At 43.1% G+C, this 288358-nt stretch overlaps 4 protein-coding genes across 5 annotated transcripts; 2 read left to right on the top strand and 2 right to left on the bottom strand.

Moving 5' to 3' along the window:
* Positions 1–492: 492 nt before the first annotated feature.
* Positions 493–7242, top strand: LOC115518616 (nucleoside diphosphate kinase, mitochondrial-like). Its single transcript, XM_032593761.1, is given in 4 exon segments — positions 493–580; positions 6584–6839; positions 6841–7022; positions 7025–7242. Coding segments are annotated over 4 exon segments (744 nt in total).
* Positions 7243–22977: 15735 nt separating this feature from the next.
* Positions 22978–30567, bottom strand: OTUD1 (OTU deubiquitinase 1). 2 transcript variants are annotated; one of them, XR_003970303.1, is made up of 2 exons: positions 28810–30567; positions 22978–23281 (listed from the first exon to the last, which is right to left on the bottom strand). XR_003970303.1 is itself a non-coding variant. In XM_030322105.1 (1 exon), the coding sequence occupies exon 1, from the start codon at positions 30342–30344 to the stop codon at positions 28884–28886; it is 1461 nt and encodes a 486-aa protein (XP_030177965.1). In that variant the 5' UTR covers positions 30345–30567; the 3' UTR covers positions 27637–28883. The 2 variants fall into 2 exon arrangements, 1 of the variants encoding a protein (XP_030177965.1); XM_030322105.1 differs by lacking the exon at positions 22978–23281 and having other exon boundaries at positions 27637–30567.
* Positions 30568–101761: 71194 nt separating this feature from the next.
* On the top strand, positions 101762–263363 carry CB4H10orf67 (chromosome B4 C10orf67 homolog). Its single transcript, XM_030322833.1, has 17 exons — positions 101762–101940; positions 118259–118379; positions 125300–125443; positions 127130–127204; positions 161414–161566; positions 168190–168322; positions 169369–169427; positions 177499–177564; positions 195533–195592; positions 196560–196736; positions 211382–211444; positions 212386–212465; positions 212549–212614; positions 225093–225180; positions 243735–243815; positions 243902–243962; positions 262834–263363. Exons 1-17 carry the CDS (start codon positions 101762–101764, stop codon positions 262923–262925), a joined length of 1698 nt encoding a protein of 565 aa, XP_030178693.1. The 3' UTR covers positions 262926–263363.
* A 9496-nt stretch (positions 263364–272859) lies between these two features.
* PTF1A (pancreas associated transcription factor 1a) lies at positions 272860–274734 on the bottom strand. Its single transcript, XM_030322144.1, has 2 exons — positions 273814–274734; positions 272860–273410 (listed from the first exon to the last, which is right to left on the bottom strand). The coding sequence occupies exons 1-2, from the start codon at positions 274607–274609 to the stop codon at positions 273208–273210; spliced, it is 999 nt and encodes a 332-aa protein (XP_030178004.1). The 5' UTR covers positions 274610–274734; the 3' UTR covers positions 272860–273207.
* Positions 274735–288358: the final 13624 nt, after the last annotated feature.

Genomic DNA, 288358 nt, shown 5'->3' with positions numbered 1-288358 from the left:
GCCCAAGTAAGTAAGAGTGGAGGATTGTCCCAAGACTTTATGAGGAAATATCTCATTTATAAATGCTCAAAACCAATGAGAGTAATATCTAGATATTGCTTAACACGGTTTTGGGCAGAAAACCAAGGGGATAGTAGAAAAACCTTTTGACTAATCATCGACTTTTGGTGCCCTGAAAGCTCTACTCATTGCTCACCCTAGAGAATTGAAAGTATGCTCTTGGCAAGGTCTAAAGCAAATATGTTTAAAGGTCGGATTACTCTGCCAAAGCATACACATAATCGATGCACGCATTGATCTTCATCCTACATTCTGTGCTTCTTGAATTGTGTTAATGCAAGTGAAATGAAAACAGAAGCCAAAAATACCATGACTTGCCAAATACCGTGGAGTTTCATTATACTCAAATTAATTTATGTGGCTGTATCCAGGGAATTTAACTAGAAGCCTTTGGTATGGGGCACAAATGGGAAGAGAAGGACACAAAAGCAAATGGGTGGCAAGGAGAAGGAGAAGGGGGAGAAGGATGAGGAGAAAGAGAACGATTTAAGTAGCACAAGTGATCATTCCCAGTGGCTGCGTGAGTGTGTGCCCGAGGTCAAATGGCACCTAAGGAGCAAGAACTTGACCCATCTGAGGCAATACTCCTGACCGCCAGGACATCCAGGGATTCACAAAGAGCTCATTGAAAAACTTAGTTTTCCAAAGGTAACTTTCACTAAGTGTCACCGTCAGAACATGCAAAACACTTCGCTGTTTAAATTCAACTTGGGGGCAATATTTTACACTACTTTCTAAATGGTACCACTCAATGCCAAAATTATACGCCTATTTTTAAATTATTAGGAACTATTTTGCCACCAGATGATAGATAATCAACAAATTTAAAATACCCTTTGACTGTGAATGCCATATTTAAAAGGCAACTTCTCTGGGAGCCTGGGTGGCTCAGTCGGTTAAGCGTCCGACTCTTAATTTCAGCTTAGGTCATGATGTCACAGTTCATGAGTTTGAGCCTTGCATCAGGCTCTGTGCTGAGCGTGTGGAACCTGCTTGGGATTCTCTCTCTCTCTTTCCCCTCTCCCTGCCCCTACTCTGCTTGCTCACTCTCTCAAACAAATAAACTTGAAAAAAATAATAAAAGGCAACTTCGGAAATTACCATCGTACAGACCTATGCAAATTTTGGAATACCAGCCAAGAAACAAATTCCTTTGGTGTGAGAAATACACTCATAGCTCCCAAATAAAAGCATGCATGGACATCTTCATTGGTCCTTTGGTTTTTCTTGAATTGTTATGGGAGAGGAGGGAGACAGAAAGTTGATCATAAGGTCCATTTTCTCTCTATCCTGAGTAACATGTTTTAATTATATTTTAATTGAAAACAACAATGGCATTTTGAGGAACCAGTGGCCCATCTAGTATATCTAGTATACCGTCCAGATTGGACAATCAGAGTGCATCCTTTTTAACATTCCCTTCTTCTATATGTCAACAAGTAATAATCATGCGATAATCAGTAATAAGCATTATTTTCTCGATTTGTTCTTTAGTTTTCAAATAAATAACTTACGATGAAATATTTTTAATTTCAAATTTAAAAAGATGTCATTCAGGGGATCCTGGGTGACCCAGTCGGTTGAGCGTCCGACTTCGGCTCAGGTCATGATCTCGCGGTCTGTGGGTTCAAGCCCCGCGTCGGGCTCTGTGCGGACGGCTCAGAGCCTGGAGCCTGTTTCCGATTCTGTGTCTCCCTCTCTCTCTGCCCCTCCCCTCCTCATGTTCTGTCTCTCTCTCTGTGTCAAAAATAAATAAACATTAAAAAAAAAAAGATGTCATTCAAATTCAATAAAGTGTTTCATGTGTGAACTAAAACACACACTCAAAATATTTCACCTTGTCACTTCATGCTCTTTTCCACGATTTTAAAATCTTAATGCGAGTAGGAACACTACAGGCTCACAGAGAATGACAGATCTGAAGGATCTGATTGTGAGGAGAGCTCATTTCTTGTCCTCACAATGCCTGTGCTATCGTCGTGGATTTCAAGCATACCGTTAAATGAGGAATGTGGAACGTCACAGGGCTTGGAAAAGGCCTTTCAAGTTAGTTCCAGAGATGCTAAGCCTCCATGAATTTATTCTCTGAATGAAAACCCATGGAGAGCCCGCTGAATAACCGGAGTCTCTCCAAATTAACTTCCAGTTACCATACAGTGTTGACTGAAGGATACGAAGCGAAAAATGTGTTCATTTGAAGCTCGCGCACAACAGACTCAACAGGAACCACAGCAATTGCTCAAAACTGATTTGGGGGGAGAGGCACATTTTATTACTAATATTGCTTACAAGCGCCAGCGCACGATGAGTTTTTTTAAAAGAATCACATCGATTCTTAGTCACTTTGATGATTGTTTTTGAATTCTCTACACCAGGGTACCCCTTTATTGCCTGCATGCAGAGCTGACCACCCTCACCTTTTCTCCCTTGGGACATCACTTTGAAGATTACTCTGTATCTAAAGAACTTAACTTCTTTCACAACAACTTGACGGCTTTTCACAATTTTATGGTAATTCATAAGGTGAATACGAGGTACTAATGCCTGCTTGATCTTTTTTTTTTTTTTTTTTTTTTTTTGAGAGAGAGAGAGAGAGAGAAAGAGCGAGCCTGAGCAGGGGAGGGGCAGAGAGAGGGAGAGAGAATCCCAAGCAGAATTCACACTGCCAGTGCAGAGCCTGTTGTGGGGTTCGAACCCACGAACTGCGAGATCATGACCTGAGACAAAATCAAGAGTCAGATGCCTAACCAACCGGGCCACCCAGGTACCCCACCTGCTTGCTCTTTGGTATAAATAAGTAACCCCGAGGAAATATTTCAGGCAGGCCTCCTTATACCCCACTGTACATTTTTCAGTACTGTTCATCCAACCTGGCCTAATAATCCCCCTGTCTCAGGCTACTTCTGTTCTCCTATTGGACATATTAGGGACACCAATGTGCTCAGACACATACGACATCATTCCCACCATAAAGGAGCTGGATGTGTCGTGAGGTGATCCCTGCCATCTTCTAAGACAATCGGGAGTGGAGGCGATAGGTAAGGACCAGGAGAAAGATGGATTGTTTTTCCTCCTGTGGACCCACGACCTTGAAAAGGCGTTGGAGGGGACCACAAAGGACACTGTTCCCCTCATTCTGACTATGAGATACTTAGGGAAAGAGGAGATAAATAGCCCCGACTAGAGAGGGTCTCAGTGGAGTCAAGAAAGTGAAGAAAACAGTACAAGACAGTTGGAGGCAGAAGGGGATGTGCTTGTTGCTCACAGAACGGGAGCTCTGGAAAGTGCCCGAAGGGCTGGCAGGCTTGTGGAAGGGCAGTTGGATTAGGGAAGTTGTTTGGGGCAGTGAGGGATGAGAGAAGGCTAGTGATAGAGATGAGGGAATATAGGAACTGCACCCCAGGCCAAGGCCAATGGGAACAGGCTATAAAGCCCTGGGTAAATCCCCAACAGAGGGCACCTGCAAAGGGACTCCTTGGGCCCACCTAGAAGAAAGCCTCAGTGATGCCCTGTTTGGCAGTTTCCTTTTTCGGGGCTGACGGGTGTAGGCAGCCCCAGAGAACGGCAGGTCTGGAAGCCTAGAAGCAAGAATGAGCCAACAGGAGCCCTAAGACCCTTCACTTGCTTTGGAATTCTGGGACATGGGCTAAGCATACAAATTCTACTTCCCTTACCCTCTTGAAGCCCGTTGAAATAGTATCTTCTGTGAGGTGCCTGGAAATCTTTCAATTCAACAAGTCTCTCCAAGCGGTTTTTATCACTAGGGAAATTAGGGAACACTGCCTGGAGACAATAACACATCCACCGGTGTGCAGGGCGCCGTTCTAAGAACTTCCACGTTTGCTCATTGACTCCTAACCACAACGGCCTGCAGTGTGGTCTTCTTTTCACAGACTACCTGCCCCTCTTCACCAATCCGTGGTGGGTGGCTGTTCCCACTTGAATCTCAGGGCAATCTCATTTCACGTATCCACCCTCTCTCAGGGAAGATTCTGAATTCTCCAACGCCTGCCTTGAGATTAAGCACCCGTTTGCAGATCTCTTTCTATCGCAAAGCACATCATTAGGTTCGTTGCGTTACAGAGGGGCTCCAGATGTATTGTTGTTTCTAAGAAATCAGAGCCATTCCGCTTTTGTCCCAGTGCCTTGGGCAGCATCAGCGCCTACCTTGATCTTGAAGATGTGGAGACAGAAGTTGGCAGTAAACCGGCTTTGAAAGCAGAGACCTTTTGAGTAACTCTGGCTGAGAGTCAGAGTCCTGCAGAAATTGAACCAGGAAAAGGAAAACAGAAAGATCATCTGGTTTGGCTGGCCCACCTGGCACCGGATGCTGGCCAGGGAAGAGAATTTCGGGGCAGAAGACAAAGGTAATAGATATTTCCCGTCTCCTGTCACACCCTTCTCCCACACACTTACCCACTCTGAGCAGCTTCCCAGAGACTAATAGTTTCCAGTTTACTAAAAGCCTATACTCATCTTTCCCTTTCTAATTCCTTTTACACTTGCCTGTATGTCACAATCTTCACATTTTAGGCTTCTCTGGTCTCCGATTAGTCAACAGCACAAAAGCTAACACTTCCATTCATCTCAAACCTTGAGACGATTACCGCAAATGGGAACGCTAACTGTTTTTCTCATCAACAATTATCCTAACTCCTTCAGCCTGAAGATGCCTTTTTTTTTTTTTTTTGCTCTGTAATTCAGACTCTCTTTCTTGAAACTCAAAACATGCACGAAGCACCTACCACTACTCTTCATGGTTTTCCTTTTTCTTCCTTTAAAAAAAAAAAAATCCATTCAGGTTTTTGTTTGTTTGTGTAATCCTAACAAACTGGAGGGGGGGGGAGACATCCATACCTCTATTTTTTTTTCTTCAGATAAAACTGAAAAAACAGACAGATGATGAGGTTAGTAATTTGCCTGAAATCGTGCAGCTGGTAGAAGAAAGAAACAGGATCGGAGCTACATCTGACTTCAGACTCTGTGCTCTCCCCACCATATTGGGACACTCAGCGTGCAAGCTGTTATGTTCATTGCTCTGCATGTTTACCTGTTATCTCCTCAAATAGATGAAAAACATGTTCGCAGAAAACACGGAGTGCTTCCTTGTACTGGCGCTGTGCTGGGCACTCGGTTGGAACGACATAAAATGAAGCGATTGCTTCTCTCATTGGTCAAGCCAACCTCTCTAAATCAGCTGCTGAAACCTTCAAATCAAAAAGCTCCTGAACCAAAGTGACTCTTCAGAATTTATACCAGAGTCACAAACCGTTTGGTGACATCGCCTGAATGTCGGACTACTGCTTAGACCATCTCAACATCCCTCGTTGTTGGGGATCCCACACCCCGTGCGACCTCCTTGCGTGACACCTCTCCACTCTGTAGTCACTTGACTTCAGCGATCTAGGAGCTGTGTTCTTACCAACAATTATCTTGGATCATTCAACAGGGGAGAAGCTTTACCTTGCTCCCTCCATTGAAAACCGCTTACCTGGAACTGTAAAGATTCTGTCAGGACGTCATTTGTAAATATTTAAGGGTCTGTGTGGTTCTGTTTTCTGGTTTGCATGCCCAGTAATAACAGTTCTGTCCAGAAACTTAACTATCGAGTGGATGAGATGGCATGATTTGTAGATCTTTTTCCGGAACTTCAGACTGAGAAACAAATAGAGAGTAAAGATCATCTTTCATCGAAGAAAGGAAGGTCTGGGTGTTAGGGGGAGTTTAACTTCTGTTTGCTCAGGGTGCCTGGGTGGCTCAGTAGGTTAATGTCTGACTCTTGATTTCTGCTCAGGTCATGAGGTCATGATCTCATGGTTCATAAGTTTGAGCCTCGCATTGGGCCCTTCACTAACAGCACAGAGCCTGCTTGGGATTCTCTGTCTCCTCTCTCTCTGCCCCTCCCTTGCTCATTCTCTCTCTCTCTTTCTTCCTCTTTCTCAAAAATAGACTTTAAAAATTAATTAATTAATTAATTAATTCTCTGTTTGCCCAACCACCAGTTTCTAGACCTTCAACCTGAGTCTACCAACTTCTCTCCATTGCCCTTGACCCCTCCCCAATTTACTCTGTCATCCTTTCTGGCCTTGACTATTGCAATAACCCCTCAACTCTTGATTACTGCAGTTTTTTTCTCTAGTCAACACAGAGATATTTTTAGACAGTAAATCAAATATTTTGTTTGTTGGTTTGTTTACGCACCTGTTTAAAATCCTTCCGTTTCTTTCCAGTTTCTGTAGAACAAAATCCAAACTCCTCACCATCACCTACCAGACACTCCAAGGCCTGGCCCCTGCCCCTGTCTCCAACCTCATCTGGGACGTCAGTACCTAAATGTCTGTTGAGTGAATGAATGAGTGACACTTTTTCTTAAATTTTCTGATGTATGCCACCTGCACAAAAATCATAGTGCTAGAACATAACAAACTTACTGTCGTGTATTCACTTGGACAGAAACTACTTGGTAAATGTTACAGGTGAACATGTCTATTACCAGTTTTATCTCTGCTGTGTTCATGAAAAGAAAGCTCAGAGCCAGTGGCCCACAGGTGGGGGCCACGGAGGCTTCTCGGGGTGCAGAGCAACCCGCGGGCCCCAGGCCCCTGGCCAAACCTGCTCTCGCGCCCCAGCTCGAGAGGGTCTTCCTGCACCTGGAAGCAGCCCCGCGTCGCAGTGACACCAGACGGGGTGTCGTGGTGGCTTCTTGGAGATGCGACCCGGCACTTTGAGGGGAGGAGCTTCATACTGGTGGGGGTGAAGATGCTGCCAGAGGTGCCAGAGGGCCCTCACCGAGCACTACTGGGGCCTGCAGGGGAAGCCCTTCCACCCAGCCCTCATCAGCTACATCATCAGCCACGTGAGCTCCAGCCCCATGGAAGCTCCAGGCCGTGGTCTGGAGAGACCCCAGCGTGGCCTGCCCCTCAAAGGCCTGGAAGGACACACCGATTCAGCTGAGGCTGTCCCATCACCAACAGGGAGGACTTCGGGGTCCGCATCAGCAGGAACGTCATCCACACCAGTGACTCCGTGGAGGGGGCCCAGAGGGACCAGGGCCAGCTGTGGTTCCAGGGCTGTGAGCTGGTGGACTGGAAAGCCACCAGAGAAGCAGCTAAGGCCACCAGAACAGTCTGGCTGCCCTCAGCCACCTCAACAGCCACTCAGGATCAACTACCTCTGTCGTAAGGTCTTGAGCCCACGCCCATGCTCTGCCCATCTGTCCCAGACCACCTCCCTGTCCCCCTTCCACCCCACCCCAGCCCAGAGGGGTTGAGCAACCAACTTGATTTATATGCCTTTTAGTATGCTGAGCCAGCAAGAGATTGGACCAAATCCTCTCTGTACCAAAGTGCCAGACAACCCTTGGGGTGTCTCCGAAAGTGGGTAGTGTGACCTCCCTTCCCCCGGGGGGAACGTTAAATGCAAAGTCGTCAAGAGTTTGAAAGTAGAGATAAAGCTTACTCTCTCACAAAAAGAAAAAGAAAGAAAAAAAGAAAGTTCAGCTTGACTCCAACCTTCGTAGGTATTTGGTGAGAGACTTTTACTTTTACCTTTTTGGTTGACAACTAATAAGACAAAATCTTACAATAATATCTATACTATGTTAGCCAAACAGTATATTCTATAGGGTCATCCTATTTGTACTAAGGGTCATCAGTGTTGCCTCATATCTATTAGTTAAAATCAATCAAGTAGCAGTAGCTGTTCTGGTGATGACAGATTTGATTGTTAATTAATCACTATATCAACTGGAGGGTCTTTTTTTTTAATGTCTTTATTTTTGAGGGAGAGGGAGAGAGGGAGGGGCAGAGAGAATGGAGGACAGAGGATCCAAAATGGGTTCTGTGCTGACAGCAGTGAGCCCGATGTGGGGTTCGAACTCACAAACCCGTGAGATCATGACCTGAGGCCAAGTCGGATGCTTTACCAACTGAGCAACCCAGGTGCCCATGGAGTGTCTTTAAAATTCATACAAAACATATTTTTTTTTTCAACGTTTATTTATTTTTGGGACAGAGAGAGACAGAGCATGAACGGGGGAGGGGCAGAGAGAGAGGGAGACACAGAATCGGAAACAGGCTCCAGGCTCTGAGCCATCAGCCCAGAGCCTGACGCGGGGCTCGAACTCACGGACCGCGAGATCGTGACCTGGCTGAAGTCGGATGCTTAACCGACTGCGCCACCCAGGCGCCCCCAAAACATATTTTTTAAAGGCTCTCCTTTGGAATGTAAGTAAACAACCATTGTTGACCATTTGGGGAAGCTCACCACCCTTTTGTTCTAGTAACAACACCTAATGAGCACAATAGCCAGGAATGAGTGAAATTTAAAGACTGAGAAGTGTCATACGGGTATGATCTGTGACTAGTTAACAAACACCACTCAGTTAATGGATTTCACATGGGTGATGGGCAGGTTTATTAATATGCTGATTCTATTCTGGGAATCCTTATTAGAAGACACCACTTTCATCTTTAAGATGTCAAACGTTCTTCCAATGGATGAATTATCATGATACAAAAATAGACTGCAGATAAAGCCCTCAATTTTACCACGAATGCCGAAATCCAGATTGTTACTTTTTAGAAAGGTAGGGCATTGCAAATAAAGACATAAAACTGGTTGGAAAACACGGGCTACTTTTCTAGATTATGATTTTCTTACCCATCACTTACTCAACAAATATTTATTTACATGGGGTCAGGCAGGCAAAAGAGCTATCAGGGTTCTAAGAGTAGACTCTTCAAATCATGCTTAAAGGCTCAAAGTGAGTACTTACTTAAATAGGCCAGGGATACAGTTTCATGACCCAGTAAGAGGTATGGTCCACAATATCTATCCTTCATCTCATTTTGCGTATTGGAGGAGCCCAAATCTCACGATAGCCTATTCAGCCGGAAAATCCACTTCCGTGTATGCTATAAACCAACTAGGTTATCTCTCAAAGGCAAATGAAAAAAAGAAAAAAAAAAAAACATGTAGAGTCATATTTCCCAGAGATCTTTAATCTAAGTCCAAATGTTTAAATATTTTAACATAATTAGAAAGGATCATTTAGTTCCTTGCTTTCAAAATATGATATTTTATATCTAGATCTGAATGACTCACGTGTACAGAATCAGCAAACACGTGCAGAACACCAAGATAAATTTACATTAACAGGTTTTATTGTATTAACTGAAAGCCATAAGAGCTTCACATGCTCTAATAAGCCCAGGGAATTCATAAGAGCTAACAATGCCAAGAACAAATTAAAAAGAAAGTTCAGATGTCAGACTTAGTTCAAAGAGATCTTTGGAAATGGTTTGTTTTCAAGTTGAAAATTTTCTGACTTGAAAATGAATCTTACCAGGGTGCCTGGGTGGCTCAGTCGGTTAAGCGTCCAACTTCAGCTCAGATCATGATCTTGCGGTTTGTGAGTTCGAGCCCCGCGTCGGGCTCTGTGCTGACAGCTGGGAGCCTGGAGCCTGCTTCGGATTCTGTGTCTCCCCCTCTCTCTCTGCCCCTCCCCACTTGGACTCTGTCTCTCTCAAAAGAAAGAAAGAAAGAAAGAAAGAAAGAAAGAAAGAAAGAAAAGAAAACAAGAAGAAACTGAAAAAATTTTAAAACAGAAAAGAAGTCTTACCATTATTTTAAGAGAATTTATAAAAATAATAAGGAAAGGTCTAGAAAAAAAAAAGCTAAAGCCTAATGCTAACTCTTTAAAAAAAAAATCAAATGAAGAAATAAAAAGGTGGAATATATTCTATACAGCATAAGAACCTGGGGCACAAATTAAGCATTCTTAAAAATTGAGGCATGGGGGCGCCTGGGTGGCGCAGTCGGTTAAGCGTCTGACTTCAGCCAGGTCACAATCTCGCGGTCCGTGAGTTCGAGCCCCGCATCAGGCTCTGGGCTGATGGCTCAGAGCCTGGAGCCTGTTTCTGATTCTGTGTCTCCCTCTCTCTCTGCCCCTCCCCCGTTCATGCTCTGTCTCTCTCTGTCCCAAAAATAAATAAACGTTAAAAAAAAAAATTAAAAAAAATTGAGGCATGGACCGCTCAAATAGGATACTCTCTGACATAGGGGTAAATTGCTTTGATATATTTGCTTTACCTCACAGGGTCACAACACGGCTTGGGCATAAAGGAGAAAACCGTGTCAGCAAACTTTCATAACACTGCAATTTCTCTTCCTTCAAAATGCATTCTCTATTGTATGTCTAAGCTCACAGTTTAACATGCCTTTCACACAAATTGCTACGAAGAATTTTTTACTAAGAATTATTTCAAATCTAAAGGAAATAACCCCCACCATGCAAAAGCACTTTTTGTCACTGTTGTTATTCATTAGTTTCTTAAAACTCACCAACCTACTTAAATTTTTCTCATGTTTTATCGAAAAACATGTGTAAAGTATATTTCATTTGACTATACACACACACACACACACACACACACAGTGTAATACATGTCCCCCCATTTCTAGATTTCAGATAACCTAGAAGCATCCAGAGACTTGGCCAGAAAACTTCTCTATAGCCCAATCCTTGCATATTACCAATCTAAAGAAACATTGTGAGATCTCTTTCACTCTTAAGTGCTAAGGTCCATCTTGCATTAATTAGAAATGATTTAACTGCATGCCTCCCAACCAAAGACCTGTATCCCAGAAATTTGAAGAATTCCACCACACTAAAATACGTTTGGACTTTATAAAGCATTTTTTTTAATTGTTTTAATGTTTATTTATTTTTGAGAGAGACAGAGAGAGAGCATGAGAGGCAGAGGGGCAGAGAGAGAAGAAGACACAGAATCTGAAGCAGCCTCCAGGCTCTGAGCTGTCACCACAGAGCCAGATGTGGGGCTCGAACTCACGGAATGCAAGATCATGACCTGAGTCGAAGTCGGCCGCTTAACCGACTGAGCCACCCAGGCAGGTGCCCCTGGACTTTATAAAGCATTTTTTTAAAGCTTTTTTAAAATTCTAATCTCAACTTGGAAAATTCAAATCCCTTAAAAAAAATTATTTACTGGGGCACCTGGGTGGCTCAGTCGGTCAAGCATCTGACTCTTGATTTGGGCTCAGGTCACGATTTCACCGTTCATGGGTTCAAGCCCCAGGTTGGGCTCTGTGCTGACAGTGTTTGAGATTCTCTTTCTCTCCCTCTCTCTCTGTCCCTCCCCACCCTCCTACCTCTCTCTCTGTCAAAGTAAATAAATACACTTTAAAAAAAAAAAAGATTATTTACTAATGGTCAAAGGCCAATGGAACAATGGTCAACGGTATGCTTGTTGACAACAGTTCTGTAGAAGAGGAGGAGGAGAAGGAGCAGAAGAGGAGGAGGTGGGAAACAATGGCTCTAATTTGTAGCACTGCCGAATGGCATGGTGTAAATACCCCCACCATGGCTGATTTCCAGCTGTCACTGTGACATTGGCGAAAGCAGATGGATTAGATAGAATTGCAAATGGATGCTCAGTAGTACGCCATTACTTGGTATTTCCACTAGACACATGCAATCGACATGTATAAACTCAAGAGCACGTGTAAGAGTGAAATGAACTAAATTAGTTAAGAAGTAATGACTTGAGTATCATTTTTTTTAAGTTCATTTATTTATTTGAGAGAGAGAGAGAGAGAGAGAGAGAGAGACAGAGAGAGAGAGAATCCCAAGCTGCCAGCACAGAGCCCAATACGGGGCTTGAACTCACGAACCGAAAGATCATGACCTGAACCGAAACCAAGAGTCGGACGCTTAACCGACTGATCTACCCCGCCGCCTCTCATTTCTGTTTTTAGTTCGATTTCTTTAAGTTCATATAATGAGATATTTTAATAATGGCTATTTAACCACCGCCTCACCAAATTCCTGAAAATTGAGCAGCCGGTAAGGGTGGATTCCAGCCCAACTGTGGGATCTCGGCTCTTTCCTTGGCTCTGTTTTATGTTCTTTTTTTCTAATCTCTTAAGCCGAATACTCTATGTCTTTTCATTTTCCTTTTTGGTTTATGAAGACCATTAAGGAATTTAATCATGAGAACAGTTTTGGCTGCATACCATGGAGATTTCTACACATTAATTTTCTCTCTTCACGTATTTCATAAATAGTCTGTTGTTTGTATTATGGACCAAATGCTACTTAGGAATATTTGTGGGTTTTGTTGTTGTTGTTGTTGTTGTTGTTTTACCCATCAGGTTACATGTGTTTTCTTCAAACTTATTAATTCTGGTTTTACTGGAGGGTGACTTGAGAATGTGGCCAATATCATTTCTAAGGCATACTCTAGACACGCTGCGGTTCCAGGCCACTGCAATAAAGCGAATATCACAATAAAGTCAGTCAAATGAATTTTTTTGCTTTCCCAGCACAGATAAAATTATGTTTACATTATACTGCAGCCTATTATGTATACAATAGCATTGTGTCTAAGAAGACAATGTGCATACCTTAATTTAAAAATACTTTATTGTTGGGACATCTGTGTGGCTCAGTCGGTTAAGTGTCCAACTCCTGGTTTTGGCTCAGGTCATGATCTCACGTTTCTTGAGCTCAGGCCCCCCATCAGGCTCTGCGCTGACGGTGCAGAGCCTGCTTGAGATTCTCGCTCTCTCCCCGTCTCCACCCCTACTCTTCTGGTGCTGTCTCTGTCTCTCTCGAAAACTATTGTTAAAAAATGTTGACCATCATCTGAGCTTTAAGAGTCATAATCTTTTTGCTGGTGGCTGCTGACCGATCAGGGTGGCGGTCGCCAAAGGCTGGGGTGGTTGTGGTGATTTCTTAAAAGCAGGCAACGATGAGGTTTGCCACATCAATAGACTCTTCCTTTCACAAGCGACTTCTCCGTAGCATGCGGTGCTGTTTGATAGCATTTGAACCACAGTAGAGAACTTCTTTCAAAATCGGACTCAGTCCTCTCAAACACTGTCCCTGCTTTATTAACTAAGTTTATGTGATATTCTAAATCTTTTGTTATCGCTTCGACAACCTTCACAGCATCCTCACCGGGGGTAGATCCCATCTCAGGAGATCACTTTCTTGGCTCATCCATAAGAAGCAGCTACTCATCCGTTAAAGTTTCGTCATGACATTGCAGCAATTCAGTCCCATCTTCAGGCTCCGCTTCTAATTCTAGCTGTCCTGCTGTTTCTGCCCCATCTGCCGTCACTCCCTCCACTCAAGTCTTGAGCCCCTCAACATCATCCCTGGGGATTAGAACCAACTTCTTCCGAAGTCCTGTTTACCTTGATATTTTGACTTCTCCTGAATCACTAACGTTCCTAATGGCATCCAGCATGGTCGGTCCTTTCCGGAAGGCTTTCAATTGATTTTGCCCAGATCTATCAGAGGAATCATTATCTATGGCAGTTGGGATTTATGAAGTGTATTTCTTAAATAATAAGCCTTGAAAGTTGAAATGACTACCTGATCCGCAGGCTGCGGAATAGATGTTGTGTCAGCAGGCATGAAAACAACATTCATCTCATTGTACGTGTCCATCAGAGCCCTGGGACGACCGGGGGCATTGTCACGGAGCAGCCATATTTTGAAAGGAATCTTTATTTTCCGAGCAGTAGATTCAACAGTTGGCTTAAAAATATTCAGGAAACCATGTCATAAATAGATGTACAATCATCCAGGCTTTGTAGTTCCACTGATAGAGCACAGGCAGAGTAGATTTAGCATAGTTCTTAAGGACCCTAGGATTTTCAGAATGGTAAGTGAGCATCGGCTTCCGCATGAAGTCACCAGCGGCCTTAGCCCCTGACTAGAGAGTCAGCCTGTCCTTTGAAGCTTTGAAGTCAGGCTTTGACTTCTCCTCTCTAGCTATGAAAGTCCTGGATGGCATCTTCTTCCAGGCTAAGGCTATATTTTCTATATTGGAAATCTGTTATGGAGCGTAGCCACCTTCATTAATGATCTATCTTTGCTACGTCTTCTGGATAATTCGCTGCAGCTTCCACACCAGCACTTGCCGCTTCACCTTGCACTTTTGTGTTACGGACACGGCCTCTTTCCTTACACCTCGGGAACCAACCGCTGCCAGCCTCTGATTTTTCTCCTGCAGCTTCCTCACCTCTCTCAGCCTTCATAGAATGGAAGAGTCAGGGCCTCACTCTGGATGAGGCTTTGGCTTCAGGGAATGTCGTGGCTGGTTTGATCTTCTCTCCAGACCACTCCGACTTTCTCCGCATCAGCAATAAAGCTGCTTCGCTTTCTTATCATTCCTGTGTTCACGGGAAGCACGTTTAATTTCCTTCAAGAACTTCTCTTCTGCGTGCACAACTTGGTTAACTGTTTGGCTCAAGAGGCTTAGCCTTTGACCTACTTCAGCTTTTGACATGCCCTCCCCTATGCTTAATCATTTCTAGCTTTTGATCTAAAGTGAGACCCGTGCAACTCTTCCTTTTCACTTGAACACCTAGAGGCTATTGTAGGGTTATTAACTGGCCTAATTTCAATATTTTTGCATCTCGGGGAATGGGGAGGTCCAAGCCGAGGGAGAGAGACAGGGCCTGGCTGGTTGGTAGAACAGTTAGAACACACACAGCATTTATCCGTTAACTTTTCGGTCTTATACGGGAGTGGTTTATGGCACCCCAAAACAATTTCAATGGTAACGTCAAAGATCACCGATCACAGATCATCATGACAAATACAATAATAACGAAAAATTTGGAAATGGTGCAAGACTTACCAAAACGTGACACGCAGACGTGAAATGAGCAAATGCTGTCAGAAAAATGGCCCCATTAGACTTACTCGATGCAGAATTGCCACGGCCTTCAATTTATAAAAAAAAAAACACAGCAACTGCAAGGCACAAGAAAGGAAGTGCGGTAGACCGAGGTATGCCTGTACTGTTGAAGTCCGTTCAGATTTTGTTATTATGAAACGCTTCTGTTGGTGACACTGCCAAAAGTTACAGCTTATGGAGTGTAATCCAGAGACATTATATCCTCTTTAAATCTTCTCGAGAATCTGATATAATAGTGTCTTAGCTCAAATACCTATGAAATAAACTGGAGGCAAAGACTGTATGCAACGCTGCCCAGACTCCCAGGACACGTCCAGTGAGAGCGTGTGGAACCAATGAGCCTCAGAACAGTCCAGCGGGGAGACAGAAGACAAAGCGATTGTGGATCTTTCTGTTCTGTCTTCCAATCATCAAAGTTCACCCCACTAGACACCAAAATTCTGTGGGAGAATTTGCAAAAATGGCCACAATAATTCCTACCGTTCCTGGATACATCCTGGTACGTTTCCCTCTGCAAGGTGACTTTGCAGCAACTCCTATCACGAGGACAGGTCTATTTCCACCCCCTGAATCTAGTTTCGGTCGTCTAACTTTCTTTGGCCGAGGGGACGTTAGCAAACAAATAGGATGCTGAGCAGAGACTTGGAAACTGCAGGTGGCTCTAGGGATCTCTGTGAAGCAAGGACCAAAGTCAGAATTTGGAGGGAAGGCCAAGCGATATGGGGAGGTGCTTAAGGCGCTCAGAGAGCTATTTGTATCTAGCGTGCGTTAAGACTCTTAATTTTAAGGAAATGAAAACGAGCTTGAATTAGCTTAAGGGGAAAAAAGGTTAATTTATTACAAGGATGCAGGAAGGCAGCAAAGCCTTAGAAAGGGGTCAATGCCGGAAATGATAATCTGGGAATTCTCTCTTCCTCTAGTACCCAGATCTCATAGCACATTTACATCATTCTTTCCTCTTTCTTTTTTTAAAATTTATGTATTTGTTTTGAGATAGAGAGGATGCGAGCAGGGAAGGGGCAGAGAAGGGGAGAGACAGAACCCCAAGCAGGCTCCATGCTGTCAGCGCAGAATCCAAAGTGGGGCTCGAACTCACAAACTGTGAGATCATGACCTGAGCTGAGGTCAACAGTCCGATGCTCAACCGGCCGAGACACCCAGGCGCCCCTATTCTTTTCTCTTTCTACAGTTCAGCTAGCTACCTCTTCTGCTTCCCCAGAACTCTATGGAAGAAATCACACACACAGCCTTAAATTCAAATATTACCATCCCAGGCCCACAAATGTGTCCAATTTCCAGAAGAAAGAACCTGATTAGTGTAGCTTCAGTCAGACAGATGTGTATCCCAGAGTGGTGGGGGTGTAAGGCTTCCCAAGGATTGATCCCTGCAAATGGGGGCAGAGGGAAATTTCCAGAGAAAAGGGTAAGAACTGAGAAAATTGCATTTTACAACATTTGCCCCATTTAAAAGATGAAGAAACCAACCAAACTTCAGGGAGAATAAGGAACTCTCCCTAAGGTCACAGACTACCAGGGGGCAAGGAAAAGATCTTAGCCCAGATCTAATCTCAAATCTCAACCATTTCCACTTCTAACAGAAGTGGAAAAATATCTAAGATACATGTATTTTCTATAATTAGCATGCTTAATTCTATAAGAAAAAGTTGAAATTACATTTTAAGCCCAAGATACATCAAAGAAAAATACTCCCTTGTTTTACAGTTGACCGTCTTTAACACATCAAATTTAACTTCTTCCTCCTGCCTTCCAATATCTTCTATAATGTAGCCCCACGACACCTAGCCTGGTTTCCACACGGCTCCACAGGAACTCTTCGCGGTGACGTAGGACTGTTTTCCTACTGATCTGAATGCACCTCAGTCACTGTCACATCGGTGCGTTCAAGGGGATGGTCCCAGAGTGGCCGTCCCCCTCCCCCTTACCATTCCAATCCTTTCTCCCTTCGGAGTTTCCTGTGAATCCAGCCTCTTCTGTGAACCTCTTTGGACAACTCAAATCTCGCTGAATTTCCGCTTTTCTGAACCCCAAGAGTCAACTCATTCAACAACAAAAAAATTTAATACGTTTGTATTCTTAAAATTTCTTTTCTTATCTGCCCCCCACTAGGCTATTAATTTCTTAAGAGGGGGGATGACACCTTGGTTTGATTCTCCAGGGGGTCACTGAAACCTTCTGGTCATCTGAATACAAAATGTGTGTGAGGGGGTATGAGTTTTCCAACCCCCATCAGATGCCTCAATGATTAACCAGTGACCACCATCGTGGGAGCTTAATCATTCCAGGGTAGAGTCAACAGCCTGCTAGACCAACGGATTCTTTTCTCTGCCATTTCTCCTAGAAATTGCAGTGACTCTTATGCCCTGAGTATGTGTTTTGATCTGTGTAGATGAGAACTGAATCTAGCTTCATTTAAATCTAGACTGAACATAAATGTATTCATTGCTTTCCGGCCCGTTACACAGAGGTCTCTCATGTATGTCAGTTTCAGAATTCTACACTCGTACTAGAACTCAGGTCTACATCATATCTATATCACACCATAGTATTAAGAACAGTGCTGCACGGGGGCACCTGGGTGGGTCAGTCAGTTAAGCGTCCGACTTCAGCTCAGGTCACCATGTCCCAGTCGGTGGGCTCGAGCCCCGCGTCGGACTCTGTGCTGACAGCTTGGAGCCTGGAGCCTGCTTCGGATTCTGTGTCTCCCTCTCTCTCTGCCCCTCCCCTGCTCACGCTCTGTTTTTCTCTCTCTCAAAAGTAAGTTAAAAAAAAATTTTTTTTTAATTTTAAAAAGAACAGAGCTGCACACCTAAAACCTGGAACCCAGAGCTTGGGAGAATCTGTAATATATTGAATTTTCTCCGTCATCATTATTTTTATTAAGTTCTATATATTCTTACTTTTGAAAGTCAAATGGTTCAACACAGCTTAAAATGAAAAACAGGGGGTGCCTGCCTGGCTCTGTGAGTAGAGCGTGTGACGCTTCATCTCAGGGTCATGAGTTCAAGCCCCGCGTTGGGTGTGGAGCCTACTTAAAATTTTTAAAAATTTGGGGCGCCTGGGTGGCGCAGTCGGTTAAGCGTCCGACTTCAGCCAGGTCACGATCTCGCGGTCCGTGAGTTCGAGCCCCGCGTCGGGCTCTGGGCTGATGGCTCAGAGCCTGGAGCCTGTTTCCGGTTCTGTGTCTCCCTCTCTCTCTGCCCCTCCCCCGTTCATGCTGTGTCTCTCTCTGTCCCAAAAAAAATAAATAAACGTTGAAAAAAAAAATTTTTAATTTTTAAAAATTTAACAAAATTTAAATGAAAAACAATAGTCTCCTGCCACAACCTTCCCACCCCCCAGAGGCAGCTGGTTCCACTCCTTTAATCTTTATTCTAGCATATGCCTCCATAATTAAAAATAATGTGTTGCCATTATTATGTGAATTACTAATACAAATGTAATTTACGCTCATATAAATATATAATATAGTTATATTTACTAAAAATATTTTTAAACTTCTTGGTTTTTTCTTTTAAGATAGTATATATTTTCTATTATGGAAGATAAGATTTTAACTCTGCGACATTATATATATATGTGTGTGTGTGTATGTGTGTGTGTCTGTATATATACATACGTGTGTGTGTGTGTATATATATATATATGTGCATCTATATACATATATATATATATAGGCACTTCCCCTCCCTTATCTTCTCAGTTATTTACTTCATTTTTTGCGAACCTGACATCCAGACTGTACATTTTATGTTATGCAGTGATCTTTCGTAACTGAGTACAAACATTTGGTCTTTTGGTTACATTTCCTTTTCGTATACAACTTTTTTGTTCTCCCTAAAAGTAACCATTGTCCCTTTTTCTTCTATTTGCTTGGTTTTCTCTGTTTTTGCCACTGATCTGTCCCCCAACCGTTGTCAGCTCCCCTGACAACACTCATCCAGCCCTCAGTGGCCAGAAGCCCCGAGCTGTCCTGTGCCAGCCTCTCTGTAGACCCGCAGCCCAGATGCCAACTTGGACATTCCTTCTACCACCAACCAGTCTGTGGCTTCCCTTTATTTCAGGTGAGATGGAGACCTGTTTCCTAGATCCCGTGTCTTAATTTCCCTTGGTTGGCACCCTCGTGTAGGCAGGACTCTTGCCAGTAGACTTCTGAGAAAGGCTAAGGAGGTGGTACCTTTTTTGAGACTTCAGTGTCTGAAAATATGTTTATGCCACTCTCATTCTTAATAGTTTGGCTGGTCTAGTAAATACTGTTTCATTTCCCGTGCTACCCGAGATCTCTTGGTCACCTTTCCCTTGGTAAATCTCCCATGTCTCGGGTCTCACTTTTCCAAGATAACATCTAGAATGTGCCCTTTGGCTGCTGGGGTTGGGGAGGGAAATATGTAGCCTAAATTCTTCCAATGACACGTACATGGGTAAGACTTCGGTTCCGAAGTCAGCAGTGTGAGAGGCGCCTGGGTGGCTCGGCAGTTACTCAGTCGTCCTCTGAGGTCGGCTCGGTTCATGATCTCATGGTTCATGAGATTGAGCCCAGCGTAGGGCTCTGCACTGACAGCCCGGGGCCTGCTTGGGATTCTCTCTCTGCCCTTCCCCACACACTCTCTGTCTCAAAATAAATCAATAAACTTAAAAAGAAAGTAAGCAACATGAGAAAGTGGCTGTTTCCTTTTTTATTTTTTTATTTTGTGGCAGATTATGGAGACGGCGATCTACTCTGTGGGGGAGGGATGGCTCGATACAGAGCTGACTCATCATTGCTGCAAGCTGTGGTATCCGGAGAAGTGTGGTAGTGTGGATGTTTTCTCAGGTACAGTCCCCACGATGGTCTTTGGGTGTGGGTCCTGGCAACATGGTGTGCAAGCATGCATTCTCTTACCAGAAAAGCCCATAAACAACCCAAACAATGTAACGTCAATAAACTTCTCATCTGCTTACATCAACCGTATAGATTCTGCTGTTTACAATTAAGAATGCTGATTTGGCTGGGTATAGAATTATAGCTTCGAAATCATTTTCCTTCCGAATTTGCAAAGCATCGTTCGATGGTCTCCTGGTTATGTTTCTGCTGAGAAGTCTTAGTTGAGAATCTGTTGAGTTCTTCTGTTGAGAAATGACTTCGTTTTCTCCTCGAAAGCAATGAGGCTATTTTTTTAATACCGAGTACTTTGAAATAGCTATTCAAAATAACATGGCATGGGTTGCATTCATTGGGCTGCCACACACAGTTGTACATGTTGTGCACTGCACCACTCTGGGGAATACTATTCCCATAACATTCACAGACACAACCTATATGGCCGTCCATGATGACACTGTGGACATCCTGTGGGACCTTACAACCTAGAGGTTGCTATCCTTGAGCTCTGGGAAATCATTGGTATAACCTTTCTTTCTCAACCATTGTCTTTGTTCTATCTCTGGAATACCTATTAGTCAAATATTGGGCTTCGTAGATTCGTTTCCTCATTTTCTTATCGGGTCTCTATTTTTCATTCCATGTCTCCTTGTACCACTTTCTGAGAGATTTCCTCCACTTTATCTTCCAAACTTCTACTGAATATTTAACATCAGCTATGCTATTTTTAATTTACAAGACTTCTTTTTAAAAATAGCAGCACTCTGTTCTCCAGGATCCAAGATCTTATCTTATTTCTCGGAAGAGATCAATTAGAGATTCACTCACTTTTTTTTCTCCTTTTCGATTTTCTTCTGTTCACTGCATCCTTTCCTTTCTCTTTCCTTCTCATCCACTGCTCCTCCATCAATTATTGGGGTCTTGCGTTTATGTTAGAGACGATATTAAATGCCCGGCGATTGATGGCATTGGTATTTCTGAGACGGAAGCGGTTTGGAATATGTGTACAGTGTGGCTTCCCTCTGCGTGCCTGCTTTCCTGAGGATCCCAACTGAGAGTCCCGGAGGTCTTTTCTCCTGATCTAGTCTATTTTCCCCCGAAAGAAATCCGCCTCGGGTTGGGTGTGGCAGGCAGGGAGAGGCGAAGCCTGAGCAGCCAGTATTCTCAGATCGGAGTACAGGCAGTGGCTCCACACTACTGCGTGCGATTATCCCGAGGGGTCCATGAGGAAAGCAGGTAAAGCACCGAATTTAACTTACGATTGTGAAATCGATGGGACCAAACGCTCCAAGAAGTGTTTTCCTTTATTTCTCTCATCTATTCAGCATATTACTGTGGCTTGCCCAGGACACCTTCTCGCCTAGATGGACAGAGACACATTGACGAATATTCTTCCTTGGTTCTTTGTTCTCTAGACATCACACAGAGCGCTATCCTTCTCTTGGGACAATACGTTCCTGCAGGCAAGATCGACAGGCAGCTAGATAATTCGGATACAGTTACTTGCATCAGTTATGGCTTTCTTTACATCAGTTACTTTTTTATTTATTTATTTATTTGTTTGTTTGTTTATTTATTTTGGACAGAGAGAGCGCATGCACAAGTACGAAGCAGAGGAGGGGCAGAGAGAGACACACAGAACGTGACGCAGTCTCCAGGTTCCGAGCTGTTGGCATAGCCAGCGCCTCGTGCGGGGCCTGAACCCACGAACTGGGAGATCGTGACCGGAGCCAAAGTCAGACTCTTAACCAGCGGAGCCACCCAGGCGCCCACACGTCAATTACTTTTGATGAACCCTTCACAAGGCTTTGCTTGGAGTACAGCTCTCCTGACTCAGCCGGACGACCGCCCATCTCAACAAGAACGTTCGTGATCATCTCTTGGGATGGGTTATGCTTCCTGCTGGCGGCTCTGACCCATTTGTGATGATTCTTATTAACCTTAAGAAAGTGATTAAGAATTACAAGAGGGAAGCCTCATCCTTAAATTTTAAATATGACACTTATATGGAGCCGCTAATCCACTAAGTACCCACTAATGGTGTGAGTTCTTCCCCCTTCTTTAGGTGTGGTTTAGACGTTTTCTTTTAAAGGCTGAGCAAATCAGTAAAACTAGTAAATTAGTAAAAACGAGTAAAGATCACCTTATTTTAAGCACAGAAAACTATTCTAAAGGACAACCAGGCAGGAATTATAAATAAAAAAGAACTAGAAAGTAGAGAAAGGGAGAGAAGTAAAACCAGCAATACCCCAGAGAAGCAACATCTATGAAAACATAAGAGGGAAAAGTTTTATATATTGTTCTCTCTGAAGAGACCCAGGACGTGTGTTGAAGGCCAGATTTTCAAGATATTTCCGACATCCTACAAAACAATTAAGAATGGAAGGGAAATAGAAAAATAGCAGCCTTCTTAAAACAAGGAAGGCTTTGCACACGTATATATTTAACCGGTGGCAAACACATTGTGGGAGAGCTGATAAGGAGCCCTCCGTGGCAGCCACTATTAATTCAGTGAAGCAAGTTCATGCATATTTTATTCCCAGATACTGCCTTATTATAATTTTCTTCCTAAAGATATTGTAACCCTAAACCATTCCTGTCAAAAAAAGATTTGGAAAAGATTGCTATTTTTCTGCCAAAACCCATTTACCCTTCCTCTTGGGAACAGTCTGGATGGTATTTGCCAGTTAGATAAGGCCATATGATGAAATTCGGGCCAACAGACAAGAGCAGAAGCGAAGGGTGCTACCTCAGGGTGTGTGCTGTTTCTCTGAGCTACGATCCAGACACGGTGGTGGCCCAGCTTGGATCTTGGACATAGTGACCGTGTCCTGGGGACTGTGTCCTCTGCGGAGCACAGCCGGCCTGGACTGCTCCCTTTGGAACAGTTAAGCGAAAAAGAAACAAGATTCTCTCTGTTACAGGCTTCGCTTAACTATCTTAACTATTAAAATCACACTGTCTATTTCTGTAGGTTCCTGTCGCTTTCTAAACTAGTCTAGCCATCTCTCTGCAAATTGCCTCAATTCCGAGCAGTACTGACTTCTGCCAACAGCCACCATCAACAATATGGGAAGGTAATGAAAAATCTGTCTGAGAAAACTACTTTATATTGAAAAGTGTTGGGGCGCCTGGGTGGCTCAGTCAGTTAAGGGTCTGACTCTTGACTTCCGCTCGGGTGGTGGTCTCGTGGTTCCTGAGTTCGAGCCCTAGGCTGACAGCGCAGAGCCTGCTCGGGATTCCCTCTCTTTCTCCCCCTCTCTCCTCCTCCCCTGCTCATGCTCTCTCTCTCAAAATAAATAAATAAACTTAAAAAAAAAAAAAAGTGTAACATACGTCTTAAATCGCTCTTCTAATTCCGTCCTAAAGCCCTGTAGGATAAGTCGTGTTTGAGGTTTCTGTTTCAGACATCTACTGTTTATTGAGATAGGAGTATGGTTTAGAGTTAAAGTTAAAGACAAAATGTAATTGTTCACGCCCCTCCCCACCCCCAGGTCTGGCACTTTCGGGCAAGATGACCAAGGCGGTAAAGCGACGGCTGAGAATTTCCTCGCGGTGTTCTTCGCTTCTTCAGTCCTATTCTATCGTCAGTACGGTTCAAATTTCACTGTAAGAGACAAAAGGTGTGAATGTTTCCTGTTTGTCATTAGAACCGAAAGCTTTATTTGAGTTTATTTTACAAATTGGCTGCACGGGTTTTACATGACCCATTGGTTTAAATTTCCTTCACAATTACCTACTTTGCACACCGCCCTTTTGCACTTTGATAGGCTACGAAATACGACCACACGGTCCGCGGTTAAAATTATTGAGAGAACTTCTCATCTAAGTGGAACATTTGTTCTCAATCATCACTTCGAGCGTACGTCACTGAGGCTACCTCTCTACATACTCTCAATCTACTTGACGTCGATATTTGCTAAAAATTCCAGTTCAAAATATAAAATTCTTGGGATGGGGGGAGGTTTTCTGTAACTGCCGTCGAATATAAAATGCACAAATCCCGTTGGGAGTTTTTCCAATTGTCGTTGCCTGAGTTCTATTCAGGTTAATTGCAGAGTGCCTATGCAACCATTCTAATCAATATAAGGGGAAAATCCTTTAAAGAAAAGGGAAGGCCAGGATGAGGAAGACTCACTTATTTACCCAGTGTAGACATAATGCACGCTCATTAAAGGAGTATTAGGGAGAGGCCGTTCGAAAGACAATAGTCATATTTGTACTAGCCCTATCTATGTGTACTGTACTTTGGAGTCTTCAATACAGAACTGAAATTTGAATTACTTCATAATCAGCACATCGTGGTGAACCGGAACACTAAATACAAAAAGCAAAAGGAAGACGATGACAGGTACACAAAAAGGATTACATGTGGCACAGAGGAAGCAAAGTATCAACCAGGCAATGACAAATCAATTGCAGCTTTGAGGACTAAGATAGTTAGCCTCAGGTTGTCTTGTTTTGTTTTGTTTGAATATGGCACTACGGGGTCCGGGGTCCCTTAATCAGAAAATTCAGCATTTCCAGGATACTACCCACACCATGCACGAAAGAAGACGGGCGTGCCTGGGTGGCTCAGTCTGTTGAACATCCGACTCTTGATTTTGGCTCAGGTCATGATCCCAGGGTTGTGAGATCGAGCCCTGCATTGGGCTCCACGTTAAACATGGAGCCTGCTTAAGATTCTCTCTCCCTCAGGGCGCCTGGGTAGCTCAGTAGATTAAGCGTCCAACTCTTGGTTTCAGCTCAGGTCATGATCTCACGGTTCACGGGCTCCAGCCCCGCGTTGGACTCTGCACTGACAGTGCAGAGCCCGCTTAGGATTCTTTCTCTCCCTTTCTCTCTCTACCCCTCCCCTCTCTCTGTCTCTAAGATTCTCTCCCCCCCCCCACCCCGTCCCTCTCCCCCTCTCCCCACTCTCTCTCTCTCTAAAAAAAAAACAAATAAAAAGAAGACAAAAATATAAGCAAAAAAACCTCTCTCGCTGCCCCAAAACTAAAGCTGAGCACATTACTCATAACAGAACATCCTATTCTCAGATTAGAAACCCATTTCCTATTATCCTAGAGTCAATTCTGATAAGCCTGCTTATTGGTGTCTTTAATTCGACATAGGAAATCAGGATGGGGAACCGGGTTTGAGGGAGGAGACAGGAAAGTATAAACCACAAAGACAAAAGCGCGAGCACTCTGAGATCCTTTAAAGTACAAAGGGACTTGTCCGACCAACAGCAGCCTGCCGTGGCTTCACGTCCACATACCCATGCCACCATGAAAGCACTCAGCCGTTCAAGGAAGATCAAACTACGTTATTATTTCACAAAGGCAAATTAGTGCACCACAGATTGCTTCTTAAAAGAATTTTATCGAAAGCAGTTTTGTTTTCAATTCTAGACCTTAATAGACCGCTCCATTAGAAAATTCACTTGTGAAAACCAGGCTAGATAGGATTTTACTACTAGTAATCTGATGACAGCGAACTCGCTCTCTCTCTGACCTCTACTCATAGAATAGTCACTGACCTAATTTACAGTGGGAGGAAATACACCGATTCTTTTCCCCCAATAGATCTGCTTGCCTAGGCCCCGGTGACCAATGGTGTAAGGCTGAGGCCGGTGCTGTTGAACACAACAATCCTAAAACATGCCTGAAATCTGTCCAACGTTTCCTTCCGAACCAGGCTATAGAAAGAAAACAGAACAGAACGAGGAAATGGCGGAGACTGGACTCGAGACGCGTGCAACCCCGAAAGCAAGTCAGAGCAAGGCCCCTGGGCTGAGGCAACACTTTCAGAATCACTTCAGATGAATGGAAGTTCTATTTTTAAATAATTTTCCTTAGTTTAGCTCTCAAGATGTTTGCAAGATGACACACAGATCACATCAAATTCTGATCTTTGGGTTTCAAAATCTACCTTTTCCATTAGAGAATTAAAGACTTCACTGCCTTTTTGTAAGTGACAAGCTCAGAATTACTCTGTCAGTGGTAATGCCCCGTAATTGTAGAATCCAATCATTTTTACTTAATTTCCCATCCACCAAATATTGTCCCAAGCTCACGCTTTCCTTCAATCCACTCTTTCAGCAAATACTTACTGAGCATTTACTCTGCTAGTCACTAGGTTTGAGCGCAGAGACTCAACAGGGAACATAATATACAGTCCGTGTCTAGTGCACTTAGTACATTTAGGGAATGAAATGGAATTCAATGCCATCTAGTTTCTTGGCGACTCTTTGAGATGGTTATAGACACTCCAAAGAGTAATAAGGCCTGGGCTTGTGATTTCATGTAACAATCGTTGAGCGTGACCATGACAGATCTGATACAGACACTTGAATGTCTCCGGTTATGTTTACCTGCATGTTAAATTATCAGAGGTCCAAAGGTTTAAAACCTATTTTTATTCGCTAATACTTTTCCTCCATATGGGCACGCTGAGTACCAAGCTAACTTTTAGAGTTCAACTTTCTCACCTTTTAGGGAAAGAGGGAAAACACATAAAATAAATTTTAAAAAGTAGTGAGATTAGCTCAAGATCCTCTTCTTTAATACAAAAACTACGGAGAAAACATGGCAACAGAAAGACTGTTTACCCAAGCTGAGGCTAACCAACTTTGATGTTCAAGGAACCCTAAGGCATTTCCTTTTCTCAGAGAATATCTGAAGGAATATGAACCAATCTGGCTGCTGAGAGTCAGTAAATTACATTCACCACATTTCCACCGCTTCAACTGCTCGACCCAGCACTGCTACTAAATATATAAACTTGGGATGACAGCAGAGAATAAATACTGAGTGTAAGGGAGTTACAACACGGCACTTCTTCAAAAAAACAAAAACAAAAACAAAAACAAACCCGAGCCAAAGAAAGACAATAGGAAAGACACAGACAGATCTTTTAGGCGAGACCGCTAAAAAAACGTGTTGCCGTGCAATACAGTCTTAGGATTCGTTAATTTTTTTTTTTAAACACACACCTTTGAGAATCTCGGTCGAGGAGTTGGGACTCTAATTCAAAAATGAAACCGAACCCAGAAGAAATCGGTTTCTTCTGAACAGTCATGGGCTTCTAGAATGCTTTTTAGGAAATTATACCTAATTAGCCTATTCATATGTGTAAGTTTTAAGCATATCCAAATTTTATACATGTCTACATAAAGGGGAGAAGAGGAAAGAGCCATATTTAGCTAGGTAATTCAAATAATTTTTTTCCCCAAGTTAATCAGCGACGCCATGAGGCAAACCTTATCTTGCCTGAAAAAGCAAGAGATGCGTGATTAGTTAACATTTAAAAAAGTTCATTAGTTAACATTTAAAGGAAATTGTCCTGCTAACCCATGGCATTCTTCCAAAAATGTGGTTAAGCAATGAACGCAAGCTCAAATGTGCCTAGACACGTGACACATAAACAGATGCCATTATCGACTGTAAAGTAAAACATCCAAAGCAGCTGTTTTTATTCTACGATAAACAATATACCCCGATTATATATACACAGGTGTGCTTGTAAACTAAATCCGATTAACACGTGTTAAACTTAATAGATTCCCGTGGTCTCCAGATGCCAGACCGGATAAAAATTAGGGCACTGCTTTGGTTACCCTTTGAAACATTTGAATCTGTGCTGAGAATAAGTGAAACGCAAAACCCTGATACTCAGACACTGTGCTGGCTAACACAATACCTGCACTTCCCTGTTTAGTAGCCATCCTCTAGGGTTTGACAGGAATTATAATTAGAAATAATGAGAGCAATGTCCTCAGTTACTCCACCTTTAAATTATATTTCTCAAAGACTTATCCTCTGAAATGACTAATGATTATCCTACCCTGTTCACGTGAGAACTTAAGAAACCTCCCTCAGAATTCCGTGACAGCTTTACCTACGGAAAAAAGGCACATACGTGTAAGAAAAGCTCCCACAAGTGTCACTTTTGAAATTCAAAAACGGCCTTAGCCAAAAAGACATTGCAAAAGTAAAATTACACATTTTATTCATTCATTCCATCAGCTGAGAATCGCTCTATTGTACAAATACAGCATTGTACAAAAAAATCACAAAATGTTACAAAATAAAAAAGTACAAACTGCAGTACTTAATAAATAGGACTGAAAGTAGTTAAAGTGGAAATAAGATAGATTTCAGGTTGGGAACATTGTTTGACCCAGCAAACCATACAAGATCTGTTTACAGACATTTTTATTTGTACATAATACAGGGCAATCCTATTTTGCCTTTTGAGAGAATTTAAAAGGAATAAAATATTAAGACGGTATTCTCCTGCTGTGAAACAACCGCCACGGTTGATTCAAGGCATTTATGCTGTTAGTTTTTCAAATCTCTTAGTTGAATCCGAGAAGCTCTACAAAGCAGGAGGCTTATCTTGTCACAAAGTTAAAATGCTTCTATAACAAAATGACAAATATAAATAAAAACGGTTCAGAGCACCAATCTACTCTAAATGCCAACCAAAGTACAAGAAGAGTTGTCACTGTACCATCAGCAAACATCAGACTTTCATTCAAGTAAGCTGGTACTATCCCTTAAAGAAAACTCCCACAACCTTCCCTTAAGTGTTTCTCTTTAAAAGGTTTACCATTTCTAGAAAAATAATGATTTCCAAAACAACAAATCTGGTTTTCATCAAAATGGAATGGGCCAATCAGTCTGGTAACACGAATGCATCGATATCCACTCGAAATAATTATCTAAGAATCGTAAAATTCAAAGTGAACAACATAAAATCACTACTAAATCACAAAACTCTGTTCAAAGTAAGAAACTTCATGTAAAGCGCTTCTCCGGATTTATGCTGGAAAGCTGTCAAAATGGAACACACGTCATAGGTGAAGGTACACCAATTTTTAAAAATGTTGTGCAAAAATACATTTGTGTAGAAAACAGATGACCAGGAATGAACAAATTTACACCGTGAGAAACTAGCTTGCAAATTAAGTAGTGTCAACTTTATACAGCAAATTATAAATAGCAGTAGGACAGCAGGATCACCGAAAGCCATCATGAAACATCATTTAGGTGCCCAGCAACCTTCAGCTCTGAGGAGAAAACATTCAAAAAAATGATTAAGGCATTACACCTACAGTAAATCTACTAGGAAGTTTAAAAGTGCTATTACCCTGATTAGAGTTCATAATTCTCCCGACACAAATCACGTATGCAATTCTCCCAGGGTGTGGGTTTTCAGCCACTTCAAGAGCATGCATTTTGTTCAATATACATTTTGGACAGGGATATGGCCATGGATTTGGCAAGTTCCTCATCGCGTTTTCTCTGCACTTGAGTCTGTTTGCACCAACTGTCATACTCTGGGTTAGGATAGGAGTGATCGAACACCGCATCATAATGTCCATTACTGAGCCAACTGAGCCAAATACTAGGCCTTAGGGAATCCTCTGGGCCCAAATAGTGAATCATGGTAGACACCGTGGGGCTCTCCAACCTCCCTCCAGTAGTTAAATGTATATTCACATTCAGCATCTGCCCCATGGCCAGCAGCTCCGGGTACCCGGCCCACGCCCCGTCTTGAGCAGCAGCGATGATGAACTCCCCCACGTCGCCCTCAATCAGGGGGCTAAAGTGGTCAAGGTGATCGGCGATGTAATGCACCGTCTGTTCCCTCAGCTCTCGGTGCAGGCTCTGGTCCCCGTACACCGTCTTGCTGACCGCCCGGTAGAGGCAGTTGCCGTCGGGAATGATGTGAAAACGGTACTTATTCCTCTGTCGCAGGTACTTGTCCTGCCTCTCCACCTCCGCCAGGTACAGGGCCAGTTTCTCGTCTCTGGGATCCGACCTGGAGACGATCACCGCCTCGGCCCCGCCGCTCTGGGCGGCCTCGCCGCCCCGCGCCGGGGGCGCCTCGGCCTCCGGGTCGGGCCGCCGTGCCTCGTCCGCGGCGGGAGGGTCGCTGCGGTCGCCCGCCCTCTCCCAGCCCCGGAGGCTCCTGTCCGCCGGGTGCTCCTCGCCCCACGGGCCGGGGCTGGGCTCCGGGCTCCCCGGGGGCGGCGCGGGGCCTCGGTGCTTGGCGGCGGCCAGGGCCTGGCGGTGCTCGCTCAGTCGGAAGTTTCTGTCGGGGCCCTCGCGGGCCGCGTCCAGGCCCGCGGGCTCGGAGCAGTCGGGCCTCAGCAGCTCCTCCAGCAGCCAGGCCGAGGAACCCCGGCGCGGCGGGACCGGGGCGGCGGGCGCCGGGGCCAGCAGGAGGCAGCGGCCGCGCTGGGCGGCGGGCGCCGCGGCGCCGGGCTCGGGCCCGTGCAGCAGGAGCCGGTCGGCGCCCAGGGCCCGCACCGTGATCTGCGCCGTGGACGTGTAGTGCGGCGGCAGCGGCGGCTTGCAGGACCCGCCGGGCGGGCCGGCGGCGGCCGCGGCGGGGGCGGCGGCCCCGGACACCATCTCGAAGCAGGAGGAGAAGGCGGGCATCTTGGCGGCGGGGGCGGCGGCGGCTTCTCGGGGCTCGGCGGCCGCGGCAGGCTGGCACTCACCGGTCTCGGGCTCTGGCTCGCCGCTGGCGGGGCCCGGGGGCTGCAGCGAGACCTTGAAGGGGGCGGCGGCGGCGGCGGCGGCGGCGGCGGCGGCGGCGGGAGGAGCGGGCGCTGCGGCCGTGGGACCCGGTCCCCCGGCTGGGTAGTGGGTGCAGACGCTGCTGTAGAGCTGCATGTCCCTGCCCGCCGCTCGGGCCCCTTATAGGCGCGGCGAGCCCCTGTGAGGGGGACACACCCTCCGGGCCCGGGGGAGGGGGCCGGCCCGGCGCGATGACCCAGTGCCCCTAGAATAGAAATGACCGAAGGGCCACCGGCCGCCGGCGCGTCAAGAGCCGCAAATAGCGCCCGGGTCCCCGCCAAATTCCTGCTGCGCCACAACGCGCGGTGGGGGCGGGGAGGGGACGCGCGCTCGACCCCGGCCGGCGCGCTCGGCCCGCAGACCCGGGGCGCCGCGCCCGCCTGCCGCTGCTCCGGCCCGCGGCGGCCGCTGGGGACTGTCGGAGGAAGCCGCCCGCCCCGCTGGAGCGCGTCCCGACAGCGAGGAGCAGTGCAGGGCCCGCGGAGGGGCCGGGAGGCGGGGCCGCGGTTGTTTACCTCAGGCCGCGCGGCCGCGTCACGTGGGCCCGTTGGAATGCGCGGCTCGTCGCGGCGCCCCATTCAACAGCGCGGGCTCGCCCCGCCCCCCGGCCCGCGCCCCGCCCCGTTCGGCGGACGCCATGGGCGTGGCCGCGGCGCTGGTTGGGGCGGGGGGCGGGGGACGGGCGCGCGCGCGGGCGCGCGGGCGCGCGGGCGGGGCGCGGGCTGGAGAGCGCTGCGCCGGGGTGGCCTGTGCGGGCTAGGCGTTCCTGGCCTCGGCGGGCGAGGAGGCGGTGACAGCTCTCGCCTGCTCTGCCACAGGTTTCGGTGCTGCGCCATCCTGCACTGCGGCTGCGGATTGTGGCGGGATGGGCGCCGCTCAGGGAAGCTACGATGCTTTCACAGCGTGCGTTTCGGAGGAAGAAGTTTCAGGCTCGGAATGGAGGACGGAGCGCCTCCTTAAAACCTGCGTGGCCTCTGCAGGGCCCTGGCACCACTGCCGTCGTTTTGACTCAGTTCTTTGGATTAAAATGTTAACGTAGCGTGACGCCTCGCGTCCTCCCCAGGACCTTGCTGCCCTGCTTAACCGAAAGCAACTTTTCTGCACCCCCTACCCCCTGTCGACTGGCAAATACATGCATAACTTGGGCGAAAGGAAGCCCTTCAAACAGCCTTTCCAAATACCAAATGCCTAACTACCTCGGGCCCTTGGCAAATAGAGGCGGCTACTAACCGTGGGTCAGAGTCGTGATGCATACCGGGGTCGTGTAGAATAGTGAAGACTTATGCTCAACTGTTAGTTGTACCCTCTCTGTAAAACAGAGCTAGAATACTCCTGTGATCAACCGCGGACTGACTTTACAGGAGCGGCAGCTTTTGCTGCATGCTGAGCTTTGATCACGTGCAAGTAACAGGCCCTAAACGTTCAAATTGAACCTGGAAGCTCTTCCGTAGTTTTAAGAAAGGGGGAAGTAGGGGCGCCTGGGTGGGCTCAGTTGGTTAAGCATCCAACTCCTCGTTTGGGCTCAGGTCGTGATCTCATGGTTCATGGGTTCAAGCCCCACATGGGGCTCTGTGCTGAAGTCTGGAAGCCTTTTTGGAATTCTGTCTCCCTCTCTCTCTCTCTCTGCCCCTCCCCTGCTCGCTCGCTCTCTCTCAAAAATAAATAAACTTTAAAAAAGGTTTTTTAAAAAAGAAATGGGAAAATAGCCATGGGCTACGGTGTACGCTCCGCCCTCCCTCAACCTTCCGTTGAAATGTAAATTCCACGAATGAAAATACTTTGTCGCGTTCGCTGTTACGGTGACCTAGCAGTGTACCTGGCACACAGTTGGGGCTAATATTTACTGAATGAATTAATTAACGGAGAATGTGGGTCCCCAAGGTTTTAAAGTTTGGAGAAACCAGAACTGGGATCCCGGTCTCCTGGCACTGGCCAGGGCTTTTAATTTGCCACGGTAGGCGGGGCCGGCGGAGGTGCGGCTTTGGGGACCGTCGGGATCCCAGCAGTTGGCCCTTTGCTTGCGTCATGCCAACCGGTTGGGTAAATCCAGGCAGAAGGAAATAAAAACTGCTGGTGGGCTAGTTTGAAAGCTTGTAGCCCCCATGGCTAACTAGAAAAGGGAGAGGTTACTTAGATTTCGTCGCTGCTTTTGTGGGCGTGTCCGTGGCTCTGTGTATTAAGCACTTCGCCCTGAGCTCTACCTTTAGCCCGAGGAGTTGGTGTTCTGAAACAGGAGACAAGACAGTTTAAAAAAAAAAAAAAAAAATCCCTCCACATTTACTAAGTACCCTTTATGTGCCTAGCGGAGCTAAGCATAGCAGGAGCCTGGAGGGAGATAAGGAAACTTCCATTTAAATCCTAAAGCAAGAATGTGTTTTAACAGGTTTGGGGGCAACACAGGAACAATGTACCAAATTAGGAACAGACAGGTAAAAACAAAGATGTGAAAATACAAAATTTTTAACATACGTGAAGGCTTTTTTTTTTTTTTCCTTTTTATCTTGTGGGATTGGTGGGAGGATGTGGTGGGCTATGCCGCGTATTCACTATGGAATCAGTGTCCACTCTGTATCTCAATCTGGGAAGTCTTCCTGAAGGAAATGACACTTCAGGAAACTCAAAGCAGAAATGATTGCCAGCCTTGGGAATGGGAATTTTCCGCCTTAGGGAGGCTACTCCTTGCAAGTGATAGCAAAGCAATTAGGGTAGGAAATAGAGGGGCAAACCCAATTCCTGGATACTCCATCGGAAAAGAATTCCTAATGTTTCCATCCTGGAAACTCATCCGTCTAGCGTATTTTGGTGCTGTGAAGAACATTGGCAGGAGTTGAGGAAAATAGGGTTCTAAACTAAAATTACCATTTTTGAAAGGGCTGGAAAAAACAGGACATTTTACCAACTATCAACCAACGGGTAGCGACAAGACAAGCAATAGGTTAAAACAAAACAAATCAGGGGCGCCTGGGTGGCACAGTCGGTTAAGCGTCCGACTTCAGCCAGGTCACGATCTCGCGGTCCGTGAGTTCGAGCCCCGCGTCAGGCTCTGGGCTGATGGCTCGGAGCCTGGAGCCTGTTTCCGATTCTGTGTCTCCCTCTCTCTCTGCCCCTCCCCCGTTCATGCTCTGTCTCTCTCTGTCCCAAAAATAAATAAACGTTGAAAAAAAAAATTTAAAAAAACAAAACAAAAAGGACAAGGCATTTAATCAATGAATATTTATCGAGTACCAGCTATGCCCTCAGCTTGCTGCCAATTACAGAAAATTGAGAAACAGATCCTGTCGAGCAGCCCAGGTAGCAGAAACCTAGCCATCAAAGGCATCTTTATAAAATAGGACCAATCCTGGCATGTTTTCGGGAAGTATGTATATCTAAATATCACTATCTCTTAGCTACGGTTCCTTTAAAGATAATAAAACCTCCTCACCCTCAAGATAAAACTTTTAAAAATGCAAACATTCATCCATTTACTCATTCACTAAATAATCATTTTTGTATACACCTAATATAAAAAACAATCTTGAAAAAGAACAAAGTTGGAGGACTCGTGCTTCCCTATTTCAAAACTTACTGCCAAGCTGTCAAGACCGTGTGGTGCTGTCATAAAGATAAACATAGAAATCAGTGGAACAGAATAGAGTCCAGAAACAAATCCACGTTTTTGGTCAACTGACTTTGCCAGGGTGCCAAGACAATCCAGTGGGAGAAAGAATACTCTTTTCAACAAACGGTTCCGGGACAACTGGATACCTGCAATACAAAACAATACAGTTGAACCCTTACCTCACAACGTATACAAAAGTTAATTCAAAACGGTTGAAATGCAACAGGTAAAACTATTAAATCCTTAAATGAAATTAGGAAATCTCAGCCCCATGGATCAGGCAATGATTTGTTAGATGTGATTCCAAAAGCACAAATGACAAAAGAAAAAATAGGCAAATTGGACCTCATTAGAACTAAAACTTTGTGCTTCAGACGACACCCCAGAGAAAGTGGAAATAGAAACTGAAGAATGTGAGACTATTTACGGTTCATGTATCTGATGAGACTTTAAAATACATAAAGAATATATGAAGAAGTCTTAGCATTCAATGATGAAAGACAACCCAGTTCTTTAAATAGCCAAGTAATTTGAATAGATATTTCTCCAAAGAAGATATTCAAACAGCAAATAAGCACATAAAAAGAAAAAAATCATTAGCCATCAGGGAAATGCAAATCCAAACCCACAGTGAGATCTACTTCTCACCCATTAGGGTAACTATACCAAAAAAATCAGACAATGGCAAGTGTTGGAGAAAAGGTGAAGAAAACAGAGCCCTTGTACATTGCTTATGGGATTTTGAAATGGTGCAGACACTTTGTAAAACAATCTGGCAGCTCCTTCAAAAGGTGATACCTAGACCCCTAAGTATAGAACCAAGAAACGAAAGTCCAAAACTTGTAAAGTACACGTACAAAAACTTGTAAATCAGCTTTGTCATAGCAGCATTATTGGTAATACCCAAAAAGTGCAAAGGACCCAATATCCATCAATTGATGAATAGAAAAACAAAATGTGGTATATCCACAATGAAATATTATTTAGCCATAAAAAGAATGATACATGCTACAACCTGAAAACATTCTAAGTGAAAGAAACCGGACGTAAAAGGTCACATGTGTCACATAATTCCATTTATATGACATATCCAGAATAAGCAAACCCCTAAAGATAGAAGATAGATTCATTGTTGCCAAGGACTAGGGAGGGACTACCAATGGGAATGGATTTCTTCTTAGAATGTTAGAAATACTTCAAATTAGATTATGGTGATGGCTGCACAACTCTGGGGATATACTAAAAAAAAACACTGAATTGAGGGGCACCTGGGTGGCTAAGTCGGTTGAGAGTCTGACTTCTGCTCAGATCATGATCTCACAGCTTGTGTGTTCAAGCCCCACATTGGGCTCTGTGCTGATAGCTCGGAGCCTGGAGCCTGCTTCAGATCCTATGTTTCCCTCTCTCTGCCCTTCCCCTCCTGGTGCCCTGTCTCACTCTCTCCTTCAAAAATAAATAAACATTAAAAAACAAACACTGAATTGAGCATTTTAAAAGGGTGAATTTTATGGCATGTGAATTACTTCTAAATAAAGCTGTTTTTAAAAAGCCTACTATGGGGGCGCCTGGGTGGCTCAGTCGGTTAAGCAGCCGACTTCCGCTCAGGTCATGATCTCACGGTCAGTGAGTTCAAGCCCCGCGTCAGGCTCTGTGCTGACAGCTCAGAGCCTGGAGCCTGTTTCGGATTCTGTGTCTCCCTCTCTCTGACCCTCCCCCATTCATGCTCTGTCTCTCTCTGTCTCAAAAATAAATAAACATTAAAAAAAAAGCCTACTATGATTCACACATTCTATATATCTTAATGACTTTTCTGGCAAATTAATTGTAATTGTCAGCAGCTTTAATGTAATTGTTAAAATGATATAAAAGAGTTGAAACTATCTGAAATCAAATTGTTTAGGGCCAGGTAAAAGGATATTTGAAAAGCTGAGCCATTTGAATTCATAATTCATAAGTTTACACAAGCTTTTTGTGTAATCGTCATGTTACAAAAAATAATTGTCCATTCTGTTCCAACAGTTACTGAGAACTACTACGCATAAAGCATATGGGAATATGTCTCAACTTAACCATGTACAGAACCAACCAAACTTAAAATATATAGTGTATTGTGGGAAAAGATCCTGAAAAGTGCCTGAGACTTAGTGGGCTCTCAATAAATATTTTCTAAATATTGTCAAGTAAAAAATGGAACCTAAGCAGTAAAGGCAAGCATCTTGGGAAGTATCGTGTGGGTTGATATATATTCGTTCTATTATATGGACAATTTAAAGTGAACAAATAAATAAATAACACCATAGCATGCAAACACCTCAGTGTTCTCTCTGCAGCACATTTACCACTGCTGACATGCCATGGGCTACAAGTGAAATTTCCAGACAGAAACGAAAGCTCCTTTTAATTATTTAAACCTTATAAGCTCTTCTGAAATTGTATTTATTAATATCATTGAAAACCCATTGTCTAAAGATCTCATAACGCCAGGAAATCTAAATTAATTTAGGATAACTGGATCAGGTAATCAGTAGATTTTTGCCTTTTATAGGAAAAAAAATAGGACAAGGAACGGAGAAAAGACTGGGAAGTATGTGTAATCACTTCCTAAGTTTAGGCTTGGAAAATGTGCAGACCCTTTTGATAAATAGTCCAACAGTTCCCCCAGTGACTAGCAATACGGCTCAAGTCCTTACTCATGCAGTGGCAATGGCATTTTTTTGTGGATTCAATGGACTACTGAGAGAATAGAAGCAAAGCCAGGGCTGGTATTCACAGGGAGTTTCAGATGACACAATCTGAACAGAATAATCAGTTCCCACACAGCTTTGAGTCATTCCAGCACGAAGGGGAGGAGCCCAAACACCTCAGGTGTTCCCTGAATTCTGTTCATCAGATCTGGTATTAGCAAAGGAGTGGTTAGACCAGAAACACTTTGTTCTGTGCCCTGTTACCTGCTTCCGACTGCCTTAACCAATATGATGATCAGGTCTACTGATAATAACTAGGCCTGCTAGTTGGAGAGGAAGAAGTGGAAATATAAGATATGGCTCCTCATATGATTTGGATTTTATGTCCCCTCCCCCCAATTCCTCTGTTGAAATCCTAAAATCCTAACGTGCAAAGATGATGGTATTAGGAGGTGGGGGCTTGGGGAAGAGTTTAAGTCACAAGAGTGGAGCCCTCAGGAATGGGATTAGTGCCTTAGAAAAGAGGGTCCAGAGGTCCCCAGCCCCTCCCATCGTGTGAGGACACAATGAGATGTCTGTGACCTGGAAGGGGGCTCTCACCAAATCCGACCGAGCTGTCACCCTGATCTCAGACGTCTAGCCTCCAGAGCTGTGCGAAATAAATTTCATTTTTTTTTTTGTTTACCCATCCTCCTTTTTAACTCTTCCCCCCGCTTTTTTTAATACCTCACCCATGAACAATAAATTTCTGTTGTTTACAAGTTACCCCAGTCTCTGGTATGTTGTTATCAAAGCCTGGATGGATTAGGACAGCCCCTGTATATAAAGGGCTTAACATAAAGTAGCAAAAACAAGACATTACACACACACGCACACACACAGGCACACACACACACACACACACTAACAATGCAGTAAGTGCTGTAATGTGTTGCCAGTGGTGGTTCTAACATTACTGAGCCATCTGGTTGTACGCCAACATGTTAAATATCCGCAATCGTGAATGTTCACACAGTTAAATATCTGTAAACAGGAGAACATGATAGTAATACAGCTCACCCCTCCCAGAGACCAATGGGGAGCACGAAGCCACCTTCACACCCCTCCCCCCCCATACAGGTGGAAGGCCAGGTTGGGAGACACACCCTTAAAGGCTAAGAGGTCAACTGTGAACATGCCCCGCCGTTACAGAACTATTTTGCCAAGATTAAAAAAAGGAGAAGATGGAGGGGGGAAAAAGCGTGTTATAAAAGATTAAAGCGAGGCAAACATGTAAAATTAAAAGTGCCATTTCCTTCCATCCCATGTTCCCTACCTCACACTGCAGAGGTGAGCACTGTCACCATTTTGTTACATATATTTCTAGAATGTTTATAAGCATGTAGGTTGTATATTTCACATACCTATGTGCCTGTAGTAGGATTATACTGTGTGTGTTTCTTTGCGATATGCTTTTGGCCTTCACAGCTACATACTGAACATTTTTCATGTCCTGTATATAGATCTACCTTGTTCTTTTAGTGTCTAGCAAAATTTTCCAAAGTGTGGATGTGGGGTAATCTATTTTTAATGACATATCAATTGTTCTAATTTTGTCACTAGTCAATGTCATGGAGAGCATCTTTGTACGTATATTTGCGCCTTTAAATGCGGGTTCTTAGGACAATTTCTTCCAAACATTTTAGAAGGTAGTCCATGAGAAAGTTTACCGACCCCGGGAGGTTTTGAATGCCAGTGAATCTGATTTGTTTTGGAAACTGTTGCATTTATGAAACATATTTAATGACATTTAATTCTCCCCCATAACTCCAATTTTCCGTTGAGACACAGGGAAAATAGCACTTAATGATTCTATTTCTATTTTTTTTTATGTTTGTTTATTTTTGTGTGAGCAGAAGAAGGGCAGAGAGAGAGCGAGACAGAATCCGAAGCTGACTCCAGGCTCTGAGCTGTCAGCACAGAGCCTGAAACGGGGCTCGAACTCACAAGCCATGAGATCATGACCTGAGCTGAAGTTTGACACTTAACCGACTGAGCCACCCAGGCACCCCAATGATTATATTTCTAAAGGCTCTCTCTTTATCATATGTAAACTTACACAGTGCTAATAAGGAGACATTTTTAAATGAATGAATGGAAACAAAATAAAATAAATCGTAGTCTCTTGGCTTCTGCAGCTTTATAACTGAGACTTCTCAACTTTCTGGAAACATCTTCCAGCTTAAGAATCTCAATCATCAAAATTATAAAAACTGCTGTGAAGCCAATGCTTTTTTTTTTCAATGTAAAAACAGTTTTATGGGGTTTCTTATTATGAAAATACAAAAGACAGAAATGTTTTCCTAAAAAGTCCATCCACTGAAAAGACAATTCCTGGGTCAATTGTATCTATGTCAGTGGTTCTCAGCCCAGGTGATCTGGCAATGTCTGGAGGCGTTTTTGGTTGTCACGATCGGATGGATGGAGGCAGCTACCGCCATCAGAGGTCAAGGATCCTGCTAAATATCCTATGGTGTATAGGACAGCCCCTTGTAGCAAATAATTATCTGGTGCCAAATGTCAATAGTACCAAGGTTGGCAAAACCTGAAACACATTACACGTGGGTACAGACGCAATGTTTTACCAAATGAGATCATATGCAGATACTGTGTTGTCACCTCTTTTTCTTACTTGATATGTCAAAATCTCTTCCATACTAAAAATACACTTCTCCGGACTTTTTCTCCGACAGCATTTTAATGAATCGGTTATCCTTAAGTCTTTTAGAAACCTTGTAACATCCTTACACAAGGGGTGTGTAAGTGTCAAGTGTGCGTTGTGCGATCTGCTTCATAATAATACCTGGAAATACGAAGACAACTAAAAAATATACCCTTTAGGGGCGCCTGGGTGGCTCAGTCGGTTGAGCGTCCGACTTCGGCTCAGGTCACGATCTCGCGGTCCGTGAGTTCGAGCCCCGCGTCGGACTCTGGGCTGACGGCTCAGAGCCTGGAGCCTGTTTCCGATTCTGTGTCTCCCTCTCTCTCTGCCCCTCCCCCGTTCATGGTCTGTCTCTCTCTGTCTCAAAAATAAATAAACGTTAAAATATATATATACGCTTTAAAGTGATTATTGCTTCCCCTGACTCTATCATTGTAGTGAGAGCTTTAATATTTATTCCTTACCGTGTCTCAAAGACTGTGAATTTTAGCTACCTTAGTGAGACAGCCAATTCATCTAGCAGCTTCCTGCAAAGTGGTATAAACGGTCATGGCCTTGCATCTTCTTTTTTAGAGTTGTTAAAGTTCTGGATTTCTTTATGCCACGGCCTTCCCACCCTTTTTTTGTTTTTGTTTTTGTTTTTCACTGCAGCCTACAACAAGAAGTAGGTGTTACATTGAGACCAAGTGCACTGCTGTGTATATATGTATGTATGCGTAACGGAAACAAGTTTCTTAAAATAATGCTTACTTTTACTATATACATGCATTCTAATTTAATTTTTCTTCGATTTCCTCTTTTAAATTTTCATTAGAACTCCGGGGCACCTGGGTTAAGCATCTGACTTCAGCTCAGGTCATGATCTAGCAGTTTGTGGGTTTGAGCCCCACATCGGGCTCTGTGCTGACAGCTCAGAGCCTGGAGCTGCTTTGGATTCTGTGTCTCTCTCTCTCTCTCTCTCTCTACCCCTCCCTCACTCTCTCTCGCTCCCTCTCAAAAAAAAAAAAAACATTTAAAAAATTTTTTAAAAATAAATAAATGTTGACTATAACCCCACATTCATTTCATGGCCCACCAATGGTTGTGACTTGGAATTTGAAAACCATTATGGCCTTGGTTTTACTCTGATTAATCATTGTATTTATAGCATAGGCTGACCCTTTTACTCCAATACATTGGCTGAGAAGATGGAATCATTGAAGAACAATGTAATTTTTCATTAAGTGAGCTAACCTGCAATTTATGTTCCCGCACACTTTTGAGGGTGAAAGGGGTTCCTCTTAATAATTATTCCAGTCATCAAGGATAAACCCAAAGTGTCCCAGAGAAAATAGCAGGTGTGGTCACTCCATCAATAACTGACAGAAAAGTTATTTTCGTATTTTTCCCTATTTTCTCCTACAACACATTCCTCTGTCATGTCCATGAAAATCTAGGATCTCTGATATTTGGTGCATGAGTCTTTTAGTTTGGTAGAATATGCTAGAATCAGGAGCTGTGGATTCTCCTCTCAACTTCAAAACCAAATGATCGGCTTTGAACAAATCTTTACATCTCCCCGGCCTTAATTATTTCATATACAAAATAAGAGTTTAACGATCTGTACGATTCCTTTCAACTCTAAAATTAAATGACTTTGGGGCACCTAGCTGGCTCAGTCAGAAGAGCATGTGAGTCTTGATCTCAAGGTCATGAGTTCAAGCCCCATGTTGATGAAGAGGTTACTAGAAAATAAATAAATAAACTTTAAAATAAAAAACTAAAAAAAAAATTTAAGTGACTTTATACCATAGGAAACGATACGAAAAAAGCTTGCAATATACATGAGGTAACTAAGTCACATAATATCCCAGCTTTCCCCCAAAACATTATCTCTTAGAACATTTGAACACAAGAACATTTCAATACAAGTACGTTTCAATACAATATACTTGTATTGAATAAGAATAAGAATATACTTGGTGCTGGGCTCAAAGAATTAACAGCCAAATATGTAACCGGATTGGAAGCCGAAAGTGTCCCCTTCTTTTGTCCACCCAGGCACGATCCCCCCGAAAAAGACAAGATGATTAGGTTAGAGTAAGTTTCTCAGATGAAACTGAAAAACAGGTAAGAAGAAAGAGTCTGGGGTTGAAGAAAACTATGACAAGAGGCTAAACGAGAGGCTGACAATGTTGACATCACAATTTTGTTAAGAGTAGATCCTATTTTTCTTAACTTTATTTAAGAGAGAGAGAGAGAGAGAGAGAGAGTTCAAGTGGGGAAGGGGCAGAGAGGGAGACACAGAATCCGAAGCAGGCTCCAGGCTCTGAGCCATCAGCACAGAGCCCGATGCAGGGCTCAAACTCACGAACCATGAGATCATGGCCTGAGCCAAAGTCGGACGCTTAACTGACTGAGCCACCCAGGCGCCCCAGAGTAGACCCTATTTAAATTCATGGTTGCAACCCTGTGTGTCGACTATAATTTCAAAAATAAATTAAAAAAAATATACAGTAAAATAAAATCATGGTTGCTGAGTCAGTTAATCCTCATTGTTTTATTCAAATTGAATGAAACACAGCACATATGGTTTTAAGAGGTGCGGACCACAGAGGGCGTTTGTCATGTTTGTAACTGCCCAGCATCTCTTGAAACATCCTTTTCCTACGGGAAGAGCCCTTCCTCCCCAGCAGGAAGACAGGATTCATTCTCCCAGCGCCCAGAAAATGAGGTCCGGGATTTGACCCGGACTCCGGCCATCTGACACACCGCGGGCCTGGCACTTCAGCTCGGAAGGGAGTGACAGGCACAAGAAGGTGTACGGGGGACGCGTCCCCTCTCGAGGTTGCCAGCATCGTCTCTGCCCGTGTGGCACCCATGTGAGCACCAGCAGGGTGATGGAGGCCTCCCCCCAGAGCAGCCCCTGTTAAAATGTGGGCTTGTGGGGTGCCTGGGTGGTTAAGCCTCGGACTCCTGACTTTGGCTCAGGTCATGATCTCGCAGTTTCCTGAGTTTGAGCCCCACGGTCGGCTCCATGCTGACCCCGTGGAGCCTGCTTGGGATTCTCTCCCTCCTTCTCTCTCTCTCTCTCTCTCTCTCTCTCTCTCTGCCCCGCCCCTGCTTGCTCTGTATCTCTCTGTCTCAAAATAAATTAAAAAATAACAAACTTTAAAAAAAATGTGGGCTTGTTCCAGCCCCCCTCTGACTCTCCTGGGGGAGTTGCTGAACATCCTGAGGTTACGCAATGCATTCAAAGCTACGTCGAGGAAGCGCTGTTGTACTAAGGACACTGAAAGATACCATAGCTCTGTTTCGTCTAGCAAAGTTTGACTAACGGGCGAAGAGGTTAGTTTTGTCCCAAAGGGCGGAAGTCTGTGATGGGACTCTGGACAAGGAAGATGGCTGAGGCGGGAGAGTTTAAGGCTGGCTGTGGAGCAGTAGACACTGAGCAGTGGCCCGCGGAGAGCGTATAGACGACTCTGACACCTGAGCCTGCATTTATGTGTTCATGATTTGGGGGGCACAGGGTAGTCATCGTAGAGGTTTCCTTCCGTGCGAAGTGATTAGAACTGATTTTAGCAGCAAAGACATGCACGTTTTCACAAGTAAGTTGAAACACTTAACTTCAGGGGCACCTGGCTGGCTCAGCCGGTTGAGTGTCCGACCTCAGCTCAGGGCATGGTCTCGCAGCTCGCGGGTTCAAGCCCCTCGTCGGGCTCTGGGCTGACAAACAGCTCAGAGCCTGGAGCCTGCTTCGGATTCTGTGTCTCCCTGTCTCTCTGCCCCTGCCCTGCTCATGCTCCGCCTTCCTCTGTCTCTCAAAAATAAATACATGTTAAAAAAAAAATTAAACCCTTAACATCGGTGGTCTCAATATTACCATTCTGTGAGAATTCCAGAAAGGTGCGTCTAGAAGAAAACTCAAAAGAAGGAATAACAATCTCCTGGGAAAAATGAGAAAGTTGGGAGGAAAAGGGATGGGGGAGGAAAAGGATTTTTATTTTTATTTTTAAATATAATTTATTGTCAAATCGGCTAGCATACAGCGTGTAAAGTGTGCTTTGGGTTTTTGGTGTAGACTCCCGTGGTTCATTGTTTCCATACAACACCCGGTGCTCATCCCAACAGGTGCCCTCCTCAATGCCCATCACCCCTTTTCCCCTCTCCCCCACCCCCCCCCATCCACCCTCAGTTTGTTCTCTGTATTTAAGAGTCTCTTATGGTTTGCCTCCCTCCCTCTCTGTTTGTAACTATTTTTCCCCCTTCCTTCCCCTATGGTCTTCTGTTAAGTTTCTCAAGATCCACATATGAGTGAAAACATATGGCATCTATCTTTCTTTGACTGACTTTATGTCACTCAGCATAATATGAAAAAGGATTCTTAGATCTTAGAGACAGGCAACTGTGATGCAGAATCAGAATCTGTGCATGAAACTGTCATAACCAAGCTGATTGCTTGGCTTCATTGGTGATTGATACGTAACATCACATGATTGTTTCAACTATATAACTGATGCTTGTAACATTGCCGCGATGCCTGGGTTAGGCATACCACGGTCTGTTTAGTGATCTTATATATACACTGTCCATGCTGATGACTGTCACTGTGGATGGGAAAGATGAAGGGGATACAGGAGAAAGTATATTTTGTGTGTGAGATTGAAGCCATTTGCTCTGAGCATGGATTCTCAATCTTTCACTCCCTATCTACTACTTATCTACCTGTCTATCTATCACGGTATATGAAACTTTCAGAAGTGTTATGCTCCCATGTATATACTGAGATTTTGCAAAGGGGAACATGAGGAAGTAAAATATGGAAGTAAACTTTTCATTCCTACAGCTATTTTATTTTTCAAGTAATTTCTACACCCAACATGGGGCTCGAACTCACAACCCTGAGATCAAAGGCTGTAATGCTTTACCAACTGAGTCAGCCAGGGGATAACTTTGAATGCACTCCAATTTCTATTTTAAAAAGAAATAATTGGGGCGCCTGGGTGGCTCAGTCGGTTAGGCGTCCGACTTCGACTCAGGTCACGATCCTCCTCCATGAGTTCGAGCCCCGCATCGGGCTCTGGGCTGATGGCTCAGAGCCTGGAGCCTGCTTCCGATTCTGGGTCTCCCTCTCTCTCTGCCCCTCCCCCGTTCATGCTCTGTCTCTCTCTGTCTCAAAAATAAATAAACGTCAAAAAAAAAAATTTCTGGGGTGCCTGCGTGACTCAGTCGGTTGAGCGACCGACCTCGGCTCAGGTCATGATCTCACAGTTTGTGAGTTCGAGCCCCGCGTCGGGCTCTGTGCTGACAGCTGGGAGCCTGGAGCCTGCTTGTGATTCTGTGTCTCCCTCTCTCTCTGCCCCTCCCCCACTCATGCTCTGTCTCTCTCTGTCTCAGAAATAAACATTAAAAAATTTTTTAAAAAGAAAGAATTCCTAAAGAAATTTAATATTATTAACAGCTGATTGCAATCGCATCAGTATCGTGAGAACTGCTTTGCGCTCTACACACCCTGACTAAAGAATCATGATGATTTACCCTGGAAAATGCACAAGTACAGTGGAAGGATTTGAGAAACGAAGTGCATGACTATCCCCCAAAAATATAGAGTACAGATTAGTAGTATATTAGTTTTCTATTTCTGTGTAATAAATGACCCCAAAGCATAATAGTTTAAAACATCCATGCACATTTAGTATTGCGTACAGTATAGATATAGCATAAATTCAATAATAGCTTGGCTTAGTAGCTCATAGAGTCCGAGTCAAATTGTGGTGGAGGCAAGTTCAGGAAGACTCGCCTGGGGCCGGAGGACCTCTTTGCAAGCTGGCTCGCTCACATGGGTGGCAGACAGCTGGCTGTTGGCACATGGGTGCTGCCCAAAGGCACTTCCATGTCTTTATGGCACGGTGGTTCACGTCCCCCAGGACAAGAAATCAAAAAAAGGAGCAGAGCAAGAGCTTCCGTGGCCTTTATGAGCTAGCCGTGATGTCACGCACCATTATCTCCATCGGAATCTGTGAATCACATGCGTCAGCCCTGACTCGGTGTGAAGATAGACGATGTAAGAAAGTGACTACCATGAGGATTATTGGGGGCCATCTTGGAGAGGACATATTATAGAAATAAGGGAAATACGACTGGGAAAGGAGCAGTCCTTCCCCTTTAGGTAATAAGAGACGAAAGCTATCTTAAGACTGGCACATTGAGGAGGGTCTGGGTGATTCAGTTGGTTAAGCATTAGACTTCCGCTCAGGTCATGATCTCACAGTGCATGAATTTGAGCCCCCGCATCTGGCTCTGTCATCAGCGCAGAACCCGCTTCAGATCCTCTGTCCTCCCCCTCTTTCTGCCTCTCTCTCTCTCTCTCAAAAATAAACATTAAAAAAAAAAAAAGACTGGCATATTGAAACTGTTGGGAGAGTAGAGAAAGAACTGTAAAGAAAGGGTCTCAGGAACCTAGGACCTAGATAGAAGAGAAAGGATAATGGCTTTCCGTGGATCCTAGCTCCTTAGGAAATACTTAGCAAGGTAGAATGGGAGGGAGAAAGAGCTGAATGCCTGGCAGTAGGATTTATACCAGATTCTTCCTCAGAGCTTCGATCCCAAAGGGCTCCTTCTCATTTCCTCGAGATGCTTCCTTTAGGTCACTACACTCATTTCACCAGAATACAGAGGGATCCTAGGGCTCAAGGAAGAAACTATTTAACAGTAAAACTTGTGAACCAATGGGGAGCCTGGGGGGCTCCATCAATTAGGCATCCAACTCTTGATCTCAGCTCAGCTCACGATGTCACGGTTCGTGAGTTCGAGCCCCACATCAGGATTGGGATTCTGTCTCTCCCTCTGCCTGCCTCCTTCTCTCCAAATAAATAAATAAACTTAAAAAAAAAAAAGCTTGTGAGCCAAAAAAAAAAAAAGGCATAAACCAGCAAACCTCATGCCGGTAAAGCTCCTGAACCCATCTTCACGGATGTGGCAGAGAATGAAGAATGACAGGGCTGGCACCATATGACTGCTCTGATACAGGGTCTGTGCTGTTACCTAGCTGGGCCGTCTGTAAGCACGAATCCCACCCACACCACCAGGGCTACCATTGCATGAAGCCAGGCAGGGGAGAAGCTAATTACTGTTGAACATTTGACATGCGCTGGGCACCAGGCTAGGTGTTTTCTACACAGTGTTTAATATAATTCTCTGCATTTCCCAAAGGTGAAACTGAGGCTCAGAGTAGTCCAAGGGGTCAGGGTCTGCTAATTGTTTCCCCAAGGACCAGTTTTCATCCTTCCTTTTCATACTAGAACCTTCGTGGTTTCAGCTAGGCACATAGCTGGCCAGCTAGAGTCTATGATTCTCGACCTCTCCTCCACCCCGGTAATAGCCAAGTCAGTCAATAATAGTCCATGGAAGGTGGTTAGAATAGATGTGTGTAACTTACAGGTCAGGCCTTTTTAAGGAGTGCCTTCCGCTGACATATTTCCCCCATTCCCAACAGGCAGGAACATAGATGTAGTGATGGGGCACCCAGGTGGCTCATTCGGTTAAGCGGCCAGTTGGGGCTCAGGTCATGATCTCACTGTTCATGAGTTCAAGCCCCGCGTCGGGCTCTGTGCTGACAGCTCAGAGCCTGGAGCCTGCTTCACATTCTGTGTCTCCCCTTGTCTCTGCTCCTTCCTCACTCATGCTCTGTCTCTGTCTCTCTCTCAACAATAAATAAACATTAAAAAATTTAAAAAAAACATAGACGTAGTGCTGAGTCAACTTCCACGCTGCAGATAAGACCACAACCTTATGGCATTGCAAACCCCAAGTTCTCAGATGGCCGGCCACATGAAGCTATTAGCTTGGACTGCCAGCCACCTTGAAGTTTTAAGTGAGAAAGAACTAAAGTAATATATTTTATTTACGCCATCGTTCTCTTGATCTCTATTAAAGCAATTAAACCAGTATTCTAACCAACACGTGAACGTGTCAGAGATCGACCAGCAGTAAGTGGCAGATCAGAGACATTTCCTCTTTCAAACTTCTACTCCATCACTTGCCATGCACTTTCACAGGGAAGATGTCCTTGTTAAGGAGAATGTTACTTTTTTTCTTAAGTAATCTCCACGCCCACCATGGGGCTTGAACTCATGACCCTGCGATCAAGAGTCCCGGGCTTTACTGACTGAACCAGCCGGGCACCCCAGAAGAATGTCACTTTTTCTCTCAACGCTCTTGTGTATTCTAAGAGCTCAATACAAATTTGAAAACGAGTGAGTCCATTCGGACAACTTTATGCCCTTATTTAGTGAAGAACCAAAATTATGTCTCCTTCAATGTTGAGCACAATCTACCTCCATTATGATGAATGTTACACTTTTTAGAATTTGGGCTCTGTTTATGTTCTGTTTTGGGGTTCTGACTCATTTTTCTTTGGAACAGAAGTCTATTTGAAGGATGTTAAATTTACTGATTGTTTTTTCAAGTGCAGTGTTCTCTGGGCACATTTTTCCTGTAGCTTATACAGATGCCTACCATCCTGCCATTTTTATATAGCTCTTCCTATTCGTACTAAAAATAAGAACATGTACAGCTAGTATTAAGCCAATACCTACTGGTGTGGTCATACCTGTTGGTAATAAAATATTGAAATAGTTCCATATTCCTTGGTGAACAGCCAACACCCTATGACCTCTGAGGTTTCCCAGCTGCTCTCACATCTATGCTCCCTCTTGCAGCGTCCCTGGTGGTCCCAGCACTCAGAAACCAATAGGCAGCCTCCAGCTCTGTGATGAGTCCTTCTGGATTAATTGCTGCCTATATCCTAAGGTCATTAAGTATTCTTAACGTCACTTCCGGACGCATGTCCAGTCTATGGCTTGCAAAGTAACTTTTTAATTTTTTTAACGTTTATTATTTTTGACAGAGAGAGAGAGTGAGAGACAGAGGGCCAGAGAGAGAGGGAGACACAGAATCTGAAGCAGGCTCCAGGCTCTGAGCTGTCAGCACAGACCCCAACATGAGGCGCAAACTCACGGAACATGAGATCATGACCTGAGCCAATGTCAGATGCTCAACCAACTGAGCCACGCAGGCACCCCGACAAAGTAACTTTATGATAGTTTCTAAAGCTCTTCATTTCAACAATGCCTTTGAGAAACCAACAGCATGAAGATACTATTCTGCTGATAGTTTTATGTCTTCTCAAAGACTTTATGTATATTTCCATAATTCAAAGCATACATTTGCAACATTCTTCCAAGGCCTTCCCACCAAATCCCCACTTACCCTACTACACACACACACACACACACACAGTCATTAAGCTAACACAAAATGGCACTATAGGGAAATAAATTAAACATAATTCAATTTTATTCAAAACTACTCTGTACTTTGACCAATTTTCCCAAGTAATTCTATGTTCCCAAAATGAAAAGTATCCTGTTCGCTTACACTGTCAAATTATGTCCTCTAAAGCTGGGGTCCACACATCACATAACGCCTCACTTGTGCTGGTAATCATGGAACAAAGCCCCATTTAAGTAAAATAAAATGAATCTCCTTTCCATTTTCTGACAGTCACAGCATAATGTATATAGCTTTTATTGTAAGCTACAGTAATGGCACTTGAAAAATATGTTAGGGAGTGCTTGATATAAGACATTTAGTATCGTGTCTGATATGTTATCAACACAATGAATATTAGCAATGATTATTCTTGTTATTTATTACGATTATTATTATTATATATCTCAACTGCAAATCTTATCCTATTATCCTCCCTTGCTTAAGAACCTGTGTGACTGACTCCCCGTTGCTTTTCTTTTCTTTTTTGTTTAAGTTTATTTATTTCAAGAGAGAGAGAAGGTGGGGGGAGGAGCCGAGAGAGAGAGAGAGAGAGAGAAAACCACGAGAGAGAGAACCCGATATGGGGCCTGATCCCACAAACGGTGAGATCATGACCTGAGCTGAAATCAAGAGTCGATGCTTAAACTGACTGAGCCACCCAGGCACCCCTCCCCATTGCTTTTCTTAACACAGTGTAGTAGGTTTGGTGGTCAGGCTTTCGGCTTCTTTTTCAGCCCTCGTCTCTCAAAACTCATACTCTGTCTCCCTTTTACCTTCAAATAGTAGAAAACTTCATTAAGTCCCCTAACCGGACCCTGTCTCTCTGATCACTGGGCTTTTGCACATACTGCTCCCTTTGCCTGAACACTTTACCTGGGTAATTCTTGTCCATTCATAAGGTCTCAGTGTAGATGATGCTTCTTCCTTGCAGGTCTGGGTTAGATGCCTCATGTCTACACTTTCACAGCAGCCTGGCCCTCATGACACTGCTTTGCCATGTGGTGATTTGCCCATCTCCCAGATCACAAGCTTTGTGAACATGAGGAAATGATCAGTCCCTTCTCCCTCCTGTATCCCCATAGAATGCGTTAATACAGCAATTGTTGAATAAATCAATGTTTGAAGAGGAATGCGGGCTTCTCTCATAATAAGAATAAACCCTTTCACTCTGAGGCAATTCATCGCATATATCTAAAGGACTGAAAACAAAACAGAAATCTATATTTATATTTAATTACCATGTGTAAATAAGTTAATACGCCTCTTACATTTTAGATGGCAGCTTATGTTTTCATTTCATAGCCAATAAAATGGGGTAAGAATATTTACTCAATTTTTTTTTTTTTTTGAGAGAGAGGGTGCAAGTGAGCAAGGGGCAGAGAGAGAGAGAGAGAGAGTGAGAGAGGGAGAGAAGCAGGGCTCACCCAATGCAGGACTCACACTCATGAACCATGAGATCATGACCTGAGTCAAAGTCAGATGCTTAACTGAGCGACTGAGCCAAGTAGGCACCTAATATTTACTCAGTTGTATTGAACTTGAAGGAGCAAAGGAGATTAAAAGTATTTTTAATTATCAACTATTAATTTTTAGTAGTAGGCTAATAGGCATTTTGTTATATAAATCTTATGTCCTTTCTCCATTAAACATATCTCCAGTAAATGTTTTTGAGACTAAAAAGTACCCAGAGTATGACTGAATTATATTTTTAAAAAATATAATCTGTATTTAATTTACTTCTTTCCTAAATCTCATGATTATAGTGTCCTTAATTAATTTTGCTGTATGGTATTTTTTTTAATCCAAGGAACATATAATCAAATCTATCTTGTCATAGGATACAGACAAATGTTCATATGTACTTTTAGAACTAATAGGGGCAGATGAATGTTAAAACTTAAAGTAAATACAAATAACTAGTAAAATTATATCATATTTAATTAGGAATTAAATGCGATTAGGAATCTTTTTTGAATTAGCTTATATAGGCCATACATATGTAGTCATATTTCTACTCTTTTTTTTTTAATATTTTAAGTTTATTTATTTTGAGAGAGAAAGAGTGACAGCAAGCAGGGAGGGACAGAGAGAGAAGGAGAGAGAGAGGGAATGGATCCCAAGCAGGCTCCACACTGTCAGCACAGAGCCAGATGTGGGGCTTGAACCCACAAACTGTGAGATCATGACCTGAACCGAAATCAAGAGTCAGATGTTTAACTGACTGAGCCACCCAGGCGCCCCTGTATTTCTACTCTTGAGTGGTAAACATCATTCTGTATTCTTGATGAAAACAATGTTATAAGCACTCAAATAATGACTTACTTCAAAATTAAAGCTGAAAGGGAGAGCAGGACCTCAGCCTTCTGGAACAAAATTGGACCCAAATGTCTAGAACCCTTTTCCAGGCAGAAAACTAAATACATTCCTTGTTACAAATAAAAGAGTGTTGTTGCCTTTAGATGACTGGCTTCCACGCTGCAATCTGAGATCACATATTTTGATGGAAACCAGAGCTTTAGGACAGGCAAATTTACCAGAACTACTTGTTTTTAGGGAAAAAGAGACATAGAGAAGTGGAAATGGATTTTTAGACTGTCTGCATGAAAAAAAAAATGGGAAAAGATTTCCAGTAAAGTTGCTCAAGTTGGAGGAAGGGGGGAAGAGTCAGATCTGTAGATGCAGTCGCAAACTGGATCGAAGATGTGGAGTTCCCAGGAATAAGGAGCGACCTAAAGAAGTAAATTACTAATGGGGCACCTGGGTGGCTCAGTCGGTTAAGCGCCTGACTTCAGCTCCAGTCATGATCTCAGGGTCCATGAGTTCGAGCCCTGCGTCAGGCTCCGTGCTGACAGCTCAGAGCCTGGAGCTTGCTTCTAATTCTGTGTCTCCCTCTCTCTCTCTGCCCCTCCCTTGCTCGTGCTCTGTCTCTCTCTATCTCAAAAATAAACATTGAAAAAAAATTTTTTTAATAAAAATAAAAAACAAACATTTCTCCAAAAGAAATACAGCAGGGGTCAATAGGCACATGAAAAGATTTTCAACACTATTAGTCTATACAGAACGGTAAATCAAAAGCCACAACTAGATAAAACTTCTTACTGGATTTTTTTTTCAGTTTATTTACTTATTTTGAGAGAGAGAACATGAGCAGAGGAGAGGCAGAGAGGGACAGAGAGAATCCTACGCCGGCACCCCACCATCAGCACAGAGCCCAATGCAGGGCTCACACTCACAGACCGTGAGACGGTGACCTGAGCGGAAGCCAGGAGTCAGTCACTCAACCAACTGAGCCTCCCGAGTGCGCCTTTACTGGACTACCCTTGAAGAAAATGAACACAAATCTATAGAGACAGGAAGTAGATGAAAGACTGCAGGGGTGAGGAGTGCGGCCATTGGAGAGTCACAGGTACTGGGTGAAGTTTCTTTGGGGGTGATAAAATGTTCTAAAATTGGTTGTGCTTACCATTGACAGCTGTGAATAGGCTAAAAACTATTGAATTGTACACTTTAAAAAGGTGAATGTTACTGTAATGTGAATTACCCCTCAATAAAACAGGAAAAAAAAAAAAACCCACAATAACAAGCATTAACCAGTATGGGGAGAAATTCAAACCCTCAGACATTGTAGGTGAGACTATATAGCCACTTTGGAAAACAATTTGGCCGTCCCTCAAAAGGTTAAATATAGTTACCATACGACCCAGCAATTCCACCCGTCGGAATCTGTGCAAGAGAATTGAAAGTATATGTCCACACAGAAAGTTGGAAATGAATGTTCATCGTAGCGTTAGTCACAATAGCCTGAAAGTGGCAACGAACGGAATCAATGGAGGAATGGATAAATAAAACACCGTATAGCAGCACAACAGAATATCAGCAATACACAAGAATTATGTACGGATACATGTTACAACATGGATGGACTTCGAAAGCACTAAGCTAACGGAAAGACGTCAGTCATCACAGATGACCACAACTGTAGATTCCCATTTGTATGAAATGTTCAGCGTAGGCAGATCTATAGAGACAGAAAGTCGATCAGTGGTCATCTAGGCCTGGGAGGTGGGGGAAGGAATAATAAGGAAAGTGGGCGGAGACCAGTAACGGGTACAAGATATCTTTGGAGGATGGTGAAAATGTTCTAAAATTAGTGCATGGTAATGATTGCCCAGCCCTGTAAACATATTTAAAAACACGGAACAGATGCTTTAAAACCCGTGTATTTCATGATATGTGAATTATATCTCAATGAAGCTGCTAAAAAAGAGTTGATTGTGGGGCGCCTGGGTGGCTCAGCTGGTTAAGCGTCTGACTTGGGCTCGGGTCACATTCTCGAGGTTCCTGAGTTCAAGCCCCACATCTGGCTCTATGTTGATAGTGTGGAGCCTACTTGGGATTCTCTCTCCCTCTCTCTCTGCCCCTGTCCTGCTCTCTCTCTCTCTCTCTCTTTCTCAAAATAAATAAATAAACTAAAAAAAAGAAAAAAAGAAGAGAGTGCTAGGCATATTATCAATACTGAGTTTTCAGCCTCTCACCTACTTCCTTTCACCTACCTCCAACTGTGGCTTATTCCTTCCATGGACTACCTTTCTTGAATAGAATGTGTGTCCCTTGTACCTGGGGAAGAAAGATGAACATTTTCTATTTTTCTCATAAAAACCAAAAAACTCGGTTAGCATGTTGCTTCTTCCTCTTTCAGGTGTCAGGGATTACCATTCTGCAATTTAGAACTCTAGGGGCACCTGGGTGGCTCAGTGGGTTAAGCGTCTAACCGCAGCTCAGGTTATGGTCTCAGAGCCTGTGAGTTCGAGCCCTGTGTCACACTCTGTGCTGACAGCTCAGAGCCTTGAGCCTGCTTCTGATTCTGTGTCTCCCTCTCTCTCTGCCCCTCCCCCCCAATAAATAAATATTAAAAAAAATTAAATTCAGAGTCTAAAGGAAGCAATCGCTAGAGAGATAGTTGAATGATCCTGCAAGAATAGTCCAATCACTCTTACTTGTCTGTGAGACTTTCCGACCTACATGGAGCTGAATTTGCTTGCCCTGCAAAACTTCTGCTGTCAGTGTATAAATCTCCCTAATGTAAGGATTTTTCATTCATTAAAATGGCTTCCGGTTAAACATTTTGGAATTGCTAAAAAAAAAATTTTTTTTTTTTTTTTTTTTTTTTAATCTGAATGGATCTCTCCTTTCCATTTCAGGACCTCACACTCCTCCAGAGCTAAGCATGGCAAACAAAAGAACAATCTCAAAATGATTAGTGGAAAAGAGTAAGCTTTCTTTTTCCAAAGGGCTTGTTTTTTTGACTGTGCCTTTTCTTTCCTTCGTCTTCTTTTTTTTTTTTTTTTTAAGAGGGAAATTTCCTCTCTCTGGCTCTTCAAGTGAGGTCAGAGCTTCAAAAATACCATACTGTATCATTTACTTGGACATTTTCTTAGAACAGGATTAACTTTGGGAAAGAGTTTTAGGTGGTTACAAATGACTCAGAATGATAAAAGATGAGTCAGGGAGCATTGCTAAAACTGTAGCCCCTTCACTACAACCTTAGGAAGATTGGATTTTTTTCTGCAACTTGGCAACCGTAAGTGTATATTGATTAGCTTAATGGATTCCTTCTGAGTATGGTAATGAAAACACAGGCAGAATGTTCTTAGCACACCAATAAATTCTACCAGTCATTTTTTGATACTTGGAAAAATTACTAGGCTCAGGAAGCAAAGTTCAACCACATAGCAATCTTTGCATTATTGGAAAATGCTCTAAGAAGAAAGGCACTCTCAGCTGGATCTCTGTTTACTCAATAATATACAGAGACCAAGCGATCTTTAGTAAAAAGCAATTTTTTTTTTTTTTAATTTAGGACGTAGCCTATTTCCTCTGAAACTTGAGAAATTATCTGATCATCTTCACTCCGGGAAATATCTTTAAAAAAAATTTTTTTTAATGTTTATTTTTGCCAGAGCATGAGTGGGGATGGGGAGAGCAGAGAGAGAGGGAGACACAGAATCTGAAATAGGCTCCAGGCTCTGAGCCATCAGCACAGAGCCCGACGCAGGGCTCGAGCTCACAGACAGTGAGATTATGACCTGAGCTGAAGTCGGACACTCAACCGACTGAGCCACCCAGATGCCCTGGAAATATCTTTTTAACAGGTTACTTTGGGATAAAACCACATAATAATGACCAACGTCCTTAGTATGTTCTGGGTACTGTCTAAAACTTTTACCTGTATTAGCTCAATTCAACCTCACAGTCCCTGTATAAGATAGTCACCATTATTATCACCAGTTTATAGATAATAAAATTAAGGTACAGCATATTCAGTAAGTGGCAGAGCAGGGAGTTGAATTGACGGCAGTCCCATTCCAGTGCAAACACTATTTCTGTGCCATATTGCTTTTTCAGGTTATGGTCTTTCATTGGAAGAAAGGGAATCCCATTTTATTTTTTTTTTAAGTTTATTTACTTATTTATTTTGAGAGAAAAAGAGCATGTGCATGCAGAGGAGGGGAAGAGAGAGAGGGAGAGAGAGACAAAATCGTAAGCAGGTCAGCATAGAGCCCAATGTGGGGCTTGAGCCCATGAATCACGAGTTCATGACCTGAGCCGAAGTCGGAAGTTTAACCAACTGAGCCACCCAGGTGCCCAGAAATTCCATTTTGGTCTCACGAATGGATCCTTGTGATGAAGTTGAGTCTAGTTAGTGTTCATTCTGAAGATCTTTTGGGGCCCCCTTTTTATTTATTTATTTTTTTTGAGTGAAATTTCTAGGATCCATCTGAAATCTTGTGCATCTGAAAGGAGAATGTGTTGCTTCATAAATGCAATGTTTATCCAGTTGAGTTGGATCGACTGTTCGCTGTTTGGATACCCAAGTAGATGGAATAATGACATCTGTCAGGAATCGAGAATAGCCTCTTAATCCATAGTTCTTAGGTAGTATCTTCATTTAAAGGGTGGCTTTAAGTTAATTCCAGTGATGACTGGAGTTTTGCATCCAAGACCATCCTAAAAGAAACTGAAAGGGCTTCAACATCTGGAGCTCAAGTCTGATACTTAGAGGGGACTGCCTCACTGATATGTTTCCCAGCTTCAAACTAGTTTGTTATGTTTCTCATTTTGTAACTGATTACTAAAAGTTTTACATGTTTAAGACATTTTAAAAACCGCAAGCAAATCATAATAAAACTGAGAATGGAGATTCTGATCTCTTGAGGTATTGGTGATATTTGCTGAAGTTTGTGACGTAAACAGTGCTTCCCACTAGATGTTCAGGAATATAATAATGAGGATTTAGAACTACTTTTAGTATTCTTTTTTTTAATATTTTATATATATATATATATAATTTTTTTTTTTTTGAGAGGGAGAGAGACAGAGAGAGAGAGAGACATCAGGAAAGGGGCAGAGACAGAGAAGGAGACACAGAATCCGAGGCAGGCTCCAGGCTCTGAGCTGTCAGCACAGAGCCTGCCACCGGGCTCGAACTCGCGAACCGCGAGATCATGACCTGAGCCGAAGTCAGACACTTAACTGACTGAGCCACCCAGGCGCCTCTAGAACTACTTTTAGTATTCTTAAAAGATGAGTAAAAGCATAATTCCGTAAAGTTATGTAAGCTAGTTAAATGTCAATTTCTCTATTTTTTATTGGAATATATCAACAGTAATTAACTATGAGCTCTCCAGAAAGAGCCTATTTCATTCATCGTTCTGGGAGCAGTGCTCAGAACATGCCTGGCATGTGGCAGGAAGTAAACAGTTATCTAGAGAAGTGACCACATGCCCACAGAAGCTGTGATTGGCTGCTGATGACATCATAGAGATTCCTGGGATTTATTAAATGGAGCAGATGGTTACCAGAGTGTTTCAACATGCTAGAGTTTTTTTTAACAACCCAAATTTTATCAATCTAACACATAGTTAATGTCATGCATAAATACAGAGTGACTGCTGCTAAATTTTAGTGACCAATAATAGCCACAAAGAGCACTGAAGTGTCTGTATGTTACTTACATAATTGCTTGGGGTTTTTTTGTTTATTTAGTTTTTTTGTTTATTAGTATCAGAACATTTTTGTTTATTAGTATCAGAACCACAGCAGTGATCCGTGCAATCTTCCCATTTTGTCAATTTCAGATGATTTTTATCTGATAAATACATGGCTCGGTTTTGCAAGAGAAAAAAGGAGATACGCTGCTGCAACCAATGCTCCCCCGATATATGCATATGGCCAGATGAACGCATTCAAAGGATTGCAGTCTACTGGAGAAGATAATGAAAGGAATAGCCGAGGGTAGAAAAGGTGTCTTTGGTGGTGATGGTAAACATTCTGGGGTAGACCTATGTATATATTTGTGAACGTGTGGATCCCGGGTATGAAGTCCTAACCCATAAAGCCACCCACAAAGTAAGAGCTCAAGACATGGCCTGGAGTCACAGAGATAGGAAGCACCCTCCTCTTCCCCTCCACCCCTCCACCTCCATTCCTGTCCCCTCCAGCCCTCCACCCTTCTTTGTCCCACTGCTCTATCCTTAATAGCAAACTCAAACCCCCCTTCACCCAGGCAAAAAAGGTGATTGGCTCATTGGCAGAGGGATTCTGGCATTCCTGAGTCCTCTCACTGAATACCTTCAAAGTCCCTTTCTTAACCACTTAGTACAACATAATTTTCGTTGCTCTTTCAATCTCTGAATATTTTGGGGCGCCTGGGTGGCTCAGTGGGTTGAGCGTCTAGCTTCAGCTCAGGTCATGACCTCACAGTTCATAAGTTCGAGCCCCGCGTCGGGCTCTGAGCTGACAGCTCACAGCCTGGAGCCTGCTTCAGATTCTGTGTCTCCCTCTCTCTCTGCCCTTCCCCCACTCGTTCTTTTTCTCCCTCTCTCTCTCTTTCTGAAAAATAAATGAACATTAAAATTTTTTTTTAAATATCTAAACACTGAGTCTTATTAATCTGCAAACCATGAGGTCACATAAACTTGAATTTGGGGGAAGATGCCTGCTTTATGAACAGGACATGGGGGGTGCCTGGGTGGCTCAGTCGGTTAAGCGTCTGACTTCGGCTCATGTCATGATCTCTTGGTCTGTGGGTCCCAGCCCCACATTGGGCTCTGTGCTGATGGCTCAGAACCTAGAGCCTGCTTCAGATTCTGTCTCCCCATCTCTCTGTCTCTCTCAAAAATTAATAAACATTAAAAAAAAAATTAAAATAAAACAGGACGTGGGTTTATTTTCTTCTCTACCTTTGTCTATAGTTTTCAATGTTCCCAAATACCAAAATAAACCGCTGCTTTTGTAATCAGAGAGAAAACCAGTAAACCATCAGAAACAAATAGACTGAGGAAGGAGGAATAAGCAAACAACTTCACAGCAGTTGTTGGGAAGAGTTGAAATTCACACTCTAGAGGAAGATTTGTATTACCTCTAAGACTTACGTTACGATAAGAGTGAGAACAGTTTACAGAGTGATTTTATGTACCTTTTCCAGTGTATGTTGGTAGTTCTTAGCCACAGGCTGATTACTACCTAAGTGCTAGCTTCCTTAATGCACAGGAGACATGTGAACGAGTCAAGGAATATGAAGCTAGGCCCAATTTCCCCCATGTTTATCCATTCATTCAGGAGGTATTGAACTATATTCCAAATCAAAAAGCAGGTATTTTGAGTATAATAGGAGACAGGATAGACACGGTCTCTGCCTTCTGGAAATCTCACGTCTAGTTGAGGAGATAGGAGAAAAAGTAAACATAAAACAATGGAAAACATTTAGTCCATGCTATGGGAGTCAATTCCATCCCGCCAAAGGCCATTAAGAACACACTTAGAGTTGAACAAGTTGGCGTCTGACTCATTACAGTGAGGGGAACATACGATGTGGAACCACGGGCTGTCTCAGTGACACAGTGTTGTTAGAACTGAGTTTGAAGAACCTGGTTGGGTGATTTGTGATTTGCCCCACAACGGATGCTGTCAGAAAGTGGGGGGTGTGGGGGGCGATTCTATGATTGGATACAGAAGCGTCAGACACTCATTTAGTAAGAGAGGGGAAAGTTTGGGATCTGTGGGTTTTACATACAGTGGCCTGGTTTTGTCCGCGCTTTGCCCAAGTGACAAAGTGGCCTCACTTTGTCTCGTTTTATCCTGGTCTCTCGGAGGAAGCATGTCTGAACTCGATATTCCGTGAGATTGTTTACATCTGAGAGCACCATGGCATGGTCTAGCTGTGAATGCCAAGACAGCTTCTGAATGTCAGCTGCTCCTCTTTTCTCCCCACAGTAAATGAATGAAGGACTGCAACCCCGAACAGCAGGGGAGAAATCTGTGTTCACCGGGGAGTGATCAGGGATTGCTATTATCTTCCCCAGAATGGTACCACGAGGAATCCTTAGAAGGGCTTCTCAAAAGGCACATTGGTTGGTGGTATAATACAGTATCTCTATCCCACTAGAAAGAGGCGGTGTGGTTGTGTGGTTGTGTGTGTGTGTGTGTGTGTGTGTGTGTGTGTGTGAAAAAGAGACAGAAGCAGATCAGGAGAGAGAATGTGTTTGCATTGAAGGTTCTGGGCTAGGTGACTTTAAAGTCCTTATAGCGCAGGGGCCTCTGGGTGGCTCAGTCTGACTTTGGCCCAGCTCCGTGAGTTGGAGCCTCGCTCGGGTCAGGCTCTGGCTGACGGCTCAGAGCCCGGAGCCTGCTTCGGATTCTGAGTTTCCCTCTCTCTCTCTCTGCCCCTCCCCCGCTTGTGCCCTGTCTGTCTCTTTCTCTCAAAGATAAATAAAACATTAAAAAAAATTTTTTTTTTTAGGTCCTTGTAGCTCAGCCAGTCTGTCGGTGCCCCTGACGAGACGACTCACGCACGCGTGGTGATCGAGTAGTTGCCCTAACGGATCAGCAAGGAGTCTTGAAGATCATCTGTCTGTGGCTAACAGAAACACAGGCCTACACAACAGAAGCAAATACCGATGCAATGACTACACATGACGACAGCTCTCCTGTTGACCGCAGTTAAAATAACGGGATGGAAAACAGTAAGAAACGCAACACAGTACATTTTATTTTTCCAATCCCCACACCCTACTTCAAGTCCCTGCTCTCTCAGCTTTCTATTTTTATTAGAAAAACTGCACCATGAATTCTGTCTTGAGTACCATGGCAACTGCTTGCTCTTAGCCGAGCATTTTATGTCCAGATTATACATTTAGACAATTTTTAAAGGATGCTTAACATGATGGGTGCACCTCAGTAACAACTTCACAGGTAGAGTTCTTGCGCAGAGCCCCACAGCGGGTCACCACGAAGTGACAGCAGGGTGGGACATAAGGAATTGATGATGCTTACGCAAAGAAGCTTAGTGTCTTTCACCAACGTCGGAAGGGCTGCGCGCATGCTCCAAGTGACAGATACCCTTCCCCCCGTCACCACACACACATCTGCAAGTGTGCAGACGAATGGTCAATGGCTGGCCTTGAGTCTGGAAACCCAGGTTCCACCCTCTGGCTCTGCTCCTGAGCATGTAACCAAGAGTTGTGTGACTCACCTGCCCTATCTGGACGGTGAAGAGATTGGTCTAGAGGCCCGTACTGCCCATCAGCTTTATGCTTCTGTGATTGGGGTTTTCCTTCTTGAGGACATTCTCTCAAGACCTTTCCCCCCTATTTCTTTATAGATAATGCAACATGGTTAAGAGTTTAAGTTTGGAATGTAAACAAACCCAGCTTAACGGCTGGCTCAGTCCCCCTGGATGCATCCTTGAGAAGTTCTTTTATTTGTGAAATGGATCTTATAATAGTAACCACCTCATAGGGGTGTTGAGAAGATTGACATGAGTTTAATATTAGCATCTAGCTCATATGTTGTGCAGATTGCCTGAGATAATACGCATAAAACATACTTAGTCCTGCGTTTGACCCATCAAAAGCAAACAACAAATACTAGCAAATGTCAATAACGATCCTAAAAGGCGTCTTTCCCTTTGGGGTGCCCTGAATGGCACAGGCAGCCAGCCATAAACCTTTTCAGATAAAGTAAGAAAATCTTGAGATACAAAGTATTTGCAAAACATTTACATTTCTTGAACTATCTTGACGCAATTTAACAGCCGTTGCCTAAATTCACTGGTTCTTGTCAATAAACCTCACCCTCGGGATTATTCAGGCCGAGGTTCCAGGTAAAAATCACTCTCTGCAGAGCCAGCTAAACAAATCGCTCTGTGTGATTGTGTCCAAAGTCAAGGCCTTGTCAAGCTAATTTGCCTCTGGTCAGTGAAGTTTTTACCTGCCAAGCGCTCCGGCTTTTACTTTAATCTCTTAATCTGAATGGTTAGTTTCTCTAAAAGCAGCCTGGTATCTTTACATCATTTATCTCTTCCATATCATTTATCTCTTTTTCCTGCGCCGTGACCTGCACACATAGGCAGAGTCATATCTTCATGGTTTAACCTCACGTGTGTACTGCCTGTCAAGCAGGTGCAAATGGCCAGTCAGTTGTAGTAATACATGATAGCACTATATTTAAAACTCATATGGGGAGCCTAGGTGGCTCAATCAGTTAAGTGTCTGACTCTTGATTTCGACTCAGATCTTGATCTCAGGGTCGTGGGATTGAGCCCCACATCAAGCTCTGCACTGGGCATGGAATCTGCTTAAGATTCTGTCTCTCTCTCTCTCTCACAAATAAAAAAAAATAATACAAAGCTTCATATTAATATTGTGATTCCTGGGGCACCTGGGTGGCTCGGTCCATTAAGCATCCAACTTCGGCTCAGTTTATGATCTCACAGTTTGTGAGTTTGAGCCCTGTGTCGAGCTCTGTGCTGACAGCTCGGAGCCTGGAGCCTGCTTCGGATTCTGTGTCTCCCTCTCTCTCTGCCCCTCCCCCGCCTCTCTCTCTCTCAAAAATAAGCCTAGTATGTATATATATATTTTGATTCCTTTCAATCCCTCTGAATTTAGTTTAAGAAAGACCATTTAAAAACCTGCCTGTGTATATATTACTTATTCAATCACAAAATTACAGGTAATCATGAAAGACCCAAACATTGTAGTGTTAAAGAAAAAATGATTTGTGACGCTTGTTGAAGATGGTAAGGCACTTTTTGCAAGGGGGGACTGCCCCAGGGGAGCTTTGTAGTAGGGGCGCCTCTACTCCAACCAGGATAGTCGGGGGTTCATACGCAAGGAGCAGGCTGGAGGTCAGTGGATGGAAAAGAGGAACTCTCAGAGGTAAGGGGGCTTCTTACCAGACCCAACAGAATTTCTGCTGAAGGCAAGCCAGAAGGATGAGGTGGGGGAGGGGAGGATGAGGCATTTGATCAGGTACCAGGGTGAAGGCTTTTTTTTAAACTGGGTTAGCGGGATTCTTGCTGAAACCGGATCTTGCAAAGGGCAGACCCAGAAGCTCAAGAGCAGGCTGAGGCAGGTGGAGGGTTTAGAGGCACCAGGTCAGGGTTAGGTCAAGGAGAGAATCTTCGTCGTAGAAATAATATCCTGCAATGCTAGTCTCCCATAACCCCACCCAGGGACAAAGTCTCTATCAGGGTTTTACACAGTCCTCTGAGCGTGCTCTGTGCCTGTACTTACTTAATTAGGCTAAAGAGCAAGCTGCTATAATTACAAGGGGACTAAGTGACTTTAAAAGCCCCGAGCCTTGTTTTTCTTTCACCTAAAAATGCCAGCCTGAGAAAAAGCTATAAACTGCACGATTCCAAATATATGACATTTTGGAAAAGGCAAAACTAGGGAGACAGGAAAAGATCGGGGGTTGCCAGCAGTTGGGGCGGGGCAGGGAGAGGGATGAGTAGGAGGAACCCAGGGCATTTTTCGGGAAACGAAACTATTCCACAGGATACCGTGGTGGGAGATATAGGTCATTATATCTATGAGTCAAAACTCATAGAATCTACAATGTCAAGAGCAAACCCTAATGTATCCTATGGACCTCAGTTAATAATAATCATCCACTGTCACTAACGCACCACACTAATGCACGATGTTAATAATAGAGGAGGGGCGCCTGGGGGCTCAGTCGTGGAGCATCCGACTCCTGGTTTCAGCTCAGGTCATGATCTCATGGTTCATGAGATCAAGCCCCGCGTCAGTCTCTGCACTGACAGTAGGGAGCCTGCTTGGGATTCTCTCTCCCCCTTCTCTCTCTCTGCTCCTCTCCTACTCTCTCCCTCTCTCAAAATAAATGCGTAAAACTTAAAAATAAATAAAAAAATAATAAAGGAAACTGAGAGGGGCAGTGGAAGGCTTATAGGAAATCTCTGTAATTTCTGTTCAAATTTTCTGTAAACTTAAAACTGCTGAAGAAAATAGTCTTTTTTAAAATTTTTTTTAAATTTTTTTTAAATTTATTTTTGAAGGAGAGAGAGAGAGAGAGAGAGCATGAGTGGGGAGGAGCAGAGAGAGAGGGAGACACATAATTCGAAGCAGGCTCCAGGCTCTGAGCTGTCAGCACAGAGCCCGACGCGGGGCTCGAACTCACGGACCGTGAGATCGTGACCTGAGCCGAAGTCGGTCGCTCAATCGACTGAGCCACCCAGGTGCCCCATCTTTTTCTTTTTTTTTTTTTTATGTTAAAGTAAGAATTCCAGGCTGTTAGGGAAATTCTGCTCCTCGTGGTCATTCAAGGACCCAGGTTCCTTGCCACCCCCATGACCTGTCATTGTCTGAATAGTGAGAAACAGATAGGTCCCCATGACACTGTCATTGTCTGAATAGTGAAAGATAGGTCCCTCCTGGGTCCAGGTTCCAGTTGGTGGGAAAGACAAAGAGAAAGTGGAGGATGTATGCCCACTCTCCAAGAACCTAGACCTGCACACGACCCTAAGCCATCTTCTATTTTGAGAATTTAGTCACTTGCCCACACCTACACACAAGGAGAGCTGGGAGATGTCTACACCGACGCCCAGGAAGACGGTAAGAAGAGATCATGGTGCACAGGCATCCCTAGCCACACACACGCACACATATTCATATTTCATATTTTATTATGTATTTTATATATATACGACAGGAAATTATAATTACTGTCATTTTAAAACTAGGATAATACCACAGCACATACTACGGTCCAACTGTTTTCAAATTTATAATTTATCTCGGACATAAGCACATGCTTTTCAGCTGCCTAATTCTTTTTTTATTAAGAAAAAAAATTTTTTTAATGTCTGTTTCTTTTTGAAAGAGAGAGAGAGAGACAGGGCATGCGCGAGGGAGGGGCAGAGAGAGAGGGAGACACAGAATCCGAAGCAGGCTCCAGGCTCTGAGTTGTCAGCACAGAGCCCCACGCGGGGCTCAAAACCACAAACCACAAGATCATGACCTGAGCCGAAGTCAACCACTTAACCACCTGAGCCACCCAGGCGCCCCTCAGCTGCCTAATTCTTAATGACAGTTATATGTGATTCTATTTATAGATTTGCTGTAATGTGTTAACCTATCCCTGAACTTTTTACCTATTGTGCACTTTGTGCTGTGCCCTATTTTTTTCTATTTCACTTCTCCGGTCTGGTCCACGTCCTTTAATTACATGTGCTCAGAGTGGCGCATACTTCTGTTTTGTTTGGCCTTAAATAATATTTATTTAAGTAATTTGAATAATTTACCATCGTGTCTTGTCTTTTCTTTTCTTTTTCTGTTCTTTTCTTTCCTTTCCTTTCCTTTCCTCTTTTCTTTTCTTTAATTAAATGTGTAACCAAATCATGAATTGTGTGACTCCTGTCTGTGCTCTCTTCTGACACAGAAACTTTGTAAGAGTCCCCCATTAAAGCTGTACTACAGCCGTCTTATTCAGTAACATATCCCCAGACCCCGCCCTACACCTACCACAGAGTAGATACTCAATAAATACATGTCAGTTGAAAGTTGAGTGTATGAATGACTACCTACCAAAAATGTCTCAGATTTTTTGATCCAAACATCATGAACCTTTTGTATTTTTATAGATATTGCCAAATAGCCCCCCGGAAAGTGTGTATACCAATTTACATTTTTAAGATTTTCACAACAAAAATACATAAGATCAAAGAGAGGAGCATTTTAAAATTCAATTTATGGGGCGCCTGGGTGGCTCAGTTGGTTGAGAGTCCGACTTCAGCTCAGGTCACGATCTCACGGTCCGTGAGTTCGAGCCCCGCGTCGGGCTCTGGGCTGATGGCCTCCTTCCGACCGGGCCTCCTTCCGATTCTGTGTCTCCCTCTCTCTCTGCTCCTCCCCTGTTCATGCTCTGTCTCTCTCTGTCTCAAAAATAAATAAACGTTAAAATTCAATTTATTATACCTCTATCATTGTGAGATGAGAAATGTTATTTTTGGTTTGGGGGAGAAATTTTATTTTATTTTATTTTATTTTATTTTATTTTATTTTAATTATTTTGAGAGCTATAGAGAGAGCAAACAAGGGAAGGGCAGAGAGAGGGGGAGACAAAATCCCAAGCAGGTTCCACGCTGTTAGTGCAGAGCCCGATTCGGGGCTGTAATCCACAAACCCTGAGATCATGACCTGAGCCAAAGTCAAGAGTCTGACACTTAACTGACTGAGCCACCCAGGCGGCCCCTGGGGAAGCAATTTTAAAAAGATAAAATAGGGGCGCCTGGGTGGCGCAGTCGGTTAAGCGTCCGACTTCAGCCAGGTCACGATCTCGCGGTCCGTGAGTTGGAGCCCCGCGTCAGGCTCTGGGCTGATGGCTCAGAGCCTGGAGCCTGTTTCCGATTCTGTGTCTCCCTCTCTCTCTGCCCCTCCCCCGTTCATGCTCTGTCTCTCTCTGTCCCAAAAATAAATAAAAAACGTTGAAAAAAAAAATTTAAAAAAAAAATAAAAAAAAAATAAAAAGATAAAATAGAGCCCTACTTAAATATGACAGATTTAGGTCTATCAAACTTTGTAAAATTTTCAAACATTATCTTCAAAATATCTCAAATATGTATTGTCATGTGTATACGGTTCGTTACTGTAACTGCTCAATTTTTCCTCGAAAAACTGAGATTAAACAGCAAAGGTTTAATGTTCTGAAGGCGTCCGGGTGGCTCCGTGGGTTGATTTCAGCTGAGGTCATGATCTCATGGTTCTTAAGATCCAGCCCTACATTAGGCTCTGTTTTGACAGTATGGAACCAGCTTGGGATTCTCTCTCTCTCTCTCAAAAATAAATAAACATTAAAAAAATAAACAGTGTATGTTTCAAACTGTTTATTGAAATGTAATACAGGAAAATGCACATAAGTGTTGGGTTTCGTGGATTTTCACAAACTGAATCCTCTCTGTAAGCAGCTCCCAGATCAAGAAACTGAACACTGTCAGGACCCCTGCAGCCCATCAAATAACAGTGTTAATCGATACATGTATTTGTCTCAATTATATCAGCAAATCGATCACACGTGTAGTAATAATAATAAGATGCATTTATATTACTATATTTAACATACATTCGTGGGGTGCCTGAGTGGCTCAGTGGGTTAAGCATGTGACTCTTGGTTTCAGCTCAGGTCATGATCTCACAGTTTGTGGGTTCAAGCCCAGAGTCAGGCTCCATCCTGACAGCATGGGGCCTGTTTGGTTTTGCCAATCTCTCTCTCTCTCTCCCTCTTTCTGCCCCTCCCCTGCTCACTCTCTCTTTTCTCAAAATAAATAAACTTAAAAAATAAAATAAACATAAAATAAAATAATAGAACAAGATAGAATACATTTGTAAATACATTTCCATATGTTATTGCACAGGGGTTCACACCAAAGTTTTCTCCTGACTTCCCTTCATCGTTACACTATGTATTTTAAAGACAGGTCAATGGAGACACATAGAAGGTGCCTCACGTCATGCATGGTTAAAATTGAAATCACCGATTACCCTGCACATTCTTAGCGGTTTCCAGAGAGTGTGGAAAGCCAACCACACAAGTCGTGGAAACAGCTGAGGACTCCGGATGACACCTCAGTGACACAGGATGATTCAGGCCCATGGGCTATTATTAGAGTAAGCAAGTGCTGCATGTGTAAACAGGCTATTAAATAATCCCCTTGGAAGAGGAAGGAGAAAAGGAAAAGTGAGTCCCTGGCGCTTTGTCCCTCCAAACTGTACTAGTCACAATCCAAATGTCCTCTTAGCCGGTGTCCGAAGAGCTCAGATTCTTGGCCTCTGCGCGTCTGCTTCAGGACTCCCATGGGCACAGCCAGCCCCCGTGTGTGTGTGTGTGTGTGTGTTTGTCCCTCCGCAAGAACTCAGGGTCACTGTTATTCATTTCAGACACTTCAGGAAGCACATGCATTTCTTTTTCTCAGATCTTCTGTCACAGCTTACTTTGACTTCCAGTATGCTTGCTATTTTCTTAGGCTTTTTTTAATGTTTGTTTATTTTTGGCCGGGGAGGGGGGGGGTGGCAGAGCGTGAGTGGGGGAGGGGCAGAGAGAGAGAGAGAGGGAGACACAATCCGAGCAGGCTCCAGGCTCTGAGCTCTCAGCGCTGAGCCTGATGCCGGGTTCCAACTCACGAGTTGTGAGATCATGACCTGAGCTGAAGTCGGTCGCCCAACCAACTGAGCCACCCAGGCGCCCCTTTCTTAGGCTTTTAAAAAGAGCTTTTAAATGGCATGGTCTTTTATGATTTTGTTTGGGTGATAATTATCTTACATTCGAAGGCCCAAGTAAGAAAGAAAAGCATCTGTCAGCAGGATAAATGGAATCAAAACAGAAGCTCATATGACGCTCCAAGAAAAAAACAAAATCAATCACACAAGAACAATAAAAAAATTTTTTTAGAAAAAGTAACTGTCCCGGAGGTACCAAATAATTACACACACACATATTTGATTTTCATTCAGCAGCCCCCGTGGATGTTCAAAATAACCCAGAAAATTAGAAAAATTATCTATTGGGGAGGGGAAGGGGGAAAAAAAAAAGAGGTTAGAGTGGGAGAGAGCCAAAGCATAAGAGACTCTTAAAAACTGAGAACAAACTGAGGGTTGATGGGGGGTGGGAGGGAGGGGAGGGTGGGTGATGGGTATTGAGGAGGGCACCTTTTGGGATGAGCACTGGGTGTTGTATGGAAACCAATTTGACAATAAATTTCATATATTGAAAAATAAATTAATTAAATTAAAATAAAAAATAAAAATAAAAATAAATTATCTATTGAATGAAATTCAATAGAATAATATTACACTAAATAAAATTCAGTAGAAGTTTGAAATATGACAGATAATCCACTTCCTGTATGGCAAACATTTTTGCATTTTTTTTTTGTTCACTTAATCCTTCTAATGGTGCAATGAATTAGTTACTATTATTATTGCTGTCTTATAACAGGGGACACTGAGTGTCAGTGAGGTTCTGCGATGCACACTCATTTACGTAAAAAAAAGACACCAGAACTCAGGACTGTTTTGATTTGGAATGAAACCTTTGGAAGGTTCTTCTAAATGTTATGCTCTACAAAAATGACTGCATATTCTTTCAGCTCAGGTTTACCTAAAGTCTTGGCCCAAAATGTGAATGGTAATGTGAAAATAGGTCAAAGACAAAAGTTGTTGACTTACAAGCCACGTGTCCACAACACTGTCTTTGAGTACCTGTAATTTACCAGATACGATGGCAAATGTTCACCCATCAGTTTCCAGAAGAGGCTCAGAGATGGGTCAGAGTCTTGCCCAAAGTCAAGCAGGTAAAGGGTCCGGTGGTGGGGTCTACGTGCATCACTATCAGTCTGACTCCAGATTTTCCTGCGGATGAAGCACATTAGAAATGTAGCCCTTTAACTTTTGTGCCTTTGTTCTAAGGTGTATTCCTGACGGGCCTGGGAGAGGCGTGGTTCCCTGCCATCAAGCGTGAGGCTGCCCCTGTTATTCGTGCACCGGGGCAGGAGTACAAATGGAGGCTCACATACCATATGACTAAACATGTACGAATGAAGCAAGATAACATTTGTTAAATACATTATGTTCCATCTTTCTGCCTACAGGTATATACCTGTAAGACGATCTGGGAGGCCAGATTGCAACTGCGGATTCTGACTCCCTGGAGTTACAAGCCGGGCTGACTGCACAGGGCCTAAGCTTGCCCTCCTCTTCCTTTGCAGTGAAAGGTCCTGTGCTGGGCCCCTAGTCCTTGGCCCCTCTATGCCCTGCATCACCTGCCTGGCCGTGGGTGCACAGTCTGCTCTTGGGACCCCCAAACGAGACCGGAACAAGCCCTGTAAATCAACCTGAGGCCACCTGGACAAGAAATTCTGGGGTCCTGGGTCCTTTGGGGCACCTTTGTGGGTGTTGGGTGGGCATATCTCCCTGGCCCCATCTCTTCACCACAGGCTACAGCTGCAGGAGATCAGAGCAAGACCCCCCCCCCCCCCCGCGGGCCTCCTTATGGGCAGAAAGTACTCCTTGTGGTCCCCAGAGACTTTGAAAAAAAGCATCCTTCAAACAGCCAACATTACAATTACTTTTTAAAATCAATTCTAGCCTTTTAACCGCGCCTAAGTTTTAAAACATTAAAAGCTATCCACTGCACAAATCCCAGCAATAATTCTTTAAACCTCTCTTCTCAGGGGCATCCGGGTGGGCTGAGTCAGGTTTCGGCTCAGGTCGCGATCTCGCAGTTCGTGGGTTCGAGACCCACGTGGGGGCTCTGTGTTGACAGCCCAGAGCCTGGAGCCTGCTTCGGATTCTGTGTCTCCCTCTCTCTCTGCTCCTCCCCCACTCGCACACACTCTCTGTCTCTCTCTCTCAAGTAAATAAACATTTAAAAAAACTAAACCTCTTTTCTCATGTATACAATTTTGTACCACCCCCTAAGGCTCCCATCCCCCTTGGGGGGGGGGATGAGAACTTGGCCTCCGCCCTTTTATCAGTGGGAAAACACTTGTTCCCTGCTCCCATCTAGCTAACCGCCTACTCTAACAATATATTTTGCCCTTTGTTTTAGGGGAAAACCCCTCACATGTACACTGAAAATCTGACTCACAGCATTAAAATTCAGGAAAATCATTAAATATGTATGACGACATTCCAGTAATGTTATTTTTTTACTGACTAATTTGATTTCTTGCCTACTGTGGGTTTTTGTATCTTTGTTTTCTTTTTTAAAATAACAATAGAAAAATCGTTTTTAGACGCCGGAGGTAACGTTAATTCCTCTGAATGCACAGCTTGGGCAACCCAATATATGTATTGCTAGCTCATATGACCCTGGGGAGGAAGTGTTCACAGAACTTCATTTTGTTAAGTTCAAAGGAGTTATCAATGGTGGTTTTCCTTTCAAGTCTTGAATATTTTTCTACATGTAAAAATAACTATGAGACTATTTGCATTGGTACTTCGCTTAAACGAACGTGAATATTTTAACTAACAACTATCCTTTTCCTTAAAGCATATGCTTTCAAAAGTTGATGCCTTTATAGGTGAGCCTGCTTTCTTCCTGAGATGTGTTTCTTCCTGGCAAACATCTCTTGAATTTCATTTTGAAGGACATTGAGAAAACGAGGGTTGGTAAGTAGGGGTATGCTTTATAGATAATGTTTTTAAGAATATATTAATTGTATACAATAAGGTAGACCTGTCTTCCTTTAAAGGTTTCATCTGTACTCTGAGGAGAAATTTATGTTCCTGTTGTACGATTTGTATAAAGCATTGCTGGGGTGCCTGGGTGGTTCAGTAGGTTAAGCGTCCGACTTCGGCTCAGGTCATGATCTCACAGCTTGTGAGTTCAAGCCCTGCATCGGGTTCTGTGCTGACAGCTCAGAGCCTGGAGCCTGCTTCAGATTCTGTGTCTCCCTCTCTTTCTGCCCCTCTCTTGCTCGCACTCTGTCTGTCTCTGTCTCTGTCAAGAACAAATAAACATTAAAAAAATTTTTTTTTTAATAAATAAAGCATTGCCTTAAAAAGGGACATCTGGGGGCACCTGGGTGGCTCAGTGGGTTTAGCATTTGACACTTGACTTCGACTCAGGTCATGATCTCACACTTTGTGAGTTCCAGCCCTGCATGGGGCTCCATGAGGAGCCTGCTTGGGATTCCCTCTCTCCCTCTCTCTCTCTCTGACGCTCCCCCACTCTCTTGCTCTCTCTCAAAATAACTAAACTTTAAAAAAATAAAAAATAAGGGGCGCCTGGATGGCTCAATCTCTCTCTCTCTTTCAAAAATAAATAAACATTAAAAAATATATAAAATAGAGGCTCCTGCCTGGCTCAGTTGGTTAAGTGTCTGACTTTGGCTCAGGTCATGATCTCACGGTTCGTGGGTTCGAGCCCCACATCGGGCTCTGTGCTGATGGCTTGGAGCCTGGAGCCTGCTTTGGATTCTGTCTTCCTCTTTCTGCTCCTCTCCCACTCACACACTCTCTCTCTCTCTCTCAAAAATTAATAAACGTTAAAAATTAAAAAATATATATAATAAAATAAAAAGGGGACATCTGGCTCCTGTAAAGTGAAGCTGAAGGCAACATTTTTTAACATGACTCTTTCTTTTTACAAATGAAACACACTTATTATTTTTTTTTACTTTTTAGAATTAAACATTATACACTTACACTCTGTAGAAACTAAAAACCCTTCCGTAGTTCTTCAGAGAGCCAGTCACTGTGAATATTTGGGTGCCGACTCCTCCAGACTGATTACTCTGACAGACCCAATTGGATCCTATTCTAAACACTGTTTTACAACTTACTGTATTCATGTCAGAGGGGTACTGACATCTTACCACGCATATATGCATATGAGTTGGGGTGTGCAAAATAGCCTCACAAGACAGAACCCAAACACAGAGGCTTAAAGAATTTATTTTATTCTTGCTCACTTAAGAGTTCCAGTTTTCAGGGAAGGAAAGGCAGGACATGGCTTCAGTCTTCATGGAGTCATTTGAAAACAGGCTGATGGCAGTTCCAGCAATTGAAGTCCAAGGTCACTCTGTGTGTGTGGTCCCAGTCAGCCAAGAGAAGAGCTCAGAGGTCTGCGCAAGGGCAGTTGCAGGACAAATATCACTTCAGCCCCCAGGCCACCAGAAAGAACTTCCTCATACGGCCAGAGTTAACTGTGGGAAAGACGGCCAAACGCAAGCCTAGATAAAAGGGGAGGAGGCCTGTGGTCAGTTTATGTCTCTACTGTGCCATGTTGTCACAGAGCATTCTATATCATCCTAACTGCTGTGGGGCAGTGGTTTCTAAAAGACTCTTCTGGGGCCAGGAACTCATCTAAAAAATGCTGGCCCTTTCTTCTGAATTTACACGTGAAGGTTGTACATCTTCAGGGAATTTCATTTTAAAAGAAGAATCGGGGGCGCCTGGGTGACTCAGTCAGTTAAGCGAACGACCTCTGACTTCGACTCTGGTCGCAATCTCTTGGTTTGTGTGTTCGGGTCCCACCTCAGGCTCTGTGCTGACAGCACGGAGCCTGCTTGGGATTCTCTGTCTCCTTCTCTCTCTCTGCACCCACCAGCCCTCCCCCCAGCTTCTCTCTCTCTCTCTCTCTGTCTCTCAAAAATAAAGAACCATTAAAAAGATAAAAGAAGAATGAGTTCTACCCTTTATTTTTTTATGAGTGTAAACTATCAGACTGCTGATATTTAAAATTCACAAGGCATTATAACATAGTAGTTCTACTGGGTCAGAAATACTTGGATAGGAATCCCTACTATGACATTTACTAACCATCTGCCTTTGGGCTAGAATAGACTCATCTATACATAGGCTATAATAATAATATGCCCCTCACAAAGTTGCTATGATTCAAAGGAGAAAATGTGTACAGAGGGCTCCATACTGCCTGGCACATAGTAAGCACTCAATAAACGATAGCTTGGCTAACATTGCTAGAAAGAACAATTAACATATCGTTGGACTTTACCAAGGAAAGGCATCGGTTGTCCACCAGGAATGTTGCCTAACGTCAAGTGTGAGGCAATGATGCAAAAGGTCCCACTGCCAACATACAGATGCTTGGGATTTCCACAAGTTTCCAGGAAATTACTTTTGTGTCAGGCCGCCATCAGCCGACTTTTGACGTCATTCCGATTTCTAATTTCTGACCATCTTCCTCTTGCGTGTGAAATACTTCAGTGTGTCTTCTTCAGAAGGAGCTCTATGCTGCTGGGGTCGTTTGGTTAACTCTACACTGAGCGGTAATGTGAACTGGCATCAGCTTTTTGGGCTTGTCGTTTTATAATAACCAGACCTTGCGACATAAATGCATTATGATTTCAATATGAGTTATCCCGGGCACCTGGGTGGCTCACTTATTAAGCATTTGACTTCGGCTCAGGTCATGATCTCACAGTTCACGAGTTCGAGTCCCGCATTGGGTGCGCACGAGCCCTGCTTCAGGTAAACACGAGCTCCACTTCCGGTGAACCCCACTTCTCTCTCTCTCTCCCTCTCTCTCTCTCTTTGCCTCTCGCTCACTTGCACCCTCTCTCTCTCTCTCTCAAAAAAAAAAAAAAATATATATATATATATGAGTTATCCTTAAGCTGCTTTCTAAGATCTGTTTCTGCACATTCATTTTAATTTTTAAATTTATTTTTATGTTTTGAGAGAGAGAGAGAGCACACAAGTGAGGGAGGGGGAGACAGAGGGAGAGAGAGAATCCCAAGCAGGCTCCACTCTGTCAGTGCAGAGCCTGATGCAGGGCTCGATCCCAAGAACCATGAGATCATCACCTGAGTCAAAATCAAGAGTTGGGCACTTAACCAACTGAGCTGCTGAGGCACCCCTGTTTCTGCAGTTTTGAGGGGCTCTTTCCAGTAAGACTGGGCAGGCTTTGAGGCCTTTCGTCCCTTTAACTAAAGTGGACCATGGTACAAACGAGTTCTAAAACATCACAACATAATATTCAAGACGACTTCTTGGAATCTTTGCTGCTGTTGTTGGAAAGTCTAATCATTTTTGAAAACGACTAACAAATCTTCAAGTGCAGGATGTAAGGACCGGATAGTGATTACCCTCTAAATTTGGTACTAATCATATCCTTTCAAATACTATATTTAATTCTAGGCGTTGCATCTAAAAGGAGACAGAAAATTTGGAGAGAGTTTAAAAGGAACCCATAAAAATGATTAAAGGTTTAGGAAACAAGACCTGTGAGGAAAAGCTACAGATGATACTGCTTCTGCCTACGGCACAGAGCAGGAGCCCAAACCTGAGAAAAGCTTTCAAGGGGAGGACAGCGATCGTGTCCTAGCTACCACATAGAAAACAATTTACATTACATGTAAGATATTTTGACACTGGGGAGTGCTTTACGTAAAAGGCCTATTAAATAAGTCCTGTGCAAAGGATTACTACAAATAGGGTAGGTTTTCAGCTGCCAGGAAGGAGATTTGGGGCCTACCCGATGGAAAGAAATATACACAATGTCCTTTTGAAATTTCTTCTCAATCTCATGATCCTAGGATTCTTTCCGCTTCTGTAAGTGAAAGACTGATGTTAGGTTACAAATGGTGTGGGGCGCCTGGGTGGCTCAGTCGGTTGAGCGGCCGCCTTCGGCTCAGGTCATGATCTCACAGTTCGTGAGTTCGAGCCCCGCGTCGGTCTCTGTGCTGACAGGTCAGAGCCTGGAGCCTGCTTCGGATTCTGTGTCTCCCTCTCTCTCTGACCCTCCCCTGCTCACGCTCTCTCTCTGTGTCAGAAATACATAAACATTAAAAAAAAAAAAGCAAAAAATAAAACTCCTTTAAGTTACAAATGGTGAGACCCCAACCTCAGTTGTGTTTAGGATCCCAATCTGATCCTGACGATCCAGATGAAGAACCAACTTTGTGGTAAGGCAGTCAATGTGATTCCAAAATGATGATGATGCTAATGAAGGTCAGAATCCAGCTCTATTGATATTTAGACTAATTCATTCATTACTGGAAGGCTTAAGCTCCCCAGCTGCAACCCTGCTCCACTGATCACTCTAGAAAATTCCGGGGAGATCATAGGGAATTGTGGTCATTCTATCGCTTTGTTGGCAAAGACCAATAACTCAAATACATGTCCATGGCCATTTTAATAATCAAGAAAAAATGCTGTACGTTCAGAATGTCAGAGCTAACCTGTACCTTTATCTATAGTCTTTACTTGATATGTATTCGACCCTGTCCCTCTCAACAACTTTGTAGATTCACTGAGGTACAGAGAAGCTGTAAAAACGTGGCCAGAAGGGATCACTGTATGAGCAAGAGTGGGACACTAGGTATAGTGAGCATTTGCTTGGTATTAAGAAGGTTTAAAATAAAAGTCTGAAAGGCACGTGCTCTGTCCTCCCCAAAACAAACACACTAAAGAAGCATGTGATGTTTGCTAATAGGACCAAGCTATGTATTATATAAGATAATTTTTTAGAACCAAACTGGCTTAAAGTCTTGGCACACCAGAGTTTGGGACAAGCCATGACGTCAGGCAAAGAAAATTCAAACTTTCACTTTAAATATTGCTTTGACTGCAACATAAGCATATTCGCCAAACTTGATTCGCATAAATCTAATAACGAAGAAACAAGTAGAGTAATCCAGAATGTGAGACGTTGTTCTTCAAGACTCTTGGGGAAAAAAATCATTAGTGTTGAATATTTTTTTTAAGGCAGGGTAATTGTCCTGCAGTAAGAACTGAAGAATCACCGAATGGGAGGGACAAACCTAGGTTGGAACCCAGAGTAGGAAAACCAGCATCAACAGCAAAATCCAGCTTTAAGACCTTTTTTGGAAGAGCAGAGGAAATTCAAATATAGACTGTATATTAAATGGTATTATACGATCATTGTTAATGTCTTTGTTTAATGTTTATTTTATTTTTGACAGAGAGAGACAGAGCATGAGTGGGGGAGGGGCAGAGAGAGAGGGAGACACAGAATCTGAAGCAGGCTCCAGGCTCTGAGCCATCAGCACAGAGCCCCATGCGGGGCTCGAACTCACAGACCTCGAGATCATGACCTGAGCCAAAGTCGGACGCTCAACGGACTGAGCCGCCCAGGCACTTCCAGAGCATTCCAAAATAAAAATGTGGAGGGTGTGTGTTTCAAAAAGGTGCAGTTACAAGCCCCACTATACAATTAAGAACCCATATAGGGCACCTGGGTGGCTCAATCAGTTAAGCATCCGACTTTGGCTCAGGTCATGATCTCATGATTTGTGAGCTCGAGCCCTGCTTCGGGTAAACATGAACCCCCCGTGAGCCCTGCTTCTCTCCCTCTCTCTTTGCCCCTCCCTTACTTGCATCCTCCCTCTCTCTCTCTCTTTCTCTCAAAAAAGAAAGAAAGAAAGAAGAAAGAAAGAAAGAAAGAAAGAAAGAAAGAAAGAAAGAAAAGAAAAAAAAGAAAGAAAGTAAACCCATATAGTGTTAGAAGTAACAAAAGAAGTTAAATTCTTTTTGTGGTCATTATTTTCTTATAACCTTTCCTACTCTCAAATTTATACTTGCCATTCAAAAAATATTTGCTTTAAGTACAAAAACTTCCAAAGCTAAGAAACTAAGTGCTATAGAAATTCAAAATAAATGAACAAAACCTAAGTCATTCTCAATGTACATATGTCAAGTCATGTGGTATGCCTTAAACTTATACAGAGCTGTATGCCAATAAAACTGGGGGGAAATAAGTCCTATCAAAATTAAAATCTATAGACATTGTCTCGTGATTTACAACCCTCTTTCTCCCTGAGTTCTCAGAAACCCCATCTGTGTTTGTCTGTGCGATCATATCGAATAGTGGAAAAGTGAATAAAAGTTAGGGGCATAATTATAAAAATGCTTTGAGTTCCTATTCTTTAATATGTCAGAATATAGCCCCTAGGCTGTAATTTTCTTAATAACCTTATTAAGTTATTGCATAAAGTTTACATAAACGGATTATCCATTGAGCTGATCCCATTAATCCAAACTCACAATTTTAACATGTTTGTAGGTCCTGATGTCGTCAAGTGTAAATAATTGATGAAACTGTAACGAATCCAATTCAGTTTGCCAGCGTGAGGCTTTTCGTTGCCTTGGTCTATCGCAATCCTCCCTATGTTCCTGTGCGATCTGCCAGATGAGTTGCAACTTGCATATTTTATATTTAGATTAGGGAATCCTTCTGGAATGCTACGGACTTGTTTTGCTTTGTTCACTGAATTCTTTGTTGTGTGTGTCTTGCAAAAAGGATTCAGCTGGATGGTGGAGGGTGACACCCAATAAATGCTTCAGAAACACAAGTTGGACAGAGCATTCATTCTGTTTTCTGTTCTGAGTCACCGGAAGACTTGTTGGGTCTTGAGAGCTTGCTTAAGTAGAACAGACTTGAGGCATGATTCAGAGCCACTGAGCTCGCAGTGTGCTCCTTTCACATCAGGTTCAATAAAGGGGCCGTGGATATTTTTCTTGTAACATTCATGTTACAAGATTTCCTTTGAAGCATTTATTAGTGAAGCGATATTCAAATTCTTCAGTGTTATCATATAGGTATTAAACCATTTGGGAGAGTTGGAGTCCATTCAAGTATTTCGGGAAACAAGCGACCCATTTTTGCAACAAGAGGAAAAACATCCTACAATGGCATGGAAGTCTCCCTCTATGCTTTGCGGAAGGCAGCTCCAAGGTCCTCTGATTAACCATCAAAGAGAAACCTAGCAATGAGAATGTACTTTCTTCTTGGGTGAAATCAATAAGGTTTGTGTCACAGACATACTTGTAGCTAATCCTTTGTTATGTAATATGACGTAGGCAAAACGTGGGGCAGAACAATTTTGCACAGAAAGGTGTTCAGAAAGGTCTGCTCTTGCTACCAACTCAGGGTGCTTGGTCCCCAGGGTTTTTCCAAGGGTCAACGACGGCCCTCTGCCCGTTTCCTCGTGGAGTTCAGATGCCGCCTGAAGAAGGTGTAAGCAACGAGGAACTTCTTTCTCCCCTTCCACCCTAGTCCGCCATCCCTCGTGTGCTTTTGCAAGAGACCTTCTTCTGTGTCCCCAGAGTCCCCTAGCACTGTCATTATTGAGTCCCGACAATCTATTAAAGCCTTCTCGAATACCTGGACATATTTTAAATTTTTATTACTATTATTTTTTAATACCACCGCCACTTAGACTAACTTCATGGAGTCACATGCCAACATTTCATGCATAAAAGTGATTCACCAATTTCCAAGGACACCTGCAGATAATTATTAGAACAGTGTTTGTTCTTATTACTTATTATTAGGACTATTCCATCCCTATAAAAAGAATTCTTTTTTTTTAAGTTTATGTATTTATTTTGAGAGAGAGAGAGAGAGAGAGAGAGAGAGAGAGAAGGGCAGAGGGGCAGAGAGACAGGGATAGAGGGAGAGAGAGAATCCCAAGCAGCCTCTACACTGTCAGCACAGAGCCCGATGCAGGTCTCAAACTCACGAAGCTTGAGATCAAAAAGAATTCCATTTAAAATTATTTATCATTGGGGCACCTGGGTGGCTCAGTCAACTGAACATCGGACTCTTGATTTCAGCTCAGGTCATGATCTCATGTTTCCTGAGTTCAAGCCCCAAGTGATGGTGCAGAGCCTACTTGGGATTCTCTCTCTCTGCCCCTCCTCTGTTGGTGTGTGTGCTCTCTCTCTCTCTCTCTGTCCCTCTTTCCCCCTCTCCTTCTCTCAAAAATAAACTTAAAAACTTAAAAAAAAAAGAAAACATACTTTATCATTTCCAAGCAGTGAGGTATAGTGATGCTAAGGTACCCTGCTTAGAGCCTGCCCACCATTTCGGGACTGAAGGATTCATTCCTCCAGCTGCTGTAAGTATTGGTGCTGACCACTCCCATCTGAGTTCCTTTCTGGATGTTGCCTTTTTTTATACCAGGTGACCTCACCCCTGGCCAGGTAATTCCTTGGCCATCGTGTGTTTCTTAAAGGGCCATTGTCTTCTACCTGTGTTGGAAGCAAGTGCTGGTCCTAGGAAACCGGAGTTTCCTTTGAGTCTCCCTAAACTCCCATGCATCATGGTTTTACCACATCTGTACTTACGGGGCATCACATACACTATATGTAAACTGGGGGAGACACAAAACTCCATAAGTGGATGTGTATATTGTGTGTATCTCCTCTGTTCCACACACATGTTCCATTGTCCATCAGATTTCACTTGCAAGACACAGGTTAAAAGATATGATTAAGGGGCACCTGGGTGGCTTAGTCAGTTAAGCATCTGACTTCGGCTCGGGTCCTGATCTCGAGGTTCATGAGTTCAGCCCCGCGTCAGGCTCCGTGCTGACAGCTCAGAGCCTGGAGCCTGCTTCAGATTCTGTGTCTCCCCCTCTCTCTCTCCACCCCACCCCTGCTTGCACTCTGTCTCTCAAAACTGAATAAACATTTTAAAAAAAAGAGGTATGATTAAGAGAGTAGAGCATTAAACCAAGCACAGGTCCTCCTAAGCATGGAGACGTGTGCTTCTCGCAGATCTTATGTCCGTAAAGCCTCCCAGTGTGGGAAACGAAAAGAGAGGTGATGTTTTCCAGATTCTAGTTCCAAATCCTCATCCTGGGTGGGGCACACACATCCCTCTCTCTCAGTTCCTGGAGACACCCGTTCTGGGCACAGATGCAATGTAGACTCGAGCCGGTTTCGTAGGTTGCACTCAAAACTCTTAATGAATAGAAACGATCACGCATAGCGGCTTTTGTTTTTCCAAATGAAGCATCTGAATTGGGTCAGCCTGTATTTAAATGAGAAGCCCTTAATGATATCTCAAATGCTTTTCAGTGGTCTCTTGAGGTGACTTCTCCAGCTTCACTTTATTTTCCTCCAGATGCCGTGACTGTAGGAGCACACTGCGTGTTAGACAGGTGCCTCTGGTTAGAGTGCAGGGACAAGATAGATGCGAGCTGTGCTATTCCGTTCACTTATCTTGGGGATGGAGGTCACACACGTGCTCAACTTTCTTTCAATAGTATAAAAACTAAGAGCTCGGGCTCTGGTGCCAGGCTGTCTGGATTTGAATCCCATTCCCACCATTTGCTAACATGAATGAATGCCTCAGTTTCCTCGTCTGTAAAATGGGAATACTAATAGTCCTTACCGCATAGGATTATTGTGAGGATTAAGTGCTTTATATAGAAAGCACTGGGAATTCTTTTTTTTTTGAGATTCTACATATAAATGAGATCATACCATATTTGTCTTTCTCTCACTTATTTCACTTAATCATAATGCCCCCAAGATCTATCCATGTTGTCACAAATGGCAGAATTCTCATGACCGAATACTATATATATATATAGTATATATACTATATATATACTATATATAGTATATACATATATATATACATATATACACATATATAGTATATACATATATATACATATATATATACTATAGTATACTATATATAGTATATACATATATATACATATATATATATATACTATATATATATATATATATAGTATATATATATATATAGTATTCGGTCATGAGAAACATTTTCTTTATCCATTCATCCGTCAGTGGACACTTAGGTTGTTTCCATGTCTTGGTTATTATAAATAATTCTGCAATGAACATGGAGGTACAGATACCTCTCTGAATCAGTGATTTTGTTTCCTTTGGATAAACAACCAGACACAGAATTGCTGCATGATACGGTGGCTCTTTTTAAAAAAATTTTTGAGGCATTTCCCTGCTGTTTTCCATAGCGACCGCACCCATTTACATCCCCACCAACAGTGCATGAGGGTTCCCTTTTCTCCACATCCTCGCCAATACCTATTTGTTAGCTTTTTGATAACGGCCATATGACAGGTATGGGGCGATATCTCATTGTGATTTGCATGACGATGAGTGATGTTGAGCCTCTTTCCATGTGCCTGTTGGCCATCTCTGTCTTCCTTAGAAAAATGCCTCTTCAGATCCTCTGCTCATTTTTAAACTGGGTTATTTGGTCTTTTGTTATTGAGTTACATTGACTTGTATGTTGTGTTTTGGATAGTAACACCCTATTGGATACATGATTTGCAAATATTTTTATCATTCAGTAGGTTGCCTTTTCATTTTGTTGAAGGTTTCCTTCACTGTGCAGAAGCTTTTTAGTTTGATGCAATCCCCCTTGTTTATTTTTTCTTCTGTTGCCCTTGCTCTTAGAGTCAGATTTTTTTTTTTTAAGTCACTAAGACTGGTGTTGAGCAGCTTTACCACCTCCGTTTTCTTCTGGGAGCTTTATGGCTTCCAGATAACCCACTTTGAGTTAATTTTTGTATATGGTGTAAGACAGTGGTCCAGTTTCATTCTTTTGCATGTAGCCGTCCAGTTTTCCCAGTACCTTTTACTGAAGAGATTGGTCTTTCCCATTGTCTATTCTTGCCTCCTTCATCAAAAATTAATTGCCCATATATGCCTGAGTTTATTTCCGGGGCAAAATAGGATTTTGTTCCATTGATTTATGTCTCTGTTTTTATGCCAATATCATACTGCTTTGAGGACTACAGCTTTGTAGCATAGCTGGAAATCAGGAAGCCTGATACCCCCAGCTTTGTTCATGGTTCTCAAGATTATTGGCATCTTTTGTGGTTCCTCTCTGGCCTCTCTTTAAATCCTTACTTAAACAAGCTATTCTGTGATGAAACCTATAAGGCATCAGAGCTGACGGGATCCTTATAGATCATCGAAAGCTCTTTGCCAGAGGCCCCTGGGATTCAAACAAAACACAAATGATCTCGATCATTTTCCCTTTGTCCATATTTATCTACCATCTCAAGTAACTGTTTTAAATTACTAAGATTTTATTTCCCCCTATGTTAAAATGCTTCTTGGGGCTCCTGGGTGGCTCAGTCAGTTGTGTGTCCAGCTCTTGATCTCAGCTCAGGTCTTGATCTCAGGTTTGTGAGTTCAAGCCCCGTGTTGGGCTCTGTGCTGGGCATGAAACCTACTTTAAAAAAAAAAAAAAGCTTCTTTCCCATTTCAGAAATTGGAGAGAATTATTTCTGAGACATGATTGTATGTGTGTGTGTGTGTGTGTGTGTGTGTGATACAGCAGGTTGGATAAAGCATTGGTATTTCTTCCATAACTGGGAGTTCATATTTTCAACACCAAAAAAAAACCCCAATATATCCCGATTCTGTCGCGTGAGCTGGAGCCAAACTAAGAAGTCAGGTGGACGAGCTTCCCTTCAAGTTTTTCTATTTCTGGGAAGCTCAGGCTAGTTCTGTTCCCTGGGTCAGAGAGGAGGTAATAAAACAAACTCACACAAAGCTGTGAGTGATTCAGTGCTAAGGAGGATGCATCAGAAAGCATGACTTCATACAGACGATGAATCACTGACACTGAGAAATCTGGCCATCGGCCAGAATAGGAGATACTTCCAAGTTTCACATCAGTTGTTTACTCAATAAGTAGTAGTGATTACTTTTCATGCATAGACTGTAGAAGCTGTTGGGGATGCTCAAAGCTTTTGCTTCCAAAGACCTGGTGATTTGGTAGAGGAACCAGCATAAAGGCCATTATAAAAACATGATAGTGGAATTAAAGCAGGTGCAAAGACGTGCCTCAGATATGCAGGAACAGAAATTGTGTTTGCCCAACCTCCTCTCCACCTCTTTCTCTCTGGGTAGCCGTCGTAAAGTCAGCGGGCTGGTTCCAGCTCCAGGCATGGGCCCCGAGGAACCTAAGTCACTCAGAAGCCACGAGCCCTGCTCTGGATGCAAGACATCCCCCGGGGCCCTGGTCTACCCATTCACGTGTCACGGTTCAGACCATCAACAGCTGAGGAGAGAGAGGTCTTCTGAGAACGCTGGGGAAAGAAGTGTTCACGCTCTTCTGTTATTATTGATTGAGATAAAATTTGCACGCTGTGGGAGTCAAACCCACCCAGGTCAGTGGTGTTCACATATAGCATATGGCATAGAACCACAAAAGATGCCAATAGCCAAAATAATCTTGAGAACCGCACTCTCTAATTCCAGAATATTTTCCTCACCCGGAAAGAACCCTCATACTCATTTTCCTCTCCCTCCAGCTCCTGGCAACCTTTAAATTCCTCTCTGTCGTTAGCCTGTTCTGAACGGTTCGTGTACACGGAATCACATAATATGTGGCTTTTTGGGTCTGGCTCCTTATGTTTACTTAGTGTAATGTATTTAAGGACGACCCATGTTGCAGCATGTTATCAACACTTCCTTCTTTTTCTGATGGAATATTCCATTAGGTGGGTATACCAGCCACATGTGGTTGGCCCATTCACCCGTTGATGGTTCTTTTCACTTCTTTGGTTATAACAAAAAGTGCTGCTACGAACATTTTTGCATAAGTATTTTTGTGTACCTATGTTTTCAATTCTTTGGGGAAGCAGGCTCCGCACTCTCAGTGTGGAGCCCAATGTGGGGCTCGAACTCACGAAACCACAGGATCATGACCGAAGCAGAAGCAAGAGTCGGACCCTTAACCCACTGAGCCACCCAGGTGCCCCTGGCTTATTTGTCTTTTAATTGTTGAGCTTTCAGAGTTCCTTATATACTCTGCATACCAGGCCTTGATCAGCGACATGATTTGCAAATATTCTGCCCCCTTTCGTGGGTTGTCTGTCAATTCGCTTTTGAGAGGAGTTTTGCACATGACCCTTCTCCACCTGCATCTCAATGTTACTGAGGTTTGATGTGGCTACGGCCAGCATGCTACTGCCTGAGAATGAACTGAGGGAATTGCAGGGACGTGAACTTGGAGCTACTCGCTTGAGTCAGTCCTTGGGAAAACTTTTTCTCTTATCTCTCGACTCCCAAGTTCATGAGCCAGTATATTTATTTTTAGTTGTGATGTTCAGTTACCTCCTGCTAAAAGCCTCCTAAATGATACAGGTACCAAACCCTGCCTGAGGGAGAAAGTCTTGACCATTTCCTTCTCCTCAAATCAAACCACAGAGTTCAAGAACTAACCTTCAAAAATCTCAACAGCAACATTTGGGAGTCTATCCAAGCATTGTAAGAGCCGTGAATAGTGTCACCACCAAGACAGGGGTGCCTTCTCAGAAGCAGTGGTTGTAGACGTTACTGTTGTGTTGCCAATTAAACATTAGCTTAATTACCTTTTATCTCAGCATCTGGTTTTCTGATATAATCTATATTTTAATGGACTTCGGGCAGATCAATAGGGGAAAGCCCAAATGGGTAATTTTACTGCCCCAGTCAGGAAAGCATTCTGAGTAAATGAGTTTCTTAATAGAGCACAACACCCTAGCCAATCCCTACTTCCTTTGGTTTTCCACAAAGGAAATGTTCAGCTGCTTTGTTTTCAAAAACCTCAGGGTGTATCAGTTAATCAATTGTCCTGAATGTGGCTTTGCTGGTTTGTATACTGCTACAGAATGAATTATGGAAGGAAGGAAGGAAGGAAGGAAGGAAGGAAGGAAGGAAGGAAGGAAAAGAAAGAAAGAAAGAAAGAAAGAAAGAAAGAAAGAAAGAAAGAGAAAGAAAATAAAGAAAATAAAGAAAGAAAAAGAAAGAAAAAAGAAAGAAAGAGGGGAAGAAAGAGAAGAAAAGAAACAGCATCCGACGCCCTGTAATCAGACCCCGAGCTCAATAGACTCCCTCTTCTCCCTCCACCCCCCCCCCACCCTCCCCTCATCCCCCTCCACCTACTCCCTCCCCCAGCCCCACATTCCTCTCCCTATTCCATATACCCTCTCACCCTCACAAAGAAGGAAGAAGAAAGAAGAAAGAGGCAAGGTGGGCGAGAACTGATCATAGTAAAGACGTGCAAAGCACCGACGGGTGAATTTCACTCTCATTCAGAAACTCTAGTGATAGAGTCCACTCAATACCTACCCGACTTTTTTTTCTCTTAGAAGAGAACTCCTTTGCTTTAGGAATCAAAATACCTAATCATTTTCACCAAACCTTTGTTCTGTGGATCTCCCTCAATCCATTTTCTCACAAGGATTTAGTAACACAAGCTCTTGTTAGATTTTCTCTTAGATGACATTTGGTCACATGGTTTGAAGGCTTAACCTACACCCGACTGTCAGTGCAACATCTGAGGGAAATGCATGGACCCTTCATTCTTCATCGATGTACTTTCATACCACCTGGCACGTTACGTGTTCAAGTGTTGATTATCTCATGAGCGGGTGTGCACATACACACACACACACACACACACACACACACACAAGCACCCACTATGTGACAGAAGGGAATTACTTCTATTCCCAATGCCTAGAAAAATAGATGGACAATAAATTTAATTTTTTTTTATTTTAGAGGAAGAATGTGACCAGGGGAGAGGGGGAGAGTGAGAGAGAGAGGAGAGAGAGAGAGACGGAGAATCTGAAGCAGGCTCCACACCTCGCTTGGAGTCCAACAAGAGGCTTGAACTCATGACCCTGAAATCATGACCTGAGCCGAAATCAAGAGTCAACCAACTCAACCAACTGAGCCACCCAGGCGCCCCTGGACAGTACATTTTTATGTGATAAATAATTCAACGAATCTGCCTCTTTATTCACTGATTCATCTGTTTAAAACAGCATGCGACACAAGTTAGGAACATGGGGTCAGGACACAGACAAGTTGAATCCCAGTCCTTCTACTTATAAGCTGTGCAATCTTGGGCAATCACATAACTTCTCTGGGCCAGAGTTTTGTCATTAGGGCAACAGGAATAAGAACTCTCACAGAGCTGTCACAAGTATGAAATGAGATGTTACACATAAAACCCTGAAAACAATGTCGTATATAGCATATAAGCCCAATGCCTATGAAATCTCTTGTGCTCGGGGCACCTGGGTGGCTCAGCGGATTGAGTCTGACTTCAGCTCAGGTTAAGATCTCGTGGTTTGTGAGTTCAAGCCCTGCCTCGGGTTCTCTGCTGTCAGCCTGGAGCTGAGCTGCTGCGGATCCTCTGCATCTCCCTCTCTCTCTGCCCCTCCCCCGCTGGCTCTCTCTCTCTTTCTCTCTCTCTCTCTCTCTCAAAATAAATAAACTTTAATTTTTTTTTTAATTTTTTTTTCAACGTTTATTTATTTTTTTGGGGACAGAGAGACAGAGCATGAACGGGGGAGGGGCAGAGAGAGAGGGAGACACAGAATCGGAAACAGGCTCCAGGCTCCGAGCCGTCAGCCCAGAGCCCGACGCGGGGCTCGAACTCCCGGACCGCGAGATCGTGACCTGGCTGAAGTCGGACGCTTAACCGACTGCGCCACCCAGGCGCCCCAAACTTTAATTTTTTAATGTCTATTTATTTTTGAAAGACAGAGAGGTTGAAAGAGAGCACAAGCAGGGGAGGGGCAGAGAGAGAGAGAGACACAGAACCCGAAGCAGGCTCCAGGCTCCGAGCCGTCAGCACAGAGCCTGACGTGGGGCTCGAACTCACGAACCGTGAGATCATGACCTGAGCCAAAGTCAGACACTGAACTGACTGAGTCACCCAGGTGCCCCTAAACAAACGTAAAAAATAAATAAATAGGGGCACCTGGGAGGCTCAGTCGCTTCAGTGTCTCACTTCGGGTCAGGTCATGATCTCACGGTTTGTGGGTTTGAGTCCCGCATCAGGCTCTGTGCTGACAGCTGGAGCCTGGAGGCGGTTTCAGATTCTGTGTCTCCCTCTCTCTCTCTCTGCCCTTCCCCTGTTCACACCCTGTCTCTCTCTGACTCTCAAAAATAAACATTAAAAATATTGGTTTTCGTAAATAAACAAATAAAAATCTCTTGTGCTTCCAACACGTGAACAGTCATTACTCATTTCTTCAGCAAATATTTATTTAACGTTTACTCTGGGCCAGGTGCTGTGCTAGGTGCTGGGAATACAATGGTGGATAAAACCAAAAATGGACCCTGCCTTTATGGAGCTTATAATACAGTGAGGGAGAAAGTTATGAATTACAGTAACCACACAAGTAAGTGTAGCATTAACAGCCTTTTGTTAATTTTTAAGTAGGCTTCACCCCCAGCTCAGAACCCAACGAAGGGCTTGAACTCACGACCCTGAGACCAAGAGGCAGATGCTTAACTGACTGAGCCACCCAGGCGCCCCTGTAGCATTAACAATCTTAAAATTTAGGAAGAGATGGGGCAAGATTATATTTATAGGGGACATTTGATCTGGCCAGAAATGGAAAACCCACATTTCTGGGAGAAGCCCGCTAGGTATGTGTGATGTGGTAAGGAGGTACACAATATCCGATTTCCAGTTGTTTTCTTTTATGTGCTGTTCTTTTTTAAAAAAAAAAAAAACATTTATTCATTTCTGAGACGGAAAGAGACAGAGCACATCGGGGGAGGGGCAGAGAGAGAGGGAGACACAGAATCCGAAGCAGTCTCCAGGCTCTGAGCTGTCGGCACAGAGCCCGACGAGGGACTCGAACTCACGGACTGTGAGATCATGACCTGACCTGAAGCTGGACGCTCAACCGACTGAACCACCCAGGTGCCCCTCTTTTATGTACTAGTCTATAATCCCCTGTTTTTCCTCAAAGAGTCTGTAGGCTAAGAGTGAGCTCATAGCCTCGAGTTGTGATTTTTGCACTGAAGAAGAGGCCGGTCTCTGATGAGGGAGAAGCTCTCCTCAGAATGGACGGTAGCCATGGGCACAGGGACAAGGACAAGAGAATAAAGCCCCCCCCCATCTCTGGGAATTAAAAAAGAAAATACAGGAAAACAGTGGGTTGTATAATTAAATCATTTTATTTGGACATAAAAGGAAAGTCGGAGCCCAGTGTCTAGAGTTTTGAACGTCTGATTTGTTTATAATAACAATGTTCAGAGAAAATTTAGAGGCAGGAATAAGTTCATTCGTAATCCCACCTCCGTACATAATCATTTTTCCTTTTTGGTTTTCTTTTGTTTTCCCTTTTATTCTCGAGCTATTACAGCCGCAGGCATTTTTAAATGGTTGTACTCACAGGACACAAATAATTTCACATCTCCCTTTTATGTGGTAGACAGTCTTCATAATTATTCATATTAATCATCATCCTCTTTTTATGGGGGGGGGGAAGAAACTGAGCCTTAGAACCTTGCTGGTTGCCGTCCTCGGCAAATTAAAGGCTCATGGTCCTTCGTCAGAAAGGCAAGTTCTCGACGACAGCATCTGTCTTACTGCTGCAGTGAAAAGACGAAGAAGGTACGTTTTAGAGATGGAGAGACATCTAAAGAAAAACGTGTCCTGTGTCCTCCTGACACTTCACCGCCCACTTCCCTTTTGACTTCAGACGTGCGGGGCGTCCACCCTCCAAGCAATTCTGCTCCACCGGCTGGGTGTTCTAGAGTTTGACTCGATTCTGACACTACCCTCCCTGCGGATAGTGTCCGATCCCACAGGTTACGGGCTCGGTCCCACAAGACTGCTCCCCTCCTTCAGATGCCACTCACAAGGCCAGCTTGCCATTTCGGTTTCTCACGGACCGGCTGTCCATTGGAGGGTCCCAGACTCCGTGCTCGGGTTTAATCAATTTGCTAGAGGGGCTCGCAGAACTCAGGAAAACAGTGTAGTCACCAGATTACTGGCTTATGGATATAACAGCCAGATGGAAGAGAAGCGTGGAGCAAGGTATGGGGATGAGGGTGTGCAGCCCCCATGCCCTCTCTGGGTGCACCACCCTCCAAGAACCTCCGTGGGCTCACCATCTAGAAGTTCTCCAAATCTTTGTTTTTCGGGGGTATTTACAGAGGCTTCATTACAATAGGCATGAGAGATTAAACCACGGGTCTTTGGTGATTCATTCAGCCTCCAGCTTGTCCTCCCTGTCTGGAAGATGGGGCTTGAGGCAGAAACTTCCAACCCTCTCATCCTGATTGGCTCCTCGGGCAACCGCCCCCATCCTGGGGCTAGCCAAAAGTTCCCTCCTTAACATCAACTGGTGGGTTGAGAGAGGGGCTTGTTACCAATGACAAGACACCTTTGTCTCTTCTGTCTTGGGAAATTTCAAGGGTTTTTGGAACTCTGTGCCAGAAACTGGACAAGACAAAGATACGTATTTCTTATAAATCGCAATATCACAGGGGAGCCAGAGAGCGGTCTGTGGCCAGGGAAGGAGAAGGTGCAGGTACGTGACAAGCCAAGGTCTTGGACCCATTGGTCTCATTAGCTTATTCATTGAGCTTAACAGCCTGAAAAAAAAAAAAAAGAAAACAAGAAACAAAAACTACCAACTGTTTCAAGCTTCAAAGTGCAAAGAAATTTTAATTTTAAAAGCGGGGGAGGGGGGGATAATAAATAAGATCCTGTGGACATCAAGATAGGGAGGGTTTGGATTAAAATTCATTAAGATGCAATAAGAAACTCTAGGCTCCTTGCAGGTAAAAGAAACTTTGCTAATGAACTATTCATGAAGAAATGAGCTGAATGAGGGAATCCTGTCTTGGCTTGGCAAAGGTTCAGACTTGGTTCAAACCTTCTCCCCAGGTAATAGTATAACAAAAAGTAACAAAGAAGCGTGTTTGTTTGTTATTTGAGTACCTTGCTTGTGGTACAAACCAACCTGGCATTAGCCTTCCCGTTATAGTCTGAATGTTTCGCAGTAACCGAGGAAAAAACCGCTAGGAATAAAATCTTCCATTTAAAAATCAGCAACGAGGGGCGCCTGGGTGGCTCAGTCGGTTAAGCGTCCGACTTCAGCCAGGTCACGATCTCGCGGTCCGTGAGTTCGAGCCCCACGTCGGGCTCTGGGCTGATTGCTCAGAGCCTGGAGCCTGTTTCCGATTCTGTGTCTCCCTCTCTCTCTGCCCCTCCCCCGTTCATGCTCTGTCTCTCTCTGTCCCAAAAATAAATAAACGTTAAAAAAAAAAAAAAAAAAAAACTTTAAAAATCAGCAACGAACAGGCTCAAGAAAAGTTTGGAGCCTGTGTGAGTCCCTTTTTCTATGATTCTAAGCAAAAATTTTAAACCATACAAAGTAAACAGTTTTGAGCACATTTTATGTGCCACATGCAATGCTTACTGAGCTTATACAGGGATAAATAAGTCCTGTTCCTCAAAATGACAACAATCCAGTGGGGTAGAGATACATCTAAGCAACTGATAATAACCCAAAGTGACGTGCCACCCCATGCCACTTTCCCGGGAGCACAGTACAGCTCTACCATTTGTTCATGCTGTTTCTAGAACTGACTCCCTTTTCCTGTTCACCTATCCAAACTATATTCAGGCTTTAAGTCCCGGGTCTACACCAGCTTTTGCACGAAAGGTTCACTGAGTATTCCTCTTTCGTAGAACTTAGTTTTCTTGGGGCACCTGGGCGACTCAGTCAGTTAAGCGTTCGACTTGGGTTCAGGTCATGCCCTTGAGGTTCGCGAGTTTGAGGCCCGCATCGGGATCTGGGCTGTCACTGTGGAACCTTCTCAGAATCCTCGTCTCCCTCTTTCTACCCCTCCCCCACTTGCTCACACTCTCTCTCTCTCTCTCTTTCTCTCTCTCTCAAAACTAAATAAACATTTTAAAAATGGACATTAAAAAAAAGAACTTAGTTTTCTTCATATTTCCTATTTGGAGTTTTTACTGTACAAAATAGCATTTTGTTATAGACCATTTGATGAGAACACGTGTCATTTTACACGTATTCGTTTTGTCTTTTTCCACTGATGCATACGTTTCCAGAAGACCACCATTTTCCTCTATATTCTGTCCTGTGACTTTTTTTTCCCCTCCCCGTCCTGTGACTAACTTAATACCAAATGCTTATTCTGTGATTGGCCCTGCCATTCTCATTTGGCTCTACTTCTAAAATCCTAATTGTTGGGGCGCCTGGGTGGCTCAGTCGGTTGAGCATCTGGCTCTTGACTTTGGCCACGGTCATGATCTCATGGTTCGTCAGTTTGAGCCCTGCATCAGGCTCTGCGCTGACAATGCAGAGCCTGTTTGCGATTTCTCTCTCCCTCTTTCTCTTTCTGCCCCTCTCCAGCTTGCTCTCTCTTTCTCAAAAGTTAAATAAACATTAAAAGTTTTTTAAACATAGATATTGTGTCTGTCCTCACCTACCAGGCAGGTTTTGTTGCAAAATTTGGTTATAAGTAAACAAATCATAATTAGAAACTAGCTGCATTATTTCTTTACTTTTACAAACACTTTTGCGTCAAAGCTCTTTTATACTGAATTCTGGGGATGGGTTTCTCATATTGGCCTGTCCCTGGATGAGATTCCGAATTATCCCATTTTTCTTCTTCGGTCATCTTCAGCTCTGACTAGACTGTCAACATTTCATCTCCTAGAGACTCAATTATGTGATCCTAAGCAAATCACTCCATTCAACTGAACTTTCCTTGAGACTGATTTTCTCATATGAAAAGGGAAGATAATGTTATTGAACAAGGTTGAGTTAATAATGCATATGAGAGAGGGACGCCTGGGTGGCTCAGTCGGTTGAGCATCCGACTTCGGCTCAGGTCACGATCTCACGGTTCGTGGGTTCGAGCCTCGCGTCGGGCTCTGTGCTGACAGCTCGGAACCTGGAGCCCGTTTTGGATTCTGTGTCTCCCTCTCTCTCTGCTCCTCCCCCACTTGTGCTCTGTCTCTCTCTCTCTCAAAGATAAATAAACATTTAAAAAAAAATAATAATGTATATGAGAGAAGCATTCTCTGGACCTTAAGGACCTATGAGATATCAGATATCATCATCATTGTCACCGTCATTGTTATTGTCTCCTTCGCTACTTTGAAATTTGCAAGGTTGTTTAAGAAAGGTGATATAATAATGGGGGCGCCTGGATGGCCCAGTCGGTTGAGTGTCCGACTCTTGGTTTCGGCTCAGGTCATGATCTCCCAGTTTGTGGGCTCGAGCCTTGCATTGGGCTCTGTGCTGAAAGCACAGAACCTGCTTGGGACTCTCTCTCACCCTCTCTCTCTGCCCCACCCCTGCACTCTCTCTCTCTCTCTCAAAATCAAAAAATAAACTTAAAAAAAAAGGAGGAGGGTGATATAATGGAAAGAATACTGGTTGATATTACTAGTGTTCACTAATATCAGTTCCCTTCTATTTCCTGAGAGCTTGACCAATAGATTTTCTAGTCCCCTTTGCAGTTGGTAGAGCCATGTGACTCTCATCAGTGGAATGGGCAGAAGGGGCCAATGTATTTTACTGCCAGTGCTTGATTCTTTCTCCTTCCTTCTCTTCGTAAAGTGACTCAAGAGGCCTTGTGTTCCACATCTGTTCCCATAAGAAAAAGATGTTTCTTGGCACAAAAACAGACCCTCAGATCAATGGAACAGAATAGAGAACCCAGAAATGGACCCACAAACATGTGGCCAACTATCTTTGACAAAGCAGGAAAGAATATCCAGTGGAATAAAGACAGTCACTTCAGCAAGTGGTGCTGTGAAAACTGGACAGCGACATGCAGAAGAATGAACCTGGACCACTTTCTTACATCAGACACAAAAATAAACTCAAAATGGATGAAAGACCTAAATGTAAGACAAGAAGCCATCAAAATCCTCGAGGAGAAAGCAGGCAAAAACCTCTTTGATCTTGGCCGGAGCAACTTCTTACTCAACACGTCTCCGGAGGCAAGGGAAACAAAAGCAAAATGAACTATTGGGACCACATCAAAATAAAAAGCTTCTGCACAGCAAAGGAAACAGTCAGCAACACTAAAAGGCAACCGATGGAATGGGAGAAGATATTTGCAAACGACATATCAGATAAAGGATTAGTATCCAAAATCTACAAAGAACTTATCAAACTCAACACCCAAAAAACAAATAATCCAGCGAAGAAATGGGCAAAAAAAATGAATAGACACTTCTCAAAGAAGACTTCCAGATGGCCAACCAACACATGAAAGAATGTACATCACTCATCATCAGAGACATACAAATCAAAACCACAATGAGATACCACCTCACACCCGTCAGAATGGCTCACATTAACAACTCAGGCAACAACAAATGTCAGCGAGGATGCGGAGAGAGAGGATCTGTTTTGCACTGCTGGTGGGAGTGCAAACTGGTACGGCCACTCTGGAAAACAGTATGGAAGTTCCTGAAAAAATTAAAAATAGAACTACCCTACAGCCCAGTAATTGCACTTCTAGGCATTTATCCAAGGGATACAGGTGTGCTGTTTCGAAGGGGCACTTGCACCCCCATGTTTATAGCAGCACTATCGACAATAGCCAAAGGATGGAAAGAGTCCAACTGTCCCTCGATGGATGAATGGATAAAGAAGATGTGGTATATGTATACAATGGAGTATTACTTGGCAATCAAAAAGAATGAAATCTTGCCATTTGCAACTACGTGGACGGAACTAGAGGGTGTTATGCTAAGTGAAATTAGTCAGAGAAAGACAAATATCATACCACTTCACTCATATGAAGACTTTACGACACAGAACAGATGAACATAAGGGAAGGGAAGCAAAAATAATATAAAAACAGGGAGGGGGACAAAACAGAAGAGACTCATAAATATGGAGACAAACTGAGGGTTACTGGAGGGGTTGTGGGAGGAGGGATGGGCTAAATGTGTAAGGGGCATAAGGAATCTACTCCTGAAATCACTGTTGAACTATGTGCTAACTTGGATGTAAATTTAAAAAATGAAATAAAATAAAGAAAAAGATGTTTCTATCAGCTGGATCCCTAGGCAGTTGCACGGAGCAGAATTTCTTGCCAACTCGGCGGGAATTGTAGTGTGAGTGAGAAATTCACTTTTGTTGAATCAAGTCACTGAGATTTGGGATTGTTTGTTAGTACAACATAACATAGCCTCATGGGACTAACATACTGTGATGGACCAAAGGATAAAGGAATCCTAGATAGGGGCACTTGGAGGGCTCAGTCAGTACAGCATGCGACTCTTGATCTCAGGGTTGTGAGTTTGAGTCCCACATGTGGCAAGGAGTTTACTTAAAATTAAAAAAAAAAGAATCTTAGATGTATCTACGGCCTAACCTATATGCCCTTGAGTGAGCAGACTAAATTATACTATCTCTAAGGTCCCTTCAGCTCTGAAAACTCTGATATTGCAATAACACAAAGCAATCTCATGGGAGTAACAAAGAAATGTCACCTTTTGTTTAAAGAATAAGATAAAATTTCAGTTATATCAAACCATCTCAGAGAATGAATTCAGCCAGAATAATTTTTAGGACACTTTTCTTGGCTGTAGAGGCAGAAAGCAGATTTCCAACTCTGTTGGGACTGTACATAATGGTAAAGATATATAGGGTCTAAGTAATGGGTTAAGAAGCTTTCCTAGGAGCAAAGCAATTAGGATTTAGGCATGAACTTTGTAGCCTCTTTAGGCTCACAGGTCTTTTGCTTAATTTCTAGTGCTCATGAATATTGCACAAAGGTGAATTTCTCTGATAACCAGGCTCCAGTTATACAGGGTGTTAGTGTATTTCTGTACAGCAAACCCAGCAACACAGATCCATAATTACGTGGCTAATATGTACTTGACAGTTTGAGAGATACTTTGTAGGCCATTTGCAAAAACCAACATTACGGAAAGAACTGAAATAATTCGTTCCTCGTGACACTTCAGTGAGGCAATATAGCATCACGATGAAGCGTGTTAGGTTCTAGAACAAAACTGTCTGTGTTCGGATTCCAATTTCACCCCTGAAAACTGTGAACGTGGGCAAGTAAATGAACCTCTTGGTGTCTCCATTTTCTCATTTTTAAATTGCAGGTAATCAAAGTGATGTGTTAAATGCCTAAAAAAGTTGCCGACACATAGTAAGCACTCAGTAAAGATTAGACTTGTAGCGATTATTTTTTGCAGTCCTTTTAATATATTTACTGTATCCGTCAGGGTTCTCCAGAGACACAGAATCAATAAGAAAGATTTGTTATAAAGGGTTGGTTCATGTGACTGTGGAGGCTGAGAAGTCTCACACCCTATGGTCTGCATGCTAGAGGCCCAGGAAAGCCGGTGGTGTAGTTCCAGCCTGCACTGGGAGGCATGGGAACCAGGAACCCGTGGTCTAAATCCTTGTCCAAGTTCAAAGGCTGGGGAACCACGAGCGTGAATGTCTGAGGGCAGGAGAGGGTGTCTGTCACAGCTCAAGCAGAAAGCTAAGTAGTCCTTCCTCCCCCTTGCTGTTCTATACAGTCTCTCAACAGATTGGATGATGCCCACCTACATTAGTTGGGGGGGGGGAGTTCTTTACTCAGTCTCCTGAGTCAAATCCCAATCTCTTCCAGGAACATCCTCACAGACATATCCCTAAATAATGTTTTACCAGCTATCTGGGAATCCCTTGGCCCAGTCAAGTTGACACATAAAACTAACCACCACAGGGGCACCTGGGTGGCTCAGTCAGTTAAGCATCTGACTCTTGATTTTGGCTCAGGTCATGATCTTACGGCTCGTGACTGCTAGACCTGCATCGGGCTTTGGGCTGACAGCACAGAGCCTGCTTGGGATTCTCTCTCTCTCCCTCTCTCTCTGCCCCTCCCCGCCAAAGTAAATAAATAAATTTAAAAAACAAAAGATGCTCTCTTTCTCTCTCTCTCTGCCCTTTCTCTGCTGTCACGTGCACACTCTCTCTTTAAAAAAAAAAAAAGAAAGAAAGAAAAGAAAGGGAAAAAAATCAACTAACCATCACATTTACTATTATTGATATCATGTAAGAGCTGCAAAGAACATAAGAGTATCCTTTGATTAATTTATTAATTTTTCATTGGTCACTGTGTTAGCCAGGGTTTTCCGGAGAAACAGAACGAATACGATGTATACAGAGATTTATTTTAGGGAATCAGTTCATGTGATCATGGAGGCCGGCAAGTCTAAAATTTGCAGGGCCTGGCAGGCAGGCTGGAGATCCAGGGAGGAGCTAATGGGACAGTTGTAACCTTCAGGTCACCAGGCGGAAGACCTAGGAAAGAGCTAATGTTACAGTTCGAGTCTAGAGGCCACCGGCTGAAGAATGCCCTTTTGCTCAAGAGTGGGCAGTCTTTTGTGCTATTCAGGCCTTCGACTGATTGGATGAGGCCCACCCACATTATGGAGGATAATAGGTTTTATTCCAAATCTACCAACTTAAATGCTAATCTCATCCAAAAACCACCACAGAAGCATCTAGAATAATATTTGGCCATATATCTGGGCAATGTGGCCCAGCCAATTTGATGTACAGAATTAACCACTATAGTCAAACATACAATTTTTCCTTACCGGGCCAATCATTTCAATTGGTGGCTTGAACCTAGACCTAGAATCTCCTGATGGGAACTCACCGCTTGCAATCCTTCCCTCCTTTCCACTTGTACATTGATGATGGGAGTTTCCTTCTTCATAAAGAATGAGTCAGCAGAGAAACAGGGTCTTTCTGGCCCAAACAGCTCCTTCTCCCCCCTGCCATGGGGTATGGGATTTCAGGCAGCCATCTGGCTTTGGCAGTCTGGATTAATGTCTCCCCCCGCCTAGAAATAGCAGCCAACAGTATTTGCCTGCCTAGTTCCTAGTGTGAACCAGGGAGGTACATTATGCTTAAGAAATAGCTCTTTTTAAAGGAACTTATTCAGAATTTCCCCATCACTGATTCATTGGACAAATACTTACTGAATTCTTACTATGTGGATGGCACAGGCTTGGGCTGGGAATATTCAAGGACGAATTAAACAGATACAGATTTTGCACGTCAAAATCAGTTACAATGAAGATTTGGTTACGTCTTCTGGCTTCCTAGAACACTGACTTCATTTGGTCACGCACAATTCTTACGTTTCTTTGCATCGATGCTATATCCTTCAAAGAAATTTGATGAAGGTAAAGATCGGCTATTCCCCACCTCCTCGCTCTCAGCTTGCTCCTATTGAAAGCAAGTCTCAGGATGCCTGGGTGGCTCAGTCAGTTGAGCATCTGAACTTTGGCTCAGGTTGTGATCTCATGGTTCGTGAGTTTAAGCCCCACGTTGGGCTCTGTGCTGACAGCTCAGAGCCTGAAGCCTGTTTCAGATTCTGTCTCTCTCTCTCTCTGCCCCTCCCCTGCTCAAGCTCTGTCTCTCAAAAAAAAAAAAAAAGAAGTTGAAAAAAAATTAAAAAAAAAAAAGAAAGCAACTCTCCCACATTTTTTTTATTAAAAAAATTTTTTTAATGTTTATTTATTTTTGAGAGAGGGAGAGAGAGCATGTGGGGGGGCGAGGGGCAGGGAGGGAGGGAGACGAGGATCCTAAGCAGGCTCTGCACTGACAGCAGAGAGCCTATGTGGGGCTCGAACTCACTGTGAGATCATGACCTGAGCCAAAGCTGGACTCTTAACCTACTGAGCCACCCAGGTGCCCCTCTCACATTTATTTTTATTTTTTATTTTTTTTTTTCAACGTTTATTTATTTTTGGGACAGAGAGAGACAGAGCATGAACGGGGGAGGGGCAGAGAGAGAGGGAGACACAGAATCGGAAACAGGCTCCAGGCTCTGAGCCATCACCCCAGAGCCTGATGCGGGGCTCGAACTCACAGACCGCGAGATCGTGACCTGGCTGAAGTCGGACGCTTAACCGACTGCGCCACCCAGGCGCCCCTCACATTTATTTTTAAAAACACTCATGGCAAGCAGACCCCAAGAGGTTTATGCAGGCTATTTGTGGAGGTCTCCAGAGCCCCACCTTTCTGTCCTGGTAGGTGCACTAACGGCAGGCGTGAATGATTCCTTCGAAGCCGATGTGATAACATTCCAGAAGCAAGATCCTAGTCCCTGTCAGTAGGCACTGGGCAATTACAAATCAAAGGCTGGACGGAGGACTGTCAGGGGATCAAGATCCAAGCCCCATCCCTCAAGGCTTAAGTTCCAGCCTCCCTGAGACTCTTGCATACTTTTCCTGCAAGGTAGAGAGGGTTTCTGAACGATTTTGGCTGACCTACCTAGCTTGAAGATCTTTAAATTCACCAATTTAAGCCCACTTCTAACATCGACTGTGCTAGTCACTAGGCCACTACGTTCGCCAACAAAAACCCACTGCTGACATTCGGTATATTAACTAGCATGGCGTGGCTTGTTGGTCTAGAACGGTTAACAGCAGAGCTTGGAGTAGCCCCTTCAGTAAGTTTGAACTTCCTGATTTGAGCAAGAGTGGATGTGCCATCCTAGACCGTGAACTCCTGATCAGCACCTTGGTAGAGCAGAACCCAGGTAGCCTAAGTCCCTCTCAGGGTACCTTGAAGCATTTCTAGGTAAATAAACAGGCATAACAATAACAAACTGGAGTTTCACACTACCGAATTCTTCTGTGTCCAATATTCCCCGTGAGTTCTCAAAATTGCTAAATTAGAATGTTTTACTCCACGTTTCTGAGATGGAGTTCGAAGCAGAAGGACAATGAAGGTGTTCATATTACACTCGCTGGAATACTAGTTCAAGAGCCGAGCTGACTTTCTAGGCAAAGCCTGACCTGGTGGTTCGTTATGGGGAACGTCTTGTCTCTAAGTCTGGTCCTCCTGTAGAAGGTCTAAGCACTGTATCTTATTTATCAGTTCGCTTAGGTCAAAGCACAGGGGAATACGCTAACCAAAACCAAATGTCTGCTATCTAGATTATGTCTTTTGTGTGAATCTATATATCCAAGGATCTGAATTACCCTGTGGCACTACAAATAGAACAGAGAACTAGACGGTCCTACGTAGCTGATTTATGAAAGTCTGATGAGTGTTCCACTCCTCATGACAGTAAATCCCAGCCTTCTGTGGTCTGATGAAACGGAGCCTCCAGAAAAGGGCTTCGTCTCATCAATTCTTATTATTTCTTTCACTGATTCTGGGATTCATACCTTTACCGTCTTTTGTTGAAATCTCAGACTGCACGAACCATGGTAATTGCCCTTTTATATTACTCTCCATTCAGACTTCTACCTTTCCAGAGTCACTTCACTGCATATTGCAATTTGCAGTATATACATATTGCACTGTATATGTTGCAGATTTGCCAGGTTGTGTTGGCAGGCATGCAGACCCACTATGGTCAGTTGGCCAGACCCAGGAGACTTCCCGAATATCCCTCAGCAGCAAGGTCACAAACCTTCTTGCAGGTGGCCTGACTTCGGCAGATGGCTAAGCCCTACCGTCCTTTTTTTTCCACATTTTTACTGATCTCCCTTTTAAACACCTAGACCAGCTCCAAATAGAGGATATCCTCTATCCCAGTGCTCAAGGACATTTGGCAGTAAGATCCAAATTCCACATCAAGACTGCTCCTGCCCAGCTCCCATCATACTTCCCATCTTGGTTTTCAGCTCTAGCCACGTGACAAACACTTACCGATGGATTTTTACAAGAGTGGATGTGCTATGTCATTGCAGCAAAATTTAAGACATAAAAATGATGCAGTCTCAGGAGGTTTTCCATAAAGGATTTAGTAGTATAATATTGTCCTGGCCATTTCCTTTCCCAACCCTTTATTTAAGACCTTGGGTTATGGATGAAGCACAACATAAAACAAGTTTACCTAACAGAGCCTGCACCACATAATCACAGATTACAGCTGGTGATAAAAGAAAAATAAGCACTTTACATATGATGGCTCCAGAAAGAATTTAAATTACAAACCTAGCCTGAAAACTCTTGGCTTTTATTAGACTACAGGACCGATAATATCCAAGTGGGATATATAAATGACTATGTTTAGAGTCAGCACTTGACTCGTAATCAAATCCTCATGCTGTTTCATCTGAGATGTTATCACTTTTAATAATTGGTGGGTGATAGTTTCATATAAACACACATTACATTTACACCCGTTTCAAAGAAGCATTTGAAAAGTTAAAATTGTGCCGCAAGTAACACAAAGTTAAAAACTTTAACTTACAAAGTAAACTGAACTATTAACTTAAAAAGTAAAAAGTATTTTAGCTTATAAGACATTTCACCTTTTTTTTTTTTAATTTTTTTTTCAACGTTTTTTTTTATTTATTTTTTTTGGGACAGAGAGAGACAGAGCATGAACGGGGGAGGGGCAGAGAGAGAGGGAGACACAGAATCGGAAACAGGCTCCAGGCTCCGAGCCATCAGCCCAGAGCCTGACGCGGGGCTCGAACTCACGGACCGCGAGATCGTGACCTGGCTGAAGCCGGACACTTAACCGACTGCGCCACCCAGGCGCCCCAGACATTTCACCTTTTTAAAAATGGAAAACTTTAAACGGTGTATTCCTTAGCTATGGTTTAGAAAGGAGGGACCCGCGTTGTTACAGGCCTGGTTAGGATCTGTTTTACCATGGGCTGCCTGAGCCGTGTGCTTTTCTTCCTTTATAGATTGCTCCCAACCATCCTGAGAAAGGTTGATTAGCAAGTTTTTACTGGTGAGAAAAAAGAGGCTTGGAGACGTTAAATCAATTTCCCAATGTTCTAACGCAGCTAAATTTCACAGGATTTATTTATTTTTAATGTTTACTCCAGAGCTCGTGAGCTTTCCACTAAAAACCATCAATTAATTCATCGTGCGATACAAGAGCCTGGATTTAGTATGACAAATGCTTTGACAGGGCCAACCCCAGTTGTTTATAGGTGAGAACATGATCTGAAATGACCAGTTTTATAAGGCAGAAGGCCTGAGAGGTAAACGTAGGTAACTGACAACAAGAGAAGTGCGTTAGGTAGTTAATAGTTTCAAAAACAATCCTGCTCATAACTTGGTCTCCCAGACACTGAAATCTGAAACTCTTTGATATGCTCTAGCAAGGCTTGAAACAAAGAAGTTTTGTTCAGTCCATGTTTTCCTGGGATGGTGTAACTATGTCCATATCAGCCAACAAATGCTGCACAGAGCTGACCAATGACTCATGAAGTCTACCGTGAGATGTCCCTCTTCAGTTTCAAAATATTAACTTTGAATTGCATTAACGGAAGCAGCCAACAGCTTGTCACGGTCTTTTCACCACCTTAGCCCAGTCCTAACCAGATTACATTTTTTTTTTTAAACAACAGACTTCTAAGTTTTTTTTTTCCTTTGAGATAATACGTTTTACTTATTTTTTAATATAATTTATTGACAAATTGGTTTCCATACAACACCCAATGCTCGAGACAAAGCATGAGAGGGGGAGGGGGAGAGAGAGAGAGAGAGAGAGAGAGAGAGAGAGAGAGAGAGAAAAGGGAAACATAGAATCCAAAGCAAGCTCCAAGCTCAGAGCAGTCAGCACAGAGCCCGAATTGGGGCTAGAACCCATGAACCGTGAGATCATGACCTTAGCAAAAGTCAGACGCTTAACCCACTGACACCCAAGGTGCCCCTAACCAATTTACATTTTTAATTTTACCTTTTAGAATTTTTACCTTTTAGAATTTTTATGTGCACTGTGATAAAAAATCACTTAAGATAATTATAGATTTATATACATTTCTCTCTTTTAATATACTTTTTGATTACGATGAAATTTCCCTCAAGAGACTTAGAAGTTAGATTTTGAAAATAAAAATCTACATAAAATAAAAGTAACGCTTTCTGTCTTCACCTTCTCAAAGGAAAACAAAACTTTACAGAAGATCATGTTGGCATTGGTTGCGATTAATTTTTTAGTCGTCTTCGGATTGGGGCCTTCGGTCTTTGTCTTTAAATACAAGAGCAGTGTTAATGCTACCTAATTTCCTTTTTGTAGTTTGAGCTGCCAATATGAAACTTACTTTGTTTTCACACGATTATGAGAGAAAATATTGTTTTCCTGTAGCCCATGTGTTGAAATGGAAATCTAGTCTCTACTTAGCTCTAAAACTAGCAAATGACATACTATGACATTAGAAACGATGTATCACCATTGTCAACACGTAATTTAGAATAACGGATGAACAACAGCTTGACCATTAAGCAGTTTCTCTTATGATTTTAGACACTTTGCAACAATAAATTCCACACTACACTCCATCGCTTAAAACCTAACGCCGGAATTCTGACCTTCATACTAAGTAGGAATGTAGGCTGTTGAATGTGTGCAAAGAATTTTTTGTCCACGAACGCCTACGTCTGTGGTCAAGTGGCAGGTGTAGGCAATTCATCAGGCAGCCCTCTTCCTTCTTATTAAGGCACTGCTCCGGGCGCCCGAGGGTCCTTAGGTCCCGAGCATGGCTATTTGTCGTCCGCCGGGAGGGCGCCTTTTGGCGCAGGGTGGACGACCACGGAGGCGACGGTCGCCGATTTTCGTTCGAACGTCGCGTGGGGAGGGGTGTTCGTGTGAAAAGAAAGGCGCTCGGGAGAAGGGGCGGCAAGGAGAGGAGGGGCGTGGTGTGATGCTGCAGGGGCGGCTAGACGGGTCCAGCTTTCCCGGGGACACTTCTGCGGCGGCCTGGCCGTGGGCGCCCGGGGCACAGGGCGCCGGGTCGGGAAGCCCAGAGTCAGACGCGCGGTGCCAGCCGCCCGGGCCCCTCCGCGCAGGCGCCGCCCATTCCCGCGCTCCGCCCGCCCCCAGGGGTCGCCATGGCAACGGACGCGGGGTTCTGGACTCCGACTCCCCCGAGCCCCCAGCTTCGCGGGAGGCGGCCGGCTGAGCCGCGGGCTCCGATGGCGGGCAAGGGCGACACGCCCGAGACCGAGGAGTGCTGGAAGATCCTCGAGAGCCTCGAGTCGACTATTGAGCAATGCCGGTTCAGCCCCAGGTGACCCGCGCGAGCCGCAGCGCCACCCCTCGTCCGCGCGCCCCTTTCCCGCGCCTCCGCGCCCGCGCCCCGGGCCACGGCCCTGCTGGTCTGATTTCTTCAGTGTATTCACGTAAACTGAGAGCACGGGTTCTGGAGCCAGGGGGCCTGAGTTCAAATCCTGAGACCCACTGCAGGGCCCCTGAGTTGGGCGAGTCACTTAAAAACTCTGTCTCAGTCACCTGCTGGGAAAGCAGCCGGGTGGTGCCGAGCAGCGCCTACTTCATAGCCCACAGCGAACATGAAATGGGTGCGTGTGGGTAACGTGTTTAGAAGTGTGCCGTACATATATATACATAGTACCCTGTAGGTGTTTGCGAATATTCTAGTTATTTCTTGCTGCTTTCTTTACGTCTCCTCCCTCCTGTGACCCTTTGCCCCCCTCCCCCCCCCGCCACATTTTGTTTGGATAACGTAGAGCTGATGTATCTGGAAAAATGTATTTTTCTTTCTGAAATCAGTAGGTGGCCGGCACTAGGTTAGCTACCGTGTGCAAGCACTTAAAATTCTCCAAGTCAGGGGTCTCACGGTGCCAGGTGGGCTGGCTTAGAGGCAAGTCCCACACACTGAGGCTCCGGAGTGAGAAGAAAGGACGAGCGCCGTACTCGCCCGATGGTGGGGACTGACCCAGTGAGCCAGTGCTGCTTAAGTGGGTGCGTGTTAAATCAGGTTTTTTTGGTGGTTGTGAAAGTCACATATTGCCGGTGGCACGTAATAAGCACCATGGGCACAGTGTCTAACCTGTTCGGCTTGTTTACTGCTAGGAATGACTTCCTGCCTGGGCATTGCGTGGCGTGTGGCTCTCCCACAAAACACACCGGCCCCGCTCAGCGGACAAGGTGACGTACCAGGGCCCAGGGCATGCTTGGGGCCCAAACAAAGGAGCCGCTGATGCCCACGTGAATTCCTCTTCACCCCGAGTGCCAGGGAGACCGGGTTGGTGCTCTGGTAGAAGAGGCTGGAGTGCTGTCTGCCATCCTGGGTTTAGGGCACAGGTTGGCACTGGGCAAGCAGCAGCCTCCACCTCCTGTGAAGCCCCGCCCTTCTAGTCAAGAAACCGATGATGAGCCAGCAAACTAGACGATAAATAAGTTAGCCTGTAAACGCTGAGGACGGAATAGCAGGGAGGGAGCAGAGGAGCTAGTGTATGGAGTGGGGAAGCGGATGGTAATTTTAGACACTGATGAAGTTTTAGGGTGATGGGGGCTTGGTTCGTAGGGTCCGGAGCCAACAACCAAGAAAGAATTTTGGAAGATGTCTTTGGTGCAAAAAAGTGATTTTATTGAAGCACAGGGACAGGACCCGTGGGCAGGAGGATGAGCCGCGCTGCAGGTGTGTGGGGGCGGGGGGGTGACCATTTGGTGGAGTGGGGGAGATAAAGTCTAGAGGGAGTTTCTGAAGAGAATTTCACATGCTAAAGACTTACTGGAGGCCTAGCTGTTGTCAAGCTAAGGTGGGTTTTCCCTCTAGCAAAGCATTGACATTAAGACTCTCGGGAGTTCCTGGACTTTTAGGCTGTTGATGGGATCGCCTTGATTGCCCTTTTCTAGTAAACAGTTTAGCCATGTGTGGGGTTTTTTTTTTTTTTTTGTTCTTTCCTGTTTTGGGGTAGCTTGGAGTGTCCAAGGAATATCATACATGTCCCACCTGGGGGGGGGGGTGCTGTGAGCCTGTACTTTGCCCCCAGCTTGCCCCACACTCCCTCATCAACACTGTGGTCAAGGAAAGCTTCTCAGAGATGACACTGGAGTGAAGAAATGCAGGCTGGGGGTGGGGGGAACCATTCTGATCTCTCAGGGGACAAAGTGTTCCGGGCAAAGCACAGGAAGCCGGAAGGGGTGGGGCTGGGTGTCTGGGGCCCAGCCAGGACCCCTGTGTGCCTGCAGCAGAGAGAGGGGAGCGCAGTGGAGAGGAGGTCAGACCTAAAGGGGACAGTGCCAGGTGTGGGACCTCAGCTTTGACTTTCAGTAAGGTATCAGATGTGCTTTTTCAGCACCGCCAAGCAATTCTCCAAATGTCAGCACTGACTGAGTGTCCTACAGTTTAACTCAGTGCTGACACTGCTACCTAGAGACGGCCTCAGACACCACAGGTTAAGGGCTCAGTCCCACCAGCCTGCTCTCCCCCACCCCACTTCAGGTGCCAGTTGCAAATCCAGGTTGTTACCTGTGCTTCTGACCATTCAGCCTTAAGTGAGCGGTTCCCCTAACTCCCTCTGTGGGTTCAATTAATTTGCTAGAGCCACTCCTAGAACTCAGGGTAGTAAAGGAGACAAATACATACATGACCAGATAAAGAGACACATAGGGTGTGGTCTTGAAGGGGCCAGAGCACAGAAACTGCTCTCCCCATGGAGTTTGGAGTGTGCCACCCTCCTGGCACCTGGCTGTGTTTTTGTTCATCAACCCAGAAGCTCGCTGAGCCTTGTAGTTCAGAGATTTTTATGGAGGCTTCATTACAGAGGCCCAATTGATTGAAATCATTGGCTTTTGGTGATTGGGTCTACCTCCAGCCCCTTCAGAGGGAGGTCTGGTCATGGGACTGACAGGTTCCACCCTCTAATTGTGGTTGGTTTCCCTTGCAACCAGCCTCCATCCTTAGGGGCTTTTCACAAGTCCCCTTAGGAACATCAACTAAGGTGTGGTTCAAAGGAGTTTGTTATGAATCACAAAAGACACACAGTTGACCTTTTTCCACATCGAGGCTATTTCAGGAACTGAGGACAAAAGACCAAATATAACAGAAGATGATCCTATTGCCCTTGTCCTTTAAGAAATTCCAAGGGTCTTGGGAGCTTTGAGGCCGGAACCTTGGATGAAGACCAAAATATATATTTCTTATTATAAATCACACTGTCAAAGATGGGAAGCCATTTCGGGGTGGGGGTGGGGTGGGGATTGGAACAGAGGAACAATTTCATATGATTAATCTTTCAACTGGATTACTCTGGCTGCTGTTTTGATAATAGATTATAATGAAGATAAGGGCAGAAACGGGTAGACCAGTTAGGTGGTATGGGGGGAAAATCATTTTGCCCTTACCTTTCTGTGTTCTCACATGAGACCAACCCCATAATAAAAGATAGATTAACAGGAAAAAACAAACAAACAGAAGTTTAATAGGGTGTATGCCTCTTGTATACAAACACGAGAGATACCCAGGAACACTGAGTAACTCCTCGAAATGGCCCAGCCAGCACCTTAAATACCATCACCTAAACACAAAAGATGGAGGTTGGGTAGAGGGGAAGAGTGAGTTATGGGAGATTGTCAGGAAAAGCACAGTAAACAAAAGCATGGCTGTTATGCAGATTTAAATTGGTGCCTTCTTATTGGTAAGCTTCTCCTGTGATTTACTCATCCTTTTCTTCCTGGTCTGGAGAGGAAGACACTTCCAAATGGCAATATTTGTAAATGTAAATTTATAAAATATATTATGTAATATAAATATACATAAAGAATATGATATATTCTTTATAAATGTAAATTTACAGAAGGATAACTTCTGCTTTGTTTTCAGAGCTTCTCTTGTGTCTGCAGTTCTCAGAATAATTGACTCACAATAATCCTCATGCCAAAGAGGCATACTTTGAGGTACCATATTCTGCTTCTCTTCAAGTCTGATGTCCAGAAGAGAGGTCCAGGCTGGCTACATCAATTTGGGAGTAATTAGCACAGAGACAGAGAGGCTGGAGGACTTGGTGAGATCACCTAGGAAGTGGGCACAACAAAGAGAAGTCTCTTTGAGCCTGGGGTACATCATAGTTGTGTATTCTTGGAGGAAAGGAAGAGGGAAGCAATGTTTTTCTTACTTCAAATTGAACAGTACGCCACGGTGAAAGTTTAGCATGCCGAATGCCATCTTCTTCGACTAATTCATTAATGAGCATTTGTTAGGGTAGTCTATTCTGGGATTCAATGAGAAGTATCATTGCATTCTATTAATAAATATTCATGGGTCTGTTTTCTATAATAAATTTACATGTTAATTTTGTATCTAGTTTATTAAAAAAAACACAATCGTCATCTTTCCAAGATTATATTTTATGCACAACAACCAAGCCATTATTCAGAAGTTGAATTGCTGAGACTATAAATAAGGACTGTGTAGGAACCACTTAGCTAATTTGTTGTGATGTGGGTTTCCATTCTAGGCACGGGGGCTGCCATTTAAAATTAGAGACATTTGGAATGTGACGGGAAACTGAAGAATGAACCGTCATGTTTCACTTAGATCTTGAATGAGCCAGATCTTTCTGAGTCGATTATACAAAAATTTAAGACTCGAGAGACCTTGGAGCCGTGAGCCTGTTCTCACTAGGGATGGAGAACTGGAATCTGTCACTTCAGGCTTATGATTCTAGAGGAGTTATTTCCTCTCTTCAAATCCTGGTTTCTACATCTTCAAAACAAGAAAGTCAGTATCTCTCTTATGAAATTATTGGGAGGATAACCTGAAGGGAAAATGTGCGTGTTAATGCATATATCTTAACAACCACACGGGACCAGTTAAGCACTCAATACATAGTGCTTAATATAATTTTTAGATGCTCTGTAGGAGGTATCTATAGAATTTTTGGACTTGATTTTAAAGCATCGTATTGTAGTATTATAACATTATGGCACCAGAAGGAATAACTGAAAACGTTATGCCAAGTATGTAAATCATATCCTGAAAATATATGTATTGGAGGTGTTTTAAAAATACTTTTAACTTATTTTTACCAGCGTTATTGGCATGTAATTGACATGTAACATTATATATGCATAATAACTACCCACATTCCATAAACCTACTGTCCACAAAAGATTTTTTGCTTAAAATGGAAAAGAAAGAAGATACATGTTCAAGCTTAATGAAAAATGAAGTTGAATAATAAAAAAGAGCTACTTGGCACCAGGGAGGGTAAAAGATTGCATTTCTAGACTGGAGGATGAAGCATTGAGGTCTGTGAAACATGAAGCATTGTAGAATATAAACAAGTTAAGTCGTTGTTCGTATTTATTATATCACTGTAGGACTCGGGATCTAGACAAGAGGGAGAAACCTTGCCAGTATTTGAATGGGGGAATATTTCCCATTCCTTATTAAATTTTAAGTATTTTAACTAGTAAAAGTACGAGAAGTAAGTGAGAGGATTCATTTTCCGAAACACCAAATAAAAACCGTGCTGTCTAGTTAACAATAGGTTTACAACCTATTGGAAAGATGTACGAACCCCCCACCCCCAAATGGAGTCCCAAACCCCTAGACACTTCACCTCCCAGTTCTTCTTCCCTCTCCATCTTGCAGGCTTATTTTCGTGGGCTTTGCAATGAGCGTGCACCAAAGAACTGAAGTCTCTGTGGCTCCTCAAGGAATGTACTTTGGGGCTTACATGGGCGTGGGGCAGGGGGTGCTGGGTAAGGCTGTAACGTCTGTAGTACTCAGCCAATGGGGAGTCAGGGGAGGAACTTGCACGCTAGGAGATAAATTGCCTGCTGTAACTGCCTGTCTGTCAGACACCCGCTCTTGCAAGAATGTTGACTAAAGCCTCGCCTCACTGTGCCTGAGTCTCCATGTCCCTCCTTTGATGGGGCTTATTTCCCGCAAAAAAGGCAGTAACGTTGGCAAAAGAAGACTTTAAGCAGTATCCTCACAGCGATCGAAGAATGGAGCTGTGATCCCAAGGGCAGAGGGAGAGTAAAAAAGAAAGTAAAAAAGTAAGAATTTAGAAGACCCTCACTTCCACCCCATCCTGGTCCAAAGCGGATGTTCAGACCTCTTGGGAGAGAGCATGGCTGGTGGCAGAGAAACTTGTCAGAGTGGTGGTGAGTGGCCAAGAGACTTGGGGGAAGATGTAGGCAGGCTGAGGTTCTTTACCCAGCTGGGAGATCCACATCTTCATTCCTGAAGGTCCTGAGTTCTGAAAAAATAACTTTCCCAGGGTGCCTGGCTGGCTCAATCAGTGGAGTCTGTGACTCTTGATCTCAGGTTTGTGAGTTTGAGCCCCATGTTGGATGTAGAGATTATTTAAAATCTTAAAAAAATAAATAAATAACTTTCCCTCTACCCTTCTAGGCAGGTTCTTGGCTGAGACCCCTGTAGGAAAAGACAGATTACTCGTAGAAAAACAAAGAGAAGTTTAATAACATGTATACCTCCTGTATGCATGGACCCCAGCAAATTTAGTAACCCCCCAAATGGCCCAAGCTACCACTTTAAATACCATCTCCACCTAACGACAAAAGAAGATGTTGGAGGGTGAAGAGGGAGCCAGTTGTGGGAGGTTACCAAGCAAAGCACAGTAAAGGAGGGTATGGCTGTTATGCAGATTTAAGTCCTTGCCTTGTTAAATTTCTAGAGATTTAGTCTTCCTTCTCTTGCTGGTACAGCTTGGGAGACACCTTTACAAATGGAGATAACCCTCATAAATGTACATGTCCCTTACAAAAGGGCAATTTGTGCTCTGTTTTCAGAGCTTCTGTCCCTGCTGGTCCTCAAAAATAACTCGCTCAAGATAATCCTTATACCAAAGAGGCATGCTTTGGGGTGGCAAGTTCTGCTCCCCTTCAGCATGGAAATGCTAAAAAGCACCCCAGAGAATCCCCTGGGTTCCAAACGTAGCCTTCCTTGACTCCATTGTGTACCAACAACCCCCTTAACCCCTTTGTAATCAGAATCAACCATTTCAGCCAGACCCCATTCTCTCCAATTTGGTTCAAGGGCAAAAGGATAGGGAAGTGGCCAGGTAACCGTTCAATTAAATCTCATCTAACCCACTGGAATTATTGTCGTGTTTCTGGGTGGAAGTAATCACCCCCTGAAAATGAAGACATCCAAGCCAGCAGATCATCAAGTTGCTGGGACAGGAAGCAGTACTTTAAGGAGTGGGTTACGAGGTATCCTAGTGAGAGGAGCCACTTTACTTCCGTCTCTCGGTTCCTGGACCCGTGGCTGCGGGAATGAGAGCACCACATGCTGATTCAAAGCATATACTGTATCCTGTAAGACAGAAACACATCCTCGCATGGGTTTGTCTCTCAGATGCCGTAACGGAATCTGCAGTAAGCTATTTTACCCTTCCATTAGGCCAGCCACTACTGGGTGATGGGATATGTGATCAGACCCGTCATTTCCATGGGCATGAGCCCATGGCTCCACTTCTGCTGTGAAACGAGTACCTTCTGATAGAAGTGCTTGTGTGCACCATGTCACGATGGCGGATGAGGCCTTCTGTGATGGATGGTGGTTCTGGCAGATGCATTATGACCAGGGAATGCAAATCCGTGTGCAGAATACGTCTATGTCTATCCCAGGGAGGATGATGGAAGAGGTTCAGTGTTATCAAGCTGGTACCCGCCCCCCTGGTTAACACTGCCATGTTAGGAACTCAGGATTGGTGTGTGTTGTTGGCTGAGTAGGCCCTCAGTGCTTGCAGCAGCCAGGCCATCCTCCGTAAGGGGAAGTCCATGTCATTGAACTCCATCCCTGCCACCATAGCCATTTCGTTCAAGGGCCATTGAGCGAACGCTGGGTTGGTTGCAGAAACTAACCAGCTGCTATCCCCAAAGGATGTCATTTTGCCTCCTCGATCACTAAATACTTTCTCTGTGGTAGATTCCCTTTTGTGAGCATTCACAAGGGGCACAAGTATCATTATAGCCTGGGCCTGTTCTTTTTTTTTTTAAATTTTTTTTTTCAACGTTTTTTTAATTTATTTTTGGGACAGAGAGAGACAGAGCATGAACGGGGGAGGGGCAGAGAGAGAGGGAGACACAGAATCGGAAACAGGCTCCAGGCTCTGAGCCATCAGCCCAGAGCCCGACGCGGGGCTCGAACTCCCGGACCGCGAGATCGTGACCTGGCTGAAGTCGGACGCTTAACCGACCGCGCCACCCAGGCGCCCCAGCCTGGGCCTGTTCTTAAAAGTTCATCCACAAGCTTTCTATAGTTTTCAGCATACACAGAACTCTTCCCCAGACTTTCTTGTCACCAATTTCTCAGTCTTCTTCCTACCAAGTTCCTGACCATTATCCACTTAAAACTTGAACAACAGAACATAAATCAATACAGATACGCGATCCTGGCTGTCTCTCATCCAGAAAAAGCAAACAACCAAATGTACTGCATGAAAGTCTATTCAGTGGAAGGATTTTCCTTCATGGCTGTCCTCCATGGTCACCTCTGAGCAGGGCTGCGGGACTAAAGGTATCCCCCTTCTGACGGCAGCACCCTCTGTTAACCAGGCTTGAGTTCTTCTTCCTCAATCAACTGATCATACGGAAGTGCCCATGAGGCCGTAGCCGTGGACGGAGGGGGAAGAGGCGATGCAGCACGAGCCACATGCTCCCTGTAAATGTCGTCCCTTCTCCTTGAGCCTGGTCTCTTACATGTCCCTTCCATCTTATGAGACTGAAGCTGCCTATGCCCGATTTTATGGTTTGGTGGGTCAGATAAAACCCAGTTTGTCATGGGAAACTCAGGCCTGCTGACTCACGGTGACGTATTCAGTCTTTTCCAGGCTCAGTAGCAAGCCAGGGCTGTTTCTCAAAAGGAGAATAGTCATCTGTACAAGAAGGCATAAGGTTTGCTCTGAAATCCCAGAGGTCTCTGCTGTGATTTTCTTAGTGGTGCTTGCCACAGGATCACAGATCATCCCCGTTTGTCATAGGCACTCATGAGAGCCATTTTATCTGCTGGATCAGATAAAACTGGCAGCCTTACCTGTGACTTGGGAAATGGGTTGAAGTAGCATATACAAATGTGGTATATGTTGCTTCCAAAGTCACACTTCATGGTTCATTAAGGCCTAAAATATTGACAGTTCTTCCTGGTTGAAAGTGGTGAAATTTGAGCTTGCTTGAAGAATGCATATGACTTTTAAAAAATGATTTACTTTGGGGGAGCCTGGATGGCTCCGTCTGTTAAACATCTGACTCTTGATCTCAGCTCCGGTCTTGATGTCTCTCTCTCTCTCTCTCTCTCTCTCTCTCTCTCTCTCTCTTTTTTAATGAGTTTATTTATTTTGAGAGAGACAGAGACAGCACAAATTAGAGGGGAGCAGAGAGAAAGGGACAGAGAGAATCCCAAGCAGGCTCCATGCTGCCAGCACAGAGCCTGATGCAGGGCTAGAAAACACGAAACCATGAGATCATGACCTAAACTGAAACCAAGAGTTGGACGCTCAACTGACTGAGCCACCCAAGTGCCCCAGCTCAGGTCTTGATCTCTCGGTTATGAGTTCAAACCCCCACCCCCTCGCCCCTGTTGGGCTCCATACTGGACATGAAACCTACTTAAAAAAAAAGATTAGTCTGAAATTACTTTGAATCTACAGAAAAGTTACCAGAACAGAACTAAGATCTTTCATATCCCCTTCACTGAGATTCTTCAGTTCTTAACATTTTACCATATTTGTTTTTCCTCTCTCTCCCTGTTTCCTCCTCCTCCTTGTCCCCTCCCTTTGTACACATTCACACATATAAAAACTCATACACTCATTATTGTTAGTCTTTTTCAAACATTTTGAGAGTAACTCTAGAATTGGTGCCCACCACTGCTAGGTATTACGGTACAATTTTCCTAAAATGGATATTCTCCTATATAACTAGCACACAGCTCTCAAAATCAGGAAGCCAACATTAGCCCAGCACTACAACGGGCCCCTTCAAGTTGTGCCAGGTGTACTAACAGTAACTTTTTCCTTTTTTGTTCAGGATCCTGTCTACGTATGTGTTGTGTTCAGCTATCCTGGCCCTGCAGGCACATTCAGTGTAAAAGAGTTCCTTAGCCTCTCCCTGGCGTTTATGTCCTTGACACTTTTAAAAAGTATTGACTTCAGATTTTGTAGGATGACCACCTCTATCTGATGTTTTCTTGTAACCAGACTCAGGTTATGCATTCTTGGCAGGAATGCCCCAGAAATGGAGATGTGCTCTTTCCAGGGCATCAACTTCAGTGGGCAAATGTCATTCAGTCTGTTTCCCCATTGGGGCTTTAACTTTGACCTTGTTGGGTTGGTGTTTGCCAGGGTTCTGTATCATAAATTTACCATTCTTCCCTTTGTAATAAATTATTATTTGGGGGGCACCTGGGTGGCTCAGCCAGTTAAGCGTCCTGCTCTTGATTTCGGCTCAGGTTATGATCTCAAAATTTGTGAGACTGAGCCCTGTGTTGGACTCTACTGGGACAGAACACAGCCTGCTTGGGATTCTCTCTCTCCCTCGCTCTCTGGCCCTCCCCCATGTGTACGTGCTCTCTCTAAATAAATAAATAAGCATTAGAAAAATTTTATTTTGTGAGTAGGTATTACAAAATCTCCTTCCCCCCCCCCTTGCTTCACTGAGATATAGTTGACACTTGACATGGTGTACGTTTAAGATATATAATGTGATGATTTGGTATACGTATATATTATAAAGTGGTTACTGCAATAAAGCTAGTTAAAACATCCATCACCTCACATAATTACTTGTGTGTGTGTGTGTGTGAGGACATTTAATATTCACTCTCTTAGCAACTTTCAAATATACAATACAGTACTGTTGACTGTAATCACTATGCTGTACGTTAGATCCCAGAACTTCTTTCTCTTAAAATTGGGAGTTTGAAAAAAAAAAAAAAAAAAAAATTGGGAGTTTGACTAACATCTCTCCATTTCCCCACCCTTCAGCCTCTGCAGCCACCATTCCTTTCTCTGTTTCTGTGAGTTTGGCTCTTTTATTTATTTTTTTTTCCACGTTTATTTATTTTTGGGACAGAGAGAGACAGAGCATGAACGGGGGAGGGGCAGAGAGAGAGGGAGACACAGAATCAGAAGCAGGCTCCAGGCTCTGAGCCATCAGCCCAGAGCCTGACGCGGGGCTCGAACTCACGGACCGCGAGATCGTGACCTGGCTGAAGTCGGACGCTTAACCGACTGCGCCACCCAGGCGCCCCGAGTTTGGCTCTTTTAGATTCCACATATAAGTGAGATCATACAGTATTTGTCTTCCTCTGTCTATCTTATTTTATGTAGTATACTGGCCTCAGTGTTCATCTATGCTGTCACACAAATGGCAGTTACCCTTTTTTATGGTGGAATAATATTCCATCGTATATAAACATTATATCTTCTTTATCCACTTACCCATTAATCGGCACTTAGGTTGTTTCCATCTCTGGGCTATTTTGAATAATGTTTCAGTGAACGTGGGGTGTAGATACTGAGATAATGACCTAATTTCCTTTGGATATATACCCAGAAGTGGGATTGCCAGTACATAAGGTAGTTCTATTTTTAAGTTTTTGAAACAATTTCTTAAATTTTGATTAAGAAAAATTCTCTTAATCAAAATTCCGCTGACCAGCCTTACCTGTCACTGATGACTCCCACCTTAATGAGTCGCCTCTGTGGGGGTTGCCAAATGCTGGTTCCCTAGTTTCATCATTCTTTTTTACATCCATTACATTAACGTACCCAAGTCTCCTGATCATTCTGGCTCTGCGATGCTGTTCCTGTTTCTCACGCTACCCTACATTCTTGGCTACTGGGCCTACTGGCCTTTTCCCCTGCATGGCTTCCAACCTTTCTCATGGGGAAATTGTCTCTTGTCATTGACCACGATGTTGATTCCTCCACTCTTGCGAGGGAAGGGAATGGAAGGAAAAGGAAGTTGGAAAAGATAGTGACTACATATGGTTTCAATAGGTGAAACTGTGGGGAGACTGTATCTTAGGCTATGGGTACTACCAAGGTACAGATGTATTTTGAGAACATTTAATAGGTGACCATGGTGCATAGTGTATATGCAATGAGAGATGAGTTAATCGCTGCCTCAGAATATATAGCATATTTTTGTTCACTTGTTTACTGGTTGTCTTTCCCTTTACAATGTAAGTTTCATGAGAACAAAGACTTTACCTTGTCCACTCCTGTTAGCTTTGGTGCCCAAAACAGGGTCTAGCAAAAAATAGGTACTCAGTTATGCTTTGTTAAATGTGTGAAGCTCAAACAAGTAGTTTGCACCCATATTTTGAAGGTCAGAATAAGAAGACTGTATTTAATTCTCTTTGACAAGGGAAGACGGTCAAAGTCTTTTATAGCAGGATAGTGAAACAACCAAGGTTTTTGTAAAATACCTCTAGGGATAATGGGAATGATAGATTAAAAAGAGAGAAATTTGGAGCCTTGTAGTAATTTTAGGAAACATTTATTATCTATATTTTATGGGATGCTTACTTGAAAGTAAAATGATTTTGTTTTTATATCATGTTTTAAAAGATTTCAGGGGCATCTGGGTGGCTCAGTAAGTTACGTATCTGACTTTGGCTCTGATCATGCTCTCACGGTTCGTGATTTCGAGCCCCCCCGCCCCCCCCTTCGGGCTCTGTGCTGACAGCTCGGAGCCTGGAGCCTGCTTGGGATTCTGTGTCTCCCTCTCTCTCTGCCCCTCCCCCGCTCATGCTCTTGTGTGTCTCTCTCAAAAATAAACATTAAAAAAATTTAAAAAATTCTTATCATAGATAATAAGATTCATCCATTTCTATAGTGTAGTATACTGAATTTTAACATAATATACTGAATTTATACATAAATATACGGTATATACATAAATATACTGAATTTTAACATAATAATTACAACTTGGTGGTTTTCACAAATTATTTTCCAAAATGGTTGTAGATGTCAGGTAGACAAAGCTTTAAATATTGGTGGTCTTTTTAGTTAATTGCTATATCTTAGTCATAAAAAAAATTCAATACAGAGGTGTGTGGCTGGTTCAGTCAGAAGAACATGCACCTCTTGATCTCAGGGTCATGAGTTTGAGCCCCATGTTGGGTGTAGAGATTACTTAAATAAAAAACTTTTTAAAAATAAAATAAATATAAAAAATTCAATACAAGAAGCATTTATTGAGAGGATTTATGGGTCAGGTACCTGTCAAGGACTCTGCAGTGTTTGAGATCTTACCCTACTTATAAGCTAACAAGTTTGCTTGTTTCATGGCTGTCAGCAGAAGACACAAGACTCCTGGGTCAAAGACAAAGGACTTTATCATCATTGCAAAAGGACTATCCAGACTTTCATGCTTATTTCTGATGATTTGCCATGCCCCCGCAGTGCCATGAGGGTAACACTAAAGACCCATCATAGATACCTATATACACAGCGTGTTGCGTTAAAGGAGGGGATCCCTGAGCTTGCTACTCTTTATAGTAAACAGTATCAGCCTGCTTCTTGGCAGAGGAAAGGCATTACCTCATCCTTCAAGATTGCTCACTGCAAACTCAACTCTGAGGAATGGCCTGCGGAAAGAGTGGTCAGGATTTTGCATTCTTGGCATACACAGAAAGAATGTGCAGGGACACTCAGGGACCAAGGAGATGGCCTCTTCCAATAGTACTGTGTTAGTGTGAAAAAGATACAGACTCCTAAAATGAAATTAGGCCAAATCTAAAATACAATTTTCTGTGGAAAAACACGGGAAATATTAGTTGGAACTGAGGTATACAACATCACTGGTGCTCCCTCCCCATCTGGATAACACTACTGATGAGATTTGTCATCAGTCTGATATTGATGAGTGTGCGAAAGATGAGTTGAAAATTTAGTGGGAGTAGTTGAAAATCATTATTTTAAGTGCTTAAAAATTTATGAATTTAAATTTAGCCTTTCTTGGTTGAATATTACTAGACTACAATGGTTTTTTCCAAATGTGATGAAAAAATGATACTTCAGACCATAATAATGATAGTAACATTGCCACCACAACACCAATAGCAGTGAACATTTCTTTTTTTTAATGTTTATTAATTTTTGAGAGAGAGACAGAGTGTGAGCAGGGGAGGGTCAGAGAGAGAGGGAGACACAGCATCTGAAGCAAGCTCCGAGCTAGCAACACAGAGCCCCGTGTGAGGCTCGAACCCACGAACCGTGAGATCATGACCTCAGCCAAAGTCGGATACTTAACCCACTGAGTCACCCAGGAGCCCCAGCAGTTAACATTTCTTAAGGGCTTACTATGTGACATGCATCATTCAAAGTGCTTCTGGGTATTAACACACTAATCCTGACAATAACTGTATGAAATAGGCACTATTTTTTTTTTCATAAGAAGAAATTAAGGCCCAGAAAGGTTAGGTAATTTACATCGTATCACATAGCTGGAATACCAGGAAGCGTTCAGCCGCGATTAACAGAAACTCTCAACAATTGGTGCGTTTATTATATGATGCAGGAAGACCAGAGGTATGGCGGGTTTTAGAGCTAGTTGATTCGATGGCTAAACAAAGTCATCAGTGAAAATTACTTGGTTTTTTTTTAACAGCTCATCATTCATGTACGAGCTTTGCCCTCTGACTGGCCCCACTTGTGGTCACCAGATGGCCGTGGCACTTCTTGGCATCGCTTCCACGCAAGGCAGTGTTCGGTCACAGAGGAAAACTCTCCCCTGGTGCCCTGTCGGTGTCGGAGTGTAAAAAGCTTTCCCACAAGCCCCCAACATATCTTTCCTCGGGTCATTCTTGCCAGAAGCAAGTTCCACACCCTCCCCTAAAACATCTGCCCAGAAGAATGGGATCTCTGTGATGGAGACAAGACAAGAGTTACCCTCAACACTGGGAATATGATCACCCTGCCCTGATTTCTGTGGGAGATACATGTGAGACTCTGCCAGCAAATCAGGAGGGAAAGGGTTGCAGGGGGGCGCTCCCAGCAGGGTCAGCTGGTCAGCAGACAACGGAAGATAGAAGCACTCTGTCTTCTTCGGGGCCTGCCCTGCAAAGTCTGGTGATTCTCCTTGGGCTTTCATGGCTTTCTTTGTTGAGCTGACATTTTAGAAGCTGGTAGTTGTGGTAAGTTTGATCACATTGACGGAGTGAATCCAGAAAATTGGCTTTCTTTTTACTGTTTACGATAGCCATCATTCAAGGTCGGTAGGAAGAGTTTACAAATACTTAAACTCCTTGCCTACTCAGATTTCTCAAGAAACGGAGTCTGAAAATCAAATACAGTATGGTGGTGTCATGATCCCAAAGAAGACTCCTCAAATTGTTTGGTTCCGGGAACTGTGATCGTTCCTGGGGACCTCAAAGAGCTTTAGTTGATGCCTATTCATGGTAACTGTATTAGAATTTTACAAGGAGAAGTAAAGAATATACGTAAATTAATTCATTGAAAATAATGGTAAACCAATTCTATGTTAATGTAAATAACACAGTTTAAAGAAAAATGAACTTTATTTTTGAAAACAAGAATTTTAATGAGTATAGTGTCATTACTTTACATTTTTGCAAACCTTTTCAGTGCCCGGCTTCGTGAGGTAGCTGAATTCTCATATCTGCTTCTACATTCATGTCTTGTGCTCACATAACCTGTAGCTTCTGGAAGACTCCACTGAACGCTTGGGAGAGCGTGATGGTGGAAAAGGAAAATAAAATTTTAATGCTATCGGGGTGCCAGGGTGGCTCATTTGGTCGAGCATCTGGCTTGATTTCGGCTCAGGTCATGATCCCATCCTTGGTCATGGAATCCAGCCCCGTGTGGAATCCAGTCCTGCCAGAGCCTGGAGCCTGCTCAAGATTCTCTCTCCCTCTCCCTCTCCCCTGCTTGTGCACTCTTTCTCTCTTAAAAAAAAAAAATCTTAATACTATTATGAAAATAATTTTGACCTTGTGGACTCCCTGGAAGGGTGTCCTGGAACTCCAGGGGTCCTCAGGCCACATTTCAAGAACCCCTATCTCAAAGTATTTTTGCTTGTATGCCTGTGTATAATTTATAATGGGTTTAAGCAGTAGCACAGGTAAAACAGTAGATAGGATATTAAAAGGAGGCTCAAATTGATCATAACTCAGAGAATGGAATTAAGATGAGTACCAGTAGAGCAATATGCCCAGTGCAGGGAATCTGATAATCCAGCAGAGTCCTGGTGAAAACCCCAAATCATGAGCAGCTAATTCAGAACTTTCCTCACCCCACAGGTCCCTTTGAATCTTTAAAATATAGTATAATTTGGGGCATCTGGGTGGCTCAGTCGGTTAAGCATCCAAATCTTGATTTTGGCTCAGGTCATGATCTCACAGTTCGTGGGTTCGAGCCCCCATCAGGCTCTATGCTGACAGTGCGGAACCTCCTTGAGATTCTTTCTCTCCCTGTCTCTTTGCCCTGCCCCACACATGCTCGCTCTCTCTCTCTCAAACTAGGTAGACTTTAAAAATGTATATAACATGATTTACACAAAAATATGTGTAATAACACACATGTTAAAGGAAATATCTATTCTATAAAGCACTTTTAATCTCTGTTTATTTTTTCCAGACTTAAAATTTCCGATGATTTGAAGATTGGCTTTTTCAGCACAGACCATGCTACTCAAACTGATTCCAATGAAATTTTGCCATTGAAAGAGTTGAGTTCATCTACAGAGAAGCTAGTACAGGTAAATCTGGATTCATTTAGAAACTTCTGAGATTATTTTAGGTGTTGTTTACCTTTATGTCTCTTTCCTTCACAGAATGGAAATGATGAAAAAATTTTAAATATTAGCATCTTTTACAAGCTGAATTGGATGAGAGCTGTATTTTTTTAAATAATTTGTATACACTGCTGCTTGTATTTACATCACGCGCATATATGTTTTGCGAAGTGTGTTGTTACTCTCCTTGAAATTCTGTTGACATCCGTGAACATTTTCTATTTATGATGCATTCCGAGATCAGACGAGATCGTGCGTGTTCAGGCTGGTATGGCCATAGACTATTTATGATACCTTTTAAAAATTGTAAAATACTTTTGGTGTGTAGAAAAATGTGGAGAATACTACAATGAATAACTTGGGTTACCCATCATACAGCTTTGTCGAACCTTGGCATTCCATCATATTTCCTCTGGATCTTTCTTGATTGTTAAGAAACAGCACATTTCATACACATCGGATATCAAGAGTTATTAAGGTCCCTAATCAATAAAACTGTCACACGGGATAGCATACAACTATAAATACTCTTGTGTCCTTCGTTTCTGTTTTTTTTCACTCAACAATATAACTTGAAAATCATTCCATATTGATACATAGTTTCCTTGCCTATTTCAAAAGTACATCATATCATAAAATGTGCATCATTTATTTAACTATCCCTCTATTAATGGATGTTTTGGTCATCTTAAATCTTCTACTGCGATGAATAATTCTGTACATACTCATAGGCCAGCAAATTTGTGGCATAAATTTAAAAGTGGAATTTCTGAGTCAGAGGATGTATCCATTAGTCACTTTGAAGGATATTGCCAAATTGCCCTACACGGAGATTGTACCAATTTACACCCCAACTCATAACTTTTGAAAGTTATTTTCTTACATACTTGCTAATTTATTGTCTTTCCTAATGCCTTCAGAACAGTTTTATAACTTCATTTCCTTTGCAGTTTGGCGCGTCCGAATGACTGACTTCTGGTCAGTAGAATTAGGTGGAAATATTATGTGGCAACTTCGGGGAACCTTCCTTAGTGAACAGTTCATGTGCACTCATTTTCTGCTACTTCACTCCTGCCTCCACCTCTTCTCCCTACCTCCCTTCCTTCCTCCTTCCCACTTTCCTTCCCTTCCTTTCCTTCTTTTCCTTATTTCTGCGCCTAGAACATGGGTGCTAACGTTTGTACCGTGATTTTGAGGCAGTGCATGCAGCGGAGTGATAGAATGGGAGGGACTTGTGTCATTTTCACCACTGATTGCCCACATCAATTTCCAGTGAAAGAGAAATAATTTCTCATTGACGCTTCTGTTATTTGGAGTTCTAAGATATAGCTGAACCAAATTCTGACACAATATGCTTAAATCAGATTAAGAGTGTTTCCTCTATTTTTAATTAATAAGAGGCATTTAAAAAAATATCATGAATGACTGGATTTGGATGCTTTTCATGGATCTACTGAATCATTATGGCTTTTCTCCTTTACATGATGATGTGGTGAAAACTGATTTCTTTTTTTATTCCAGTAATCTTTTTTTTTTAATTTGTTTATCGTTTAATTTACATCCAAGTTAGTTAGCATATGGTGCAACAATGATTTCAGGAGTAGATTCCTTAATGCTCCTTACCCATTTAGACCATTCCCCCTCCTGCAACCCCTCCAGCAACCCTCTGTTTCTTCTCTGTATTTAAGAGTCTCTTATGTTTTGTCCCACTCCCTGTTTTTATATTATTTTTGCTTCCTTCCCCTATGTTCATCTGCTTTGTATCTTAAATTCCTCATATGAGTGAAGTCATATGATATTTGTCTTTCTCTAATTTTGCTTAGCATAATACCCTCCAGTTCCCTCCACGTAATTGCAAATCGCAAGATTTCATTCTTTTTGATTACCAAGTAATATTCCAGTGTGTGTGTGTGTGTGTGTGTGTGTGTGTGTACATCTTCTTTTTTTTTTTTTTTAATTTATTTTTGGGACAGAGAGAGACAGAGCATGAACGGGGGAGGGGCAGAGAGAGAGGGAGACACAGAATCGGAAACAGGCTCCAGGCTCTGAGCCATCAGCCTAGAGCCTGACGCGGGGCTCGAACTCACGGACCGCGAGATCGTGACCTGGCTGAAGTCGGACGCTTAACCGACTGCGCCACCCAGGCGCCCCTTTATCCATTTACCTGTCAATGGACATTTGAGCTCTTTCCATACTTTGGCTATTGTCAATAGTGCTGCTATAAATATTGGGGTGCAGGTGCCCCTTCAAAACAGCACACCTGCATCCCTTGGATAAATACCTAGTAGTGCAATTGCTGGACCATAGAACAGTTCTATTTTTAGTTTTTTGAGGAACCTCCATACTGTTTTCCAGAGCGGCTGCACCAGCTTGCATTGCCACCAACAATGCAAAAGAGAGCCTCTTTCTCCGCATCCTCGCCAACATCTGCTGTGGCCTGAGTTGTTCATGTTGGCCATTCTGACAGGTGTCAGGTGGTATCTCACCGTGGTTTTGATTTGTATTTCACCGATGATGAGTGATGTTGGCAGAATGGCAAATTTTTAAATTACTGTCTTCTCTTATTATTCTTAAATCTTTATTGTATCTGTAGTTATATATTTTAAAAAACTATAATTTTGTCCGCACACTTGTTTTTCCCTAGATGAATCTTGGCAGTTTTATCTATCTCGTTAATTTTTTCAGGGACTCAACTTTTAGATTTATTAATCCTCTCCCTCATATCTTCATTTCTAGTACATAAATTTCTTATCTTTATTATTTAATTTTTGCTGCTGTTTTGGGTTCGCTCTGTTTTCCTTTGTCTAATTGCTCGAGTTGGATCTCAGTGTCAGTTAGGATGGCATATCACTCTATTTTTAGAAAATGCAACTATCGTGGCTCCCCTGCTTACACTCTGTCCCTCTGTCTCCCTAAAATAAATAAAACATTAAAAAAACTTTAAGAGGCACCTGGGTGGCTCAGTCGGTTAGGCATCTGACTTCAGCTTGGGTCATGATCTCATGGTCCTTCTGTGGGTTTGAGCCCTGCGTCAGGCTCTGTGCTCACAGCTCGGAGCCTGGAGCCTGCTTCAGATTCTGTGTCTCCCTCTCTCTCTGCCCCTCCCCTGCTTGCACTCTGTCTCTCTGTCTCCCCAAAATAAATAAGACATTAAAAAAATTTTTTTAATAAAAAATTAAAAAAAAGAAAATGCAACTATCGTGCCTTAATCCCATAATTCAGTTAGAGTTAGATAATCCATAGTTGGGGCAGTAGCTCTCTGTTGTTATCTATATACCAGACTTGTTTTATTTTTTCAAATCTCCATTATTAGTGCATGGTTTTGCTTTCATATTCTGACCTCATAGTAGCAAGATGGCTGTTTCACCTCCAGTCTCCATTTGCTGTTCATGGAGGAAGGAGAAGATGAGAGAAGTAGAGGGGGCGGCAGCCATGTGAGGAAAGCAGAAAACCCCATAGAAAACCCCTGCTTGTTTATCGTTGGCCTTAACTGTATCCCTTGACCCCTTTAACTGGACGGGGTTCTAGAGAAGCGAACATTTTTTTTTTAATGTTTACTTATTTTTGAGATGTGGGGGAGGGGCAGAGAGAGAGGGAGACAGAATCCGAAGCAGGTTCCAGGTTCTGAGCTGTCAGCACAGAGCCTGACGTGGGGCTCGAACCCACGGACTACGAGATCACGACCTGAGCTGAAGTCAGACGCTTAACCGACTGAGCCACCCAAGCACCCCTAGAGAAGAGAGCATTTTAACTAGTCATATTTCTGTTCCAAAAAGTCCTGGTCCTCTCAGTAAGGAAGAACCAGTGTAATGGATATTGGGTTGTCAGCTACCAAAGCCTATAGATCATTGTTTTTGAGGCCCCCTCTTTCCTTTGATAAGCATTTACAGTCTTATATTTCCCATAAAGTACTTTTTTACTTTCATTCCACAAATTTTGAAATATAGTATTTTTATTGGTATTCATAATACTAATTATTTTTATTAGTTATTGCTATTAATATTTATCGGTATTAGATTGAAATACTCTAACATTTTCTAAGTATGCTTTTTAGTTATTCTTATGTTGTTGATTTTTAACTTCAGTCCTTTGTTGTCAGTAAAAACTCTTTGTGAGACAAATTATTTGGTGTTTGTTTGCAACTTGTGTTCGTGTGAGGTCGGTCTTTGTCATTGTGCCCTGGATATAGGAAATTAAAGATAAGCTGCACTTGTTAACAGTTGAGAGCGTATATATATGTATGTGTATATGTGTATGTGTATATATATGTATATGAACATATATGTATGTGAATATATATGTATGTGTATATGTGTATGTGTATATATATGTATATGAACATATATGTATGTGAATATATATGTATGTGTATACGTGTATGTATATATGTATATGAATCTATATGTATGTGAATCTGTATCCATATCTATATCATCTATATCTATATCTATATTTTTACCATTCTCTTCAATACTAATATACCTATATCAACATTCTTTGATATAGTGTTTGCCTGATAAATCTTTCTCATTCTTACACTGACCTCATTTCTGTGTTGTGTCTTAGTACGTCTTTTACAAATTATATATAGCAGGTTTTAAAAATCCAACCTAAGGGCTCCTGGGTGGCTCAGTCAGTTAGTTAAGCGTCTGACTTTGGCTCAGGTCGTGATCCCACAGCTCGTGAGTTCGAGCCCCGCATCGGGCTCTGTGCTGACAGCTCAGAGCCTGGAGCCCGCTTCAAGTTCTGTGTCTCCCTCTCTCCCTTCCCCTCGCCACTCATACTCTGTCTTTCTCTCAAAAATGAATGAACATTAAAAAAAATCTTTTTAAACATTCCTATATATATTAAACTAATAAGAGGTAAAACTAGTCTTTTATATTTGCTTGGATATTTACTATTTCCAATGCTCTTCACTCGTTCCTGAAAATCTAAGTTTCCAGCTTGTAATATTTCTTTTTAGCCTGAAGGAATTTCTTTAGCAATTCTTGACTTGGGCAATGAATTCTCATAGTTTTCTTTATTTAAAATGTTACATTGATTATAGCATTTTTGACTGATGTGTACTTTTTTACTTTTCGCTGTAACATTGCGCCTCTGACTTCCATACTTTCTAATAAGAAAACATCAATCATTTCAAAAGTTATTCCCCTGTATGTACTTGTTTTCTTTTCTGACTGCTTTCAAGATTTTCTTTTTGAGGCGCCTGGCTGGCTCTGTTGGTAAAGTATGCCACTCTTGATCTCAAGGTCATGATAGGGCATAGAGTTTACTTAAGAAAAAAAAAGTGTTTTTGTTTTTTTTACTTTTAGAGAGAGAGAGAGAGGGACAGAGTGTACACATGAGGGGAGGGGAGAGGGGCAGAAGAAGAGAGGGAATGAGAGAGAGAGAGAGAGAGAGAGAGAGTGTGTGTCTTAAGCAGGCTCCATACTGATGTGGGACTCAATCCTATGACCCTGGGATATGACCTGAGCCAAAATCAAGATTTGGGCACTCCACCGATGACTAAGCCACCCAGGTGCCCCTAAAAAAAGATTTTCTTTTTACCTGTGGTTTTCAGCAGTTGAATTGTTATGTACCTAGGTGTGGTTCATATGTATTTATCTTGCATGAAGTTTGTTCAGCATCTCGAGTCTGTCTTTCACCAAATTCGGGAGCTTTTTGGCCATTATATCTTCACAAAAACACATTGTATGTTTTGATGACAATCAGAAATGATTCTTAGTCACCATGCTAGTTATATATTTAAATGTTTGGCTAGTAAATTCACAACAAATATGAATTTTTTCCTATCTTTTCTGATTTAAAATCCACATCTTGGATGATACTTTTTGAGGTGTGATAAAGGGTTGTTGTTAATAACCCAGGTATTTTATTCCATTTAGGAAGAAACCACCAGGAACCTTCTCTCCCTTACTCCATTAGTATATGTTAATTTAGCAAGTTAACTGGAGTTCTCCAATGTGCACCATATTTCAGAGGTATTCTTAAAAGGCAGGACAAGCCCCTGACCACATTCCAGACCATATGCTCATGTTGGGGAGGAGAAATTTTTATTGACCCTTCAATATTCATCTGGCTGGTCTAAGAATCAGATTGATGTTCGACAGATTAACAGGAGAAAATCAAGCAATTTTGTGACACGTACACCCCCTGCATATATGGGAGAGGCCCAGAAAAACTGAGTAACGCTGAAATGGTGGAAGTCGTCACCTTAAATACCACCTTCAACTAAACACAAAAGAAGATGTTGGGGGAGGTAGGGCACAGTTATGGGAGGTTACCAGGAAAAGCTCAATAAACAAGGGTATGGTAGTTATGCAGAGTTAAGTCAACATAAGACTTTCTGGGGGAGTCTGGGTGGCTCAGTCGGTTAAGCATCCCCCATGATCTTGGCTCAGGTCGTGATATCATGGTTCATGAGATCAAGTCCCACATTTTGGGCTATGTGCTGACAGCACAGGGCTTGCTTGGGATTCTCTCTCTCGCTCTCTCTCTACCCCTCCCCTGCTCACGTGCACTCTCTCCCTCTCTCTCTCTCTCTCTCAAAAATAAATAAATAAACTTAAAAAAAAAAGGGTCTCTAAAGATTTTGCGTCATGCCCCTCTTGCTGGTACAGCTAAAGAGACACCCTTACAAGTGGTGATTTCCCTTATAAATGTAAATGTCTCTTATAAAAGGGAAGCTTATACTCAGTTTTCAGAGCTTCTCCTGTATTTGCAGTTTCTTAAAAATAATCAGCCTAAAATAATCAGTTTGCCAAAGAGGCTTACCTTGCGGTGGCAAAATTTGCTTCTCTGTGCCCGGAACCAGGCAATGTGCTAGAACCTTTACACAGAGCGCCCTTACTCTCTACAACAATGTATGTTTTTCCCATTTTTAGGTCATTAGATCTCTTCAGGTGGATTTTGGGTTCCTCAGAGAACTGCTTCAGCTGAAGTTTGAGGACCGTCTCAAAGAGGAGTCTTTCAACCTGTTCACTGCTCTACATGACAGGATCCTAACAATCGAAAAACACTATCAAGAGGTACAAACTCTCTCATTTCCTTTGTTTTATATGGCTTGATCGCCTGCTTAGGTAGATACCTAGTGCAGTTTTGAATTTAGCAACTCATGAAGGCGATTTTATTTGCCTACGTAGTGTCTCATAGAGTAGATAATACAAATAATAGCTTTACTTTGTGTCAGAAACTTTGTGAGTGCTCTGTACACAAATTAATTTAATTCTCACACTCACCTCATAAAGTAGGTGCAATTATTATTATCCTTCTTTCACAGATGAGGAAACTGAGGCCCAGAAAGTTTAATTCACTTGCTCAAGGCCACCGGTTAAAACAAAACATCAGAGTTTATGTTCCCAGCCAGCCAGTTTGATGCTTGAGATCTGACTCTTAAGCACAATTTTATATCATCTTATTTGTGCTTATTATTTCTGTGGAGCCAAAGGCTTGAAAATTCTGCTGTTTCAAGGAATTTCCTAAAATCTTTGGTCAGGTTAGCGTACGTATCTGTCATTAAGAACACGTATGGGGGGCGCCTGAGTGGCTGGCTGAGTCAGTTGAGCATCCGACTCTTGATTTCGGCCTGGGTCGTGATCTCAGGGTTTTGGGATCGAGCCCCATGTTGGGCTCCACACATGGAGCCTGTTTGAGAGATTTCGTCTCTCCTCCTTTCCCCCTGGCCTCCACCCCTGCTCTCTATCTCAAAAAAAAAAAAAAAAAAAGAACATGTACTGTTACTTCTCAGCTATAAAACAAAAATCTCATCTCACCATTCTAAGAGCCACACTAGCCTTTTAAATTTTTTTTTTTAATGTTTACTCATTTTTGAGAGACAGAGGCAGATCATGAGTGGGGGACGGGCAGAGAGAGGGAAACAGAGAATCCAAAGCAGGTTCCAGGCCCTGAGCTGTCAGCATAGAGCCCGACGCGGGGCTGGAACCCACGAAGCACGAGATCATGACCCGAGCTGAAGTCGGACGCTCAACCGACTGAGCCACCCAAGTGCCCCACACTAAGCCTTTTAAATGTGTTTCCTCCTTAAGTCAATGCTTAAATGAAACCTGATCACCCCTAATCTACAGATAAGGAAACTGAGATGCCAAGGTCAGGTAACCTGCTTCAGGTCAGACAGATTGAAAGTGGCACAATGATATTGAAATCCAATTCTGTCTGACTCTAAAACCTAATCGTTGTTTGCACTCCATGCTGGAATCAGAATTGACATCAGAATCAAGATTTGTGAGTTTTTTTTAATGTACTATCTTTCATTGTTATCCAAAACAGTGGTCAAGTGATTCGATTAATCAGAAAACCACTCTGGTTGATGGATTAGTGGCTTTAGATTTCTTTTTATGAGCATATCCTATTCAAAAGGTATAAGGACCGGGACAAGATATGAATCATAAGTAGATTTTATTACTTTTAAAAGCAGTTCCAGGAAGACACTAAAAAGATATGTAAAGCGAAAGAACATGCTCAGATGATCTGTATTTATTTTATCCATGTGAGCTCTCTATTGCCTTTGGTTAAGTGTAAGTAAAAACTGACTGCAGTGTAATAGCTTTAGTGTAGGAGAAATGGTTGCAAATTGAAGTGTTCACAAGATTTGTGATGATCTGAACGATGGTTTTATATGGAGTCCCTTAGTAGGTGTGAGAGCTATATTTGAAGCTACATTATGGTGCTCATTGTATTTATTTTTTGGTTTGCAGAATGAGGACATCATAAGAAAATGCTACAATCAGCAGTTGGCTGATGCCATAGCTGTTATCAAAGGAACGTACAAGGTGGGTTTTTAGTGCCGTCACGGACCAGGCCAGCGTCACGTCCTGGGATCGCACAGAGTGGGGCTCACTGTGGGGTCCCCGTCCGTGTTTTTAGCTTTGAAGAGCTGTTTGCTCAGTTTTCAGGTCACTGTTCACACGCACATTAAATTGACCAAAATGACACTTTATGGTGACAGATGTAACTTTGCAGACACTGGAAAATTCCATCCTGGTATGCGGGTAAGTGAGGGAATAATCCAAGGTTTGTTTGGTGAGCGTGCAGTTGGAGGGAAGGCTGGCTAGTCTCAGAGGGTTCACTGGGTCTGTGGTAAATCCCGATGAATCGTCTCTGACTCTCGGTCGAATCACTTTTCTTTTGATGAGGACTCATCTATTCGCCAGGTACGGTGCTTCATTCTCCTCCATACTGGGAAAACTCATCGTTTTCCGTGCTTACCCTGCAGGCTTAGGAAGGACCTTGTGCTTCTTTTAGATTTTATAACTGGAACCTTGTCTTTCATGTCAATAAACCTCCGGAAGAAATATTTTTATTGTGGCAAACTGTGCGTTGATTACATGCATTTTTTTCCTTGGCACTTGCCACATTTGTACTTAATTATAACTGCTTGTTCCGTGTTCTGGTCCACACCAGACTGCAAGCCTTAGGAGGGCAGGGATGCTGTGTCTTACTCACTGCTCTGCCTGCCTCTCAGCAGGCCCGATGTGTGGTTAGCGATCAGCTAATATCTGCTAAACAGGTGGACGGCTGCCCACATTCGTGGCAGACACTGGTGACTCAGGAGTGATTCTCGCTCTTCCTTTTTTTATTAGCGTAAACGCTTCTCACTTCTCTTCACAGTATTAAGGGGCCCAAATGCTGGGCCCTTTCTTTCCCTGCGCCCTTTCCAGATACGGCGGGAACACGGGCAAGGTCAGGTCCCTGACCAACGTGAGCTGAAGCTAAGTGGGCTCTGAGGTTATTCCTGGGCGTGTAAAGCCACCCGTGGGAAGAAATACCCTTCGTTTTCTTTGCTTGACACGTTGCCTCCTTCTGATGCTCGGGATTGCTGCGGCCAACCGAAAATGAAGGACTGAGACACTTTGGATGGGCGACGTACAGGTGGCAGAGTGAAAAGATGGAAAGCACTGGGCTCCTGGATGAATCACTGAACCACTAAATAGCCCCGGACTCGCTCTGCCCCTGGCCCTTTCATTTCCAGACACAATTACCCCTCTTGCTGTTCAAGCCACTGTTGGCTGCCTGTTCCATAACCTACAGCTGGACCTACTGCTCTGTCAGCAACCTCTCTGACTCTGCACCAGTCGTTTGCTAAAGTGGCTGGGACGGTGTCCCGCTCACGTGCAGTGTTACCTCGCCCTTCTTCAACAGAGAGGAGGAGCCTGACTCCCCCTCCTTGAATCTGGGCTGGCCTCAGTGCCTTGCTTGTCTGTAGCCAAGGTGAGGGCAGTGACGCCAGCTCGGAGACCAGGTCCAGAGAAGCCCTGAGGCTCCATCCTTCTACCCTTGGAATGTTTTCTCCGGCTTCACCCTCTCCGCATCCAGCTGCCGAGCCGCGAGAGGCCCAGGTTTTCGGAGGACCCACGTGTGGACACTAGGTCCACAGGCTCACCTGGGCTCAACTCCCCAGTCACGCGGCCCCCCGGCCACTTCGTCCTTCCGTCTGAGGTCCCGGGCAGTATAGAGCAGAGACAAGCCATCCCCCTGTGCCTGTCTTACCCCCTGACTCACAGAGCCCGTGAGCATGAGGAACAGTTGTGGTTTCGTGCCGCTACGTTTGGGAAGATGTATTCTGCAGCAGTAAATAGAGGGGACAGTTTCCTTGCACTCCCATCAGTGAGCAGTTTCTGAATTACATTTGTTGGGTGACAGAGTTCTGCCAGCACAATGGAGCATCACGGGTAAGAGTTCGCGTAATGTGTGTTTCAGAACAAGGACCCTGCAGTCAGGCTACTTGGGTTAGAATCCTGGCTCTGTCTCTTAATCGTTCGGCGACCCGAGGCAAAATACCGAACCCCTCTGCCTCCGTTTCCTCATCTGTCCATTGGGGATCATAGCAGTACCTGCCTCCTAGGCTTGTTACGAAGATGAAGCGAATTGATCCTTGTGAGGCCCTTACAACTGTACCCGAGTCGGTTAAGCGTCCGACTGTCGGTTTTGAGCCAGGCCACGATCTCACGGTTTGTGGGTTCAAGCCTGACAACAGGCTTTGCGTTGGCCGCACGGAGCCTGCTTAGGATTCTCTCTCTCCCTCTCTCTCTGCCCCTTCCCTGCTCACACTGTCTCTCTCTCTCTCAAAATAAATAAATAAACCTTTAAAAACACATAAATAAATAAACATTTTCACATATTCATGACAGTCCTTGGTACTGGTAAATTTTTTCTTCTCTTTTATCATCTTAGCATTCAGGCTTGTATCTTTCTGTCCACTGACTGTGGACTTCAGATACGATAAAGTGCCCTTAGGATATCTATAATAATTATCAATATTTATTATGTTGGACAATATGAAATTGCCACTTTTGGAGCCCGAAATGTCAAATATCGGCAATTTCATATAGTTCACCATAATAAAATACTTATTTTAACAAATAAAGGCAGCAACAAACTGCATAAAATATTAGGCTATATAATAACTTAATATTTTATTTTTTTAGTGTTCATTTATTTTAGAGAGAGAGCACGCGAGCGATAGCCGGGGAGGGGCAGAGAGAGAGAGGGAGACACAGAATCCAAAGCAGGCTTCAGGCTCCAGGCTCCAAGCTGACGGCAGAGAGCCCGATGTGGTGCTGAAACCCACGAACCGCGCGATCATGACCTGAGCCGAAGTCAGATGCGTAACTGACTGAGCCACTCAGGTGCCCCTAGGCTATAATAACTTAAAGTCAAATAAATTTATCTTCGATTTACATGTTGAGTGAATGCTGTGTGCTGAGATATGCTGGACACTGACATTTCAGAGATGGAAGAGGGGTGAATGGAGGAAGATTATAAACTAAACCATAATATACTTTGTTCGGTGCAGAGAAAAACACGTAACAGGAGTTATGTAAATTCCACAAAGGGAACAATTATTTCTGCCTTTGTGCTTTGGGAAGGCTTCACAGAGGAGGTGATATTTGTGGTAGGTTTTAAAGTAAGCTCTCAGTTTGTAGACAAGAAATGCAAAGGGATTCCAAGTAGACAGCATAGTGTATATTAGTCAGAATGTTTACAGTGGCAAGTTATACACATAGCTAATTACACTGGCAGTAGTTAAAAGAATTTATTGGTTCATGTAACTGAACAGTGTAATGATAGTAATGACTTCAGGAAAAGCTGGATCTAGGTGCTCAAATAATGTTATCGAGCAACCGTCCATCCCCTGCTTCTGCCTTCTTCTCTGAAGGTTTAATTTCCAGGCAGATCTTCTTCCCCCCAGAGCAACCTTAGAGCATCTCTTTCTAAATAGTTCCTACAAGAGTCTCAAGGCTGACCCTGACCAATCTGGCCTAGTGATTCTCCCCCGCCCCCACCGCAAGCCAAGCCAGAGTGACCTACGCATCTCAGGAGATGATATTGAGGACAGGGTTCACCCAAATGGAAAAGAGAAGTTTTGCTGCCTCAAGGAAGATTACTGGGGAGGCAAAACTGGTTAGGCAAACTGGCTTGCCACGTCCCATAGCATGTGAAAAGGCAAGTAGGACCTGGTCGGTCACTGACCGTTTCATTGCCCTACATGGTAGCTAGGAGCCATATGCGGCTATTAAAAATGAAGTTGAAATCAAATTAAAAATTCAGTTCCTGGGTTGCACCAGCCAGAGGTTACCCAGCAACATTCTGTGAAACTAAGTAACAGGAGAATTCATGAAAGTTCGCACAGGTATATTTCAGTTATTTATTTCATTTTTATATTTGTGTTAACAATAGTAAAAGAACAATGCCTTACCGAGTGCTTTCTTTGTGCCAGGCACCACGCAAAGGTGTTTAGATACATTGTTTTATTCGGTCTTCACATGAGCAAGTAGCAAGAACTGGGGCCCCAAATCGAATCCTCACTTCCTAACGTGGTAATAATAGGAACCATGTCACAGGCTCATATTCTAACCTAGTGCTCTTGTGAATTAGAAGGCAAATTAGGCTGCTACGAAAGTGCCTATGCTTGGGGCGCCTGGGTGGCGCAGTCGGTTAAGCGACCGACTTCAGCCAGGTCACGATCTCGCGGTCCGTGAGTTCGAGCCCCGCATCGGGCTCTGGGCTGATGGCTCAGAGCCTGGAGCCTGTTTCCGATTCTGTGTCTCCCTCTCTCTCTGCCCCTCCCCCGTTCATGCTCTGTCTCTCTCTGTCCCAAAATAAATAAAAACGTTGAAAAAAAAATTTAAAAAAAAAAAAAAAAAAGAAAGTGCCTATGCTCTCGGGCTCATCCAAAACGTGGTGCCCAGAGATGAAGTCCAAGTATCTTTTGCTGGTTCAACCGTATGATATAAGCATTTGAAGTGGGCAGTAGGATCCTCCTTGGCTAACCGGGGAAACAGAGGCATGGCTACATTAAGCAACTTACCCAAAGCCACAGAGCTGGTCAGCAGTGGAGCTGGGACCCCAATTCCCATCTATGTCTCTAACGTGGTTCCACAGAAAATGGGAAATGCTTGGATTTTCTGAGCAGGAGAAAGAGAGGTGCCTTTGTACCCTTCGGGTTGGTTACTCCTGTAACGGTGTTAATAGCACATTGGAGAAATGGAGACTCAGGTAGATATACCATCTAGGAAGACAGAAACCGCGAGTTTCCTCAGTGCCCAGCACTGTGCTTGGATTTTAATAAATGTTTCTTGGAGAGAGATAGAAGGAAGAATGAGAAAGAGGGAAGGATGGAAGAAGGGCACTATCTGTGGTTTAAGGCTGAATGTTGGATAGTGGAGGGAGGGACAAAAGGAACCAAGTTCTGCTCTAGATTAAAAGCATTAAAGAGACGTGTCACTAAATGCAATCTGTGGGGCTCGTTAGAATCCTGATTTGAACAAACCAACTGTCAGAAAAGTTGGAGAAATTTTAATATGGACTGGCTGTTAAATGACATTAAGAAACCCTTCATCAATTTTGTTAGTATGATGGTGGCATTATGATTCTGTAGGGAAAAAAAAAAAAGAAGAAGGAGGAGACACCTGGGTGGCTCAGTTGGTTAAGCGTCTGACTTCAGTTCAGGTCATGATCTCACAGCTTGTGAGTTCAAGCTCTGCATCGGGCTCTTTGCTGACAGCTCAGAGCCTGGAGCCTGCTTCAGATGCTGTGTCTCCTTCTCTCTCTGCCGCGTCCCTGCCCGCACTCTGTCTCTCTCAAAAATAATAAATAAACAAATAAATTAAAAAATTTTCTTAAAAAGAAGAAGGAAAGAAACCTTTAATTATTAGAGATGAACTGGAAGTGTTCAGGGATCAATGGCAAGATGTGTAGGATTCTCATAAAAATATGTAAGCACAAAATGGGTAGATAAGTGTGTAACAGACTGTTATAATTTTCTCTACTTTGGCATATGTTTCATCATAAAAAAGTAGACATATTTGAAACACGCAGGCCACTGCTTTGGTCCTCTTTCATAAAACCCTCCTATGGCCTTTTTAAAATTATTATTATTTTTTTTAATGTTTATTTATTTTGAGAGAGAGCGAGCTTGTGCAGATGGGGGAGGGGCAGAGAGAGAGGGAGAGAGACAATCTCAAGCAGGCTCCACACTGTCAGCACAGAGCCCAAGTGGGGCTCGAACTCACAAACGGTGAGATCACGACTCTCCGATTTCAAGAGTCCCGTGCTTAACTGACTGAGCCGCCCGGCCCCCACCCCGCCCATAGTGCCTTTTAGAGTTCAAGGTGGAGTCCGAGCTCCCGTGCTTGGTCTATGCCTTCCAGGCCTTGGGTGACCCTGCCCCGTTGGCTCTCCAGGTTCATTCTGCTGTAGCTTTCATACCCTCAACCCTGCCAAGTACGTTCCTGCCTCGGGGCTAATGCCTGGAACCATCTGTCGCTCATGTTCATCTTGTAGTTCAAATGGCGCCTCCTCAGGCTCCCTGTGACCACCACCACCCAGGCGAGATCTTCTATGCCAGTCTCTCCCTACTCCATCATCCCATTCTGTGGCCTTCAGAGCAGTTCCCCTGGCGACAACTGTCTTCTTCATGTTTGTTTACTTATGAGAGTTCTGCTTCACCCCGCCAGACTTTATGCTTTGGGAGGGCAGCTGTCTCGGCTTCATACTTAGAGGCATGTAGCAGGTGCTGGACAAACATACGTTGAAAGAATAAATACATGAACAGATAAATGGAGAAGGGCTTTCTGAGCATGAATCTTTCCACAGAGACCATAAAGGAAAATAAAAGTAGGCATAAAATGAAAAACTCTGCACAAGAAAAGCAAGGAAAAGCAGTTGGAAGACAAATGAAGAACTGGGAAAGTAGGTGCAAATAACCTATGCAAATAACATATTAACATTCCTAACGTATTGAGGCCTCCTACCAATCATACAGATAATGCCGAATAGCCCAGTAGAAAATGAAGCAAAATATATTCAAAAACTGTTAAAATAAAAATATCCAAATGGCCAACAGACTTATAAAGAATGCTCAGCCTTATTAAAAATCAAACAAATGCAAATGAAGCAAAAAATACTGCTTTCGTCTATCAGATTGGCAGAAATGTGAAAGATTGAGGGGCACCTGGGTGGCTGAGTCGGTTGAGCATCTAGCTCCTGATTGTGGCTCAGGTCATTATCACACAGTCGTGAGATCGAGCCCCATGTCAGGCCCTACACTGACCGTGGAGCCTGCTTGAGATTCTCTCTCCCCTCCCCCCCCAAAACAAAACAAAAAAAAAACTGTAAAAAAATAAAAGATTGATATGATCTGCTGTTGGCAACATGTGGGTGAATGGACAAGCACATATATTGTAGAAGCATATATTGGTACCACCCGTTTGGAAGAAATTTAGCAAATTCTAATAAAAATTCAAATGTACATTTATTTTGATCAAGCTATCCCACTTCTAGGGGAATCAATTCCACCAGTTGAAATAGAGACAAATACATATACAATGACTAGCTGCATTATAATTTACTTTTTAATAGAAAATATTGGAATGGGGCGCCTGGGTGGCTCAGTCGGTTGGGCGTCCGACTTTGGCTCAGGTCATGATCTCACGGTCCATGAGTTCGAGCCCCGCGTCAGGCTCTGTGCTGACAGCTCAGAGCCCGGAGCCTGTTTCAGATTCTGTGCCTCCCTCTGTCTCTGACCTTCCCCCATTCATGCTCTGTCTCTCTCTGTCTCAAAAATGAATAAACGTTAAAAAAAAATTAAAAAAATATATTGGAATAATACTACTTAACGATACAAATGATAGAAAAATACCCAGCCATTTAAATTAAGGTAAATTCATATGTACTACTATGAAGGCATGTCCAAGATATATTTTAATTGAAACAAAAAAAGAGGCAGAACAACACAATATTGTAGCATGTGCAGAATGCCTGGAGAATGAGGGAGAAAAAGAAAACACTTTTTAAATTGAAGTCTCTGTATTTTTATAACAGTCATGCTTCCATTTTTTATAACTTGTACTACTTTGTAGTAAAAAGAAGTATCATTTCAGTTGCAATACGTTTCTTTTCCCCCCTCCCTTTCTCTTCTTTCTTTCTTTCCCTTGACATTGACTTTTGCAACAAATAACAACAAATAAGGCCATTGTCTTTCCAAATGTCCCACATTCCATATTTGTTAGTTTGCTTCTTAAAAGGATGTGTCACTTGTTCCTCTGTTTTCCATATTTCCTATAGAATTTAGCTCTAAAATCTTGATTAGATTCATGTTCAAGTTTTATGCCTTTTGGCAAGAAGAACTTATAGGCAGGGCTTTTAAAAAGTAAACTTTTAATTGAAGTGTAACTCACCCACATAAAAGTACACAGATTGTGGGGTGCCTGGGTGGCTCACTTGGTTAAGTGTCCAACAGCTTGAAGCCTGCTTTGGGTTCTGTGTCTCCCTCTCTCTCTCTCTCTCTCTCTCTCTCTCTCTGCCCCTCCCCCACTCGTCATCTCTCCCTCTCTGTCTCTCTCTCTTTCAAAAAGAAACATTATTTAAAAATTAAAAAAAAAGAACACAGATTACAAGTGTACAATTCAAATTTTTGTTAAACAAAATGAACATACCCAGATCATCACTGCCTAGATCAAGAATTAGGACGTAGGATGTTAAGGTATGCCGACACCACCCCGCCTCTCCAAATGTTACCGTGATCTAACTTCTGTCGCATGGATTTGTTTTGCCTGTGTTTGGATTTTACTGTAAATACAACCATAGGACACTTGCTTCTTTGTGTCTGGCCTCTATCACTGGACCTTCCATTTGTAAGGTTTATCCATATTGTTGCCATAGCAACAGTTTGTTCTTCCTTATTGCTGTACATTGTTCCACTGTATGACTAGAGTTGTATGAATTATATGAATGTACAGTGGACCCATTCTATTGTGGATGGACATTTGAGTTGTTCCCAGTATTTGCCTGTTAAAGGTATGGTGCTGCTATGAACATTCTTGTACGTGCCTCTTAGTTTTTAGATTTTATTTTTTTCAAGTAATCTCTATATGTGGGCTCGGACCCACAACCTCGAAATCAAGAGTCAGATCCTCTATCAACTGAGCCAGCCAAGAGCCCCTCTTGTATGTATCTTTAAATGCACATATGAATGCATTTCTGTTGGGCATATACTGGAGTAGAATTGCTAGATCACAAGAAATATACAGAGAAAAAGGTAGAAATACAGATACATCAGCTGTAGAGTCTATATAAAAATGTTATCTATGGGGCGCCTGGGTGGCTCAGTCGGTTGAGCGTCCGACTTCGGCTCAGGTCATGATCTCACGGTTCGTGAGTTCGAGCCACGCGTCGGGCTCTGTGGTGACAGCTTGGAGCCTGGAGCCTGCTTCCGATTCTGTGTCTCCTTCTCTCTTTGCCCCTCCCCCACTTGTGCTCTGTCTCTCTGCATTTTTTTTTTTTTTAAGATTCCTAAGGTTGCTGGGAAGAAAAAGGATTATAGGAAGGCAAGGATGGAAACAAGAAGAGCGGAAGGTTGTTTTAGTAATCTCTGTAAGTGATGACGATGGCTTGGAATAGGACAGTAACAATGGAGATAGACGAAGTGGATGAATTTGGGATATATTTTAGAGGGAGAGCCAACAAGATTCACCAGTGAATTCAGTGTGTGAGGGGAGCAACACAGAGAAATCATGGGTAGTTCTTAGCTTTTTGGCTTGAACAGCTGGTTGGATGACGGGTCATGTTACTTTTTTTTTTTTTTTTTATGTTTCTTTATTAATGAAGGCAGAGACATGACCACAAGCTGAATCAAGGTGGAGGAAGTGAGAGAGAGAGAGAGAGAGAAGAGAAAATTGGAAAATATTGTGCATTAAACAAAATTTTTTTTTGATCTGTTGTTTTAAATCTGTTTTATGTTTTAAATCTGTTGGGTCTTATTTAACTTGCAGTCGATTAACTTCTGACATATAAATATCTAGTTGGTGTAACTTTGATATAAACTACCTGACTGTATAAGTATCATTTTTAAGTTACCTTTATTAAGTTTTGAATAGAAACAAAAGAATTTTTATAAAATGTAATCACATAGGAGATCATGGCACAGCAAATATCCATGTAACAACTGCTCTACTTAAGGAAAAAGATGTAACAGTATCTTTGATGCCCTGTGTATATCCTTCCCCAGCCCCTCCCCCTACTGCTTTCCATGCCCAGAGGTAAACATAATCATAAATTTTGTGCTTAATAATCCCCCCATTTTTATTGTTTGCACTTCAATGTATATTTGCAAATGAATTATTAAGACCTACATTTTGAACTCTCTATATGTAATTGTATATTATATATACTATTGTATGTATATATTTTTATACTTTTGTTCTGAAATTATGTCCCTGAAATTTACACATCTTGCTATGTATAGTTATCATCCATTGACTGTCACTGCTATATAATATTCTATAACATAATGCCACAATATTCTTACCTATCATGGTAATACTTTTTTTTTGCTGTAATTACAGTTTTGTTTTTAAAAAAATCTTATACCATATCTGGTGCAAATGTGCAAGAAGAGTGCCCTTAAAGTATATTCCTCAGAGTGGAATTCTTAGGTAGAATGTATGTGTATTTTCCTACTTACTAGAAAATGCCAAACAGTCTTCTAAATTGATTGCATTTGGGGCACCTGGGCGGCTCAGTTGGTTAAGCATCCAGCCCTTGGTTTCAGCTCAGGTCATGATCTCCGGGTTCGTGGGTTCGAGCCCCGCGTCGGGCTCTGTGCTGATGGCTCGGAGCCTGGAGCCTGCTTCGGATTCTGTGTCTCCCTCTCTCTCTCCCCCTCCCCTGCTTGCACTCTGTCTCTCTCTCTCTCTCTCTCTCTCTCTCTCTCAAAAATAAACATTAAAAAAATTAAAAGACCAAAAAAGGTAAAAAATAAACTGATTGTAATAAAAGACATTCCCTTCAGCAGTTTATAAAAACATTTCTACTTCTTCACTGAGACTTCATAATTTTTCATCATTCAGTTTTCTTGTTCTCTGAGATGCCTGTTTAAATTAATTTTGTATTGGTATTTGTTTTCTCATTGATTAATAGGAGTGTTTTGTTAAATTAAAAAAATCAGGGGTGCCTGGGTGGCTCAGTCAGTTAAGCGTCGGTCTTGGTTAAGCGTCGGTCTTCGGCTCAGGTCTTGATCTCATGGTCTGTGGGTTCGAGCCCCGCATCAGGCTCTGTGCTGACAGCTCAGAGCCTGGAGCCTGCTTCGGATTCTGTGTCTCCCTCTCTCTCTGCCCCTCCCCTGCTCACGCTCTGTTTCTCTCTGTCAATAATAAATAAATAAATGTTAAGAAAATTAAAAAAAAATCAAACTACCAGTTATTTTACGGGCAAAAGATTGGTTTATTTGGGGGGGGGGGGCAGGGGGGAGGGAGGAGGTGGGGGAAGCCAGGGAGGGAGAGCTGGAGAGGAAGCATTCCTGCCTCCTGCCAGGATAGTAAAATAGTACCTGTTTACAAAGTCCCACCTTTTCCCGTTTGATTTGCAATTGATGGGCACCACCAGTGAGACTGAGGCATGAAAGCCACACCCCCTTCCCCCACCCCCCAACCTCCCATCTCCATTCTAGTGAGATTTCCCTTTATTAATTTTCACAGTTTTTAAAAACATATTATGAACTCATTTTTATTTGTTGTATGTTACAAATATCTTCCCACTTCTTTGTCTTTCCAGCCTTTTTATGGTGTTTTTTGATGCCCACCCCACCCCCCCTCCCCGCAAACTTTTTGAATGTAGTCAAACTTTCTCCTTTCCTCATTGTTTCCACATTCTATGTTTTGTTTTTAAAATGCTGCTACATCTTAAAGTCTTTTAAAATGTTTATATTTTTGCCTTTTACATTCAGGTGTTTAATCTGCTAGAATTGATTTTTAGTATTGGTTTGAAAAGCAGGGAATCATTTTTCCCCATAAGTGATGAGCTTTTGGGGTGATGGAGGTTCAGAGCTGATGGCCAAGAAAGAATTCTTGGAGACATCTTTGGTGCAAAAAGTGATTTTATTAAAGCATGGGGACAGGACCGGTGGAACAAAAAACACTGCCCTGGGACTACGGGGAAAGACTGATTATATACTCAGGAGCTGGGGGAGGTAAAGTCAAGGGGAAGTTTCCAAAGGAATTTTCATATGCTAAAGAAGACTCAGGGGATACTGGAAGCCTAGCAATTGTCAAGCTAAGATTGTTTTTCCATCTAGCAAAGCATTAACATTAAGACAGTTCCTGGAGAAATGTTCTACTCTGCCAGCCTCAAGTATTTGTCAATGGGCTGCAGGTAATAAGGAAACTTAATTTTATCTAGCCATTTCCTTCTTGCCTTTGTTCCCATATCACTGTGGAAGGAGGGTGATGTTGGGGTTCCAGGACACTGAGTCCATAGGTTTCCGGAGATTTAAGCTATTGATAAAATTGCCTTTTTCTTGTAATTTACTAAAATATTTTAAACTGATGGAGACTCCTGTTCTGCATGGCTGTGATCTTTATCAGTTCATCATTTGTTTTCTTTCCTTTTCTTTGTTCTTGGGCAGCCAGGCATGCCTGAGGAATATCACACATATTTCACCTAGGTGGGGGGGCGGGGGGCAGGGGCAGGGGGGATGGTAGTTGCGGGCGTTAGCTTGCCTTTGGCTCCGTCATCAGTACCACTACAATTTACATGTAATTTTAGGTATTTGGTAAGATAAGTTATCTCATTTTCTTTTCTTCTACAGAAATGGACTGAGTGTTCTGGGCTCTGTGTCCCTCCGTATACATTAAATAATGTGTTTCGTGACATATTGTACAAATAAACTCATTGAAAATTGTATTGGGTTTGCATGAAAACTATAGACCTTGGGGGCAGGGGATGCATATTTTCCTATAGTTAGAATTTTTTTTTCCCTCCTGACACCAAATTTGCAGACTTTTCCAAACCCTGACACCAACAGGATGTCATAGAGGAGGAAAAACTTTTTCTTTTTTTTTATCGAGTGAGATGGCAAAAATCAAACTGATAAAAGGCAGATTAGGGGCACCTGGGTGGTTCAGTCACTTAAGCGTCTGACTTGATTTCAGCTCAGGTCATGATCTCAATGGTTTGTGAGTTCGAGGCGGATCTGGCTCTGAGCTGACTGTATGGAGCCTGCTTGGGATTGTCTCTCTCTGCCCCTCCCCAGCTCTCGCACGCGATCTCTCTCTCTCAAAAATAAATAAATGAACTGAAAGAAAGAAAGAAAGAAAGAAAGAAAGAAAGAAAGAAAGAAAGAAGACAGTGGCGCCTGGGTGGCTCAATTGGTTAAAAGTCCAACTTGGCTCAGGTCATGATCTCACAGTCTGTGGGTTTGAGCCCCACGTTGGGCTGACAGCTCAGAGCTCGGAGCCTGCTTCGGATTCTGTGTCTCCTCCTCTCTCTGCCCCCTCCCTAGGTCACGCTCTGTCTCTCTCTCAGAAACAAATAAGCATTAAAAAAAAAAAAAGATTAACAGGAGAGAAAAACAGATTTAATTAAATGCTATGTAATATGGAGATGTTGGGGTTCGACGCGAACGGTCAAGAGAGAATTCTTGAGATATCTTCAGTGGTTTTATTAAAGCACAGAGACAGGGCCCATGGACAGAAAGAGCCGCACTGGAGTTGTGAGGGGTGGATGATTATATACTTTCAAGTTGGGAAAGGGTTAGGGATAGTGTAACTCTCTAAGGAATTCTGGAAGCAAGGTCTCCAGGACCTTGAGGGGCTAGCTGTTGTTAGGAAAAGGTCATTTATTACTGTCTAATAAAACCTTAGTCATGAGACCCTTCAGGTATATATCAGTGGCACATATACTTAGAGGATGATTGCTAACATATATCTTGGGAGGGTAGAGATCAAGGAAGTTTCCAAAGGAATTTCTACATGTTAAAGGAGACTTCCAGGATTCTGGAAGTCGGGATAATGTTAAGCTAAGATTGCCTTTTGCCCTGAGCAAAGTATTAACATTGAGGTAGTTGAGTTCCTAGAGGAAGGTCACTCTGCCGGGTCTCAAGGACTTGTCGAAGGGTTGTAAGGAAATTTAATTTTTTTTTCCTTTGCCTTTGTTCCCCACATCACTATGCATGCAAATTCACAAAGAAATGTGGCTTAAGGAGGCAGCCAGAATTTGGGGACTTATAAACCCTCCCAGAAGGCAATAAAGTCTGGAGAGGCTAAACAAAAGAAAAGGGATTTGGGGCTTTTGAGGGAGGAGAGTGGTAAGTTATGGGCAGGTGACTACGGAGAGTTTGATAAGCAAGGATCATTTACTAAGATTGTTATACAGATTCAAGTCAACGTCTTCTCCATTCCTCAGAGCTGCTCGTTAAGGGTCCGCTTCCTGGTCCGGAAGTGGGAGACACCTTTACAAATGGAAATTTCCTTTGTAAATGTCAATTTCCTTCACAAAAGGAGTTTTATGCTGTTTTTAGCACTTTTCCTGCACCTGCTGTTCCTCAGTTGCCTTCAACTCAGAATAATCATGTCAAATTGGCATATTCTGGGGACCTTCATCGTCCAAGAATTTGATTCAGTTCTGACACCAACCATCCATAGCTAGTGCAGACCCCACAGGTAAAGGGTTCCATCCCACAATACTGTTCCTTTTCAGATGCCAGTCGCAAGTCCCAGTACTTCTGACCCGCTGGCTATAAAATGGGCATTCCCTCTCCTGCCCTATCCTGCTAAGGTTTGGTAATTTCATAGAAGGACTCCCAGAGCTCAGGAAAGCACCTTACTTCTAGTCACCAGTTTATTATAAAGGACACGACCCAAAAAGCCAAATGGAAAAGATGTGTAAGGGAGCAAAAATAACTTTCCTTCTTCCCTTCTAGTTCCTAACTGAGCCCTCGACCCCTTCCCCCCCCCCCCCCCGTAAGTGACAGATTAACAGAAGAAAAACAAACAGAACTTAGTAACATGGGGGGGGGGGCAGGAAAACTGAGTAACTCCACAAACTGGCCCAAGCCACCACCTTAAACACTATCTCTGGGTAGGGGGGGAGCCAGTTCTGAGAAATTATCAGGCAAAGCACAGTAGACAAGTCTCTGTTATGCAGATTTCCATCCTCGTCTCGTCCATCGATAAGCATTTCTAGGGTTTTAATCATCCTCTTTCTGGCCCAGAGGGAAGACACCTTTACAAATGAAGGTTTTCCTTATACATGTCTCTTTCATATCTTCTATGTCTAGTCCCTTGTCCATGTCCTGACAAAAGAGTAACTCCTCAGTTTGCAAAACTGCTGTTTTTGAAAGGAAATCAGCCTAAAATAATCCTTATACCAAAGAGGCATATTTTGGGGGGGCAAATTCGGCTCGCCTTCAGACGCACAGCACAGCACGAAGCTTCCGTGACCTCTCCACAGGCATCACCTTCTCAGCTTCTAGTTGTGTTCACCAACCGACAAGCTCTTTGAGTGCGCTCATTTGGGTTTCTAATAGAGATCTCATCGGGTAGGCACGATTGAATAAATCATTAGCTATTTACTCAGTCTCCAGCCACTGTCCCCTCCCAGAGGTGGGAAGATAGAGCCCAAAGTCTTAAGCTTCTAATCAAGGCTTGATCTTTCTGGCAACCAGCCTTCATCCTGAAGCTATTTAGGGGCCTCCCAAGACTGGCCTCATTAGAACAACATGCTTCTGGGGCGCCCGGGTGGCTCAGTGGGTTAAGCATCCAACTCTTGGTTTCGGCTCAGATCACCATCTCACGGTTCATGAGTTTGAGCCCCGCGTCTGGCTCTGTGCTGACAGTGTGGAGCCTGTTTGGGATTGTCTGTCTCTATCCCTCTCGCTCTGCCCCTCGCTGGCTCTCACATGCTTGCTCTCTCTCTCGCAAAATAAATAAATTTAAAAACAACAACAACAACAGATGTTCATGTCTCTCTTACCAGAAGTTTTAAGAGCTTTAGGTGCCGGGAACCGGGGACAAGGACCAAATATCTTCCTGTGATACCATGCCTATATTGAGTCAATCAGTACTGTGCATAATACAGTACAGTATTATTGACTTAGCTTTTTTTCATATTTTAAAATACAATTTTACAATTATATTCAAAAGGACGTCTGGCAGTTTTGATGAGAGATGAAAGCAGAACGTTTTTCACCTTTAGCCGAGAAGGCTGACCTATGGCCCGCATATTTTCGATAAGGATCAAATATGTGCTGGCCGCTGCATTCTCAGATGGTCTTATGACTGCCTCTAAATCTCACTGATAGTTAATAGCGACTGAAGGAGAAGCACCAGAGAAATCTTGCAAAAAGTGGTTTTACAAGTAGAAATTCGAAGAAGACATTCGTGATCTCATATTCCTTGCACACCCCCTTCCCCTTGAGCACCAAGCATATGATCACCAGCTTCATACAGCAGAAGTGCAGCCCTTTCTGCCCACGGGTCCTGTCCCGGTGCTACTTAAACTTTGCCACACCACACAATGTCCCAAGAATTCTTTCTCGACCATCAGTGCCCCATGACCCCACAACACTTTTACTGCATTTATTCCAAAATACTTTTCTTGAAGATACAGCAAAGTACCTTTTCAAAACTACATTTTCTGACTGTTTATTACTGGGGTAGAGAAATGCAATTGATTAGTATGCATTGATTTTGTAATGACCATCATTAAATTCTTAGACTTTTGGGGGCGTCTGGGTGACTCAGTCCGTTAAGCGTCCAACTTCGTCTCAGGTCACGATCTCAGTTCATGCATTTGAGCCCTGCATCGGCTCTCTGCTGTTAGCACAGAGCCTGCTTCAGATCCTCTGTCTCCCTCTCTCTCTCTACCTCTCTTTCTCTTTCTGTCTCAACAATAAACATTAAAAAGATTCTCGAACTTATTTTAATAATTCGTCCATAACATTTTCAGGACTTTGTATATAAACAGTTATATTAATTGAGAGGAATTACATATTTGTTACTATATTTTTCATCCTTATACCATTTCTTCATTCGTTCATTTATCTTTCTTTACTTCACTGGTGGTGCAGCCACTATAATTAATAAAAGTTATTAAAAGCCAGCATCCTTATTTTATATCTAATCTTATAGAGAATGAATCTAATGTTTCAACATCACATATAATACTTTCTACATTACCAGGCTATTTTAAAGAGACTATTAAAAAATCATGGATACATTTCAGTTTTATAAAGTGTGGGTTTTATGAGTCTACTGCGAGGCCATATGATTTTTCCCTCAAACTATTAATGTGGTGAAATTAATTAATTACTTTTTTTTAAGTGTTACGTCAACCTTACTTTATTTGTCTAAGTCCAACTTGGCCATGATACAGCTTTTGGAAAAAATGGTTGTTGATCTTAGTGTATTGATATTTTGCTTAGGGTATTTTAAATCTACATTCATCAGGGCCTGGACAGATTGATTGATTAATTGACATCTTTTGGATTCCTCAATTTCCTTAGTGATTATAAGACTATCTGGTTTCCTGTTCCTTTTGATTCAGATATAATGAGATATTTGTCTAGGGTCTTGTCTATTTGATTGAAACTTAAAAATATGTTGGAATAAAGGCTTAATAATATATATTGTTCTCATATAAAAATTTAATACTATATTTTTAAGCCTACTTTTTTGTATTACTGTTTTAGCCATTTCATCGAGTTTTTAAATATTATTTATGATGTTTTTTATGAGTAGGAATTCTATTTGACACTCTGTGCTTGATTATTGGTTATTTTTTTATGACCCTTGCTCTTTGCTGATAATTTTAGCCCAGTTATCTTTCTAAACGTATTGGAATATACTTGATTTGTATTCTGTGTTTCACCGTTTCCATCATGGAGGGTCTGATAAGTGCTGGCTGTCACACGTGATGTGTCATTTACTTTTGGGTTTTATGATTTTTAAAAAAAAATTTTAATGTTTATTTATTTTTGATAGAACACAAGGGGGAGAGGAGAAGCGAGAGAGGGAGACACAGAATCCGAAGCAGGCTCCTGGCTCTGAGCTGTCAGTACAGAGCCCGACGCAGGGTTCGAACCCACAGACCATGAGATCACGACCTGAGCTGAAGTCGGTCACCCAGGAGACTGAGCCACCCAGGCACCCCTGGATTTTATGATTTTTGACTCTGAACTTACATTTCTGTGGGAATTCCTTGAAGCCTAGGATGGACGTAGTTTCTGTAGAGAAGATTCGTGTTTGCTTTTGTGAGATTCCTGGGTCTGTGACCACTTTAATCTGACTTTAACTTGAGACATTTTAGACCACCCAGGTATATGAATTTATATAGGTCATCTTTCATCTTGTGCTTACAAAACTCAGAAGAGATTTTTTTTTCCCCATTCTCTGCACTTCGTGCCAAGTTTCCAGACAGGAGGCAATTTCACTTGTAGTTGACTGGGAGCGGGTATAGAGTTCAAGGTGGTTCTGGTTTGTTCTCACACTGAAGGAGAGTGGCCTTTGGTGTCTCTACCTTGAAGAGATGGTCTCCTATTATTTAGAATGACCACTTTGAGGAGGACCTACGCGATGTCTCTTCTCTGTGTCCTGCAAAGAGGTGTAAGCCAAAGTTCATGTTCACCTGGGTTAGCAATTCCCTAGAGTGAAAGCCAGCTTCAGTGTGCGGCATACTTCTGTGGAATTTTGCATTCACTTCATTTTGGCCTAAAGTATTCCTTACTTTGTCAGCTTCTAGATGCATTTCGCGTATCTTCTCCAGAATTTTTGTTGTTTACGGTAGGAGAGTAAGTCAGAACCCTATGGTTTTTTTTTTAACGTGCTTTCCTAATCTTTTGTGTCTTCAGCAATTTCTGGGACACTGATATACTTCTAGTGTATCAAATGCTCAAAAAATATGGCCGAATGGGGTGCTTGGCTGGCTCCATTGGAAGACCATGTGACTCTTGATCTTGGGGTTGTGAGTTTGAGCCCCACATTGGGTGTAGAGATTAATAAAAATAAAGAAAGAAACAAAGTTAAAAAAATATGACAGAATAAGTGACTATCACTATATATACGTCTTGTACTTCTAATAGTAGAAAGCCTTGAAATTATCAAATGTTGTATATTCATGAACACATGCTGATTAAATATACTTAGGCAACAATATTAATTGTAGTTAGTTGGCTTATCGAATTAGAGAATTATTGTAATGGCATCAAAGTGATTATTTGAGTCTTCCCTTTGGCTTGTTGTCATTACTTTGATCCATGACCTCAGACAGTCTTCCTAATCCTGGCCACCCAGTTTGTTAAGGCTCAGTCATAAGAAAAAAAAACAGAAGAGTATTGGGGAAAAAAATCAAAGTAAACACTTTGGTTGAGGTAACTTTAGTTAAGTATAAGTGACTCTACTGCCCTCTGGAGACCAGTTAAGGATACACAGGTACATTCCTTTTTCAGCTATGGAGAAAGTTTTTAAATCTACTTAACTTTTTTTTTTAATGTTTATTTATTTTTTGAGAGGGAGAGAGAGAGCACGAGCATGAGTGGGGGAAGGGCAGAGAGAAAGAGGGAGACACAGAATTCGAAGCAGGCTCTAGGCTCTGAGCTGTCAGCACAGAGCCCAACGCGGGGCTCAAACTCAGGAACCATGAGATCATGACCTGAGCCGAAGTCGGACGCTTAACGGACTGAGCCACCCAGGTGCCCCCTACTTAACTTTTGAAACCACCTCTTGTGTGATATAATAGTACCTCATTTGCAGATGAAAGAAAATATTTTTCTAAAACTTAGACCTTATTTACTTATTTTTGGTTTTGGAAATGTATGAGCTCAGATTCAGATAAAAAAACAAACTAGGTATTTCAAACACATAGGGATTTAATGCAGGGATTTATTTTTTATTTTTTATTTTTTTAATGTTTATTTATTTTTGAGACAGAGAGAGACAGAGCATGAGCGGGGGAGGGGCAGAGAGAGAGAGGGAGACACAGAATTCGAAGCAGGCTCCAGGCTCTGAGCTGTCAGCACAGAGCGCGACGCGGGGCTCGAACTCATGAACTGTGAGATCATGACCTGAGCCGAAGTCGGACGCTTAACCGACTGAACCACCCAGGTGCCCCAATGCAGGGATTTTTAATGAAGGGATGTAGGAGTTTATAAAACCCTTGCAAAAGTGAAGGAGACTGTCACTAGCTTTTGAATTAACAAGGAGTTTTTCCATTTCTTTTTTATTCCTCCAGGTAAACTTTAAAATAATTTTGTGTACTGCCACTCCAAAATGGCCTCTGTTGGCATTTTTATTAAAATCGAACTGGTTGGAAATTATTCATGAATTTTGAAAGAAATTTTATCATAATATCCAGTCTTCCTATTCAAGCATATCTCTTGATTCACTTATGTCTTACTTTATGTATCTTAATAAAGTTTTATAGTTTTATTTATGCAGGTTGTATCTCTTTCTCTTACAACTAAGTTATTCCTAAGTATTATATTTTATATCTTTAGAATATGGAATCTTCTTTGTTGTGTTTTAAGAGTATTTTGGTATACATGGAATTTGTTGATTTTGTTTTTTAAGTTTTTTATTTTTTTAAGTACTCTCTATACCCAATGTAGGGCTCAAACTCATGACCCCGAAATCAAGAGTCGCCACTCTTTTGACTGAGCCAGCCAGTCACCCCAATCAGCTTTACTAAGGTGTAATTTACATAGCATGAAATTGACTCGTTGAAAGCATACAGTTTGATGATCTATAGTATATATACAGAGTTATGCAACCATCACCATAATCTAATTTTAAAACAGTTTGATCATGTCCCCCAAAAAATTGTACCTATTAGCAGTCACTCCCTATTACTCCCCCTTTCTTCCTCCCCACTCCAAACCTCTGGCAACTGCAAACCTATTTTCTGTCCTTACGGACTAACCTATTCTGAACATTCCATATAAACAGGAGTACAATACGTGCTGATTTGTGATTGCTTTCTTTCAGTTCGCCGATATGTTTTGAGGTAAAACAATTGAATTTATAAATACTGTATCCAACCACTTTCTTGATAGATTTCCATATGTGGAATTATCAGATCTCTCTCTCTCTCTCTCTTTTTTTTTTATTGACGTATACTCAGCATATAACGTTATATCGATTTCAGGTGTGCAACGTGATTCAATATTTGTGTGTATGGTGAAGTGATCACCCAATAAGTCAAGTTCAACATCCATCACCACTCATAGTTACAGATTTTTTTCTTGTGACAAGAACTCTTAAGATTTATTCTCTTAGCCACTTTCAAATATACAATAGAGCATTGTTAACTATAGTCACCATGCCATGCAGTACACCCTCATGACTTACTTATTTTATAACTGGAAGTTTCTCTGTACCTTTTGACCCCCCTTCACTCATTACACCCGCTTCCTACACCTTGCCTCTGGCAACCACCAATCTGTTCTCTGTATCTATGAGTTCAGTTTTCTTTTCCTGTCTTTCTTTTTTTAAGATTCCACATGTAAGTGAGCTCATATGGTATTTGTCTTTCTCTGGCTTATTTCACTTACCATAATGCCCTCAAAGTCCATCCATGTTGTTGTAAATGGAAAGATTTTATTCTTTTTCATGTCTGAATAGTATTTTAGTAAATAAATACAAAAATAAAAACATATGTTATGTATAATCACATTTTCTTTTTTAATTTTTTTAACTGTTTATTTCTGAGAGAGAGAACGCGAGCATGAGTGGGGGAGGGGCAGGGAGGGGGACAGAGGATCCGAAGCAGGCTCTGTGCTGAGAGCAGCAAGCCCAATACGGGGCTTGAACCCACAAGCCGTGAGATCATGACCTGAGCCAAGATAAGAGTCAGATGCCTAACCAACTGAGCCACCCAGGCGCCCCTCACACTTTCTTTATCCATTCATACATCAGTGGACACTTACATTGTTTTCATGTCTTGGCTATTGGGGCTAATGCTGGGGGGGACACAGAGGTGCAGGTATCTTTTTGAATTTGTGATTTTGTTTCTTTCAGATAAATACCCAGAAGTGGAATTGCTGGATTGTAGGGTAGTTCTATTTTTAGTTTTTTTGAGGAACCTCCATACTGTTTTCTAGAGCGGCTGCACCAGTCTGCGTTCCCCCCAGCAGTGCGCGAGGGTTCTCTTTCCTCCACTTCCTCTCCAACACTTGTTATCTCTTGTCTTTTTGATATCAGCCATTCTAACAGATGTGAGGCGATATTTCATTTTGATTTTGATTTACGTTTCCCTGATGATTAGTGATGTTTCACATACCTGTTGGCCATTTGTATCTCTTCTTTGGAAATGTGTCTTCTGTCCTTTTTTTATTTTTATGGGTTTTTTTGGTTTTTTTTTTTTTGGTTTTTTGGGGTTTTTTTTTTTTTTTTTTTTTTTTTTTTTTTGCTATTGAGTTACATGGATACTTTGTGTATTTTGGCTGTTATCCCCTTATCAGATATGTGACTTGAAAATATTTTCTCCCATTCAGTCGGCTGCCTTTCCATTTTGTTGATGGCTTCCTTTGCTATTCAAAAGCTTTTTAGTTTCATATAGTCCCGCTTGTTTAATTTTGCCTTTGCTTTTGGTGTTAAATCCAAAAAATCATCCCCAAGACCAATGTCGAGGAGCTTACTGCCTATGTGTTCCTCTAACAGTTTTATGATTTCAGGTCTTAGTCTCGAGTTTTATCAGATATTTTAACAGTTCTTGGTTGATCCATTTGTATTTTCTACATACAAACACCTAACTGAAAATGATAATATTCATGTCTCAATTTCTCAATGGTATATCTATCTCTCTTTTACACTAGACGGACATTGTGGAATATTAAGTAATAATCAAGACAGTGATCATCCTTTGTTATTACTGAATTTGATAGGAATCCATCAGTGACTCATTGTTACGTATAACAATGGATTTTTGTTTGGCATAATTTACTGACTCCATCCCTAGATGGAGAGCTGGATGGAAAAAGAATGAGAGATGTGTTGGTGGTAGAAATGTAATTAGCCTACGGTCTTAGTGCATAGGGCAAGCAAAGAGATATAGAATACATGTTTGTGGGAGAAAGCTAAAATTGCACCAGAAAAGGAGGTCAATAAAGACCGTAGGCTAATGAAGCCAGAGAGACTGGCTATTGGATGTCAGGTGTACACAAGTCAAATGGGGATCAGGACATAAGCAAAATGAGGCCAGAAAGGGTGACACAGGTGAACTAACTCCTGAGGCTGGGTTCCCATATGGCCCTAGAACATATTGCCCGAATTAATCAGGTCCCTTTACAGAGGCCCACGTGGGATAGATCCTTTTCCTCATCCCCGAGGAGGGAGGGATTGGTTGTTTCTCTGCCTTGTCAAGTGGAAGAGTTGAGTGCATACCGTAAAGGGAGAAATGGGTTGGGGACACAGCCTTTTGGCACAAATGCATCAAGAAAGCCAATCATCAGCCTCACGCTCCATGGGATGAATGTAGCTCCTGGCAAAGAGGGGAGTCCCGTGACTTTGGTGAGGCCGAAGAGTCTGAATCAACCTAGGAAATGCTTCTTTGCAGAGAAGCATCAAGGTGAAGTTCAAATGAAGGCTGACAGCCTGGTGGAGGTGATTCTCAGGTCAGACTCTTTGGCCCCGAAGATCATTCCGTTTTGCTTTCCAGTTTGGAATATGTTCACTTCCTGTGCCTTACTGCTTGATTTTGGATGCTTTTTGAGACGGTGGTCTCTCAGGTCTTTTAAAGAGAATTTTAGTAACTATGAAGCTCTAGTCTTTTCTCCATCTACACTGGATGTTGAGGATTTTCTTATACAAAGAGTAATTTGTGACTAGACCAGAACTGTGCATAGCAGGCCCTGTGAAGATGCACAGGAGTGCTGGTGTTTTCTCGCAGGACTCTTCGTGTAGGAGAGACTCTGGGTGACATGGAATTGTATTAGGCACAGTCACACCCCCAACGTGCTTAAAATATAACCATGAGAATTTCGTTTCCTCGGGTGCCTGGGTGGCTCAGTCGGTTAAGCCACCAACTCTCGGTTTCAGCTCAGGTCACAATCTCGCGGTTCATGAGTTCAAGCCCTGCATCGGGCTCTGTGCTGGCAGTGTGGATGGAGCCTGCTTGGGATTCACTCTCCTCCCTCTCTCTCTCTCTCCCTCTGTCTCCACCCCTCCCCAGGGCGTGCTCTTTCTCCCTCTAAATAAATAAATAAACCTTAAAAACAAAGAGAATTTCATTTCCTCAAATCAAAGCACCTCCCTCTCCTTTACCAACAGAGGGCTGAGGAATGAAGTCATGACCCTCCTAGTGGGTGTTCTTTTCTCTGTAAGAAAAATCTGGAGTAGACAACAGACCCTTGAGGGGAGTTTGGGGGAGAGAAAGGGGTATGGAGAGATGTTTTAGTTGAGAAAAGGATATGGGGGTGTAGAGAGAGCCCTGGATAAGCTTTGTCTCCACCCACCGTCTTGCTTACACCTGCTCTACTGGGCCTAACATGGCCTGGGGCTGCAATTACTCTTTTTGTCTTTGGTGGCCTTAGTCACTAAAGGGGAACAGAAGTCATAATGCTTGGGGAGACTTCCTCATTTTCTCCAGGCTGATATCTCCAGTAATCACATATCAAATTATTTACTATGGCCCAGGCACTGTGCAAAGTGCTTCACAGGCAGCATTGTTATTTATTATATTTCTTTTTTTTTTCAATGTTTATTTATTTTTGAGAGAGAGAGACAGACAGACAGAAACAGAGCACGAGAGGGGAAGGGACAGAGAGAGAGGGAGACACGGAATTCCAAGCAGGCTCCAGGCTCTGAGCCTGTCAGCCCGGAGCCCTCGGGGCTCGAACCCACGAACCATGAGATCATGACCTGAGCTGAAGTCTGACGCTTAACTGACTGAGCCACCCGGGCACCCCATTATTTATTGTATTTCTACAGAAAGACGAGAGACTAGAGTTAAATTCCGATGGATTAGAGAAAATGAAAATGTTTAAAAATGTTTATTTATTTCTTTTGAGAGAGAGAGAGAGAGAGAGAGAGAGAACTACGCGTGCATGTGTGCGTGCACGTTTGGGGGAGGGGCAGAGAGAGGGAGAGAGAGAATCCCAAGTAGACCCCACGCTCAGCAAGGAGCCTGATGCGGCGACACTCGAGCTCACAAACCGTGAGATGATGACCGGAGCCGAAATCAAGAATGGGAGCCACCCAGGTACCCCGAAAAATGTAAATCTGTATGTCTAGGTTTATGACTTCCTTTTTTGGTTCAACTATAATCGGCATTCAGAAGGAAAGGTGAATGCAATTAACTCCTTTTCCAGGTGTTCTCACATAATTGGAGAAAACAGTATTCACGTCTTCTCGCCTCTGGTTGAGTCACCAGCTCCTAAACTGATCTTCATAGGAAGAGAATTTCACACTCCTCGGCATCCTGATCTTAATTAAAAAAAAAGAAAGAAAGAAAAGTGACAATTGTTTTATCATTAAGCCAGAGAAAATTTCTTTTCTTTTTAACTTTTATTTATTTTTGAGAGGGAAAGACGGAGTACGAGTTGGGGAGGGGCAGAGAGAGAGGGGGACACAGAATTTGAAGCAGGTTCCAGGCTCTGAGCTGTCAGCCCCAAGCTGGAGATGCAGGGCTTGAACTCACAAACTGAGATCACAGCCTGAGCCGAAGTGGAGCGCTTAACCAACTGAGCCAGCCAGGCTCCCTGCCAGAGAAAATTTCTGTGCAGTTTTCTCCCTTCCCAGAAATCTCTTTCTGATTGTCGTTCGTTGGGAAACTGGAAAACTGCTGTAAATGAACTTCGAGTGTTTCCCCAAGACGTCTTCACCATCACATAATCATCCTCGCTGACTTCAAAGAGATCTTGCCAACAGCTCAGAGTCCATTTTGCAGGACTGAAGTCCTTTTATGGATAGCAGGTAGCAGTGTTTGTTCCAAGGAAAGCGTGTCAGGTTTGTCTTCTTTACTTTGTCATATAGAGATGAAGATTTGATGCAGGATTCCTCAAATCCATTTCAAGGCGATAAAAAAATGTTTGTTACAATGATGAAATGTTAACATTGTTTTTAAAAGTCTTTGAGCTGGGAAAGCACGTCGTCTGTATTCTTACAATGGAAGCCTTGCTTTCTGGACTATATCAGTGAGAAGGAGATGGGGTTCCTGGGTGGTTCAGTCGGTTAAGCACCCGACTTCAGCTCAGGTCATGATGTCACGGTTTGTGGGTTCCTGCCCCGCGTCAGGCTCTGTGTTAACGGCTCAGAGCCTGGAGCCTGCTTCGGATTGTGGGTCTCCCTCTCTCTCTGCCCCTCCCCCGCTCACGCTTTGTCTCTCAAAACTGAATAAACGTTAAAAAAAAATTTTTTTTTTTAAGATGGAAGAAGTAGAGAAGAAGCCTATCTAATGAGGGCACTCATTTTAGATCCCAAATTTTAATGCAGCAAATACTATCCGGGTGTTAAATGATTTTTAGTTCAGATTTTTTTTTTAAGTCTTATTAACAGTATTGTGCAATTAAATACCAACATGTTGGTATTTGGAAGGGATTGAATTTTCTGGACTCTGACTTAGGAAACCAAGGCAGACCTCTGCCAAGGCAGGGTGCATCTCCTTGGATTGTGAGGAACGCCTTCCCTGCAGCACTGCTAATGGCCTGAAGGAGGCTTTACGCTGGGGAGACTCCGGGAAAGAAAACAGCCTAGAAGAAATGGCAAAACAACTAAAATGAAAGAAAAGACTTAGGAAATTAAGTCACTGCAGACTCACCACCACACAAGTTACACAATGTATCAGTCAATACAAGCTATATAATGTATCTTCTCCAGCTGCTGCTGGGAAGCTAGCAGGGGCTGCTTGTGCTGAACACCCACAATCCAGCCTCCATGCATTCACACCTTCTGTGATCACCCTCCTTATCTCCTTGAGAGAGGGCAGGATTCGGGCCTTGCTTCTAACTGATAGAATACAGCAAAGGCAAAGGCGCTGGCATGATTATGTTCCACAAGGGTGTGGCTCCTGCCTTACAGAGTCTCTCCTTTGCTGCCTTGGAAGAAGCAAACAGCCATGATGGGAAGCCCCAACATTTGGAAGGCAATAACCGCAGGCAGTCTTGAATGGAGGGAAACCTCTAGCTGACAATCAGCAAGAAACTGAAGCCCTAAGGCCTCCAGGTACAAGGACGTGAATCCTTCCAACAACCTGAGCGAACGTGAAAGCAGATCCTTTCCCAGTTGAGCCTCCAACAAGGCACTAGGATTGCAGCCTCATAGCCCCTCCACAGAGGACCCACTTAAGCCATGCCTGAGCTCCTGACCTGCAGAGACTGTGAGACAATGCATGTTTGTTTTAAGCCACTAAGTTTGTGGTAAAACTGTATGCTTGTGACACAGCATAGATAAAAAATACACCCTAATTTCCAGGGAGCCATCAACTCCTGCCTGTTTTTTACTTCCTACATCCATCCCTGTGATCTTGCCATGGAACTGGCTCAGGCAGCCAGCATTGCTTGCCTGGCCTGTGGCTGTTATCCCCTTATCCCATCTGGTCTCCATTGGTCTTTATCTGCCCAGTCAAGTGAGTGGTCTTTCAAAACATAAATCCCTTCGCATCTTGCCCTTGTTTGAAACCCTTCAGTATCTTCTCCATACCTGTAGGATGACGTCTAGCCCTTAGCAGGGCCCAGAAGGCCCTTACATTTCTCCACTCTTATCTCCTTCCACTTCGTAGGGAAAGCTTTACCCTCCAGCAATACTGAGCTATAGTCACCTGCCTCCCTCTGCACACCTCAAGGTATCAGTCACCTCCCTGGAATTTTCACATAATGTCCCTTCTTGCTGGAATGCTCTTTCTCTCCTCAATAACTGACACACTGAATTGTGTCACAATTACCCACTTGTGGATTGTTCTGTACTCTAGATCCTTTGCTCCTGTGGACCAGGGACTAAGCTGTGTTTATCTTTATACTTTCCTCCTAGCAGAGAGTCTGACCCATAGTAGCTACTCAACAAATGGTTTGTGAATAAAGGCCTGAATATAACCAAGAAAGGTACCAATGAACTTGACCTATGTCATGCTACTGGAAATAGATCATGAGTTCTTAGTAAAAACGTCTTAGACCATGGCAGTGCATGATCCTGAGGGCTTAAATTGTTCTTTCACTCAATGATTGATTCATCCACCCATCGTCTGATTTTGTAGCAGAGACAATAGCAATCCTTGCACTCAAGTTGTTCATAATCTAGTGGACATGAGAGATGAAAGAAAGAAAGAAAGAAAGAAAGAAAGAAAGAAAGAAAGAAAGAGGAAAGAAGGAAGGAAGGAAGGAAGGAAGGAAGGAAGGAAGGAAGGAAGAAAAGAATACTCAGCAATTAGAATCCATAATTGAGGTTTGCACCTGATGGATGCCCAACTCTTCTGGGTGATTTGGAGCAAGGAAAAGGAAAATATTTAGGGCAAGGGGATTTCTGAGCTACACCTTGAAGGATGGTGAATTTTTGGCGAGCCTGGGGGAGATGGGAGAAATCAGGGACGTGGCCAATTTCACAGAACAGAGGCATTAAGGTGCAAGGAAGTCAGGGAGGTGGTTTGGTGAGGCCGGAAGACTGCAGGACTGGAAAGCGTGGTGGGAGGCAATGCAGGAAAGTGAAGCCAAGGAATCAGTACTTTACTTCCAGGACGTCAAAGAACCATCATAGAATTCTAAGCAGTTTTCATGACATGCTTAGATTTCCCACCTTGAAAGATAACGACTATCGCAGTGTTTATGCTTGATAAATAACACCGCTCTTCCCCTCCCAGGTTCTGGACAAGTTGAAAAGGAAAGTCAGGGAGCCAACAGATGGAGATCATCTGCTTTGCTGGTGAGGCGGGCTGCCTCGTGCTAAGTCTCAGAATTTGGCAGACTCGACTCCCATCACAGTCTGCACTGGGCTGGGCGGGGCTCTTCCTGCTGGGGCAGAGCAGATGCTCCTGCAGCATTTGCCCCAAAGAGAACGGGAGAAGGAGAGAGATGGCCAAAGCGTGACCACCTTTCTTCTTCCAAGGTCATAACTGAGAGGAGGATATCACTGCCCATAAAAGGAAACCACATTCCCTGGGCTTCTCTTTTTCTTTTCACACACTGATCCTCACCGTTTAGCCTGTGATTAATTAGGTGTGTATCTGAGCCTTGGTGGGGAGGACACCCTCCTGCCACCTACGTGATGCTGTCCCCCTCGCCCCCCGGTACCACGTACTGCTCTGGGGGGTCCTGAGACCGCAGGTGCCCTGGAAGTTATGGCGTCCAGCTAGAAGGTGCATTATCGACATTTAGCTGCAAAGTGACTATGTATCCACTACTGGGACTTCATTTGCTAGTCTGTTTCTCACCCCTGGTTATATCCAGCTGTGTCGTTCGATACTGCTGGTCAAGAGGCTTTGCCCATGAGACCAAATGACATCATCAAATTATTCTAATAATACAAAGCCAACAGTTAATGCCAAGGATTTGAATATTAGGTCCTTCTCACTTTCAAAGGCTGAAGGAAAAATTAAAATACAAATATTAACTCTTCTTGCAAGACCAAAGGAATGGAAGCCCACAATAAAACTTTCTTGCCATCGTGAATTAAAAGTCCAAAGACGTGCTTCTGCCGTCCCCGTCCCATCACCTGCTTCGGAGCCAAGCTCTTGGTGGCACGGTGTGGTGTGGTCAGGAAATGGGTTACTTGAAGGGAGGGTTGAGCAAACACATCAATGCATCAGGCATCATGGGACCCAGCTTTCTCAGTGCCAGAGGGTTATGCGATGGAAAGGAGACAGGTTGTAATGACACCACGGTGTTGGGTTGGAATTGACGGTGTTGGTGAGAATTTAGGGTCTTTAGATGTAGATATTAGATTAGTGAGGATTCTCCAGAAACAACAGAACCAGTGTGTATAGAGAGGAAGCGAAGAAGCGAGAGGTTGATTTTAAGGAACTGGTGCACATGACTGTGGGGGCTCTGGAAAGCCTGAAATCTGCAAGGTGGGCTAGCAGGCCAGAGATTCGGGGAAGGGTTAGTGTTACAGTTCAGGTCCCAAAACAGTCTACTGACAGAATTCCCTCTTCCTCTGGGACCTCAGTCTTTCTCCAAAGACCCAAAGACCTTCAACTGATTGGACGAGGCCCACCCACATTATGAAGGGTAATCTGTTTTTCTCAGTCTGTCGATGTTAATGTTAATCTCACCTAAAAAACACTTTCACAGCAACATCTAGACTGGTGTTTGACCAGATCTCTGGGTACTAGGAAGAAAGCAAAACCCAAAACAAAAAATAAAATGCCCCAATTCCCGCCTAATCTTACCCATCAAGGTTCCTGTCCTCCCCACCTGTGGTCTCCCTTGGATGTGGCATTCTGTGCTGGGGGAGATGGTTTGAAACTGGCTTTCTTTTCTATTTTTCTTTCCCCTGTCCAGTGTTGTTGTTGTTATTTAAGAATTAAAAAAAAAAAAAAAAAAAAAAAGCAGTGGAACTTTCCCGAGAGTTTTTCTCAGAGGGGAGAAACACGAGACGGGAGACCAGATTGGAGGGGTGGTGAAGAAAAATAAAAGCGCCTTCCGCTTGTCTCCTCGTGAGCCCAGCTCATTCCATAAATGTTGGTCGAACATCAGAAACATTCCTGGAGATGAAGAGAAATGAATCCAATGTGTTTGGGCCTTACAATTATTTTATGAAATGTCAAAAGTGAAACTTTTTGTTCTTGCAAGGAACTGCGTGACCCTCCCTGCCCTGAAGTCCAGAGGGAACGAGCCCTTCCTAGAGGCAGGCTCCCTGCTGAGTTTGCACAGCATCTCAGCCCAGTTCCTGGGGGCAGATTTTAAATGAGCGTCCAGGGGTGGTTTGTGTCATGTTAGAGAGGAGACTACCTGGCCAGCTTTTCAGAAGCATCTTTATTTTGGTGTTTTTTATAAGTAAAATAGGGGCGCCTGGGTGTCTCAGTCTCTTAAACATCGGAGTTGGGCTCAGGTCATGATCTCACGGTTGGTGGGTTCAAGCCCCAAGTCGGGCTCTGTGCTGATAGCTTGGAGTCTAGAGCCTGCTTCAGATTCTGTGTCTCCCTCTCTCACTGCCCCTCCCCTACTTGCTCTCTGTCTCTCAAAAATAAATAAAAACATTAGAAAAAAAGTAAAAAAAAAAAAAAGTAAAAGAAACCCAGGGGCATCTGGGTGGCTTAGTTGGGCCGGCGTCTGACTTCTGCTCAGGTCATAATCTCACGGTCTGTGAGTTCGAGCCCCACGTTGGGCTCTGTGCTGACAGCTCAGAGCCTGGAACCTGCTTCAGATTCTGTATCTCCGTCTCTCTCTGTCCCTCCCCCGCTCGCACTCTGTCTCTCTCTCCCTCAAAAATAAACATTAAAAAAAATTTTTTTTTAGATACAAGTAAAATAAATCCAGCATATACTGAACATAAAAAGCAGTGAGCACATAAACAAATAATAAATGAAGTGACCCAAGCAGCACGTTGGTTGACAAGATACAGGAAGAACGCAGCAGTGGAGAGCAGGCGGGCAGGTGGGGTGCTAAGGCTTCCCAGAGGAGTGGCATCTGGGTTTGAATGACAAAACAGATAGAACGATACGAAATGCTAAGATGTAATACTTACAGGGAGCTGATCGTGTTGTGGACACTGTTCAAAATGGTTTACGCGCATTATTTTATTTAATTCTCGTGGCAGTTTAGGTATTGTTATTAACCCCATTTTATACATAATAAAACTGAGGCACAAGGCACAGGCACAAAGCTACTAAGTGACAGAGCTGGTCTGCCAACACAAGCTATCCTGTCCTCCACAATCAGCCTTGTTCTTTAAAGTCACTCAATTTAAAAAGCTGGTATTATTAGGGCACCTGGTGGCTTAGCTGATTGGGCGTCTGGCTTTGGTTCAGGTCATGATCTCACAGTTTGTGAGTTCGAGGCCCGTATTGGGCTCTCTGCTGTTAGCTTGGAGCCTGCTTTGGGTTCTCTTTCTCTCTCTCTCTCTCTCTCTCTCTCTGCCCCTCCCCGCTCTCAAAAATAAATAAAAAATAAAACATTTGTTTACCAAGCTGGTATTGTCATATTGATTGTTCTCTCTTCCCTCTTTTCCATTGTGCTGTATTACGCATATGCTGATTTTTACGTTAGCACTGTGTAGGTCATGTTAGCGTTCTGTTCCTAGCTTGACTCTTAATTCTATCATGATATATTATTCTCCTCAGGTGACTGGCATTCATTATATATTATAGAACAATTTTAGTTTGTAAATCTAACTCTGAAATATAATATTAAGTGTAGTAGCAGATACGATTAGGTTTTCCTGTATTTCCTGTTTGTGCATGTGCTCAAATATATTAGCAGTGAACAAATAACAAAAATAAAATAATTCTGTAATTCTCAAAAGGGTACCCATATGAACAATAGGATTTTACACATCAGGGTTGAAAATGAGATTTTTTTTTAATGTTTATTCATCTGAGAGAGAGAGAAAGAGAGACGGAGCTCAAGCAGGGGTGGGCAGAGAGAGAGACAAAATCTGAAGCAGGCTCCAGGCTCTGAGCTGTCAGCACAGAGCCCAACACGGGGCTTGAACCCACAAACTGTGATATCCTGACTTGAGCCAAAATAGACGCTCAACTGACTGAGCCACCCAGGCGCCCAGAAAATGAGATTTTTATATGCTAGAAATAAGAAACAGCATTCCTGGGGCTCCTGGGTGGCTCAGTCAGTTGAGCGTCCTACTTTGGCTCGGGTCATGATCTCGCTGTCTGTGAGTTCGAGCCCCGCGTCGGGCTCTGTGCTGACAGCTCGGAGCCTGGAGCCTGCTTCGGATTCTATGTCTCCCTCTCTCTCTGCCCCTCCCCTGCTCATGCTCTCTCTCTCTCTCTCTCTCTCTCTCTCTCTGTCAAAAATAAATAAACATTAAAAAAAATTAGAAAAAAAAGAAAAGCATTCCTTTTTTAAACATTTCCTCCCAGTTTGGTTTTGCGATACAGTTCTTACTGACTGTAAACAGAGAAGCCAGTCCCAACAGACTGTGGAAAAATGGCGCTTCTATTCAAATGGAAACAGTAAAGCTGATCAATAACACTGATGAATAAATTGATCAGTGGAGGTCCTAAAACTATTTTGAGTTCTCAGTAAAAGGGCGTATAATTAGAATCGAGGACTTTCAAAACACAAAGCATAAACAGTTAATATCATGTGAAGAAAATTCACTTTGAATGGTTATCAGAACATGCTGATTAAGGGGCACCCGGCTGGTTCAGTCGGTAGAGCATGTGACACTCGATCTCGGGGTTGTGAGTTCAAGCCCCACGTTGGTTGTAGAGACTACTTTTTCAGAAAAAGGAGTAAAACAGGCTGATCAATACAAAAATAAACCACTATGTTCATATATTGTCATAGTAAGACTTACAAAATAACAATATATAATCTTTCAGAGAGTATAGGAAGACAAACATCCTCATTCTCAAGGTGGAGGGTAAACTGAGCAATCTTTTAGAAAAGAAATTTATAAAATGAGTCAAGACCATCAATACCTTCATATGCTTTGGCCACGAATTCTACTTCTAAGGGTCTCTGTCAAGAAAAAAATAATTAGAAATGCAGACAGTGATGTATATATAAAGATTTGGTATCATGGAAAACTTAAAATATATATAGTATGATGAGTGTGTAAATTATGGCATTTCTGTGGAGCAGAATGTTATGGAACCATCAGTAACTACACTCATGTAAAATGTTAATGGTGTGGGAGATGCTCACGATATGAAGTCAAATGAATTAAAATAGGGGCAACACCATTTATGACGCATTGTATCAACTCGTATACAAATTCATTTCAAACCAATTCAAGAGTATATTTTTCATTTACTTTCTTTTTGATTAGGGTTATCAAAAAACAGCTTATGGGGCGCCTGAGTGGCTCAGGCGCTCGGTTGAGCGTCTGACTTCAGCTGGGGTCATAATCTACAGTTCGAGCCCCGCCTCAGGCTCTGTGCTGACCGCTTGGAGCCTGGAGCCTGCTTGGGATCCTCTGTCTCCCTCTCTCTCTCTCTCTTTCAAAATAAATAAACTTAAAAAAAAAAAAAACCCAGCTTATTCAATTTTTTTAAGAAAAGCAAAAACATGGCTGTTTTTTCATGCAGAGAAGTAAATGATATGCTAGAATTACATAATTTTATAATGCACATGGACCCTGAAGATGACTTTCTCATACCTAACGGTTCATCTTCCACAGCTTCCCACGGGAAAAAAAAAAAAATTCAATCGTAACGCATCTTCCTCTGCTCTGGTCTCAGTTTCCTGATTTTTCAAATGGAGCCTCGTCTGTCTAGATGCATGGTCTGCAAACCTCTTCTGTGGGCGAAAGAAAAGGAATGGTATTTCTCTCCACACCGCCACACCAAAGCACTGGGGGAATTAGTGACACCAGTGAAGTTTACGGCTCCTTTTTACATATTCAAATGTGCGCTACTTTCTTTCCAGGGGAAGATTGAAGTAGGACGTTCACACCACGATGTGAATTGACAATTGAAGTTTAGTGTTATTACTTGCGTGGCCAGTGCAGTTAGAGTACCGCATTATGCTTTGTGTTTCATAGGATGACGATGTGCTGTATTCTGTGGCACTTTAGCGTATCATTCGATATAAATATAGTTACTTACTGAAAATTGTGTGCAAGTGATAAAAAGAACTTACAAGATGCCGCTTTTCTCCCTAGCAATTCTTTGAGGTGGAGGAAGAGACTTTTGTGCAAGAATCAGCTACTATCAAAATGAGTAATTTGTTAAAAAGACTGAAGGAGAGAGAAGAAATGATTAAGGATTTAAGAGAAGAGCTATGTCAATATGAAGAGTCTAGATTTCAAAAACTTGTAAGTGTCAAAACAATGAATAATTAATTTTAATACCGGTAAATAAGGCTATAACTTTCCAAAAATTTGGGTTAAGAATAAAGGAAATACAGGTGGTATAGCTTGGGCATCTCTCCACAACACCAGCCAGTCCAAACTTTTCTCCTCAATGGCATATTCCAGAAAACCCATAATAGTTATAAATAGGAGCAATATAATTGTATTCAATTTTTATTCATAATGGAAATAAAATAACCTATCTCCCACTGCAAAAATTTTCCTCCCCTCGAAGAGCACGTCAATAGATTTTTGTTTTAATTTTGAAGACCCCGGCCCCGTTTTGCTGTTCTGATAGTTTGAAAGACACAAAGCAATCTCCCTGAGTCAGAGGCTTCCAGCAAGTCCCTTGGAACAAGAGAACTTCTGAGGAAAAATCTTGGGGAGGGTTTTCCCCCAGTTCTTCCCGTCACAAAGGGAGTCAGAGGCTGGTTTACTACTTAAACAGAGGACTGGTGGGAACAGATATGGAAAGAGAGAGAACAGAGAGGCTAAACTCCTGTCAAGGAGGAGAACTTTAAGGGCTCTGGAAAGTGTGGACACTGAGGGTGAGTTCACTGTCACCTCACTGTGAGCCAGTGGCTGTGGCCCAGCGGCAGTTCAGAGCCATAGAGGGGTTTTCGTTAATGGATTCTAAGAACAAGAAGCTGATTGTTTGAGTCGGAGAGGCTCGCAGAGAGGCCGGAGGAATAACAATCTTTTTGAATATCAACTGGCGGGCACCGCATGCCTCATCAGCGGTATCTTATCTTGTAGCTAAGTTTACAGCGGAGGAAGCAGAGATAGGGTGGCTAAGTTACTTCCCCCAGGCATATGGCTAGTAAACGGTGAAGATAGCATGTGAACCAAGGTCCAACTGAATCCAAAGCCCACAAAAGGAAGTGGGGCTCTGGGCTCTACAGTAATATGTCAAGGTTGTAATTTTCAAAATTAATTAGTATGTATATATAAAATAGACTCTTATCATAATGTTATTATAATGTACTAGTATATTAATACTTATGGATACATCCACCTGTAAATATCGACACACGCATATACATGCACAGAAAAAGTCTGAGAAGTTACGTACCAAAATGTGAACACTGGGAAGAAACACTTGCTCGTTGCTGGGCCCTTTAAGTGCAGTCTATAATTTACCTAAATCCCGCATTGGTATTCTTATTTAAAACGCCAAGTTTAGAAGAGATAAGGAATTGAACTTATATGATTCTAAAGGATTTCGTTTATTAATTGGTGAAGGCGTGTTTGCTTTGTATAATCTATTAGGATTCTTTATGTTCTAAAAAAAAACTGAGTATCTTGTAAGCAATGTATTGTGGAGTGTGATTAGCATAGATCTAATAAAAATGAATACTAATTCTTTTTACATCTTCTGATGGCTTTGGAGGAGGCATATCCGGTTCCTGCACTGACGTTAACCTTTTCCTGGGTCTAAATCTAGTCTTTTTAATTAATTTTTAATTAATTAACTTTTAATGTTTATTTATTTTTGAGAGAGCGAGAGAGACAGAGACAGAGCACGAACAGGGGAAGGGCAGAGAGAGAGAAAGAGAGAGAGAGAGAATCCAAGCAGTCTCCAGGCTCTGAGCTGTCAGCACAGAGCCCGATGCGGGGCTCAGACTCACAAACTGTGAGATCATGACCTGAGCCGAAGTCGGACGCTGAACCAACTGAGCCACCCAGGTGCCCCTAGTCTTACTTTTCGGAGATAATAATTTAAGAGAAAAGACTAAACAAACTGTAATAGTATCGGCTTTTAATCTTGCCTTGGTCAAAGTTATCCAGCATAGATTGGCAAGGTGATTTTGACCCATTCATTTCCCATTTGTGAAGTGCAAAGCGATACCCGCTTAGCTGAAAGAGAGTTACGAGAAGGATACCTGTTGCACTGACTGTGAATTGCTTTGAGCTCTTTGAAAAAAGGTGAGTATATACATTCCAGTTATCATTATGAGGAAATGCACTAGCCCTTATGACTGTCTGGTTTACATTTGGAGAAATGCACTGAACAGAACTCAGGACTTGTTGAAACCTTCCCAATTTGGTAATTGAGCTCCTTACACTAAGACATGAGGTGTATCTTGTAATGTTTACGCTCGTAAGTGTTCTCTACCTGTTAATTGGTCTCTCTGATGCCCTGGGGAAAGAAGGAAGATAAGAATAAGTGGTAGTGGCTTTGTGGGGACCAGGGAAATGGAAGGGTCCACCCTGCTCTTGTACAAGCAGGTGCTCCCTGGCTCAAGATGGCACCCGGAGGCCCCGGGTTATTCCACTGTAATTTGTCCCCAGGGAGACCACCTCACAACTTCTGTAAACACCCTAAGATCTGAGGAAGGTGAGATAGTCCTGATTAACTAGGTGTGTACGTTTCTCTCAGCTCCTTCCGACTCCAACAGAACCTGTGACCCCGGACTCCCACCTTGACCGAGGGCCACGTAGGGCAGTCAGTACTATGGTGTACATTTCAGAAACATGGATGTGAGTGCCACAAAACAGATCGTGATTTATATAAAATAAACCTATGGAGGGGCGCCTGGGTGGCGCAGTCGGTTAAGCGTCCGACTTCAGCCAGGTCACGATCTCGCGGTCCGTGAGTTCGAGCCCCGCGTCGGGCTCTGGGCTGATGGCTCGGAGCCTGGAGCCTGTTTCCGATTCTGTGTCTCCCTCTCTCTCTGCCCCTCCCCCGTTCATGCTCTGTCTCTCTCTGTCCCCAAAATAAATAAACGTTGAAAAAAAAAATTTAAAAAAATAAAATAAACCTATGGAGAATACCCCCACCTTTTTTTTTTTTTTTTTAATCCTCTAAGAATAAGATTTCCTAAAACTCCCTGCGGCTTCTAGAAGAGGTCCTTTTTCATTTGTAATTTCATCCTGTGCAACTGCTCCCTCTGGTGGCACCAAGAAGCTTACGACACGGAGCCCCTGAAATCTGATTTGGAAAAATGAGTTTGGAGAACCAATTGGGAAATTTCAAAGTAGCAATGGAGATCACTTGGAGGAAAAAAAAAAAAAAAAAAACTTGAAATAAGCAAGGCGAAAAAGCAGTATCTTTCCCTACTGCTGGTTTATTCCCACTAGCAGCCAAATCACATAAATAGCTTTGTAGTTAATACATATTCCGATTATCTCTCCAGAACTGTTTTTGAGGAAAACCTGATAAGAATGTGATCGCAGAGGGGAAAGTTTAATAAACAGCCGCCCTAAATCATACTTGTAACCAAATGGAAACCAGGCAAGAAAACTCTTCGACTTTCAGAAGCCTTCCTCTCTCCGATCGGAACTTCCTGGGTGTCGAGTATTCCTCAGAGCAACTTCATGCAAGGGCTGAGCCTCGTTTCCAGGTTTGTGCCCCGTGACTCATCTGCGTCCTGCGGCAGTTGTCACGTGGTCACGCTGTAGGCTGACAAATCCCCGTGAGGACGGCCGAAGGAGGCCAGCCCGAGTGCGTGTACCTGGACGCGTGTGTGTGCCTGCAAACACGCGTGCGTGTTGCGGTCGCTTTAATTAGTTGTCGTTTTGAGAAGGCTTCATTTTTTTCTCACCTTAGCACGGATGAGCTGTGCCACCATCGCCCTCGCACCGCCCACAAGCGCACATGACTGCTTGTTGCTGACGGCGCTGAAACAGAGCTGTCATTCAAGAGCCACAGCTCTGCAGGGCTGCACTGCCCCAGTGCGCCACTTTCCTGGTTGTCACTCACTGGGAGAGCACCTGCTCTTCTCCATGACTGTCATGCAGCACGGGCACGCATCAGCACAGCACAACACGCCCCAGCAGCAAATTGAGATGTCCAAGTATTATACGCGGAGCCTGCAGAATTGAGACACGAATACGGCAGAAGGAAAACTGCTGAGAGGCACATGCAGGGCTCTGAACAGAACTCCTCAGACTTTATTGTGCGTAGGGATCACCCGCAGCTCCTGTTAAGATCCAGATTCTGACAGTAGGTCTGGGCTGGGTCCTGAGAGTCTGTTTCCCATACGCTGCCGGGCGATGCTGAGGTTCCCGGTCTGTGGACCAGACGTGGAGTAGCAAGGCTCTGTGGTGTGCCAGCCCTCAGACATGATTCTTGCAAGATCTGCTTAGGATTCTGAAACCTGGGAACAGTGATCCCATTCCGCACATCTTGTGAGTGTTCACCAGAGAAAAATAGTGCATGAGCCATGGCCTGAAGTCCTAATTTTCACGTGATAGAAAAACTTTACATCGGTGAGTTCCGTTATCAGTTTAAAATTCCAGAGTGATCATGGATCGCACACAGTCTCTCCTCAGCTATAACGCAGTTTTAAATAGCGACACCTAGTTAACCACCTTTTAATGATCTCCATCCTTTTCAACCTTGGTTTATTAAATGCAGTTTATTTTAAAGAAGTCTTGTGGTTTAAATAAGCCAGAGCTAGTGGTGTGGGCAGATGGTAGAAGGAACCCCACCACAAAATCTGCCACTCAGAGTGTAACAGATGACCGTAGCAGCCCAGAACTATCCCTTTGTTCATTTTGCTAATGAGTGTCCTCATTGCTGTGGCAGTCTGAATAGTTAATTACGTGCAGTTCCTGCAGCTGACAGATGGTGGGGACAGAGCTACAGATTAACCTCACAAGAACGAGGGGCTGTAGATGGACATGAAGGGGAAAACCAGTTGAATGTGTTTTCCTTGCTTCCTGCTTTTATGTGACAATTTTAGAAAACACATCTAAGTATTAGCCGCCACCCCTTATAAATACTGTGTGTGATTAGTTCAAATAGTTCTTGTATAGTTTATGCTAATGGGTGCTCATGTAATCCACTGTGGGTATTCTTATCCTGCCAGTTAGGAAACCTTTGCTTAACCCTTTGAAGACAAATATTGTTTGTTTGTTTGTTTGTTTGTTTGTTTGTTTGTTTAAAAAGCTCTTTTAGTCTATAAGTACATTCTGTGATGGCTTCAAGTTGAACGTGTGGGACTAGAAATTAATTTATTAAGGAAACAGTGTTGTTTGTTAACTATTAGATTTGTTAGCTTTCCTTAGTTAAAGAATGATTTGGGCTCAAATGATTTAAATAAAATGGTGATTCGAAATCATAAAGATCTGTATTGGGTTTAGTGCAAAATTTAACATTGTGTTAAAAATTAACTCTCACGGAACTAACTTCCTTAGTAGGTGGCTTGTTATTTTTTAAGGGTTTATTAAATGCACTGTAAAAATCACAGCCACTTATTTTTCTTTTGAGCCATTATGGCCACAGAGAAAAACATTTTAATAATTGACTTTCAGGTATCTGTGAAGTTAAAGAAAAATACAATTCCAAAAGGAAAGCAGTATACTGGGAGTATGCTCTTTTTGAGGAAAGGTTTTATTTTGGTGTGTTAGCAATCACGGCATGCCTGCAGAAAGAACAGGTTATCATTCATCTGAAGATGAAAGTTCAAAAGTATTTCTGTCCTCTAGATGAATTTTGAAGGGAGGCAGATAGAACCTTCTATCTCTTGTAGCATAATAATATAACGACTTTTAAGCATCCTCCTTAAGATCTTGAGATTGCATAGTCATTTAATATTTTCCCACCATGAAATATAAAGTTCTCCACCAGCTTCCCCAATCCATTACATCTTAATTTTTAAAAAAATGCGTGGCAGTAAAATCTAGACAGCCATAAGCGAGCATATTCAGATGTGTTTCAAAAGCTTTGAAGCGGACAAGAAGAAGAAGAAGAAAGGAAGAGTAGCTTCCCAATAAGCTTCTATTGCGTAAGAAAAAGCCTCTCCCATAACGGACAAGGCGAGATTTAAACAAAAGACGCACATAATAAAAATGTAAATGAGTTTGCTTTACTAAAACTATAACTTTAAAGTCTTTTGTTGTAAGTTATCCTGAAACCTTCTTACAAGGTAATCACTGTTTGCATAGAGATTTAAACCGAAGTCTTCAATAGCATTCAACGCCTGCACAGCCCCAGTGTGACAGGCATGCAAAGCCATGTTAATGTTCAGAATGTGAATTGCCTCTGGGTGGTTCCTCCACGAGGCAGAAAACCAACTGTGTGGATATCCGTGTGCCTGATGGACTCCATGCGGCTCCCGGCCTGAAAACGTCACCACTTTGACATGTGATGTGCTCCTCATGACACTGGCGACGCTGACACCGGGAAATGCCACAAAGGCAACAAGCCCCCCCTCCTTCGCCGTGCACTTTGCTACCCCCTGGCGCTGCCCGTCCCGGTCTCCCCAGTCTGCCTAGTTACAGGCGGACAGCACTTCAGACACACACAGAGGGAAGGGTGTGGGTGGGGGGGCCCCAGCTGCCTCCCCGGACACAGCCTCCGTAATGAATTGACCTGAATGATGAGGGCACACAAACAGTATGATATGCATTATTCCTGTCAATAAAATGTCCCCATGGGCTGTGGTCTTTGTACGGAATGTACCACAGCCTTTCTTCCAGCGCGCTCTATTTAATCTCCTTCCTTTTTACTATTCATATTATAAGTGTGTAATAGAATTCAGAAAATTATATGATAGCTCTTCTGTATCTGTATTGTCTCGTGTTGCATATTTAAATCTTTGGCTCTGTGCTTAGAAGTACGGGATTCCCCATCTTTTCAGGATGCTTTTGCCAGAGAGACAGCTCTAGAAAGAGAGGATTTGGAGTACAAACTGGAAAACGAGAGGCTGCTTCAAATCGTTTCAGAGCTCGAAGAAGCAATCCGACTCAATCTAAGGGAAAATGCAGTATTAGGTAACATTTTACAGTCATCTTGGAGAAAAACCTATGCATCGGGCACTTCCTAAAATCCATAGCTCTATTTGTCCTTACCAAATGTACATTTGCTTGGTTATTTACGTTTACAAGATCTGTTTGATTTTCACTGAAGATGGCATTCCTTGCTCGGGAAAGAGGATTTTTTTTTTTTTTTTTTTTTTGCTTAGAAATATTATAAACGGAAACTTTTGCTGATTTCTGTTCCATATGATTGATTGATGATCTGAAAGTTATGACATTTAAATACTTAACACGCAGATTGGGGTATGGTTTGCGGAGACACAGAGTTAGCCCTTTCGGAAAAAATATGCTACTACTTACTATGGAATTATCTGCAATTTTGGATTCAGATTTAAAGCACAAATTTCCCTGTGTATGCTTTCTACACCCCCCCTTTTTTCTCCAAACCATAAACGTTGGCAAAAGTCGCATTCAAATCACCAAAGTTGAAGTGTTTTGAAGTATTTTTTCACTTACTGTTATCTTCGTATTTATGTTAATTATATAGTGTTCCCCTAACCTGCAGTTATGAAAAGCAATGAATAAGCAATAAAAAAAAAAAACCTTACAGCAAAACATTGATAAAACCAGAGATATTACAATGTCCCTTGAATATAAATGATGCCTTGCCAGTGCAGTTTCATTTTCCTTCTAATGTGGTGTAATAACGCTTTTTCAGGTTCTGGTGGTTCTTACTGTGTCCCAAAGTACCACCTGCTAAAGCACTTTGTATTGGCTGTGACTAACAGCAAAAATGTCCCTTGCTAGTATTGATGAAAAGCTTTCAGCCCTCGGCCACACTTGGATCTTGAACTTAGTTCTTAATCCCTATCTGACCAGCCGTCTGAACAGCAGGAAGAAGGCTGTGAATGTCAAGGGCAGTTGTGAAGGTCACAGTCCTGCTAGGACTCGAGTCCACCACGCCTGCCAGCCGCGTACAGCCTGTCCCGGAGCAGGGAGTTTGAATACAGGGCCATAAGTTTGTAATTTCATGCTTGGCCTCTCTCTCCTTTTGTTTACAGAAGATGAAATTATAACTCTGAAAGAGACGGCAGCAAAGGATCATAGAACTATTCAAAAGGTACTGTAACTTTTTACATCGACGAACGACTCCTTTACGCTGAAATATCAGCACTATCGGTGGCTTAACACTGCATCCCGCTTGTCCCGAGGTACAGAGAAAGATCGATTTCTGTGTTTCATCTCTCCCGTTATTTAGGTAGGGTCTCTGGTAATCCATAAGGATTCCATCTTGAAAATGAATTAATGTGCAGAGACTTTTTTCTTTGGGATAGCTGAGTGTTTACCTTGTTGACTGTAAGGAAAGAAAAGTTACAGGACAAGGAGGTCCCAAGATGTGCCTGGGGAAAAATTCTATTATCAACAACGAACAATCTTATTTTCAGCCCAGATGTGGCCGCGTGTTCATTTTGCGGTGTGGGTGTACTGGGCTTATGTTGTGCAGGAAATCTGTATTTAGAACAGGGAATTCTTTTGGTATCGCCAAGGTCAAGATCTCCTAGAGCATCCAATGCAGCAGGACCTCAGCGGTTCTGCGCCCTCGCACAGGTCAGGCGCCCCTGCTTTGGGGTTTCTTCGCTCTCTGTACCATAGCCATCGACACATTTTCAGTGATGGTGAGTCTTCCCTGCCATGCTGTAAGCCCCACGAGGGCAGAAGCAGTATTTTTTCCATCTCTGGTACATTGCCAATGCTGAGCACAGAGCCTGGCACCCTTACAGATGCTCTTTCCGTGATCCGTAGGATGAGAATGTGTTTAGAGGTGAAATTCACAGGCGAAAATGTGTATTTACGTCCCTGAATTGTTCCGAATAAACATAAATGCTTCCTGCTAGCTGAATCGAGGGTCAGTTAAAAATGAGAATTAATTTAAAAAATGAAAATTAATTAAAACTGGATAACATTAAACATTCAGTTCCTCAGTTGCACTAGCTTTATTTCTAGAGCCCAGGAAACGGCCACCTGTGCTTAAGTTTAGGTCCAAATTTCAACTTGATTTTACAGTTCAGGGTATTCTTGGGTTTTAGGTAAATGACTTTTAAGAATTATTTTTTTATCTTAATTTAATTTTTTTAAGTTTATCTATTAAACTTGAGAATGAGAAAGCATGAGTGGGGAGGGAGAGAGAGAGAGAGAGAGAGAGAGAGAGAGAGAGAGAGAGAAGAGAGTCCCAAGCAGGTTCCACACAGTCAGCACAGAGCCCGATGCAGGGCTCGAACTCACAAACTGTGAGATCATGGCCTGAGCTGAAGTTGGGCACTCTATGGACTGAACTACCCAGGCGCCCCTAAGAACTACTTTTGATTTGATTTGATTTGATGTGATTTGATTTAAGTGTTTATTTTTGAGAGAGAGAGAGAGAGAGGCAGAGAGAGAGGGAGACAGAGGATCCGAAGCAGGCTCCGTGCCAACAGCAGACAGCCCTATGAGGGGCTCAAACTCACAAACCATGAGATCATGACCTGAGCTGAAGTTGGACACTTAATCAGCGGAGCCACCCAGGCGCCCCCTGAGCACCATGTTTTAAAGAATTGGTTAACCTGAAGGCTCAGAGTTGGGAGATGTTTTCTCTGATAACTGAACCCATCACGAGTTTCCAGGGCGAATTCTTTTTCTAGCACTGCAGCTTACTTGCAGTGGTGACCGTTCAAGTCCCAGCCACACAGAGAAAACAACAGAGTTTGTGGACAGACGAGTTTCACTTTCTTGGCATCCATGTCTATGGTTGAAAATGAAGTCCCAGCCTTCTAGTGTCACTTCACCTACAAGGAACCGTCACAGTTTATTTAAATGTTTCTGAAACTGCTCAATCCGTACTGTCACCGGGAGAAATGAATTGTGTAGGCTTACTATGCTCGAGAGGAGCACGAGAAACTAAGGCCAAAAAAATCTGACCGTCAGGCCACTGATTAGAAAAAACATGCCCTTCAAATGACAGGTTATACCCTCTGTGAGCTTAAATATTTCCCTTAAATCCTTCCTCAGCTTCCTTAAATCTTCACTGTCCCAAGGTAGCCCTCTGTGGCTATTTGAACACATGAATCATGTCTAGTGCAACTGAGGGACTCAGTTCTTACTTGTATCTCATTTTAATTTAAAAAATTTTAAAACCGATACTTGTTTCGGGATATTGGAAAACCTTTATGTATATTTTAAGTAACTTGGTATGTGAATCTACTTTTTCTTCTGTGGATTTTATGCAGTCTAAATACAGATCAGACATCCCCAATGAGATTTTAGCCCCCAAATTGAGATTTGCCACATGTGAAAAGGACACAGTGGGTTTCAAAGACTTCGTGTAAGTGAAATATCTCAGCACTGATTTTTAATATTAATTATTACACATTGAGATGATAATTTCTCAGATAGATATTTGGATAAATAAAATTTATTATTAAAAGTAATTTCACCTGTTTCTCTCACCTTTTCTCACAAGGCTACCATAAAATTTAAAATTATGTATGTATTTACACCATATTTTAATTCACAGCTCTCTTCTACACAAATATAGCAGATCCCTAGTCTGTTTGATCATTTTTTTTAACTTTTTAAAACAGTTTTATTTATTTATTTTTGAGAGAGAGAGAGAGAGCACAAGCAGGGGAGAGCCAGAGAGAGAGAATCCCAAGTAGGCTCTGCATTGTCAGCACAGAGCTTGAGGTGAGGCTCAATCCCACGAACTGTGAGATCACGACCTGAGCCAAAATCAAGAGTGGGATGCTTAACCGACTGAGCCACCCAGGCACCCCTGTTTGATCATTTTTTAAATCCTGTATCTTTCTTTAATATGTACTGGATCGCCACAAAAACATTGAATATTGGCACAATGTGCTATTGAGCAGAAAGAATCTCGAACCGTAGGTTCCTTTTCCATTTCTGCCACTATGGTCCCTTGGGCCAGTGCCTTATCTTTCCTCCTGTCTCTGATAGCTGACTGTGTGGATAGAATGAGAGAGTGTACATCAACGTGCTTTGTCAACTGGAAAGCGTACCAGTTGAACAACAACAAGAGTTGTTGAACAAGTGAGAACTGATATTTACTGGTTTGGTTTCCAATATCCTCCACGTAATCAATTAATGTAGTAATGTTTATTAGATGCCTTTTAGTGCCAGGCACTGTGCTACTGCTGAGATACAAAAATCACACACACACACACACACACACACACACACACACACACACCTCCCTGCTATCGAGCAGATTAAGTCTAGAGCAGGAGACAAAAACCTCTGGGCTGTGTGATAATGTAATGTAATATAATATAATATAATATAAACAATGAAATAATGAAATAATGAATATAATATAATATAATATAATATAAACAATGAAATAATGAATATAATATAATATAATATAATATAATATAATATAATATAAGTATGTACACAGAGAAGAGATGTCTAGCTTTACCCAGAAGGGTCTGGAAAGGCTCCTCAAAGAGTTCCACACCTGTCTCACACTCTTTCACTCAAGCTGATCTTTCCAGGTAGGTAGGAGGGTGTGGGAGCTGGATACAGAGTGTGAATGCATAAAGTGTGAGATATCCCTGTGGACTTGTTTGTGATTTGGTATGGCTAACGAATGAGGTAGGAATCTGGTGAGCCATGTGGTGAGAATTTGTGTTGGGGCAGGAAGAGGGGGAAATCTGGGGAATGACAGGCAGAAGGAGAAGCAGCTCAGAAGCCTCTGGATAAGACACGTTTTCTTTTTTAGCCCTGGATGCAATTAGAAACAAGTTGAAAAAGGCCTGTCTCTGGGTAGGCTGACCTCTTGCCATCTCTCAGGGCTTAAAGCACTGTCTGTGATGGTATTCAGTAACTTTTATGTTTCAATTCCAATAATCTAATAACAGCTGCATCAAATCTATCCTCCAGCTGTGGCCATAACATGAATGTCCTTCTGGGAAGGAGTCGGACCAGAAGTCAGACATCACAGCCCAGGGTGTGATCAGCCTCGGGACGCGGGGCAGCACAGACAGCCGTGGGGCACGTGGGGGAGCCCAGCATGGATTGTAAGGGATCCGGGAAGGTTGGAGGAAGGACGCTGAGTCGACTCCCCGAAGAGAGGCTCTAGTAAGCCAGGAAAGGGATATGGGAAGTGGGAAGGGTCAAAAACATGCAGAAGGGGAGTAAATTCAGGCGATCTGCGATAGCAGAAGGGTATGTGAGAGCAAGTGGCAGCAAGGAGCAGGGCACATGGCAGGGGATTATTATTCACGCCAAGGGGTTTGAATTCCCTTCTGAGTGCACTGGGGAGCCTTGGACATTGGGCAAGGATTGGATTCATTGGATTTCTTTGTTTCAGAAAGGAAATGGGTGGGAAGGGGGGAAATAGAGAGCTCGAGAGACCAGTTAAGAGGTTCCTTGGATAAACCAGGGAAACTATGATCTGAAACAGGAAGAGGACAGTGACCCTGGTAATATTAATGAGAGTCCTCTGGTGCAACTGGAGCAGTTGAGAAGCCAGGTGAATGCCGAAATGGAGACGGTGGGCAAGGGGAACTCTCTAGAAGTTTGGCTGTGGATGGCCAAGAAGCGGTAGGGGAGTAGTTGGACGGGGACATGGGGCTGAGGAAGGAATTTTTTTAAAAGAAGAAACTAGAGTATTTTTAAATGATGTCAATGGAAAGAAGAAGGAGAGAGTGGACAAATGGCAGAAGTCCTCATTGATAAAGGGTGCTCTCAAGAGGACAGGAAGGGTTGGGGTTAACGGCCTTGACATTTGTGGTAATTGGCCCCCATTGGAAACTTGGCGACCCTCCTTTTCAGGCCAAGGTATGATGATTTAATACAACATCTTTTCCTTTCCTTCCACCTCATTCCTTTACTTTCCCTAAACCTGCCGTCCAGCCCTCCACCTCATCAACTACACCGCTGAGTCACCTCTGGAGCCTCCTGTCTAGCCAGTCCCCATGTTCTCCAGCCCTGCTCTGGTGGCAGTGGGCCAATCCTTGCCTGTGGTGGCATTGTTAGACTCTGGGGTTTTAACCCAGGATAGCCACGCCCTCCATCTGCCCATCATTTCACTTGAATCTAATTAGCACCCTTTCTTACTACCCCCTACAGGTCTTCCAATCTCCACTACTTTTCTCAATTCCCTTATTCCATCCCCCCATGCTACTTCCTAATTCACGGACAACATGGCAGACTCTTGGTTTTTTTTTTCCCTTCTGCACTCTCTTACTCTGTCACCTTTACTCTTTTTCAACAGAAGAAGGACATTCTTTGCCCTGATTCATCCTTCCATCTATTCCCCGACTCATCTCTACGTCCCTCCTCTTCTGGAACTTTCTGCATCAGCCCCTTTCTCTCTAATGCCTTTAAGATTTTCCCTCTAGCCTACCAAGTGAAACCATCATCTTGGTGGTATCCATTGGCCCTAATCATCTCAAGTCATTGCCATTTACTGTACTTCAAATATTATTTAAAAGAAACCTGTATTTACCACCCCTTTCTCATTCCCCCAATGCTACTTTTTCCTGTGGGTAAGGTCACAGTGAGATGCACATTGCTTTCAGTCCTTTTGAGGTTTTTTCCTTCCTGAATTTTCTTCTGTATATGACAGGATTACTGCCCCCCCAACCCCCCTCATGTCATAGATGTCTTCTGCAGCAATGCTTGCTTCTAATTCTTCACACACTTCTTCATTCCTTCCTAAGCAAGATCTGTCAGTGGCTTCTCCTCCTCCATTTTCCACTTGAACGCTATTCTTGGGATTTGTATTTATCCTTGGTCTTCTTCGTTTTCTCTCGAGCTGACCTCAGACTTTCCCATAACTGTTTACCAGTGACTTTCAAACTGCCTTTCCTACTTCATGATTTCCCTGAATAGCACGTCCATAGTTTTCACTCTATTCTCATCCTTAATTTCAACATTACATGCATTTTGATCGTTTCTGTCCACTCCCTAGGGTAATTAGAAGCTCTCTCTGGGGCACTGGGACTATTTGCCCCCTTAAGGTCAGGAAGCATCTCGTTTATCTTTATATTCTTAGTCACCAGCACTAAAAATTATTGGCTGAAAAAATGCTCTACACATTTGTCAAACCGAGTGTCAGAACTTGAACTCATTATCCCTTGAATCTAGACTCTCTGTGTTCCCCAGTTTAAATGAATGACATTGCCATGGATCCAAAAGAACAGATGACAAATCTAGGGCCATTCTCTACGCTCTCCTTTATACTTTATATCCAATTCGTGGCTCAATCTGTACATTTTTCTCCCAAAATTTATCTCAAGTCCCCTTTCTCCGTCACAGCATTGCTCCAGACGTGGTTGAGTCTCTCATCATCATTTCCATAGATTCGAACTTCACTTTCCTGTCTCCACCCTCACTCATCCCTTTTCAAATCCAGCGTTCACACTCCTCCATAGTTTTCTCATACTCTAGTTGTATATGCTAAAACCTTCAATGGCTTCCCATTGCCTACGGTATAAAATCAGGCCACGCAAAAATACACTGAGGGATTTTTATATGCCGGGAACAGCCTAAAACACCTTCACATTTGCTGTCTCAAATTCTCTCTGGAAGAACTCTTTGAGATGGGGTTTATTCTCTTAATTTCCAGACAAGAAAACTAAGACTTGAAGCGTAGATTTAGTTTACCCGCACAGCTTGTAAGGAGAGAGCTTCGATTTGAGCAGTCTCCTGTTCCTCTCACTGCACCGTCCTGCCTTCCACCCCTAATTATGGCATCAAATGCCTCTCATGCCGTCACCTGACTCTCCTCCTTTCTTTTCTTGCCACTTCTTTCTCTCCGCACCCTGGGCGCCATGACATTAAGCTTTTCCCACCTCCTCCATGACTCCACGCTCCTCTCCACTTGCTGTTTCGTCTGCCTTTTTCTCTGCCTTTTTCCTTCTCCAGCTTGTTGTGCTTTTTCGTATCCTTCACAACTGTTGCCAAATGGTGCTTCTCCTGTTACATCTTATTATAATTATGGTTGCTGGGATGTGTGGATTTTTATGCTTTTTGACCATCTGAAATTTTGATTTGTTAACATATTTTCTTATGTATTCTAGTCAATTTTTTCCACATTGCTCTCCTGCCATAGTGTAGATGCTCCAGAGGAAGGGATCTGTTCTACTTCCTCTCTGTACCTCCATAGATGAACAAAATGCCTGGCATCTAAAAGGTGTTCCTTTTAGATTATATATATATATATATATATATATATATACACATATATATATACATATACAGTGTATACATACATACATACAGTGTATATATACATATACAGTGGCCCTGCATTGTGTACTTTTTGATGGCTATTTTCTTTTTTTTTTTTAAGTGTTTATTTATTTTAAGAGAGAGACAGTGAGCAAGCGTGAGCAGGGGAGGGGCAGAGAGAGAGAGGGAGAGAGAGAATCCCAAGCAGGTCCAGGCTCTGAGCTGTCAGCACAGAGCCCGACACGGGGCTCGAACCCACAGACTGTGAGATCATGATGTGAGCCAGCATCAAGAGTCTGACACCTGCCTGACTGAGCGCCCCTTGATGGCTGTTTTCATTAGGCATGAATATACTTTGATGTGCATATAAATATAACACAAAAATCTATAAAGAGAAAAGCAAAATTGCTCTTTTTGAGAGACTATACTTGCTTTATTATCTATTGATGTCATATTTAAAAAAACTTTTTTTTTAATGTTTGTTTATTTTTTGAGAAAGAGGGTAAGACAGAGTGTGAGTGGGGGAGGGCCAGAGAGAGGGAGACACAGAATCAGAAGCAGGCTCCAGGCTCCGAGCTGTCAGCACAGAGCCTGATGCGGGGCTCAAACTCATGGACCATGAGATCATGACCTGAGCTAAAGTCGGATGCCCAACCGACTGAGGCACCCAGGTGCCCCATATTGACGTCATATTTTGTCGGGATAAGGTAAGGAAGATTGTAAATAAATTGGCATTTTCTGTGCATATTTTGCTTGCTTTTATAGTCAAAATATAGTAATTACATAATAATATATTATTATTACATGGTAATCTACAGACATTTAAATTTTCAAAATCCTATTAGGATCCCCTTTTCTCATATTTAAAAGCAAAATACATTTTGCTCAGTTCTACTGAGGAGGAATTTTAGGTGTTCTGTTCTTCTCTTTAATGAAAATGTAATATTCTTTTTCAGCTGATTGATGGTAGAGACAGATTACTATGTGAGCTTGATTATGAAAAATCAGTAGTTCAAGAAATGGTAAGGTGATTTACATTATTTCCTAATAAAGTTGAAATCAGGAATTTCATTTAATCATGAAAGTTTTCTTTGTAACCATTTACTGTAAACGATTATTTCACCTTCGTGAATAATCTGAATGCATGCATAAGTATAAACTTTTTTACTGAAGTCTTATAGTAGTGTTTTTTATAAAACTGAAGTTTTATAGTAGTGAAGTTTTTACACAGTGTTATAGTGTATCAGCTATCGTGACCTGACAAATCTATACATTAAGCTACGTGCACTACAATAAATGGAGTCACCCCACAACGACATTACGATATTATTGACTATATTCCTCATGCTGTATTTTTCAACCCCGTGACTTCTTTATTTCATAATGGGAAGTTTGTACCTCTTAATCCCCTTCCCCTGTCTCTAGCAACATTTTCGAATGATCGTCTTAAGAAAACAGTTTGATTAGTACGCGAATAAATGCGATATGCTGTCATGTTGAAATAGTGTCACCCTTTAAAGCACTTTACAAAATTTTTGAGGATTTTTTTATGGAGATTTGAAAAAAAAAACCGCAAATATGAGAGCCCAATATTTTGAAGGATTTGCTACTTTTCGTTACAAATTGCCATAACTGACCACAATAAAGAGCCCAGCTAGACATTTTGCCATTCTGTGTTAGTCTCGTAAGAAAACACTGCCTTTTTATGTTCTTTTAAGAGAACTTTCCAGACGGCTGCTCTTTTATTTTATCTGTTGACTACCCAACCCCCTAGGCCCCCGCCACCTCACCCCTCCCCACCCCCGCCAGCTTATGGTGTTGTAATTCGGCTTTCAACTGGTCACCACTAGTATGTCTTTGTTACAGTAAACTGACTGTGTTTATTATGATCAAAAATAAAACACAGCTTGACTTGCGTTCTAAATGTGCCTGAAAAGAATATGATACTGTTTAGAGGAGAAAAGGTTGTTCATAGGAAGTCAACACCACTTCAGATATTGAAACATTCCCTTTTTTACAGCTCGTCACACTTAGTGCCAAGTCATGACTGTTTCCCTAACTCTGTTTTGTTGCTCTCAGCACCATGTGTTTTGGGTTCCTTGTCATAGAAATTAATGCCAAACAATGCTCCGGGGCTACAATAAAGCCTTCTATGAAACCAACTTGGGAATGCAGGCGAGGACAAAATGATGGTTAGCTCTTCACAGAAACCGTGGGCTAACAAATACGTTGTTTTGAACCCTCTGCTTTTCGATACCTGGCCTATAAAAATCGTCTCCGTTATTTGAGGTTACTTGGTTGATTCCCTCTCTCCCCTCCCCCTCTCCTGTCATTCCTCCAAAAGTCTAGGAGTTGCTTCTGAAAACAAACTCAATGTGCACATTGTCACGAAAAGCGACAGTGTTTCTATAGAATGGGGGCCAAATGTTACATCGTCAGTCTGTTTGTGGCGTCAGAAATCAGACTTGATCGTAAAAAAGCGAGTTTGGGCCAGTACTATGAACAGAACCCGTAGGTTTCCTTTGTCTCTTTATTTAAGCCTTAAGCAGTTAACTGGTGCTCTTACGGTGCCCGCAGAGGAGCCAATCACGTCTTATTTTGTTGTTGAGAAGTTTTTTGAGCACCAGGCTTCTTGCCAAGCAGCAAGAGCTTGCATCACAAACCCGGCCGGGCACAAGAGCCTCCGGAAGGCTCAGAACTAGCTTGGGGGTTCGTGTTTTCAGTAGAGGGAGTCTGCTCAAGGTTCTTCTTATGTCCAAGGTTTCCATGGTGTGCTTTTGGGCCCAGCAAGGTCACTGGCGCCCCCTCCCTCCCACCAGAGCATTCCGTTACTAACTCAGAGGGAGGTTGGCTTTGTGGCTAGTGGGCTTCCTTTGTTTCTTCCCACGGGACTTTTTTCCAGAAATGAAGATTTCTGGATTGATGATCGCACCTAGATGGGGAAGTGGGAGAAGGTGGAGTTGATGCTGAGTCGTTTTGTAGAAATTAAAAAACTTTCTCACTGAAGGGTTTTTGTTCCATGCTTGTCTATTACTGTCCTCCAACACGGTTTATTTTCTGGCCTCTTAAGAGCCTAGTTTAAAAAGTCAAAGAGTTGGGGCGCCCGGGTGGCTCAGTCGGTTGAGCCTCTGACTTCGGCTCAGGTCATGATCTCGCGGTCCGTGAGTTCGAGCCCCGCGTCGGGCTCTGTGCCGACAGCTCAGAGCCTGGAGCCTGCTTCGGATTCTGTGTCTCCCTCTCTCTGACCCTCCCCCATTCATGCTCTGTCTATCTCTGGCTCAAAAATAAATAAACATTTAAAAAAAAGAGTCAAAGAGCTACAAGTAAAAAGGCACCTTCAGTAAGGGTATGTAAGCGATGCGATATGGGGCAATGGTGTCCTTAGATTGGCTTGAGGGGAAGCATATGAAATAATTTGGTATCTTCCTGTGATTTCTACACTTAGTGGCTTTCACTTACCTTTTTTTTTTTTTAATTGAGCTATAACTGCCACCTAACATTGTATTCATTTTTGGTGTACAACAAAATGATTTGATATATATGTGTATATTGTAAAATGATCACCACTGTAAGTCTAGTGAATACCCATCACCGAACCTAATTATAAAATTTTTTGCTCGTGATAAAAACTTTTAAGATCGGCTCTCTTAGCAGTTTCCGGATATACAATACAGTATTGCTAAGTATAGTCACCATGTTGTATATTATATTCCCAGGACATTTGTCAAAACTAGGAGTTTGTATATTTTGATCACCTTCACCCATTTCACCCACCGCCCTTCACCCCCCAACCCCCAACTCTGGCAACCACCAATCTGTTTCTCTAAGTTCAGTTTTTAGACTCCACATATAAGGTGTTTCTCTTCCTGTGACTTATTTCAAGTACCGTAATGCCCTCAAGGTCCATCCATGATGTTGCAAATGGCGGGATCTCCTTTTTTATGGCTGAATAGTATTCGGTTATACATATATGCCACGTTCTCTTTACCCATTCATCTGTAATGGACTCTTAGGTTGTTTCCACTTGTTGGCTATTGTGAATATGAACATGGGTTGCAGATATCTTTTTGAGATAAGTGATGTTGCTTCCTTCAGATAAATACTCAGAAGTAGATTTGCTGGGTCATATGGTAATTCTATTTTTAATTTTTTTTGAGGACACTCCATAGTGTTTTCCAGAGCGACTGCACCAATATACATCCCCACCCGCAGGGCACATGTGTTCCCTTTTCCCCGCTTTTTTGCCAACACTTGTTATCTCTAGTGATAGCCATTCTATCAGGTATAAGGTGATATCTCATTGTGTTTTGATATGCATTTTCCTGATGATTGAGGATGTTGACCACCTTTAGAGGTACCTCTTGGCTATTTGAATATCTTCTTTGGAAAATGTATACTTAGATCGTCTGCCCATTTTTAATTGGGTTATTTAGGTTTGTTGGGTTCTTTTGTTTGTTTTGTTTTGTTGCTATGGAGTTGTATGAGATCTTTATATATTTTGAATATTAATTCCTTATCAGATATATGATCTCCAAATATTTTCTACCATTCCATAAGTTGCCTTTTGATTTTGTTGATTGTTTTGCTGTGCTGAAGTTTTTAATGTGGTGTAATCTCACTTGTTTGTTTTTTATTCTGATACTTGTGCGCTAAGCGTCATATCCTAAAAAATCATTGCCAAGACCTATGTCAAGAAGCTTTTCCCCTGTGTTTTCTTTGAGGAGTGTTATGGCTTCAGGCCTTACATTTAAGTCTGTAATTTATTTTGAGTTAATTTTTGTGAGTAGTGTAAGATAGGGGTCTGGTTTCACTCTTTGACATGCGAATGTCTGATTTTCCCAGAACCATTTATTGAAAAGACTGTCTTTTCTTTTTCTCTTTTCTTTTCTTTTTTCTTCTCTCTTTAGAGAGAGAGAGAGTGAGCGAGAGAGAGAAGCATGTGCAAGTAGGGGAGAGGGGCAGAGGGCTGGGGGGGGGGAAGAATCTTAAGCAGACTCCACCCTCAGCCCAGAATCTGATGTGGGGCTCAATCTCAGGAAATTGGGACCATTACCTGAGCCAAAATCAAGAGTTGGATGCTCAACTGACTGAGCCACCCAGGCACCTCTATATTTTCTTTATTGAGTATTCTTGGCTCCTTTGTCAAATATTAGTTGATTATTTATTCGTGGGTTTGTTTTGGACTCTCGATTCCATTTCATTTGGTCTATCTGTCTGTTTTTATGCTGGTACCATACTGTTTTGATTACTATAGCTTTATGATATAGTTTGAAATCACCAAGTGTGATGCCTCCAGATTTATTTTTCTTTCTCAGGATTGCTTTGGCTTTGGGGGGTCTTTTGTGATTCCATATAAGTTTTAGGATGATTTTTTTCTACCTCTGGAAAAAGCACAGTCTGTGAAAAGTGGAATCTTAATAGGGGATTGCATTGGCTTTGAGTAGCATAGACCTTATAACAATATTAATTCTTCCAGTCCATGAACACGAGATATCTTTTCATTTACTTGTATCTTCTTCAATTTCTTTCATCAGTGTCTTTAGTCTTCAGTGTACAGATCTTTCACCTCCTTGGTTTAATTTATTCTTAAATGTTTTCATTCTTTTAATTCTATAGTAAATGGGATCATTTTCTTTAAGATAATTTGCTGTTCGCGTATAGAAAACGCTACTGATTTTTGTACGTAGGTTTTGTATCCTGCACTTTCATATATCTTGAAGCTAACAACAACAAAAAAGGAGTGTTCTCCTCAGGACAGTACTAGCACTGAACTCTTAATTTCAGTTAATTTTCCATCTGCTTCATCCCAGCGTACCTGGCAAGGAGTTATAAAGGTTGCTCTAGCTCCTCATTCTGGGGGCACAGCCCTGAGTTATTGCTGCAGTTGGACTTGATCCTGTGACTGGGTTCCCTGTTGTCTGAGTCCCCTCTGAGTCATGCCTTGGGTGCGTCTGGTCCTATTCCAGGGAATGTGGCAGTGTTTGGCCATTCAATGAGGAAACCAGTATTTGGTGACTCAGACATTTACTGTAATGAAACATAAGATTGAATTTCTGTGCCTCGGCCTGTATATTTGATAAAGTTTAGGACTTCTCATTGGTACCATCGCTGTTCTGAAGCTGGTGTCCCACAGGTAGAATCCACGGTTTGCCAACAATTGCTGCCCTAGGGCTGAGCACCATTCTGGAATCTGGGCCATGCTTTCAGTGATCTGTGCGAAACTGTATTTACATCGTAGCTCTGGAGAATAGTGGCTCGTCTAACAATTTTTTTTTTAAAGTTTATTTATTTCTGAGAGAGAAACAGAGCATGAGCTGGGGAGGGGCAGAGAGAGAGAGAGAGAGGGAGACACAGAATCTGAGGCGGGCTCCAGGCTCCGAGCTGTCAGCACACAGCTATTAGCACAGAGCCCCATGCGAGGCTCGAACTCACGAACTGTAAGATCAAGACCTGAACCGAAGGTGGACACTTGACCGACTGAGCCACCCAGGTGCCACAAGAATAGTGGCTCTTAATGCAGATGAGCATGACAGACTAGTGGCTCAGGGTGACTGCCTCCCTCTATACGTGGCAGGGAGAGGAACAAGTTCCCCGATCCTGCCTACCATTAAGAAAATGTGTTCCATACAGTCCCGGATATCTGGTAGCCCTTTATAATCTCCTTATAAGTCACAGAGGTGGAGGGCGGACCTTGTGGAAGGAATGTTCCTTTGAGCAGGTGTTGTTCAAAGTCCATTACCACGAAGCCCATACGCCCTGGCAGTAATTCACCCCCTCTGAAATGAGCAGACACATTTGTCTGCCTATGGTCGGGAGGTGTATTGCAAACTATCTCAGAGGGCTGTTTCTTCTCCCTGGTTTCCTCTTCCTGAAGCGCCCTCTCTGGGTTAACTCCTAGTCATGCCTCAGGTCAGAGGTCAGATAACATCTCTGGGAACCCCGCCCCATTATGCCCCAGACTGGATGAGGTGTTTATGTAGGTTTTTATAGCACACGGCCCCCCTCTCGTGGCTCCCCTCGCACTGTGTACAGATGGCCCGTTGACCTCTCTGCTGTCTCCATCCGGTGAGCTACCGGAAAGCAGGAGCTGCATCTTGTCCGAAGCCTACCATGGCGGCTGCCACAGAATAGAAACTCAAATGTTTGTTATGAGTACGTGAAGGAATGAATTTCAAAAATGGCTAGCTGTGGGGCACCCGGGTGGCTCAGTCAGTTGAGCGTCCAACTCTTGATTTCGGCTTACGTCGTGATTTCTCAGTCCGTGAGTTGGAGCCCCGTATCGGGCCTTGTGTTGGCAGCGTGGAGCCTGCTTGGGATTCCCTCTCTCCCTCTCTCTCTCTGGCCCTCCCCCCCCCCGCCCTCTCTCTCTCTCCCAAATAAACTTAAAAAAACGATTAGTTGAAAATGACTTAACCCATACTATGACCTGAACTACCCATAGTTTAATAAGCAGGTAGTACTGGGGCGCCTGGGTGGCTCAGTTCTTTGAGCATCAGACTTCAGCTCGGGTCCTGATCTCATGGGTTCGGTTCATGAGTTCGAGCCCCGCATTGTGCTTTGTGCCTTCAGTGCAGAGCCTCCTTTTGATCCTCTGTCTCTGTCTCTGTCTCTCTCTCTGCATCTCCCCCACTCAAGCTCTCGCTCTCAAAAATAAACATTTAAAAAAGTTTTTTAAAAAGCAGGTAATACTGTTAATACACGTATGTGACATAGCTACACAATATATCAACGAACTACAGTGTACATTCCAGTATTAATTTATAGGTTTTGTTCCAATGTTTCTCAAAATTTTTGGTCTCAAGATCCCTTTTGCTCTGAAAAATTATTGAGTCCCCTAAGGAGATTTGGTTCAAATTGGTTTTATCGGCTAATATTTGCTGCATGTGAAGTGAAAACAGAGTCAAATTATTTCTTGATTCATTTAAAAATGACAATAATAGCCTCTTACATGCTGAAATAAGTAGCATTATTTATGAAAATATTTTCCGAAACGAAAAAGGTTGGTAAGGGTGGCGTTGCCTTACATGTTTGCAAATTTCTTTAACATCTAGCTTACCGGAAGACAGCTGGATCCTTATATCTGTCTCCGCATTCATTCTGTCATGATAAACATCACAGAGCCTCTGGAAAACTCCACCCGACACTGGTGAGACCATGAGAGTGAAAAAAAAAAGGTGACCATTGTCTTAGTATTATTATGAAAATAAGAATGACGTTGCAAAAGCCCTAAAGATCTTGGGAACCCCATGGATTCTTGGACCGTACATTGAGAATTGCGGCCTTAGTCACTAAGGGAAAACTCGTAGCCAGGTGTGATTAAGGGAAGTGTCTTTGTTCTGGTCTAGTCCTGAGCCTGTCTCCTTTGTTTTTATTGAATTCACTTATTTCCTGACTCTCTCCCTTGACACCTCCCTGTCAGAATGTCAGGCTGATACATTTCAATGAACAGAAGCCATTCATGCTGAGGTCAGGCAGAAAGCTCCAGACTTCCATTTGAGGAAATTGTCATGTATCTCTCATATGGTCGTAGTTGCAGTAAGCGCTCACTGTGGGTAACACCCGCTGCTGGGTTGTGCTGTTGTGATCCTAGATGTTGGGCGAGGGGCAGAGCCATAAGTACCGCTCGTTTGTGTGGTATAAATATATAACGTTTATTAATAACAGTTTACAAGAGTAAAATGAACAGAGAGGACACTCTCCCTTGATCTTGTGTTATTCCACCACAAGGTGGTCTTGGGCTAGGTCGGCAGGATGAATCATGGAAAGTGCTGCGGGAGAGGAATCCCAGCTCCGTAGCACTTTGTACGTTTATTGGGGAAGTCGGAAAGGGCACTGGGACCATCCAGTGCACTTTGTTGTAGCGGGAGCTTCCGGCCAGGGAAATGCCCCTTTACGATCACTGAGACGTGAGCTCAGGGAAGTGGCACCAATGCCGTCAGGGTCACGTCTCCCAGGGAACTCACTTGGGTCCAGTTGAGTCATCTACTGGTCAGGTGGAGGACAGATAAGTAGCTGCTGGGCTATGGGTTTCATTTTTCCCACTGGAGACTGTGGTGGTTCCTTTCCTCCTCCGAGAAAAGAGAGGTGGATTATTCACACCTACACTTACTGAAGAAGGGGTCATCGTTGAGAGGGTGACCCACTTATCCTGGTTTGACCAGAGTTTCCCCAGGCTTAGCGCAGAGAGTCCTGTATCCAGAAACCCCTCAGCCTTAGGCAAACCAGGATGGTGGGTTCCCCTGATGGCTAGAGACCTGAGAGCTCCTCCTGAGAACAGACGTGATTCTGCGTATCAACTCCAACATATTAAGAGTATTTGGAAGGAAAATTCAAACTCGTTGGGAAAGAGAGCCCAGACTTACACACACTATGTTGATTGGTGGGGGAAACTATCAAATAAGTTAGGCATTCACACCAACTCCCAGAGAAAAGAAAACAAAAAATTTTAGGTAAAGTATTATAAACATCTTTATAAATAAAGCACCAAAGGATTGACAAGAGAGGGAATACCAGGTCAAATCAAATGTCAAGGGAGAACTTAGCATTCCAGACTAAGTGTTCCTTTAGGGCACTCACCAGTCTGTACAAACCTGAAACAGAAGCCACAGGGGTGGGCGTGCTAGTGTGTGTGTGTGTGTGTGTGTGTGTGTGTGTGTGTCTGTGTGTCTGTGTGTGAAGAGGTGGTAGTAACCTCCCACGTGAGGCTAAGAACCAATGACCTTTTCTGCAGGGCGAATGTGAACCAAAACTAAGTCGGCAGGAAATAAGGAACGTGTGTGAGAAACAAAAGTGCTATATCTGTCATTGTTATATGCCTTCCATTCTTTCCTTTTTGTGTAGGAGAGAGTCTCTCATGGTTAGCCTGTCTCCCACTATGGTAGGTTGGCTATGGGGACTAGATAACTTATCTTTTTGGTTCCTGGATCTTTGGATCAAGATAGACTATCTGCACCTGGACCAGATTTAAACAATGAGATCTGGGCTTCCAGCTGACACAATTACAAGATGGGATTTGGGGGAGGCCTTGGGTGGGGATGAATGTGTTTTGCATATGGGAAAAAATGTAAAATGTGGGAGCCAGAGGACAGATAAAGGTAGAAAACGAATTTGAGAAAGTCCACTGTACATCTGTGATAGAAACTCTCAATAAAATGGGAATAGAGCTGCTGATGGGTATCTACAAAACACTTAGACAACCGTTGTTACGTTTCATGGGAAAAGACTGAAACTGAGATCAGAAATGAGACAAGAGGGGCGCCTGGGTGGCTCAGTCGGTTGGGGGTCCGACTTCAGCTCAGGTCGTGATCTCACAGTTCATGAGCTCGAGTCCCGCGTCGGGCTCTGTGCTGACAGCTCAGAGCCTGGAGCCTGCTTTGGATTCTGGGTCTCCTTCTCTCTCTGCCCCTTCCCCACTCACACTCTGTCTCTCTCTGTCTCAAAAATAAACAAACATTAAAAAAAATTTAAAGAAATGAGATAAGAATGTCTGCTCTTATCACTTCTATTCAACATCGTATTTTAGGATTTAACCAGTATAATAATGTAAGAAAAAGAAATAAATAGTATCCAGATTGGAAAGGAAGAAGTTTTATTCCTAGATGGCATGATCATCTATATAAGAAATCCTAAAGAATTTACCAAAAAGCTACTAGAATTAATAAGTGAATTTATCAAGGTTACGAAGATCAAGATATAAAAATAGTGTAGTGCTATCTACAAGCAATAAATAATCAAAAATTAAAATTAAAACAATCCACCAAACTTATAATAGCATAAAAATAGGAAACACTTATGGATAAATTTGACAAAGCATGTACAAAACCATACAAAGCACTACGGAGAGAAATTAAGACTTAAACAGATGGAAAAACATACCATATTCATGATTGGCACAATGCATATTGTAAGCTTTCAGTTATCGCCAGATTGTTTTATAGATTCAACACAATCCCAATCAAAATGCCAGCAGGCTTTTTTTAAATTATTATTAATCAACCATCTCCTCTAAAATGTATGTGGAAATGCATGGACACTGAATAGGTGAAACGATTTTAGGAAAGAACGAAGCTAAAGGACTCATACAACCTGCTTTCAAGACTTACTCTAAAGACACGGTAGTCAAGGTACAATGATATTGGCATAAGGATAAGCATATAGGTGGATGGAATAGAATAAAGAGCCCAGAAATAGAGCCAGCGGGTCGCGTGTGGTGAATCGATTCCTGACATCTGTGCCCAGACAATCTTAGTGGGAAAGGATATTTCTTTCAACAAAGGGTATTGGAACACCTGGATAGCTATAAGCAAAAAATGAACCTCAACTCTTCCCTCACACCTCACATAAAAATTAACTCAAATCTATCATAAACCTAAATGTAATAGCTAAAACCACAGAATTTCTAGAATAAGGTATAGGAGAGGATTTTGTATATAGGAAAAATATAAAATATTGGAGCCAAAGGGCAGAGAGATGTAGGAAAAAACGTGTGAGAAAGTCCAATATACACTATGATGAAAACTTTCAGCCAACTGGGAATAGAAAGGGTTAAGAGGAAGACTACAATTAAAAAACTTTTTTTATTTTTAGTTCATTTATTTTGAGAGAGAGTCAGTGAGCTCACTCTGTCAGTGTAGAGCCTGCTGCAGGGCTCAAACTCACGAACTGTGAGATTCTGATCTGAGCTGAGATCGAGAGTTGCATGCTTAACTGGCTGAGCCATCCACGCGCCCCGAAATACAATTTTAAGTACAAAAAACAGAATGAAAAATAAAACGTATCAAATATATGAGACACAGCTAAAGCAGTGCTGAGAAGGAAATATAGCTCTAAATGCTTACAGTAGAGAAGTGGAGGGTCTCAAATCAAGAACTGAAGTGTCTACCGCAAGAAATTAGAAACAGAGGAGCAAAATAAACCCAAATCAACCAGAAAGGAAGTAAATAATAATGATAATAGCACTCTCTCGTGCTCTCTCTCTCTCTCTCTCTCTCGATCTCTTGATCTCTCTCGATCTCTCGATCTCTCTCGATCTCTCTGTCTCTGACTCCTTCCCCACCCACCCAATACTTCACTTCATGTGCACACACTGATGGAAGGCCAAGTGAGCATACTGGGAAAAAACCGCAGTCTGTATTCCAGGAAGCAGGCTCTCACTAACCACCAAATCTGCTGGCATCTTGACCTTGAACTTCCCAGCCTCCAGAACCATGACAAATAAATGTTTGCTCTTTAGGCCACCCAATCTGTGGTATTTTGTCATACCAGCCTGAGTATATTCAGATAGGACAGAGTCCAATTTATCAATCTTTCCTTTCATGAATTGTGCTTTTGGTATCATGTCCAAGAACTCTTTGCTTAGCCCTAGATCCCAAAGATTTTCTCTTACTTTTTTTTTTCCTAAAAGTTTATGGTTTTATATTTTACATTTCGGTCTATGATCCAAATGCGTTACTCTTTGTGTAAGATGTAAGGTTTACATGAGGTTCATTTTTGGTGGCTACCGATGTCCGATTGCTCCTGCCCTAAATGTTGAAAAGGCTATTCTTCTTCCAAGGAACTGGTGTTGCACTTCTGTCAAAAATCAGTGAAAATATTTGCGTGGCTCTATCTCTGGATTTACTGTTCAGTTCCATTGATTTATGGGTCTAGTCCTCTACGAGTACCACAGATCTTTGATTACTGCAGCTATATAATAAATCTTAATATCAGGCAAAGTGAGTCCTTCTAATTTATTCTTCTTTTTCAAGATCGTTTTAGCTGTTCTAGGGCCTTACCTCTAGGATAAAATTGTCTATGTCAGCAAAAAACCTAGCTGGGATTTTGATAGAAATGCATTAAGCTAGAGATCAATTTGGGGGAGAATTGACATTAGGTAGCACATTGAGTTGTCTAATCCGTGAACACAGTATGTCTTTTTATTTACTTGAGTCTTTGAGTTTTTTCATCAGCATTTTGTAATTATCAGCATACAGAATGTATGAATGGTTAGATTTATATCTATTTATGTTTCCTTTGGCGCAGTTGCAAATTGCGTTGCATTTTTAATTTTTGTTTCCATATGTCCATTTATTTAGGCCTTCCCTAATTTTCTCAGCAGTATGTTGTCAATTTCAGTGTAGGGGTTTTGCACACCTTTTGTTAAATTTATTCCGTAGCATCTTATCGTTTTTAATACACTTGCAAATGGAACTGGTTTTAGGTTTTATTTCCACTTGTTTGGTACTGGTCTATAAAAATACAACTTATTTTATATGAACTTTGTATTCTGCACCTTGTTAGATTCACTTGATCGTTACAATAGTAATTTCATAGATTTCTCCAAATGTAAACAATCTGCAGATTCTTGATATGTAAGCAATCAGGTCTTCTGTAAACGGAAACAGTTTTATTTATTTGTTTCTGATCTTTCTACCTTTTATAACAATGGCTAGGACTTGCAATAGAGTGTTGTGTAACAGTGGTGAGAAGAAGCATTCCTGTCTCATTCCCAGGCTTAGGGCATACTTTATTGTGTCATCATTAAGTATGATTTAGCCATAAGGTTTTCATGGCAGCCATTTGTCAGGTTGAGGAAGTTCCCTTTTATTCCTCGGTTTCTGAGAGTTTCTTTCATGAATGGCTGTTGAATTTTGTCCGATGCTTTTTTCCGCAGCTATTGAAATGATGATACATTTTTTCCCTTGTACTGTAATGTGGCGAAATACCTGGGTTTTTGAACGTTGAAGCGATTTTGCATTCCTGAGATAAACCCCTCTTTGTCATGACGTTTTAGACCTTTTATATGCTACTGCATTCAATTTGCTGAGGACTCTGAATCTATGCCCATAAGGGACATTGGTCTCTAAATTTTCTTTCTTTCTCTGGGTGTGTGTTTTGAGTTACAGTTAGGCAGCCTTCGTAAAATGAATTTAGAAATATGTCTTCTCTGTCTTCTGAAAACAATTTTGGCGGTGTTAGTAAAGATTTGTCATTTCTTTCTTAAATGTTTGATAGAATTCACCAGTGAAACTGTCTGAGCCTAGAGTTTTCTTTATGTAAAAGTTTTTGATAATGGTTTTATTTTCTTGAATAGCTTACAGCTATTTTTAATTTCATTTTCTGTTTTGTTATGTTGTGTTATTCAATTTGTTCACTTCAGTTAATTATGTATTTGTTGGTATGAGGTTTTTGCATAACATTCTCTTATTATCCTTCTAATATCTATAGGATCTGAAATAATGAATCCTCTTTCATTCCTGATATTAGTAAATTATGTTTTTGATCAGTCCAATTGGGGGTTTATCAATTTTGCTGATCATTTCAAGAAATTAATTTTGGCTCTAACTTCTCTATTTTTTTCTTTTTATTTCATTGATATCTGCTCTGACCTCTGTCCTTTTTCCAACTCTATTTCCTTTCTGTTTACTTTGCTCTTCTTGTTTCAAATTTTAAAAAACTATTTATTATTGAGAGAGAGAGACAGAGCACAAGTGAGGGAGGAGCAGAGAGAGAGGGAGACAGAATCCAAAGCAGGCTCCAGGCTCTGAGCTGTCAGCACAGAGCCTGATGAGGGACTCAAACTTGTGAACCTCGAGATCATGACGTGAGCTGAAGTTAAACACCCAGCACACTGAGCCAACCAGGCACCCCGCTCTTGCTTTTTTTTTAAGTTTATTTATTTATTTTTGAGAGAGAGAGAGAGAGAGAGAGAGCATGCAAGTGGGAGAGGGGCAGAGAGAGAGGAAGAGAGAGAATCCCAAGCAGGCTCCACACTATCAGCCAGGGTCCAGGGAGGAGCTTGATCTCATGAACAGTGAGATCATGACCTGAGCCTAGATCAAGAGTTGGATGCCCCTGCTCTTCTCTTTTGACCTTCCCAGGGTGGAACTTTAGGTAATTGATCTCAGGCTTTTTATTATTTTTAATATGAGCATTTAAAGCGATTAATTTACCTCTGAGCAGCTTTCCACACGTTTTGATATCCTGCATTATTACTCAGGGTAGAAAATTTTCTAATTTCTGATTTCCTTTGTGATTTAGAACTGCGTTGTTTATATTTCTTGTTATTGATTTCTAGTTTAATTCCATTGTGATCAGAGAACCTTCTCTGTATGATTTGAATTTTTATCAGTCTGTTGGCAGTCCTTTCTTGGCCAAAAAGCATAGAGTCTATCATGGAAATGTACCATATACACTTAAAAATGATTTATCTTCTGCCAAGTTGATGGGTGGTATTCCAACCTCTTTGTGCATTTATATTTAAAGTGCTTATGTAATAGACAGAAAAAATTGGTTTTTGATTTTTAAAATTTTTTTTTAACCTTTATTTATTTTTGAGACAGAGAGAGACAGAGCATGAATGGGGGGGGGCGGGCAGAGAGAGAGGGAGACACAGAATCGGAAGCAGGCTCCAGACTCTGAGCCATCAGCCCAGAGCCCGACGCGGGGCTCAAACTCACGGACCGCGAGATCGCAACCTGGCTGAAGTCGGACGCTTAACCGACTGAGCCACCCAGGCGCCCCGGTTCTTGATTTTTTTACACATTCCGGCCATTTCAGCATTTTAACCAGATTGCTTAGTCTATCAACATTCAATGTGATTATTGATAGGGGTGGATTTAGGTCTACCATTTTATCACTTGTTTTCTGCATGTGCCCTCTGGGTTTTGCATTGTCATTTTTCCTCTGTTCCTTTTATTTATTGATTGATTTTTACCTTTCTTTTAATATGTTTTAGTATCCCATTTTAATTTATCTGTTATCATTTTGGCTTTTTGCCTATCTTTAAGTGGTTACTGTAGCAATTATAATTTACATCCTTAACTTGTTGCCGTTTGGCTTAGAGTTAATTTAGGGCCATATCGTGTAACATATAGTACACCTGAAATATGTAGGTTTGTTTATATAGATTTATTTCTCCATTCTTCAAGTGAAAGTTGTTCTATGTATTCTATTTACATCACAATTACAATTTTTGCCTTACTTTTTTAAAGTTTTATTTGTGTATTTATGTGATCTGTATACCCAACGAGGGGCTTGAATTCACAGTCAGCAGCTGGAACATTCTACCTACTGAGCCAGCCAGGTGCCCCTATAATTTTTGCTTTCTTATTTTATTTTCTTACAAGTTTTGCTTTCAACAGTTGTATGTATTTGAAAGAAATGAAAACAAAATACTCTTACCTATTCACCATTTCTGATGCTCTGCATTCCTTCCTAAAGATTGGAAGCTGTCCCTGGGATCAATTTTCTTCGGTCTGAGGAGATTCCTTTAGCGTTTCTCATAGATCAGGACCGCGGTGGTGCCGTCCCTCTGTTTTTTTGTTTTTGTTAATGTTTATTGCTGAGAGAGAGACAGAGAGAGAGAGAGAGAGACAGAGGGTGAGCGACAGAGGGGGAGGGGCAAAGAGAGACACACACACGGAATCAGAAGCAGGCTCCAGGCTCTGAGCTGTCAACACAGAGCCCAACGTGGGGCTCGAGCCCATGAACCAGGAGATCATGACCTGCGCTGAAGCCCAACACATAAGTGACTGAGCCACCCAGGTGCCCCTCTTTCACCTTCGACCTTGAAAGATACTTTCTCTCAGCACAGAATCCCGAGTCGACAGCGTTGGCTTCTCTTTCATTCTTTTAGCACTTTAGAGACGTCATCCCACTAGTTTTTCAGCTACCGTCCAAGTGCCAGTCTGTTAACAGGCTTTTCCTTGAGAAGAGATCAACCACACACCCTTGTTGTGTGGAGCATTTGGGGATTTTAAGGACATTACAAATGTTCTATGTCATTTTTAAGAATCAAGCAATGAGTGGCTCACTCGGTTGAGCGTCCAGCTTCGGCTCAGGTCATGATCTCACGGTCTGTGAGTTGGGGCCCCGCATCGGGCTCGCTGCTGTCAGCGCAGAGCCCTCTTGGGATCCTCTGTCCCCTCTCTGCCCCTCCTCTGCTTACGCTCTGTCTCAGAAAAAAAAAAAAAAAAAAAAACATAAAGAAATACATTTTAAAAAGCAGGCAATGAACTTGGTTGCAATCAAACTGCAGCCGCGTGTCGCAGGCGGTGGGTGGCGACATCGTCACCAATCCTAATTCCATCTTCAAGGCTTCCCTTCGCTGCAGGCATCGCCCAGGCATCAGCTAGAGATTAGGCAAAATTTACGCACACGGTTTGGGGCCGTGCAGTCTGACTTTCCTCGGGGTCTCCTTGCCTTGGGACTTTCGTTGGCTATGGCTGTCCTGAACTGTGTCCTCAGCAATCCCAAAGGGCTTCGAATTTCCCCTCGGTTTTAGTTACTCCCCCCGCCAGCCAGACCGGGCACTGCTCTCAAGTTTAAAGCCATTGTCTTCAAGTAATTGCTTTTGTATACTTTTCTCCAGAGTTTATAGTTGTCATCTGCGGGAGGGTTGGTTTCACAGCAGTTACTCAGCCGTGACCAGAAGTGTAACCTCCACCTAATTACGCCTTCATAATGTGAATATTATCATGTCACACACATACACCCCCACACACTTAAAGTCATTCAGTGGTGCCCTCCTGCGTTTGAAATAAAATCCAAGCTTTGCGTGTTCTCCTTGATCTCAGCACACCTGCCCAGTTCTCCCCAAATGCAGCGCTCCATGGACACCAGTTACCACCCTCCCAGACCTCAAGAGTTCATGACACAGACCTGTCTTCGGTTGAATTCTGCTCTATCTGTAGGTGACAACTACTTTTGAAAATCCATTGCAGTTGGTGAGACGCTAGTGAGATGAATGGCTAGAGGTATTTCTCATTTTTCATAAGATTAGCCAGAATTAGAATCACTGGCATTGGGGCACCTGGGTGGCTCAGTCGGTTAAGTGTCTGACCTCAGCTCGGGTCATGATCTTGCGGTTCATGGGTTCGAGCCCTGCGTCGGGCTCTGTGCTGACAGCTCAGAGCCTGGAACCTGCTTCGGATTCTGTGCTCCTCCCCTGCTCACGCTCTGTCTCTCAACAATAAATAAATGTTAAAAAAAATTTTTTTTAAATCACTGGCATTACTCGTAAATCAATATGAAAAAAGCTTAATATGATTGACGCATGCATTAATGATATATTGTTTGCCCCTTGCAACAACACAGATGGATCTGAAAGAAATTATACAAAGTGATGTGAATCAGAGAAAGGCAAATACTGTATCACCTTACTTATAGGTGGAATCTAAAAACAAACCTGAGAAAATGAACTTAGAAATGCCAGAGGGTAGGGTGGGACGTGGGTGAAATGGGTGAAGGTGGTCAAAAAGGACAAATTTCCAGTTATGAGATAAAAAGAGATCATAGGAGCATCACATGCAACATGGTGACTATAGTTAATAAGACTGTATAGTATATTTGAAAGTTGCTAAGAGAGTAAATCCTAAATGTTCTCGCCAGAAGAAAAAAATGTAACTGTGTGGTGATGGATGTTTTAACTACATTTATTGTGGTGATCATGTTGTAATAGAAGCAAATTTTGAATTATTACGTTACAGACCCGAAACTAATATAGCATTATATGTCAGTTATATCTCAATGATACATATGATAAAAAGCCTTTTATGCCTGGAACCTAGAATTGATTCCTTAAATCAAAATTTCATCATTATATGATTGAAGTCTGGCTATTGAATTATCTGAAATTTCTTTGCAAATTTTATAAGACCTGGGATTTATAGCTATCGTAATAATATATGAAACAAATTATTACCACGAAAGCAAACAATATATATTTCTCTATAGTCTCTATTATGCTTAAAGCAATGAACAAATGCTAGTGACTTTAAACATTTACAATTTTATTTCTTTCTGTTCACCTCTTTTAAGTGTTTTTTTTTTTTTCTGGGTACAAATTTATCTTCTAATTCATATTCAACATTATAACCTTACATCCTCATCATAGTTTTAGCAGTCAAGGGGTTTACAATTCTATTCTTTCATTGCTTGAGGAAGTTTTCTAGAAAATTCTTTTGAATCTTTGCAAATGATAACAAATGATACGGGCCTTCCATTTCACAGATTAATAAACAGCAGGAGGACATGGAAACAAGGAAGAGGATTGAGAGCCTAAGCGTCAAGGTTTGCATTTAACTTTAAGTTCTTTTTTTGTCTTTTATTCTGTGCGTCTCATTTTGGCGTCTGGGTTGAAGAATGCCTGCATACCGCACCGAGACTTTTCACTTCCCAGGATCTGAGTCTGAAGGAGAAAATGCTTAAAAGTGTGTATGGGAGAAGCGTCTGGGTGGCTCAGTCGGTTAAGTGTCTGACTTTGGCTCAGGTCATGATCTCATGGTTTGTGGGTTCGAGCCCCGCGTCGGGCTCCACGCTGACTGTGTGGAGCCTCCTTGGGAATCTGTGTCTCCCTCTCTCTCTGCCCTCCTTCACTTGTGCTTTCTCTCTCTCTCAAAATAAATAAATAAACTTAAAAAAAAAAAAAAAGTGTGGGTGGGAAACCAGCAGCCGGAAGGCTGAGATCAGTGAGAGGAGTGTAAGCTGACAAGAAGGCAAGCCTGGGGGCGCCTGAGCGGCTCAGTGGGTTGGCCTTCCAACTTTGGCTTGGGTCATGATCTCGCGGTCCATGAGTTCGGGCCCCGCTCTGTGCTGACAGCTTGGAGCCTGGAGCCTGCTTCTGGTTCTGTGCCTCCCTCTCTCTCTGCCCCTCCCCTGCTCATGCCCTGTCTCTTCAGACTCCTGTCCCTTCCCTCCTACCTTCTCTTCCCCGAGCTCCCTACAAATCCAATACAAGCTGTCACTGCACCCCACTCCTCACCCCGCCCCCGCCTTTCCAGCTGCTGCCAGCAAACATTGAATTTGTTGGTATGTTTTTCTCAGTACAGCAGCATCAGTGGGAGGAGTGGAAAAACAGACCCAGCCTGCAAATTAAATCAGGCCAACGGGGAGTGTGGGACCGGGGAAAAGGAACAGATCCATGCCCTTTGGGACTGAACACTTTAGCCTGAAATGCCCGCTCAAGGGAGGAAAAGAAAGAGACGTGAATCGGAGGCGTGAAGTGAGAATAACAAAGTTGGTTGTTTTTGTGTACCAGAGCTGGAGAGCACTCAAGGAGAAAGAAACCTCTTTGTCTCTGTGGTCCTCACAACCCAGGATTCCATCCAGGCCTGGAACCATTTCAAGGGCACGCTCGCCCTCCTCCAGTTTAGCGCCTGTTAAGACCAAGAAAGTTAAGACTCCGAAGAAATCTGCCAAAGAAGAACAGCCTGTGGTAAGAACTTCTCATATGACCACACGCCATGACGCTTTGGTCCACAAAGGGCCGCCGTTCTGCGGGCACTATTGCGACCTCACGGCCAGCATCAGCAAGGCGGCCGGTCTCACCCGCCGGGTCCCCTACTCTCTGTGCGTGCAGCTGGGCAGGGCTCTGTCTGCTCTTCTGTGCACCAAGGTGTCCTTGTTGGGCCCTTTGACTGCCCAAGAGGATGCCACCCTTGTCCCCAGGTTCTGGTTTATTAGCTTCATCACTAAGGCTTAGTGGGTCTCTATTAAATTAGCAGGATAGAAAAGTCACGTCCAAAGCACGTTCTAGGGGGTATAATTTCTAACTCATTACTGCCCGATATCTGTCAAAAGCTTACTGAAAATTCCCTGAATTTTCAGGGCATGCAGGCTACACAGTCCATTTGTTCATAGTATTCTAATTAATGTTTGTTTATTTTTGAGAGGCAGAGCGCAAGCGGGGGAGGGGCAGAGAGAGAGAGAGAGGGAGACACAGAATCCCAAGCAGGCTCCAGGCTCCGAGCTGTGGGCGCAGAGCCGGACTCGGGGCTCGAACCCCCGGACTGCTAGATCACGACCTGAGCCGAAGTCGGAGGCTCAACCGACTGAGCCCCCCGGGCGCCCCTATTCGCTCATAGTATTCTAAATTGACAGCTGGATTAACTCACACCGTCAGGGACATGCACGCATGAAATATACACTCTTCCTGTCCTAATCCGCTAGACGGCCACCAATCAGAGTTGCTTTTACCGGGCCTGCCGCGTTACTGCTGGTCCGTACAAGAAACCAAGTTAGGAAGTAGCTTTGTGATGTGCAACCCACCCTGTCGGCTTCTTGTGCGGGCACGGAGGAGACACTCCTCCCTGCATCTCAGGAGCCCCACCTTCCTATGATCCTGAAGGGACCTTTCTGCTGTGAGTCATGGGGATCGTAATTCTCCCAGCAGTGACCCAGCCCGGGGGCTCTGTGAATGGTATGACTAGTCAAAACTCTTTTTCCGTTGGAGTTTTTAGAAAGCTTAGAAGCCGGTTGGCGATACGCACAGGCAAGGCGCAGCACTTCCCAAACTCTCCTTTCTGCGCGTTCCCCTGCTCTTCCTCCTTCCCCCACGGGGGGCAGAATCTGCTTCCCGAACGCTTGGGACCCGGAGGAGCAAAGCTGATTCTTGCTCTCGGGGCTCATCCATATTCTAAATGCAGAGGTGCAGGCCTCTCGTGCCCGACTCACCAGCCAGATGTCTCCCTGTTCCTCCCGAGCAGAGGAGTAAGCATGCAGGTGGAGGGAAAGAGTCACTCCCCCCGGAGCTGAGGCAGATACTCTCCTCTGAGAGCACCGCCACTGGGCACAAAGTTAGGAAGTGTGCACAACTGGAAAGCAGTGTAGTTTCCGAAGGAGGAGAATCACATTTGGGGGGACATTTGGTGCATGGCTGACCAGCGCCTGGGTTCTAGAAGTGAGATGTTTAGAATCCAGTTCTTGGGAAGTTTTTGGTTTTTTGTTTGCTTTATTTGTTTGTATGTGTTTTGATTTTGTTTTGTTTTGATTTTGGGGGTTGTGTGTGTGTGTGCAAAAAACAAAATGAAAAACCCACCCCCTGGTGTGAGTGTGCAGTGTGGCTGGCTGACCCGAATGGATAGGGCAGCCAGACTGGATGGAGGGATTGTAGCCCAAGCTTGGGATTTAGGGAGCCTATGGCCGAAGCAGTGTCCTGTTTCAGAAGGCGCCATCAACGCCATGATGGTGTCAGTCCCCTTGGCGACGGTGGCTGAGGAGAGTCCGGGTCTGAGGCTCTGAGCAGATGGCAGGACTGCAGAGCAAGGTCGGTGACTGGGACAGAGCAACCGAGTCTCTAATCTCACGATCACAGCCCCTGGGAGAGCTGCCCCATCCCTGCAGCAAGCCCAAGGCCCTAAGTAAGTCCTGCAATTGCAGATTAGAAACTCCAGTGTGCTCAGTTTACAGATAGAAATTGAGAGGTCATAGAAATATGACCTCAAGGTCATAGCCATGAGGGGCAGAAACAACCACTTGGTCTCACCCATAGAAAATACACTGTAAAGGAGAGACAAAGGCAGACAGGATCTCACAGAGGTATCATTCAATGAGATGTTCTGTTAGGGTCACAGTCTTTCCTTCTGACTAGAATGATTGTTGTTTTGATGTGGCCAAAGCCTAACTGTGTGCCTTGTCAGCTGGAGAGACTCAGAAGTTAATGTTTAAACAGCAAGTAAAAAGGAGACCAGAGCGGGGGATGGGGGGAGGTGACGTAAGCTAGTGTTTATATATTTATATGAATTGGTTGGATTGTAAAGTGAAATATATTTTTCTAGTTCACCAGTACCTCTATTACATGCACTTCTGTTGTTAATATTTTTATCGCAAGTGCTCCTTTATATCACCTTTCCACGTGGTATATTCTCCACTTGAGATTAACTTTACGTATCATGCACACCGATTATAATTTCCCTCTTTTTCTCTTTTAAAGATTTTATTAGACCGGACTCCTTAAAATTTTCAAAAAAGAACGAGAATTGTTTGAAATTAAAAAATGAAAAAGAAGCCCAGCTAGCTGGATTTGTTAAAAATCGCCTCTAAAGGGTTTTGTAACATTTACTGCATGGAAAAGCCCAAAGAGAGAGCTTGCTGAAGGAACTTTTTACATCAGTCACTTATCTTATCTAATTAATCATACTTATTTTTTTGAAATCTGTGTCATTCGGTGGGAACGGTGCACATGCTTCACACAGAGGAGGACACAGTGATAAACTGAGTGTTTAGCCAGTCTGAAAAGCATGATACGAACATTGCTGTTTGATTTCTATTTATGAGAGATTTCACAATATCAAATTTGTATTTGGACAGTGTTTTGTGTAAAGTTTAGTTTTTGATATCCGTAAAACATTGCAAATACTCAGGTTTCACATAACAAGGTTAGATTGGCTTCCCAGGGTTTTTGCCTGCCCCCCCCTCCCCTGCCGCCCCCCTCCCTCCCCCCGGGTAATTAGTTAATTAAGGTTGCACCCAGTCAATGATTCCCTGGAAGACTTCTGAGCTTCCACGGGGTAACCTGGTCTGTGCTCATGGAACATATGGTGTGTGCTCCGATCCGCAGAAAGCATCAGGACCTTCTGTGTGGGAAATGGGACACGGACAAAGTCAATCCTGTTCCCATTCTTAAAGTTCACTCAATACAAAGCAATTTGTACCGCACAAAGGACTTCAACAAAAAGTCTAGGACGTTTTTCTTTTCCCATTTAGACATTGTGGGATAAAATAGTTTTTGCAACGGTTTTGCAAATTATGACCATATGCACCCTGCACGCTGGTTAATTTACTAAAAAAATATTATTATAGGGTAGAGAATGATTGTTATATAGTATTATAGGCTAGGTAGGTGAGGGAAAAATCTTTCTGAGATTGACCATTGCTCTCTCATGCCACTCTTTTATTTGATTAAATTGCACATGAAGTTTAATTAATTTTTTTAATGTTTATTTATATTTGAGAGAGACAGAGAAAGAGAGGGACAGTGTGTGAGCGGAGGAGGGGCAGAGAGAGAGAGAGAGAGAGGGAGACAGAATCTGAAGCAGGCTCCGGGCTCTGAGCTCTCTCAGCACAGAACCCGACTGCGGGGCTCGAACTCAGGTGCCGCGAGGTCATGATCTAAGCCGAAGTAACCGACTGAGCCACCCAGGCGCCCCACGCATGAAGTTTAAAATAAACATCCTCAGGGAAGACAAAAATAATCTAATCTGTTTATTGTTTCATTATTTCATTCTTTTCCCCTTTGGCTTCCTTTGCTAGAGCGGTTCCGCCCAGCAAGGCAGGAAGGCCTGCATTTTGCTCGCCGTGGATCTGGCCGCCTGGGCGGCGGTGTTAACACAGAGCTGGGGTGATTCTGCGCATGTGCGTGCTCTTCAGAGGCTTGTCAAGCGACAGTCACCGTATTTGGGTAGATTAGGTTGACCCAAGAGAATTTGCCTCATCGTACCAGATCTTTCTCTCATAATATAACTTTAAAAGGAGAAGATTACAGAAGTCATACACTACGCCTTTTTTATTTCAAAATCAAATTTCTCACGTGCCACTAAAAGGAATTGATCTTTGGATTCTGCTCTCCGAGACCGAAGTTGGCAAGCTGAGCGATATCATATTCAGAGTTCAACCGAAAGGTGGCTTTTACTTTCTACATCGTCCTATTCTGAGTGGTTCGATGGTAAATTAAATACATACTTTCAGGACATTTGGAACAGAAAATAATATTCATTATTCGTGGCAGGAATGAAAAAGGCTTTTTGTTAAGAATCGCATAATGGATTTGCCTTGCCTTTTCGTTTATTTTAGTATTTTAGTATTTTCTTTGTAGGGCTTATGATATTTTAGAATAGCTTAATTAAGGACCCAAGATGTTGCTGTGGGAATCAGGAAAAGATAGATTTGAGATTTGTATCGATATCTATACTCCCCTAGGCACGCGCGGCCAGGGGCAGTTGCTAGGTCCCATAATGTCACCTTGGTGGTAACAGAAGTGTCATCTTGACATTCAGGAGCCCATAAGGCAGCCATCTTGCCCCTCGCTGCATGGTGCTGCTTCATTCCATTTGCTTGGATGTCAGCTGTGGGTTTCTCTCCGGTTCCCGCTGGCAGTTGAGGCCAGTCTTGAACACCAGGTCATTTAGCCAGAGTCCTGGTGCTGCCCAGACTTGGGTCTTACCCCCAGAAGACCGAACATTTGATATGCTGTCAGTCATCCTAACTGCCATTATTGTACGTACCCATGCTGCTGATTGGTGCCACGAATGCTGTCATAGAACTCAGTGCTATAGGACTGCTTCAGTGTGGCTGCCGGCCAGAGTCAAGCCTGAGGTAGCTGCACCCCCACGGACACTGGCATTGGACTATTGGCCACCCTCTTTGGATCTAACTCTGCTAACTTGTCAGTTTCTCCAGCCCTGAGCTCTTCAGGCTAGATCTCCCCCAGATCCCAGCTTTGTCCTCACACCCTGGGGATAATTTTCCAACACATCGATTTTTTTTTTTTCTTAAGGCATATGATTTCATGGAAGATGGTATTTAAACTTTTCTTTATTATTTAATATCCCTTTGTTTTCTTTTCCTGTAGTCTCTGCTTGTTCGTTAAAAAAGCCCCAAACTGGGGCACCTGGGTGGCTCAGTTGGTTGAGCGTCCAACTTCGGCTAGGTCACAATCTCACAGTTTGTGGGTTCAAGCCCTGCATCAGGCTCTGTGCTGACAGCCCGGAGCCTGTGTTGGATTCTGTCTCCCTCTCTCTGCTCCTCCCCCACTTGTGCTCTGTCTCTCTCTCTCTCTGTCTCAAAAATAAACGTTAGAAAACATTTTTAAAATAAAATTAAAAAATTAAAAACCCTTGAACTTATTAAAGTTCTTTGTCTTCCCTTACTTATTCATTTAGCACGTTACTCTTAGCTTGCATATCTGATCAACCTAGACAACCGGTGATATTTCACTGAGTTGATTTAATGCCAATCAAATCCAAGGAGTTCTTAAGGATTGTTAGCTCATGCAACTTTATTAGGGAATCAAGGCACATTTATTTAGGCTTTTAAAAATCTTGAAAATAGCTTGAAGATCTTCTTCACCAATCTCAACGTGGGATCCATCCCTCTGCTGAATATATGAATATACATGAATATATATGAATATACATGAATATATATGAATATATATGAAAATATATGAAAATATAATATAATGTAATGTAATGTAATATAATATAATATAATATAATATAATATAATATAATATAAGAAGCAGTTACATACAACATATGCCATGAAGCGTTATGGAGTTCAGTGAATCCATTGGCTACGTGTATATATACGGTGAGCCCATATTCGGTTTCAGGCCACCGGAATTGATTGACATGGGCCTAGACAATCTAGAGTATAATTCTGGTTAGGATACATAACATTTCTATTGGTTTACATTAAATAAAGCATAAACATATTTTTAAGTTAATTGCCTATGTTAAGATTAGAAAGATTTTAATCTACAGTTTTAGATGTTTATACAACCATTGGAAGTGTTCGGAGAATAAGTATTAGGAAAGCGACAAAAAAAGATTTTGGACTGAAGAACCCAAGTAACTGATGAATAGGAGACCAATACAAAGTCACTGCAGTTTTTAGGAGCCTTTGGCCGCCTCCTACCAAATCGCTTTGTCTTGGCTGTGAAGATAGTGTTTCTCAAGAGCTCTCCAAAAAGTCATTATGAAATTCATGGCTGCCCATTTACCTTGCTTCAAATGCCCCTGGAGAACCTTTCCCAATGTTTCCATCAAAAGCACAGTCCTTGGAACTCCTAACATGTTGCATCCCTCAAATATTTTGAAGTTTAATATATTTTCATGTAAAAAGAAAAAAAAAACCTGATATAATTTGTCACAGCAAGATTTGCACCTGACACCTTCACTTATACCATTTCCCCAGAGCTTTCGTTTCTTTTTTTTTTTTTTTAATTTTTTTTTCAACGTTTATTTATTTTTGGGACAGAGAGAGACAGAGCATGAACGGGGGAGGGGCAGAGAGAGAGGGAGACACAGAATCGGAAACAGGCTCCAGGCTCTGAGCCATCAGCCCAGAGCCCGACGCGGGGCTCGAACTCACGCACCGCGAGATCGTGACCTGGCTGAAGTCGGACGCTTAACCGACTGCGCCACCCAGGCGCCCCCAGAGCTTTCGTTTCTTAACGTAGGTCTGATAAGTTTCCGTCTAGTATCATATTCCCTCTTCCTGAAGGACTTCATTTTGCAGTTCTTACAGTGCAGGTCTGCTGGCAATGAATTCTCTGTCTCTTGATTGAGCTTCTCAAATGTGTGGTTTGATGTCTCTCATTAATCTCTGACCATTATCTCTCGTTATCTCTTTTGCCCCATCCTCTCTCCGTTCTCCTCCTGGGACTCCAGTTACACATATGTTAGACTGATACCCTCCCACATCTCTTGAATGTTCTGGTCATCAGTTTTGAACTATTTTTTCCTCTCTGTGTTTCAATTAGGGGAATTTCCTTTGTCTTACCTTCAAATTCACTAATTGTCTTCCTCAGCTATATTGAATCTACTGATGAGTCATCAGAGAAATTCTTCATTTTGGGTGTTGTCTTTTTCATTTCTAGTATTTCCATTTGACTCTTGTTTAATATTTATTTCTCATCTTTCTGCTGAAATTCCTTATTTATAATCATCCATGTTGTTCACTTCCCTAGATTCTTTAACATTGTAATTATAGTTATTTTAATGTCCTCATCTGATAGTTCCAAGATCTGGGTCATCTTTAAAAAAAAAATTTTTTTTTTTACTGTGTATTTATTTTTGAGAGAGACAGAGAGACAAAGTGTGAGGCGAGGAGGGGTAGAGAGAGGGAGACACAGAATCCAAAGCAGGGTCCGGACCCTGAGCTGTCAGCACGAACCGTGAGATCATGACCTGAGCCGAAGTCATATGCTTAACCAACTGAGCCACCCAGGTGCCCCTGGGCCTTCTTGGAACCTGATTTTGTTGATTGCTTTGTCTCCTGACACTAGGTTTTCTCTTCTCCTTGCCTTTTTGTCTCATCTTTTTTGACTGACCAGCAGACATCACGTGTAGACTAGTAGAAACTGAAGTAAACAGGGGTGCCTGGGTGGCGCAGTCGGTTAAGCGTCCGACTTCAGCCAGGTCACGATCTCGCGGTCCGTGAGTTCGAGCCCCGCGTCGGGCTCTGGGCTGATGATGGCCCAGAGCCTGGAGCCTGCTTCCGATTCTGTGTCTCCCTCTCTCTTTGCCCCTCCCCCGTTCATGCTCTGTCTCTCTCTGTCCCAAAAATAAATAAACGTTGAAAAAAAAAAAAGAAAAAAGAAACTGAAGTAAACAGTATTCACAGCTGGAAATGGCGTGCCTCTTCCATCAGATTGCTATTGTAAGGGACGCAGCCAGTCTAGCTAGAAGTTGAGTTGAGTTGAGTTGGGTTGTTGCTGTGGTTCTTCTTCATGGACCGCAGCCTTGACGTACCTCTTGGGGTGGATGTGCACTTGGAATGCGGGCCAGAGGAACAGAAGGCTTTTTTCTGAGTGATTCCCCACCCTCAACTTCAGCAGAACCTTTCTGCGTGTGCCCCAGGGTAGGTCTTTCTCTGTGCTCCCATCCTTCCCTCAGTAGTTGGCAGCCGTTGCTTCCCTAAGTAACACAGAGGGGGTTCCCTCTTGTTCTAATCCAGACCAGTCTTTGGGGAATGCTGTGTGCCTGGGCCTCAGAGGTGAGCTCTGTCAGGATTCCTGCCCCTCCTCTCTGTGGTGGTCTACCTGTGCCTGTACTTGAAGCTGACCTTGGGCGGGAGTTTCCCATCCCTCCTGCAATAGGAGGAGCCTCCCCTTTGTATTATGACAGACTCTAAAGGCCTAAGACAATTGCTTTCCAGGGAAGGAAATGTTTCTTTTTATTTTTTTTTAATTTTTTAATGTTTATTTATTTTTGAGAGAGAGAGAGAGAGAGAGATGGAGTGCAAGTGGGGAAGGGGCAGAGGGAGGGAGACACAGAATCTGAAGCAGGCTCCAGGCTCCGAGCTGCCAGCACAGAGTCCGATTCGGGGCTCAAACCCACAAGCTGCGAGATCATGACCTGAACCGAAGTCGGACGCTCGACCAGTTGAGCCACCCAGGTGCCCCAGGAAATGTTTCTTTAATTTTCCCTCTTGCCATACGATGTCTTCACCTATGCCCTGAGAACAGGAAGGTTTGCTGCCCTCCCCAGCAGTTGAAAGTTTTTCCTTCCTAGGAAAGAAAGCCCTGGGAGAAATGGGTGGGGCCTGGTGTTTCACACTTCTCCACCCATCACCTCCTTTGAGTCTGATTGGCCAGAGAATTTGCTTCCCTTCTCCCAGGGCCTTAAGACTTGTCCTTCTCTCCCAGGCAGGGTACTTTTGCCTTAGCATCAGCCGATCCCCTCCTAAAGTCCACACCATCAGCAAGTTTCCTGCCCTGCCCTCAATTATCCCCATGAGCATCTGGTGGGAGATGGGGCAAAAAGCTGAGGGTGAGTGTGAACTCTCCCTGTAACCTGTGCCCCCAGCTACTCGGACTGCTCTGTAACCCGTCCTTGCTCTTCAATGGTTCTTCACATTTTAGCTTATTTTTCTTCCCTGCTTGTGTTGCAGCTGGCATGGTACTGCTTCTGCGGTAGATGAGACTGTTCGTGCATCACATCTCCCATCGCAGGGAGGTCCTCTCTGGAATTCATGTTGCCTGGTTGTGACCTCAGTTCTCTGACAGGTCCAAGAAAGGTTGTGATTTTTAGAGTATCTGGGTTTTCTCGCTAATAGTACGGCAGTGGCTTTTTTTTTTCTTCATCCTATGTGGGATGCCGGAAGTCTGAAATTTTTTTATAAAACATTCATACATTTTCTCAGTAAAGAACTGTCAAGAGAAGAAAGTAAAAAAGAATCCTGCACCCAGGGATAATCACTAAAAACTTCTTGCGACCATCCATTCAGACAAATCTTGACACATATTGGCACACACAAGATACAGGGGACATCTGTCAGTGACACTCAATGTATATAATCAATTACACACAGTGTTTTTGTTTTTTTTTTAATTTTTTTTTCAACGTTTATTTATTTTTGGGACAGAGAGAGACAGAGCACGAACGGGGGAGGAGCAGAGAGAGAGGGAGACACAGAATCGGAAACAGGCTCCAGGCTCCGAGCCATCAGCCCAGAGCCCGACGCGGGGCTCGAACTCCCGGACCGCGAGATCGTGACCTGGCTGAAGTCGGACGCTTAACCGACTGCGCCACCCAGGCGCCCCTACACACAGTGTTTTACTCCACGGAAGTAGCATCATTTACTTAACCAATCTCTGTCAATTTACTAGCGCCTTCCAGAGATGTTGTTTCTATTCTTTTGCTACTAAAAACAATGACTTCATCATCTTCGTTAGAGCCATTTCCATCGTGGATGTTTTGGCTACAAATTTCTTAGAGCAGATAGTTTGATAGAAGGTGTGTACGTAAAGTCTAGGATGATCTGGAGCCAGGAGAGGAGGCCAAACCCACAGACACTTTTGTGGCCTCCCAGGCCTTTGAGAAGACGTGCTTGAGATTTGCAGATTGCCCAAATCAGCATGGATTCTGTAGGGCTTGGTAGCCCCATCGTCTACCAAGATGTTTCAGAGCCTCCCTGGTAGAGGGCACATCAAATGAAGACTTGTCCCATTTTTGAGAGAATTCCCTAGCGTGACAAGTTTATTAGAAGAAAATTCACTGGCGATATACGTAGACAAATGTTTTGTTTTTATTTTTGGCCTATACAATGGTGAGTGCTTGCTTGCATACAGCCTCATATCTTATTTCAATGTTCTTAATCCCCCCCGTCTGTTTTCTCCCAACTGGCAGCACGGAGGCTGGTCCTCCTCTCTTCATATCCTTGTCATTCCCCCTCTTCCCTGCCAACCAGCACCCACGGGCCCATACTGGTGTTTAAAAATAGCTGTGTTGCTTAGAAGGTAAAAAGAAGAAAAATGTTAACATAGAAGTCAAGATTAATGACATTTAAGGGACAAAAGATTACCTTTGTTCATGATGAGTTAGAAAGATTGTTTTGATGGTAATCTGTTTAGAGGTTTAAAGGAGATGCAAGGAGGCATTAAGCCCAGAAAGAATGGCCAAAGTTTCAGAAAAGGGATATTTGTGGAAATTAGGAGAAATAAGAGAATGTAATGACTCATTGACAAGAAAAGAAGAAAGTGGATATGATAAGGAATATGGTTAATCCTATGGTGATTAACAAACATAATTGCACTTTAGTTATTACAAACGTTGACTCTTGATTCCTCATTTAGAAGATTATATTGATTAACAGTTGATTTTTAATATGTTTTAAGTACAAAAAATGGAAAACAAACTTAAGAATTACAACCTGTCATAAACGAACCTTGTTTCTTAATTTTATGATTTTTTAAATTTATAAATACATACACTCAAAAGAAAATGGGAACTATTTATCATAAATTATTTCTAATCACAATTTTTGGTTATTTTTACCATTATTTACCTTACCTTTTCCTACTTAGGAAGTTATCTACTTTTGTATTAATATTACCATTCATTTTCACCTCTATCTATTGCTCTGCAGTCCAGTGTTTGCACTTGACAATGAAGTAGCCACAGAAAGACCAGCATGCATATTCCAGAGAAAGTGGAATGTCAGCAGCTGACAAAACAAAATAACAGTTTAATGTGGACAGAGCCAGGATTCAATGTAACGTGCTGTAGCAAAGTTGAAAGTTCAACTCAAACTGGAGAGCAAACACTCTAGTCTACGTGTAGTGCTTCGTTGTTTTGGGTTTTTTGTGGTTTTTGTTTTGTTTTGTTTTTTTCAGTGAAAAGAGAAGCCATCTTGGTCATTGTTGAAGTATTGTCTTTGGGGGAAATGGAATGATTATTTGCTTTATAGAAGATACGCTTTAGCAAGAGTCTTATCTTTAGTTATTACAGAGTCGATCATTATATGAGAGGCAGGAAAAGAGAGCCTTGAAAATTGGAACTAGTATTTACTACGTGTGAATTTAAACACAAAGACTTTCATAAACTTTCAATTACAGGTATCACTTTGGATACAGTGACATGAGTAAATATAAATGTCTTTCTACATGGGAACTTATTTTGTTTTACCAAACCGTTTTCCTAACTTTTTGTGGATTAATTGTTAAAATTTGGGTTAATTTTTTCTCCGTTAGCATACTTGGTCCATTGTTAACCAAGTGGCAGTGAACTTGCTCTCTACTCCCTGTGCCTAGGAAGAGAGGCAGTTCAAGTGGATGGTTCCCTTTGAAAAAAAATAGGTGGAAAGATTCTAAAAAGTGCACGCCACGGTCACTTTGGTGATCCTCACTTTTTTGAATCCAAGAAAGGCTAATGATAACAAATACTTCTCATTGTTCTTGTTAAATTGGTGCTGTTGTACCTTAAGATTTCGGTTTTGTCTAGCTTTCTGTCACATGGGCCTTGGGAAGACTGAGTCACAATGTTGGTAGAGGTAGTTGGTGGTTTCATCTAGGGGGTTTGAGATACTGTGTAGACAATAAAGGGAACATTTATTTGGGTAGTTCTCAGACCACTTCAAAGGCTCCAAAGAAAGGAAACTAACTTTCTCATCAGCATCATTGATTGCTACAAGAAAATAAAGCAGGGTTTTCAAAAGGAAAAACATTTCTGAATCCTAATTCTTATGTCGAACTAAAGTCTCAACTGAGTATGTAAGAAATATAAAGATCTTTTTGAACGTGTAGAAACTGAAAAAGTTTACCCTACGTGGAACCCGTGTAAAAAAATTACTCAAGAAATACTCCAACCAAACATAGAAAGAATCCAATATGCAGGATGATATGGACACAGGAGAAGGAGAAAGTGAGTGTGACTCAGAGGGAAGAGGAGCTAGAAAAATGAAAACTTGTAGCATTAAACTAGCACTTGGAAGTGCCTCATTCAGGGGTGCCTGGGTGGCTCAGTCGGTTAAGTGTCTGACTCTTGATTTTAGCTCATGTCATGCTCTTACGGTTCGTGGATTTGAGCCCCATCTTGGGCAGTGCTTAGTCTGCTTGGGATTCCCTCTCTCTCTCTCTCTCTCTGTGCCCCTCCCTTTCCCTCTCTCCCCTCCCTTTGCCCCTTCCCTGTTCGTGCTCTCTCCCCTCTTGCTCTCTCTCAAAAATAAATAAATAAACTTTCAAAAAGGAAGGTCCTCCTTTCAGTGGCAAAGCTTAGTAACAGGTTTACATTTCCTTCCCTAAGGAGCCAATGACACTACTTGGCCCTGTAGTAAATAATATTTGCAAAACCCACATTATACTTTTTAGAATCAGTGTGTCGATAAAGTGTAGGCCACTCCATCATAGTTCGAGAACAATCCCATAGACATTGACGATGTAAAAATAACATCCCTTCCAAAAATTGGTAAGTTGAGAGAGTGAAGGGTATTGGGGGGAAAAAAAAAAGACTAAACAAATTTCCCATCTTTCATACCAGGGAGTTGGTAAATCACCATCTAGAAGTTTCCATATATCGAAACGATAATAAAGGCCACTATGATAAAAGCTAAACCCTTGCAAAATTTTAAAACCTTGTGAAGGAGAGAAGGTGGAAAGTAATGTGAATGCTTTAAATTCTTAACCGTTATTTGTGGAGAGGCCCAAATCAATAAAGGCTATTCTTTATTTTATAATAATGTGGAGAAAAACTAAAAACAGAATGAATGAACAAAACCCTTAGCTTCTGAGAAGTGAGAGTTTCAGGTTCATGTATGCTATTCGTAGTTCATTTAAAGAATATGTGCATGCATTATCTATCGATAAAAAATCTAGAGTAACAGGAATGAAAAGATCAATAGGTTAGTATATAGAAATAAAGAGTAACATATGTGAAGTGCCTGGCACGTAGTAGGCACTCAGTAAGTGATCGCTTTTATGGCTGTTATTACAAATTTTGTTATTCTTCTCTGTGGCAGCTGATGTCAGCTGGGTTCTCTCTGCTCCTTCAGATAGAGGCAAAATTGGTTCAAACCATATTCTGGGCTTTGTGGCAGCCTAGAGCGTGTCCTGTGTTTCCTGCAGATGCCTGGGCATATTCTGTGGTTGTCGCTCTGCCCGGCTCCCTCTTCCTTTGAACTAAGTCAGTCTCCGAGTTTCATGGTGCTCCGTTTGCCATCCCAGCTTCCATTTTGTTTAATCCGACGCGAAATTCAATCCAATTCTGCGACTCCTACTAAAATGGCCCACTCACGTGACACCTTTGTCTATGTAAATTTCAGGAGGCTGAGGAGGCATCCCCAAGGTGCCGTTTCAAATTGAATAGTGGACATCACCCCTGGACACTGGTCACCCGTGGCTTCACCACACCCCAGAAGACCTCTAGGCTCGTGGTCTTGCCTGGCCATTTTCTTTCTGTCTCTTCCCAGCCCTTACTTCTGATTACCCACGGGGAGCTCTAGGTTCCTTTTACTTTATTCTGCAGAACTCTCTAGCTGCTCTTCCCAGACCTGGCTCCAGACCCTCCTGGGTAGAGCCTGCCTCACCAAGATGGGCAACAGATTTGGGGCCTTTGGGGTCACAGAACCCACCAGAAAGGTAGTGGTAGTAATAAGGAACACCTTTTTCTGTCTTTCGTGTAGGAACATAGAGATAACTAACCAAGCAGATTTTTACCTCCAGTCTGTTTTCTCACTGTCGTCGACTCTTGTCATCATCGGAGAGATACGGCAGTGAAAAGTCATCAGAGTTATCATTTAAAATAAAGTTTTCTTAAGCTTGTGACTTCACTGGGTAATAGCTGCCCACTTCGTTAAAAAAAAAAAAAAGTATAATGGTAAAATATGACCCAACACATAAATGCAGAGTAATGCACTTAAGTTGGTTTTAATGGCTATGACTATCCAACTGCAAACGCACTGTATAAAAACACTAGGCTTTGCACGTTAGAGAAGGCAGAAAAGACCCCTGTGGGACTATGGCTGGCACATTTTAAGGCTCAGTCGCCTTTCTCTAAGCTGCAGAGAAACCACATCTCTATGCACGGATTTGAAATGTTACATTTCATGCAAATATATTTCATACATTTATTTTCATGCCAGGTAAGATCTCCAAAACCAGTCGGAATGCACAAAGAAAAGAAGGGGAGATTACCAGTGGCTAAGGTAGAATAATAACTAATATGACCATTATTATTAACATACTTATTCTTTATGTTGATGCTGGCCCTTCTTAAAAAGTAGCAATGACTTTGAAGGCTACGCTGAGAGTACATCACCATGAAGAGACAGAGGACATGACACTATAGTCTGATTCTGGGGTACATCCGGGCTGGACCCAAAGAAATCGCTCTCATTCATATGCCTACCATTCCACTGTTAGAGATTCATTCCTTTTACCAAACTTTGTCCCCTTGTAAAATATAAACAATACTGAGAAATGGATGACACAAAGCTCTAACATGATTGCTTTGGTCAGATCTTTCCTGAGAACAGTTTTGGTAAAAAAAAAAAAAAAAAAAAAAAAGGAACTAGAGAAGCTCCTGCTTATAATGAACTAGAGAGGTCATAGGAAGGATTTAGGAAAAGGGATACCCAGGATCGGCAGGGGGAGGGTGATGAAAATAAGTTTTGATTCCTTTGTAATATTATCTAGAGCTGGCTGCCTTTAAACGAATCACTTACAGGACATGGAAGCATGGGATCTTAAATTCTGGAAATTGATGGGGATTTGCAAGTAAATGTAACTCAGATTATTTTTGATAGGGGCGCCTGGGTGGCTCAGGTGGTTAAGCGTCCATCTTCAGCTCAGGTCATGGTCTCACGGTTCATGAGCTCAAGCCCCACATCGGGCTCTGTGCTGACAGCTCAGAGCCTGGAGCCCACTTCGGATTCTGTGTCTCCCTCTCCCTCTCCTGCATGTGCTTTGTCTCTCTCTCTCTCTCTCTCTCTCTCAGGACTAAATAAAACACTAAAAAACTTTTAAAAATTAGTTTTGATAGTAGGTAGAATATGCATGTGATTTAACAGATAACAGCTTTTCAGACTTATGAAGACACAGTATATTGTGCACATAATTCACTTTGTGATGTGTTTTCTATTGAAAGATGGAAGACAAACATGATTTGGAAGAGCAAATACGAGTGCTAAGGGCAAATTTAGAAAGTGAGAAGAGGAAGATAGAAAGGTACTAGTAATAATATTCCTTTGTTGCTAATAGTTGTTCATTTGTAGTTAATAAACATTTAACCATCTATAAATTTATTACAGATTTAAGAAAGAATCCGAATGGATAAACAAAAACTGGGAAAAGAAATTCTATATTCTCAGGAACAGGTATGTGATGATATATACATATTCTATTTATAAATATGTGACTAATCATCTTTTAAGGGAATTGGGAGCCTTGCATTTCTCTGTACATATTAATTAATATAAAATGCCAACATACACTTTTAACAGGAAATGCAAACTAATTGGCCTATAATAGAAGAGTTGTTGAAGTCACTTCAAAGAAAAACTAATTCAAGACTCTGTTTTCAGTCCCTATCTCCGTATTTCAACTTTTTTTTTTAAGATTTATTCTTTTTAAAAAAAAATTGTTTTAATGTTTATTTATTTTTGAGAGAGAGAGAAAGACAGGGTATGAGCCAAGAAGGGGCTGAGAGAGAGAGGGAGACACGGAATCTGAAACAGGCTCCAGGCTCTGAGCTGTCAGCACAGAGCTGGATGCGGGGCTCGAACCCAGGAACCGTGAGATGGTGACCTGAGCCGAATTCAGATGCTTAACCAGCCACCCAGGAGCCCCAAAACTATTCTTTTTTTTTTTTTTTAATGTTTATTTATTTTTGAGAGAGACGGAGAGACAGAGCATGAGCAGAGAGAAGGGCAGAAACAGAGCGAGACACAGAATCTGAAGCAGGCTCCAGGCTCTGAGCTGTCAGCACAGAGCTGGATGCGGGGCTCGAACCCACGAACTGTGAGGTCATGACTTGAGCGGAAGTCTGGCACTTAACCGACTGAGCCACCCAGGTGCCCCAACTCACACAGTCGTTTGAATTTATCTTCCCGATGTCATCTCTGACTTTTTGAAAGTGTAAAATTCTGGAGAACACTCTACAATTCTGGAAAGGCTAAAAGCAGCACCAAGTAAATGCCTATTTATTTTCTCCCTAGTCCTAGCATGTTAATTTAACACATCTATATTCGATCCTCTTGTTTTCTGCCATAACGTCCCCCAGAGTCTCTTCTTTATTGCATGTTGAAAGTTCCTTTGCAAGATTTTCTCACAGTCAAGCAGCATTCAAGACAGGATCGACTGAGTGTTGGTCTGGTGTGGTAGGTCAAGCGTGAGAGTCACCTGACGTCATAGGATGATAATGCCCTACAATTGTACAGCGTTTCATAAGCATACACTATTATTGTGTGTGTGTGAGAGAGAGAGGGAAAAAACCATAAAATTCTATACATAGCTGTGTTCATTACACTGAAATAGTCCCAGGCGGTACACTGATAATCCACGTGATAGCAGAAATATCATCAGATGTGACAGAAAGATCTCCTCCTTGTAGTAAAAAGTTCTGCTTTGTGCTCTTGCTTGTGCTTCGAGTTTGCGCCGATGACACTTTGTGCCCTGAAAAATGTGCACATTGATACTTGCCCCAACAACCTCATACAGTCATTATAAGGATAGAATATAGACTCTGGTGAAACACGAGACTGAGAACAAAGGCAACTTGAATATGCACTTCATTTCATTTCCCCAAACATGGATTTTGGAGTCTCTCTGAAACTGAGTAGACTCTCTTCCCCTTACTTATTTTTCTGTGGGGTTCACGTTCATCCTTAATATTTACCTTATATCTGTCCCAATGGGATTCATCCTATGTTTCAAAGACCATTTACAACAATGTCTCAGGTTTACTTCAAGTTGATTTGCTGTTAGGATGTTGACAATCATATTCATCATTTTGGTCTGTGCAGACCCTATGTTGATATCTAAATATCGTGAAGAGCAAGAAGTCTGGTTGCATAGTTTCTATGTTTTCTCATTTAGTCGACTAACTGGGACGTGATGTTGGGATCTAATGCATTGTGTCTCTGGTGTGGTCGCATCACCAAGTGTTCGTTCAAGGTGATATATAACATAGAGAGTGTATATATCCCGGGCACTGCATCATGGTGTGGGATGGAGATTAACGGTGCAGTCGCAGATTTGCATCTCTAAAATGGTCATTTCACTTCATCTAACAGAGCTCAGATTGGGAGCCATCATTTTGTTCAGTAGAGGAAAAACTTCACCTTGGCCAGCCAAAGTAACGGTCGAATCCAACAATTTCTCAGCCGATTCATGATTTATATTCGGCTCCGGTCCAATTCAGAGCTTTCTCTCCAAGCTCCTTTTCTGTCTCTGCCGAGTTGGCTCTATTTCCAGGAAGATGGAAACTAAGCGGTGATGACAAGGACAGGGGCTCGTCCTTTCTCTTAGCGTGGCATGCCTGGTACAGCGGCTGATGCCATCAGTGTCGCTTCTCTCGACACAGATGGCGTGCAGGTGTGGCACATGGGCACGAGAATAGATCCCCCTCTTCCTGGTGCCACAGCGATGCCGCCTCTCCCGCCTCAACCCCAGACACCCATCCGAACCGTCCCCCTGATCTGCCTGCTGAGCTCCTGGGGGTGGCCAGACCCACCGATGCGCATCACACTTCCCAGGTCACAGACAACTTGCACACACGCTGTTCCCCCATCACTTGCGAGTGCGCAAGTCTAAGAGGTGGATGTACGCACCCCTTCCCTCGCCCCTCCTCTCCGCATGCGCAGAAGCGTCAGCGTAGCATCCAGGGAGATTGCCCCCTCCCCTCCCCCCCGCAGAACTGAAGGTAGGAAGTGTCCGGTCCAGCTCGCTGGGCTCTGTATTCCCTCCTTCTTCCCCTCCCTTTGAACCCGTTATAAACCCCTTCGTTCTTGGATGTGGGGGGCAGGGGAGGTTAGGTAACCAGAAACTCTATACTGCTCCCTTCCTCTTCTCTCTCCACTTCTCTCCCTGCTCGGGTGTCGAGCTTGCCCCTGATGTCACGGGAGGCATAGCACTTTCCCCGGTACACCTGCCGTCCCCGGTTTCGTTAGTTTCACCCCTGACAGGCCGAGACTCTTGTATCTTTGTTCTCAGTTCACGTCAGGGTGTGGTCCGGAGGTGGGGGGAGGTGGGAAAGAAGATGCAGCCCTTGATAGCTTGTTGTCTCTCATTGCCACGAGTACACCCACAAAACATTCATTTTCAGTTGTCTATGAAGTTCAGATTTCACAACAACTGCCAAAGCCAAATCGGAATAAATCTGGAGTCTTGGGCATTCCGTGGTTTTTCTGAGTCTTGAACCTTCTTCTTAATTCAGCTGCCTGAAGCCTTCTCAGAAGCTAGACCCTGGACAGGTGAGGGGATGGTGTGGGGTTGACTCATGAAGTTCCCAGTGTTCGGCTCATGGTGATACAAGACACAGTTTCCCAGGGTGGGAAGTGAGGGGAATTGGAATCCAGAGTCGAGCAGACATGGGTGCTGATGGCAGCTTTATTTATAACTGCCAAAACTTGGAAGCAACCAAGATGTCTTTTATGCAGACAATGGAATATTATTCAGCAGTGAAATGAAATGAGCTATCAGACCATGATAAGATATGGAAGAACCTGAAATTTTCACATATTACTAATTGAAGAAAAGCCCGTCCGAAAAGGCTATGATTCCATATGCCATTCTGGAAAAGGTGAAAGTATGCAGACAGCAAAAGGACCAGTAGTTGCTAGGGGTTTGGGGCTAAGGGGAGATGAATCAGTGGAGCATAGAGGATTCGGGGGCAGTGACATTACCTTGTACGACACTGCAAAGGTAGATACATGCCATTATACATTTGTTAAAACCCATAGGGGGCGCCTGTGTGGCTCAGTTGGTTAAGCATCCAACTCTTGATCTCAGCTCAGGTCTTGGTTTCAGGGTCGTGAGTTTAAGCCCCGAGTTAGCCTCAGTGCTGGGCACGAAGCCTACTTTAAAAAAAGAAAAAAAAAATGAATGTACGAGACCAAGACTGAACCTTAATGCTATGCACTCTGAATAATAATGGTGTATGAGCGTAGGTTCATTGATTGTAACAAATGGACCACTCGGTTGGTTGATAACCGTGGAGGAAGCTATCCACGTGTGGGGGCAGGAAGTATACGTGAAACCTCTGTACATCCTTCTCAATTTGCTGTGAATCTAAAACTCCTCTAAAAAATAAAATATATTAAAAAAAAAGAAAGAAAGAAAGAAAAGGAAGGGGGGGGGGGGGGAAGCTAAGCGGACAACCAAACGTAGATGTCGGTCTGAAGGTACTGTTCAGAGACACGGGATTCAGAATGAATAGTAACTGGGAGCTCTCCGGGACAGAGGTGTGGAGGTACATGATAGAGCATGGAGGGCGTTCCAGAATCTCTGAAGGGGTGTAGCAATCTTTTTTTCCCCCTGATTCTTGTGGTTTCCTAGGCTGAGTGTGGGGAGCAGGCTATTAAGACCATCAAACAAAACTCAACTTAGATCCGTCTGAATTTTCCAGCTTCTCTTTTGTAGCAAATGAAAGTTGGCTTCAATCTTGGAGTATATTTATCCATTCCTAAATATCTCAGCCCAAAGTCCTCTCCCCAGTTTAGCCAGCCTACTGTCCAGAACGGATACTTTTAGTTATTTGGAAATAGAGCCTTTCTCCAGCAGTCATCTTCATCTAGCAAAGTTACATTGTGTGAAAGATCCAAACTGTCCTCTTTGCAAATGTATGTGCAACAAAATGATTCATCTCAAAGATGCCTGCCATGAAATTGTTAAACTGAATGAAATCTCAAGCTGATAGAGTCACCTGCCTATCTTCCGTTTTTGTATCTAAAACAATGAAGTCATTCCTATGGTTTTATAAAATTGAAGATTATACTACACTGTTTTTTTAGAATTCCATCCGTAGTGCCCTGTATATATCAGTTAGCCCATTTTTTCTGACCACTGCATAATATTCCATTGTATGTCTTTTTTTAATATTTAATTTTAATTTTGTTTTTTTCTAAGACAGAAAGAATGCAAGCAGGGGAGGGGGTAAAGGGAGAAGGGGGTAAGAGAGAGAGAGGGAGAGAGAGAGAGTCTTAAGCAGGCTCTATGCCCAGTGCAGAGACTGATGCGGGGCTGTATCCCATGACCCTGACACCACGACCTGAGCCAAAATCAAGAGTTGGACGCTTCACCGACAGCCACCCAGACGCTCCCATAGAATGCCTTTACCTAGTGTTACTAATCTACTCCGTTTTTGGTGGTCAGTCAGGTTTTCGCCAGCTCCTCTTAAGGCTTGCCAGGATTTCCTTTGGTACATATGGAGTAAGGTGGTTGAGTTCTGTTACGATGACCATGCTTCTTGATTTGCCTGGGCTGATTCTGGTTTAAGCTGGTTGCCTAGTATAATGATCAATAGCATTTCCTTTCATTCTCAGATGTGTCCTGAATCGGTTGTTAAATCACATGGTCACCCTAGTCTGGTTAAGGCTGTAACAGTTTACACTCCCAACAGCAGGCCCATTAAAGTTAGTTTCACTTTTGTACATTCTGGAGATAGCGCAGTAAACAAAATAACCAAGTCTCTGCCCTCACAGAACTTACCTTCTATTGGGAGGAAACGCAATAGACAAATAAATATATAAAATGTCCAGTTATGACATTTTATATAACACATTGTTCCCCTGCAGGACAGGGGAGGGGTTGCGAGTTTAGAAGAGGGGGACAGGGAAGATGTTTCTAGTAAGGTGATATTTGAGTGAAGACCTGAACTGAAATGAGGGAGCAAGCCATGAGGTTGTCTGGAAGAACATTCCAGGCAGATGGAATGGCAGGTGCAAAGGCCCTGGGTTGGGAGCTTTCCTGTGTGTTCAAAGGATGTTAGGAGGCCAGGTGGCTGGAGTGGAATGAAGAGGGGCAAGTGGATGAGGTAGAAGATTCGGAATTTCGCTCTGCATGGGAATAGCTAACATTTTTTTAAATAAAAAAAAATGTTCTCTTTCACGTGTCTGCTGTGACATTATCACACCTAATAAAGTTAGGAATATAAATTCTTTGCTATTATTTAACCATATCCGAAGTTTCTTGATTATCTCAAGAGAATCTTTTAAAGTTGTCTATTTAAAGTGAGATCCAGATATTTGTGGTCCGTGAGTTCGAGCCCCGCGTCGGGCTCTGGGCTGACAGCTCAGAGCCTGGAGCCTGTTTCGGATTCTGTGTCTCCCTCTCTCTCTGACCCTCCCCTGCTCATGCTCTGTCTTTCTCTGTCTCAAAAATGAATAAATGTTAAAAAATTTTTTAAAATAAAAAATAAAAAAAATAGAGATCCAGATAAGATGAACCACTACATTTGAGTGTTATGTCCCTTAAATCTCCCCCCCCATAACAGTTCCACATTCCTGTCCATTGATTTGCTAAAAAAAATATGCCCGTTTGTTGTCTAGAATGTCCCACATTCTGGATTTGGCTAACTCTGTGTGTTTGGGGGGGGGGTGTCATAGTGCCCCCTATCTAAAGAATGCAGCCCTCCTCACTCCAGGTGTATAGGAAGGCAACAGGCCCTTCACGCAGGGCAGCCAAATCTCGCCCCTGTACCACCTTTTCCTGAAAATGGAGGAAAAGTTCTGGGCACCTGGTCCCCGAGGAATTCCTCCAGTTCCTTTATCCCAGGACTGGCATAACAGGACCCTATGTGCTTGGAACTGAGCTTATCTTATATTTTCTACCGAAAGAAATATACGTGATTACTGCAGAGATCTTCTCTGCCGTGTCAACAATAAGGCTGCTTATCTATGTAGTTAACAAATGTGGTGCCTCTACTGGAGAATTTGCTGACAAACACAATGAGCAAAAAATTGCCCAACTAGAAGAGGTGAAACAGACTTCCAACAAACAGATCCAGAACGCAAACGATATACAGAAGTCACAGCAGGCCTTGGTTCAAAAGCACCATTGTCTTTTTGATGTCCAGAGGAATAACACTGGAGCCTACTTACCAGGAACGGCTGCATAGAGTATACAAGGAGGTAAAGAATCGTCTGGACTATCACATCTCTGTGCAGAACGTGATGGGTCAAAAGGAACAAGAACACATGATAAACTGGGTGGAGAGGCATGCGGTGCAAAGAGCGTCTCTACACAGCAGGAAAAGGAGGCAATGGCCAAGTGCATTGCAGACCTAAAGCTGCTCGCAAAGAAGGCTCAAGTACGGCCAGTTCTATAAATGCGTCTATCTCAGTGGAGACAGCTAGAAGCAATTGATCAAGGAGACTAGTCGATGTGGCAAAATCTTTCTGTGTTGCTGTCTACTAAAGTTACGCTTAACCTCTCCTAAAAATGAAAAGTTTGAATTTTACATAGTGAGAAAGTGAAAACAATCTACTGGCCAGAGAGATGTTTTTCATCCTCCTTGTGCTGTATTTTGAGTTGTCCCGTGATCACTTTTGAATGAGCAGTTTGCTTTTAATAAAACTTGTTGCCCGAATAAAGATTACCAGGATGTAGTTTAAATTTGTAATTGATTCTACCACCTTGCAATACAGTGACAGTTGAAACTACAAGGAGGAGGAGGAGGGGAAGAGGAAGAGGAAGGAAAAAGCCCATCAAAACCAGGAAGTGCAGCCCCTTCCTCTTATGCGGACCTAGCAACCAGAGTACAGCAGGAACATGGTCAGCGTGAAAGACTCCTCTGTATTTTCCACTTCTTGGCTCATCGGGGCCCATTTCTAGCAACCCAGGTGGGTCAAAGTGGAATTATTTTGTTGGCGGGGCGACCATGTGGTATCCGCTGCTGCAGGGACTGTAGGGAAGACAGGAACTTCATGACAACACGTTCAAGACAAGATAAGCACGTAAGAATCCAGGCCAGGCTTCTATCTCATTTTCAGCATACAGTACAATTAATGTGTCCTTTTGTTTATTCATTCACTTAACAAATATGTATTGAGCGTGTACTAGTTGAACTTCTGGCGGGAGGAAAAGTAGGAATTGGCTGCCACTTGCTGTAACTCTGACTGACACTTCAAGCTGACAAGGGAGCGACTGTGCAGCATCTAAAGGAACAAGGAGTAAGCTGGGCAATTCGTCTCCTCGGCTAAAAAGGTCACCGATTTCTCTTCAAGAGAGATTCATATCCCCTCTCATAGCAATCTACTCGCGGGGGAGGGGGAGTCACAGTGGGCCTGCCATTCACTGCATTCAAAATGGCGGTCGCTAGTTGTGTGTTAGCCTGTTATGAGTGTGGTGAACGTATTCGATGAATGTTTTAGTTTGCTAGGTGTGCCAGAGAAAATGCTAATCATTTTACATGCATCAGATCCTCCTTGAAACTGTAGGAGGTAGTTAAAAAAATGCTAACTCCACTTTTCTTGGGAGGAAACTAAAGTTGAAAGAAGTTGAAGGAATTTGGCAGAATTCATGTAGCTGAAGAGTGGCAGGTCTCAGGCACGGACACAGCTCTTTCTGACCCTAAAAACATGTTACTCTTATTTTATTTGTTTAAAAACATTTTTTTGTTCATCATTGAATACGTACAGAAGAATACTCAAGATATCCTAGTATAGTATAAAGATAACAAGATAGTGAACACGTGTATTCTCACTACAAGATAGAGTATTAGTAGTAGCTTCGTAGCTGCCGTGTGCCCACCCGGTGCCTAGTGCCTTTTCTTCCTCCAATATAATGTCTATCCTGAAGTTAATGTTTATCATTCTCTGGGGGAAGGTTTTTTGTTTTTTTTTTGTTTTTTTGAGTTCTTATTTTAATTCCAATTAGTTGACATACAGTGCTATATTAGTTTCAGTTGTACAATGTAATGATTTATCGGTTCCATACAACACCCAGTGCTGATTACAAGTGCACTCCTTAATCCCCATCACCTATTTCCCCCCCGTCCCCGCTGGGAGCCATCTGTGTGTTCTCTATAGTGAGGAGTCTCTTTCTTGGTTTGTTTCTCTTTCTTTATTCCCTTTGCTCATTTGTTTTGTTTCTTAAATCCCACATATGAGTGAAATCATATGGTATTTGGCTATCTCTGACTTACTTCACTTAGCAGAATACTCTCCAGCTCCATTTGTGTTGTTGCAAATGGCAAGATTTAATTTTTTTGGCCGAATAATATTCCGTGGTGTATCTTCTTTATCCATTCATCAATTGATGGATGCTTGGGCTGCTTCCATATCTTGGCTATTGTAAATAATACTTCTACAAGCATAGGGGTGCATGTATCCCTTTGCATTAGTGTTCCTGTATTCTTTGGGTAAATACCCAGTAGTGCGATTACTGGATCATAGAGTAGTTCTATTTCTAACTTTTTGAGGAATCTCCACACTGTTTTCCACAGTGGCTGTACCAGTTTGCATTCTCACCAACAGTGCATGAGCTTTCCTTTTTCTCCGCTTCCTTGCCAACTCCTGTTGTTTCCTGTGTTGTTGATGTTAACCATTTTGGGAGGCGTGAGGTGATGTCTCATGGTGTGTTTTTTAAGTTTATTTATTTATTTTGAGAAAGAGAGAGTGTGTGGGAGGTGGGGTGAGTCAGAGAGAGAGAATCTGAAGCAGGCTCCACACCAGGAGCAGTGTGGGGCCTGATGCAGGACTTCAACTCACGAACAGCGAGATCATGACCTGAGCCGAAATCGACTGAGCCACCCAGGCGCCCCTCTCATTGTGGTTTTGATTTGCATTTCCCTGATGGTGAATGGTGATTGAACATATTTTTATGAGTTTGTTGGTGATCCCTGAAGGAAGGTTTTAAATATTATCCAATTCATTAAATAGATACTGAGTTATTTTGATTTTCTACTTTTAGTAGATTTCATAATTTATGTTGTCTTTTTAGGAGAATTTCACCTTTTCACTAAAGTGTCAGATTGACTTAAAGTTGTTCATAATATCCTCATATTATATATACACTTAAATTATCAGTAAGATCTAATGATGTCCCCTTTTCATTTCTGATAATGATAATTTGTGTTTTCTTCTTTTTTCTTGATCAATCTTGTTAAGAGTCAGCTTTATTATTTATTTCAAAGAAATCGTTTTTCCTTTGTTAAATTTCTCACATATATTTGGTTTCTTTTCATTAGTTTCTGTTCTTAACTTTATTATTTTGTTCCTTCTACTTTCTTTGTGTATGACTTGCTGTCCTTCCTAAGAAGAAAGCTGATACGATTTTTTTCTTCTACCATGTACATGTCAGGCTATATATTGTCCTCTAAGCACTGCTTGAGCTGCATCCCACAAATTGTGACATGTTATATACTATTGTTCGGTATAAAACATTTTCTAAATTCTATTTTATTTCATCTTTGATGCATAGGTTATTTAGAAGTGATAAATTTTATTTCCAGATAGTTGAAGATTTGCTAGTTGTGTTTCTAGATTAATTCTACTGTGCTCAGAGAACCTACTCTGAATTATTTCAGTCTGTTAATATTTTTGATGTTTGTTTTATGCTCAGTGTATGGTTGATTTTGAAAAAAGATCCATGGGCACTTATAAAGAATAGGAATTCTATCATTGGGTGCAGTGTTTTATATATTTCAATTAGGTCAAGTTGATTCATTGTGTCTTTTATATACTTATATTTTTGTCACAGTTCCAACTATTGAAACCGAAGTATTAAATTTTCCACTATGCTTATAGATTTATTTCTCTTTTAGTTCCTTCAATTTTTGCTTTAAATATTTCATGACTATGTTGCTGAATACTTACAAATTTAGAATCATGATATCTTCTTCTGAAGTTATCATTTGTATGTGTCATTATGAGCCATTCCTCTTTATCAGTAAAAATGTTCTTGGTTTAATGTCTACTTCATCTAGTAGTAATAAAATTATATCACTCTTTTATGATTAAGATTGAATGGTGCATTTTCTTCAGCTTTTTTCTTTTGGCCTATCTTGTTTTTATATTGAATGTGTCTCTTCTAAGCAGTGTGGAGCTGGATTTTTAATCTGTTTTGCCAATCTTATTTATTTAATTGGCCCACTTCATTTACTTTTAGTGAGATTACTGGTATCGTTGAGTTTGTATCTATCACTTAACACATTTTTTTTCTGTTTAGCCAGCCCGTTTCTTTTTCTCTCATTTTCACCTTCTTTTGGATTAATTAACTTACTTTTATTCCATATTTTCTTTTATTGACTTGTTAGTTATTCTTTCTTTACTCTTTCTGAAATTTTAACCCACACCCTTTGTTTATCACGGTCTTCTACAAATTTCTATTTTATACTTCCGCAAGAATTCTAGAACCTTAAAATCACTGTAATGTACATCTGAAATTAATAGGACTGTGTATGTCAATTAAACTTCAAGAAAAGAAAGGAAAGAATTCTAGAAACTTAGCACATTTTGCCTCCATTTAACCCCTTCTACGTTTTCATTTTGATTCCATATGAATGTTCAACACCATCAGACATTACAGTTATTGTTTGGTGCAGTCAGCATTCACATACATTAACCCACATTTTTACTCTGTGAGCTCTTCGTTTCTTCCTGTGTGCAGTGTGTTTCCATCTGGGGTCGTTTTCCTGCTGCTGGATTAGCACTCTTTAGTTTTTCTCTTAATACAGTTTGCTGGCAAATAATTCTGTCGGCTTTCTTTATAGGGAGATGTCTTTATTTTACCTTCATTATTGAGGAATATTTTCTCTGAGTATAGAAATCTGTGCTGGGAGTTACTTTCCTCAGTGTGAGGATGTGTTTCCTCAGTGTTAATGATGCCAGTGCATTGAGTACTGACCTCCATTATAGATATTGAGACCTATCGACTATCAGCCTCTCCTTTTCTAGGATTCTAATTATATGTAAGTGGTTCCTTTTAGCTATGACCTACATCTTTCTTATACTCTTGTCTGGTGTTTCCTATTTTTCTTTCCCTCTGGGCTTCACTTTGAATATATATATACATACATATATATGTATATATATATGTCATGTGTATCAATACACACACACACACACACACACACACACACATATATATATATATATTGATCTTCCTTTCAGTTTAAGAATCGTGTGTTCTGCTGTATCCATTCTACTATTCAACCCATCTATTGAGCTCTTACTTGGAGCCTGGAGCCTGCTTCAGATTCTGTCTCTGTCTCTCTGCCCCTCCCCTACTCGCTCTCTGTCTCTCTCTCTCAAATATAAAACATAAGAAAAATTTTTTGAAAAAAGTAGGGGCGCCTGGCTGGCTCAGTCAGTAGAGCATGCAACCCTTGATCTGAAGGTTGTGAGTTCAAGCCCCATGTTGCGTGCGGAGATAACTTAAAAATAAAATCTTTTAAGAAATAAAATAAAAATAGGGGCGCCTGGGTGGCTCAGTCAGTTAAGCGACCAACTTCGGCTCAGGTCATGATCTTGCAGTCTGTGAGTTCGAGCCCCGCGTCGGGCTCTGGGCTGATGGCTCAGAGCCTGGAGCCTGTTTCCGATTCTGTGTCTCCCTCTCTCTCTACCCCTCCCCCGTTCATGCTCTGTCTCTCTCTGTCCCAAAAATAAATAAACGTTGAAAAAAAAAATTAAAATAAATAAATAAATAAATAAATAAATAAATAAATAAAACGTTAAAAAATAATAATAATAAATAAAATAAAAACGAAAATAAAATACTGCTATTTTAAATGTTCTCCTTGTATCTCTTGCACAGTGAAAATTGTCGTTCCTAACCACATACATGAACATAATATTAATTTGCATTGTCCTATGATTTCTATACATTTCAATCTCACTGTTTCTTTTATTTCAGCTTTCATGTCCTTAAAAATGAGATGTTTACTAGGCACACGTTGTTTCGTCAGTTTGCAGTACTTGCTGATTCATCCTTCAATTATATTGTGAGTACATGTAATGTTTAGATGCTGTTGGTCTCTTTGGTGATATTTGTACATGTCTTTCTGTTCTTATTTAACATTTATTGAACCCCTATGCTTATAGACTCTGGAGATAGTACATGACGGTCACTCTGCTAGACACTAAGGACATAGGACAGAGGGCCTGACCCCAAAGAGCTCAATCTGATGCGAGGTATAGACGTGAGAACAAATTGTTTCAACGCAACATAGTTGCGCTTTAACAGAGGCAACCAAGATTTCCGCGGAGGGGTGACACTCCCTGGGCGGTACCTGTCAGTCTGACCATGTGTGGGCATGAATGGAATGGAATGAAATATCAGAGCTCAAGATCCAAGTATCCAGTGACTTCCAAAGGGCAAAGGGAGGTAAAAGAATCTTCCTCTAGTTTCAAGCCATTCATCTTCATACTAGAAGTCACCTGGAGATAAAGCCCAATTTTAAAAGAGACTATTTTTTTAACCTGTTTGCTTAACGGTTTATTTGGGAGCTTCATTTATAAAGGTAAATGAAGTCCAATATAGAAATATACCCAGTACATTTCTGGGGCGCCTGGGTGGCCCAGTCGGTTAAGCATCTGACTTTGGCTCAGGTCATGATCTCAGGGTTCGTAGGTTCAAGCCCCGCATCGGGCTCTGTGCTGACGGCTCAGAGCCTGGAACCTGCTTCGGATTCTGTGTCTCCCTCTCCCTCTGCCCCTCCCCCACTCATGCTCTGTTTCGCTCTGTCTCAAAAATAAATAAACATTAAAAATTTTTTTAAAAAGAAATAAATATATCCAGTAAATTTCAAATAATGAGAAAATTAGCATGCTGTGAGTGCTATTATATACCCATCAGGATGCCAAGTATCCTGGGACAAGTCAGGTTTGTGGGAAAGAGCACAAGAAATACAAAATACAGTCTCTTGCTTTAGGAGGCTTCCAATTTAAAATTACTCTTTTAAAATGTTTTTCAACATTTTTTAGTCTAAAACTGTCTTCTAAATTTAAGTTGCTGCAGGAGATGAAAGAACTTAAGAATGTTGACAAGGTAACATTAAATTATGTCCGATTTTATTTAAATATAGCTAGTAATCTGAGGCTTGCTGAGGTTTTAATAACTGACTCCCCTGAAATGTCCCTAGGCTGGTGTACATAGATAAAAATACATAGTCTTGGGGTGCCTGGGTGGCTCAGTCGGTTAAGCGTTGACTTCGGCTCAGGTCATGATCTCACTGTTCGTGAGTTCGAGCCCTGCATCGGGCTCTGTGCTGACAGCTCAGAGCTGGAGCCTGCTTTGGATTCTGTGTCCTGCTCTCTCTCTGCCCCTCCCTTGCTCATTCTCTCTCTCTCTCTCTCTCTCTCTTTCTCTCTCTCTTTCAAAAATAAATAAAACATTACAAAATTTTTTTTAAATACATAATCTCTATTTTCCCCTTTTGTTTTTTCCTCTTCTCAACTGTAGGTTACAGTTTCTTTCTTTTTTTTTTAACTTTTTTAAATGTTAATTTAGTTTTGAGAGAGAGACAGAGTGTGAGCAGGGTAGGGGCAGAGACAGAGGGAGACACAGAATCCAAAGCAGGCTCCAGGCTCTGAGCTATCAGCACAGACCCCGGTGCGGGGCTCCCGGCTGGAACTCGCAAACCACAAGATCATGACCTGAACCGAAGTCGGTCGCTTCACCATCTGAGCCACCCAAGCGCCCCTGAAGGTTACAGGTTCAATGGGAAGAATCCTCATTTCAGATCACCTAGACAAATAAAATACTGGAGGACCTGTGAGATTGTTGTGCTACTCAAACATCAGGCTTTTTTAGGATTTCCCTGGTAAAACTGTCTGCTCCAAATGCTAATTGGCCAGCTTTTATGAAACAGAATTCTAAAATCTCAAAGTTACACTGATCTAAGCATTTTAATAGATCCAGTCTTTTTTTTTTTTTTTTTTTTTTTTTTTTGAGAAGAATCTCTTCCCTGCCCCCAAGCGATCGGGTCTATCTTCCTGCGGAGGAGGGCTGGTGCCCCGTCGGGTCTAGAATCATCCATATGCCATTACCTCTCTGGGATTCCAGGCTCCTGATTCTTGACCATACATCCACACAGTATACGGGCCCTCGAGACACTCGTCAGAGTGGAGAGCAAATATTGAAGTAAAACAGAGGGGGGTGGAGAGGAAGAGAGGGAGTGATGAGTGAGTGAGTACTGGGTAACTAACATTTTTCCTCGGTTCCCTGCACAGTAGCTGCCCATCCACTCCACAAATATTTATTGAGTGTAAACATGTACCAAGCACCATGCTCCGTGCTGGGAATGAGATAGCGCACATGACAGATAGGGCGCTTTTCTTTATAGACTGTACCTTTCATGAGATCACAGACTGATCTGTCCTGTAAACTGTTTGGCGCACAGAGATTAGAGTAGTGCCTGACTCACAGAGCAGAGAAGACAGACATGAATAAGGAAATATTGAACTTTAAGTTGCATGTCTGAATCAATGCTATAAAAAAGGTTTAATATTTTCTTGCTACGGAGGTATGCATCTGGGAAAGGGCACAAATACCAAGTGTATCATTCGAAGTGCTTTGATCTGCGTAGCCATCACCTAAGTGAAAGAAAGGATAGAGCATTCCCATCTTCCCTGGAAGTTTTCTGCGTCCCTTTCCAGACAATACCTTAGTCACATCCCCCACGCCGGATAAATATTGCTGTGATTTCTATCACTGCAGGTTAGTTTTGCTCGCTCTTAAAATTTATGCAGGTGGAATCATGCAGTGTGTGTCCTTTTCTGTCTGGCTTATTTTACTCAGCATGGTGCTCTTGTGATTCATCCAAGTTACTGTGTGCATCTACAGCAATTTCTTTAGATTGCTGAATAGCATCCTATGGTATGAATAAAAACCAATTTGTTGATCCGTTCTCCTCTGATGAACACCTGGGCTGTTTCCAGGTAGGGGCTGTTTGGGGGGGAAAAAGGTGCTACAAACATTCTTGTACTAGTTATTTCTGGGAATATGTTTTTGTAACCCTCAGGTAGGACTGGAATAGCTGGGGCATGGGCATATATTTTTATATATTTTTTAATATTTATATTTTTGAGAGTTATATTTATATTCTGAACGTTTGAGAGTTCCTGTGTCCCACATCTTCACTGACATGATCTTGTCAGTTTGTAAAGCTCAGCCATCCTAAAATAATGTCTCACTGAAGTTTTAACTTGCATTCCCTAATAATTAATGATGTTAAGGGATGTCCGGGTGGCTCAGTCGGTTAAGCGTCCCACTTCGGTTCAGGTCATGATCTCACGGTTCCGGGGTTTGAGCCCCGTGTCGGGCTCTGTGCTGACAGCTCAGAGCCTGGAGCCTGCTTCAGATTCTGTCTCCCTCTCTGTTCCTCCCCCGCTCGCACTCTGTCTCTCTCTCAAAAGTAAATAAACCGTTAAAAAAATGATGTTAATGTATTTTGCTGTGCTTATTGGTTAGTTTTAGATCTACTTTCGTAAAGGGACCGTTCAAGACTTTTTAAAAATATTGTGGCACAATACTCATAAGTTCACCATCTTAACCATTTCTAAGTGTGGAGTTTAATAAAGTATATTCACATTGTTGCGAAACCAACCTCCAGAACCCATTCATCTTGCAAAAATGAAACTTTGTATTCTTTAAATAATAATTCCCCATTCCCCCTTCCTCCCATTTGTCTGTTTTTAATTATTATTGAGTTGTAGCCTTTTGTTATATATTCTAGATGTGTCTTTTGTCATATACGCATTGCAAATATTTATTCCCATCTGCAGTTCCTCCTTCTATTTTCAGAACAGCATCTTTTGAAGGTCAGAAATTTTTAATTTTTGTAAGAAATTCTTAATCTTAATGAAGATCAACTTAGCTTTTCCTCTGTGCGGCAGATTGTGTTTTCTGTGGCCTTGGCTGTATCCCACATTCCGCATATACTTACGATGGGATTTTGATCTTCCTTTCCCACTGAGTTTCGCTGGTTCCTTTGTTCTAACTCAGTTGACAATGTGTTCATGAATCTATTTCTAAAATCTGTTTTGTTCCATTCGTCTATTTGTCCTTTCGCCAATACTATATCGTCTTAATTAATATAGCTTTGTAATAAGTCTTGAAACCAGATAGTGCAAGTCCTTCCATTGTATTCTTCTTCTCCAAGATTGTCTTGACAATTCTATACCCTTAGTACTTCCATATGTTTTAGAATCTGCAAGTCAATGTCTTTAAAAAATATATCCACTAGGATTTTGATTGGGATTTTGTTAAATTATATTTTTTGAGTCTCTTTAGCTGGTGGTTTATTTCAGAATGCAAAGACCCAAGTGGCTATCAGATATCTAGTCTAACTAAATATGAATGACAAAGATTTCTTTTTAAGTTTTGAGGCTATGCCCTACAGCAAGCTAGTAGATATAGTTAGCAAGGAAAATGCCACGATGATAACTTTTGCTTCACATTGTATATCATGATGTTTTATGATATAAAACAGCTCAGGGAGACTCTTCACTGTCCTATCTTTGCTGTGGATTATACCTTTCATTCATGGCCAGTGAGGTTCATGCTAGCCTTGATGTCTAACTTGTCTATTATTAATTTTGTTACGTGTATTATCTTCTTGTCTGTATTTTACTATCTTTGCTCAATCTTTGTGTTGCTGTGTCATTTTCTTTTAGTTGTGAACTTTTTTTAATTAAAAAAATTTTAATATTTATTAAACATTTTTTAATGTTTATTCATTTTTGAGAGAGGGAGAGAGAGAGAGAGAGAGAGGGCGACACAGAATCCGAAGCAGGCTCCAGGCTCTGAGCTGTCAGCACAGAGCCCAATGCGGGGCTCGAACCCATGAACTGTAAGATCATGACCTGAGCAGAAAACGCTCAACCGACTGAGCCACCCAGGCGCCCCAGTTGTGAACTGTTAAGTAACAGCATGATTGGATTTTAGTTTTTTAAATCTAACCTGTCGCTCATTTACATTTAATATGCAAACTGAAAAAAAATAATATGCAAACTGAAACAGCATAGGTGATATTTTTGGGGGGTTTCGTCACCTTATTTTATGACTGCTGGTTCTTCTCTTTATCTCCTGGCTTATGTAATATGAACCACATTTTAGTTGTGGTTTTTATTATCTGTATTGTAATAGTAAACTTCAATGGAAAATCAAATTACATTTCTGCAGTTACAATAACAAGAACCAAACAAGTTCAAGTCTTAACTCACTCTGAGTAAAACAAGGGGTTATATGTGGTTTTGTCCCTCCAAGTGTCACTTCAGCCTTAATTTCATCAGTGTATCCCTCCTTTCCTTCCAGTCTGTGTTAATTTTATTCTGTTTAGAGAACTACATTATTATTATGTGATTCTTTTTATCACATAAAAGTATTTCTGATTACTTAGCTTTTCTTTTAATTTTGTAACCGTTTGAATAGCAATGACTTGTACTTACTTAGCCATGTTTATCTTTAACCTCACAACCTTTTTATTTTTATTGTTTTAAATGTTTTTGTGTGTGTTTTATTTTATATTTGAGAGAGAGACAGAACATGAATGGGGAAGGGACAGAGAGAGAAGGAGACACAGAATCCAAAGCAGGCTCCAGGCTCTGAGCCATCAGCACAGAGCCTGGCGCAGGGCTCGAACTCATGAACCATAAGATCATGACCTGAGCTGAAGTCGGAAGCTCAACTGACTGAGCCACCCAGGCGCCCCTACCTTACAACCTTTTTTAAAATCGTGACTTCTGCCCTTCTTTAGTTCTTAATCTTGATTTATTTCTTGCAAACTAGACCATGTCTTTGAGTTTTTTCTTCTTTTCTGGAAACATTATCTTCACTTTGCTATGTCTTGCCCTGACTGGAGTCAGCTTAATATTTGTTTGTTGCTAATTAACCTGGCTTATTTTCTCCCAGTGAATATTTATAAGCTATTTTCTTTAAACTTGAAATTTAAAGGTGTCACCAGGATATGAGTTAAGAAGCAACATTTATTAATTTCCCTTGAGTGAAATGAGCCTCTCTCATCTAGAGATGTAAATCTTTTTTTTTTCCAACTCAGACATATTTCTTATGTATACTTCTAATGATTGCATCTACAGGATCAGTTTTTGTTTCTTTTTCAGAAACACCATCATAGGTTGGAAATCTATTTTCTGTCCTCCATAGTCATCGTGTTCTCTTTAATGTCATGTTATTCTCTTTGTTCTTTTCCTTGGCGTTTTTAGGAAACCTTTCCAGTTTGAAATTCTCATCAGAATTTCCTGAACTTGTTTTAAAAGTGCAGACATAGTGATTGTCCTTGGCCCTCCGGGTGGCAAGGGTGGGGGCATGACTGGGGCAGCCTGAACCTCTCCTCCCACAGTCTAAGGCCATGAGTAACCTTGTCCACTCCCCCCCCCCCAGGGCTCCCTACACGTAATGCCATATTTATGTGTCCTGTGACAGGCTAAAGGTTCTGTTATTGTGTTGTTAGCAATCTGTGCAAATTATATGCACATCTGTTTGTGTAAGTTTCCTTACCTCTCAGCTCTTACTTTGGTGTTGAGTCTCGGTAGGAAAGAACCCATTTTGTTTCTACTCGGAATTTTGCTTGTTTCTATCTTATTTTTTTTTTACCGTGAAATAATCATGTGTACAAAAAAGGATGAGTGAAAATACATGTGTGCAATTTAAAGAATGACGATCACATGCATACTTGTGTTCCTAGGACCCAGGTATCTGTAGACTAAAACTGGAGACGCCCACTGAGCACATTCCTCTCCATTCCCTCCCAGAAGCCATTGGCCCAGTGTCCTTCTTGACAGTTTTTGTCATTCGTGCCTGTATCCCTAAGCAGCTTGTTGTTGACTTTTGCCCGTTTTTAAACTTTCTATCAATGAAAGAATATAAAATGGTGTTTTTTTAGCATTTATTTATTTTTTGAGAGGCAGAGAGCGACAGTATGAGTGGGGAAAGGACAGAGAGAGAGACAGACAGAATCCAAAGCAGGCTCTAGGCTCCGAGCTGTCAGCACAGAGCCCAATGTGGGGCTCGAACTCACAAACAGTGAACAGTGAGATCTTGAACTGAGCCGAAGTCAGACACTTAAACAACTGAGCCACCCAGGTGCCCCTATAAATGAAAGAATATAGTTGAAAAAATGTGAGTATTCTTCAGTGATGTGCTCCATTTTCTCAACATTATGCTTTTCAGACTCACCCGTGCTGACGCTTGGGGTTGTGGTTCACCCATTGAGAGTATTCTGTTGCTTGAATATACCACAACTTATGTATCCATTCTGCTATTGATCAACATTGGAGTTCGTCCTCGCTTTTTTGCTATTATGAGCATTGTCACCCAAAGCATTCTTTTCATTTCACCTGATACCCACATGTAGCAGTTTTTCCAAGTTTTGTAGTAATAATAGAATTGTCGGTCATAACGTATTGGTGCGTTCAAGTCTATGGATGAGCTGGTATGATTGCTATGACAAAAATATATTGGCTTAAATAAGATCAAAGATTACTTTATATATATATATATATATATGGAATTTATTGTCAAATTGGTTTCCATACAACACCCAGTGCTCATCCCAAAATGTGCCCTCCTCAATACCCATCCCCCACCCTCCCCTCCCTCCCACCCCCCATCAACCCTCAGTTTGTTCTCAGTTTTTAACAGTCTCTTATGCTTTGGCTCTCTCCCACTCTAACCTCTTTTTTTTTTTTTTCCTTCCCCTCCCCCATGGGTTCCTGTTAAGTTTCTCAGGATCCACATAAGAGTGAAACCATATGGTATCTGTCTTTCTCTGTATGGCTTATTTCACTTAGCATTACACTCTCCAGTTCCATCCACGTTGCTACAAAAGGCCATATTTCATTTTTTCTCATTGCCATGTAGTATTCCATTGTGTATATAAACCACAATTTCTTTATCCATTCATCAGTTGATGGACATTTAGGCTCTTTCCATAATTTGGCTATTGTTGAGAGTGCTGCTATGAACATTGGGGTACAAGTGCCCCTATGCATCAGTACTCCTGTATCCCTTGGGTAAATTCCTAGCAGTGCTATTGCTGGGTCATAGGGTAGGTCTATTTTTAATTTTCTGAGGAACCTCCACACTGCTTTCCAGAGCGGCTGCACCAATTTGCATTCCCACCAACAGTGCAAGAGGGTTCCCGTTTCTCCACATCCTCTCCGGCATCTATAGTCTCCTGATTTCTTCATTTTGGCCACTCTGACTGGCGTGAGGTGATACCTGAGTGTGGTTTTGATTTGTATTTCCCTGATAAGGAGCGACGCTGAACATCTTTTCATGTGCCTGTTGGCCATCTGGATGTCTTCTTTAGAGAACTGTCTATTCATGTTTTCTGCCCATTTCTTCACTGGGTTATTTGTTTTTCAGGTGTGGAGTTTGGTGAGCTCTTTATAGATTTTAGATACTAGCCCTTTGTCCGATATGTCATTTGCAAATATCTTTTCCCATTCCGTTGGTTGCCTTTTAGTTTTGTTGGTTGTTTCCTTTGCTGTGCAGAAGCTTTTTATCTTCATAAGGTCCCAGTAATTCACTTTTGCTTTTAATTCCCTTGCCTTTGGGGATGTGTCGAGTAAGAGATTGCTACGGCCGAGGTCAGAGAGGTCTTTTCCTGCTTTCTCCTCTAAGGTTTTGATGGTTTCCTGTCTCACATTTAGGTCCTTTATCCATTTTGAGTTTATTTTTGTAAATGGTGTGAGAAAGTGGTCTAGTTTCAACCTTCTGCATGTTGCTGTCCAGTTCTCCCAGCACCATTTGTTAAAGAGACTGTCTTTTTTCCATTGGATGTTCTTTCCTGCTTTGTCAAAGATGAGTTGGCCATACGTTTGTGGGTCTAGTTCTGGGGTTTCTATTCTATTCCATTGGTCTATGTGTCTGTTTTTGTGCCACAAAGATTACTTTTCTTTCATGTCATAGTGACACAAAGAGCCGTTCCTGGCAGAGGAGTGGCCCGTGAGGAACAGTACTCCAGTCATGATGATACACAGGTTTCTTCAGTCATTTTCAATCAACGGTGCTGGCCAACTGAAAGGCCACATGCGAAAGAATAAAACTACACTGCTCTCTTACACCACACACAAAAACTAAGTTAAAATGCGTTGAAGACTTGAAAATAAGACCGGGAACCATAAAACTCCTAGAAGAAAATATAGGTGGTAAGCTCTTTGACATAGTTGTTGGCCATGATTTTTTGGATCTGACACCAAAAGCAAAAGCAACAGTAGCAAAAATAAGTAAGTGGGACTACCCCGAACTAAAAAGCTTCTGCACATCAAAGGAAGCCATCAACAAAATGAAAAGGCAACATACTGAATGGGAGAAAGTAATTGCAAATCATGTATCTGATAAGGGGCTAATAGCCAAAATGTACAAAGAACTCATCCAACTCAACAGCAAAAAACAAACAACAAACAATACAATTTTTTAAAAACTTTTTTTTTAAGTTTATGTATTTGTTTTGAGAGGGAGGCAGAGAGTGAATGTGCAGGGGAGGGGCAGAGAGAGGGGGAGAGAGAAGAGAGAGTATGGCAAGCAGGCCCTGCACTGTCAGCACAGGGGGCCACACGGGGCTCAAACTCGTGAACCGTGAGGTCCTGACCTAAGCCGAAATCAAAAATCGGATGCTTAACTGACTGAGCCACACAGGCGCCCCCTAAACAATATAATTTTTAAAAATGGCAAAAGATCTAAATAGATATTTTTCCAAAGATGCTATTCACATGGCGAACAGATACACTTAAAAATGCTCAACATCATTAATCATCAGGGGAATGCACATCAAAACCACAATGAGATATCAACTCACACCTGTTATAATGACTGTTACCAAAAAGACAAGGGACAACAAATGTTGGTGACGATGTGGAGAATAGGGAATCCTTGTGCACTGCTGCTGGGAATGTAAATTGGTGCAACCAGGATGGAGAACAATATGGAGGTTTGTTAAGAAATTAAAAATATGAGGCCCCTGGGTGGCTCAGTCAGTTAAGCATCTGACTCTTGACCTCAGCACAGGTCTTGATCTCAGGGGCGTGGGTTCAGGACCCACAATGGATCCCACCCTGGGTGTGGAGCCTTCTTAGAAATCAATTAAAAATAGAACCACCATATGTATGATCCGGCAATTGCTCCTCTCAGTGTTTGCCTGAAGAAAACAAAAACAATAATTTGAAAATTTTGTACACCTCCCTGTTCATTGCAGCATTATTTATAATAGTCTATATATGGAAACAATCTAAGTTCCCATCAACAGATGAATGGCTAAAGAAATTTTGGTGTATATACACAAAGGAATATTGTTCGGCCACAAAAGGGAATGGAATCTTGTCACTTGCATCAACATGGATGGGCCTTGAGAGCATTATGCTAAGTGACGTAAGTCAGCCAGAGAAAGACAAATACCACATGATCTCTCTAATACGTAGAATTTAAACAAACAAACAAGAACCAAGCTTACAGATATAGAGAACAGACTAGGTTGCAAGAGGCGGGGGTGGAGGGTGGGAGAAATGAGTGAACTGTTTTTTGGTTTTTTTAAGTTGAAAAACATTCAATTAAAAAGGTTCTAAATATTGTACTGTGTGTTAAGTAATTAGGATTTAAAGTAAGAACTTTAAAAAAGAGTTTATTAGGAATACAAAAATTTCCTAAGGACCATTTTATACAATTTGGAAACGAACCCCTTGTCGGTTATACGTGTTGCAAATGTCTTCTTTCAGTTTTGGATAGTATTTTGGTATCTTTTCACAAATGAATGTTCTTAATCTTGATGTTAATTTAATTAGTAATATTTTCCTTTTTGCCTTCACATTTTTCCTGCTTTAAGATGACCTTACCTAACCTTTAGTCACAAATATATTCTTTTTGATAGTCACATTTTTCCCTCTTTGCCTTCCATGTTTAGAGGCTTAATACACCTGGAATTGATAATGTGTGGAGAGGCAGATGTCTGATTTCATTTTCTTTTAATACAGATAATCAACTGACCCAGCACCATTTATTAAAAAACCTATCTTCTCCCTGGATGCATAATTCCACCTGCTATATATATGTGTATATATATAGGCTCATATATGTGAGAGTCTGTTTCTGTCTCTCTATTCTGTTCTACTGTTCTATTTGTCTATTCTTGCACTAATATGATACTAATTTAATATTTCTACTTTTATTATTAAGTCTTTTCCTAGTAAGGGAAATACCCCTACCTTGGTGTTGATCTTTGCATCTCCATATAAAGTTTAGAATCAGATTGTTAATATTCACAGAAAAAAAAAAAAAAACAGAAGAAACAAAACAAAAATTCAATTGAGATTTTGATCAGAAGTGCATTAAATCTAGATCAATTTGGATACAATTGACATCTTTATGGTACTGAATCTTCTAATTTATAAACGTTACTTCTTTTGTCTAAGCTTCAGTTTGGTAGTTTTATGATTTTCTCCACAGAAGTTTTTTTTTCCTTGACAGAGAGCATGACTCGATAGAAAGACACAGTGGGGGGTGGGGGAAGAGAGAGAGAGAGAGAGAGAGAGAGAGAGAGAGAGAGAGAGAAAGAATCTTAAGCAGGCTCCACGCTTAATGCAGAGCCCAATGCAAGGCTTGATTCCATGACTCTGGGATCATGACCTGAGTCAAAAAGGGAGTCGGACACTCAACTGACTGAGCCACCCAGGCACCCCTACAAAATTGTTTTTTAATTTAATGTTACGTATCTTGTGTTTTTATGCTACTCTCTTCTAATCGATGAGTTGCATATTTATTCATGTAATTTGTATCAAATTTTGCTTTATATAATTTGAAACTGTGTCATTAGATGCTTACTACTTTAGAAATATTATATCCTCCTGGTAAATTGAGCATTTTACCATTATTTTGTGACCTCTTTATCTCTACAAATGGTTTTTGCCTTGACGTCTGTTTTGGCTTTATATTACTACAGCTGCCTAACTTTCTGTAGGTCATCATTTTCATGGTGTCTTTTTCTATGCTATCACTTTCAGCCTTTTGTATGCTTATGCTTTGGTTGTAACTCTTTTAAGCAGCATATAACTAATGTTAGAATTTGTTCTTAATCTGGGTTGATAATCTTTGTCTTTTAACTGGAGCATTTAGTCCATTTAAATTTATTGTAATCATTGATACATTTGGATTTATTTCTATCTTATTTTGTGTTTTTCATCTGACCTTCTTGTCTATGTTTTTCTCCTTGCATTTTTTTCTTTTTTTTAAGGAATACTCATTTTATTTTTTATTAATTAATATTAAGACATTTAAAAATATAATTTATTGTCAAATTGGTTAACATACATTGTGTTCAGTGTACTCTCAGTTTTGGGGGGTAGATTCCCATGATTCATCGCTTATATTCAACACCCAGTGTTCATCCCAACAAGTGCCCTCTTCAGTGCCCATCACCCATTTTTCCCCTCTCCTCCACCCCCTATCAACTTTTAGTTTGGTCTCTGTGTTTAAGAGTCTCTTATGGTTTGCCTCCCTCCCTCTCTGTAACTATGTTTTCCCCTTTCTTTCCCCCATGATCTTCTATTAAGTTTCTCAAGTTCCACATACAAGTGAAAACATATGATATCTGTCTTTCTCTGACTGATTTATTTCACTTAGCATAATACCCTCCAGTTCCATCCACGTTGTTGCAAATGGCATGATTTCATGCTTTCTCATCGTCACATAGTTTTCCATTGTATATATAAACCACATCTTCTTTATCCACTCATCAGTTGATGAACAGTTGGGCTCTTTCCCTGATTTGGCTATTGTTGAAAGCACTGCTATAAACATTGGGGTACATGTGCCCCTATGAACCAGAATTCCTGTATCCTTTGGATAAATTCCTAGTAGTGCTATTGCTGGGTAGTAGAGTAGTTCTATTTTTAAGCATTTTTTTTTCTTTTTAAAGTTTATTTATTTGTTTTGAGAGAGACAGAGACAGCATGAATGGGGCAGAGAGAGAAGTAGAGAGAATCACAAGCAGGCTCCATGCTGCCAGCCTTATGTGGGGCTCGAGCCCACAAAACCATGAATTCATGACCTGGCCTGAGATCAAGAGTCAGATGCTTAACCAAATGAGCCACCCAGGAGCCCTTCCTTCTCACATTCTTATGAATTGGTTAATTTTTTTCTCATGTGTCATGTGGGAAGTTCTAAACTCTATCAGAAAAATCCAAATCTCTGTATCTTTACCATCATCCTGAATAGTAAGACTTCTTTTTTTAATTTTTTTTAATGTTTATTTATTTTTGGAAGAGAGACAGACAGAATGCAAGCAGGGGAGGGGCAGAGAGAGAGGGAGACACAGAATCGGAAGGAGGCTCCAGGCTCCAAGCTGTCAGCACAGAGCCTGATGTGGGGCTCGAACCCATGAACCTGAGTTCATGACCTGAGCTGAAGTTGGACACTTAACCAACTGAACCACCCAGGCGCCCCAGGACTTCTTTAAGCAATTAAATTTAAATCACCGCTACTGTCAGTTTATTATGCTATTATGTCATATATTTTAGTTCTATCTGGTTTCCTGTATCCCCATAACATATTATTATAGCCTTAATTGGTCAGTATTTATTTGAGTTTACTTACGTATTTATCACTTTCTTTATTCACAATTCCTTCTTGCATCTCAGACCTTTCATCTGGGACCTCTTTCCTTATGTATGAAGTACACTCATTAGGATTTTCTTTAAAAAAATTTTTTTAATGTTTGTTTATTTTTGAAAGAGAGAGAAAGACAGCATGTGAGTGGGGGAGGGGCAGAGGGTGTGGGAAACACAGAATCCAAAGCAGACTCTAGGTTCTGAGCTGTCAGCACAGAGCCCGATGTGGGGCTTGAACTCATGAACCACGAGATCATGACCTGACCCAAAGTCAGATGTTTAACTGACTGAGCCACCCACCCAGGCGTCCCTCATTTAGAATTTTCTTTAGTGGGTATCTGCTCCTGGCTCACACTCTCAGTTTTCACTTCATGGAAAACGTCTATTTTTGCCCCTGTTATTGGAAGATATTTTTGCTAGGTATAAGATTTTAGGTTGATGATACTTTCTCTTTGCACATGGAGTATATCATTCTACTCCCTCCTAGATTTCATTGTTAGTAGGGAATTTTGCTCTTTTTTTTTTTTTAAGAGAGAGAGAGAACGAGCAGGGGAGGGGCAGAGAGAGAAGGGGACAGAGGATATGAAGCAGGATTCATGCTGACAGGAGAGAGCCCAATGTGGGGCTTGAACTCACGAACCACGAGATCGTGACCTGAGCTGAAGTTAGATGCTTAACCAAATGAGCTACCCAGGTGCCCCGGGAATTTTGCTCTTTTTAACTGTGGTTTCCTTAATGTCAATCTGTTTTTCGTCTTTTTCTGCTTTTAAGCTCTTTTTTTCTTTAATGTTCTGCAGTTTTACCATGAGGAGTCTGGTTGTAGATTTCTTTTGTTGATTCGGTTTGAGATTCATTGTGCTTCTTGAAAGTGGAGATTTGTTTCTTTCATTAGTTCTGAAAAGTTTTCAGCTACTATTTGTATTTTGCCTTAACTCTACTCACTTTTTTGAAACTCTGATTAAATATATGCTATACCCTGTCCTTCTAACCTCTATATTCCATATTTTTTCTTTAATATTTGACCCAACTTTGTCTTTGAGCTGCATTCTAAATAGTATATTCCATTCTGTCTTTCAATGTATTAAGTATTTTTTCACATATGTATATATTTTTGTTAAAATTTTCTTCTGAATTTTAATTTCACTTACTATATTTATCATTTTTAAGAAATGCACAAATAAATTTTGTTTGGTTTGTCTTTCAAATATGTTTACTATTCATCATCAAGCTTCTTGCTTTTATTTCTTGAAATATATCATACGCATTGATTTTATGTTTTATGACTGAAAATTCCTGGGTCTAAAGATTTAGAGGGTCTAGTTCTACTCTTTCATTTCTTCTAGCAGCCACTTATGATATATGTAAAGATTTTTGTAAAGTTTCTTTGGAGACTTATTTACAAAAAAAAAAAAAAAAAAAAAAAATGGAGCCTGGGCTGAAGAGGAATTCTTACATTAAAGATTTTAATGTGACGGGTGCCTGGGTGGCTCAGTCGGTTGAGCGTCCGACTCGGGCTCAGGTCATGATCTCACAGTCTGTGAGTTCGAGCCCCGCGTCGGGCTCTGTGCTGACAGCTCAGAGCCTGGAGCCTGCTTCAGATTCTATGTCTCCCTCTTTCTCTGCCCCTCCCCCGTTCATGCTCTGTCTCTCTCTGTCTCAAAAATAAATAATAAACGTTAAAAAAAAAAGATTTTAATGTGATTCTCTCAATCACCATGAACACCATCACCATATTATTACATTACATCAAATGCTTTCAGCTTATGGTGTTTCAGACCACAGGCGTGAATTCAGCTTACAAACAACATGGGCTAGGTTAGGAGTTTTCAGGAGAGATTTTTTATTTCCTTCAAATTTTCCTTGCAAACTGCTTGGGAGAACCTTACTTGAAGTTGTATTTAACCCTAACTGTGGTTCTAGCCTTGTGGTCCCAGATTTATCGTGGAGTGGACACTTGTCACTACTCATCTTAGGTGGACCTTGGGCTCCAGAGTCATAGGAACCTTTGACAACTCTTGCATTCATTCAGTAAGTCTGACGAATGCCTTCAAGGTGAATGGTAGCTCCAGGATGGAGACCTTGGGTGTCCAACTTCCCTTAGTCTGAGATACGAACATTCGTGTGTGTGTGTGTGTGTTTCACCAGCTAATGGCTACATTTAAGAATATAAGAAGCGGAAATCTTATTTGGATTTAAATGCTGCTCTTATATTTTAATCACCAGTAATCTTTCCATGTCACATCCATAATCCCTTTGCATTTTATCTTACCTGATTCTTTTCCAGAGACTCCTGCCTGTGTTTCCTAGAGACCATTTACTCTTGTACTCTACTGGTGGGCCCAAAAAGCTTAATGAAGTTTTCATCTAGATGTCTTCATAGATCTTTTTAAAATTATACACTTCTTCTGATTTCAGTATACTGTTGAACTGATTCTACAGTGTTTTCATAGTCCCTGTTTTATTTACCCTTTTCTCATCCTTGACAGGGTGAGATGTGGTGAAACCCAATATTATCAACTGTGTTCTTTTGTGTATTGCTTAAATCTGTCCTTCACATTTATGGTCGGAAGGCAGGTTGGTGTGCACAGCACCTATTTCTGACCCCAATTTTAGCAGGATTTTTACCATTTTCAGCCCTACCGTAGAGGTTACATTTTCTCCTACACTTGCACTTAAAGATACGAGACTGTGGAGTACCTTAAAACTTAAATTCCCAGCAGTCATACAGTTGATACTGGCTTCTTTTACCATTTTCATGAAAGACTTGAAGGTACTGAGGGAAGGAACTAGGAGAAGAATTTTCTAGACATGGAAAGGACCATTTGGAAAGCTCTAATAATGGAAGTGTGCCTGGCATGCTCGAAAAACAGCAAAGTATCTGGTGTGACTGGAGCAGAGTGAGCAAGAGAGAAAATATAATAAATGTCATCAAAGGAATAATAGGTTTTTGACTTTTTTTTTTAACTCGGAGTAAAATTGGGAGCCTTTCACAGTTTAGAGCAGAGGAATAAGACAATCTCACTTAACATTTTACGAAGGTCACTGTTGTCATTGACAAGAGTAATTTTTTTTTAATGTTTATTTATTCGTTTTGAGAGAGAGCTAGAGAGAGAGAGAGAGAAGGGGGGGGTGCAGAGAGAGAGAGAGGAAGACAGAGAATCCCAAGCAGGCTCTGCGCTGTCCTGCCTTATAGAGCCTGACACAGGGCTCGATCTCACAAACTGCAAGATCATGACCTGAGTGGAAATCAAGAGTTGGATGCATCACTGACTGAACCCTACCCAGGCGCCCTTCACTTAACATTTTAAAGGAGCAACTCGGGCGGTTCTGGAGAGCTCGGGGGGGGGGGAAGAAGCAGGTCAGGAAGCCATGAAGTGTGCTGGTGACAGACAATGGTGTGGCCTGAACTGCCATAGTGAGTAGAGGGGCAAAATGAGGTAGATACATGCCTGCAGTACTAGGTAGTACTAGGTACTGTGCAGTACTCGATTTTAGGCTAAGCGGATCTTAAAAACATAGTACTTATTCAAATTACTTAGTACTTAGCAGGAGAAGGAACACACAAGGTATACTGTGCGTCATTTTTTAAATTATTTTTTAATGTTTATTTATTTTGAGAGACAGAGCACAAGCAGGGGAGGAGCAGAGAGAGAGAGAGAGAGGGAGACACAGAATCCAAAGCAGGCTCCAGGCTCTGAGCTGTCAGCTTAGAGACTGACACAGCACTTGAACTCACGAACCACAAAAGCATGACCTGAGCCAAAGTCAGACTCTCAACCGACTAAGCCACCTACCCAGGCACCCCTTCACTTTGAATCTAAGATGTGCTTAACATCGTTTCAAAACTTGCTAAGTCTCTAAAAGAGAAAAAGTGCCGCCAATTATACTGTGACACTCCATCCATTGCAAGATACATCCAATTTTAGGGATGTTAAAATACCAGAAAACTATGCCTTAGAATCAACAAAATAGGATATCACGTAGCGCCACTTGCAAATTAAAAGGCACGCACGAAATTACATGTTTTTGCAAGAACGTATCCAAATAAAACACATACATAAAATATTTAAATTGTTTCCTTGGGGTAGTAGCAAAGAGTGGGAGTGGGTTCTGGGGAATAGAAAAATACATACAAACACCCCTGTGTGCGGACACGTATGCATGCACGCAAATCACCAAGATAGAAGCTTTGAATAGGGAAAATTTCACATAAATCCGCAGTATACATCCATGGATCTCAGACCTCTTTTTTTTTTGATAAACACGTGTAATGTTCCTTTGGTGCTTTTTTCACCTGTACATGTTTAATGTCGTAATGTACTTTGCGACATATGATGCTGGTGACAATTCTGCTTGCTTGCTGCTGCTCTTGAACTCCTGGAAGAGCTACTTTTGGTTTTTCACCATTCAGTTCCCGGGGAATCAGGATTACCACTGCCATAGCTTGCCAGAAGTAGGAGGTCCCGAGGACAAGCCTGTGACACCTGGCCAGTTACAAATTCTAAACCCCAAATGGGGTGGAGATCATGAAAAGGAGGCGGAATCCGGAGACAGAGGGTAGCGATACCTGTGAGCGCAGCATAACATAACATGTAGACTCGTTAAATCACGAAATTATCCACCTGAAACTAATGTAACATCGTGTGTCAACTGTACTCAAAAAAGGAAAATGAAAGAAAAGGAAGAAGAGTCAGAAAAGACATTGAAGAAACCGTTTTTCTTGAATTTTCTCTCAAGGTAGTCCAAATAAGGGAGGGGGTCTGTCTATTCCATGGGTATCAAGGAAAGGATTTCCCCAGCCATATTTAAGCCAATAAATCGGGACCTTAGTTTTCAGATCTTAGTTAATTAAGGGTCGAAGAACGTTGTACATCATTTGACTTGATGATCCTTTCCTCTTGAAAACACAAAACATACCTTCTGTGCCTTTCAGAAATTAAAACCTTTATTTGTGGAGTCTAAGATGAACCTGATAACAGACCGTACTTCCTCTTCAAGTGATCATACACCTGTGGTAGGTAGATTATTTGTTCTCTGTTAAACATTTAATCAGTTGCTATTATCCACCCTCAGTAATGAAACCTTTTGGTTTACCTGCAGCTAGACAACAAGGACACGGATGTAGTCAGTGATCAGACATATTTTCCCCCGTCACCAAAAGGTAAGTATCATTATTGTTGGAAAAAACAGTTCACACGCGGAACGGGCACTTAGTCTAGATTGAGATTGCCTTCTCGTTGTTATCGCGAGGCATTTGGAATTCTGGGTGGATGCTTTCTTCCGCCAGTTTATGAAACGAATACTTGGATATGCTGAATAAAAGAATGCTAATACACATTGCTGAATATCAATCCCTGCTAACTGAAAATGAATTTAATCACACTTCAAAACTAGAAATGGTCTCAGTTGAGATCCTTTTCTATCTTATTAAACTATCCCAAGCCTGAAGCTCGTGTTGAATTCCCATTTGTCCATTTTAAGAACCAGAAGAAAAGTATGACTCTTTCTAGCATACTTTATGTGCCATGGGTCCTGACGGGGCTTCAAACTGAATTCTTTTGGAACCAGAAGTATGTTTTGTCCATAGGCTTCTGGAGGTCTTTAGGAAATAACCATGCTGCCTATTCTGTAACAAACAAGTTAGGCGAACAAAATATGACATTATTCGTTTGAATTCTATTAGTTTGCTGATGATAACCAAAGGGTGTCAGTAATTTCTGTTTTTCTGTCTGGGAATGGTTAAAAGTAGACTTCTATAATGAATATTTATGCAAGGGAGAAGTGTGGGATAAGAGGTTTTAAATCCTGGGCCCTAATCTTAAAATCTGCTTTTTGAAACCTACATTGTGCTTTAGCAGAGGGGAACCTTTCTTCTGGGTTTCCATGCAACAGAGGGCTTTTTCTTTAGTGCTTATATTGTAGGTAGTGTCTGTTCTAGATGTACCTGCCCTGGGTACAGAGAAATCTTCCAACAATCATAGGGCTGTTTGCTTCCTGGGCTGCCGTTTACATTATAAGAACACCAGACTCTAAAGCATGCAGCTGCTAGCTTGCAGAATGGCAATCTTTTCTTTCTTTCTTTCTTTCTTTCTTTCTTTCTTTGAGAGAGAGCGGGTGTGCACACGCCTATGCACGCACACAGATGGAGGAGGGGCAGAGAGAGAGGGAGACACAGAATCTGAAGCAGGCTCCAGGCTCTGAGCTGTCAGCACAGAGCCCGACGTGGGGCTCCAACTCACAAACCGTGACATCGTGACCTGAGCCGAAGTTGGACGCTTAACCGACTGAGCCACCCAGGCGCCCCAGAGTGGCAACCTTTTAAAGGCATCTGAAGTTAAATAAGTTTAGATCAATTAAATGAGATCAGAACTGTTGAGTCGTTGGAAATTCTAACCCACACAGCAAGTTACTTCTGAAACATCATAATGTATTAGGGTAAGAGAGGCTCTCAGGATTTGTTCTAAAAATCTAGATTGTCGAATTTGGAACCTATGGGTAGCCTGACATTTTAATTAGAGAGTTTAATTAACAGCAACATTCCATTCCCCAGAAATCCAGTTGACGATTTTGCATCCAAAATTGATTTTCCATTTTTCAAAGGTCCATTCAAAGTAACACAAATTAACCTTGATGGCCACCTAGAATACACGGTAGCTCCGGCCAAAACAAATGCTGTCACTCCCTTTCCTCAGCCCTGAAAATGCAGGGTTATTTCCACCCTTCATTAACCTGCTCTTTTGTTTTACTAAATAAAATCGAATGTAAATGCTTTTTTATGATCCACAATCTTGCGATACTCCACAAAGCTCTCCCATCATTCTGAACGTTTATCTGCATTGCACTGGAGATGTATGTGACCGTGTTCACACCAAACATCTCTGGACAAAACCCCCGAAATTGCTTTCTACTAAATCTCTGATACAACTTTGACATGCCGCGTTGTTCCCTTTGAAGATAGTGTGGGGAAATAATCCAGTCAATAAAAGTCTCTTGTTAAGTGGATTCCAGTTATTCCAAAATTTACTAGAAATACATATTCTTTTTTTTCTCTAAATTTTTTGTTAATGTTTATTTTTGAGAGAGATACAAAGACAGAGACAGAGTGTGAGCAAGGGGAGGGGCGGAGAGGGAGACACAGAATCCGAAGCAGGCTCCGGGCTCTGAGCTGTCAGCACAGAGCCCTATGCGGGGCTGAAACTCGTGAACCTCAAGATCATGACTTGAGCCGAAATCGGACGCTTAACCGACTGAGCCACCCAGGTGCACATAGAAATACATGTTCTATTTTTAATGAATGGAAATGAATAAATGAATGCCAGGAGGAAAACTGAATTATAAATTTGCTAATTCGGAGAGTAAATGAATCTCACTAGCACACAGGTTACTCCCTTCAGGCCCCCAAGGAAATAGTTTAGTACATTTTTAGTATTTTTGAGCACAAATTCACAAATACATTATTAAAGAGCTGTTAGTTACATTATGATTTTCTATAGCATGGGGGATTACTGTAACCTATCTGGTAACAGACCCCCAAATCAAACTCTTTAAAGTCAGTGTTGTAGGGGCGCCTGGGTGGTTCCGTCGGTTGGGCGGCCGACTTCGGCTCAGGTCACGATCTCGCGGTCCGTGAGTTCGAGCCCCGCGTCGGGCTCTGTGCTGACAGCTCAGAGCCTGGGGCCCGTTTCAGATTCTGTGTCTCCCTCTCTCTCTGACCCTCCCCCGTTCATGCTCTGTCTCTCTCTGTCTCAAAAATAAATAAACGTTAAAAAAAAAAACAAAATAAAGTCAGTGTTGTATTGAGTTCCGTTTTTTAGAACATGCAAATCAAATATTAATATTCTAAATACTTACTGAATACTTAGCCTTCATGTTAACAGCATCCTCAGTGTTACATCAGAGAACCCTAGAGGTTATTAGATCGTATTTTCACACCACAAGGTACTTTTAATACTTGTGCATGGCTAACATTTAGTGGAAGTAGGCGCTGTTGTAAATGTCTTTCACGTTTTAGCTCTAGTCCTCACAAAGCCCTAGGAGGCTGGCATTCTTGCTTTCCCCCGGTCTACAGAGGAGACAGTGGAATACAGAGAGTTTTAGTAGGCTACCAGAGTTGTTCCACAACAGGTGGCACAGCTGGATTCAAACCCAGACCGTGTGGCCCCAGAGCCCTGGCTTGTCACCATCCAATTATATTGACTGACCCCAAGACGTATGCGTGACATGAGCCCCGTTCTCAACCGCACGCAACGGGGAAATGAAGGATGTTAGAGAGAAGCCATGGAGGCCAACAGACTTCAGTTCACATCCCAGCTCCAACCACTCGCTTACTGACATCATCTCAATTCCCTCTGCTCTGTACCATGAGATGGTGACCCCAGCTCATGGCTTTGCAATGAGGATTACACGAGATACATGCTATGTGCCTAGCGAACCCCTCTCCTTACCTTTCCTCCTGAGCTGTTGACCAAATTATCCCCAAGTTCCCCAAGTAAAGTCCGCGAACCTACCTTTTAGCCCATCACACGAGTCATAATGTCCTCAGCATGAGGCTACTCTGGTGATTTAAAAGAACTAGTCTCTCCTCTAATTCTTCAGTAATTACCTTTCTACCAGCCGGGAGCATAAGAATAAAATTGACCATTCGTATCAAAGTACACAGTAGGCATTTTGAAAACGGTGACAGTAAACATAAAGTATAGTTTAAAACGATGTTATATCAGGGGACACATCTCTTCTAAGCAGCTTGAAAATAACTTTTTGTGTTGTGGCAAGTTTTAATCCAAAAAATTCTAAAGAGAACAAAAGAGAATCATTCATGTGACATAGAAAAAGAGATCGCTAAAAAGAGAGAGAGAGAGAGAGAGAGAGAGAGAGAGAAATACATTTTGTCAATGTAAGAGAATAAAAAATGAGGTATGATACTATCTGCAAAATTTCAAAGCAGTTTTTACGCAGTGGTAATTATCCCAAGAGAGCCCAGGTAACATTATTAATTTGTTTGCTACTTAGCGGTGATAAAATTTGGGATCTGAACTGCCCATTGTATCCTGTGGACTGCCGCAGATTTTATGTACTCAAGAAGACCTTTCTCACAGCCCAGTAATTAGGCGCTATTGACATTGTAATCTTTGGAAATGTTCTTAATGAGCCCCAAAGACACGAATCTCATAGATAAAACCTCAAAGTAACACTGACCCTTTAAGTGGCTTGTCAGCAAGAGAAAGCTCAAACATAAATATCTGAAACACAGGAGACACCCAAATTTAAACCTAGATTACATTGTTTTGTTCATTCTCTGAGACTTTCAAGGAAGACATATTGAAGAGGTGATTTTAAAGGCTTTTAAAGAATAGTGGAACAATTGTAATATATTTGAAATCATTCAAAAATCTTTCTTTTCACCCTTTGAAGCTCTGGACTCGAAAAGTATTTTTTTTCTAAATGTGTTTTCCACCAACTTGTAAAGATACATGTTCGTTGAGAGTGGAGTTCAGTGACTCCTGTTTTTGTTGTAAACACAAAAATAACTTTACAAATCACGTAAGAAGTTGGAACTTACGTAAAAAAAATGAAAAGCAAAAGAAATTTCAGACATAATGTTAGCATTATTTTATATATTGCTTCTAGAGTGTAACTATAATTAATATAATTTAGTAAGGTTTTCAAATTCATGTTCAAATGCATATTTTGTAATATTACTACATACACTACATATATGCATAATCAATATATAACATCATTTACCATGTAATTGATAGCCATTGTGGCTATTAAAAAATGTTAGAAGAAGGAATTAATCCATCAATACGAGTTAATACCAGGACCAAGCTGATTTACTAAACATAATATGTTAAGGGGTCTGTAAACGTTAATGGAAACTTCTCTACTATTTCCCTATTGTCACCAATTACCTATTATTCAAATGGTCTGTTTCCAAGTTATATATGTGATCCTTACCTTTAAGATTTGGGCTGATTCTCAATGACCTTTCCTTAGGAATGTTGCTTGCTCTTCATACCTATATTCTAGAGATATGTTCTACTCAAGGTCTGGGATTTAGGAGATTAGATGATAATTAAAACCTGGACGATCAGCAGTGTGTCTCTTAAAACACCTTCCCAAATACCATGAATTCTCAGTAGCATAGAAAAGAGTCAAGATGACCAGTTGGATTAGAGAACTAATCACAAAAATCAGAGGTTGTCTGTGTTACTGAGGCTCTGCCCATGGGTTAGAGGGAGATTGAAAAATGTGAAAAAGGAAAATGAAAGGTAATCCATCCTTTGAAAATACAGTGTTAATCTTTGAAATGAGTAAGCCGGCAAGTTACTTTGAATTTATAAGATCATAAAACTTTGAGTTAGAATGGAGTAGAAAAGAGGGTGAAGACTAATACGTATTCTGAAAGTACTTTATTAATTTGGCATCAGGACTGTCTTGTGTTAATTTAGTCTGGTGATGCTTTTAAGTATATGTGGGCAATGTTTCATTTAACAAATGCCACTACACACGTTCGTAATTGTGCCCCAAACTGATAGGTAGAGCTCTCCAAAGTATAAAGCGTGAGACAGGAACGCTTTCTGGTGCGCACTGTTAGTCACGCGTTGGACCACGAGTTGGAATTCAGCAGCCTCCCTGGATCTCGTGAACATTATTTTATCCCACACCTTAGCTGCCTGCCTGTTAGTTACGAGGCCTTATAAACCATATAAGCCTCTGTGGTGGGAACGAAGTATTGAGAGAGGGTTTAATTAGTGCAGAGACAGTGGGGATTAATTTTTAAATTTAGGAGTGGTTCTGTTACAGAAGTGACAAAATGTTACAAGATATTGTGTATAGATTCATGCAAATTTGTGGGCATATCAAGTACACCCTTAAGTGGGCTTGAAATGATATCTTGGTGTGCAATAGATATTGTATGAGTATTACTTTCAACTGGAGGGACCCCAAGTATGGAAACTGAGGAAACTGAACTCTGTTGATTCTAATAGCTTGTCTGAAAGTCTCTTAGCGTGTCTGTTTAGACAATCACATCTATAATTTTGAAAACTTGTGTTTTCCGATCTTCATATAGCGATTACTTTTTCTTTCCTTTTTTCTTTTTATATTTTTAACTTTTTAAAATGTTTATTTATTTTGAGAGAGAGAGAGTGAGCGCGAGTGGGGGAGGGAGAGGGGCAGAGAGCACGAATCCCAAGCAGGCTCCAAGCTGTCAGCACAGAGCCCTACATGGAGTTCGAACTCATGAACCCTGAGATCATGACCTGAGCGGAAACCAAGACTCAGACACTTCACCGACCGAGCCACCCAGGCGCCCCTGTTTTTTCTTTTTCGTATTGCACTGGCTAGGATTGTCACTATGATGCTGAACAGAGAAGTCAGGGACACCCTTCTCTTGTTTCTCTCTTAATAGGACACATTTTGAAGTGTCACTATTGCAATATATTACAAGAATTAATTATATTCTCTATGCTGTACTTTCTATCTCTGTGACTTATTCCTTCCGTAACTGGAAGCCTGGACCTCCCCACTCCCCTTCACCCATTCTGCCCATTTCCCCACCTCCTTTGCCTCTGGCAGCCATCACTTTGTTCTCTGTCTTTATAGGTCTGATTCTGCTTTTATTTCATTTTTTTCCTTTATTTTGGTTTTCAGACTCCACATGTAAGTGAAATCGTTTTGTCTTCCTCTGTCTGCCTTGTTTCACTCAGCATAATGCCCTCTAGGTCCATCCATGTCGGCACAAATGTCAAGATCTCATCTTTTTTGATGGCCGCGTGATATTTATCATATATACCATATATATACATATATATGCATAAACATATACATATGTATATTCATTATATATACCATATGTGTATATGTATATGTAAATATATGGCATATATATATTCATTATGCATACCATATACGTATATGTACATGTAAATATATGGTGTATATATGTGGATATATGGTATGGGTGCCCGGGTGGCTCAGTCAATTGAGCGTCTGACTTCAGCACAGGTCACGATCTCACGGTTTGTGAGCTCAAGCCCCACCTCGGGCTCGCTGCTGTCGGACTGTCAGTGCAGAGCCCGCTTCAGATCCTCTGTCCCCCTCTCTCTGCCCCTCCCCCACTTGTTCTCTCTCTCTTAAAAAATAAATAAAAACATTAAAAATATACATGTGTATATTTATATAAATAACATCTCCCTTACCCACTTAACATACCTATCAATGGACACATGGGTTGCTTCCATATCTTGGCTATTATAAATAATGTTGCAGTAAACATAGGGGTGCCTAGATCTTTTTGAATTAGTGTTTTTATTTTCTTTGGTAAATACCCAGGAGTGGGATTACTGGATCATATGGTATTTCTATTTTTAATATTTTGAGGAACCTCCGTACTGTTTTCCACAGCGGCTTCCCCAACAATTTCCACTAACCGTGCACAAGGTTTCTTTCTCTCCACATCCTCACCCACACTTGTTATTTCTAGTCATTTTGATTTTAGCCACTCACATGTGTCTCACTGCTGTTTTGACTTGCATTTCCCTGATGATTAGTGACGTTGAGCATATTTTCATGTGCCAGTTGGCCATGTATATGCCTTCTATGGAAAAATGTGTATTCAGGTCCTCTGCCCATTTTTGATCAGATTATTTGGTTTTTTTTAGCATTGAATTGTGTAAGTTCTTTATGTATTTTGGATATGAACCCCTTGTCAGATGTATCATTTGCAAATATCTTCTCCCAGTCAGTAGGTTGCCTTTGTTTTCGTTGGTTTCCTTCACTGTTGCGTTTTATTTTGGAGTAGTCCCAGTAGTTTATTTTTGCTTTTGTTTCCCTTGCCTCAGGAGACATATCTGGAAAAATGTTGCCATGGTCAATGTCAAAAAAATTACAAGCTCTATTTCTTTTCTTTTCATGTATATATTTATGTATATTTATATGGTTTTTGTGTATTTTGTTCTGGCCTATTTTGTATCATAATTTTTTTAATGGACACTATCAATTATTTCTGTGATACACATATTTCAAAGTTTTTGTCGGACTATGTTATCAACTAAAATTTATCTGGAGTGAATTCATGTTCTCACAGCTTATCTTGCTATTGTCTTTACAAGCATTCTATTCTTTTATTTATTTTGGAACTTTGGTTTTCAGGCTCATTTCCTTCTTCCTTCCTCCCTCCCTCTGTCTTTCTCTCTTTTCTTTTGTTTTTCTCTTCTCTTTTCTTTTCTTTTCTTAATTTTCTTTTCCTTTCTTTCTCTCCCCACCTGAATACAGCTCTGTGCCTGCTTCCACTATGCTAGTCTCACTCCTAGTCCAAAACCAGTTCTCCTAAGTTTGGGGGTTGCCTGTGCCACTGTGACATTAGGGTCTTGAAGCCTCCAAGCCATCAGGTGGCTTGGTTCAGTTCCTCTGTGTGAAGTAGTTTTTGCCTTTGAGCCTCCCTAGGCCCAGAGCTTTCTATAAAGCCATAGCCCCAGATTAGAAACTATTTTTCTGGGTTTTTCTTTTTTTTCCTCCCACAGTATCCTTTCATTGAAGCTACTGCCTTTGAGGAGTGAGTTTCTTCTTTTACCCAACATGGAGCACATTTAGCCTTTTTGACCATACGGGAGCTCTGAGGCGTCTGAGTGGCTCAGTCGGTTAAGCATCTAACTCTTGATTTCCACTCAGGCCATGATCTCACAGTTCGTGCTTTTGAGCCCCACGTTGGGCTCCATACTGACAGTGCGGAACCTGCTTAGGATTCTCTCTCTCTCTACCCTCCCCTGCTCATGTTTTCTCTCTCTCTCTCAAAATAAATGAATAAGCTTTAAAAAAAAAAAAAAAAAAAAGGAGCTCTATTCCCGGCTGTCATGAAATCCTGCAGCCAGAGCCCATAGGCCTGTGGTTTCAGCCCCTGTGTCAATTTCCTAGGGCTGCTGTAACAAAGTACAGCAAACTGGGTGATTTAAACTACACAAATGTTATTATCTCACAGTTCTGGATGATAGAAGTTTGAAATCAAGGTGTTAGCAGGGGGGGTGTCTTCTGACAGCTGTGAGGGAGGCGAGGGAGAACCTGTTCCATGCTTCTCTCCGAGCTTCCGGTAACCTCGAGTGTTCCTCGGCTTGTCAATGGCATTTCCCCTATGTCTTCACATTGCCTCCCCTCTGGGTGTGTCTGTATCTGTGTCCAAATTTCTCCTTTTCATAAAGACACAGACATATTGCATTAGGGCCCACCCTGAAGACCTCATCTTAACTTGATCGTCTACATGACCTTATTTCCAATTACGTTCACACTCACAGGTACTAGGACTTCACCATCTTTCAGGGAGACACAATTCGATCCATAACAACCTGGTTCATTGCTTTACATGTCTTATGTTTATCTTATCTTGCCCATTATGTCTTTCTGGTCTCTCTTTTGAAATTCTATTTATCATGGAGCATAGGGTATACTAGATCGTAGACTCACTGTATACCATTGTACTTCCTTCTCCCTTCACCAAAAAAAGTCCTTAATGTTCAAACATTTTTTCTTTGTGTTTTCTTTGTGTTTCTGAACCAAAGACTTTTCAGCTTTAACTTATGCTGTTCTAAGAACATTTTGTCTTGTAAATTTATGGCCACAATTATCATTGTCTCATACACCAAAAGTGTGCATTAAGATATTTATGAATATAAAAGGAATATATAAATATATATTATATATATTATATTTGTAAATATATTTAAAAAGAATACCTTTTTAAATTTTTTAATGTTTATTTATTCTTGAAGGGGGGGGCAGGGAGGGGCAGAGAGAGGGAGGGAGACACAGAAACTGAAGCAGGTTCCAGGCTCTGAGCTGTCAGCACAAAGCCCAATGCAGGGCTCGAACTCACCACCATGAGCTCATGACCTGAGTGGAAATCAAGACTCAGATACTTAACCAACTGAACCACTCATGTGCCCCTGGTTTATTTCTTAAATTCCATATATGAGGGGTGCCTGACTGGTTCAGGAGGTATATAGCATGCGACTCTAACTCAGGGTCATGAGTTCAGGCCCCACATTGGGCATGGAGCTTACATTTTAAAAAAAGACAAGAAAAAATTCCACATATGAGTGAAATCATATGATATTTGTTTTTCTCTGACTGACTTATTTCACTTAGCTTTATACTCTCTAGCTCCATCCATGTTATTGCAAATGGCAAGGTTTCAATTTCATTCTTTTTATGGCTGAGTAGTATTCTACTGTATGTATATATATCTATATATATATACACACACACACACGTATATAATACATATAATATAATATATAATATATATAATATAACACATATAATACATATATGTATACATGTATATATACATGTATACACGTATGTAAATATATACATACATGCTGTATACATACATGTATATACGTGTGTGTATATACATACGTGTATGTGTATATATATAGAGAGAGAGATGAATAGATACAGGTATGTGTATATACATACCTGTATGTATATATATAGAGAGAGAGAGAGATGTGATATCACATCTTCTTTATCTATTCATCTGTCAGTAGACTGTTTGACTATTGCAAATAATGCTGCAATAAACATAAGGGTGCATGTATCCCTTCGAATTAGTGTTTTTGTATTTTGGAGGTAAATACCCAGTAGTGCAATTACTGTAGTTCTATTTTTAAATTTTTGAGGAACCTCCACACTGTTTTCCACAGTGGCTGCACCAGTTTGCATTCCCACCAACAGTGCAAGAGGGTTCCCCTTTCTTCACATCTTTGCCTGACCTGTTGTTTCCTGTGTTGTTGATTTCAGCCATTCTGACAGGTGTAAGGCTCATTGTAGTTTTGATTTGTATTTCCCTGATGATCAGTGATGTTGAGCATCTTTTCATGTGTCTGTTGGCCATCCGTAGGTCTTCCTTGGAGAAATGTCTGTTCATGTCTTCTGCCCATTTTTTAATTGGGTTATTTTTTAGATGTTGAGTTGTATCAGTTCTTTATATATTTTGGATACTAACCCTTTATCAGATATATCATTTGCAAATATCTTCTCCCATTCCGTAGTTTGCCTTTAAGTTTTGTTGATTATTTCTTTTGCTGGGCAGAGACTTATTTTGATGTAGTCCTAATAGTTTATTTTTGCTTTTGTTTCCCTTGCCTCCGGAAACATATCTAGAAAAGTGTCACTATGGCCAATGTCAGAGAAATTGCTGCCTGTGCTCTCTTCTGGGATTTTTTATGGCTTCAGGTCTCACATTTAGGTCTTTAATCCATTTTGAGTTTCTTTTTGTGAATGATGAAAGAGAGCATGGTCCGGTTTCATTCTTTTGCATGTGGTTGTCCAGTTTTCCCAATACTATTTGCTGAAGAGACTGCTTTTTTCCCATTGAATATTCTTTCTTGCTTTGTCAAAGATTAATTGACTATATAGTTGTGGGTTTCCTGAGTTTTCTGTTCTATTCCATTGATCTGTGTCTATTTTTATGCTAGTACCATACTGTTTTGGTTACTCTCACTTTGTAATATAACTTGAAATCTGGAACCGTAATACTTCCAGTTTTTTTTCTCAAGATTGCTTTAAGGTCTTTCGTGGTCCCATATTAATGGAATGTGTTTCCATTTCTTTGTGTTGCCTTCAATGTCTTTTATCAGTGTTTTACAGTTTTCGGAGTACTGGTCTTTCACTTCTCTGGTTCAGTTTATTCTTAGGTATATTACTATTGTTGGTGCAATTGTAAATGGGATAGTTTTCTTAAATTCACTTTCTGCTGCTTCATTATTAGTTATAGGAATGCAGCAGGTTTCTGTACATTGATTTTGTCTCCTGAAACTTTACTGAATTCATTTATCAGTTCTAGTAGCATCTTTGGTGGAGTCTTTAGAGTTTTCTATGTATAGTATCAAATCATCTGTAATTAGTGAGAATTTTAGTTCTTGCTTATCAGTTTGGATGCCTTCTATTTCTTTATGTTTTCTAATGAAACCCTTAAAAACTCTCTGTTGCATCTTTTTTTTTTTTCCAACGTTTATTTATTTTTGGGACAGAGAGAGACAGAGCATGAACGGGGGAGGGGCAGAGAGAGAGGGAGACACAGAATCGGAAACAGCCTCCAGGCTCTGAGCCATCAGCCCAGAGCCTGACGTGGGGCTCGAACTCCCGGACCGCGAGATCGTGACCTGGCTGAAGTCGGACGCCCAACCGACTGCGCCACCCAGGCGCCCCTGTTGCATCTTAGTAAAAGTCATTTTTGTTGATATTCTGCCTATGAAATAGGCAATGAGTTACCTTTTCCAGACAAGAATGCATTATGGGTTGAACTATGTCCTCTGCTCCGAAAAGATGTTGAAACCCTCACCCACAATTCCTGCGAATGTGACCTTACTTGTAAAATAGGGTCTTTGCGGATGTAATCAAGTTAAGATGAGGTCATTAGGTCATTAATTCATTATGACTTGTGTCCTAAGAAGAGGGAAATTTTGACACAGACACACAGGGAGAATGCCTTGTGGTGACAGAAACAGAGAATGGAGTGATGTAGCTGAAATCCAGAGAACATCAAAGGAGGATGGCTGCCACCAGAATTTAGGGAGAAGAAGGGAAGATTCTCCTCAGAGTCAGAGAGGGAGCATGGTCTCACCAACACCACGATTTTGGACTTTCAGCCTGCAGAACTCATGTGAGGGAATTAATATCTTTAAGCCATCCACTTTATGTTACTTGGTTCCAGCAGCCTTAGGAAGCTAATACTTAAGGCAATTGAATAACTTCCATGACGTCCACATTAACTAGAGGGACAGCCACTGTCCCAAATGAGTTCAGTGACTTTATGTTTCCACTTTGCGTTACATGTTCTGCCGTTAATTTTCACCATAAAGGAGACATTTCCCCTTGATTGATTAGAAACTTAACTTCTTCCAAGCTTCAAAACACATTCTAGCATTAAGGAATCAAATGTGATAAGCCTTGCGTATAAATTGTGTATAGATTTGCCTGTCACTTTCCTGGCAGTCAGTAAGTGATCAACAAATGTGTAATAAAACTGAATCTGAAGTTCATTCCACTGAGACTTCTACTGTTATCAACTTAGGTTGCTAATGCACAAAGTCCCTACTTGTCCTCAGACTAAAGGGTATCACCGAGGTCCCTGTGCCCTCTTCCTATAAACATGTCCATGCCTCCTTTTCTTACTCATTCCTTCCCTTCCTCTTCAAGCAAGTGCCTCTGGTCCTCCTACCTTAAATGTTAGCCCTCCGGAGAGCAATCAGAGCCTGCTTTCTCTCCTTCCTTCCCCTTCTCCAGGTTACTCTACTTGCCTTCTGGCTTTACATCTCACAGACACAGCTCTCACCTAGGTCATCGGAATCCTTCAGATGCGAAACTCGTTTCCAGTTCTCTCACTTGACTGCACGCCAGCGTGTTACTAATGAGCCTCCCTTAATTCTTAAGATGCTCTCCTTTTGACTTCCAAGTCACCAACCTGTTCTAATTCTCCTCCTACTTCCCGGAGCTCCCTTCTCTGTTTCTCCTGGTTACTCAACTCTGCCGGTGCTTTGAGTATTAAAGTGCCGGAGTCACTAAAGATTTTAATTTTCGGGTCGCTGTTACACACTTTGTTTGCCCCTGCTTAATCGGTCAATAAAAATCGATGGCTTTCAGGATAAAATCAAGTTTTTCAGTTTAGCATGTAAGACCTTTCATAAGAGCTCCCTTTCCCCTACATGGGCTCTCTAATCTAGTCGTAACAAATGACTTACTGTTCCCTGCTATTCCATGCTGTTCCATGCTTCTGTGCCTTTATACGTGCCTTCACCTAGGTGACAGGTCTTGCGCCTGGTCTTGCTGCACTCACTCGTCTTCTGTGGTTAGCTGGCCATCTGCTGGGGTGACAGGGTGACTGGATCTTGTATTTCTTATCACTGAGCAGGCACACTGAGTCTTGTGATCAGATGCGCTCAGGGTTCTTAAAAGCAGCAAAAGAAAACAAGCTCCAATGCACAGGGACCGTTCAAGTCTCTGGTGGCACCGCCTTTGCTCCTGGCCCATTGGGCAAAGCCAGTCTGACGACCAAGGCCAGATTCTATGTTGGAGGAGCTGCAAAGGCCATGGATGCCAAGGGAGCCACCCTACTTACCTTTACTGGGTTTCACCTTCTCTTTGTTACTCCATTCGTCCATCCATTGGACAGGTGTTATGATCACCTACTAGAAGTTAGGCTCTGAGGATGCGGGGTCTTCTTAGTGCTTGGAATTTATATTCTTTTTCTTAAAGTTTACTTATTTATTTTGAGAGAGAGAGAGCACGCGCGTGTGTACAAGTGGGGAGGGGCAGAGAGAAGGAGAGACAGAATCCCAAGCAGGCTCCGCACCATCAGCACAGAGCCCTATGTGGGGCTCAAGCCCACGAACTGTGAGATCATGACCTGAGCCGGGATCAAGAGTCAGACGTTTAACCATCTGACTAGTCCACTCAATACCAGTAATACCAGGATTTAAGGTGGTGCAGTGAGGTGGGGTGGGCCTGAGAAGGCCTCTCCACTTCCCCATTTCTGCAGAAATTGCCACCTCGTTACTCAGAATGACCTACTTATGGCCTCCTCCCCCCAAATAGGGAGGGGGAATTGGAGGAAAGTGGTCAAAAGACACAAATTCCAGTTTTGAGATAACCAAAACTGGGGATGTATATAGATCTTAAAAGTCCTCGTCACAAGGAGAAAAACGTTTTGTTTCTCTTCTTTTTCAAAATATCTGTATGCGATGACAGCCGTTAGCTAAATTTACTGTGGGACTCATTTCACACTGTACGTTAAGTCAGGTCCTCGTGCTGTACGTGTGAAACTTACACAGGGCTGTATGTCAATTATAGCCCAATAATGCTGGGGTGGGGGGGAGGATAATCAAAAGCCAAAATAGAGAAACAAAATATAAAATGTTTATAGTGTGTCTGTTTCAAAAATAATCACAGAAAAATTACTGAATTTCCTTGGTAACCGATAAATTTAAGCATGATTGTGTGAAAACAGCATTTCCACTAAATACCCAAACTTCAGAGGTGAGCGAGAGAAAAAGGCACAGTTTAATCCTGAGGCCCCAAGCTGTTCGCCTGTTGATAGGAATACATAGCTGTTTGTAACCTCAAATTCATACTTGTGCAAATTACATAGACCAGAAGTCCCAATGCAAATCGCTTTAAAAATAGTGATCTAAAGCTTCCATATGAAGTATATTTATTTTTCTCTAGGATTAGGACAGATTGCGTTGGCAGCCTAGTCTTTCATAAAGAGGGGGGTGGGGAACAGAGTTGGGCCTTCATTTTCTCACAAAAGGCACAATGGGAAGCGCATCTGTGAACATTGCATAATTTGTTATGTTCTACAAAGAGGTGGGTTTTTGTTATACACATACCAAAGCTATTTGGTACTGTTTCACCAATGATCTCTATTCAGGTCCAGAAAAGAAACTGGCCTCCGCAGAGTGAAAGGAGAGTAAATTTTTCTTTAAAAATTAGATACAGATTATCACTTCCAAATGCAGGAGGGAATTTTACAAGTGACGGTGCACTGATTAGCTTTCCAATGGACATCCAGTCCTTTATGAAACACATACTAGCAGTGGTCAACTGTGACCAATGTGGTTTATTACTCTCCAGAAGAGCTGAACTGAGATTACCCATCTAATCTAATTGAGAAATGTTGGGTGAACTTGAACTCTTTCATGGACATGAATGACCAGAGAATTTATTTGATAAGACATTAAAAGCTGAATATGGTAACTATCTCTTTGATGGTTTGATACAGTCATTCCCTTAGTTCATTTGCATGCCTTTCATATTTTTTCGTTAGTACTCTGCTGGTGATTACATGAGCAGTCTAAACGAAAAAGGAAAAAAAAAAAAGTTTCCGTACAACATCCTTATGGAAACATTAGAAACCTTACCTTTATCAGTAAACACTCCCGGCAGTCTTGAGTTGGTTCACACTTTAGAAAGTGAGTCCAGCTTTCAAGAACAGTAATTACATTGGGGAAAATTTAATAAATCCACTGTTTTCTCGGGTGACAGTCCCTAAATTATTTTTCAATTTCGTCCTCTGATTTTACTAATTAACATTTTAAAAAGACATCAGGAAGTTGACGTATTATTTACCAGCCTCCTTTGCATTTTGTTGTAAACTGGGCAGTGCGAGCTATTATTGGTGGCACCTCGGTGCAACATTTATGGTAAGTTTGCCAACAGTATGGCATACAGGTGGCATCAGATAATAAAGTAATAAAGTGCTTGCTCTTCATACACCGGCTGACTTCAGGATAAATGCTGTTGTATTCCCAATGGCTGTCACCATATAATTTGGATATATGCATCTCCTTCTTCTTCTATTTAAATATTATACTTTAAAAACAACTCCTACAAACGCAAAGATAGAAGCTCGAGGTACAAATGACAAAATCGCGCGTCACGTTACTGGTGACTCTTTAAGTAAAATTTTTCATTGCCACTTTGTCCTTAAAATAAAAAGGCCTTTTGGTCGTGCCCATACAAGCATAATAAATTGTATATGTTTGTGATACTGAATGACTCTTGCCCATATGCTGCACCGCAAAGCTACATGAATGAGGCATTTACCAAATCAGGCCCACCACATTAAACAGAAAAACAATCTTTATTCATGGTAACTTATCAGTTTCAATTAATCAACCTTAACAATGGAAATTCTGATGTGTTCAAGCAACTTGAAAGCAATGGGTCATCTCCAGGGCAGCCATGTTGTGTCTTTGTGCCTAACGTTTCAAACAAAGCAACATCTCCAATAAATAGACATACGTATACATACATACATGTGCACGTATATACATCCCGATGCGTGACCACAGCTATGCCGCGTTCTGCCAGTAAACGAGCATGTTTACTGCCTGTGATTTTTATCACGGTAAGTGTAATTGTTTTCCTTCAGAGTATTACTTTTTTGAGCTCTGCAAGTTTAAACAAAAGGAAAGAAATTTCCATTGGATGACCATCCTTTCAGTTTCTGTGCTGCTATGTGAATAGCATTGTGCAAACCATTCCAATGGTTTTGAAAAGGGGTAACCATTGGTTTGATTTGGTTACACGGTTTAGCAAAGAGCTCCCTCCCACTGCCTTAGGGTCTGTGAAAGGTCTGTGACCTGTTTAGAACTGCCAAGTGAAATGTCATGTCGCCCCTCCCAAATGGGAGTATCTGCATTCATTTGATCAGTATAAAAAATGATTGGGGATGGCGAGATCAGTGCTTTTGAATTGCAATTTATAGCAGTTTACAAAAATGCACATTGTTGGAAAAGAAAACATGGAAGTGTTTCTTTCTAAATTGCATTACCTGTGAAATGTCATTAGTCTTTTAAGGATATTTACATCCTTTTTTTATTATTAGTTAGGAGACTTATTTCAGCTACAGAAAATCAGAATTTTATCACATTAGGATTTTTAAACTTGTGTTTTGGTTTTGATAGCAGAATTTAGAGAAAACGTTTCTGAGTTCTTAGGATAAACATAATTTGTTGTCGTTTCCCTTTATTAACTCTCCAAGATAGTCTGCTGATCAGTTGCATTAGCGGAAGACTCCCAATGATCTTTCTCAGATTACAGAGGAGATCCATTTGTTGGCAAATGCCTTGTCTGCTGATTTGTAATAGTGAGTCCGAAATCATGGGCATACTAACTCTGCCAGGTTTCTGTTACTCCTTCAACAGCATGCTATGTAAATTTCTTTGTGAGAGGAAATTACGGTAGCCCCAGATTCATCTACATGTATGCACCGCTTCATAAAAGGAAATGTTATTTATTTTCATTAAATACGCGAATGTTAACCGAAACGTGAAGGTAGGCTGTTCAAGTTCACAAAGGCTTAATGCAGCCACCTGGGTCTCTGGGTTGCAGAAAACAGCATCTTTTATACGATGTCTAGGAATCAGCACCTTTTCTACGATGCCCATCTCTTTGCCTAGGCAAGTGGGTGGAACTGGGTGTTATTTTGAAGAATTCTTCCTTTAGGAAGAAAAGTTATCTTGGGAAAAGGGCCTCAGAACTTCCCTGGCTGATACTTGAGTAGAAAAAGAAAGGGCCTGCTTCAGAAAAGACTTGACCCAGATAGACTCCCTAGCAGTCCACTTTGAACCTCCCCACCATTGAAAGGCGAGGTTGTCACGTTTTTATCTTTGTTCATGTTAAGCCTTGGAATGACAGCCTGTCTCTGTGTTCCCCTCTCCCACTGCCCCGGCTGTAAGTGTCCACATTGACACCTACCGGTGACCGCAGGCTGCAATTCTTTGTTGCCTTGTCCACGCTCCTGGCTTTCACTGGGATTAGCTCAGGGCCTTTGTTCCCCTTCAAAGCTGGAACATCGCATCCCATGTTGTGGCTTTCCTGTCTCAGACCCCCAACGCTTTCCTCACAATTTACACACCAGGTAAATGTCCCTCCCTACAGAGCAGAGAGCCTAGCCTGAGTGGGGGGTGGGGGGGGGGTGGGAGGAACCTCCCCAGTCCCCAACTTCAGAACCCCTGCCAACTGGTTTTGTTTCCTTCTCATTCATAATTTTCTATTTCATATGGAGGAAAGACTGAAAATGCAAATGGAAGTTTAAATCTTCGTTGGATCCTTGGACCCAAACACAAGACAGCCTCTGCCTTTTTAAATTCTCTTACAACTGCTCCTAATTCTAGGAAGGTGACCCTCAGCAGAAGGTCATTTACTGGCCTTGGTCACAGGCTCCTAAGACCATTTCTATAGTATGAAGCAGCAGGAAAACTGTCTCAAAAAAAAACAAAACAAAAAAAAAAAAAAACTTGGCTGACAAGCTATTCTGAAGGCCAAGGAGGATCTGACTGCCCGACCTCCCCCACTGCCCACCCGTCCTACTTCCCTTCCAGGTTATTTGAAGGGGCTCCCAACTGGGGCCAGACAGGGAGGACCCACTAAAACTGAGGCAAAGAGCTCTGCGTGAGGAGCGGGAAGTGGTTTATATATAGCAAGTAAAACAAAATGCACGTATGTTCCTTTTCCCGTGTTTTTAGGGAGGGTGTCTGGAACCCTGGAAGAAGAGTCTTTGGAGAAGCCATTGATACTCCAGAACAACCCAGTGAATGATGTGGACGCTACTGAGTGAGGGGCAGGGCCCTGGGCTGCGCAGAGGGGGACCACAGAGAGGACCCTCTCCATCCTGGCGTAAGGCCTGCCTCCCTGGCCAAGAGATACTCCCTCCAAGGCGTTTCTAACAAAGCTGTTCCGTCTCCCCGATGATGTAGACTAACTCGAGGCCTGCCCTTGAAACGAAGAGAACGCGACGTCCACCTGGCTGTGCGCACCTTTCCAAACCCTCAAAGGCAGGTGCTCGCTCATGCTGGGTGAGAGGGACGCACGGACTTCGAGGGGCTGCCAAAGCCACTGGGGGCGCTTCCTGGGCTCAGCAAGATGCCCCAAAACCTTAGGGTGGGGAGGAACGGACTTCAATTAAAAAAAGTTTGAGGCACTAAGCTTTCACTCCCTCGCTCATCCATCCGGTCTCTCTGTAACACCACGTCAAACTGATTTGCTGCCTCCTCGCTTGCCGATGAATCCCCGTGAAGGCGAACCTTAACGCCTGGTCCAAGGGGATTTTAAATTTCCTCTAGGGAGATCCATTCTTCTCTTACATGGGCACTGGGCTGCCTGCCCTATCTTAAAAGCCATAAACAATTCTTTCGTAAGTGGGAAACTCATTGGAGTTTTGCCTCCTGGTAAGTATCAAGGCCAAGATTCACGTGTCTCTTTGCAGCATGTCAGGTATCATTTACGGAAAGTCCAGTTTGCTTTCTTCGGTGCGTAATGTTCAGCTTGGTCCTTTCCATTCCCCTAACTGCAAGCGGGGCCCTGTCTGTAGCCTAGTTTCAGAAATGCAGACTCTGAATTACACGTTTCTAAAGCTATGTATTAAGTCTCAAGAAATATATTTGTAGTAGCTGTCACATAAAGCTGATCTACTCTGCTGTAAATGAAGCTGGAGAGGCGATTTATTTGTGCGTAAAAGGCACAAGATTTAATTGGAGAGAGACGTGTTATTTTCAACGCAAGAACATGGGGTGGCATAGCGCCGGGGAGCATTATTCGAGCTTCATCTACTATGCACTATATGCCACCGTCTCCAAAGGAGTGTTGCCCTAGAAACTTGTTTTAAATCTGCTGCTATATATCAACACCTTGTTTTAGCAGTCCTTGGCTGAATTACAGTTACACAGTTTGGCGCTTCTTTCAAATTTCCTCCCATCAGTTTGGCTAAAGAAAGGAATTTTTCTCCTTTAGAAATGAATTGGCTTAATTAGTAAGTAGATTAATGGCAATTGCTGGTGAGTTGGTTTCCAGCAGAGTTTCACCAGAGAGGGTTAATCGGAGTCAGGTCTGGAATCTTTCCCAGAACTGGCTGCCAGCCATTTCCACCAACCAATCAACCCTACAAGAAACGGAGGAAATGAAATAGAATTTATATTCCCTGTACTACCATCCTGGGCAGAAATTCCTTGGAAGCAGCCTCCTAGGCTGGGTTGGGTTCAGTACAGGTGGTTTCATTTCAGAATTTTAACAGAAACCTTGAAAGGGTTTCACCTTCAAGATTTATCTGAGGTCCAAAGCAGAATTTCAAATGGCACAGGGAGGCTCTCCACAGAACACTGAGGGCGCATTGGAAACGCAGGAGGCTCTTAGTCAATTTCAGGTTTACCTAAATTGCAAAAACCTCCCAAGTTCTGTCCTAATCTGTTATCTACCAGAAGCCTTTAAAAAGTTGTGTGTTTTGCAGTCTTTTCCCTTATTTGTTCCATAGTGATAAAAATGCATTCATAGTTTAACTCGCAGCTGCATTAGTCTTGCAAAAAAAAAAAAAAATCCCTGCTGAGAAATGCATATAATAGGAAAAACAGATCGGCTGGACAGCAGTGTAATTAATGCCAGAAAGGGCTGAGGCCGGTTTCATAGTTTGTCTTTTGAGGATATCAAGACGAGACCTGGTGAAAAATGACGCATGCTTTAGCATTTCAGAAAGCTGGCAACTGGCAACGCTGTTCCTTTTTTCTTTGACTTTCTGCCTCAGAACAAAGAGGTCGGCAGAACTAGCTAGGTTGTAATGAGTTCTATGTCCCTAGCACATTAAGTGCATCATGGAAACATATTGTATCGAAATAGTTTGGAGGAGAATACCGGGGATGAAAGAGAATGGGTGCTTTGATCAGCTCCCTGGGGTCCTGAGTGCCACAGACTGACTTGCAAGGAGTTATTCAGCCCCAGCTAGACACACTTACAACACCATTCAAAGAAATTTGCATATCTGTAATTTATCACATTGGTCCAGAACATTTTTGCAAGGTAAATAAAAGTTGGCTGAATAAAAAAAAATCAATCATCGCAGATATAGAAGAAACTGTGAAGCCTGTGTTTCCATTAAAAACATAAATAAATATGTCCATAAAACACGACGATTTAGAGGCTGACTTTATTTTAAAGCGTCCTTAGAGCAACAGGTTGTGTGCTCACAAAGGCAAGAGTGGCCACAGTTTTGTTTTTTTGTTTTTTTTTTGCACGTCTACTTTAGGGGAGTGTATGCGCAGCTTCCCGCTAGAAGAACAGCAGAATGTGAATGAGATGTGTGTGGCTCTAACCAGCCCGCGACACGCAGAGAAAAATTAGTACACACTTTGAGGAGATGTGAGAGATGGCTTCATCTCTTTGGCGGCTGCAAGTGCTAAGGTTAAATCTCATTTCTCCTCCTGTGGATGGCATTGCCAAGCCCTGGTTGCTGAATTCAGAAGCCCGAGAGGATGAAATGTCCTCGCACGGGTCAATAGGAAAACTTGCTCTCGAACGCCCCATGAGAACAAGTGGAAATTTTAACAGGCAGGCATTGTTCTGAGTTTTTAAACAACCCGGTTAAACAGCAAACAAGAATCTTCAACTTGACCTTGGAAAAGGCTGGTGTGCCTAGAGATCATCTATCAAACAACTCTGGATGACAATGATATATTTCTAAGTATTGTCAGATGAAAAGATTGATAAATTTGCTGCTGCAAAGAGAGAACTTTGGAAACAGGCAACAGGCAATTTAGTGCGCTGCCTCAACCGCCGCCTCTGTCCTTGCCACCCCATCCCCACCCCTCCACCCCCCGGCCTTGGGGCCAACTTGGTAGAAAAGGGCCAGTAAATCAGCACTGTAATATTTCTTAAGGGGCACGGAAAAGCTGTGAACAGTACCTCTCATATTAAACGCAATATTTCTTTGCTTTCGTGGGGAACAAAAGTCATAGCACGACGTCTTTATGGCTAATTCAGTCAAAGGCACATCTTGGTTCCCCCCGCAGAAAGGTCAGTGTCGTTGTGTTTGGTCCACCGAGGGGGTGTTTTCACACTGAAAACTGAGCCAGCTGTCCCTGTCATACCCTCGCCATTGGGGAGCGCGCACTAGCCATGGTTATTAGGCACATTCTACACCTGCAAAATATACCGATTTCCAAGACTTTTCAAGACACCCCCCTCCCCCGTTCTCATGCCCCCTCCTCCCTCGTCTACTAAACTTTGACAACACAATTCAAGCCCTGGATGAAAGCGCTGCCAGCAAGAGGAGAGCTGGGGAGGGGGCAGCTCAGCCAGCGGCTCCTGGTGTCTATTGAGCAGTCATCAAAGAAATGAGGCGTCAAGTATGTTTTCAAAAGTATGGAAAAACTTCCAAACGAGGGCTTAGAGCCATCACACATTTGCTATTGCCAACATGCTGATTTCCGAACCCTAATATTTAATTTTATGTACCAGTGTTAGGTGAGGGGTTATAGCCAGGCAGCCCTCATTTAGAACTGGCCCTTTTACAATTTTCATTTGTATTCAGCGTGTCAGGACATACATGTTTTTTTCTAAGTTGCCCCCGTGTGAGCCCACATGCCTTTTTGAAACTCCAAATGCCAACTCACTGTTGTCATCCATTTCACAGCGCCTGCCCAACTGGATCTCATAATAAAACTCCTTCCAGAAGCATCTCTTAGCTGGCCTTTATCGCCGGAACCCAACTTCAAAGGCTTGCCCTCTAAAGCTGGATCCCTAGCTGTCTGAGGGACGCTCAGTGGTCCAAACAAGAAAGGGGCTGAAGGGGACCCTGTGCAACCGCTGAAAAGAAATCGTAAAAATTAGAAAGAATTCAGAATAATTCGCCTCTAGAGTGAGAACCCCAGTTCCTCTGAGGCAGTAGTGCAAAAGTAACTGGTTTTCTCCAGGAGCACTTGAAGGCGGGGGTGGGGGACTCAAGATTCCTATCCGGCTGCAAGGTTTGAGGGGGTGGGGGTGAGGAGAAAGGAGAGGATTTAATGAGCCCGTGGTGAGTCTCTAATCCCGATCTTTGTCTAGTCCTTCCTCCCAAATTACAAAGAGCTACGTAAGAAGTCCCCAGGGTGGGCAAAGTGCAGGAGTGCCCAGGACACCTTGGGGACTCGGGACACAGTCGGAGGTGAAACACACTGCGTGCCACAGGAGGTGGGGGAGCGTTTGCCTCTCACTAGCAGGGAACCCTAAACTCTTTTCCCGGCGCCCCGGGGCCTCGGGGGAGCCCGCCACCGCCAAGCGGAAAGCCGGCGCCTTTCCAAAGCGAAGTCCGCGCAACAGGTTGTTTGGAACAGGTGCCGAAGCCCCAGGGAGGGGGTTGGCGTGAAGCCGCGGAGATAAGCCAAGGGCCAGGACCCTCCCGAGAGGCAGGTTTAGGTCCCCGGGGGGGTGGCCAAAGTAGGGGTGGGCTAGAAACCTGCATCCCGGCCACGCAGCTACAAGCGCTGGCGCCTCCGCCCAGATGCAAAACCAGCTCGCCACGGCCTGCGCCCCGGGCCAAGGGGTCCTCTGCAGGCGGCCGCCCGAGGGCTTTCCGCCCAGCCAGGGGGCGTAGTTACCCCGGGCCTCCCCAAAAGAAGCCCTGTCTCCTATCTCCTGCCCTCCTTCAGGCCGTTCGCCCCCCTCTCTGCTCGCCGCTTCCCGGAGCCCCTCTTGGAGACTTCCATGCGCAAAGACAGCAGAACTGCGGAGAGCCCGGCGCCGGGCAGCCACTTCCAGCCTCGAAGGAAGACGCACGGCACCCGAGCCCCGACTGCCCCGGGAGCAGGGGCTAGGCGGGCCTCCGGGGATACTCGTCCGACTCCACCCCGGCTCTCCGGAACCCTGGGAACTCGGAGCAGCGGGCGGGGCGCATGCGCGCCTCGGGCCGGGGACCCTCCCCAGCCCGCGGCGTTTGGGGAAAGTTTGGCGAGGTTTGCCCTGGCAGCGGCGGACGTCCCAAAGGCCGGGCCGCCCTGGGGATGCGGCCGGGAGCCCCCCGGAGTTCCGGGAGCCGGCTCGGCGGGGGCCCGACGGCTGAAAGGCGGCAGAAGGTGGGGAGAAGGAGGCCTTTTGTGTGTGGCACAGGAGAGTCACTTGCGCACAAACGCAGCAGCGCGCTCCGCCGCCGCCTCCGCCTCCGCCGCTGCACCTCCGCCTCCGAGGCGCTTCATTACAGCCCAGCCCTTCCCCCGCCTCCCCCCGGCCCCTGCCTTTGTTCGGCTTGAAAGTAATGCTGTGAATTAAAAGAAATGACAATATTTTCTATCTGCTTGAAAGTCCAAGAGAAGAGCCCTTGAGCTTGGCAAAAATCAGGCAAATCATTCATCATGCCACCCCGCACCTGTGGTCTTGGCATTGAAAACCCTCCAGACCTATTCCTATTAAACTTAATTATTCCCCCAAAGCACACAATGGTTGAAATGGAGCAGGTTGGAGTCTGTTTATTGGTGGTAAATGTTTTTCTGAAGATCTTCTGAATCTCATTGTTAGCTCGTTGTTTGAGGCTGCCCTCTTTCTTTCAGACTAGAGTAGCCTTGGACTTTTCAATTTTCAATCGTAACATCTGCTTAATCGTACGGATCAAAATATGGAGACACAAAACATATGTAATGGTTGATTTGTTAAATCCTGGTAATGAGTTATTAACAAGGGAAAACAATAGGCCAGGATGGTGAGAGCCTTATGGTAACAGAGTCACTTTATGCAACGCCTGACGTTTCCCTTCTTGATAAATGGAACTAAGGTCTGAGCGCCAGGTGATAGCAAGAAAATCAATGTCTTTAGGGGCCAGCACGGAGACTTTTTTCTATGTGAAAAATTAGGAGACATAAAATTTAATTGGCTGATCAGGAGGGGGGGAAACAGTGGTCTTAAGTTTAATTGCCAGTAGGCTTAGCAAGGGAGACAAAACAAGATTTGGGCCTGTTTGTTTGCAGCACCCCAGCCTCAAGTCCAAGTGTATCATTGAAAATGTGTTTTATTATAACACATGTCATGCTTTACAGTTCCCATATTGTGTGAAGACAATAGTTAATGGTACATTAAAGACAGGCAAACCATGCCAACACGTCTTGGAGACATTGTAAGGGCCTCTCTCTTTGCTTCTTTTAGGCAGCTGCAGCCCAGGACCCAGAAGCACAAAAAAAGAACAAGTTTGAAATACCAGGTGCATCCTAGAGAACCACGACAGGGATTGATATGTTATAGCCCAGGACATGAACCTAGCAATAAAGATATCATTTCGATTGTCTGCGGCTTCCACGGCCTGTAAAGCCCGGGAGGCCCTCAGCAGCCTGCTTTCTGGCGGCTCAGTCTCCCTCCCTGGGTTTCCCCATCTCCCTGGGCCAAATCCGAACACCTGTTGGCCAGACCCCACATCCCGTCGTGGGAATCGCTTCCTCCCAGTGGTTCCAGATCTCAAAAACGCAATTGGTTGTGGAATTATTTAGGACCATTCCCACAGGCTTGCAGAAGGCTTTGGAATGGCAGTGGGAGGGAGGGCGAGGGAAAGAGGGAGGGCGAGGGCTCTTCCCAGAGAGGTTCGCCAGGGAGTGCTCAACTGGTGTTTGTTCAACCTCGCAGCTGGTACTCGGTGCCACCGCAAAGGCCCATTAATGGAAATGGGATGAGTTTATGGATTTAAGAGGCTTCACACCCTCTCCACCGGAGGGGCGTTAATCCCACTGCTGGCTGAGGAGCAGTCCTGGGAATCCGCCACAGCCGATTTCACAGGGGTTCCAACAAGGCTCTTTGTGCGCTCCGCTCCCACCCCGGGGTGGGAGTCTTGCTGTCTCTCCCCCTACCTTTTCTGTCCTGCGGGACCTACAGGTTCCCGAATTCAACTTTTCATGAGGGCTTTCAATGAATCCATGGTGTCTCCGCCACCGGAAGGAAGACGCTCCACAAGGGGGCTCCATCCCGGAGGCCACCCAGCTGGGGATGGGGAAGTGGCTCCCCTCTCCTCCTCTTGCCTCCCCCCTCCTCCCCTCAGGAACCACCCCACCCCACCTCCTTACAGAACCTGGGATTTTCTGATGAAAAACAAAGGGAAGAAGCAGGATGCCTCAGGTTTCCAGCCTCGGGAACCAGAAAGGCCTCTTTTCATGAGGTGTAATATCTTTGAAGGCCATGATGGGAGGTCTCCAACCCTCATGCCCACCGGAAATGTAGGGGAGAGAGAGGGATGAGAAGGGGCTTTTACTGAGTAGAGCCATTGGCGCTCTGACACAAAGGCCAACCTGGGACGGAGACCGGCTGAATAGGTGGGAATTGAGGGTTTGTATTTGGCGGTAGGGGGCGAAGTGTTGGGGGAAAGGGAGGGTACCTCACCCCAACTCTCTTCTCAGAAGTCTTCTGGAAACCCTCTCCAGTCCTCTCTCCTCCTACAGTCCCTAGCAGGGCAGTCTCGACCACTGGAGAAAGATTTAGCCAGCCCGCCAGTAGAGATCAGGAAACGTACCGGGTTCTGGGTTTGCAGCCTCTTTATTATGCTAAATGGACTAAGGCCGCCAGCGAGGACTGGAAACTCTTTCCCCTGGGGGTCCCGGGCTGGGATTCAACCTGGGGCCTATGGGTGCTCAGAAGAGCAAGGCTGAGCAAAGAGTGTCCTTGGCCACCCAAGGGTTTGGCTTACTCCATTATTTTCATACGGAACTTTTTTTTTTTTTTTTAAGTTGGAAGAAACGTGTGGACTTAGAAGGACCGCTGAATACCCATCGCTCAGACTGCCCACTGGTCCTTCCAGTGCCAGGCTGTATGTACTGGCCAGAGCTGCCCCAGGCCAGAGGCCTTCCAGCCTGCCCTACCGAGTGCAGCACGGGCCTCTCTGACGCCAAAGGAGCCTCTGAAATGATACCTTTGTTCTGCTTTTACTGCCGCCGTTGTTTTTTTTTTTTTTTAAGAATTGCTACACTAGCATGAATGGATTATGAGTAAATAAAAAGAAGCTGTCAGTCTCTTTGAAGGTTGTGTTTAAAGGGACTTGCCAAGTCAGGACAGAAGAGTGACAAGATAGAGACCCTGGTGTTTTACATGCTCAGCCCGGCTTTTCCGCTTCATCTGCGCCGCACTAAAGGATGTGTTGAAGCATTGAATCCCACAAAAAAAGTGGCACGCAAAATAAAAGGTGCCACATCACAATGATTGCAGTGTTTTAACTGCGAGTGCCACACTACCCAACCCAGTTGAAACGCAGGTCTGTCTACACAGACGAAGAATGCGGTACAGTACTTAGATAACTTATCATTGAGTTGAAGTCTGCCTAACATTTGACTTTCTAATGAGTGTAATGAGATTACATGCCTGATAGAAGCATTTGTGCCAAAGCAACTTTCGTGTTTGATGGGGCTCGATTACAGGACAAAATCGAATTATTTTCTCTCGTTCCCAAATTCTGTCTCCAGTGTGAAATCTCCATCTTTTAGGGGGAGGGCCGGGAGAAGCTGCGTAGCCTGAAAGGGGTGAGAAGGTCCATGACCAAGGGCCTCCTGGGAGCTCCGCGACCCAGAATCTCCGCGTGTCTGGCCGGGCCGCGCTTCGGGGTCGGGCTCGCGGCCTCGCTTTAATTGCACTTGGACGAGGTCCATGGCACCCGCGGCGCGCGAGGAACCCCTCGGTGGGTCTGAAACTAGGTTAAAGCAATTAGCATGCTGCCGACATATTGTCCTGCGGCAGGGCCGTGGGTACGGGGGAGATTCGACGCTGTACCTTGGCTGACCAAGCCGCTGCCGGGAGGCGGAGGGGCACCTCGCCTCGGCCAGGCCTGCGCGGCGCGGGGACGGCTCAGCTGGAAGGCGCGCGCCCGCCGCGAGCGCGGGGCCTCGGGCTCAGAGCGGAGGGCGCCCGGAGAGCCTAGAAGGTGCGGGGCTGCCTCTCAGGAGACCAACCACAGCCCGGGTTTCCAGGGCTTTCCGGGGGAGCGACCCGGGCCGCGCGCCCTCGCGCCTCTCCCCGTCGCTAGGGGGCGGCCCTGCTCCCTCCTCGCGAGGCTCGCCTTCTCCCCAGGCTGCTTGCCAAGGAAGACGAGATCATTCTCTTGGAGACGAGACGAAGTCAATTTCAAAAGTAACTTTTGCGGAAGTGCCGGGGGAGCGGCCCGTCTCCTCGCCTTACCTAAAAGACCCTGGATTGTGTTGGGAGGCATCCGAGGGGGTCTCCCGACGTCGGCGTCCTGGTCTACCCCGTCTCCCTTGAAAGGAGTACTCGGGTCCACATACCTGATCCTGTAACTACAGGAGGGATGGGTCACCGGGGAGCTCACGAGCACCTCTTCCTCCCCAGCCCACGGAAGCACCATGACCCCCTCCCTCAGCCAGCCCAGAAACTAGCTTTTTGTTCCCACTGGACCCAACTCGCTCGCTTCAAGCACTACGGTGAGACAGGGCAAGGTGACCTTGGGTGAGTCAAACATCGTCTCTGAGCCCTCGCTTTCCCCTCTGAGAAATGGGAATAATAAATACGCCATGACCATTTGCCTCATAGGGTGTTTGTAGGGTAGGATAAATATAGGCCAAAGTTACTATTTAGGGCAAGGGATGCAGATAAGGGGCCCTCTCAGAGAGGTGAGGCCTAACCCTCTTACCCACTGTCAGCTAAATCTAACTGAAAGGTGGTTTCTTGCTAGATAGTTACATTTTGCATGGCTGGTTCAGTTATCTTTTACAAAGTTCATTCCTCTTTTTAAAAAGCTACCCCCCTCATGTATTAGACAAGTAACTTTTAGAAAAAAGTGTAAATAGCATTTATTAACATCGCTTAGAAATAAACCATATCTGGCAATAAATTAGCATGAAGTTGTCCGGCCAGAGTTCTTCCAACAACGCAGAGTTCTGCCAAAGGTGCTGGGGGGGGGGGGAATCACAGGCTATTGCATATTTTCAGAAAATCAGGATAAATTATATAAATTATATACTTAAAAAGAGATCGTCTATTTCATTAACTCGACAGGATAATAAATAGATAAATAACAAACAGTTGATTGCCTTTAGAAAAATGTGATTCTTAAATTACATTATTGATATTTACATGTACAATATGCACAGAGACAGAATCAGATCCTCAGGCGGGTCTGGGGCTTCTCAGGACACAAACTCAAAAGGCGGTTCGTTTTCTATGTTGTTGAAGGGAGATTTGCTGGTGAGTTTTCTGGGGTCCTCTGGGGTCCACACTTTGGCTGTTCGGATAATATTTTGTTCTTTGAGTTGCTTTTCATCAGTCCATGAGAGGGAGTGTCCTGCCAGGGGAGGGAGGCCATAATCCGGGTCGCTGGGGGAGGGGGACCCTGGGAGGTGAGAAGAGAAAACAGACCAACAGACCATGAACGTCCAACTGTATTCCCAGCGATGACCCCTCTCTGGTCCTTTAGGATCCCGTCCTGGGCGCCTCGGCCGAACGGGCGCGTCTTAGGTTTTATTACAACGACCCCGCTTCCTCCACCCCTCGAGCCCCCCAGCGCCCACTCCCCGGAATCCCCGGAGCTGCAAATCTGCCGGAGACGCACGCCCTCCCAGCCGCGGTCAAGTGGCAGAAGGACCCTGCCGAACGCCGACTCGTGCTCAAGGTCGCCGGTGCCGACGGACCCTCTAACTGTCCGTCGCTCGGCCGGTGGGTCCGTTCACCCAGCCCCTCCGGGACCTTCCCGTGCCCGTCCCCGTCTCCCCGAGCTGGGCTGCGGACGCACTTACGGGTGCCCCGATGGCAGATGATGACCTTCTGGGTCTGGCTGCCCGGGCTGTCCCCGCCCAGGCGCCCGCCGCCGCCCGGCCCCCCGCCGCCGCCCGCGCCGCCGCCGCGCAGCGGCAGGTCGGCCTGCACCAGCTCGCTGAGGAAGTTGATGTAGCCGATGGCCAGGCGCAGCGTGTCCACCTTGGAGAGGCGCTTCTCGTAGGGCAGCGTGGGGATGTGCGAGCGCAGCCCCTCGAAGGCGTCGTTGATGGACTGCATGCGCCGCCGCTCGCGCACGTTGGCCGCCTGCCGCAGCTGCTGCAGCTCGGCCTCGGAGCGCACCCGCCGCCGCCGCCGCGCCGCCGCCGCCGCCGCCGCCGCCGCCCCGCTCAGGCCGCGCAGCCGGGCCTCGGGGGACAGCACGGCCGCCCCCGCGCACGGGTAGGCCAGGCACGCGGGCGGCGAGCCGGGCGAGTAGGGGAAGCCGCCGGGGGGCGCCCCTGCGTCGCAGCAGTAGCCGCCGCCGCCGCCGCCGTCCTCCGGCTCGCCGGGGCCCCCCGAGGGCGGCGGGGCGAGCGCGTGCGGGGCCGCCGAGGGCGCGGGCTGCAGCAGCAGGCACGCCCCGTCGCGGTAGCAGTACTCGTGCAGCTGGTGGCTGAGGAACTCCACCTCCGCCTGCTCGTCCGCCAGCAGCTCATCGCCGTCCTCCAGCGGGTCCCGAGAGGACTGGTCGGTGAAGAAGTCCTCCTCGTCAAAGTAAGGAGACGGGAAGGCGTCCAGGCCCCCGGGGAAGTGCTCTAGCAGCACCGCGTCCATGCTCCGTGCCGCCGCGGGCCCGGGGCGGGGGGCGGCTGAGGTGGTTCCCGGGATGTTTGACGTTGCAGTTCTGGCTCGAGAGGCAGCCCCCTCCCTCCGGGCTGGTGCGCCAGAGGCGGTGAGCGCTGCCCGCCCGCCGCCCGCCCCCCGGCCTCCCTGGAGTGTCCGCGGCCGCTCGGCTCTGGCGGGCGCCCGCGCTGCGCCGGGGAGGGCCGTGGCCGACTTGCTGAAGCCGAGGGCCGGCACGCGAGGATTCTTATAACTACATCCACAGGCGCGTGCCAGGGACCCGCGGCGCCAGCCAATCACCGAGTGCGGGGTGCCGGCGGGAGGGGGGGCAGGGAGGCCCCGTCGGCGGCGCCGGGGCCCGGGCGGCTTCGCTCCCAGTGGGAGCTCCCGGGGCGAAGAGGGGGCGGGGCTCGCGCGGCCCGGGGGCCCTCGCGTCCCTCCCCGCCCGCTCCTCCGACGAGCGCCTGCGGGGCGCGGGCCTCCGGGGGTCCCTGCGGCCCTTGGCGCCCGCCGCTCGTCTCCCGCGCGCTGCGCGAAGCTGGGCCCTTCCGCGCGGGGGCTCGGACGCGGCGCGAGGCGTCTGCTCGCAGCCACCAAAGGTCCCATGGGTGCGCGTCGGCGGCGCAGGGTGCGGAGCGGATTGCGGGCGGAGCTCGGGGGTCCGGGGACAAACGCCGGGCTGTCCGGCGGGGTGCATTCGCCGGCCCCTTGCGCGCGCCGGCCTCCCGCCTGAGTTTCGCTGGGTCTCCTCTCATCAGCGGACTTTTCAAGGACTCCTGTAAAGTTTGCACGGTGTGTGCGGGTGGGGTGGGGAGGCGACGCCGTGCAGCTCCCACGCGTTCCAGACTCAGGCCGGAGTCCAGGGGCGCGGGCCTTCGGCCGGTCTCCCCTCCCCTCCTTTACCCCGCCTGGGAGAAATAGATGGGGACACTGGAGAGGCTGCCTTGGAGAGCGGCTCAGTGGGGCACGTTTCTGCGGAGACCCTAGGGGTTCGGAGCAGTAAAACCTGATACAAAAGGAGTCCAATGAATCCGGAGGGAGGGCATGGAAGTTAAAGGGCGAGTGTGAACCCTTTCAAAGCCTGGGTCCCTCACCTTTCTGACTGGCCACCGGGACTGTCCCTGAATGATTTTTTTTTTTTTCTTTCTCGACCTTTAAAAAAAAAAAAAAAAAAACCCAAACACAAAACCTGTGTGCTATGGCCCATGACACGCTTTATCACAGCCGCCGATGCAACTCGAATTCTTCAGTGTAAGAGTAACAAAGAAACACTTTCAAGGTCGGGGCAATTCCTGGAAAAAGCCAAGCTCCAACTCGCACCCCGGGAGTGCAAAGTGGCGCACGTTCTCTGAACAGAAGACTGAGAGGCGAGGGCTTCGTGGGTCAGCCGCTTCCTTTTTCAGACACTTGTCTCACGAGAGGCTTCTAGGGCGTTTTCAGACTCCTCTCAAAATCCAAGGCCGTGCCTTTTAAGAACAGCGATTTCAACACGCTTCTTGGTTTTAGACCTTACACTGTTTCCAACTCAACTGCTGTGACCCAAAAGGTAAGGGCAAAAATTACGTACGGTTAGAAGACCAGAGATTAATGTCAAAAACTCCAAACAATTTTAACCCAAAGACTTACTGTTTTACAGCAAGTTCTTTCCTGTGTCAGCCTGTGCCCCTTCCCGGTGAGGTGGCTATCCATAACGCTGATGCAAACGTGGCCGCGTACCCTGTGTCAGACCTGAGTTGCAGTTTCGTGCGTCTAGATTTATCTGTCTCACCTCAAAGAGAAGGAAGCTTTTGGGGAGTGGAGGGTCAAGACCACAGATCTAGCCAGCTGGTGGTGTGCACCCAGTTCTCTTTACATTTAAAAGGCCCTCATCCCTTTCCCTCACTTGGTTGGACTGAAATTAAGTGGCAACATGCTCTTGGGTCAGTCGGAGGACTTGGGAGAATAATAAATGATCAGACTTCAAAGTCTTACCCAAAATATTGCTAACCAGTTCGGTGAAGGCTGGAATCCAGCCTACAAAGGCGGTCTCTTGGAGAGGCTGAGGGGCCTTCTCTGATTCATCCAGGTGGCTTTGGAGAAAGTGGTTATGTTGGGGAGGGAGCTGGGGGTCCTGGGAGTCAGTAGGCGTGTATATGGGTGTCTTTTTACCCTGTGTGATTTTAACAGTTAGCTTCCACACAAAATCATCCCACATAGGCTCAGTGAGTTTGTGGTAGAGTACAGAAAATTACCTTGGGCACCTAGGTGAGCTAATGGGAAACGAGCTGGAAACCTTACTGCCCCATGAGGCTGAGCAGAGCTAGTGTGGACATTCTGGGCAGTTCTCGGGCTTCGTGGACGAGCATGGGATAGGAGGAAAAGACAGGATAGTCACGTGTTCCAGACATAACCCTCTTCACCCTCTTGTTCCTCACCCCCACCGTGTCCCCCTTAAAGAATCACCGACTGTCTAGAGACCACTCCTGTTGGGACCAAGGGCTAGGCCTGCAGAGACTGGGATACTGGTGTGGGCATGCATGTAAGTAAGACAGGATGGTTCTTTTCTCTAATAAAAAGAAGAAAGACTTCACCACTAATAAAGGACATTTTCTCTGGGTCACTGGAGGTCCCAACAGTGTGGACGGCTGCCCTCCGCCTCAGGAAGTAACAGGTTGGTTGAGGAAATGGCCGGAGGCCCAGCTTTCACTCCAGCCCCTCCCTCCACTCTTCGTGGATCCTCTGGGCACACGGAGAGGGACAGGGTCAAAAGTTTGCAGGTGTACTTCGTGAAGAGAGGGACAGAGCTGGTCCCAGAGCTGTGAGCCTCCTCACCCCTGCTAAGGCCCAGCATCCTTCTCCTCCCACAACATCTCTGTCCTCTGAAGAGGTGTTCCCTGACATCCTGAAAAATCCCTGCCTCATTATAAACTAACACCCATCCGCTAAGGTCAGCAGTGGCAGGGGCAATTGCTTCTTTTTAGTTACAATACCGGTGAGGCCTTGTGATTTTTTTTTTTTTTTTCAAGTCTTTCCAGAGTCGCTCAGTGCCACCTGCTGCCCCGGGGCCCAGTTGACTCCTCACACACTCTGTCGGGGCTGCCTAGGAGCCTCATACGTCTTCAGGTTCTCGGTTCCAGAACTTCTGGCAAGGCCCACTGGGCACCAAGGAAGCCTTGCTGCCCCCACCCCACCGTGCCTCTCAGCTCTCTCCCTCCCAGGAGTCTCAAGGACCCGAAGACTTGTTCATCTGAATATTTGTTCATCCGTTTCCCATCAAACCCTTCTAGCATCTTGCCCTAGCTTTTGGGAGCAACGACTGGAGAGTTGGAGCCCAGGCCCCCCCTGGCTCTTTCCCGGGATGAATTTTGGGCAGACATCACTAATGAAGAGTGGGGCCTCTGGGCTCTCCATCCTTCAACTTGCCCTTCATCTGTGCCCATGGGGTCTGATGCCTGCTGGGTGTATGTCCTCCCTGCTGGAGCCCAGCCTCCCCAGAAACCAGGGTGGGGGGGGCAGCTGTCCTGCCCCTCACACTATCCCACATTCCTCACTTAGTGCTTGCAAGCAGGTACTTGTGGATGTGACTCATTGTCCGTCTCCCAGCTGGAAAATGGGTCCATGTGAATTCCTCGTGACCCAGATTGTCCCCTTCCTCTCTAATAAACACAGAGGTGGTATTAGGTGGTGGTTTGTAATCTCCTGTATCTGTTTCTTTCTTTGCTTCTCCTCCTCCCTGCCCTTTTCTGTGAAACCTTTTCTTCTCTCCACTTTAGTGCCGTCAGCAACCCATTCTTTTAATGTTTATTTTTGAGAGCGTGAGAGAGAGTGGGGGAGAGAGTGGAGGAGGGGCAGAGAGAGAGAGAGAGACCGAGGATCCAAAGCAGGTGCCGTGCTGTCAGTGCAGAGCCCGATGTGGGGCTCGAACCCATGAACAGTGAGATCCTGACCTGAGCCAAAGTCAGACGCTTAACCGACTAAGCCACCCAGGTGCCCCAGCAACCCATTCTTTATCCTTCTTCTGCTAGGAAAGGATTTGAAAAATAGAATCATGGGATTAATGGTGAAAGGTTTCTGAGGCCCAGCAGGGTTCAGTGACTTCCCTAAGGTCACACAGCAGGTTACTTCAGCCCAGTGGTGGTTCCACTGGCTGCTGAGAGTGAGTTCCAGCCTTGCTTATACCCATTCATAAAGGGTAGGTTTATATTGGTGTGCAAAGGAGTCAGTCCCGGCCCTGTTCTAAATCTGCCCAGATTACCAGGTACCACCTTCCTGGCCTCCCCAACTCTCCGGAGTCCTGGCTGCACTTTGGATACCACAGCACCTCCTGAGTGCTGAGGGAGGAATCACTGAATGGTGCTATTCCTGGCCTAAGACAAAGTATGCAAAATTAAATATGGGATCATGGGGCTTTCTCTGGCCCCAAAGTCACACTTTATTGATTATGGATGGTTTTTCCACTGAGAAGGCCCCCTGCGATCATGTGACATTGCGTTCCATCCTGGAAATGATGGGCCTTGAGGATGCTTGACCCAGCTTACAAGGCTTTCCTTGAACTACCCCTGCCTACATCACCGTGCCTCTCCTGTACTTTTCACTCCGTCCGTAATTAACGTTCCATTTCTCCAGATGCCCTGAGGACTTCTCTCTGGTTTTCTTTGTTTCACTCCGATGGTCCTTTCCACTAGTCAGAGCTCCTGGAATTGTTTAGAAGGCCTGCAATTTATTTTATACTAAGATAGGTAGAAAGAGTAATCCGAGTGCTAGGAAAGGTAGGAACGGGCATTTTGGAGGACTTGCAGACGTGTTTATCATTCGCCCTCATAATTCTGCAACCTGAAGAGTGTCCTCCTTACTTCAGCTGGCGAATAAGCAAGGCTCAGCCTTCCGTCCACGGTTGCATGGCCGGTATGAGAAGGCGTCAGAATGCAACCCCAGGTCTGTGTGGTTTTGTATCCAAAATATGTTACATAGCATCTTTCTGCCCCTCCTTTGTCTCTACGCCTAATGTAGCTGATTTAATATGATTTTCACGTGGATTGCCTGATTTGCATCTAACGCAGCACCTTGATACACTGCAGGTATTGTTATTATTTGCAAATACTAAGATTCAGATAGGCTAAGTAACTCTCCGGGCGTAACACAGCTGCCAGCATTGAGCTACAGGTAGAAATAAGTAGATTTGTAGCACAAGGAGGTGAGATGTCAGAATTGTTTTCCAGATTTTGCCGTCAAACACTCTATCTACTCTGAGGCTTCTTGGCCTAAAAAACAAACAAACGAACAAACAAAACCCAGCTGGGCCATGTCCCATTTGGGAATGAGGGCAGGAGATACAGGTCTGTCGTGAAACACAGAGAAACTCCAAATGCTAAACACCCACCTCCTTCCTTCTTGACTTTACATTTCCCATTGTTAAACATTAATCTTTTGAGGGAGAAACACCAAAATGCTGATATAATTATCCAAATAAGTGTTTTCCGTCATGCCAAGGTTTATTTGATGAATAGCAAAGCTTCTGAGCTCTGTCCTTCAGTCCTGTTATTCTGAAAGGTGTTTGACCTTTTAATGTAAACACCAAAAATCATTATTACCAGACTTGGCCTCCACAGTGAGCAGTGAAGAGAAAAAAATAATAATAATTTAATAGAAACGGGAACTTTGGGCTTTTTTTTTTCCTGTTCGTTTCTCGTCAAAGCTGTCTGTGTTTTCTGGCTTCGTGTCAGTCTGTCGGGCCTTAAGTGGACTGTGGTACATCCATATAGTGGTATATTCAGCAGCCTTACGAAAGGAAAAGAATGCTTTAGGTATAGTGATATGAAATGATCTCCAAGATACATCATTAAGTAAAAGGAGCAAGAGGGGTTAGTATGCTCCCACTTGCATTTAAAAAGGAGGACAGTGAGGGGGCACCTGGGTGGCTCAGTCGGTTGAGCGTCAGACTTCGGCTCAGGTCATGATCTTGATGTCTGTGAGTTCAAGCCCCACGTCAGGCTCTGTGCTGACAGCTCAGAGCCTGGAGCCTGCTTCAGATTCTGTGTCTCCCTCTCTCTCTCTGCCCCTCCCCCACTCATGCTCTCTGTCTCTCTCTCTCTCTGTCAAAAATAAACATTAAAAAAAATCTTTAAAAAGAGGACAGTGAGTATATACGAGTGTATCTGGGCAGGCATCAAATATCTCTAGATGGATACATAGGAAACTGATGACGTCAGTCGCATTGAGAAAGGCACGGAGTGGCTAATGGATAGAATTTTTCCTTGTAGACTGTTTAGGATCTTTTGATTTTTGAAATATGTGAACAGATATGCAAAAACGTAGTTTTGAAATTGATGAACTTTTTTTAAAGAAAATGTTTGGATTGTGATCTCTTCATATAAGCCCCGGAGGAGCTCTCCAGAGAGAGCGGATATCAGCTTGTGCCGGTCAGCAAGAACCTTCTCGCAAATAGGACAAATGAGGGCTGGCAGGGGCAGGCAGGCCCAGGGTGCCCTGCCCGTGGGCCAGGTCCTGCGTGAGCCCCTTCCGTAATCATCTAAGTCCTCCATGCAGTGTGGTTGAAACTCGGTGGCATTGCATCAGATGTTATCTGCTGCATGAAATCAATATCAACAAGATTTATCGGGATTCGACAATATAAAGGCAACTTAAAATTACTAGGTACTCAATAAAACCACCACATTGCCTGCATCGTGCACAGTCCCACAGCCCTGAGGTGACTATTGTTAACATTTTGGTCCCTTTCCTTCCATGTTTTCCTAATTTTGTACCTTGCATTTTTCACTTGGCTGATGCCATCATCACTTCCCCATGTCTTTGCTGACAGGCTTTAACAGCGGCGTGACCGTTGAGCACCTGACTTTACCACTGTACGATTTCGCTTTCACCTGAGAACGGCTCACTCCTGGGAAGTCAGAATTGAGATCATACTTCCTGCCTTTCTTAGAATACCTCTGTGTTACGTCTGTGGTCTGACTTTATTCCTTACGTGGCAGGCCACGATTTTGATGCCCGTAGGATTTGTTGCTACTTCCTATCAATAAGACCTTACCTTCTACTCGGTGGTCCTGTAGGTGTTGGGGAACTGAAGTGGTCTTCTTATTATCGTTGCCTTAAAATCGTGTGTAGAGCAAATATTTTTCCTTAGCTGAGTTAACCTTCCTCAAAGAAGCTTATGGCAAACCGTGCTTAGTTCAAGCAGGAAAGTGCCTACTGATAACGCAGGAAACATCAGTTATTCGGGAGAGCCGCCCCAAGGTCCAGGAGGCCAACTTTCATGCTTGTGTGTTCCGAGAAACCAGCCCCCTGCATATAGCTTGCGTGCCTCAGGTTTTGCCACTACAAGACCCTTCTCAGGGTCTTAAGCCTCCACTAGAGATTTAAGCCCATTTCTGTGACCTGGAAAGTAGCCCCTCACTTTCCACTGCAATCCCTGGGCATGAAGCCGGAGAGGCTGGGTAGCACAGAGTTCACGAGTCGACACTGGAGCCTGGATTCCAGTGGCTCTGCTACCGATCGTCTGTTTGGGCAACGCAGTGAATCGATCTGTGCCTCCATTTCTGCATATGCGAAAGGAAATAATAACGCTACTGTCTCATTGCATAGCGTGAGAGTCAAGTGCAATATAAATACAGGGCCAGGCACACAGTAGCGGCTGGTCAGTAAGTGGCTTCGCAGGGGTAGATGCTCAGTAAACACTGGTGGAACGGACAAGGATAGACGGTCAGTGGGAAGCAGAAGTCTTAATACCCAGATGGGAGTCGTTCTTATTGGCTTTGCCGGCCAACCTCTACTCGGTCCCCAGGGGGAGAGTGGACACGTATCAACAAATGGATCAACAAATGCTAAGCTTCACTCCCCATTGACACGAGGAGGTGCAGCTGTTCTCAGAACTTTTGGGGGCAGTTAGGATTGGGCTAATAGTTGTAGCCTTTTGCTATAGTTTATAGTCTTTTGCTAATGCTCATGGCTATACGGTGGGGGCTAGAAGAATGACCCATTTATACACTGTGGCCCATGGAGAAAAGCCTGGAAAGGGGCAGAGCAAGACCCCAGCACTCGACTGAGGGTGTTCACGGAGGCCAAGCTGTCTGTCCTGTTTCTCTTCCGCAGGAGCCTCTCAGAGACACTGGTTAGACCCACACTGAGACCTGGCATACGAGAATGGGGCGGGGGCTGGATTTCCCCCTCACGCCTCCATTCTTACTGGCCCTTTGGGGAAACCAGAGGTCTTTCCTCACCTGGTAGGAAATCTAATCAGTGGATTAGAGCCTTTTCCACTCTTCGTAACAAGGGATGTTTCCATACCCAGGAATCTGATTGTCCTGGTGAGAACCTCTCATTAGAGCTCTCATTTCCATGGACTTTGGATTTCCTGGATCTGTATTTCTTAAATTAAAGCTCCATAAATTATGACTTTTTTTCATTTTTTTTTTGTGGCCTTGTGTAGATGATCGTTTTATTTTATTTTTTTTTCAATATATGAAATTTATTGTCACGTTGGTTTCCATACAACACCCAGTGCTCATCCCAACAGGTGCCCTCCTCAATACCCATCACCCACCCTCCCCTCCCTCCCACCCCCCATCAACCCTCAGTTTGTTCTCAGTTTTTAAGAGTCTCTCATGCTTTGGCTCTCTCCAAATCTAACCTCCTTTTTTTTTTTTTCCTTCCCCTCCCCCCATGGGTTTCTGTTAAGTTTCTCAGGATCCACCTAAGAGTGAAAACATACGGTATCTGTCTTCCTCTGTATGGCTTATTTCACTTAGCATCACACTCTCCAGTTCCATCCACGTTGCTACAAAGGGCCATATTTCATTCTTTCTCATTGCCACGTAGTACTCCATTGTGTATATAAACCACAATTTCTTCATTCATCAGTTGATGGACATTTAGGCTCTTTCCATAATTTGGCTACTGTTGAGAGTGCTGCTGTAAACATAGATGATCGTTTTAAAATGACAACAAAGTATGAGCATATTCTGTTCCATCTGGATGACCACCCTATAACCTGGCCTGCTTTTGAACTTGGAGCCTGAATTTGAATTAACATTCAAGTTTAAGACTGTGGTGGTACCAACAGAGAGGCTATTTTAACTGCTAAAGAAAACACACAGACATTGTGCCTCCGCCCAGAAAAGACTAACTAACCACAACACAGGCTAGACAAACAAAGCCGTTATGGTAGTTTCCATGATAAATTAATTAAAGTGGGGGAGAAATGAATACACCGTAGGGACCAACATCACGTCAACTTTGTGAATGGTGAATGTCGTTACCACAAAGTCATATCGTCGGTCGCATTAAGGTTAGTTTGAATTTTATTGACTTCTAGATTAAAAAGAAATCAAAGAACAACACACATCTAGAGTGGATGCCAACTTTATATTAGCAAATATTTAAGCAATTTCATATTAATTTAAGCTGATGCTGAGGGCCCATAAAAACTTACCTTTTAAAATATTTTTTAAGTTTTATTTATTTATTTTGAGAGACACAGAGACAGTGTGAGTGGGGGAGGGGCAGAGAGAGAGGGAGAGAGAGACTCTCAAACAGGCTCAGCACTGCCAGCGCAGAGCCTGACGTGGGGGCTCAAACTCATGAGACCAGAAGATCGTGACCTGAGCTGAAACTGAGAGTCGGACGCTTAACCAACTGAGTCACCCAGGCGCCCCCCCCCCCCATAAAAGCTTTTACCAGTGGTTGTTTTGGTTTTTCTGTGAAAAGCGTTGAGATCATGCGTATGTAAGGACAGATACACATATACGTGCCTATACATGTATACGTACATAACATATATCCAAAGCTGGGGAACCAGCTTTATTGAGATATAGTGATATATCACTCTATCACACTATATACGTTTAAAGTGTACCATGTAATGAGTGCGTATGCTTATATTCTGTGAAATGTTTACTCACAGTAAGGCGAGTTAAAGGTATGAATGAGAAGTGATATCACAGGCATTAAAAAAAACAAAACAAAACTGAAGGGTTCTCTTCCACTGGTATGTCTTACCTGGAGCCCTGCTTGTCTATATAAAGGAATCGATTTAAGACTTTGATTGTCTCCAGTTTTTTTTGACTGCACACCTTGCATTATTCTGGATAAAGGTCTGACTTCTTTAACAAATATCTAAAGATAAGAGCGATTAAGATATTACATTTAGGGGTGCCTGGGTGGCTCAGTCGTTGAGCGTCCAGCTCTTGGTTTCGGCCCGGGTCATGATCTCATGGTTCGTGGGATTGAGCCCTGCTCCGGACTCTGTGCTATTGGTGTGGAACCCACTTGGGATTCTCTCTCTCTCTCTCTCTCTCTCTCTCTCACTCTGTCTCTGCCCCTCCCTCTCTCTTTCTTCCTCTCTCTCTCTCTCTCAAAATAAATAAATAAGCCTAAAAAAATTACCTTTATATCTCTCTCATGTAATAATCCAAGCATAAGCAATCTGAAGTTTATAAGAGACTAAATGGGCTGGGGTCAAACTTCCCTGTGACTTGCTACTTTGTCTTCCTGAAACATGTCTCCGAATCCCAGGTCTAGGATGGCCGCTCCAGCTCCCACCCTTATATCTGCCTCCCAGCCACCAAGAAGAAGGAAAAACAAAAGGCACACTCCTTTCCTTTTAAGAACGTGACCTGGGGGTGCCTGGGTGGCTCAGTCAGTTAAGCCTCCGACTCCTGATTTCAGCTTGGCTCATGATCTCCCGGTTCTTGAGTTCAAGCCCCGAGTCAGGCTCTGTGCTGATAGCACTGAGCCTGCTTGGGATTCTTTCTCTCTCTTTCTCTCAAAATAAATAAACTTAAAAAGCGAAGCAAAACGAAACAAAACAAAACTTGAAGAACATGACCTGAGGTTTGCACACATCAAAGCTGCCGACATTCGGTTGGCCTGAGCCATCACATGGCCGCTGTTAGCTGCAAGGGAAGCTGACAATATGGTCTTAAGTGGGTAGCCAGTGGTCGTCCTGGTTAAAATTTGGAATGCTGTTAAATAAGGAGAGAAAAACACTGTGCGTGTGTAGGGAATAAGATAGGCTGTGCCTCACATCTTATCACTACCGTGTTTGAGCACGTACTCTAAATGTGAATTTATGTATATTTCTGCATTTAAAATTGCATAGAAATAAGACTGTATTAATATATTGCATACATTTATAAACATGTATAAAAAGAAATTTTTAGGAAGATGAGAAAAAAATATAATTAAAGTTCTAAGATTTTTCCTGTAGTCCAATGGAACATCTTGTTCACTTTGGAGACTGCTGGTCTATATAATGCCAATCAGTTACGTTTCTTTTTTAAAGCCGAAGTGTCTTATTATTATTATTATTTTGCATCATTATATACAAAGATAAACAATGTGGAAATACTGAGACAATGTGAACACGCTTTCTCTCAAGTCTCAATTTATCCCTTTAAAAACACATTTTGAGGGGTGCCTGGGTAGCTCCGTCTGTTAAGCGTCCGACTTGGGCTCAGGTCATGATCTTGCAGTTTGTGGGTTCGAGCCCCATGTGGGGCTCTGTGCTGACAGCTCAGAGCCTGGAGCCTACTTCGAATTCTGTGTCTCCCTCTCTCTCTCTCTCTCTGCCCCTCTACTGCTCATGCTCTGTCTGTCTCTCTCTCTCAAAAATAAACATTAAAAATGCCATGTTTTGAGCATCAACTGCGTTCAGTCACCATGTTAAATGTTGGGGATACAGAGATAAATAAAATGCAGTCTCTCTGACTTAAGACATCCTTGGGGTAGTTGGAGAGGGAGCGATCGTTTCAATCCAGCGTAGTAAGGGCTATTGTGGAGGGTTAGGGGATCAGCGCGAGAGGTTTGTAAGAAGAACGATACTGTGTTAGGCGAGTCTTGAGTGAGTCTAATCACACAGGAAGGGGCAGAAACGTGTTGCTGGGAGTTTGAATACACTTACAAAAGCCCAAGGCAGGCAATCGCCCGTGGTTTTCCCTGCTTTAGGGGAGTGGGTGCCAGCAAATCCATGGGATGTGACAGACCGGGTCTCCAGCAAGCCCACGGTCAGTGCATTTCACTTTGCCTTTTTGGGTCTCCTTTCTTAGTCGTGCCTCCGCTCCGGCACGGAGTGGCCTCCTGATGACCACGTCTATGCCCCACCAAGACCCGTGTCCTCAAAGAATGTCCGGTGCTCCAAATTATCCTTTCTGCCCTCTTTAAAAGCAGATTACTTCAGGGCCATTGATCTCAGCCAGAGGCCATAAAGGAAAACATCTGCTCCACTAAGGTGTGAGCCTCCCATAGCAACCGAGGGGTCATCTCTCTGGCATGTTTTAGTGCCCTTGAAAGGTAATGCCATAAATCACAGGGACGAATTTTTAAAACGTGGCCTTCTTGCAACATTTTGGGAGGAGTCGGAGATTTCCTGAAGCCCCTGGAATCTCTCACCTTTATTTAGTCTTTGCCAGCCTTGGAAGCCTCTTTCTCTGTATTTTCCTCAGGGCAGAACCCCTTCCTTTCTCACACGGGTCCTCGTGTCTTTTTTTTTTCCAGATGCTTGAAACCTACCCGAGCACAAGCCCATTGTAAAGATCCAAGAGAGAGTAGGAAAATGGGTAGAGATTCCTAATGTGGAATGTGTGGGAGTAGGAAAATGTGTAGGAGATGTCTTGGGTGAAACTAAGGACAAAGCTGCCGATGCCTCGTGCATTTGACTCCTCGCCACCCTGATTTAAAGTGAGGTGAGAGCTTTATGTTGACACTGGCCTTAGAGGCCCCCAGTACTTAGCGCTTTTCCTCTTCGGCTGGGCAGATCTGAGCAGAGAAGAGGGGAAGGCGCAGAAGGATCATGTTAGGTATTCCAGGTGCTTTACAATAAGGGTTAACCCGAAAAGCGTCCACTCTTAAGTCGCCACCTGTGTGGTGAGCTGGCAGGACAAACTGTGGATCTCTGTGTCTTCTTCCAGGCAGGTGACAGATAAGCTTGTGGCTTCCCCACTGTCTTTGGGGTGAGCTGTGGGTCTGGGGTAAATACGAGATGAGTAGAACGAACATGGCGTTTCTGGGAAGAAGCGCTAAGAGCCGGCGTGCCATTTGCTTTTCCTTCCAGAAGCAAAACGTCTGTCAGCCTGGGACCTTGAGTGACTGTGATGCACAGGGTCCCCCTGAAAACCTTCATGGAACAGGGAACCTGGACTGGAAACTTCTAGTTGGGTTCAGCCACTGAGATTTGGGGCGGCTGCTGCATCACCTGGCTTAACCTGATACACCTGTCTTGCAGCCCTTTACCTTGGGTCACTGTAGACATAACTCAGTACGTTAGCACACTAGTTTAAAATCTGATTCCAGCTCACAGAAAACAACTTGAACTACCTTAAACATTTAAAGACGGCTATGGCATGGGATACCGGGCGATTCCGGGAATCCAAGAGCAGGAATTTAGCGAGGCCTCGGGAAGGCAGCAGGACGGGGTGTCTTGGATACTGGAAACTCTGATGTCCGGTCTCTCCTTCTCCCTTTGGTCACAGAACCCCACAATGTCAGCTGGACACACGGGCACCCAGCATGAAAACTGCATTTTCCAGTTGCTCTTGTAGCTCAGTGTGGCTTTGAAACTAACTTCTAACTGATAGGTCGTGAGCAGAAGTGATACTCCCTTTGGGTGCTCGATCTCTGGGGAAGAACGCGCCCTGTGTTGCCACTTTCCCTCTTTCTACTGGTTGGAATACGGATGCAATGGCAGCCGCTGGAGCAGCCACTTTGAACCACGAGATGAAAGCTAGAGGTTGAGGATGTGTGTGCAGCTAG

The sequence above is a fragment of the Lynx canadensis genome, chromosome B4, assembly GCF_007474595.2.
Source record: "Lynx canadensis isolate LIC74 chromosome B4, mLynCan4.pri.v2, whole genome shotgun sequence".
Classification (NCBI taxonomy): Eukaryota; Metazoa; Chordata; class Mammalia; order Carnivora; family Felidae; genus Lynx; species Lynx canadensis.
This window is presented reverse-complemented; position numbering and strand designations above follow the sequence as displayed.

What these genes read in the sequence shown, in the direction of transcription:
- CB4H10orf67 (XM_030322833.1), top strand. Translation starts at nt 101,762, where the DNA reads ATGGCAACGGACGCGGGGTTCTGGACTCCGACTCCCCCGAGCCCCCAG. An exon ending in AAGGGAAAATGCAGTATTAG is followed by an intron (nt 168,323 to 169,368) that starts GTAACATTTTAC and finishes TTTTGTTTACAG; the next exon opens with AAGATGAAATTATAACTCTG. An exon ending in CCAAAGAAGAACAGCCTGTG is followed by an intron (nt 196,737 to 211,381) that starts GTAAGAACTTCT and finishes TTTTCATGCCAG; the next exon opens with GTAAGATCTCCAAAACCAGT.
- OTUD1 (XM_030322105.1), bottom strand. Translation starts at nt 30,344, where the DNA reads ATGCAGCTCTACAGCAGCGTCTGCACCCACTACCCAGCCGGGGGACCG.
- PTF1A (XM_030322144.1), bottom strand. Translation starts at nt 274,609, where the DNA reads ATGGACGCGGTGCTGCTAGAGCACTTCCCCGGGGGCCTGGACGCCTTC. An exon ending in CATCTGCCATCGGGGCACCC is followed by an intron (nt 273,411 to 273,813) that starts GTAAGTGCGTCC and finishes CTCACCTCCCAG; the next exon opens with GGTCCCCCTCCCCCAGCGAC.